This window comes from Salvelinus sp. IW2-2015, linkage group LG36 (genome assembly GCF_002910315.2).
Source record: "Salvelinus sp. IW2-2015 linkage group LG36, ASM291031v2, whole genome shotgun sequence".
NCBI classification, from domain to species: domain Eukaryota; kingdom Metazoa; phylum Chordata; class Actinopteri; order Salmoniformes; family Salmonidae; genus Salvelinus; species Salvelinus sp. IW2-2015.
Genome location: NC_036875.1, coordinates 1,405,322 through 1,693,679, shown reverse-complemented (window position 1 = coordinate 1,693,679; position 288,358 = coordinate 1,405,322). Strand labels below are relative to the sequence as shown.

Here is a 288,358-nt window from a genome sequence, read left to right as displayed (position 1 = left end):
ATATGCAAATGAGACATTTGGATCAGGGAGGGAAAAGCATTTAACTACCCCAATCTATTTCATGTTGATCGCCATGCTAACACGAATCAACAAGCAACAGTGTCCCAACTTTTTGACTGAACGTTCCTTGAACCCCTTTGGGAGTATTTGCTGTATCAAAAGATAACCGCTTTTTTGATTGGGCCATGCAAGACTGTCAAGGCAAGCCCATGTTTGATTATGATTTTTGACTAGGATGACCACCTTTAAACTACCCGGATGTGGGAYAACAGGATGATTTTGTGGGACAGTGAGTGAATAAATTTTTGGGGGAAGCGTTCCCATAACTTTAGAGAACATTCCYTTAAGAGTTTCATTACAGTAGGTCATTTAATAACGCTATCTTTGGAATGTTTCCATGATGTACAAGGAATGTTTCCAAGAGACCATCCCCTTAAGGTCAAATACATCTTATCCAGAACACGGTTACCATGTTCTCAGAATTTAAGATATTAACGTTCTAGACACGTTTCATGGGAACGTTGCAAGAACTTTCATGTGTCCAGTTTTCTGTGGGTTTTCTGTGGGTTGGGAGAATATTCCATCGACGCCCCACCAAACATACACAGAACATAGTTGCCATGTTCTCAGAACATGTAGTCGATATTAATGTTCTAGACACATTTCATGGGAACGTTGCAAGAACATTCACGCGTCCAGCTTTCTGAGGGTTAGGAGATTATTCCACCAAACATACACAGAAGATAAAATACAAATGTTCACACATTTTATGGGAACATTTCTGTGTATCAGTTGTCAGGACGTCGCCTAATGGTCCCAAAGACACGTTCTCCCCCCAAGAAGTGTTTCATTACACCTTGAGGCTGTTGCTAAGCCAATCAAGGCCCTGTTTGGTGAACCAGTGACATCTCATTGTCTGTTGGCAAGGTTAGGGATACTCTCACACACAGTGCTATATATTTGACACACTTTGATGTACATGTTTACATTGTGCATTTATACAGTAATTATTATTCAACATCCTCACCTGGGATTTGAACATCAAAACCACTTGGTTCAAGGTACTCCAATCTTCCCACTAAACCACAATGTCTGTGTCAGGTATTGGTTAATCTGATTATTCTCATAATTKATTTGATTTATTTATTTCAGCAATTTARRGGCTTTCTTTAYGRTTGTCTAATGTTGGTGGGAAATGGTAAMCTGTTTAATTTATACTCCTAATTCACTATGATCAATAAAATAGCTTTTCTTCAGTGTACTTTTAACAGAGCAGAGATGTACTTCAAMGTGCATTCACCCTATTGCTTACACCTATCAAGTAGTTATATGTACATAAGTGCCTAGGAATGAGAGGTTAGGGTTTCTTCTGGACAGGGCCTAACTAGGCCTAACTATACTGCCCCAATAAGCACATCACCTAGAGATATCCCTTATTGGGAATGTGGTTAGGGCATTTGTCATTGGTGCCTGGGTTGCTAGGGGAATCACCCAACTCTCACATTCTTAGCAATATACAGTTGAAGTCGGAAGTTTACATACATTTAGATTGGAGTCATTAAAACTTGTTTTTCAACCACTCCACACATTTTTTGTTAACAAGCTATAGTTTTGGAAGGTCGGTTAGGACATCTACTTTGTGCATGACACAAGTAATTTTTACAACAATTGTTTACAGACAGATTATTTCACTTATAATTCACTGTATCACAATTCCAGTGGGTCAGAAGATTACATACACTAAGTTGACTGTGCCTTTAAACAGCTTGGAAAATTCCAGAAAATTATGTCTTGGCTTTAGAAGCTTCTGACAGGCTAATTGACATAATTTGAGTCAATTGGAGGTGTACCTGTGGGTGTATTTCAATGCCTAMCTTCAAACTCAGTGCAGCTTTGCTTGACATCATGGGAAAATMAAAATAAAATCCTCAGAAAAAGAATTGTAGACCTCCACAAGTCTGGTTCATCCTTGGGAGCAATTTCCAAATGCCTGAAGGTACCACGTTCATCTGTACAAACAATAGTACACAAGAATAAACACAATGGGACCATGCAAATCAATCCCACAACAACAGCAAAGGACCTTGTGAAGATGCTGGAGGAAACAGGTACAAAAGTATCTTTATCCACAGTAAAACAAATCCTATATCGACATAACCTGAAAGACCACTCAGCAAGGAAGAAGCCACTGCTCCAAAACCGCCCCAAAAAAGTCAGACTACGGTTTGGAACTGCACATGGGGACAAAGATCAGACTTTTTGGAGAAATGTCCTCTGATCTGATGAAAGAAAAATAGAACTGTTGGGCCATAATGACCATTGTTATGTTTGGAGGAAAAAGGGGGAGGCTTGCGAGCCGAAGAACACCATCCCAACCGTGAAGCACGGGGGTGGCAGCATCATGTTGTGGGGGTGCTTTGCTGCAGGAGGGACTGGTGGACTTCACAAAATAGATGGCATCATTAGGAGGAAAAGTACGTGGATATATTGAAGCAACATCTCAAGACATCAGTCAGGAAGTTAAAGCTTGGTCGCAAATGGGTCTTCCAAATGGACAATGACCCCTAGCATACTTCCAAAGTTGTGGCAAAATGGCTTAAAGACAACAAAGTCAAGGTTTTGGAGTGGCCATCACAAAGCCCTGACATCAATCCCATAGAAAATGTGTGGGCAGAACTGAAAAACGTGTGCGTGTAAGGAGGCCTACAAACCTGACTCAGTTACACCAGCTCTGTCAGGAGGAATGGGCCAAAATTCACCCAACTTATTGTGGGAAGCTTGTGGAAGGCTACCCAAAACGTTTGACCCAAGTTAAACAACTTAAAGGTAATACTAATTGAGTGTATGTAAACATCTGACTCAATGGGAATGTGATGAAAGAAATTAAAGCTGAAATAAATAATTATTATAATAATCATATTATTCTGACATTTCACATTCTTAAAATAAGGTGGTGATCCTAACTGACCTAAGACAGGGAATTTTTACAAGGATAAAATGTCAGGAATTGTGAAAAACTGAGTTTAAATGTATTTGGCTAAGGTGTATGTAAACTTCCGACTTCAACTGTATGTTAATGTCATTATTTGGCAACAGTTACAACACATCTATCTGATCTAATTGAGTTTCTCACTGACCACATTTACATGCACACCAATATCCCGTTATTATTACTCACGTATTCATTTTTTGAGTTGACGCTTGTAAACATCCTATCCCRTACACAATAACTCCAAAACAGTGGAAATATTGGTCCTGTGCAAAGTACACAAATGTCATCAGTTTGAAGGAATGAAAAGCTGAGAAAATTATGAAACACGTTTCTCATCAGTTAGGCTTGGTTGCATATTTTATGTGGTTGAAATACTGTCTGCTTGCATAACAGTGTCAAAGATAACACATTACRCGCACATTTGCATTTCCTCAAGAGACGCTGAAAGAAAGTAATCATATTTCTCCACAAGACGAACATATTTGTATAATTTACTGCAAGATATGCATAATTCTGCAGGAGTYAATTTCTTACGGGTGAAATCCCATTAACGGGATCGATTTGTCAACAGCCAGTGAAACTGAAGGACGCCAAATTCAAACAACAGAAATCTCATAATTAAAATTCCTCAAACATACAAGTATTATACACCATTTTAAAGATAAACGTGTTGTTAATCCCACCACCGTGTCCGATTTCAAAAAGGCTTTACGACGAAAGCATACCATGCGATTATGTTCGGTCAGTGCCTAGTCACAAAAAAACACAGCCATTTTTGCAGCAAAAGAGAGGAGTCACAAATAACAAARAATAGAGATAAAATKAATCACTAACCTTTGATGATCTTCATCAGATGGCACTCATAGGACTTCATGTTACACAATACATGTTGTTATTACATTAGGCTACATGTGAGAGCCCTTCAGTCAGTGTACATATTTCAGTTACTATTCCACTTCACCCATATGAACTTAAATTAGGAATATTCTGTTTATTCATGGTACAGGGATACTATTGAGCAGGATATCAAAGGTACATTTTAAAAGCTTAACCCGAATAAGACCTTAAGAGGGACATGATCTACTATCCGGAATACTGTGTGCATGTAAATGTAGTCAATGACATGTTTGTTCTAAAAAAACGATAGAGTTCTCTGTAAGATTCTCAGCTATATAAACTCAGCAAAAGATAATTCGTAAAAATCCAATTAACTTCACAGATCTTCATTGTAAGGGTTTAACCTTTCTAGGACACACRTTCCGCTAGCTGAACCCCCCCACAACATTCCGCTGAAAAGGCAGCGCGGGAAATTCAAAAACGTTTTTTTGAAATGTGTAACTTTCACATATTAACAAGTCCAATACAGCAAATGAAAGATAAACATCTTGTTAATCTACCCATCATGTCCGATTTAAAAAATGCTTTACAGCGAAAACACAACATATGATTACGTTAGATCACCGCCAAGTCCAAAAAACACAGCCATTTTCCCAGCCAAAGATAGGAGTCATAAAAAACAGAAATAGAGATAAAATGAATCACTAACCTTTGATGATCTTCATCAGATGACACTCATAGGACATCATGTTACACATAACATGTTGTTTTGTTCGAAACGTGCATATTTATATCAAAAATCTCAGTTTACATTGCGCCATGTTCAGAAATGCCTCCAAAATATCGAGAAATTACAGATAGCCACATCTAATACAGAAATACTTCATCAAACTTTGATGAAAGATACATGTTTTACATAGAATTAAGATACACTTGTTCTTAATGCAACGCTGTGTCAGATTTCAAAAAACTTTACGGAAAAAGCACACCATGCATAAATCTGAGACGGCGCTCAATATATAAAAAACATTTCTCCTCCATGTTGAGTCACAGAAATACGAAATTACATCATAAAATATTCCTTACCTTTGATGATCTTCATCAGAATGCACTCCCAGGAACCTAGTTCCACAATTAATTGTTGTTTTGTTCGATATTCAATTATTTATTGTCCAAGTAGCTACTTTTTGCTAGCGCTTTAGTACACATATCCAAACGCTCGTGCAAGTCCCGCATAACGTCGGCGGAAAACTTCAAAATGTTATATTACAGGTCGAATAAACTGGTCAAACTAAGTAGAGAATCAATCTTCAGGATGTTGTTATCATTGTATCCAATAACGTTCCAACCCGAGCATTCCTTCGTGTCTGTAGAAGTAATGGAAATGTTTAATAATTCCTGTCTAAAGGAACACGCACAATGTATGTCAAATATGTAAGTTAAACGCACTGTGTTTATGTGTGAGTATCCCTAACCTTGCCAATAGACAAAGAATGTCAATGATCTCCGATCATTGACACTTGTGCTGCTGGAACTGTTTCMATGAGTGGTGTATTCTTCAGAATGGTTAGGTTTGATTTGTAAAAGAAACTGTTAAACTGTTTTAAACAGCTGTGTTTTGTGTCTGTAAGTGTGTAAGTCTAATGGCACGGAATCAGACTTGCACAAATACACGAACACTCACAAAAACCGCGATGCACTCTGACACATACACACATACTGGATACAAGCCCCATTCTGTTTTACAGTTGGATATATCATGCAAGCTTCCGTGCTTGCTCGGCATGCTCTGTGTTTGTAAAACGATCACAACATATCCATCCCCGTCACAATTACAACCCATTAACCTGCAATCCACTGTTTGCATTGATTGACACTTTCAGCTGTGATAAATAACCGGCACACATTCCAAGTGTCACCTCTCATCACTCATCTAAGAGGGGCTCACGCAGCTTAACATTAACATGGCTCCCAGTGCGGTTATGTGAACTTGATAAGCGGCGTGTGGATTTTAACATCTTCTCCTCTGCTGCCACAGCCGAGTTAGGTAGCTTCTCCATGATTCTCCAAGAGGTGTGGTTCATCCTGGGAGAGATGAACTCTGGCAGTGCAAACTTCTAAGTTGTCAGCCGTCCATGTACAACAGAAACGAGGGCCAGGCCAGACTGGCACCAACTGTGTCAGAGTTTCCTTTGGGCGCGAAGAGTGACTAAGTGGCGTACTGCAGGGCATTCAGCATGGGCCAAAGAAAACGKCCCTTTCCTTGCCACTATGACACCACCGTCTGCTGAATTAATTAACTCCATTTACCACACAAATTACGGTATTGGTTTCCATTTAACAATGAAAGTGACCGGGGTCACAAAGAACCCTGTCTAAAAACCATACATTTAGTTTTAAAAATTATGTCTAAAACCATGTTATACTACTGTTAACCTTATTTGGAAAGGTAGGTGTGGTGAGTTTGTGTCATCATGCRGTCACAGAGCTCCACATTTTGGTATTTTGGTAAATGCTATGATTAACATTTGTAGGGGAYAAATGACACTAGGCTACTAAGTAGTTACCAACCTATTGGTTAATCAACAGAGGCAGTCGCTAGGCAAGTCCTGTAATGATACAAACCTGGCATGAACAGACTCAAGTCAAGTAAAGAGAGCACAGATCAGTGGAACAACATTTCTGGGTTTGTGAACCACGTGTATTTGCCTCATTACTATGTTGTGTTTGAAGACGTGTGGCTCAGCTGTGATGTCACATGACTGAGACTAGGAAAGGACAGGGCTTTCTCACAAATTGAACCAAAGAAATTACATTGGTCATTCAGTTGAAGCAAGGGAATTATTTTATGTATAAGKATGGTTCCAAGTTTTTCCTGACCATGTGACCTGACCAGGAAAAATGATGGCACCTAAATATAAGTATGCTCAGTGCTCTGTCTGCACGTGTCGTTTTCCCTTTGTTCACCGTGACAGATGAATGTGTTCTTTATTGAAACCATTTGAGTATAAGAGAGATCTCAGCGAGTCTGCTTTACCAAACTGACTCTGTTGGCTCTGCAGTATGCTGGCTATGCCAACACAGTGGTCTGTTCCCCTCTGCTCAGCCTGATGAGTCATWGAGTGTCATGAGACTGTGTAGATATAGACATTGTTAGAGGGTCAATGATATTTCAGTTATAGGCCAAAAACTTACAGTACTGAAGCAGATCTCTAAGGCTGCGTGACTTGTGCAAATTTAAGGTTCGATCAAACAGTGTCTTTCCTCAACTTTTTGATTAAGGCTGGAGCATCCACCTAACACTCCTCCAGGGCGCAGAAGTGGAATGAAGCAATGTCTTCGCACTGAAGGAACTTGCGTCAAAGGTCATTAAGCAATACCGTGCAGCATCAAGGTAAAAGTCCTTGTGCACTTGTGGTATGTCAGTGTCAGTCCGTGCTCCAGATGATGAATTTGTCAAGGTTACTGAGAGTGTGGGAAGAGATATTCTGCCTTGGTAGTAATGTCTGTGGTTGAGTGGGAGTGGGAAAGAGAGAAAGAAAGGAAGAGATCTCCACCACTGTGCTCAGCAGCACCACACATGCCAAAGCTACAACAGTCGGTGGTGATTCATTCCTCTGGCTMGCCGTCTTTCCAAAGGAGCCATAAAAGCATGGACCATTAATGGGTTTCACATTGAGCAACCTAGCTGTAAATACACTTAATTTATCTGCAGGGCTGAGTCACAGTGGAAACTCTCTCTAGACTCCAAACTGTTTTTTTCTCTCATCGATCCCCTTGAGGCCAGGCATCCTGTGGCACAACTGAAAACAGTMGATCAGCCGCCATTCTCCTCCTGGATTTCCCCGATGCTGAGTGTGCAAGTCGGCAAATCTCCCAGGACTGGCCACTGCCATAACTCTGCCAAGTAAAACAGTAAGATGTGGGGAGGGCTTAGAGATCTGAGGCACAAGAGGCAGCGAGGGCCACTGTACTGTTAAAAGTCAAGTGAAAGAAGATTMTGACTAGAAACTTCATACAGAGAAAAGGAATGCTATATTCCTTTGTGAACGTACCACTTTGTAATAGTAAGAATATTTGCATAAACACAATGCAACCACACACCTGGAATGATATGTAACCGTGACACTTTTTGTTATTGTGTCAAAATATGGTAACATTTTTGTAATTTTGCTYACCCCCGATTTTGGGGGGTTTCAAAAACTTAATCTCAGGCTGAATAAAATGAAGAACAGATGTTTTGTCTGTTCTTCATTTKATTCATCCTGAGATTTTCACCATAGCAGGATACGTATTCACTTAAGTTTTTGAAACAGTGTACTGCCCCAAAATCGGGGGTGAGCAAAAGTACAGGTATTCATTCACCTGTTGAGTAGAGCTCAGCGAGAGGGAGAAAGAGAGAGAATTGTATCAACCATACCAAGTATTATCCCTGAAGAACCTTGAGCTTCRACTAAGGTATCGTATCTTGTCATCGAGGGAAGAATCCTGCTGAATCTCTAGAGCCAGGGAAAGYGTTTAAAAACACATTCTGATAGGAGGAAATCATTACATTCTGCAGTGTCTCCTGGGAGATGCTCAAATGTTTCCACTCAGATGTTATTCTTATCATCAGACCTCCTGAAATATGACCTAAAAACGTGGAATTATTTTGGAGCCTTTGTTTATTGTGAAAAGATTCACAAACTGTACAGCCTATGAATATTAGTAGGTRGAAGATTTAATGACAATGGATGTCGGCTGCTGTTGAAGAATCTGTTAATAAAGGGAGTGTAGGGTCATTTCAACGCATATACAATGCTTATTTTCAGCTGAATCCATTCCACGTACATGTTCTGGCCCTAATAAATCAGAAATGCTGATCCAGGCGCATCCCAAAGCTATAAACCCACATCACGGGTCTGTGTTTTTACCCCAAAGCCTAGGTTCTGTAAGGGAACGAGACCTACATAGCATTCTTTCCAGACTGAGTCACCCAAGGGTTTTGCAAGCATCCTCAGACCTGATTTGAATCAAATTGAAGACCTAACCAGACACAGATAATCTGATATATTCGTATCTCCTCTCATCAGAGGGACAATATTGGAAGAATTGTGGTTAGTATGACAATACTAAAAAAACAGCCATGTTAGCTCATAGGGTATTCATAGTACAATGTGTATTATGAGATATACACTATATTTACACAAAAGTATGTGGACACCCCTTCAAATTAGTGGATTCGGCTATTTCAGCCACACCCATTCTTGATAGTATACAAAATCGAGCACACAGACATGTAATCTCTATAGACAAACATTGACAGTAGAATGGCCTTACTGAARAGCTCAGTGATTTTCAATGTGRCACCATTATAGRATACCACCTTTCCAACAAGTCAGTTCGTCAAATTTCTGCCCTGCTAGAGCTGCCCCAGTCAACTGTAAGTGCTGTTATTGTGAAGTGGAAACTTCTAGGAGCAACAATGGCTCGGCCTCAAAGTGGTAAACCACACAATCTYACAGAAYGGGACCGCCGAGTGCTGAAGCGTGTRGTGCTTAAAAAWCGTCTAWCCTTGGTTGCGACACTCACTACCAAGTTCCAAAMTGCCTCTGGAAGCAATGTCAGCACAAGAACAGTTTGTCGGGAGCTTCATGAAATTAGTTTCCATTGCCGAGCAGCCATGTGCAATGCCAAGCATCGGCTGGAGTGGTGTAAAGCTTGCCGCCATTGGACTCTGGAGCAGTGGAAACGCTTTCTCTGGAGTGATGAATCACACTCTACCATCTGGCAGTCCAACAGACTGATYTGGGTTTGGCGGATGCCAGGAGAACGCTACCTGCCCCAATGCATAGTGCCAACTGTAAAGTTTGGTGGAGGAGGAATAATAGTCTGGGGCTGTTTTTCATGGTTTGGGCTAGGCCCCTTAGTTCCAGTGAAGGAAAATATTAACTCTACAGCATGCAATGACATTCTAGACAATACTGTGCTTCCAACTTTGTGGAAATTGTTTGGGCAGGCCCTTTCGTGTTTCAGCATGACAATGCCCCCGTGCACGAAGTGAGGTCCATACAGGAATTATTTGTCGAGATTGGTGTGGAAGAACTTGACTGGCCTGCACACAGCCCCTGACCTCAACCCCATCGAACACCTTTGGGATGGAACACTGACTGTGAAACAGGCATAATCGCCAAACATCAGTGCCCAATGGAAGCAATGTTCCAACATCTAGTGGAAAGACTTCCCAGAACAGTGGAGGCTGTTATAATAGCAAAGGGTGACCAACTCCATATTAATGCCCATGATTTTGAAATGAGATGTTCAATGGACAAGTGTCCACATACAAAGAACATTGTGAGACCACTAGAGAATGGTTCCTGCACAGAATACTGAGCTACCTTGCATTTCATGTTTGTATGAGATGTTTCACAACAGAATATAACTATGGATAGCATTTTTTAAAYAGTGATACCTGGAGAGGGGGGACCTGAAAGAAGTGCTGATGAAAGGTGGAAGGAACAACTGAAAAAAGACAAGGTCTTTAGTTAAACCTCGGCTTGAAGGACAATGAAAATGAGCCACTACAAAGCGGCACTCTTCACTATAGTAACAGCACTTGGTGACATCTTTAAGCACTATAGTAACAGTACTGGGTGACATCTTTAAGCATAGGTGGTTCCACTGGTTTGTCAAAATGTGTACGTGTCTTTTCTGCAGAGTTTTTCCTGATCTCATGACCTGGTCAGGCAGAACTCTGGGTCCTATTCGTAGGCTATGACAAAATATTATTATTATAGTAGATAGCTTCCCTTTTCATCTGTGCTATGAGTATACGGCTGGGGTTTTTCTTGTCAGGTCATGTGAATTGGAAACACTCCTGGCCTAAGGTGGATCAAACCATTCCTGAATCGGATATTGAATGAGCCAGAGAAAACAACTTCAATAGAAAACATACTCTGTAGTATAGTGAACTACTATTGCAGGGCTGAGCATGATGCAAAGAATGGTTACAATGTMTTTAAAGGCTCAGTGCAATCAAAAACATGATTTCCCGTATTTTTTATATATATTTACACACTATGAAGTTGAAACAATAAATTCTGATAATGCCTTTAGTGTAAGAGCTGTTTGAAAAGACCGCCTAAAAACTGTTTTGGTGAGATGTAGTTTTGACCTGCCTGGTGACATCACCAGTTAATAGAACAATAAGAAAGAGAGTTCCAAACATAGGATTAGGATCTCTATGGTTCCAAACCTCTCGCCACTAACAGCTAGTGTTATGTTCTCCGCACAGACCACTCCCAGGCAGTCCTAGCAGTCCTAGTTACCCAGAAATTATTTGATATTGAGATAAAAACGACTGCAACGACACCTTTAAATATTAATTTCACTCTATACATACACAATGTTAAGTATTGGACTTTGAAAAATAAGAAATATGATAGGTTTTGAATGTAGAAAAGTATTTAAATTGTATGTCATAAAACCTATTATTTGTTCATCTGATTACAGTGTACGGCAGAGTAACRTTTAACACTATACACAGTACACTTTGTAACAAGGCAGGGTTACATTTAGCACTATACACAGTAGACTTTATTACAAGGCAGGGTTATATTTAACACTATACACAGTAGACTTAAAACCTCTAACCTTGTGTTGTTAGGGTTAGTACAGCCGGCTGACCCTGAGCGGGACATTTCCTACAGTGCTGTGAGTCACACTAGAGGAACAGCACAACAGGGCCTGAACCCTGAAACCCACGGTGACTTGTACAGCACCCATTTCCTGATGATGCAGCGACATACAGCACCGTGGTCACCAAGAACAAGACACAACTAAATGCAGCAGAACCAGATGATGTGATCTACAGCACAGTGGCCCCACACCAGAGATAGCAGGGGGTAGCAGCAGAGCAATGACTRAATAAAGTCCTTGGTCCCAAAGATCTCAGTGTACTAGGGAATCAGAACAAAAGTGTCAAGAAATGTTATTTTATTCCCCAACCTTTGTTATTATTATTTATTTTTCTCATTTGCTTGTTAATGTTTATCTTGTACTTATAGTATACTGTCCCAATTATGCCCACATTGACACAACTGTACATGTGTGTTTCTTCAATAAAGAATAAAAAATAAAGAAACAGAATAAAATAAAATAAAGAAATTAAACCTTGTGTTGTTCTGGTCTCCATCTGGTATGGTATTCTAACCAAACCTTCATTACCAGTTCATATCAGTAGGTGTCACTATGCACTAGCTAGTCGAAAAAGACGATGATGGCTGCTTATGGCTGCTCATTCATGATGGCTGCTTATCTCTGTATTTGTGAAAGTTATTGTGGGGATAGAATTAATAAATTCTCTCTTTCTGCATTAGCCATCCATCTTACGGTTACACACATGTGTTAATATTGTCTGTGTAGATGGCTCTGTGGCGGAATTTGCATCAAACACAACATTTTCCACCAGCAGTGGAAATAAAAGAATAATGTGTCAACATTACTGGACTAACAAACTGGCTAACTAACCTTTTCAGGAACTTCCATATCCCTTGGCCTTGGGTAGCAGCAGCACGTCATTAAATATTCTGCCAAACACATATATTCAGTGATTGTAAATTATTAACGTTAGCTGCTGGCTGCATGATTGCATCAACCTAACTAGCTAGCTAATGTTMGCTAGCTATCTAGCTAGGCTACTAAAGCTAATGACAGTAGTTTTGTTAGCTAGCTATAGATTGGATCATTCTAGCTAGTTTTAGAGGATGACTAAGCTGCTTTTATTAACTGCTTTTATTTACACATACCTTGTTTTCCATTAACATTTGTGTCGCTCTCTCAACAGGCAGGCAGTAKAGGAGCGTGAGCGAAGAAAGAAACCAAGTGCAGAGAGCAGAGTCAAACAACAAGGTGTTGGTGCAACCAAACATAGTTGTTGATAGGCATTGTTGATGAGGTTTTGTAGGCTGTAGCTAGGAGACAACTGTGACTGACAAGTGAATCCACCTGTTTCAGTGAGTGTGGGGGTTACCACGTGAAATCCCAGGAACAGGGTTGTATTCATTAGACAAAACAGAGGAAAACGGGCTGAAATTGGGGGAGGTACTATAATAACTTGTCCAATAAGAAATGCCTGCTTTCTTTTCCAATGTAATACGTGAACTAATGAAAATGTCTGGTAAACGCGTTCTGTGCTGCTGCAGCGGCGGCACACCAGATTGAAAAGTACTAGGGCAAATGTTGTCTCTTCACACATTTTCCAGCCGCTCTGTCTTTAAATGTTAACTCGGATAAGTGCAAGGTCACGTTGCCTGAAAGCTCTTAGTAGATCATCAAGACACTATTATTTATTCATGTAGGTAGAAATGCCCTTGATCAGAGAGGAACCATAGCCTCTATTTGATGTTTCTGGGGGGAGGATCTCACGTAGTCTTTGTAGTCTTATAAGTTTCCGATTCTTACACGACCAGCAAGCACAGTCCGATTTGTTTTGTGATTATTTCTTTATTCACTCAGAATTCTTCATCAATAGTATTTTTTTCCTGATGCAGGGACATAGATATTGCATCGGTTGTGAGTAGGAACCTATTGTATTTGATGACACATTGAAAGAGTTATGGAAAAGAAAGATATTCAACAAAAGTCTGCAAAAGATGACAAGAATATGTCCAGTTGGCCATAATTGAAAAACCTTTTAAGTTCATATGACTGTGCACATGGCGGTGTCGGCCTACTACCAAAAACCATAAAAAAAAAAGTTATGGTTACTAAAAGAATCATGGAATGAAAATTACATCAATACAAAGCATTCAAAGCTGAAGGTCTGCCATTGCTTCTTTCATGTGTTGGACAGAATCAGATAAGCTCAGCAGGATGCAGTTAAGTAAATATGTTACAGATACAGCACATCATAAATTACACACTCAAAGCACCTTATAAATGACTCACCACCTCTCCTTTGGACTTCCACAGGGTGCCGACTAACACAGACGCTTCAGCTTTGAAATACATGAGATTGGGTTAGGTCAGAGTTTCCCAATTCAGTTCCCGAGGGACCCACAACATGGGCCTTAGCACTACACACCTGATTAAAATAATGAACATTTGATGAGTTGTTCATTTGAATCAGGTGTAACGTTATAATGCTAGGGCAAAAACTAAAATGTGCACCCCTTGGGGGCCCCAGGACCAGGATTGAGAAACGTCGCGTTAGGTGATCAATGGAGACAGAGCATGGGGGGTGATGGGGATTGAAAACCTTCACATGCCCTGAAAATATTTTCCACTCCTCTTCCTCCCTACTACAGAGCTATTCCCCACCAAAATAGGGAGCTGGCTTGCATGTGCTGGATATGTTTTCAATAGTTTGTTTCACAGGGCCTCAAATCCTGTCAAAACCATCCAGCTCGACAGTACTGTTTAATCTGATACATATTAGTGTTCTCTCAGCTAATCTCTAATCTCCACCAGCAACACTGTACACCACTAGAGATGGGAAGTATACTGTATTTGACTATATACTGGTATTGATGCACAGACCGGTTTGGGATTTTACTTGACCTTCTATAACGATATTTCAATATTTGGTTTGTTAAATGTGATAAGCAACTCCGGCACGTGTAATGTCAGTGTTTATAGTTTACTCCGTTTGCTACTTGAGTCATCTTTTCCCGCTCCTGCTGCTGCACGCTGCTTCCCAAACCAAGCCCTGCCCCCGTCACTCAAGGAGAGCAGCTGCTCAACAATGAAGTCACCATGGAGCACTTTCTTGCCGTTTACTCTGCAGTCTGCATTGTCAGATCAAATCAAATCAAATCTTACTGGTCACATACATGTGTTTAGCAGATGTTATTGCGGGTGTAGCGAAATGCTTGTGCTTCTAGTTCCGACAGTGCAGCAATATCTAACAAGTAATATCTAACAATTTCACACCAAATACACACAAATCCAAGTAAAGGAATAGAATTAAGAATATATAAATATATGGACGAGCAATGTCCGAGCTGCAGAGACTAAGATACAGTAGATAGTATAGAATACGGTATATACATATGCGATGAGTAATGCAAGATATGTAAATATTATTAAAGTGACTAGTGTTCCATTTGTTAAAGTGGCCAATTATTTCAAGTCTGTGTATGTAGGCAGCGGCCTCTCTGTGCTAGTGATGGCTATTTAACAGTCTGATGGCCTTTAGATAGAAGCAGTTTTTCAGTCTCTTGGTCCCAGGTTTGATGCACCTGTACTGACTTTGCCTTCTGGAGGTAGATAGATGCAACAAGATGTTGGTGACATGCTGGTTTCCACAAGCATTCTATAATTAACAGCAGAAGTCAACAGAAGTCAGAAATAACATTATAAACATTCACTTACCTTTGATGATCTTCATCAGAATTCACTCCCAGGAATCCCAGTTCCACAATAAATGTTTGTTTTGTTCGATAATGTCCATCATTTATGTCCAAATTCCTCCTTGTTGTTCTAGCGTTCAGTACACTTTCCAAACTCACGACGCGCGGGCAAGTCCAGTACGGACGAAAAGTTTAAAAAAGTTATATTACAGTCTGTAAAAACATGGCAAACGAAGTATTGAATCAATCTTTAGGATGTTTTTAACATAGTTCTTCAATAATGTTCCAACCGGAGTATTCCTTTGTCTTCAGAAGTGCGATGGAACAAAGCTCGCTCTCATGTGAACTCGCATGGTCAGGGCATGTTCAGGTCATGATAGACCTTACTCATTCCCCTCTCCTTCGGCCCCACTTCACAGTAGAAGCATCAGACAAGGTTCTAAAGACTGTTGACATCTAGTGGAAGCCTTCGCAAGTGCAACATTACCAATATCCCACTGTATCTTCAATAGGAGCTGAGTTGAAAATCGACCAACCTCAGATTTCCCACCTCCTGGTTGGATCTTTTCTCAGGTTTTTGCCTGCCATATGAGTTGTGTTATACTCACAGACATCATTCAAACAGTTTTAGAAACTGCAGAGTGTTTTCTATCCAAATCTACTAATACTATGCATATTCTAGCTTTTATGGGTTTGTAGCAGGCCGTTTACTCTGGGCATGCTTTTCATCCGRATGTGAAAATACTGCGCCCTACCCCAAAGACGTTAAGGAGAAGTGGATCTAAAATGCCATGCATAATAGTTGTATCTTTTAGCAATGTTTATTATGAGTATTTCTGTAAATTGATGTGGCTCTCTGCAAAATCACCGGATGTTTTGGAACTACTGAACATAACGCGCCAATGTAAACTCAGATTTTTGGATATAAATATGAACTTTACCGAACAAAACATACATGTATTGTGTAACATGAAGTCCTATGAGTGTCATCTGATGAAGATCATCAAAGGTTAGTGATTAATCTTATCTCTATTTCTGCTTTTTGTGACTCCTCTCTTTGGTTGGAAAAATGTCTGTTTTTCCGTGACTTGGCTCTGACCTAACATGATCGTTTGGTGTGCTTTCGTCGTAAAGCCTTTTTGAAATTGGACACTGTGGCTGGATTTACAACAAGTGTATCTTTAAAATGTTGTAAAATACTTGTATGTTTGAGGAATTTTAATTATGGGATTTCTGTTGTTTTGAATTTGGCGCCCTGCAGTTTCACTGGCTGTTGACGAGGTGAGACGCTACCGTCCCACATACGCTAGAGAGGTTAACTTCTTGTTAATCCAGCCGCTTTGTCAGATTTCAAAAAGGCTTTACGGCGAAAGCATACCATGCGATTATCTGAGGACAGCGCCCCACATACAACATCATGAAAAACATATTTCAACCAGGCAGGAGCGCCACGAAAGACAGAAATATCGATATAATAAATGCCTTACCTTTGATGATCTCTGTTGGCACTCCAAAAGGTCCCAGATACATCACAAAAGGTCCTTTTGTTCGATAATGTCCTTCTTTATATCCATAAAAACTCAGTTTAGCTGGCGTGCTTCAGTCAATAATCCACCCAGTTTCCCTCCATCAAAATGCATACAAAATGAATCCCAAATGTTACTAATAAACTTTTCCAAACAAGTCAAACAACGTTTATAATCAAACCTTAGGTACCCTAATACATAAATAAACAATCACATTTAAGACGGAGAATCGTTATTGTCTTTACCCGGAGAAAAAATACCAAAGAACGCACTTTCTTCCACGTGCTTGGAGACACTACAGCCAATAAATTCTGTAGTTTGAATTTCGCACTCTGCAATTTCACCGGATGTTGGCCAGGTGGGACGCTACCATCCATAAGAAGTTTTAACATCTGCCTGAATTACTGCCCAGATCTTCCTGTCTGGACGACCAGACTACAGTTCCGGAACGGCGATCCCAATCCGGTCATCCGCTGCCCATCCTTGTGGCGGCCTATTCTATTTGCAGATATCCTACCCGGGTCGGCCACCAGAGGGGGACTGCAACGACGATCACAAACCTGACATCCACTGCCCATCCTTGAGTAGGACTGCTCCGCTTTCAGAGAGCTTACCAAGGTAAACCACCAGAGGGGGACCGCAACGGCAATCACCAACCAGAACATCCCCTGGCCATTCCTGTGGTACTTTGCAGCTTCCAGGAAACCTACCAAGGTAAACCACTAGAGGGGGACCGCAATGGCGAACACCAACCAGACATCCACTGCCCATCCTTGTGGTGGACTGCTCCACTTTCAGAGAGCCTACCAAGGTCAACCCCCAGAGGGGGACTGCAATGATGATCCACAACCAGGACATGTAATAACCACGTGGTCATTATTTTTATGGTGGTTTGCAATTTGCAGGATAAATACGAGATTGAACCCACAAGARGGGCCTGTCATAACTCTTCTGTGACAATCTGAAGGATCTCTATGCTCTGTAGTGTTTGAGTTTGGAATGTAAACTGTGGAACACAGAGAGACATTTGGACAATCAAAAGTTTGAATAATTAAACAATATTAAAAAAATGTAGAATGTGGGAATGGTCCGTGGGTATTTAAAGAACAATCCTGTCGAATTGGTTTGATTGTGTGACACCAGGAAAGACAGCGGAACAATATATACTGTGTCTTTGGTTGTGTCCACTTCTCAATTATGGAGTTTACATCTAAATGTTGTATAAAATATATGATTGAATAAGAAACTATTTGTGAGAAGATGTAATGTAATGTGATGTTGGCCTTCTAAACAAGATACTTGTTAAGATGTAAAGTTTTAACTAGTCAGTGGCCACGCCCACGTGAGCGTAGACTTGGTCGGTGTCATGGAACTCTTCCACAGAGTATAAAACCCACTTCCTACAAAATGTACATTAAGTCAGAGAACACCGGGACGTGAGTCCCCACATTGGAATGGCTACAATTTTATAGGCCATTAGACCAGACAGCATGCAGATATCCAAGAGTTTGCGACATTCAATAATGAAACTGATGAGGTAAAATTCATTAATAAGCAACTGTTTCGATAAGATATGAAAATATCTGAAGAGTTATATTCGGGAAATTGACAATCTATTAAACAACCAGTTCCTGTGGTGCCCCGATTTCCTAGTTAACTAAAGTTACATGACTAGTTTAATTACGTAATGAAATTACACAGAGAATTGATTTGATGATATAGTCTTCACATTTAATGATAGTCAACGACACGACAGTGACCGTGATGGTATTCCTTGTTATGTCAAACAAAAATCTATTCAAGGTGCTTCCCACTATAGAATTTGAATAATCATTCTATTTCCATGATTCTAACAGTTCACCAATTATCTAGGCCTATATTATTTGCCCGTATTATGCAGCCCTGGCACAGTGTGGAAATCATAACAAAAGTGCAGGAAATGCATAAATGTATGAAAAACACTGAAACAAATTTTGGGTTGAAGTTGGATTTAACTCATACTATATGTGTTGCCACCCTAAGGGAATAAAATACTCATGAAGCATATTTAGAACTTTTATTATTCAAAAACATAAAATACTGTCAAAAAATACATTATGATATTTTGGCCATATCACACAGCATTAGACTACATTGCTTCAGACAGCAGAGGTAACTGTAGCACGTATACCTGTGGATGAAGGAGTGACTTGATTTTATCATGGTGGTCAGAGTACTCCAACAAAATGAACCAGCATATCGTAGTCGCTACAATATCGATAATCACAATATCAGCATATTGTCTTATAGCATTATGACAGTTTTCCAAACATGAGAAGGCATACTGTAGGCCTAAATGTGTATGTACATTTATTTGTACTGTACGGTATGTATGTACATGTACTGTACAGGGCTTGTTGAGTTTATTGGGTGATGTTGTGCCCTACACTTCTCCGTATTCCAGACATGATTACAGAACATTAACTTGGTTCTAGCACTTAACGCTTACTGTCTAATAATGTGATAGAATGCAGTTAGAAGGTTCACTCTATAAACTTTATGGGCCAGTTTCCCAGACAAAGATTAAGTGTACCCCACAACAGCCACTAAGACTAATTTTCCGATCATTACCACTTCCTATGGTACCACCAGTGTTACTGCACCACTAACACCATTAACAACCACAACTACAAAACGTAGCAATAGTGATGGTAACATATATTCTATAGTAGTAGTATACTACTGTTACAATTATCTTTTTTAGGTTGAGCCTTGCAGTCTCTACCTGGAATGAACCTGTCATTCCCCAACTGAAACCTGTTTTCTTCCTGTATTTTTCCGGTATTTCGCTGTAATTCTCTACTGGCAACATAGCATTACCTCAGCCACCTCCAGCTGTTAGGAACTGACAGACTTGCCCAGTGTCCAGGACTAAGTGACAGAGCAGGCGATGAGCTGTTACCCTCAGACGAATAGCCTCTGTTCTGGTCAGTTCTGTCTCAGTTCCAGCGTATTACTACACTGACTGTAGAGAAACAGAAGTAGAGAAGCACAAAGGGGCAGATCATATTATACTGGATTGTGATTAGTAGGCACGGAATGGACGATAACGCGCCGCAACGGAGTGAAACAGGCAAGCACTATGTGCTTTTCCAACAAGAAACAATTGTTTTCCGTTGCAAAACATTTTGCTAGGGTGTGCCCTAAATTAACACATCCCTGGAGTTATACTGGTGCAGGATCATTTACACTTCTATGTTGATTTTCTTTTCCTTTTTTCCACTATTTGGCGGGACAAGTCAGGGAGCGGTCACTTTTTTCATCGCAGAAATTTCCAGAAGGACCCAGGTCTGGCTAAAGCAACGAACTGGGCTCTTGCTCTGGCCAAGCGAGATGCAGACCGGMAATGTTTCCACTGTATCCATGGTAACCGTGTACAGTATGAGTAGGCGAGTTAATATATTAAGTGAGTGGGAGGACAGGTTTCAGGACCAGTGACAATAATATGTCATGCACTTGCTTGATTGTTTACTTTTTTTGTTGGTTGTCCTCTCCACTCCACATCTTACAGGATGTGGTTTAGTAGGATAAYATTAGATTATCATTTCAAGGAACAACTTAAATCACCGTGCCATTGTCAGGTCATTTCTCTGACTCTATTTCTTATATTGTACAGATTGTAGTTGTATGAATTGGCTTTGACAGACGGTACATACAACACGAGCCATAACATTACAACTAAATGGAATGGTCTTCCTTCTAATCGTAAGAACACATGCCAATAAATGTGCACCGCGGGGAACTTCAAGTGAAGTGTTTTGAAAACGTACAGTACCTCTATCCAGGCATGGAAGGGCTCACTATACTCAGGGCCGGCTCTAACCTTTTGGGGGCCCTAACTGAGACTTGGATGGGGGGCCACCTCGAGGCAAAGCATTTTAGTGGCCCCTCTATTGACTGCAAAAAAAAATTCTATACATTTGAACCTTTTCACTGGTGAGTTCCAAATCTCTAACGRTCACCCCAGTGTGAGTTTTTTTATGTTCATAAATGTCCAAATGTACTCACTGTTCCAAAATGTGATTGTTACAACAGGACAGTTATCCCACGTTGCCCTCAAACCAAGGCACRCTGCCTGCTAATTATCTATAGGCTATGTTTGAACTWGATTTTTTTTCAAACAAGTTTTATTTTCTAATAACTGTTTGAATGGGGGTGTCGTTCCGCTTTGTCATTAATTCACATAGAAGAAACCCATTTCACTGTTGCGGACAATTTACATTTGTGGTATTACTGTGCTGGAAACCTCTCTTCGATGAGAGCCCAAGCACAAACCTTTTCCTCCCTGGCACATTTTCCGCCTGCACCCGCATTGCCTTAACAACTAATAATAACTTTGGACATGTGTGCGTTCTTATCAAAGAAAGTGACTTATTACGATTTCATTATAGTGTATATCGTGTTGTCATTTCAACTGTAGCACACCGTGTGTATGTATGTATGTATGTATGTATGTATGTATGTATGTATGTATGTATGTATGTATGTATGTATGTATGTATGTATGTACAGTTGAAGTCGGAAGTTTACATACACCTTAGCCAAATACATTTAAACTCAGTTTTTGACAATTCCTGACATTTAATCCTAGTAAAATTCCCTGTCTTAGGTCAGTTAGGATCACCACTTTATTTTAAGAATGTGAAATGTCAGAACAATAGCAGAGAATTATTTATTTAAGCTTTTATTTCTTTCATCACATTACCAGTGGGTCAGAAGTTTACATACACTCAATTAGTATTTGGTAGCATTGCCTTTAAATTGTTTAACATGGGTCAAACATTTCRCCTTCCACAAGCTTCCCACAATAAGTTGGGTGAATTTTGGCCCATTCCTCCTGACAGAGCTGGTGTAACTGAGTCAGGTTTGTAGGCCTCCTTCTTCGCCCACGTTTTTCAGTTCTGCCCACACATTTTCTATAGGATTGAGGTCAGTGATTTGTGATGGCCAATCCAAAACCTTGACTTTGTTGTCCTTATTAAGCCATTTTGCCTTTGGAAGTAATTTCCTGACTTTAACTTCCTGTCTGATGTCTTGAGATGTTGCTTCAATATATCCAATTAATTTTCTYATCTCATGATGCCATCTATTTTGTGAAAGAGCACCAGTCCCTCCTGCAGCAAAGCACGCCCACAACATGATGCTGCCACCCCCGTGCTTCACGGTTGGGATGGTCTTCTTTGGCTTGCAAGCCTCCCCCTTTTTCTTCCAAACATAACAATGGTCATTATGGCCAAATAGTTCTATTTTTGTTTCATCAGACCAGAGGACATTTCACCAAAAAGTATGATATTTGTCCCCATGTGCAGTTGCAAACCGTAGTCTGGCTTTTTATGGCGGTTTTGGAGCAGTGGCTTCTTCCTTGCTGGGCGGCCTTTTAGGTTACGTCGATATAGGACTCGTTTTACTGTGGATAAAGATACTTTTGTACCTGTTTCCTCCAGCATCTTCACAAGGTCCTTTGCTGATGTTCTGGGACCAAAGTACGTTCATCTCTAGGAGACGTGTCTCCTTCCTGAGTGGTATGACGGCTGCATGGTCCCATGGTGTTTATACTTGCGCACTATTGTTTGTATAGATGAACACGGTACCTTTAGGTGTTTGGAAATTGCTCCCAAGGATGAACCAGACTTGTGGAGGTCTACAATAATTTTTCTGAGGATTTTCTTTTGATTTTCCCATGATGTCAAGCAAAGATGTACTGAGTTTGAAGGTAGGCCTTGAAATACATCCACAGGTAAACCTCCAATTGACTCAAATGATGTCAATTAGCCTATCAGAAGCTTCTAGAGCCATGACATCATTTTCTGGAATTGTCCAAGCTGTTTAAAGGCACAGTCAACTTAGTGTATGTAAACTTCTGACCCACTGGAATTTTGATACAGTGAATTATAAGTGAAATAATCTGTCTGTAAACAATTGTTGGAAAAATTACTTGTGTCATGCACAAAGTAGATATCCTAACTGACTTGCCAAAACTATAGTTTGTTAACAAGAAATTTGTGGAGTGGTTGAAAAATTTGTTTTAATGACTCCAACCTAAGTGTATGTAAACTTCCGACTTCAACTGTATGTATGTATGGGGCAAAATGTATTTACTGTTTTATTCAGGTTTTCAAGTACTGGTGACAAACCATGCATTCCGATTCTTGCATAGATTTTAATGGACACATTTGATATTTGGAAAACACTTTTTTGAAGGTTGTACTAAATACAATGAGCTAATTGGCAGCTATGTCTGGCACCATGTTTGTTGACATGCAATGCATTCTGGTTGTCACATAACTGTCTGTCAGACCAAAGATGTTTTTACAAAACGAAGTGAAGGGATGGTTCACTCGTCTTTCGAGTAAACTTCCGGAAGTGAATGATGGATGTGAGTGATGGTAGACGACACACCCCCTTCAATATGCATACTGAAAACAGACCCAACTCATCGTGTAACCTCTTATCTTCTGGTGAAGCAAAGAAACAAACACGGCGGAGCACACAAACGACCCGTCRTCGGATTAATTTAGATTCTCGATCACTGGTGAGGTCTCCCGTGATGTGATAAACTGTAAATAATAGCTAAGTATGACAGTTTATGTCAGGTCAATTTTTCCTACGTTAGCGCTACGACTRATGTAGCCTACATTTTCCGGTTTGGGTGAGAATTGTGTTGTGCTGTAAAACACTTCTGTGAATGTCTGAACATTGCATCCAAAAATAAACTGCTCACATTGASGACATAATGTTGTAAAAACTGAATTTGTTCAAAATCTTTCTGTGAAAAAACAGTGTGGCCAGCTCAAACGCTGACTGTAGCGTCAATCGTAACTGAACATTCTAAATAAGTGTTYTAATCACACCGTTTTGAGCGTATGCTGCAAGGACCATTGTAGAATGATCACACCTGTATGTTCCTACATGTCAAAGGGTTAAAGTTAATTTCCTTCAATTCTACACATTTTGCCATGGGGCTGAGATAMAATTTAGCAATTTTATAATGAATGTACTGCTATTCTATTCATTTTGGGGAAGAGAGAAAAAAGTAGCAGTTTCACAGCTAATCACCTGCAATTCTACCCTTTTTTGCCATTGGGTGGAGGAGACATTTTTGGAGTTTTAAACGCACATAAGGGAAAAAATTATAATTCAGCTGAAAGAAGATGCCCATAGCTTGCCCATGATGTTGCACAATCATTGTCACGTGTGCCGAATACAACAGTACAAATATACAACAGTGAAATGCTTAGTTACAGGCTCTAACCAATAGTGCAAAAAAGGTATTAGGTGAACAATAGGTAGGTAAAGAAATAAAACAACAGTAAAAAGACAGGCTATATACAGTCGCGAGGCTATAAAAGTAGCGAGGCTACATACAGACACCGGTTAGTCAGGCTGATTGAGGTAGTATGTACATGTAGATATGGTTAAAGTGACTATGCATATATGATGAACAGAGAGTAGCAGTAACGTAAAAGAGGGGGTAGTGGGTGGGTCCACAATGCAGATATCCTGGTTAGCCAATGTGCAGGAGCACTGGTTGGTCGGCCCAATTGAGGTAGTATGTACATGAATGTACAACAAAGCATCCTTCACTCATGCTCCCAAACATACCCTCGTAAAACTGACCATCCTACCGATCCTCGACTTCGGCGATGTCATTTACAAAATAGCCTCCAACACTCTACTCATAAAATTGGATGCAGTCTATCACAGTGCTAACCGTTTTGTCACCAAAGCCCCATATACTACCCACCACTGCGACCTGTATGCTCTCGTTGGCTGRCCCTCGCTTCATACTCGTCGCCAAACCCACTGGCTCCAGGTCATCTACACGTCTCTGCTAGGTAAAGCCCCGCCTTATCTCAGCTCACTGGTCACCATAGCAGCACCCACCCGTAGCACRCGCTCCAGCAGGTATATCTCACTGGTCACCCCCAAAGCCAATTCTTCCTTTGGCCGCCTCTCCTTCCAGTTCTCTGCTGCCAATGACTGGAACAAACTGCAAAAATCTCTGAAGCTGGAGACTCTTACCTCCCTCACTAGCTTTAAGCAACAGCTGTCAGAGCAGCTCACAGATCATTGCACCTGTACATAGCTCATCTGTAAATAGCCCATCCAACTATCTCATCCCCATACTGTATTTATTTATTTATCTTGCTCCTTTGCACCCCAGTATCTCTACTTGCACATTCATCTTCTGCACACCCTACCATTCCAGTGTTTAATTGCTATATTGTAATTACTTTGCCACCATGCCTATTTATTGCCTTAACTCTCTTATCCTACCTCATTTGCACATGCTGTATAAAGATTAGTCTACTGTATTATTGATTGTATGTTTGTTTATTCYATGTGTAACYCTGTGTTGTTGTATGTGTCGAACTGCTTTGGTTTATCTTGGCCAGGTYGTAGTTGCAAATGAGAACTTGTTCTCAACTAGCCCACCTGGTTAAATAAAGGTRAAATAAWACAAATTTTAAAAATGAATGTATAGTTAAAGTGACTATGCATATATGATAAACAGAAAGTGCCAGTTGATCAGCACATGCCCGGAGCACACGTYCTGGTAATCCGTCTGGCCCCGCAGCCTTGTGTATGTTGACCTGTTTAAAGGTCTTACTCACGTCGGCTACGGAGAGCGTGATCACACAGTCGTCCGGAACAGCTGATGCTCTCATGCATGCCTCAATGTTGCTTGCCTCGAARTGARCATAGAAGTGATTTAGCTCGTCTGGTAGGCTCGTGTCACTGAGCAGCTCACGGCTGTGCTTCCCTTTGTAGTCTTAATAGTTTGCAAGCCCCGCCACATAAGACGAGCATCGGAGCCGGTGTAGTATGATTCAATCTTAGCCCTGTATTGACACTTTGCCTGTTTGATGGTTCRTTGCAGGGCATAGCAGGTTTTCTTGTAAGCTTCCGTGGTTAGAGTCCCGCACCTTGAAAGCGGCAACTCTACCCTTTAGCTCAGTGYGAATGTTGCCTGTAATCCATGGCTTTTGGTTCGGGTATGTACGTACAGTCACTGTGGGGACGACATCATCGATGCACTTATTGATACAGCCAGTGACTGATAGTATACTCCTCAATGCCATCGGAAGAATCCCGGAACATGTTCCAGTCTGTGATAGCAAAACAATCCTGTAGCTAAGCATCTGCTTCATCTGACCACTTTTTTATAGACCGAGTTCACTGGTGCTTYCTGCTTATATTTTTGCTTGTAAGCAGGAATCAGGAGGATAGAGTTGTGGTCGGATTTACCAAATGGAGGGAGAGCTTTGTACGCATCTCTGTGTGTGGAGTACAGGTGATCTAAAAAAAAATCCCCTCTGGTAGCACATTTAACATGTTGATAGAAATTTGGTAGAACTGATTTAAGTTTCCCTGCATTAAAGTCTCCGGCTACTAGGAGCGCCGCCTCTGGRTGAGTGGTTTCCTGTTTGCTTATTTCCTTATACAGCTGCCTGAGTGCGGCCAACATCTGTCTGTGGTTGTAAATAAACAGCCATGAAAAGTATAACTGAAAACCCTCTAGGCAAGTAGTGTGGCCTGCAATTTATCACAATATACTCTACTTCAGGCGAACAAAATCTAGAGACTTYCTTAGATTTCGTGCACCAGCTGTTGTTTACACATATGCACAGACAGCCCCCCAGCGTCTTACCGGAGTGTGCAATTCTATCTTGCCGGTGCAGTGTATATCCCGCTAGCTGAATATCCATGTCGTCATTCAGCCACGATTCCGTGAAACGTAGGRTAATACAGTTTGTGATGTCCCGTTGGTAGGATATTCGTGATCGTACCTCGTCTAGTTTATTGTCCAATGATTTCACTTTGGCGATTAGCATTGACGTAACGGCAACTTTCCCACTTGCCTTTTCCGGGTCCTAAACAGGTATCTGGCTTTTGTCCTCTGTACCTGTCACGCCCTGGCCTTAGTTATCTTTGTTTTCTGTATTATTTTAGTTAGGTCAGGGTGTGACATGGGGGATGTTTGTGTGTGTTTGTCTCGTCTTGGGTGGTTGTATTGTCTAGGGAGTTTTTGTAGAGTTCTTGGGGTTGTGTTCAGTGTAGGTGTTTAGGTAAGTCTATGGTTGCCTGGAATGGTTCCCTATTCAGAGACAGCTGTCTATCGTTGTCTCTGATTGGGAGCCATATTTAAGGCAGCMATAGGCAGGTTGTGGGTAATTGTCTATGTTGCATGTGTGCACCTAGTTTGTATAGCTTCACGATCGTTTGTTGTTTTTGTATTAGTTTGTCAGTGTTCTTCAGTTTTCRTCTTTGTTATATTAAAAGAAGATGTATTCATATCACGCTGCGCCTTGGTCCACTCATTCACCTAAAGACGATCGTGACAGTACCTGTGTCGCTTCCTCTTGCAAATAACATGGACGTTGGCTGTGTCGGGTGTTTGGAGAATGTCCTGTGCGTCATGATTATTGAAGAAAATATATKTGTCTAATCCGAGGTAAGTGATCGCTGTCCTGATATCCAGAAGCTCTTTTTTTGCCGTAAGATACGGTTGCAGAAACATTATGTACAAAATAAGTTACAAATAACGTGAAAAAAAACACAATAGCACAATTGGTTGGGCGCCCGTAAAACTGCTGCCATTTCTTCCGGCGCCATTTTAACATTTAAGTCCTTTAGTCATCGTTTTAGTCAAAGTATGATATATTTGGGGTTAAAGTGGGAAATCTGTGCCAATGCTGTGTGTTTTCCCCTATGACATGATGTGGTAATACTTTTCAGTCTACCTTTCTTTTCAAGGCTGATTTTATTTGAATGTTACCACCCACCAGCATGGCATTGTTTATTCATCAGAAATACCTGCAAAATTGAGGCCCGACGTGGGATGGGTGCCTACCGAGCCATCCGGGGCAAGGAACTTACAAATATAGGGGATGTAATAAACAGGTGATTGAGTCCAGGTGAGTCCAATAATACGCTGATGCACGTGACGGGGAAAGGCAGGTGTCCTACTATCGCAGGCGGAGGATGTCACGTTCCTGACCTGTTTTCCTTTGTTTGTATTCATTTTAGTTGGTCAGGCGTGAGTTGGTGGGTTTGTCTATGTTTGTATTTCTATGTTGGAGTTTGTGTGTTCGGCCTGGGTATGATTCTCAATCAGAGACAAGCTGTCAATCGTTGTCCCTGATGAGAGTCATACTTAGGCAGCCTGGGTTTTTCACCTGTGTTTTGTGGGTGTTTGTTCCTGTGTCAGTGTTTGGACCACACAGACTGTTTAAGGTTAGTCACGTTTGTTATTTTGTAGGTTTAAATGGTTTTTCTGTTGTTTCATTAAATCATGAACACTTACCTCTCCGCATCTTGGTCTGATCCAGCTCCTCCTCCGTCTGAGAGGAGAAACGACATTGACGCCGTACAAGGAGAGCGGGAGCAAGCGTGACAATTTTGTAATCTTAAAAGGCAGAAATTGAGTTATGCCTTATATGGCAATTCATATTATTTTTCCAAAATGAATTATTGTTACTCTAAAAAATGCTGGCTTAAAAATAACCCAATTTGGGTAATTTTGACAACCCAACACTGGGTCAATATTAGACAAATTCAGCATTGGGTTAATTAAACCCAGCAGGTTTGGGTTGTGCTACTAACCCAGTGCCTTGGGCTGAGGGCTTGACCCAACTGCTTAGTAAATTGCTGGGTTAAAACAACCCAGTGTGTTCAGTTGTGACATAAACCCAGCACATTGGGTTGAGGGATTGACCCAGCAGCTGGTTAATTAATGTAATCCTTGAGTTATTTTCAGTGTCATCCTAATTTTAATTCATTTTGTATATTTTTGCCTTCTCCACCACCAAAAATATACAAAATGAATTACACCCACAATCAAGATACAATGTTGTGTTTCAAATAATGATTTACTTTGCCTGAATTTCAGAACATACAATATACCACTTTTTTGAAATAGCACATTGAAACAAAGCCMMATTGTCTAAATATGTATTATTTCACAAGATAAGATTGAACATTAGAATGTATTCATATTATTTAATAATATTTGATTGCAATCTGAGAAACAAAGCCTGCGTGCGTGTGACACTGTCTGTCAAGTGTTATTCACACAGATCTGTCTATCAGACAGTGTCAGAGCTAATCAATAGATATTCACATTCACTGACACACTTTGTCTATCTTCGGTGACAGCACACACAAACAGACCATGCTGTTTTGCCATACAATAATGGTCTAAATGTGGGGCGAGTTCAAACATTGTTACACAGAACARGTGTAAAATGTTCCATTTGAAGGTCACGCTACTAAGGACATGGACTAATGACTCATTACTTAATTCACAAAGCACATTTTACAATCCCCAAAATGTCATATTTGTATTTAAAATAATATGAGGACTTGCGCAATGCATGGAGGCACTATGGTAGACAAATTACAAGAGTATGTTATAATACTGTTTATACCATTGAATGGTTGTTTTATGCTATAGAATAGGGTTCTTAGAACCCTCTCATCTGTCTGTGTGAACTGAGATGAGCCTCTTAAGTTTGGGCTGGCAACTGATTAAGTGATGATTAGGTCATAAAACCTAACAGCCACATTCCATTCTATGATTTGTGATGCATGTGAAGATGTCTCCGGTCTGACTGAGCCTGCATTCCATCAGTGGTGGAAAAAGTACCCAATTGTCCTACTTGAGTAAAAGTATAGATACCTTAACATAAAGTTACTCAAGTAAGTCACCCAATAAAATACTACTTGAGTAAAAGTCTAAAAGTATTTGGTTATAAATATACTTAAGTATCAAAAGTAAATGTAATTGCTAAAATATACTTAGGTATCAAAAGTAAAAGTRTAAAATCATTTCAAATTCCTTCTATTAAGCAAACCAGGCGGCACCATTTTCTTGTTTTTAAAATTGATGGATAGCCAGGTGCACACTCCAACACTCAGACATCATTTACAAAAGATGCATGTGTGTTTAGGRAGTCCGCCAGATCAGACGCAGAAGGGAGGACCATGTGTTGTCTTGATAAGTGCGTGAATTGGACCGTTTCCTGTCCTGCTAAGCATTCAAAATGTAGGTAAAATGTGTGGCTGTATGGAATAAAAAGCATATTATTTTCTATAGAAATGTAGTGAAGTAAAAGTGAAAAATATAAATAGTAAAGTACAGATACCCCAAAAAACTACTTAAGTAGTACTTTAAATTATTTTTTACTTAATTAAGTACTTTACACCACTGCATTCCATAGACAAGATGTGGTGGGTGAAACCAAGATAGAGATAGTTTAAGAGTAGAGCAATCCCTACCTGTTCCTAGTCATTCTTGTATTTGCGAAACTAAGCCGGGGTGTGGTCAAAACAACATCAGGTGCAGATAACGACGAGATGAACCCGAGGTGGCTTGTGATGCCCCCCGATCTGCATGGGAGGGGTGGAACAAGCCATGAATTCTGCGTTGTCTGTAAGGTTAAGCTCTCGGCAACACACACTTCGGAGTTTGTGGTCGACCAGCTTCATTATTGCAATAATTATTCGATATTAAAACTTCTTACGGCTGAGATCCCATTAACAGGATCGATATGACAACAGCCAGTGAAAGTGCAGGGCGCCAAATTCTAAACAACAGAAATCTCATAATTAAAATTCCTCAGACATACAAGTATTACACCATTTTAAAGATAAACTTGTTGTTAATCCCACCACAGTGTCTGATTTCAAAAGGACTTTATGACGAAAGCACACCAAACGATTATGTTAGGTCTGCACCTAGTCACAGAAAAACTCAGCCATTTTTCCAGCCAAAGAGAGGAGTCACAAAAAGCATAAATAGAGATAAAATGAATCACTAACCTTTGATMTTCATCAGATGACACTCATAGGACTTAATGTTACACAATACATGTATGTTTTGTTCAATAAAGTTCATATTTATATCCAAAAATCTTAGTTTACATTGGCGTGTTATGTTCAGTAATGTTTTGCCTCCAAAACATCCGGTGATTTTGCAGAGAGCCACATCAATTTACAGAAATACTCATAATAACCATTGATAAAAGATACAAGTATTAAACATGGAACTTTAGATTAACTTCTCCTTAATGCAACCGCTGTATCAGATTTTTTTTAAACTTTATGGAAAAAGTACAGCGCTTAATCTGAGTACAGCGCTCAGAGCCCAAATAAGCCATAAAGATATCCGCCATGTTTTGGAGTCAACAGAAGTCAGAAATAGCATTATAAATATTCACTTACCTTTGGGGATCTTCATCARAATGCACTCCCAGGAATCCCAGTTCCACAATAAATGTTTGATTTGTTCGATATAGTCCATCATTTATGTCCAACTACCTTAAWTTTGTTCGCGCRTTCAGTCCAGTAATCCACATTCATGACGCGCAGGTCAGACAAAGTCAAACAATTCCATTACAGTTCGTAGAAACATGTCAAACGATGTATAGAATAAATCTTTAGGATGTTTTTAACATAAATCTTCAATAATGTTTCAACCGGAGAATTCCTTTGTCTTCAGAAATGCGATGGAAAGCAGGTCGCTCTCACGTGAGCGTGCATGTTCAGCTCGTGCCAGACACCTGACTCAAAGAACTCTCCTTCCCTCATTCTTCACAGTAGAAGCATCAAACAAGGTTCTAAAGACTGTTGACATCAAGTGGAAGCCCGAGGAAGTGCAAAATGACCAATATCCCACTGTATATTGGATAGGCAAACCTATAAACCTCAGATTTCCCACTTCATGGTTGGATTTTTTTCTCAGGTTTTTGCCTGCCATATGAGTTCTGTTCTACTCACAGACATCCTTCAAACAGTTTTAGAAACTTCAGAGTGTTTTCTATCCAAATCCACTAATAATATGCATATTTTAGCCTCTGAGCCTGAGTAGCAGGCAGTTTACTCTGGGCACCTTTTCATCCAAGCTACTCAATACTGCCACCCAGCCATAAGAAGTTAAATAAAGATGATTGTTTGAAGAAATGACAAAGTCTCTCTCAGTATACATGAATTTCCACGACAGCACACTGACAATACCATCACACACACAATTTATTTTGTATATTTTATACATTTACATCAATCAACACCCAATCTCTGTTTGATGCCTACATCTTCCATTTGGGGCTGGGACTCATCATTTTATTTACACAACACTAACCTTTCCATCCAACCATTTCATACAGAATTACCTGACGCATGAMAAAAGTCACAACCAGGCTGATGGAAACATGAAATGCCGGTACAATTTTATAAAGGCCTACAGACAATTTTTGGTGGTATCTTTTTGTGTCGTTAATTATGCTAGAAATGGTGGTGGAAACTCCTTTGTGCACAAATGTTCATATCATATCAAAGTAAACATCCAATTGTTCCCACCGTATTCACACCCAATGCTGTTTTTAATGCTTGTGAGACTGCCCCATATGATTTCAAATTGTGTTATGTTGTAGCCAGACAAATAATTACTTTTCCATTGCAGTTAATCACTAGTCTGTCTGGCTAACACCTAAGTCTTGAAGTACTCCTGACATTTGTCATAAGAAACTAGTTAACGAGAGGACGTTCGTAGGGAGCTAACCTGCAGGGACACCACTCTCAACCTGGACCAGCTGGTGGACTTGTCTATCCGGCTGGATAACCTGTTGGCCTCCCGCGGACGTCCGGATCGGGGTCCGTCCGTTCCATTTCCCAGCACCTTGGATCCAACACCGATGGAGTTGGGAGGGGCTGCTATGAGGGGRGCCGGAGGGGGGACCATTCCCTGCACCAGCTGTGGCCGCAGAGGGAACACTGCTGGTCGGTGCTGGGGTGGTTCTCCAGGAAGTCGAGGTAGCAGGCGTAGCACTGGTGGGTCATCCCAGGTGAGTAGGCACACAACTCACCCAGAGCCCCCTGTTGCACACATGTGGTTACTTATAGAATTTCCTTAGTTTTCCCAGCATAAGGCGCTAGTAGATTCAGGCGCAGCTGGGAACTTTATTGACCGCTCCTTGGCACATAGATTAGGGATCCCTATTGTTCCTGTTGATGTTCCCTTCCCTGTACATGCCTTAGATAGTCGTCCTTTGGGGTCAGGGCTAATTAGGGAGGTCACAGCTCCCATTACTATGATAACGCAGGGGGGTCACGAGGAGTGAATTAGTCTCTTCCTGAGACTCTCCTGCGTTTCCTGTTGTGTTGGGCCTTCCCTGGTTGGCCTCTCATGATCCTATTATTTCGTGGCAACAGAGGGCTCTCAAAGGATGGTCCTGTCAGTGTTTAGGGAGGTGTGTAGGTGTTTCCTTAGGTGCCACTACGGTGGAAAGTCCAAACCAGGTTTCCACCATGCACATTCCTCCCGAATATGCCGATTTGGCACTCAATTACCACCCTATCGACAGGGGGATTGTGCGATAAATCTCCAGGTAGGCGCTGCACTTCCCAGGAGTCACGTTTATCCTCTGTCACAGGAGGAGACGGCGGCTATGGAAACATATGTCGTCGAATCTCTGGGACAGGGATACATTCGGCCTTCCACTTCACCTGTCTCCTCGAGTTTCTTTTTTGTGAAGAAGAAGGATGGAGGTTTACGCCCGTGTATTGACTATCGAGGTTTAAATCAGATTACGGTAAAATACAGTTACCCGCTACCTCTCATCGCCAGTATGACAGAGTCCTTGCACGGGGCGCGCTTTTTCACAAAATTGGACCTCAGGAGCGCTTACAACCTGGTGCGTGTCCGGGGAGGGGATGAGTGGAAGACGGCATTTAGTACCACTTCTGGGCACTATGAGTACCTCGTCATGCCGTATGGGTTAATGAATGCTCCATCAGTCTTCCAATCCTTTGTGGTTGAGATTTTCAGGGACCTGCACGGGCAGGGTGTAGTGGTGTATATAGATGACATTCTAATATACTCTACGCGCGCCGAGCATGTACCCTTGTGCGCAGGGTGCTTGGTCGACTGTTTGGAGCATGACCTATACGTCAGCGGAGGAAAAGTCTGTTCTTCCAACAGTCCGTTCTCCTTCCTAGGGTACTGCTTTTCCGTGTCAGAGGTGGAGATGGAAAATTGACCGCGTTCAGCCGTGCGTAATTGGCCGATTCGGTGCAGCGGTTCTTAGGGTTGCCAACTACTACGGAGGTTTATCCGGGGCTTTGGTCAGGTAGAGGCTCCCATTACCTCCTTGCTGAAGAGGGACCGCGGTGCGACTGCAGTGGTCAGCTGGGGCGGACGGGCTTTCGGTCACCTGAAGGCTCTGTTTACCTCGGCTCCCGTACTGGCTCATCCTGATCCCTCCTTGGCATTCATAGTAGAGGTGGACGCGTCCGAGGCTGGGATAGGAGCTGTGCTGTCTCAGTGCTCGGGTACGCCACCGAAGCGCCACCCCCTGTGCTTTCTTTTCAAAGAAGCTCAGGCCGGCGGAGCGATACTATGATGTGGGGGACCGGGAGCTGTTGGACGTTGTCAAGGCTCTGAAGGCGTGGAGGCATTGGCTTGAGGGGGCTAAACACCCTTTCCTCATTTGGACTGACCACCGCAATCTGGAGTACATCCGGGCGGCGAGGAGAATGAACCCTCGCCAGGCAAGGTGGGCCATGTTTTTCACCCTATCCTACAAACCAGGTTCCCAGAACGTTAAGGCAGACGCACTGTCCCGGCTGTATGATACAGAGGAGCGGTCCACGGATCCCACTCCCATAATTCCAGCTTCTCGCCTGGTGGCAYCGGTGGTATGGGAGGTGGACACGGACATCGAGCGGGTGTCACGTGCAGAGCCCACTCCCCCTGAGTGTCCAGCTGGGCGTCTGTACGTTCCRTTTGATGTCCGCGATCGTTTGATCTGTTGGGCTCACACTTTACTCTCCTCTGGTCATCCTGGCATCGGTCGGACGGTGCGCTGCCTTGCTGGGAARTACTGGTGGTCCACTTTAGCTAAGGACGTGAGGGTTTATGTTCCCTCCTGTTCGGAGGAACGGGAAGGGGTTGTAATTTCCCTCTGGGCAGATGTCTAGGTACCTAGACAGGGAAATTACAACCCCTTCCCGTTCCACAACGACCGTGGTCACACCTATCGGTGGATTTCGTGACGGATCTTCCCCCATCGCAGGGTAACACCATGATCCTGGTCGTTGTGGATCGGTTTTCTAAATCCTGCCGTCTCCTTCCTTTGCCCGGTCTCCCTACGGCTCTACAGACTGCGGAGGCCCTGTTCAGCCACGTATTCCGGCACTACGGGGTATCTGAGGATATAGTTTCTGATCGGGGTCCCCAATTCACGTCTGGAGGGCGTTTATGGAACGCCTGGGGGTCTCGGTCAGCCTTACCTCAGGTTTCCACCCCGAGAGTAACGGGCAGGTGGAGAGAGTCAACCAGGGTGTGGGTAGGTTTCTGCGGTCCTATTGCCAGGACCGGCCGGGGGAGTGGGCGGTTTACATCCCCTGGGCGGAGATGGCCCAAAACTYCCTCCGCCACTCCTCTACCAACCTATCATCGTTTCAGTGTGTGCTGGGTTATCAGCCGGTCCTGGCACCATGGCATCAGAGCCAGATCGAGGCTCCTGCGGTGGATTGAATGTTTCGGCACTCGGAGGAGACATGGAACGCTGCCCATGTGCGGCTACAACGAGCTTAAGGAGGCAAAGGCGAGTGCCGACCGCCACCGCAGTGAGCGGATCGGGTCTGGCTCTCGACCCGAAACCTGCCCTTCACCTGACCTGCGGAAGCTGGGTCCGCGGTTTGTTGGCCATTTAAAGGCCTGAGGAGACAGAACGAGGTTTGTTATAGGTTACAACTCTCCCCTGATTATCGTATTAAACCCTCGTTCCATGTGTCTCTCCTCAGGCCGTGGTGGCTGGCCCCTCCAGCAGTCTGAGGTGCGGGAGGTTCCTCCGCCCCCTCTGGACATCGAGGGTCCCGGCGTATACTGTACGAGCCATCATGAACTCAAGGTGTCGGGCGAGGGGCCTTCAGTACCTCGTGGAGTGGAGGGGTACGCCCGGAGGAGAGATGCTGGGTACCGGTGAGGACATCCTAGATCCTTCATTGCTACAGGAGTTTCACCGTCTCCACCCGGATCCTGCGTCCCGTCCTCCGGACTTCCGCCGAAGTCGGCCCCTCTCCTTGTTCAGGTGGTGTTCGGCGGTCGACGTCAATGGCTTTTAGTCACCACCGATCCATGTTTCATTTTCGTTTGTTTTTTCTGTATTACACACACCTGGTTTCAATCCCCATATCATGTTCCTTATTTAACCTCTGGCATACCTTTCTGTTCTGTCCGTGATTGTTGGTGTCTTAGTGGTTGTTGTAGTGTTTAGTTTGTATTTTCCTTATTGGATATTGCTTGTTTGTTTTACTGAGTAAACTCAGTTGTTTTGCTCTAAACTGTGTCCTGCGCCTGACTCCGCTACATCTCTGCACCCAATCATTGACAAGTTCCTAGACCATCATTGAAAATAATAATTTGTTCTTAACTTCATGCCTAGTTATATAGAAGTTGGAAGTGTCTGCTGGTGTACAGAATCTTTAAGTCATACCACAGATTCTCAATTGGATTGAGGTCTGGGCTTTGACTAGGCCATTCCAATACATGTAAATATTTTCCCATAAACCACTAAATTGTTGCTTTAGCAGTATGCTTAGGATCATTGTCCTGCTGGAAGGTGAACCTCCGTCCCAGTCTCAAATCTCTGGAAGACTGAAGCAGGTTTCCCTCAAGAATTTCCCTGTATTTAGTGTCAACCATCATTCCTTCAATTCTGACCAGTTTCCCAGTCCCTGCCGAGGAAAAACATCCTCACAGCATGATGCTACCACCATGCTTCACTGTGGGGATGGGTTCTCGGGGTGATGCGAAGTTTTGGGTTTGCAGACAGCATTTATCCTGATAGCTAAAAAGCAAATTTTAGTCTCATCTGACCCAGTTCCTTCTTCCATATGTTTGGAGAGTCTCCCACACTGCCTTTTGGCGAACACCTTAACTTCTCTGCGCTACGGATCCCTATTACGGGATCATTTTCCTAAACAACCGCTAGAATTGCAGGGCGCCAAATGCAAAAATATTACTAAAAATATTTTATATCATGCAATCACAAGTGAAATATACCAAAACACAGCTTAGCTGTTGTTAATCCACCTATCTGTCAGATTTTGAAAATATACTTTACAGCGAAAGAAATCCAAGCTTTTGTGAGTGTAGCAATCAATGCTACAACAGCTAGCCCCAAATTAGCATGGTTACGAAAGTCAGAAAAGCAATAAAATTCATCGCTTACCTTTTATAGAATCTTCGGATGTTGCACTCACGAGACTCCCAGTTACACAACAAATGTTTTTTTGTTGATAAATATTACTTTTATCACAAAAAAAACGCCATTTGGGCATGTTTCAGAAAACCAAAGCCTTGTTCCGTTTGACAAATTCCCAAAAGTATCCGTAATGGTCGTAGAAACATGTCAAATGTTTTTATAATCAATCCTCAGGTTGTTTTTAACAAACATAATCGATAATATTTCAACCGGACCATAACCTATTCATTAAGAGACAAAAGGAAAATGGACAGCTCCTCTCGTGCGGCAGGAACTATACGGAACTATTTAAAATCTTATTACAAAATAAAGCCTGAAACTATGTCTTAAGCCGGTCACAGCCTGAGGAAGCCATTGGAAAAGGAATCTGGTTGATACCCCTTTAAATGGAAGAAAGACGTCCAGGAAACACATTCTTTTTTTTAAATATATCACTTCCGGGTTATCTTTTTTTTTATTTTTCCGTTATTTTACCAGGTAAATTGACTGAGAACACGTTCTCATTTGCAGCAACGACCTGGGGATAGTTACAGGGAGAGGCAGGGGGTGAATGAGCCAATTGTAAACTGGGGATTATTAGGTGACCGTGATGGTTGAGGGCCAGATTGGGATTTAGCCAGGACACCGGGTTAACACCCCTACTCTTACGATAAGTTGCCATGGGATCTTTAATGACCTCAGAGAGTCAGACACCCGTTTACGTCCCATCCGAAAGACGGCACCCTACACAGAGCAGTGTCCCCAATCACTGCCCTGGGCATTGGGATCTTTGTTTAGACCAGAGGAAAGAGTGCTCCTACTGGCCCTCCAACACCACTTCCCAGCAGCACCTGGTCTCCCATCCAGGACTGACCAGGACCAACCCTGCTTAGCTTCAGAGCAAGCCAACAGTGGTATGCAGGGTGGTATGCTGCTGGCTACCCAGCATCCCACTATCTTCGTCTGCAGATTACGTTTTGTTATTACTCAGACAATATTTTGACAGTTTTGGAAACTTTGGAGTGTTTTCTATCCTAATCTGTAAATTATATGCATATTCTACGATCTGGGCCAGAGAAAATGTCCGTTTACCTTGGGAACGATATTTTAAGAAAATAAAAAATTCGGACCCCTAGCGCTAAGAGGTTTTAAGCAATGGCTTTTTTTCTGGCCACTCTTCTGTAAAGTCCAGCTCTGTGGAGTGTATTGTTTAAAGTTGTCTATGGGCAGATACGCCAATCTCCGCTGTGGAGCTTTGCAGCTCCTTCAGGGTTATCTTTGTTGCCTCTCTGATTAATGCCCTCCTTGCCTGGTCCGTGAGTTTTGGTGGGCGGCCCTCTCTTGGCAGGTTTGTTGTGGTGCCATATTCTTTCCATTTTTTAATAATGAATGTAATGGTGCTCCGTGGGATGATCAAAGWTTCTGATMTTTTTGTATAACCCAACCCTGATCTGTATGTACTTCTCCACAACTTTGTCCCTGACCTGTTTGGAGAACTCCCTGATCTTCATGTTGCCGCTTGCTTGGTGTTGCCCCTTCTTTAGTGGTGTTGCAGACTCTGGGGCCTTTCAGAACAGGTGTATATATACTGAGATCATGTGACTGATCATGTGACACTTAGATTGCACACAGGTGGACTTTACTTAACCCTTTCACATGTACCATCACATGGGTGTGAGTGATGGTTCTACAGTGGTCCCTGAAGCRTACGATCACACTCGTGTGATTAGAACGCTTATTTAGAATGCTTACTTAGAACCGACCGTTTCGAATGACGCAACAATCAGCATTTGAGCTGGCCACATATTTTTCAGAAACTATTTACACAAACACAGTCCTTACGAAGTTATGTCCAGAATATGAATAGTATATTTTTGGATGCAATGTTCAGATATTCACAGAAGTATCTATAGCATAACACAATCATCCTAACCGGAAAAATGTAGGCTAGATATGTCCTAGTGCCAACTGAAGAAAGATTGACACAAGCGGTCATATTTTCTAACTCTCGGCTGACAAACTACAATATGAATTAGCTAATAGCAATTACTATGTGTAATTAAACACATCACGGGTGAGCTCACCGTTGATCAAAATAATTGAGTAAAACACTTTCTAGAAATCGAAAGTAATCCAACGATGATTAGTTTCAGCTCGCAGCCATGCTTTTTTTCCTCACAGAAACCAAAGATAATAAGAGAAGACAAGATGAGTTTGGTCTGTTTATAGTATGCATGTTGAAGGGGTGTGTCGTCTACCATCGTTCACATCCTCATTTTGTTGTAGCATCTTTGGTCCGACAGACGATTACGTGAAACCCAGAATGCATTGTATGTCAACAAACATGGCTCCACACATAGCTGGAATTAGCTTAGCTCATCATAATCAGTACAACYTTCAAAAAAGTATTTTACACACATAGTACGTGCCCATTACAATTTCTGCAAGAATCGGAATGCATGATTTATCACCGGTAATTGAAAAACATGTGAATTAAACAGTCAATTTATCAATAATTACCACACAAGACATTTTCTGATAGTGATGTATTGATACAAATGGCGCATGCAGGCAGTCAATCACGTAACCTTTAACTCCCACTCTGAGCCATTCAGTGGTGTTGTTTGTATGTAGCTAGTGAGCTAATCTGTAGCATTAGCAATGTCTTTCAAAAGGAGACAACTCACAAATGAGATTTGAAAAATTCTGACAATGAGTCTGAAAGTCAGGAATAAGATTCTGACAGTGACAGTGAGGAGCTGCCCCCCAACCATTGAGAACCCAGAATCTGAGGACCCCTTGTCCACTGACAAAGTCCCAGTTCCCTTTGAAGATGCTGGTGGTGATGGAGGCAGACCGACAGTAGATAAAGTACAGGAGTTCTGTGGTAGCTGGAAGGCTGCCAGCCATTTCACCCCTCCTGGCCCTGCTGTTTGCTTTGATGAGTCCCAGTCTGGAGTGCAATGCCCCTTGCTATTTCCATCTGAGGCAGAGTGCTTCAAGTTGTTTCTGACAGAGTAGCTGGTGGGAGACAGAGCAGAGACCAATCACTATGCCTTGGAGCTACAGGAGAAGAGAGAGCCAGGAGTGGGGGGGACAATCACAATTAGTGAAATGTATACCTTCCTGGTGACAGTCCTTCTCATGGGGATAGTAAAGAATAACTCCCTAAGAGAATACTGGAGCACAGATCCTATGTTTACAACTCCCTTCTTTGCCACCCTCTTTTCCCAAGTCTGCTTCCTAGTTCTGCTGGGATGACTGCATTTCATCAACAATGCTACTGCCATCCTAAATGACCCGTTAAACAAAATAAGAAATGTCAACGCTGGCAGTAAAGTGGCATGACAAACGAGACATCCATGTCCTCTCCACTGTCCATACAGCAACCACGTCGACGATAGGGAAGGTGGACCACTTGATGGGAGAAAGAAATATCAAACCAGACTGCGTGCTTGACCTCAAAATGGGGGCAATGAATAAGGCGGACATGATAAACAGCTTTGTGGAATGCACTCAGAAAATGACCAAGTGGTATAAGAAGATATTTTTCTATTTTTCCAGGGTAGCTTCAAAATACAACAAGGCAATACTTCTCTGACGCAATTAGCATTGTTTAACAAAGCTAATATACGAATGTAGCTAGCTACATGAGCACGATTGAATATAACACCATAAAGGTTATGAAAAGAGTAACGCTATCTCGCGGTTATAAGGAATATACACAAATGCTCCATACACACATGAGCTACATAGAAACGGTATAAACACGACATACAGAAACTATTTATAACGTTAATAAGCACTTACTTGATAGAAACGTAGGTCTGGAATTTGAACATGGTGTCTGTAGTGACGCCTCTAGCACTAGACGCTGTGCCACTTGGGAGTCATAATGCCAGGGTAGCTTCAAAATACAACAGAGCAATACTTCCTGACGCAATTAGCATTGTTTTCAAGCTAATAAACGAATGTAGCTAGCTACCTAGCAGCATTGATATAAACACATAAAGGTTATGAAAGAGTAACGTACTCGTCGCGTTATAAGGAATATACACAAAATATATTATGCTATCACACACACAGTGAGCTACATTAGAACATAACACGACATCAGAAACTATTATAACGTAATAAGGAACTTACTTGATAAAACGGCACACATTTCACAAGTGTATTATTGTAACGAAAACAACTGATGACTGCGATGAAGGCAACAGACGGAAATGCTGGAACACGTGTGTGAGACAGGAGATGAGCAAATTGTCTGCAGACTTGAACTGCCAAAAACAATTTGGCGAAGTGTTTGGGAACTTTGTCCCGTCAGAAACGCTAAAAAAAAAAAAATTGAGTCCGCAAAAGTAAAAATGGAAACTTTTATGTGAATGAATGAGGCAGAACACACCTCAATTCAAACTGTTCTTAGACAATAAAAAACTTGTTTTAAAATTATTTGAAATTGACAAGTTGAATACGGCCTATAAATAAAAAAAGGCTGCGTGCCTTGGTTTGAGGGCAGCGCGGATTAAATGTACTGTTGCGTAACAATCACATTCTGGAATGGAGAGAACGTTCTAACATCACKTGCATAAAAAAACTCACGCCGGGGCGACCATTAGAGGTATTTGGAACTCACGCATGAAAGGGTTAACTAATTATGTCACCTCTGAAGGTAATTGGTTGCACCAGATCTTATTTAGGGGCTTAATAGCAAAGGGGTGAATACATATGCACAAACCACTTTTCCGTGAATTTTTTTAAACAAGTAATTTTTTGCATTTCACTTCACCAATTTGTACTATTTTGTGTATGTCCATTACATGAAATCCAAATTAAAATCCATTTAAATTACAGGTAGTAATGCAACAAAATAGGAAAAACGCCAAGGGGATTAATACTTTTGTAAGTCACTGTAGGTATCATTTAGCTAATACCATTTTAAAGTTTATTAGGAAGTGTAAATAACCTTAGCCTACAAGGTCCCACGGAAATCCATTTAACATAATTAAACATTCTCCATCAAATAGCTAAATAATACTTAGTATGACCATCTGTCACGTTCCTGACCTTATTTTCCTTTGTTTAGCTTTGTTTAGTTGGTCAGGACGTGAGCTGGGTGGGCAGTCTATGTTATTTGTTTCTATGTTTAGGTTCATTGTTATTTAGCCTTATATGGTTCTCAATCAGGGGCAGGTGTTTGACGTTTCCTCTGATTGAGAACCATATTAAGGTAGGCTGTTCACACCGTTTGTTTGTGGGTGATTGTCTTCCGTGTCAGTGTATGTACCACACGGGACTGTTTCGTTTGTTTAGTCTGTTCCTGTTCGTGYGTTCTTCGTGTTCTGTAAGTTCTCATGTTCAGGTCGGTCTACATCGTTTTGATATTTTGTAATTTATCAAGTGTGTTTCGTGTTTGTCTTGTTTAAATAAATTCTTCATGTATTCCACACAAGCTGCGTTTTGGTCCGATCCATGCTCCTCCTCTAACGAGGAGGAGAACAATCGTTACACCATCTTTAAAACAATTCCATATGTTAGCTTACTTCTATCTTTTGTTGGGATAATGCAATATATAAACATGAATACGCTTCCCAAGTTTGTATACCTGTTTCAAAGTCTTCCCTTCTTTCTACCAAAATTATTTTTCAAATCTCTGGATCAGCTGATTTCTACCTTCATCTGGAATAGCAAACCTCAAAGAATAAAAAAACAAACACTTAAAATAAGATACCCTGAAGGTGTTAAACAGACTAGTGCCTTATAGAAGCTTGGTCCTGTCACCTTTCCTCTGCCTCTGCCTTTGTTAGATCAATTACACACATTACTGCATCCAAATTTACAGTTGTAATTTCTTCTCTTAAAATCTGGACACAGAACCATTTTGGGTTTTAAAGACCCCTCTACTATAACGCATTTGAAACAACCATTCGTTCCACCCTTTTGCTTTGGATTCTGCCTTTTCTATCTGGAAAAACATAGGCTTGATCAGCTTCAAATACCTTTCTGAAAATGATGTCCTCTGCAGTTTCATTGATCTTTGTTTCAAACATGGTTTGCCACTCAACAACCTCTTCCGCTTCTTCCAAGTCAGGGACTACATTCATACTCAACATTATTCCTTCCCAACCTGCCGGTGGCATTACCATGTTACATTCTGCTTAAGGGTTTATCTCATACATGTACTTGTGTCTTATGTGCTTCGAAAACACCTCCCTTAACAGAACTAGGGAGAAGTGAGGAGAAGTTGAGTTGAACATAGAACTTGCAGAGGATTGGTGGGGAAGCGTTATAAAAAGAGTAAACTCATCCTCTTCCTGTGCTCGATTTAGACCCATCAAGTTTAAGGTGCTCCATAAAGTGCTCCATAAGCAAATCCAGATTAGTAGAGATATACCATGATTTAGACGACACACATGTTCTGGTCTTGCTCCAAACTGATAAGCTTCTGGACTTCAATCTTTGAAACCTTGTCACAGGTCTAACCTATTCAACTTCGACCATCACCCAATGTTGCTATTTTTGGAGCTGTAGAAGACTCCCTCTTATACTGTGTGAACACTCTCATATTATTGCATTCACAACTCTTCTGGCTCATCACTGGATTCTGGAAATCCGCCGCCCCTCCCTCCCTAGCTGTGTGTCTCAAAGACATTATAGTGTCTTAAATGAGAAAATATCAAATTCACTTGGGAGGATCAACAGTCAGGTTCTGCTCCTTTTGGCAACCTTTTCTTTCACTCTCATCTGCTACTTTTTCTTCTTTCTTTTTATTATTATAAACTATTACAGTCTGTTTAATAAATAATTTTTTCCTGCAGATGTGTATTTCTACTTATAGACCATATATTCACTCATTTATCACATGAAGATTATTTTTAAACCATGATCCAACCTTATATACATTTTTTAAAGTATAGCATTATTCCCTGGGATGGAAAGGTGGGTGCGATTGAGGTGTGTGGGGTGGGGGGTTGGAGCTGTTCTTTGTGAGAGAAAAAAAACGAACAATTCTGCAATTGTATATTTGAAATCTATAATAAAAATCGATATACTGTACGTAGAAAAATCTGTGATTTGATATTGAGATAAAAACGGCTGCATTGGGACTTTAAATGTTTGAAAATTGTCACACCCTGGCCTTAGTTATCTTTGTTTTCTTTATTATTTTAGTTAGGTCAGGGTGTGACATGGGGGATGTATGTGTTTTTGTATAGTCTAGGGTTTTTTGTATGTTTATGGGGCAGTGTTCAGTCTAGGTGTTTGTATGTCTATGGTTGCCTAGATTGGTTCTCAATTAGAGACAGCTGTCTATCGTTGTCTCTGATTGGGAGCTATATTTAGGCAGCCATAGTCATTAGGTAGTTTGTGGGTGATTGTCTATGTCTTTACGTTAGTTGCTTGTATCTGCACTTTCGTTTTATAGCTTCACGGTCGTTTGTTGTTTTTGTATAGTTTGTCAGTGTTCGTTTCGTGTACGTCTTCGGTAGTAAAAGAAGATGTACTGTTGTCACGCTGCGCCTTGGTCCTCCTCTCTTCATTGTTACGACGATCGTGACAAAAATTCCTTTCAATTAAACCGAGAGGATCTTTGTCAGGCCATGGTTACATGTAATTGCGCTCCTCTGAACTTAAATTAACTCAAGCACACTCCAACTCGAAAGTAGCCCTTGTGGCGAACATTTCTAAGGCCCCCATTAAAAAGCTCCTCACTTTAAGCAAATGAGTCAGGTTTACAAAAAAAAAAAAAACGGTTACTCATATGGCCTCGAAAAACATGGCCAATGTGGCCAAGTGACGATTTATGTATTCTGTAATTGGCTTCAAATTGTGAAGGTGAATGTTGCCTTCCCACTGTGACTAAAGCCTCTCCGAAATGCATAACGATGTAGTTTAATGCAAAGTTAGCACCCTACAATCTCATGTTCCATTCTAACTGCATTACACCTAGATGTAACCAATTCTGAGGATGTTTTTTCCGATCCACCTATTAGTATAAATCCATTTAAGTTTGTCGGGCTACTATAGTGAGATTTCAGTCTCAACAACATTACATTGGGTGGATTATGAGAGCAGAGAATAGGAGAGGAGAGTGAGACAGTATCATGGCATACAGATCAATGGAAGCGTTTAACGACCACCAAGACAATTACAGAGACAGAATATTTGACGATGACAACAACATCAACAACAAGCTGATGAAGTTGCTACCCAACAGGAACAACCATGACAACAACATCAACAACACCATAATGTGTATCCAGGCAAACTGTCTGACCATGCAAACATAGACCTCAAATACCTCAAAGAGATGCTGGAATAAATGGATTGGAAACATCTGAATGTGAGACATATGTTCTAAGTGTGAGAACTCTGTCCGAAAGAATACACTTTTGAAAGCTTTTGAGAGTTGAGCACCTATTTAAATGAGTGTTTTTCGTTATTATGGTCTAAATTAATTCATTACGAGTTGGGGTAATGAGTATGTTTAGGAATCATTGTCCGGGAGTGAGAGTAAAAGTCCGGGTTGGTTGGATGATGTGAGAAAATCACTTACACAGAAATGGGAGCGAAATGAAACACTACACTCTAAAAGGAGACAAACAAACATTCTCTAACTTCAGAAGTAGGGGAGGACTACTTTCTTATACGGATATCATGTTTATGTGAGTGCAGAATAACAGCCAAAGGACTATAAAACATTCTGGTCAGTGTCTTGGTCTTCCATATACTCAAACATCTAGAAAATGTCATAATTCAAAAATCGCAGACAGGGCAAGAACAAGAGTAGGAGTATGTCAGTCCTGGCTTGTTTCAAGCAACAAGGAACTGTTTTGATTAACCCGGCAAGAACAAAGCTAGAAGGTAAAATTTCACGTGGGAAAAAAACTGACTAGTTCAGGTCACGTGACAGCCTTTGCACAGTATTACTTCACTTCTTGTGGTCGGCAATATTTGCGTAGGGGTAATTAAGGAGCGTCCAGCAGAGGGTCTATTACTTTTCTACTTGAAGCAGCCACCCTGAAATAAACAACGGAATACCCCATATACTTCATGCCACGCCTTCTCAAAGAATGTCTCTTGTAATGGCCGGTATATACCCACCCAATATTCCAACAAAGAAAGATGCTTTCAATATCCTTATTTTTTTAAATTGTAGGGGAAACTATTTCACTCATATTCATAGAAATCCGTAAATACTGGGCAGTTACTTTATGAACTAAACAATAATAATACAAATCAAAAAACAAGCACTTGACATGGTTTCAATTCAACAATAAGCAAGGTAAGACACTGATGAATAAAACAAAAAACAAGCAAAGTTGCACACGAGTTGGACATCTTAAGTTCGACAACAGTGTATGCAGTATGATGGACTGACTGTTTTAAATGTGTATGCTGTAACAATGTATGTGTGTCTGATCTATTTAATGGAAGGTGATGCTCATCTTTCACAACAGATTCCCATGTATATGCCATGTGATGCTGGTGCTTTTTGGCTAGTGTCTTGGTGGTCGTTTTTACGCTTTGGCTGTGTTTTTAAAGAAGTTGTGTTTCGCTTAATAACGCATACACCATGTGTGAAGAATCGTCCCAATATTCCTTATACACCGAGGATAATGTATCAAGAAATTATGTTTAGGCAAAATATTCCTATTAGGAAACAAACACTTGAAGAGCCTATGATCCTCAGCTATTAAGTATTTCAGATAGATAGTCATACCCTCGGTTAATACTGGAGAAAACACAATATTCACCATCTGTAGTCGTGACCGTGTCATTTGCCAGTATTTATTATCATTCTGAACCAGATCCCCAAATATCAATGGCATATTGCGGAGAAGACAGCAAGATTGGATAACATTTAGGCCAAAAGCATTGCTTTCATCATCCGATTTGACAGCAGGTGGATGATTCCTTCTCTCTTCTCTACCTTTATTTAGTCAGTTAAGTCAGTTAAGAACAAATTCTTATTTTCAATGACGGCCTAGGAACAGTGATGATGAACACAACTGATATGTTCAGGGGCAGAATGACAGATTTTTACCTTGTCAGCTTGCAACCTTTCAGTTACTAATCTAATGCTCTAACCACTAGGCTACCTGCCGCCCAAATGTTGTGCATAATATCAACAAGTTGTCAGCTGTGTTGAATTATTTTTTTATTTTTTTCCCACAAATATTTAACCAGGCCAGTTGAGAACAAGTTCTCATTTACAACTGCGGCCTGGCCAAGATAAGGCAAAGCAGTGCGACAAAAACAACAAAGAGTTACACATACACAAACGTGCAGTCAATAACACAATAGAAAAATCAATGTACAGTGTGTGCAAATGTAGAAGAGTAGAGAGGTAAGGCAATAAATAGGCCATAGAAGCGAAATAATTACAATTTAGCATTAACAGATGATGTGCAAGTAGAGATCCTGTGTGGAATCACCTGCTTTTCAGACTTTGTTTACATTATTTTGACAGTTACCTCTATGTTGTAATGACAAAAACTATATATAAAAAATGCCCCTTTAGTGAAAATCACTCTCAAGAGTTTGGAAGTATAACCTGGCATTTCAAGGCCCTCATACTCCGTTTTTGTGCTTCTACCGGGCTTCTACCCAAGATTGTGCTCCGTTACCTTGTAAACAATGACTACAGATGTTAGTAAAACAAAATTAACAAGGCATAGCAGTTTTGGCTAAAAACTATTTATTTTAGTTTTGCTTTGTGTAACATCTGCATTGGTTAAAGTGGAACACTTCAAAGATCCTGTTCCACACAGTGCACAAATTTCCCCAGCCAGAACCAACAGCTCCCTCGGATTACGGCCATATAAAACCGACCCAGCTGCAACTTTGAGGCCAATGAAGTCCTGCTACTCCCACTCCCTCTCTCTCCATCTCTCATTCCCCTTCCATCATCCCAATCAGTGATGTTCTCCCCTCCCTCTCGCCACTCATCCATCTCTCCCCCTCTTCCACCCACTGCTTTCTCTCTCTCTCTCTCTCTCTCTCTCTCTCTCTCTCTCCTAACTCTGGCCTTTCTTTTCTCTTACATTCTTTCTTTTTTCTCATCATCTCTCCATTTCCAATCTCCCACATCCTCTTGGACTCTTTGTGGTCCCAGTCTCAGCGTAACCTATGACTCACCATCCCACATGGAAACAGTTTCACTTCGGATGTGCAGGGGCTTTTTTATGATTAACAAAAAATTCAACAAAACCTTCCACTCAGGCAGATCTGGGGAAAACACAAAACTGTGCTTTCAGAGGCTTGCTCCTCTTACAATGGGGTCCGAAATTATTGACAGCATTGATAAAAGGTGAGCAATAATGAATGTATAAAATAAATCATTCAAATACTGAGCTATATTGTATGCAAAAAAAGGGGGAAATTATATTATTTTATACTAATAAAATTGCTCAGAGAAAGAGATTTGGTTTAACAAGTTACAACAATTATTACATTGCTCACTTAACCCAGAAGCCAGCCGCACCAATGTGTAGGAGGAAACACTGTACCGGCTGGAGACCAAAGTTTGAACAAGGAATAGCTAGAGCGCGATGGGACAAGGAAATCCCGGCCGGCCTAACCCTCCCCTAACCCGGACGACTCTGGGCCAATTGTGCATCGCCTCATGGGTCTACCGGTCACGGCCAGCTGTGACACAGCCTGGGATCGAACCCAGGTCTGTAGTGATGCCTTAAGCACTGCAATGCTTAGACAGCTGCGCCACTCGGGAGGCCCGGAGGTATGATCTTTGACCCTCATCCAGGATTATCCGTAATCATGGTAGCATCCGCATTAGTGTAGAAACATATTCTATTCTGTTTTATTTACCCCAAATGAACAGCTGTAGTCATTATTTACAGCACAATCTTGGGTAGAATCCCGGTAAAAGCAGAAAAGTGAGTATGAGGGACTTGCTAAAGGCTTGAAAATACCAGGTTTTACTCCCAAACATGAAAGTGTTTAGGAACAGAACGTTTTCCTTAATAGAAGCCTCTCTAATGCAAATTCTAATAAGTGTGTTGTACCGCAGGGTAGCCAGCCGGCTTGGATCATTATTGTTTTTTGTGTTTACTAATGACCTTCCACTGACCTTGAATAAAGCCTGTATGTCCATGTACGCTGATAACTCAACAGTATACACGTCGGCTGCAACAGTAAAATAAATTACTGACACCCTTAACGTAGAGCAGCATATATTGCACTTAAATGTACACGGAGGGCAAATGTCAGTGACATGCATGTCAATCTCTCTTTGCTCAAAGTTGAGGAGGGATTGACTGCATCGCTATTGGTCTTTGTGCAAGGTACGGATGTGTTGAAGCTACCGAACTGTCTGTTCAAGCAGTTGGTACACAGTCTGGACACTCATCGGTAACATACAAGACATGCAACCAGACGTCTCTTCACAGTTCCCAGGTCCAGAACAGAAGCTAGGTAACACACAGTATTAAATAGAGCCATGACTAAATGGAGCTCTCTGCTACCCCAGGTAACACAAGCTAGCAATAAAACCAGATTAAATATACAGATAAAAGAACACCTTATGGCACAATGGTGACTGTGAAGAGACACAGACATTTTTATGGTTTTGTATTGTACACTGAACAAAAACATAAACGCAACATGTAAAGTGTTGGTCCCATGTTTCATGACCTGAAATAAAATAACCCAGAAATGTTTATTTAAAAAGCTTATTTCTCTCAAATATGGTGCACAAATTTGTTTACATCCCTGTTAGTGAGCATTTCTCAGTTTCCAAGATAATCCATCCACCCGACAAGTGTGGCATATCAAGAAGCTGTATAACAGCATGATCATTACACAGATGCACCTTGTGCTGGGGACAATAAAAGACCATTCTAAAATGTGCAGTTTGTCACACAACACAATGCCACAAATGCCACATGTTTTGAGGGAGCTGTTGCCAGAGAATTTAATGTTAATTTCTCTAACATAAGCCACCTCCAATGTAATTTTGAAGAATCTGGCGGTATGTCCAACCAGCCTCACAAGAGCAGACCACGTGAATGGGGTCATGTGGGCGAGCGGTTTGCTGATGTCAACGTTGTGAACAGAGTGCCCCATGGTGGTGGCGGGGTTATGGTATGGGCAGGCATAAGCTACAGACAACAATTTGAATGCACAGAGATTCAGTGATGAGATCCTGAGGCCCATTATTGTGCCAGTCATCCGCCGCCATCACCGAATGTTTCAGCATAATGCACAGCCCCATGTCATAAGGATCTGTACACAATTCCTGGAAGCTGAAAATGTCCCAGTACTTCCATGGCCTGCATAATCACCAGACATGTCACCCATTGAACATGTTTGGGATGCTCTGGATCAACGTGTACGACAGTATGTTCCAGTTCCTGCCAATATCCAGCAACTTCAAACAGCCATTGAAGAGGAGTGGGACAACATTCCACAGGCCACAATCAACAGCCTGATTAACTCTATACGAAGAAGATATGTCGCGCTGCATGAGGCGGTCATACCATATTCTGACTGGTTTTCTGATCCACGCCCCTACTTTTCTTTAAGGTATCTGTGACCAACAGATGCATATCTGTATTCCCAGTCATGTGAACTCCATAGATTAGGGACTAATGAATTTATTTTAATTGACTTATTTCATTTTATGAATTGTAACTCAGTAAAATCTTTGAAATTGTTGCGTATATCTTTGTTCAGTATGTTTTGTATTGTATTATGTATGCGATATATGGTTGTCTTAAAATGAATGCACTAGCCGTGGGTCGCTCAGGATGGGAGCATCTGCTAAATGGCAAAATTGTAATATAAATGTAGTGCTATGTATATTTATGTATATTATGTATTTTATTTGTTATGTTGTTTCCTGTTTGGACCCCAGGAAGAGTAGCCGCTACCTCAGCAGCAGCTTATTGAGGATCTGAATAAATACTAAATCTTAATTTATTTATCAAATTATTCCAAAAACAAATTCTTAACCATGTGGATCGACTTGAAATGAAATGTTTATCTTAAAGACATTATCAACATAATAAATAATTTATGCATTGACTGTTATCCACATTCTATGGTAGTTGATCTAAGAAAATGTAGCCTATTTCCCGAAAAAGTTGTCATTTTCATTCGCTATAGAAATACATGTAAAAACTTAAATATTGAGGATATGGCTTTTGCAAGCGCCGACATCCCCTCGAAAAAGTTTAGAATTCCAAAATGCGTGCATTCATTAACACACATGTAAAGAACAGAGGCGCAGTTTGGTCAAACTAACAGAAAGCATCTTCCATAATAACGGACAAATCCACTGACACCAATATGTTCTTCATATTTTGTAGTAGAGCTGGGTGAAGACATTCACATTGTTCTGGCTGACGCTGCGTATTTACAGGCAGTGAACTATGCAATAGTGTCAGAAAATCATTCTGAGTACTGTAAAACTTCAATTATACACAGAGCCGCCTGTCCCTTTTAATAGCCGAGCAATGGCACACATTTCAGCAAATAAATGACAGTTTTAAATAACCGTTGGGTCTAAATTAGTTGTTTATGAGGTTACCATGAATTACCATGAATTGTTTGAGGTTTAATGTTTGATTCGTTACATTAAATAATTCAGCAATTCAGACCCAAATCCCTGACATTCGAAGGAGGACGAGGCAGCATTATAGAGACCGGTGTCCAGGATACCTGACTAGACTACTTTGGCTGAGCCTATACCCTCTGTCCTATTGGCGAATGTGCAATCACTGCAGAACAAACTGGATGAGCTCCATTAGAGTCTACCCTATCAACGTGATCTTAAGAACTGTAATATTCAATGATTCTCCGAGGTGTGGCTGAACGTGTATATATAGCTGTTTTTTTTCTTCTATACATCGGCAAGACAGAACGGCAGCCTGAAGGGGGTGTTGTGTGTCTCTTTGTTAACAACAGCTGGTGCGCAATCTCTAATATCAAGAATGTCTCAAGGTTCTGCTCGCCTGAGTTAGAATACCTCACGATAAGCTGTAGACCGTACTATTTACCAATAGAGTTTTCATCTATATTTTTCGTAGCTGTCTACTGACACCACAAACAGATGCTGGCACTAAGACCGCACTCAACCAGCTGTATAGCGTCATAAGCAAACAAGAAAACTCTCCCCCAGGGGCGACGCTCCTAGTGGCCTGTGATTTTAGTGCAGGAAAACTGGAATCATAATTTCTACCAGCATGTCACCTGTGCAACTAGAGGCGAAAAAACTCGAGATCATCTTTACTCCACACACAGAGACACATACAAAGCTCTCCCTTGTCCTCCATTTGGCAAATCTAACAATAACTCTATCATCCTGATTCCTGCTTACAAGCAAAAACTCAAACAGCAAGTACCAGTGACGCGCTCAATACGGAAGTGTTCCGATGAAGTTGATGCTAAGCTACAGGATTGTTTCCCTAGAACAGACTGGAATAGGTTACGGGATTCATCCGATGGCATTGAGGAGTTTACCACATCAGTCACCGGCTTCATTAATAAGTGCATCGATGACGTCCTCCCCACAGTGACCGTACGTACATATCCCAACCAGAAGCCAGGGATTACAAGAAACATCCGCACTGAGCTAATGGCTAGAGCTGCCGCTTTCAAGGAGTGGGACACTAATCCGGACACTTATAATAAATCCTTCTGCGCTCTCCGACGAACCATCAAACAAGCAACAGCTGTGCCGAAAGATTGTGTGATCATGCTCTCCATAGCCGATGTGAGTAACACCTTTAAACATGTTAACATTCACAGGGCTGCAGGGCAATTACCAGGAGGTGTACTCAGAGCATGCACTGATCAGCTGGCAAGTGTCTTCACTGACATTTTAAACCTCTCCCTGACCCAGCTTGTCATACCTATAGTGCCTTCAGAATGTATTCACACCCCTTGACTTTTTCCAAATTGTGTTGTGTTACTGCCTGAATTTTTAAATGGAATAAATTGTGATTGTGTCACTGGCCTACACACAATATCCCACAATGCCAAAGTGGAATTCTGTTTTTACAAATATTTACAAATTAATAAACAATTAAAAGCTGAAATGTCGAGTCAATATGTATTCATCCCCTTTGTTATGGCAAGTCTACAAATGTGCTTAACATGTCACATAATAAGTTGCACGGACTCACTCTGTGTTCAATAATAGTGTGTAACATGATTTTTGAATAACTACCTCATCTCTGTACCTCACACATACCATTATCTGTAAATTTCGATCAGATTCAACGACAAATACCAGGGAGGTTTTCCAATGCCTCGCAAAGAAGGGCACCTATTGGTAGATGGGTAAAAATAACAAAAGCAGACATTGAATATCCCTTTGAGCATGGTTGTTAAGATGGTGTAAGGGAGGTGAAGTCAGGTGCAGGAGAGCAGAGTAGAGTAAACAGGCGCATTTTTATTCCGTTCAACAATAGGCACAAAAAATTACATAAGTGCCCAAAAACACGGAACATAAACTATAAAAGTATCGCGCGTGAATATACACCGTTAACAATGAACAATTACACACAAAGACTTGATGGGGAACAGAGGACTAAATACATGTAGATTGATTGGGGAATGAAAACCAGGTGTGTATGGAACAAGACAAAACAAATGGACATATGACAAATGGAGCGGCGATGGCTAGAAAGCCGGTGACGTCGATCGCCGCCCGAACAAGGTGAGGAGCCGACTTCGGCGGAAGTCGTGACAATGGTGAAAATATGAATTAATCTTTGGATGGTGTATAATACAACCCAGTACCTACAAAGATACAGGTGTCCTTCCTAACTTATTTGCCGGAGAGGGAAGAAACTGCTCAGGGATTTCACCATGAAGACGTTAAAAGTTACATACGTTAATGGCTGTGATATGAGAAAACTGAGGATGGATCAACGACATTGTAGTTATTCCACAATACCAACCTAAATTATATTAACCTAGGTTACTAATAATATCATTTAAAATCCCTCAAATTGTGTCCCATATGTGTTTAGACACGGCGACCATTTTCGGTGACAGTTTTGACTTAAATCGGCTTGAAAATGTCTGTCTAGCAATGATCAACAACCAACTTGCCAGAGCTCAATTTTTTTTTTAAGAATAATGTGTAAATAATGTACAATCCAGGTGTTCCAAACTCTTAGAGATTTACCCAGAAAGACTCACAACTTTAATCACTGCCAAAGGCGATTCTAACATGAACTGACTCAGGAGTGTGAATACTTATGTAAATGGTATATTCCTGTATTTAATTTTCAATACATTTGCAAAAACTTTGTCATTATGGGAGTAGTGTGTGTAGATGGGTGAGAAAAAAAAAATATTTTATACATTTTGCATTTAAGCCGTAACATAAACAAATTTGGAATAAGTCAAGGCTATATGAATACTTTATGAAGGCACTGTGCATGTTTCAAGCAGACCACTATGGTCTCTGTGATCAAGACCTCCAAGGTAACCTGTCTAAATGACTATCACCCTGTAGCACTCATGTAATGTATGTAGCCATGAAATGCTTTGAAAAGCTGGTTAGATCAACACCATCATCTCAGACACCCTGGACCCACTCCAATTTGCATACCGCTCCAATAGATCCACAGATGACTCAACCTCTATTGCACTCCAAACTGCCCTTTCCCACTTGGACAAAAGGAACACCTACGTGACAATGCTGTTCACTGACTATGGCTCAGCATTCAACACCATGGTACCCTCCAAGCTCATCACTAAGCTAAGGACCCTAGGACTGAACACCTCCCTCAACAACTGGATCCTGGACTTCCTGAGGGTAGGCAACAACACATCTGTCACGCTGACCCTCAATATGGTGGCCTCTCAGGGGTGCGTGCTTAGTTCCCTCATGTACACCCACAACTGCGTGGCCACGCACGACTCCAACAACATCATTAAGTTGGCCTGTGGTGGTAGGTGGTAGGCCTGATAACCGTCGACGATGAGACAGCCTATAGGGAGGAGGTCAAAGACCTGGCAGTGTGGTGCCAGGACAACCTCTCCCTTAGTGTCAGCAAGACAAAGGAGCTGATCGTGGACTAAAAGAAACAGAGGGCCAAGCATGCCCCGATTCACATCGACAAGGCTGTAGTGGAGCGGGTTGAGAGCTTCAAGTTTCTCGGTGTCCACATTACAAAGGACCTATCATGGTACGGTAACTGCTTGGCATCCGATCGTAAGGCACTACAAAGGGAAGTACGTACGGCCCAGTACGTCCCTGGGGCCAAGCTCCCTGCCATCTAGGACCTCTATACTAGGCGGTACCAGAGGAAGACTCCAGCCACCCAAGTCATAGACTGTTCTCTCTTTTACTGCATAGAAAGCGGTACCGGAGTGCCAAGTCTGGGACAAAAAAGGCTCCTGAACAGGTTCTACCCCCAAGCCATAAGACTGCTGAACAGTTAATCAAATGGCCTCCCTGACTATTTGCATTTATCATTTCATTTCCACTAACTCTCATACACCAGCTCTCACACACACATAGACACACACTGCTGCTACTCTGTTTATTATCTATCCTGATTGTCTAGTCACTTTTACCCCTACCAATATTACCTCAATTACCTAATTCCCCTGTACGTTGACTCGATACCAGTACTGCTTGTATATAGTCTCATTGTTATTTTAATAGCTGAGAACTGCTAGCTAACTGGCAAGCATAAAAACAAACAACAACTTTGAGAGTACAGACCCATACATGGAGCACTGCTAATCCAACACGACTGGTCTGCCGAAGTAACCGTCCGAGGGGTTACAAAATACTTCTTCTGTCGCGACGTCCCCCCTAAGGCCCCTCTGCTAGCCTGCCCTCCCCGGCCTGCTAGCTGTCTGATTCGCCGTGTCTCCAGCTCGCCTAGCCTCCCACTGGTCCCTATGATCACTCGGCTACGCATGCCTCTCCCCAATGTCAATATGTCTTGTCCATTGCTGTTTTGGTTAGTGATTATTGTCTTATTTCACTGTAGAGCCTCCAGCCCTGCTCACTATGCCTTAGCTAGCCAATTTGTTTCACCTCCCACACATGCGGTGACCTCACCTATTCTAAATGATGTCTCTAGAGACAAAACCTCTCTCATCGTCACTCAATGCCTAGGTTTACCTCCACTGTATTCACATCCTACCATACCCTTGTCTGTACATTATGCCTTGAATCTATTCTTCCGCGCCCAGAAACCTGTTCCTTTTACTGTCTCTTCCGAACGCACTAGACGACCAGTTCCTCTGGTGATGTAGAGGTTAATCCAGGCCCTGCAGTGGCTGCAGCGCCTAGCTCCACTCCCATTCCTCAGGCACTCTCATTTCTTGATTTCTGTAACCGTAAAAGCCTTGGTTTCCTAGCTGTGTCTGAATCCTGACTTAGGAAGGCCACCAAAAATCCTGAAATTTTCATCCCTAACTATAATATTTCCCGACAAGATAGAACTGCCAAAGTGTGCGCAGTTCCAATCTACTGCAGAGACAGCCTGCAGAGTTCTGTCATACTATCCAGGTCTGTGTCCAAACAATTTGAGCTTCTACTTCTAAAAATCCACCTTTCCAGAAACAAGTCTCTCACCGTTGCCGTTTGTTATAGACCACCTTCTGCCCCCAGCTGTGCCCTGGACACCATATGTGAATTGATTGCCCCCCAACTATCCTCAGAGTTCGTACTGTTAGGTGACCTGAACTGGGACATGGTTAACACCCCGGCCATCCTACAATCTAAGCTAGATCACACAAGTGATCAAGGAACCTACCAGGTACAACCCTAAATCCGTAACCATGGGCACCCTCTTAAATATCATTCTGACCAACCTGCCCTTTAAATAAACCTCTGCTGTCTTCAACCAGGAACTCAGCGATCACTGCCTCATTGCCTGCGTGCGTAATGGGTCCACGGTCAAACGACCACCTCTCATCACTGTCAAACTCTCACTAAAACACTTCAGCAAGCAGTCCTTTCTAATCAACCTGTCCGGGTATGCTGGAAGGATATTGACCTCATCCCATCAGTCGAGGATGCCTGGTTATTCTTTAAATGTGCTTTCCTCACCATTTTAAACAAGCATGCCCAATTCAAAAAATGTAGAACCAGTAACAGATATAGCCCTTGGTTCACCCCAGACCTGACTGCCCTTGACCAGCACAACAACATCCTGTGGCGTACTGCATTAGCATCGAATAGCCCCCACGATATGCAACTTTTCAGGGAAGTTAGGAACCAATATACACAGGCAGTTAGGAAAGCAAAGGTTAGCTTTTTCAAACATAAATGTGCATCCTGTAGCACAAACTCCCCAAAATTCTGGGACACTGTAAAGTCTTGGAGAATAAGAGCACCTCCTCCCAGCTGCCCACTGCACTGAGGCTAGGAAACACTGTCACCACCGATAAATCCACGATAGTTGAGAATTTCAATAAGCATTTTTCTATGGCTTGCCATGCTTTCCATCTGGCTACCCCTACCCCGGTCAACAGTCCTGCATCCCCCCACAGCAACTTGTCCAAACCTCCCCCATTTCTCCTTCACCCAAATCCAGATAGCTGATGTTCTGAAAGAGTTGTAAAATCTGGACCCCTACACAGGATGCTCTTTAAAAGTGCTTTCCTCACCATTTTAAATAAGCATGCCCCATTCAAATTATTTTTTAACTAAGAACAGATATAGCCCTTGGTTCACCCCAGACTTGACTGCCCTTGACCAGCACAAAAACATCCTGTGGCCTTCTGCATTAGCATCGAATTGCCCCTGCGATATGCAACTTTTCAGGGAAGTTAGGAACCAATAAACTCAGTCAGCTAAGACTAGCTTTGTCAAACAGAAATTTGCATCCTGTAACACTAATTCCAAAAAGTTTTGGGACACTGTAAAGTGTCCAATAATAATAAGAGTCCATAATAAGAGAACTTCATCCCAGCTGCCTACTGCAGTGAAGATAGGATCCCTACAAAACAGCTGGGCTAGACAATCTGGAACCTCTCTTTCTAAAATTATCCGCCGAAATTGTTGCACCCCCTATTACTAGCCTGTTCAACCTCTATTTCGTATCGTCTGAGATCCCCAAAGATTGGAAAGCTGCCGCGGTCATTTCCATCTTCAAAGGGGAGACACTCTAGACCCAAACTGTTACAGACTTAAATCTATCCTACCCTGCCTTTCTAAGGTCTTCGATAGCCAAGTTAACAAACACATCACCGACCATTTCGAATCCCACCGTACCTTCTCCACTATGCAATCTGGTTTCCGAGCTGGTCATGGGTGCACCTCAGCCACGCTCAAGGTCCTAAACGATATCATAACCGCCATCGATAAAAGACAATACTGTGCAGCCGTATTCATCGACCTGGCCAAGGCYTTCGACTCTGTCAATCACCATATTCTTATCGGCAAACTCAACAGCCTTGGTTTCTCTAATGACTGCCTCGCCTAGTTCACCAACTACTTCTCAGACAGAGTTCAGTGTGTGAAATCGGAGGACCTGTTCTCCAGACCTCTGGCAGTCTCTATGGGGGTGCCACAGGTTTCAATTCTTGGGCCGACTCTTTTCTCTGTATACCTCAATGATGTCGCTCTTTCTGCTGGTGATTCTCTGATCCACCTCTACGCAGACGACACCATTCTGTATACTTCTGGCCCTTCTTTGGACACTGTGTTAACTAACCTCCAGACGATCTTCAATGCCATACAACTCTCCTTCCGTGGCCTCCAACTGCTCTTAAATGCAAGTAAAACGAAATGCATGCTCTTCAACTGATCGCTGCCCGCACTTGCCCACCCGTCTAGCATCACTACTCTGGACAGTTCTGACTTAGAATATGTGGACAATTACAAATACCTAGGTGTCTGGTTAGACTGTAAACTCTCTTTCCAGACTCACATTAAGCATCTCCAATCCAAAATTAAATCTAGAATCGGCTTCCTATTTCGCAACAAAGCATCCTTCACTCATGCCACCAAACATACCCTCGTAAAACTGGCTATCCTACTGATCCTTGACTTTGGCGGTGTCATTTATAAAAAAGCCTCCGAAACTCTACTCAGCAAATTGAGTAGTCTATCAAAGTGCCATCCGTTTTGTCACCAAAGCCCCATATACTACCCACCACTGCGACCTGTATGCTCTCGTTGGCTGGCTCCTGCTTCATATTCATCGCCAAACCCACTGGTTCCAGGTCATCTATAAGTTTTTCCTAGGTAAAGCCCCACCTTATCTCAGCTCAATGGTCACAATAGCAGCAACCACCCGTACCACGCACTCCAGCAGGTATATTTCACTGGTCACCCCCAAAGCCTATTCCTCCATTGGCCGCCTTTCCGTCCAGTTCTCTGCTGCCAATGACTGGAACGAATTACAAATATCACTGAAGCTGGAGACTCATATCTCCCTGACTAACTTTAAGCATCAGCTGTCAGAGCAGCTCACAGATCACTGCACCTGTACATAACCCATCTGTAAATAGCCCATCCAACTACCTCATCCCCATATTAGATTATTTTATTTTTTTGCTCCTTTGCACCCCTGTATCTCTACTTTCACATTCATCTTCTGCACATCTATCACTCCAGTGTTTAATTGTTAAATTGTAATTACTTCGCCACTACGGCCTATTTATTGCATTACCTCCCTAATCTTACCTCATTTGCACACACTGTATATAGATGTTTTCCTATTGTACGTTTGTTTATTCCATGTGTAACTCTGTGTTGTTTGTGTCACACTGCTTTGCTTGATCTTGGCCAGGTCGCAGTTGTAAATGAGAACTTGTTCTCAACTGGCCTACCTGGTTAAATAAAGGTGAAATAAAAAATAAAATAGAAATTGGTTTATCGCCCCCTAGTGGCAAAAGTAAGAACAGCCAAAAATGCACAGTTCAAAGAGGAGAATAATTATTCTGTCAAGGAAAATATTTGTATATATTTTTTAAGACAAAGTAATTGTGACAGTGTGTAACTAGCTAGGTTTCCATCAAATTGGCTACAGACTTTCATGCAAATATTCTAGAATCTGCTTAAAGAAAATATGCTAATTTCCCACCAGTGGTACGTTTCCACTAAACGTCTAACGGAGACGCTGGGAGTCAGAAGGCGGTGGTGGTGAATTTAATACTACAAGAACCATGGCATGAACCAAAACACGAGTAGCATCTGGACATGAAACCAATACTGCCTGGCGAATGGAATTAAGGGACTGACAGATATAGGGGAGGTAATCAGTGAAGTGAGTCCAGGTGTGCCTCATAATGAGGCGCAGGTGTGCGTAACGATGGTGCCAGGTGTGCGTAATGATAATTGCCAGGACCAGTGGTTAGTAATCCGGAGATGTTAAACACTGGAGAGGGGGAGTGAAGTAGACGTGACAAAACAGACTTGTTGGGATAAAAATCAGTGCGTGATGACAGTTTATTTTTTCACCTTTATTTAACCAATGCACACAAAATGTACTTTTTCATGTACCAAATAAAAATCAAATGTTCAATGTGTTTCCATCGCATTTTCAACTCTACCGATAGTTTTGACACAAAAACTGTTGGGTTAAATAGCAACTATGCCTACTATTGTCTTGGCACCTGCGCTCTAGCCAACAGCCCGCAGATACAGTACATGCTGAGATTATGGATAAGAGTGAGAATATTTTTATTTATCAAATGGCAGTCAAGCATCGATCATCATTTCACCAGAATAAGACCCTTGGTATTTATTTGAAAGCAGCAAGCTCATTGTTATCATCATAACTTTTTTAATCTGTAGCCATATAGACTGCATGGTTTCCCGAGTCATAATGGGAGGACCACACACCGTGTGACTCCAAATTTACTTCGTTATGATGGTTATTATATTAACATTTGCACATAAAGATTTTTCTACCACCATTTCCGGCATAATTAATTTTACAGAGACAAAAAGATCCCACCATGTCAAAGGAACGGAACTAATTATCTGTCAATAATTATAAAATTGCATCAAAACTGTTTGCATCACAGCTATTGTGATTTTTTTGCATACAATATTACTTTACTGTGAATGGAAATGTGGTCAATAATAACACTTTAGTACAGGAAATGAAGAAATGTATTAAAACGCTAGATGTGTATGTTGGAATTAAACAATTAACTATGCAAATGAGCAAAAGCTGTGTGCATTAAGGATATAGACACCTGGCTCAAATAGAAGCCTTTCTAATAAGTGCCTGTTGTGTTCAGTGATTTAAGCAAATAAATAAACACCCAGGCTATTAATTTACGTTTTCCCGTACCGACGCTCAGTGGTGTAAAGTACTTAAGTAGTACTTTCAAGTATTTTTACCTAAGTAAAACTGTGCCTACAGTTTTACTTGGAAATCTCCCATTACATGTCATTACCACAGGTAATCTCCCATTTGTGTCTCCCATTTGGAAATCTCCCATTACATGTCATTACCACAGGTTTAACCCCAAGTAATATGAATACAGTAAAATATGTAAAATAGACAACAACAAAAATAAGGGTATCTGTGCTTTACTATTTATATTTTTGACAACTTCTACTTTGAGTTCACTACATTCCTAAAGAAAACTTTTTACTCATACATATATTTTCCCTGACACCCAAAAGTACTTGTTACATTTTGAATACTTAGCAAGACAGAAAAATGGTCGAATTCACACACTCAAGAGAACATCCCTGTCATCCCTACTGCCACTTTTCTGGAGGACTCACTAAACACAAATGCTTCCTTTGTAAATGATGTCTGAGTGTTGGAGTGTGCCCCTAGCTATCCTTAAATATACGTATATATATATTTTTAATTAAAAATAGTGCCGTCTGGTTCGCTAAATAAGGAATTTTACTTTTGATACTTACGTATATTTTAGCAATTATATTGACTTTTGATACTTAAGTATATTTAAAACCAAATACTTTTACACTTTTACTCAAGTAGTATTTTATTGGGTGACTTTCACTTTTACTTGAGTGATTTTCTATTAAGGTATCTTTACTTTTACTCAAGTATGAGAGTTGGGTGCTTTTTCCACCACTGCCAGTGCTTTTACGTGCGATTTGTGGAGGCGGAGAAGCGTACCCAAGTTGTTGGGTTGTTATTTTTATAGTGAATGAAAATATGCTAGCCAGATACGTTCTGAAAATAGTATACATTTCCTCCGCTACATTTTCTGATTAAAAATGCCTATAATATTCCTATCATACCCATATGTTAAGAACTTGATTGATATCCTCGAAAACCTTCTACGGTAGAAGCATTCTGAGACAGTTTAATGTGTTTTTTATTTATTTCAGATGGCTGTCTATCCTGTCCATTTATAATCTAATGCTAAATTGCAGGTTTTGCAAAATATATTGTTGACTGCAAAGAGCGTACCAGCAAGGAATTAGCACACTCATTTTTCAAGTGATATTCAGATTCTGAATTGTTTTTCTTTTTTGGTTGCATTTGTATCTGTATTTATTAGGGATTACCATTAGCTGCTACTCTTCCTGGGTTCCAAACACATTAAGGCACTTAGATCACACACAAAACAAAAGATGAAACAGTACATCATATAACATTACACCACTACATATCTACAATGCAAAATGTATAATACCACCTTACAACAATATTACAATGTGCGTGTGTGTAGCGTGCGTGTGCTAGCATTTGTGTACATATGCGTTTGTACTAGCTGTCACCCAATACTCTTCCTGGGTTCCAAACACATTAAGGTACTTAGATCACACACAAAACAAAATATAAAACAGTACATCATATAACATTACACCACTACATATCTACAATGCAAAATGTATAATACCACCTTACAACAATATTACAATGTGTGTGTGTGTAGCGTTTGTGTGCGTATGCGTTTGTACTAGCTGTGTGCTAGTAGTTTTACACAGACAGCATGGTGCATTCAGCTTGTCAACACTTCTTAAAAAACAAGTATTGATGAAGTCAATCTTTCCTCTACTTTGAGCCAGGAGATGCATATACATGCATATTATTAATGTTAGCTCTCTGTGTACATTTAAGGGCCAGATATGCTGCCCTGTTCCCAAGCCAATTGTATCTTTCCCAAGTCCCTCTTTGTGGCAACTGAACACAGTGGGAGTGATCAGTAGTCCCTGGGTGCGACAAAACTAGGGCCTGTCGTCCCTGCCTTGTTTATAGTGTTGTTAAGAAGGCAGAGCAACGCTTCATTATGGACAGACTTCTCCCCATCTTAGCTACTGCTGTATCAACATGTTTTGACCATAACAGTTTACAATAAAGGGTTACTCCAAGCAGTTTAGTCACCTCAACTTGCTCAATTTCTACATTAGTTATTACAATATTTAGTTGAGGTTTAGGGTTTAGTGAACGATTTGTCCCAAATACAGTTATTTTAGTGTTTGAAATATTTAGGATTCATAGTCTCTCCCCTTTAACTGTCCTAATTGCCCCATTTTTATAGCCTCAGATCAGCTATTGAGTCTATAGGAGAGGATCAGCTTGAGCAAAGGGAGGTGTAGAATCACTGATATACAAATAATATTCCCTGCCAAATAGTAGGCTTTGTGCAATAAAGATTTGTATTCTACGCCTCCCCTGGTTTAATCAATCCCCCCACCAAACACTAATGCACAACCAGACATTGAACATTTGACTGGAGACAGCTTTTGTCAATTAAAGAGCATTTCTTATGATTTCCTGCCTGCAGCAAACCCAGTAGACAATGCTGAAAATACTGGTCCAAAAAATGATAAAACATGTAAAAAAATATATAATTTTTTTAAATGTCCCTAACCCATGGTGAATCAGAATGTGGACAAGATCAGGATAAAGGATGTTAGCGCCAGGTGTAAACGGTGCTATATAATATTTCAAAATCACGACAGCTGTGATGCATACAGGGAGTTTTGGTAAAATGTTATGAACGCTGACAAACAACTTGTTTGTTTGACATGGTGGGTTCTTTTTGTGTCAATAAAATGTGTTAACATGCGAGAAATGGCGGCGGTAACGAGTCACGCAATGACATGGTATGCGGTCCTCCCACTAGGACTCGGCAAACCATGCGTTTCAAATTAGGCTATAGATGCAATAAGTTATGATGAACTTCAAAGGGTGGTGAAAGTGCACGGTATGAGCTTGATGTTCCTTTCCGATAAATGTTGAGGGTCTTATTCTGGCGATATGATGATCAATGCTTGACTGCCGTTTTGACAAATAAAAACGTTTTCTTATCCATAATCTCATGTAGACTAGCCTACATGCAGAGCTACCCGCACTGTACTTACTGGATCTGCGAGCTGTTGGCTAGAGATCACGTGCCAAGACCAGAGTAGGCACATTTGCTATTAAAGGCTACAGTTTTTTGTGAAAAAATATCAGTAGAGTTGAACATGTGATGGAAACACATTGAACATTCCATTTTTATTCGGTACATGAAAATGTAAGCGAAAAATACATTTTGTACACACTGCGTCATCTGCAACATGTCAGTTTGGTGGAAACGCCACTATTGGGCAAATTCGCATATTTTCTTTATGCAGATTTTTTTATATTCAGGAAACCAGTCAAAAATGAACCTTAGCAACATCATCATGTGTCATATTATCTCATTCAGTTATCTTTTTCTGACATCTCATGTCAACCTCATATTATGACATGAGAGAGATGTCCAGCGTCTACAGAGGTGAGTACCTGGTCACTGCTATATTTGTGTACAGAAAAATAAATCAGACTCCTGAGTCTGCACAAAAGAGTCCCCCCCCCCCCCCCCCCCCCCCCCCCCCCCCCCCCCCCCCCCCCCCCCCCCCCCCCCCCCCCGCAGCTTCACAACATCTGCATTCTTTTCAGGTTTCAAGTATGTGTTATGGTGCAGTAAACCTGGGTTGGCCCATTCACAATATATCACAAAGGAGTGTCTGACAGGGTTATGATTTCGGAGACGCCCCCGGAATACACTGGGAATAGTGAGTTGAATGGAGGTTAGTATGTGTGGAGGTTAGTGTTTTGAGCTTTCTGGTATAAAATGGCTGCCGTGGCATCCCCCAGCTGGGTGCTAAGCATTGGTAAGGGATGAGGTGAGTCCCCCCCCATACAATGTAAAGCCTTTTGAGCACCTGGAAAATGTGCTAAGTATAAATCCAACCCAGTCACATTACAAGTCAGTCTAGACTCCTGTTGTTCTATGTCAATCTTTCAGCTGTTACTGTAAACACACCTGAGGTCAATGTAAATAGACTAGGCCATAGATTACATTCACAGGGCATCGGGGAATGGTGTGCGCCTGTGTACACAGATCTCCAAATTCATGACTGTATATTTACAGTGTTGAAAACAACAGCTGTGCCCATTGTAAGCAGCCCAAAAAACAAGTTGGATCTTCAATCAAAAAGAGACTCGGCTTGATTTTGTCCCCACGCAGCTGTTAGTCTGACATTTATTCTAAAGTTATAAAAAGGTACAGGTTGGACCTGTTGATATTGAGTTTCAGAAATAATTAATGTTACAAGCCCCACACTATTTTAACTGTTGTGAGTCAAAGTGATAATGCAGAGCTCTATTGCAAATACTTTTCAGCAAGTGTAATGACCATAGGCATAACATTGTCATAGGACTGGGCTTCCCCATGACCACAACTGCTAAACCTCTATATTAGCCTACTAACAAACTAAACAAAAAGGAAGAACATGGATAACAGCAACTCAGAAAATACAGATCTTTGAATTCAAAGCCCAAAAAATGCATGTCCACAAAGAGGTATTATTTGCATTAATTCCGTGTGAAGAATTAGTAGTTTACAGTTGTTTATTTTCATTTGATGGTGTCCAAAGGCTTTATGTGGGAAGAGCAACACTAATTACTTTGTCCATCTCCCCTATTTATCATTACAAGCATATTAAGGCAAGTAATTACTAGTTCACACATCCATGGTAGTCAAATTTATCTCGAACCGCTCAGAAACGACCCTCACTTTGTCTACCTTCTCTATGTCATCAAGTTCAAATACAGTGATGCGTCCTTGCTCAATATAACTTTATAGCTGGCCCCCATGTGGATGACAAGCGCTGTTGATATGCATATCAGACAAGACAGGGAGTGACGGATTCACTGAATAGTGATAGCTCGGGTCCAGTTACCACCAGCCTGACTGACACCAACACACCATAAACAGGACCATAGAGGTATACTACAACACAGGCTCAATGAGTTAGCCAGCTAACTATGATAAACAACCAGAAATAACTATAGATTTTCTGGTTCATTAAGATAGCTAAACTTAGATACGTATTATTGATTGAGACTGGGACGACCCTAAGCATACTGCTTATTAAGCAACACTCGAGTGGTTCAAGGGGAAACATTTAAATGTCTTGGAATGGCCTAGTCAAAGCCCAGACCTCAATCCAACAGAAAATCTGTTGTAGGGCTTAAAGATTGCTGTATACCAGCGGAACCCATCCAACTTGAAGGAGCTGAAGCAGTTTTGCCTTGAAGAATGGGAAAAAAATCCCAGTGGCTAGATGTGCCAAGCTTCTAGAGACATACCCCAAGAGACTTGCACCTGTAATTGCTGCAAAAGCTGGCTCTACAAAGTATTGACTTTGAGGGGGTGAATAGTTATGCACGCTCAAGTTCAGTTTTTTTGGTCTTATTACTTGTTTGTTTCAGAAGAAAACATTTGCATCTTCAAAGTGGTAGGCATGTTATGTAAATCAAATGATACAACCCCCCCCAAAAAAGAATTTTAATTCCAGGTTGTAAGGCAACAAAATAGGAAAAATGCCAAAGTGGGTGAATACTTTCGCAAGCCACTGTATTATGACCCCAGCCTCTGGAATAGCCTGCCAGAGAATCTGAGGGGGCAAAACTGTGTTAAAACACACCTTTTTAGCTTTGCTTTTCCTTAGGATTCTGTTTTGTCGTTCAGTTGTTATTCTTTTGTTTTTATCCTCTTGTTTGTTGTGTAGTAAATATTTATTTTATTTGTTTCTGTGAAGCACATTGCGTTGCAATGTGGGGAGGGAGGGACGTCTAGGCCACCCTTCTCGTGGCATGTTGCTCTCACAGACAACTGACACTAGAGAGTCACAACTTTTCTTGTTTGCAGGGACTGCCCCCCAAAAACCACCAAGTTCAGAATTAGAAACAAACCATAGCATTTATTCACGAGTCAAAACACAAACCGTAATTGAAAAGCAGTCTATAGATGGAAGGGTGTTGTTGGAGAGAAGGGCCTACATTTTCTAAATAACCTGATGAGTCATCTCTTACCTGAAGAGGTTCACGCCACTCTTTTGAGAAACCACATAAATGCATGTAGCGATAAGGTGCATCCTCAAATACTATACTGAACAAAAATATAAAATGCAACATGCAACAATTTCAAAGATTATACTGAGATACAGTTCATGTAAAGTCAATTGAACTAAATTCATTAGGTCCTAATCTATGGATTTCACGACTGAGCAGGGGCGCAACCATGGGTGGGCCTCGGAGGGAATATAGGTCCACCTACTGGGGAGCCAGGCCCAGCCATTCAAAATGAGTTTTACCCCACAAAAGACATGACCACAATCATGCACAAGGGGGGTCAGTTTGAGGTCCTGCGTGTGTGTGCGTGTGTGTCCATCTAAGCTTGGGAAAAGGGGCGTTCTGGTGTCCTCCTCGTGGTAGACAAACAGGGCTGAAGGAAATGTATCAATTCTCAAGGAAAGCCACGTAGTCAGTGAGTCTGGCCAGCTGCTGCTCGTTTGGAACCAGCGATACAGGGGGAGGATCTGTTGAAAGAGAGAGAGTGAGTAAGAGGGATTCCTCACAGAGCCAAGTCTTCTACCATGTAGCATCCTCCATCCGTGTGTGTGTGTGTCAGAGTTTCCGTTATGAAAATGTGGTGCAGGACATTTGACAAGCAGCATTTCCATTTACCAGACATTTTAGACATTTACCGGAACCATAGGCCTATGCATTGGGTGCGTAACCTGATTAAGGCATCCACCAACGGTGATCGGGAATGACAGAAATCACATTCAGATTATAGTGAATTCATCTCAACGGAACGTGCAAGTCGAGGATGCAATGACGTGTCTCTTACTTACCGCGCACTTTGTAGATGACAGAATAACTGTTGACATTTGCTTTTCCTCAGCCAACAAGACGAGTAACGAAAAGTACAGTCACTAGCCTAGGCGGTGCGTGAGTTTGGGGAAGCTAATTTTCACCATAAAAATGAAACTATTTGCAGACTTATGTAAAATAGCCTACTATTCGGAATCTGATGAGTGTATAGTCATAATTTAGGCTAATAATATAACTCCAATCACTGTTCGCAAAAAAGATTGTCCAATGCATGGCTGAGCGCATATAGTAGAGAGGCCTAGGCTATAATCAGATGTTTTTTCTTTCTTTGCGCGGGAAAAATTAAGCTTTTTATTTAGACGTATCATTCAATTCTACTACACTTTACAATACTGCAGACATTGGCAGAATCTTTTTTAATTACAGGGTAGCCCACTCTGCTGACACTGACAAACAGATCAATAGAAAACGACGTTGTCCATATAATAGGTAAGACAAATAGAGCATGACACTCATCTAAGCTGGAGGAGGATATTATTGCCCAAAAACAAACTTAAGTGGCACTGACCCGACAATGAGAGAGAATATGTGCAGTGAGCACTCACCAGGAATATGGTCAATGCTCTCCGCTGGTGCCAAACAACATGAACATGGCAGAAATGGGCAACAGGTTTCAATGGCATATGGAAGTCTTTATAAAAATAGGCTAATTGCCTCCACTGATATGGTCGGATTTTGCCTAGGCTACTTTGAAGCAAGGTAAAACATGCCTCATATGTAGTAAGACTTTCAGGTTTCAAACAATTAAGAAGCATACGGCCTCTAGCTCATTGCAAAGTGGTATGTGACGCACTGATGAAGCCTGCCTTCATTTGCCTATGCATTTAAAAAGCAAATGGGAAGCGTGCTTCAATTTCCAGTTGAGAAATAAAAATAATATGGCGTGGGACAAAAAAATATATATTTTTAACACAAGATTGCATCTAGCATTGTTGCGCAATGATTGGGCAAATGAAAGCGCTGTCTGGCAGATTTTCTGCTCAAAGGCTCTATATGCTGATTCAATGTAAGAAAAATGGAGGTGCGAGAGGATTAATCGAGGGGCTGACGGATCAAGTCAGATGAACATATGTGCCACAGATTCTCAGCATGATGCTCTGCTGATTAGAGAAAGGGGTCTGTTACAAGGTCCCGCAAAAATGTTTCCATTTATTTATTTATTTTATTTTACCGTTATTTTACCAGGTAAGTTGACTGAGAACACGTTCTCATTTGCAGCAACGACCTGGGGAATAGTTACAGGGGAGAGGAGGGGGATGAATGAGCCAATTGTAAACTGGGGATTATTAGGTGACCTTGATGGTTGAGGGCCAGATTGGGAATTTAGCCAGGACACCGGGGTTAACACCCCTACTCTTACGATAAGTGCCATGGGATCTTTAATGACCTCAGAGTCAGGACACCCGTTTAACGTCCCATCCGAAAGACGGCACCCTACACAGAGCAGTGTACCCAATCACTGCCCTGGGGCATTGGGATCTTTGTTTAGACCAGAGGAAAGAGTGCCTCCTACTGGCCCTCCAACACCACTTCCAGCAGCACCTGGTCTCCCATCCAGGGACTGACCAGGACCAACCCTGCTTAGCTTCAGAAGCAAACCAGCAGTGGTATGCAGGGTGGTATGCTGCTGTCCATAAAGAAATGCGTCTCAAACAAGACTGATCAACAAGCCACCCACTGGGCGTGTCAACAGTTAGGATTGGAGGGAAAAGGGCGGATGTGGTGATGAGAGTTGAGGGGAGGGGGAAGAGGAGGGAAGGGAGTGAACAACGAGCGAGCACAAGAGAACTATGGTTACGAAGTGGATGAAAGAGAGCACAAGTGGGGGGGAAGAAAGCATGATGTGTGAGAAATAAAGGGATATCTGATGTTGCTCATTCCTGAACCTGTATTTTAACAGTTACACAGTGACAGAATGTCTCAGGAGGTAGGCCAGGCAAAGGAAACAGAACAGTCATATGGGGGTGAAAATGTGCAAAGAAAAACCTATGAGAGGCCACAAATACACGAGAGGGAGAGAGGAGGGGAAAGTAAGGGCGGTGAGGAGGAGTGGAGTCAGTGTCTAAGCCAGCTATGAATGACCTCATAATTCACAGCTCTGGACCGGGTTCTCTCTCACACACAACACACACACACGGCATATGGTTAAATGGAGCGTATGGGGGAGTGACAGTCTGGTTGGAAAATGCTATCAGCACCAGAAGAGGGCGTGATTGGGCAAAGTCAGGGGAAAAAGGCTCAGGCATGACAAATAGCCTACTGACGGGAGAAAAGAGAAGGGCAACAGCGCCACCTACCTGGCTTCTGGGGCATTACCATCCTGGTGGCAGGGTCTGCCTGCCAACCCTGGCTCACCACCCCTGTGGGAGGGAGAAAGTGATAAGAGAGGGTAGGGTTGGGCGGAGAAAAGGAGGGCAAAATAAGCGAAGAGGAAAAGGGAAAAGTTACACACACACTTTTTTCTGGTCTAAACTTGAAAAGTCACATGAGGAGATTAAGGATATGGTATACGACGGTGTTATTGATCCAGTAGCCAGATAGTAGTGAGTATAGATTAGGTTCTGCACCGCTTCTGCTTACCCTTCACGGCTTCCTCCACGGAGTAGCCCACAAAGGCGGCAAAGTCTTCTGCCATGATGGAGGTGTACGCCTGGGCCACCAGGCCATACGCCCTCCGACGAGTGGTCTCTGTGGGAATAAAGATGGGTACACACGTGAGATGTACGCATTTAAGAGAGGGACATTTTGTCATTCAAACATACGAAAAAAATCTAATAACACCTCATGTAAACTGCACAACGTGGAGTCCAGCCCCCTGGTCAAAAATTAATATTATTGTACTACTCATGTAGCAGTGCTAATAACAATTTGTCTATACTTGGACTGAGAAATAGCAAGTCAAATAGGCCTACAGTGGAAGGCAGATGTAAGGAAAAGGAGAGCACAAAACAAGGTCAGAGTATGATTTGGTCCCGAGTCAAGAGTGGGTCAACTGCTCCTTATGACGACATTGCAAAACAATTTAGCCTCACAGCTGACGGCAAACCAGACTTTGGCTTACACCTGTGATGGATTTGTATGTTTATTGATGCCCCGACAGCTTCAATGAACAAGCCCAAAGTTATCGCCTTAGCACTTTATAGCCTAGCAACAGTCTGTGTGTACTAACAACCCCCCCCCATCCGCTACAACAGTGTTACCGGTGGTAACATAACAACTGGGACGAGTGGAGACAGCTGCGAGGACGGGCGCAGTGACTGTCCGGGGTTTTTCCCCATTTCTTCTCCCAAAAGAGCCCCCTGTTATCAATGTTACTTAATTTTCTGAACAAATTTGGTATTAACTACAGGCATTTGCCCAGAAAATCAACCGATATCCTTCCAACCACATTATGTAGCCTACTGTATATGGCACAATTAAGAGCAAGAGTATTATCAACTGGTGTGCCCATGTAATATAAATCAAACTTATTATCTGAAAACTTATCTGGTCCTGCCTTTTTAAGTAGACCTACAAAATGCCCAACCCACATGAGGATGTCTTTCTCAGCCATCTACAGTGCATTCGGAAAGTATTCAGACCCCTTAACTTTTTCCACATTTTGTTACGTTACAGATTTCCCACTCATCAATCTACACACACACACACACACACACAAATAACCCATAATGACAAAACAAAAACAAGTTCAGAAATGTTTGGAAATGTATAAAAAAAATCTAAACTGAAATATCACATAAGTATTCAGACCCTTTACTTAGTACTTTGTTGAAGCACCTTTGGCAGCAATTACAGTATCACGTCTTCTTAGGTATGGCGCTACAAGCTTGGCACACCTGTATTTGTGGAGTTTCTCCCATTCTTCTTTGCATATTCTCTCAAGTTCTGTCAGGTTGGATGGGGAGCATAGCTGCACCACTATCGGGTTCAAGTCCAGGCTCTGGCAGGGACACTCCAGGACAAGTCTCAATGTCCTTAAGCCACTACTGCGTTATCTTGGCTGTGTGCTGAGGGTCGTTGTCCATAGGGTCGTTGTCCTATTGGAAGGTGAACCTTCGCCCCAGTCTGAGGTTCTGAGCACTCTGGAGCAGGTTTTCATCAAGGATCTTTCTGTACTGTGCTCTGTTCATCTTTCCCTCTACCCTGACTATTCTCCCAGTTCCTGCCGCTGAAAAACATACCCACCACCATGCTGCACCGTAGGGATGGTGTCAGGTTTCCTCCAGACGTGACGCTTGGCATTCAAGCCAAATAGTTCAATCTTGGTTTCATCAGACCAGAGAATCTTGTTACTTTAGGTGCCTTTTGGCAACTCCAAGCGGGCTGTCATGTGCCTTTTTCTGAGGAGTGGCTTCCGTCTGGCCACTCTACCATAAAGGCCTGATTGGTAGAGTGCTGCAGAGATGGTTGTCCTTCTGGAAGGTTCTCCCATCTCCACAGAGGAACTCTAAAGCTCTGTCAGAGTGACCATCGGGTTCTTGGTCACCTGCATGACCAAGGCCCTTCTCCCCCGATTGTGCACTTTGGCCGGGCAGCCAGCTCGAGTCTTGCCGGTTCCAAACTTCTTCCATTTTAGAATGGATGTAGGCCAATGTGTTTATGGGGACCTTCAATGCTGCAGAAATGTTTTGGTACCCTTCCCCAGATCTGTGCCTCGACACAATCCTGTCTTGGAGCTCTACGGACAATTCCTACGACCTCACGGCTTGGTTTTTGCTCTGGCATGCACTGTCAACTGTAGGACCTTATATAGAGAGATGTGTGCCTTTCCAAATCATGTCCAATCAATTTAATTTTCCACAGGTGGACTCCAATCAAGTTGTAGAAACATCAAGGATGCTGAATGGAAACAGGATGCACCGGAGCTCAATTTTGAGTCTCATAGCAAAGGGTCTGAATACTTATGCAAATAAGGTCTGTTTTTTATTTTAAATAATTTAGCAAAAAAATTCTAAACCTGTTTTCCCTTTGTCATTATGGGATATTGAGTGTAGATTAAATACATTTTAAAAACTATTTCAATCTATTTTTGAATAAGTCGTTAACGTAACAAAATGTAGAAAACAGTCAAGGGGTCTGAATACTTTCCGAATGCACTGTATTTCCTGTGCTTGAGGGGTATAAAATCAATGTCACTTAAATCTCGCTGGAATTGATTGCGTTATTTTTATTCTTGCTTGTGCCGGTCGTTTTTCCCTGTTAATGTTACGACCACGGAAACGTTTGTAATGTTAAACACACCCCGGTAATGGCTGAAATGGACTCAAAGGAATAGATTGTCTTTCTGTTGAATCTATAAGAACGCTTAAGCTTTGTCAGGGATTTAACGCATACACATACCACAAGAAATAGAAGATCACTTTTTATGGGTGTTCATTTTTTTAATAGAGTTGAAATGTTTAGAAATGAGATGCGCTGAAATGAAAGCTACTTTGGAAAATGAGCACTTGGATTATAGTGAAATGTCTGATCTCACAAACAATGTAAATTTTTATTTTTTTATTTTTTAGATAGGTTTAGCCTTTGCAGAGTCATCAACAACCAGATTTTTTCAGTTTTCATGGGAAATGAAAAGAGCCTGTGACAAAAACTTCCGCTTTTGGACGTTAACGAGGCGACACTCCATCTTAAATCCTCCACATTTACGGGATTGGTTGAACAGTGCAGAAGATAACTTTTGCCGACAGTTTTTTCCTTCTCGTCAAGACCAGTAGGTAGGGGATCTAGTTACAGGCATTTATTTTAAGCCTGCTATGTTATCGTTAAGATACAGTGCCTTCAGAAAATATTCACACCCATAGACTTTTTCCAAATTTTTTTGCGTTACAGCCTGGTTTTAAAATGGATTAAATGTAGATTTGTGGGCATCGGCCTACACACAATACACAATACCCCATAATGTCAAAGTGGAATTAAGTTTAGAAATTTGTACTAATTAATAAAACATTTAAAGCTGAATTGTCTTGAGTCAATAAGTATTCAACGCCTTGGTTATGGCAAGCCTAAATACGTTCAGAAGTAAAAACGTGCTTAACAACAAGTCACATAATAAGTTGCATGGACTAATAATAGTGTTTAACATTTTCTTATGACTAACTCATCTCTGTACCTCACACATACAGATAATTGTATGGTCCCTCAGTCAAACACAGATTCAACCACAAAGACCAGGGAGGTTTTCCAATGCCTTGCAAAGGGCACCCATAGACGTGAATATCCCTTTGAGTATGGTGAAGTTATTTGACTTTGGATGGTGTATCAATACACCCAGTCCCAAAAAGGCGTCCTTCCTAAGTTAGTGGCCGGAGAGGAAGGAAACCGCTCAGAGATTTCACAATGAGGCCAATGGTGACTTTAAAACAGTTACAGAGTTTAATGACTGAAGTGAAAATTGAGGATGGATCAACCTTGTAGTTACTCCACAATACTAACCTAATTGAACAGAGTGAAAATAAGTTAGCCTGTACAGAATAAAAATATTCTAAAACATGCATCCTGTTTGCAACAAGGCACTAAAAGTAATACCGCAAAATAATGTGGCAAAGCAATTAACTTTTTGTCTTGAATACAAAAAGTGGAATGTTTTGGGGGTAAATTCAATACAACACATTACTGAGTACCACTCTCCATATTTTCCAGCACAGTGGTGGCTGCATCATGTCATGGGTATGCTTGTAATCATTATTGACTTGAGTTTTTCAAGATAAAAATATAAACCAAATGGATCTAAGCACAGGCAAAATCCTAGCTGAGTTAGATTTTTAAATAGATTTAAGTCAACTATGGCAAGACCTGAAAATGGTTGTCTAGCAATGATAAAACAATTTGACAGAGCTTGAAAAATGTGAAAATAATCAAATGTGCAAATGTTGCACAAGCCAGGTGTCGACAACTCTTAAGAGACATACCCTGAAAGACAGACAGCTGTAATCGCTGCCAAAGGTGCTTCTACAAAGTTGTGACTCAGGGGTGTGAATGAGATTGTGTATTTCTGCATTAAAAAAATGATAAATTAGCAAAACAAATATGTTGCTAATGTTTTCACTTATGGGTATTGTGTGTAGATGGGTGAAAAATATATATATTTATTCAAATTAGGCACATCATTTTCTGCATTTGAACAAAATATGTTTAGATTTTCTGATACCATTAGTATGCATACAAGTGCATTCTAAGAAAAAAGTTAATTTTGACAATAAATGTAAGAATGGAATTCCCACCAAAATCCCTGAACTAATTATTTGTCTGCCCCAGTAAAATGTTTGTGCTCTAATTCAGTTGATATATAAAGTTTGGAGTGTCTTCATCCATTGTCTAACTGTTGCATTTATTAGAATTGTTCTTAAAACCTTTTAACAATGTTGATGACCGTTGCTAACACCACTGATAAAATATTACAACTCATTCTAAAGGAATTTCGAGACTACAAGAACAGATGGCAGAAGCCATTGAACCAGCTGACTGGCAGGGTACTATCCAAAGATGACTAGTCATGTGGGCCGGCCCCTCCAAATGCCTCCTCTACAGCTCTTCAGAAAGGAGTTGGTAGTTGCTGAGCAAGTCGGTCTATGACACGAGGGGGATGGTACTTAATGGAGGAGAAACAGGACCCCCACCTGACCTTCACTGACACTCTATTCCAGGGCCTCTGTCATTTCTCAACATCTTAACTTTTAAAAATAGCCCCCCCCAATCTTCACCAGCAAAGGCTTGCCACTGAGGACTTAGCAAGGGCTTTTATTTTTATATGCTGGCACATGCCAAGTGAGAGCAACAACATATTGGGACAACGCCCAAATTATAGTTATCTTGCAAAACCATTATGTTTTGAACTTCAAACTGATTTGCCTGGTATGCATGTGTGTTTCTCTGTACCTTGAATAAAGGAGGAATGAAAAGCAATCTTGAAATAATCGGAATCTGATAAAAACAAAGAAATAACTGCTTGAGTCATTTGAGGCATTGTTTATTTCAGGTTGCGACGAAAACAGATCTGTCGAAATATTCTGTTGCCAGTTGAGGGCACGCAATCAATTCAAGCATTTATCCGTTTGATACAACCACAGGCATTCTAGATGCAGATGAGAAATCACAAATCAAAACTTTATTCCCATCTCAATCTCTACACCTGATAAAGTCTTCAAGTGTAAACAACCAGAGTGTATTCAACCTAAAGTACATAACAAATAGATCTGAATAAATACAAAAGTATAAAAAAAACGATATAGTTTACAAAATGGCAAAGTTTAAGAGTACAAAAACCTAAATATTGCACTCAAACTGGGGTAAGCCATTGTGTATTCAAGTCAATCCACTACTTACGAAAACATTCTGACTCAACCAACTTCTTCCTTCCTTCCTTCCTTCCTTACTCCTAAATTATCTTAATATCTCTGAAACATTGAAACTAGAGTCCCTGCCATGAACATTCAGGTTGAAGAACCTTCAAAAGTAGTAAATAGTTAATTTGTTCAGTTCGTATATTTTCAAGTTTCATCATTCCTCCTCCTCCTCTTCTTCGTCCCCTTCCGCATCCTCAAACTCGTCATCGTCAACCATTCCAAAGTCCATCTTGGCCAGGACGACCTCCACATGCTCCGTGGACAGTGTGAAGTGGTCCATCTTCTCGAAGCCTGGCTCGGGCCTCTCCTCGCCCAGGGAGCTCTTGGCGGTGTCCTTAGTCTGTGTAATCAGGCCCTTGGAGGCCAGCAGGAACTCGGCAGCACCGCTCTGCTCCAGGGCCTGAACCGCCGTGTCAGTCAGCTCTGAGCCTGCCTGCAGACGCTCGCCATAGCGCTGGGCCAGCGCCCGCAATGCTGTCACCTTCTCGTCCTGCTCCTTGCCGATCTGTTCCAGCAGCATGCCCTTACGCTCCTCCAGTACAGCGTAGAGCAGGTCGAAGCGCTCACCTAAGCTTTGCTTGGCGCGCTGTGCATTGTCCTGCACCGCCCGGCAGGCGTCCTCCATCTGATTGAGTAGGGCCTGAAGGCGCCCATTGCCCGCCACCAGGGCGTCGATGGCGTTGCTAAGCTCGCCCTTCTGCACCTGGTAGACACTGGCCAGCGGCGACACCTCACAGTCCTTGTGCTGGCCAAACACCTTGCACATGGAGCAGGTGGGCATCTGGCAGGTAACGCAGTAGATGTTGATCTTTTCCTCTTCGTGCTCCTGGCACATGGGTTCCTTAGAGTCCTTGGGCTTCAATGGAGTCTCTGTGCTGTCTCCGCTGCCACTACCCCCGCCGCCCTCCTGCTGTTGCTTGTAGATGTCGATGATGTTCTCCACCAGCAGGTTGCGTTGAAGGCCGTGCACGCCGTGGCGGTCCAGGACCACCTCGAAGCGGCAGGTGGGGCAGCGGAAGACACCGCCCGAGAAGCGGTAGGGATTGCGTGAGTCATAGAGGTCGCTGGCACAGCCACGGCACAGGTTGTGCTGGCAGGGCAGGATGACCACGGGCTTAGTAAACATCTCCAGGCAGATGGGGCAGCTCAGCTGCTTCTCCAGGCTCTCCATGGGGCTTGGTGGACGCACCACCGAGCCTGTCCTCTGGACGTCCATGCTGAAATAGGCTTCTCCTTAATGTTGGCCTAGAAAAGATGAGTCTCTTTTTCGACACAGCCTTCACAGTGGGTCTTGGACGACTGCTTCTTCTCCTATAGGCTTTAACAAGCCAGTAACTATGGAGGCTGGGGGCTGAACCTTTCTCTTTGGTAGCTGCTTCAGAGTCCGCTGAAGTGCTGACATCTGTTCTGACTGGGGAATAGCAGCCCTGTCCTTTATACCAGCCTGCGACACCCGATATCTCCCACCAACCAGGGAACACATTCCTCCCTGCTTGTTTGCCAGGCTCTTTTCTGAGAAAATGGCCCCCACCCACTGGCTGCTGCATGTGTCATATGTTACACAAGGAGCGAGATCCCCTCCCGCAGTGACAGAAATCTGACCGGGCCAGGACTACATTCAGCAGTGATAAAGCCCCCCATGTGACTGTCCCAGAGCAGTCGCACCTGAGGGAGGTTTCCTTAAGGGTAAACAGCATTCCTTGTCACGTCAACACACCCCTGACTTTGTTTACGACAAGCTGGTTTTCCAGGAATATTACGACAAAGCCAACATAGGCTTCATAAAGCTGACCACCTTTCTCGCCGGCGTAGCCTACTTATAGACTCTGGTCATATCAGAGCACTTCAGTAGATTAAATAAATCTCTTAGCAAGCATTCACAACACCACCCTCTGTGGCAGACCCCCTAACCCACTGTTTGATGTTTCATGCTCAAGACACACATTGCACCATCATCCTATAAATATGCAAAAAGAATCTATACTATTTCTCACGACATACTTTTTTTTGCCCCTTCTACATATGCCCACTGAATGGTGTTTTGAATCCAACATCTTACGCGATAAACTGCCCCAACAAAACAAGCAGAATAAAATACCTCCCGGTGACATTTCTTTGGATTGATTGCCGTTATATTACACAAGCGGTCAGCTATAGGTTAAACCCCAGATCATTGAGGAAATGAAGATGGTCTTGAGTAACTCTCCTGTGAATGTGTAGCACATTCTGTGATGTTGAAAAATGATCAAAATAAAGAACAGTGAGTACCAGGCACAAGCTATTCTTAACCTTGCCGCATGAGTGACTTCATGTATGGGTCTACCAGGGTCCAAAAGTTAGAGGTGGTTACACGTGGGGAGTGTGAGCAGTGAAGGTCATAAGTGTTTCCATATGACGCTCTTATCTGCAGAGGCAGGAGCTTACTGATGGATATTTTAGTGTAATTTAAGAAGACACTATCTCATCTGTCCATTTCATAACCTTGTGACAATACCTTTGTAATAAACTCATCTAGATTGACTACTGTCATTTCGAGAATCAAGAAAAATGATCTGTTTTGAACAATTGTGGTAGGCTAAATGGTGTGATGCTGCGTATGGTTTAAAGGGCTAGATTAAACAAGGTGAACTGTATCATATCATGCTGTGCATCAATGGGACACAATTTGTTCGTGTTCTTATAGAGCCTATTCATTTTCAATGAGGTATTACAAAAACGTTTAAAGATGGAATCCGCAGTATTGGGAAACAGCTCCACTGTCCGCTTGACAAAGAAGAGCTGGGGAGCATTACCTATCGTAAATATACATATGGTGCTGTTCTATCGCGTGGGCAATAATGGGAGAAAAAAAACTGTTGTTTGCAGTAACTTTTTGGTTGTTCTTATAGAGCAAATGGACATGGCAGTTTCACCATTCAGGATTCCAACTTTAAGCTCCCTTATGTTTGCCCCCTATTACCACTCCACAGCTGGGAGACAATGTAGACCTATGTAGGATGCAAGTGGCACCCTCTTATTTATTTAACTAGGCAAGTGAGTTAAGAACAAATTCTTATTTACAATGACGGCCTGCCTTGTTCAGGTGCAGAATGACAGATTTTTACCTCGTCAGCTCAGGGTTTTGATCCAGCAACATTTCGGTTACTGGTCCAACGCTCTAACCACTAGGCTACCTGCCACCCCTTTTGATCATCAAGAACCGTCAATAGGCAGCAGACTACAATGTAAGATTGTAAAAGGTACGATCTTTACGAGTCGCACACACATACATACATTTGAAGTCGGAAGTTTACATACATTTAGGTTGGAGTCATTAAAACTTGTTTTTCAAACACTCCACTAATTTCTTGTTAACAAACTATAGTTTTGGCAAGTCGGTTAGGAAATCTACTTTGTGCATGACACAAGGAATTTTTCCAACAATTGTTTACAGTTTATTTGCAAAAAGTGCAAATCAATCCCAGAACAACAGCAAAGGACCTTGTGAAGATGCTGGAGGAAACAAGTACCTATATCCACAGTAAAACAAATCCTATATCGACATAACCTGAAAGGCTGCTCAGCAAGGAAGAAACCACTGCTCAGAAACCGCCATCGAAAAGCCAGACTACGGTTTGCAACTGTACATGGGGACAAAGATCATACATTTTGGAGAAATGTCCTCTGGTCTGAGGACAAAATAGAACTGTTTGGCCATAATGACCATCGTTATGTTTGGAGGAAAAAGGGGGAGGCTTGCAAGCCAAAGAACACCATCCCAACTGTGAAGCACGGGGGTGGCAGCATCATGTTGAGGGGATGCTTTGCTGCAGGAGGGACTGGTGCACTTCACAAAATAGATGGCATCATGAGGGAGGAAAATTATGTGGATATATTGAAGCAACATCTGTCAGGAAGTTAATAACCTCTTAGCGCTAGGGGTCAGAATTGTTTTTATTTTTAAATAACGTACCCAATGTAAACTGACATTTTCTCTGGCCCAGATCGTAGAATATGCATATAATTTACAGATTAGGATAGAAAACACTCCAAAGTTTCCAAAACTGTGAAAATATTGTCTGTGAGAAAAAGAATACTAATTCTGCAAGCGAAATCCTGAGAAAAAGTAACCCGGAAGTGATATATATATATTTTTTTTAAATCTTTGTTTCCTAGCCTGTCTAACCTCCATTTAAAGGGGTATCAACCAGATTCTTTTTCCAACGGCTTCCTCAGGCTGTGACCAGGCTTTAAGTCGCTCTGGATAAGAGCGTCTGCTAAATGACTTAAATGTAAATGTAGACAGTTTCAGGCTTTTATTTTGAAAAATGAGCGAGATGTTTCAAAAGAGGTCAGGTGTCCTCTGAATATTTCCTGCGCGCACGGGAGGAGCTCACCATTTTCCTTTTCTCTCTTAATGAATAGGTTATGCTCCGGTTGAAATATTATCGATTATGTTTGTTAAAGACAACCAGAGGTTTGATTATAAAAAACATTTTAAATCTTTCTACGACCATTTCGGATACTTTTTGGGATTTGTCGAATGGAACGGCTTTTGTTTTCTCAAAATAATGCGCAAAAAAGCTACACTCACAAAAGCTTGGATTTCTTTCGCTGTAAAATATATTTTCAAAATCTGACACCATAGGTGGATTAACAACAAGATAAGCTGTGTTTTGGTATATTTCACTTGTGATTGCATGATTATAAATATTTTTAGGAATATTTTTGAATTTGGCGCCCTGCAATTCAGCGGTTGTTTAGGAAAGTGAACCCGTATTCGGTATCCGTAGATCAGAGAAGTTAAAGCTTGGTCGCAAATGGGTCTTACAAATGGACAATGACCCCAGCATACTTGCAAAATGGCTTAAGGACAACAAAGTCAAGGTATTGGAGTGGCATCACAAAGCCCTGACCTCATTCCTATAGAAAATTTGTGGGCAGAACTGAAAAAGCGTGGGCGAGGAAGGAGGCCTACAAACCTGACTCAGTTACACCAGCTCTGTCAGGAGGAATGGCCCAGAAATCACCCAACTTATTGTGGGAAGCTTGTGGAAGGCTACCCAAAATGTTTGACCCAAGTTAAACAATTTAAAGGCAATGCTACCAAATACTAATTGAGTGTATGTAAACTTCTGACCCACTGGGAATGTGATGAAATAAAACACTCTACTATTATTCTGACATTTCACATTCTTAAAATAAAGTGGTGATCCTAACTGACCTAAGACAGGGAATTTTTACTAGGATTAAATGTCAGGAATTGTGAAAAACTGAGTTTAAATGTATTTGGCTAAACTTCTGACTTCAACTGTAAACATTGCAAAATGTGCTATATAACAAGTGTGGGGCCACTAGTTTCATAATTTAAGTAAGAATACAAATTCTTACATCAACTACCCAACACATTTAATCCTGCTACAAATTGTCCAAAGCTAATTCTAACATGAAAAACATGGAGCTGCTGATTGTGTGAACATCTAACAAATCTATCCTTATCCAATGTATTTCTTCTTGTCTAGCCTCGGGTTTAGGCTATGAATATAGTAAATTGGTGAGAGACAAAGCCTAAGCAAGAGTTCAGTCTGTCTCAACAGGTCAATACAGTGAGCCTCAAACAAATCTGCAGTCAATCAATCACTCACTCAATGTGTAACATTACTCTGGACTGTATTCAATAACACCCAGTAAAAGTCTATAGAATATGTTTTTCTCACCAGAAGACATACAAAAACAAAACAGCATGCATATTCTAAGATCCTCTGCAGGACTAATGTTATATTTGAAAACCTGGACCACAGATGTGTGTAGGATGTTTTTTAAGTGCAAGCCATCATTCAGGTCAGGTGTGTGCAATTGGTAACAGAAAAGTGCACGGCGGTGACAGTACCTCGCAGGGCCTCCATGACTGGCAGGATGTTCTCAGACCACTGGTGAGCTGCGATGGCCGAGTAGATCCCGGGGAAGTCTCGCTGCCATATACGCTGACCCACGGCCCACACGGCCGTCAGTTCTAGGTTTGCCTGCACACACCACATGTTTCAACCCACTTCACTGACATTACTATACATTGGGGCCTAGACTATAATGAATGACATGCAGGCTAGGAATCTTGTTGCTAGTGACACATTGGATACACTCATTCTCATGTGTTGAATTAATTCAGCGTGCAGGGCAGGTCCCACTTGTCTACCATCATTTTCAACGTGGGAAATTATATGATGAGTACCTTTTCAATAGTTACCGGGTTCCCAGTAGAGCTTTAACATTTTTGTCTAACAACTAGGGATGTTAACGGATAACCGTTTAAATCGGTTAGCCGCTGAAAATACATTTGATTGGTCATGCTCATCAGTCTATAGGTTAAATGGCATAATTTAGTAATTAAATTAGCACATGTGTATATTCATTAGTTGTCATGTACATTATCCCACCGGCACAGCATAGAGCCTAGTTTTAGGAGTGGAATGGCCTATTACGGGTAGGCAACCCTGTTCCTGTTGTGCCGCAGGATTTTTTAGTTCCAACACTAGGCACCACACCTGACCAACTGAATGAATTGATCAGTTCAGCGATTGCCTAAATTCAACACACCTGGTCTTCCTGCAGCACTCCAGGACCAGGGCTGCCTGGCCTATCACCTGTCAGACAGTGTAGCTCTTTAAAAATCTGTAGTGAAGCATGTACTTTTATAAGCCCAGCCATTGCACAACAAATAACAATTCTAAATGCAATTGCATGTTAACTCTTTTGATGGCCACGATTAAGAGCTACTATTTTAAATTCTCAAACTCAACTCGTAATTTAAAGAGTCCCTCCCATTCGCCATTCGAGTGCATAGGCTAGTCAACAATAGGCAGGCTATCATCGCGTCACCCACCACTTTTCAATGTGAGCTTGAGGCAGTATAATTGTTTGAAATCTGAAAGTTTTACTTTGATTAAAATGAGGCACGTTTACCTTGCTTCAAAACTTGGGAGGTAATTATTTAATAAAGACTTAATGTCATTAACCAGCATTTTTCTCCTGTTCTATTGGTTTTCATATCAACTTTCCTTCGTTGTCCAGAAGCCAAAGGCACAATCCTAGTCATATTAGCAACCCATCCTAGTTGTTGCCACTAGAGTACCCTCTTTCTATGTTTGAGATTCAACTCTGTCACATACGGAACCACTCGCATTTGGTGCACTGTTTAGAACAGTGTTTTCACATTAATTGCATTTTGGAAAATGTTTGAAAATGGGGTTTTATTAACTGTTTCATTACAGAAGTTGCATGTTCAATAATAGGCTTTAGCCTTTTAACTAAGACAATAAGTTTGCTATAGCATCCTTCACTCATGCTGCCAAACATACCGTTGTAAAACTGACCATCCTACCAATCCTCGACTTCGGCGATGTCATTTACAAAATAGCCTCCAATACCCTACTCAATAAATTGGATGCAGTCTATCACAGTGCCATCCGTTTTGTCACCAAAGCCCCATATAGTACCCACCACTGTGACCTGTACGCTCTCGTTGGCTGGCCCTCGCTTCATACTCGTCGCCAAACCCCACTGGCTCCAGGTCATCTACAAGACCCTGCTAGGTAAAGTCCCCCCTTATCTCAGCTCGCTGGTCACCATAGCAGCACCCACCTGTAGCATGCGCTCCAGCAGGTATATCTCTCTGGTCACCCCCAAAACCAATTCTTCYTTTGGCCGCCTCTCCTTCCAGTTCTCTGCTGCCAATGACTGGAATGAACTACAAAAATCTCTGAAACTGGAAACACTTATCTCCCTCACTAGCTTTAAGCACCAGCTGTCAGAGCAGATCACAGATTACTGCACCTGTACATAGCCCATCTATAATTTAGCCCAAACCACTACCTCCCCCTACTGTATTTATTTATTTATTTTGCTCCTTTGCACCTCTTTATTTTGCACATTCTTCCACTGCAAATCTACCATTCCAGTGTTTTACTTGCTATATTGTATTTACTTCGCCACCATGGCCTTTTTTTTGCCTTTACCTCACCTTTACCTCCCTTATCTCACCTCATTTGCTCACATTGTATATACTTATTTTTTTCTACTGTATTATTGACTGTATGTTTGTTTTACTCCATGTGTAACTCTGTTGTTGTATGTGTCGAACTGCTTTGCTTTATCTTGGCCAGGTCGCAGTTGTAAATGAGAACTTGTTCTCAACTTGCCTACCTGGTTAAATAAAGGTGAAATAAAATAAAAAATAAAATTGTTGCATGTTTCCATTAAGCTCTTAAAATGTCTTGTGTGCATGCATTATATTTTGTTGGTCAGACATTTGACTGTTTGGAGAGAGAAATTCTATTTGTTGTCCGGTTAATGAGGGTCGGTCAGTCGGCAGCAAAATTGACCCGAAATGTGCATACCTACTAACAAAAAGACGCTTTTGACACTAAGACATTTACAGCTATCTAAGTATGAGAAATTCTAACCCTTCTCACCGATTTAATGGCTTGAGGAATTCGCTTCCACAAGTACCTTGCATTATTCCTGTAAAAAGAGAAAAAGTCACCTGACAATTAATTACAATCATGTCTCAGTGGGCAGAAAATCTTATCTTTAGAAGGGCTTTTGGAAAGGCATAGCCTGACTTGCATGTCATTGTGCAGTAGATAGAGCACCAACAGCTGGGCATACACTTGAGGGGTAGCAATGCCACCTGGAGCCTGGCAATAAAAAAGAGCATGAATTAGTCAATGCCTATAGTCAGACCATTCAAGCCAATTACTCATGAAGTTCCAAATTTGGTAGCACCCTCATGACTTAGGATAGCCCAAAAATGGAGTAAAGGAGCCTACGTTAATTCATACAGTCCAAGGACCTTACATGTTCTGTTTAAAGGCGAATTGGCTCGAAGTCAAAACAGCCAAATACTCCCATCTAATCCTGAATCGATTCTCAATTGCGGTACGGTTTTAGAATCAAATCCCTCTACTTTTCATATCAAATGTCACAAATGCAAAATACACACTTACTGTATATTGCTAAAACAGTTGCAGCCGACAATATATTTCAGTGACAACATGTTTGGGGCATCAGTCTTTTCCATTTACACACAGGTGTTAGGAGACGCAGATAGCTAATTAGCACAAGTAGAACTGTCTTCAGTCTGTTTTCCGTAAACACGCACTGTAACATGGAGATATGGCCAAGTTGGAAACATGGAGATATGGCATTACCATGCAGTGGTAAAAAAGATCATAAAAGTTCACATGGGAGGAACCATACAGAGGCCAAATTATCACTATTGTGTAGTTAGAGATGAGAAGACACCGGCTGAACGACTGGAAATGTGTCTCAGGTAAGAATGACACTGGGACAATTCATAATTTCCACATTTGGGTATTGCGCCCTAACAGAATGGCTTGCAAAATGAATATGCGCAGAACTGTTCTGTGCATCATTTTGCATGCCATCATGCAGGACCAGCTACTGATTTTAAATCAGTAATCTATATGGGAACAACCAGTTAAGTGTATTGAAGATGCTAAAGATGGGAGACAGAACAGGAACAAACTAGATTAATTGTTATAATGCGCCATTGTGTGAGTCAGGCTGTTGGTAGGTCTGCCCACCTATGAAACCAGTAGGTCGATAGGAGAATAACTTTTCTGTTCTAATTATAAGCTTTGGTCGAACAGGGCGAAAATGATCTTCTCCGTGCAAACTCCCAAGTGACGCTCCCGAGTTGTGAAGCGGTCTAAGGCAGTGCTTGGGGCGTCACTACAGACCCTGGTTCGATCCCGGGCTGTATCACAACCGGCCGTGATCGAGAGGACCATATTGCGGCGCACAATTGGCCCAGCGTCATCCGGGTTAGGCCACCATTGTAAAATAAGAATTTGTTCTAAACTGACTTGCCTAGTTAAAGGTAATATATATATATATATATATTCTGCAGCCTTGCGAAGCACATGTATCAAATAAGGAAAATGCGGGCTAGACATATGGCAAAACGCATTTGTATCCGGTGGACATCTGGCATTAATGTTCCAGTGTCAAGTTAAGAATGTAGCCTTTAAAGCCACTAGTCTGAATTATGTATATACCAAAGAGTAGCATACATTTAGAAGCTTAGTTTAAAACCTTGTCTGTGCATACCATCAAAGAGTAGGCCACCAACACAAAACGTACGGTTAAACGGACCAAATGAAAGCACTAGCCAACTGACGTACGGGTAACAAGGTACTTTACGCACAACTCATTCAATGAACTGCGTTAGTCAATTTTATGTTATGAGTTAGCTAGTTAGATGTGTTGTTTGCCAACTAACGCTAGTGTCAACTTAGCAGCCAGTTACACCAAACGTAAACAACGGAGCAAAAGCACTAACGTTAGCTATACGTTTAGCAACATCATAACTAGCTAAGTTAGCAAACTACGGTCGTGTAGCTAGCTACTTTCACTCACAGCTGCAGCGTTAGCTTTGTTCAACTTAACCGTAACGTTATGATCTAGCTAGCTAGACATGTTGTGTTCGCTGACGTTACCTAGTTAGTGTGTGTGGATGTGCTAACTTAGCTAGCTACAACACAAACCAAAACGATTATCTTCGAACACCGACATTTAAATTATACAAGTTTGAAGAAATACATAACTACCTCAAGCTCCTGTGTTTCGCACTGCTCTAAAAGTTTATCATAATTTTCACCCATTATCACTGCGGCAGGCATTTTGTTGCTGCCCAGATCAGTCATTCGACCAGATACTGGGTTTCCAATTGCACTTGTAGTTACCACAGCCACAAAGTCCAATTGGCTTGGTCTTTAAAACATTTATACAAACAAACATTTTCTTCTTGGTATTCATTTAAGGTTAGGGGCACGGTTTGCAGTGTGATTATGGTTAAAATCACATTTTAAGATGAAAACTTGTAGAAATAGGCGGGGTTTATGACAGTGTGGCTGTGGTAACTAGTGAAGACCCAGAAACCGGGTATTTCTTCTTTCAATTTGTATTGGTTGATCGCAACCAAGTGAAAGCTGCTTACACCGCAACCTACTGTATTGGAGTGCTAGGCCCCTATTAAAATCTATTTCTCTTATCTAGCCGTGTTTCCTCCTACTGTTCTAGAAAATAAAAATATATAAAAAAAAGCATACCTTACGATTATTTGAGAACATAGCCCACTAGACAAATCATTACAAACAGTAGCCAGCCAAGTAGAACAGTTACACATGTCAGAAAGAGGTAAAATTAATCCCTTACCTTTGATGATTTTCATATGGTTGCACTCAGCAGACATTCATTTACTCAATAAATGTTCCTTTTGTTCGATAAAGTCTCTTTATATCCAAAACCCGTTTTGTTCGCGTGTTTTCTTCAGTAATCCACAGGCTCAAACGCAGTCAAAACAGGAAGACAAAAAAATCCAAATTGTATCCTTAAAGTTCATAGAAACATGTCAAACGATGTTTATATTCAATCCTCAGGTGGTTTTTAGCCTAAATAATCGATAATATTTCAACCGGACAATAACATCGTCAATTTAAAAGGTAAACAAGAAAGGCACTCTCTCGGTCTCGGGCATGAAAAAGCTCTGTGACACTTTAGGGTCCACTCATTCCGACTGCTCTTACTTCTTCATTTTTCAGAATACAAGCCTGAAACAATTTCTAAAGACTGTTGACATCTAGTGGAAGGCATAGAAACTGCAATTTGAGTCCTAAGTCAATGGATACTGTAATGGCATTGAATAGAAAACTACGAAACCAAAAAATTAAATACTTCCTGAAGGGATTTTCTCAGGTTTTCGCCTGCCAAATCAGTTCTGTTATACTCACAGACACTATTTTAACAGTTTTGGAAACTTTAGAGTGTTTTCTATCCAAATATACCAGTTATATGCATATCATATCTTCTGGGGCCGAGAAGCAGGCAGTTTAATTTGGGCATGCATTTCATCCAAAATTCCGAATGCTGCCCCCCTACCCTAGTGAAGTTAACGGATGATCTCTGCACGTGTATTTCCCACCGTAAAGCATGGAGAAGGAGGTGTTATGGTGTGGTGGTGCTTTGCTGATGAATTCAAGGCACACTTAACCAGCTTGGTGACCACAGCATTCTGCAGCGAGACGCCATCCCATCTGGTTTGAGCTTAGTAGGACTATCATTTGTTTTTCAACAGGACAATGACCCAACACACCTCCAGGCTGTGAAAGGGCTATTTTACCAAGAAGAGTGATGGAGTGCTGCATCAGATGACCTGGCCTCCACAATCCCCCGACCTCAACCCAATTGAGATGGTTTGGGATGAGTTGGACAGCATAGTGAAGGAAAAGCAGCCAACAAGTGCTCAGCATATGTGGGGCTGGTTGAGAGAATGGCAAGAGTGTGCAAAGCTGTCATCAAGACAAAGAGTGGCTATTTGAAGAATCTCAAATTTTGTAACGAGTGTGCTGAGAGTCGGGAAGCAAGTTCAGGGAGTGAGTATTTTAATAAATAAACGCAACTAAATACAATACTAGAAACACAAACAACACACAGACATGACACTGGAACAGAAACAATGACGCCTGGGGAAGGAGCCAAAGGGAATGACATATATAGGGAAAATAATCAGGGAGGTGATGGAGTCCAGGTGAGTGATGCGCGAAACGATGGAGACAGGTTTGCACCATTACGAGCACCCTGGTGACCTAGAGGCCGGAGAGAGAGCACAAGTGACAAATATAAAATATATTTTGATTTGTTTAACACTTTTTTGGTTAGTAAATGATTCCATATGTGTTATTTCATAGTTTGATGTCTTCACTATTGTTCTACAACGTAGATAATAGTAAAATAAAGAAAAACCCTTGAATGAGTGTGTTCTAAAACTTGACCGGCAGTGTATGTTTACATACACTTGAAGTCGGAAGTTTACATACACCTTAGCCAAATACATTTAAACTCAGTTTTTTTTTTACAATTCCTGACAATCCTAGGAAAAATTCCCTGTCTTAGGTCAGTTAGGATCACCACTTTATTTTAAGAATGTGAAATGTCAGAATAATAGTAGAGAGAATTATTTCTTTCATCACATTCCCAGTGGGTCAGAAGTTTACATACACTCAATTAGTATTTGGTAGCATTGCCTTTAAATTGTTTAACTTGGGTCAAACGTTTCGGATAGCCTTCCACAAGCTTCCCACAATGTTTGGTGAATTTTGGCCCGTTCCTCCTGACAGAGCTGGTGTAACTGAGTCAGGTAACTTCCTGACTGATGTCTTGAGATTTTGCTTCAATACATCCACATAATTTTCCTCCCTCATAATGCCATCTATTTTGTGAAGTGCACCAGTCCCTCCTGCAGCAAAGCACCCCCACAACATGATGCTGCCATCCCCTTGCTTCACGGTTGGGATGGTGTTCATTGGCTTGCAAGCCAAACAGTTCTATTTTTGTTTCATCAGACCAGAGGACATTTCTCCAAATAGTATGATCTTTGTCCCCATGTGCAGTTGCAAACCGTGGTCTGGCTTTTTTATGGCGGTTTTGGAGAAGTGGCTTCTTCCTTGCTGAGCGGCCTTTCAGGTTATGTCGATATAGGACTCGTTTTACTGTGGATATAGATACTTTGCTACCTATTTCCTCCAGCATCTTAACAAGGTCCTTTGCTGTTGTTCTGGGATTGATTTGCACTTTTCGCACCAAAGTACGTTAATCTCTAGGAGACAGAACGCGTCTCCTTCCTGAGCTGCATGGTCCCATGGTGTTTATACTTGCGTACTATTGTTTGTGAAGACGAACGTTGTACCTTCAGTCATTTGGAAATTGCTCCCAAGGATGAATCAGACTTGTGGAGGTCTACAATTCAACCATGAAAGACTGATTTGATGTAGTCCAATGTTACTGTTACCCATCTACCAATCACTGCTCTTCTTGATGAGGATTTAGAACAGCCCCATTGTGTTTGTAGGAGAATGTGCGCTTGAAATGCAATACTTGACTGAGGGACCTTCAGAAAGTATTCATACCCCTTGACTTATTCCACATTTTGAAGTGTTACAGCCTGAATTCAAAATGGATGAAATATGTTTTTTTAAATACTCACCCATCTACACACAATACCCCATAATGACAGTGAAAACATGTTTCCAGAGAAAAAAATCGAATTAATTGAAAATGAACCCAAGTCAATACTTGTAGTAGTATCTCAAGCTCTGTCAAGTTGATTGTTGACCATTGCTAGATAGTCATTTTCAAGTTTTGCCATTGATTTTCAAGCCAAATTAAGTAAAAACTATAAATATGTCACCCATGAACATTCAATGTTGTCTTGGTAAGCAACTCCAGTGTAGATTTGACCTTGTGTTTTAAGTTATTGTCCTGCTGAAAGATGAATTCATCCCCCAGTGTCTATTGGAAAGCAGACTGAACCAGGTTTTCCACTGGGCTTTTGCCTGTGTTTGTGGTACCTTCAAGGCGTTTGGAAAAAATGCTCCCAAGGATGAACCAGACTTGTGGAGGTCTTCAATTTTCTTTGAGGTCTTGGCTGATTTCTTTTGATTTTCCCATGATGTCAAGCAAAGAGGCCCTGAGTTTGAAGGTAGGCCTTGAAATACATCCACATGTACACCTCCAATTGACTCAAATGATGTCAATTAGCCTATCAGAAGCTTCTAAAGCCATGACATCATTTACTGGAATTGTCCAAGCTGTTTTAAAGGCACAATCAACTTAGTGTATGTAAACTTCTGACCCACTGGAATTGTGATACAGTGAATTATAATTGAAATAATCTGTCTGTAAACAATTGTTAGAAAACTTACTTGTGTCATGCACAAGGTAGAGGTCCTAATTGACTTGCCAAAACTATAGTTAACAAGAAATTTGTGGAGTGGTTGAAAAACAAGTTTTAATGACTCCAACCTAAGTGTATGTAAACTTTCGACTTCAACTGTATGTATGTGTGTGCGACTCGTAAAGATCGGGCCTTTAATTATTTATTTTTTTGCCTAAAATGACATACCCAAATCTAACTGCCTGTAGCTCAGGACCTGAAGCAAGGATATGCATATTCTTGATACCATTTGAAAGGTAACACTTTGAAGTTTGTGGAAATGTGAAATTAATGTAGGAGAATATAAAACATTAGATTTGGTAAAAGATAATGATAAAATAATTTATATGTTTAAAGATAATGATTAAATAATTCCAATCTGAAACCATATAATTGTATGAAATTTATTAGAATCATAAAACTATAATCTGATGATGTGTGTAGTTTTAGTCAGAATTAGAACAAGGACCTTTTGTTCCTTTTTAGTACGTATGCAGGGTGCAAGTGTGAAAATTAAATGATAAGAGGAGCTATCGACAGACAAGCTGGACTACTATGTTCCTTATTGGACATTCTGTCTCCACCCGTGGAGGCGAGAAACTGTTAGGCTTGCAGAAAATTATGAAACATGTTGCAGACTAAACAATGTATATGTGTAGTGGGAAAACACCGACTGTCTGAGCAAGGCGTAGCTTACGATTTGAACTTGTTTGTGTGTGTTAAAAAGACTGGGTTTGCATTTTTGATGTTAGAACGTTCTCATGAATAAACACTTAGATTTTTGTAAGTTGGGACTCTTGTCTGTTTAATTCAAACAGAATATTACAAACTCTGGGTTGCAGACTGAGTAGATTAATTGAAGTTTATGAACTGATAACAAAATTCTCATAACATGTCAGATTCTCCCTAGGAGAGGTGGGTGTGGAGTCAGGCGCAGGAGAGTAAGAATTTCAAGAAGGGCGTTTTATTACAAGTCCATCAACAGAACAGGCACAGGACCACAACAGCAGCCACTAAGAAACAGGAACGCAGTCCAGTTGAACACGGAGGAACACACTCCTCTGACTAAACTAACGTGCGGGAAAACAGTCCCGTGAAAACACCTGTTTAACAGAACAAACAAAACGCAACGCAAACCAACGACAGATACACAAACAATCCCGCACATAACCTAGCGGGTAGGGCGAGATTAAATACCCCACTGATTAGCCTGAACTAGACACAGGTGAACACAAGACAGACAAAACCAAACGAAAAAGAAAAGGGATCGGTGGCAGCTACTTTTTGGGGGCAGAAATTCCATCTGGAACATGCAAACTTTTATGTCCCTTAATAACAAACTTTCCATCTGTAAATACAAATACAATTGTTAAGTTATGAGACAAGACAGGAACCTTACCGCTAGCCATGATTGGTTGAGATACTGGATGGGCTGGACATGCTGAGAGATGAGTTCAGATTGGTCTGCCATGCAGGATGCTTCTGTCTATAACATGAGCTGCTCAGTATGTGTAGGTAATCCTTTCTAATGTGGCTTTTTTTTTTAAACATCATGAAGAACTGCAAATGTGTTGCTGTTTTGAAATCAGTGGAATGCCCGGTGGATGCAGAGAATGATAGCTAAGGAGATGGAGAATATTCTGGCGTTGTATTAAACAGCTCTCTGGATTAGCTACATCTTCAAACTAATGGCAACCATGGCATCCGTGACAGATAGGGAGAAGCGTTCATCTATGTATCAAGATTTGAGAGACTCTAGAAAGCTACATTTTCAGATATTATACGTTTCTAATTTTGTCAGTCGTTTTCATTGCAAGTTAAAGCATACTGTTAGCAAGCTAGCTAATGTTAGCTGGCTGGCTCGCTAGCTAACATTACGTGTATGATCTGTGTAGTAATATTATTCGTATCTCAGAGCCATTTGCATTGCTAGTTATAGCCTAATGTTAGCTTGCTAGCTAGAAAATATTGAACCTATAATGAACAAAACTATAAATGAAACATGAAAAGTGTTGGTGCCATGTTTCATGAGATGAAATAAAAGATCTCATAAATGTTCCATACGCACAAAAAGCTTATTTCTTTCAAATTTTTTGCACAAATGTGTTTACATCCCTGTTAGTGAGCCTTTCTCCTTTGACAAAATAATCCGTCCACCTGACAGGTGTGGAATATCAACAAGCTGAAATTGCATGATCATTACACAAGTGCACCTTGTGTTGGAGACAATAAAAGGCCTATCTAAAATGTGCAGTTTTGTCACACAACACAATGCCACAAATGTCTCAAGTTTTGAGGAAGCGTACAATTGGCATGCTGACTGCAGGAATGTCCACGAGAGCTGTTACCAGGGAATTTAATGTTAATTTCTCTGACATATGCCACCTCAAACATCGTTTTAGAGAATTTGGAAGTACATCCAACCGGCCTCACAACCGCAAACCACATGTATGGCATCGTGTGGGCGAGCGGTTTGCTGATGTCAACTTTGTTAAAACTTCTTATGGTTGCAGGGACAGTATTGAGTAGCTTGGATGAAAGGTGCCCAGAGTAAACTGCCTGCTCCTCAGTCCCAGTTGCTAATATATTCATATTATTATTAGTATTGGATAGAAAACACTCTGAAGTTTCTAAAACTGTTTGAATGATGTCTGTGAGTATAACAGAACTCATATGGCATCGCCTATCGAATACACAGTGGGATATGGATCAGTTTGCACTTCCTACGGCTTCCACTAGATATCACCAGTCTGTAGAACCTTGTCTGATGCCTCTACTGTGAAGTGGGCCCGAAGGAGACAGGAATGGGTAAGGTCTACCATGAGCTGACCATGCGCATGAGAGGGAGCTCTGTTCCATCGCACATCTAAAGTCAATGGAATTCTCCGGTTGGAACTTTATTGAAGATTTATGTTAAAAACATCCTAAAGATTGATTCAATACATCATTTGACATGTTTCTACTGACTGTTACGGAACTTTTTGACATTTCGTCTGCTTTTAGTGAACGCGCTTCCTGACTTTGGATTTGTTTACCAAACACACTAACAAAAATAGCTATTTGGACATAAATGATGGACATTACCGAACAAAACAAACATTTCTTGTGGAAGTGGAAGTCCTGGGAGTGCATTCCGACGAAGATCAGCAAAGGTAAGTGAAGATTTATAATGCTATTTATGAGTTTTGTTGACTGCACAATTTGGCGGGTAACTGTATGGCTTGGTTTTGTGTCTGAACGCTGTTCTCAGATTATTGAATATTGTGCTTTGCCGTAAAGCTTTTTGAAATCTGACACTGGTTGCATTGAGAACAAGTGTATCTTTAATTCTATGTTAAACATGTATCTTTCATCAATTTATGATGAGTATTTATGTTATTTGACGTGGCACTCTGAACATGGCGCCAATGTAAACTGAGGTTTTTGGATATAAATATGAACTTTATCGAACAAAACATATATGTATTGTGTAACATGAAGTCCTATGAGTGTCATCTGATGAAGATCATCAAAGGTTAGTGAATAATTGTATCTATTTTTCTGCTTTTTGTGACTCCTGTCTTTGGCTGGAAAAATGGCTGTGTTTTTCTGTGATTTTGCGGTGACCTAACATAATCGTTTGTGGTGCTTTCGCTGTAAAGCCTATTTGAAATCGGACACTTTGGTGGGATTAACAACAAGATTACCTTTAAAATGGTATAAAATACATGTATGCTTGAGGAATTTTAATTATGAGATTTCTGTTGTTTGAATTTGGCGCCCTGCACTTTTACTGGCTGTTGTCATATCGATCCCGTTAACGGGATTGCAGCCATAATAAGTTTTAACAGAGTGCCCCATGGTGGAGGTGGGGTTATGGCATGGGCAGGCATGAGCTAGTCACAACGAACAATGAAAATTGAATGCTGTTTTGTATGTCTCCTTAAAAAAACTACAGTATGTATGCAATAGTGCAATACTGACCGACCCCGCAATTACGTTTGTGACCCTGTGCATGTGACTAATAAACTATACAAGGAGTGGTTCAATTACATTTTGGGTGCTGAGACAGTTTTGCCTTCCTAGCATTCTTTAGCTTGACAATTTTCTCATCAATAGTTTTTTCAGTAAGCTTCGATTTTCTTTTTGTGTCTCTTCTTTCAGACATTTTTTTCATCCACATTTTCAGATTCAATAATAAAAAATGTCTCATTTACATTTTCAGATTCATTTTCAGATTCAATAATAACTTCACGTGAACCTCTCCTCGTGCGACGAGATTTTCCGCTGTTCGCTGTACTATGGAAGGACGAGCTGAGGAAAAAGGTATGAGCTGGCCGAAGACGAGAGGGAGGACGACCCATCACCTTTGCGGACCGGAAGCATGCAGTTGAGAAACCTGTATCTACGGCTCCGGAGTCCGAGGGGGCACCGGAACCCCCCCCCCCCCCTAGTGAACAACTGGAGGAGCCCATAGTCCCCCTCATCAATTTCGTGGGACCAGCCGAGACAACCACTGGGGGCCAACTGAGGGGACAGTTCGGGACTGTCCAGTGGGAGGATCCGAACTTGAAACCCGCCGCAGCCCAAGTGATAGCGGTGGATGGACAGCTACTTCTGTGGGTGAGTGACTGGTAATCAAGAATTACCTTTTGTATCAAGTGTCACGCCAACAGGGGGAACTTCGAGAGGTACTGTTGCTGCCCCGATGGTACGTGGGAACCATTCGTCAACTGGCCCACCTGATGGGGACGCACCTGGGAATGGAGAAGACCCAGGAACGAATCGCCGCTCGGTTCCACTGGCCTGGGATGAGGAGGGCCGTGGAAGACTATTGTTGCAGCTGCCCGGATGTCAAATCACGGCCCCAAAAGCACACTTCCGAAACCCGCTAGTCCCCCTTACGATCATCGGGGTACCCTTTGAATGCATCGCCATGGACATCGTGGGACTCCTGGTAAAAATGGCACGAGGACACCGATACATCCTGGTAATAGTAGATTATGCCACCTGGTATCCCGAGGCCATTCCTCTACGGGCGGCGGTATCCAAGGAAATCGCCCGAGAGCTATTCCACCTCTTTTGCCGGTTGGGCATCCCCGAATGATATCCTGACATAACGAGGTACTGAGTTCATGTCCCGCCTAATGAAATATTTGTGTGCTCTCCTGCAGATCAAGCAGATCCAGACCTCCGTCTTTCACCTGCAGACGGATGGGTTGGTCGAGCTGTTCAATAAAACGCTCAAACAAATGTTACGGTAGGTCATCGAGCAGTACGGGAAGAACTGGGACCAGCTACTACCCCACCTAATGTTCTCGATCCGAGAAGTACCCCAGTCTTTCACTGGGTTTTCCCCTTTCGAACTCCTCTACGGAAGGAGGCCACGCAGCCTACTGGACCTTGTCAGGAGGTGCGGGATGCCCAGCCAACCCCCTTACTTTCTGCGGTGGGGATTCAGACCAACACCTTGTCTCTGACCTGGTCTTCTCTGGGCTGGGTTCCCCGATTGTAGACCTGGGCTTGGGGGCGCTGGGCCTTCTCCATGTGTTTCCTTACCACTGGCTATATGGGTGTCATCCGCTCCCTCATCGTCTCCACGTGTTCTACCACGCTGTGTAAGTTCCTGGCAACATGGCATGGGCCGGACAAGGTGATAGAGAACATCCCAGAACATCAAGCCCCAGGAGAGGAAGGTCCATGTGACTGGCCCGTTCACAGACCAAGACACAGGTCAAGTCCTTCCTGAGACTGGCAGGATGCTACAGCCGGTTTATGCCCAACTTTGCGGCTATAGCCTCCCCCTTACCGGTCTAACCAAGGCTCACCTCCCGAAAACAGTGAAATGGACGGGCGAGACCGAAGCGGCGTTCAGACGCATGAACGAAGCGCTGTGCTCCCATCCGATTCTCGTAACGCTTGATTTCCAGGTATTGATGTTGGTCCAGATGGACGCATGTGACACGGGACTAGGGGCCGGTCTGTCCCAGGTACACGATGGGGAGGAGCACCCCATCATGTACATAAGCCGAAAGCTGATACCCAGAGAAAAAAAGTACTCCGTTGTCGAGAAAGAGTCCCTAGCGGTGAAGAGGGCACTAGACACTCAAGTATTACCTGTTGGGTACCCACTTCACCCTGGTCATAGACCATGCTCCCCTGGTCTGGATGGCCAGGGGAAGGTTCACAAATGATTTGGTCACCAGGTGGTTCTTGTCCCTTCAACACTTTCTCTTTTTCTGTTGTACACAGGTCAGGGGCAAAGCATGGGAACGCGGATGCCCTATCGACACAGCCCCCTCCCCGACAGAGCTAAAGGGGGAGGGGGTGTGCGTGTGTAACAGGTTAGCCACCAGGGGGGGACTCTTCGAGGCCTGGTGACCGAGTCTACATCACGTGGCAAGGGCTCCTTCTGCTGGACAAGCCAGGTCTCGACAGGCTCTCCGGCCAGAAATAATTGGAGCTGATTGCTCACCAGCAGGATGAGTCCCATACAGCTGCCAGAAGGGCAAGACACAGGGTTGGAGACTGGGGGAAGAGAGGTTACTCCCTTATAGACGTGCTCAGTACCAGAGATAATGGAGGGAGCTCGGTTTTGTTCCCGACAGGATGCAGCAAGACTCCGGAGCCCAGAAGACAGTATACCGGAGGAGGTCTTCTGGAGGAGACCTATTATTTTCTCTTTGTTATTTATTAAACACCCTTGAAACCGAGCTAATACAATTGTGTCCCTGTCTGATCTGTGTAAACGTCTTGACCAAACCCCCTGGTCTGCCACATTATGTAAATGTACTAGTTCAGTTTTTTTTTTTATATATATATATATATAGATTTGCAAAATTTCAAATAAACAGTTTTTGCTTTTTCATTACAGGGTATTTATTGTGTGTCGTTTGATAAGGGGATTTATTTTTATTTTTATAAGGCTGGTCTCGAAACAAAGTAACAAAGTGGAAAAAGTCAAGGGGTCTGAATACTTTCCGAATGCACTGTATACCGCAAAAATGTGTTCGACTTCTTTTTTTTCCTGCAACCAGATGAGGTTTGTCCATGAACAAAGAGAATGGTCCATCTCATTTTTGGGGGGGGGAAATATATTAATATGGATGTAGAATTTTGATCTGTTGAAGTCCACAAAACTGTTGATATTAACAAGCTTTTACAACACAGAAGAAGGCCCTCCCACTTTTTGATTAAAGTATACAGCATTGGAGGCTGCTGAGGGGAGGACGGCTCATAATAATAGCTGTAATAGAGTCAATGGAATGGTATTGAACAAATGGTTTCCATGTGGTTGATACCATTCCATTGACTCTATTACAGCAATTACTATGAGCCGTCCTCCCCTCATCTGCCTCTGGTATACAGTGAATAATCTATTCCTTTAAATAAATAAATACTGCAATGTATTACTGAAGCAATTCAAAGCAATAATCCAACACTACACCACCACTGAAATGCTGCCAGTGAAGCATTTAGCCTCCTAATTAGAAATTACACTAATAAATGTCATTCTTTTTCACACTCCATGCACCATCTGTTGTACCCCTGTAGAATCTCACCCCACTGTTCTTACAGAGCACTTGACCCCTTCCAAAACAAGACAAAAACCCCTTGGCCTTTACACTGACGTGCCAGGTTGCAACGTGTTCGATCTTATCCTGTAAACCCTGCCCTGACATCTAGTGCAGCTCCGGGGTGCCACTTTCTAAATTACATTAGTTAGACATTACAGCGAGGCGGGTTACTTTACAGGCTGCACTGAATGTATGATTTCCTATAGGCTCTGAGGGTTGCTGTGTTCCAAGATGGTGTTAGTGAGGTTCAGGTATTGATTTATTCCTACACCCTTCCCAAATATACCACCAAATCTATAGGTAACATTTATACCAGTTAATGGACGGACATTAATCTCTGAAGGCAAAATCATTGCTTTGAATGGGAAGATGGGGGCTGGTTGAGATAGATTTGTAAATTTTAGTGATAATAAACCGTACCAATGAATAATCTCGATTAATATGCATTGCCCATTCTTTCAGATCTGCATACGCTATCCCTGAGGCTGCAATTAAAATCAGATAAAATATACATTAAACCTTTGTTTGGTTGGTGTTCGGAGAATACCCAATGCTCTCTCATCAGAATAATAGCCCAAAATACTCCCTGTGTTTGGAATCCAAAATGTCTATTCATGTGAAGTTGGAGTTAACTTTGCAGCAACACCACCGTAATCAAGTCGGTGAAAAAAAACACATAGAAGGGAGTACAAAACCCTAAAAAATCTAAGGGAAAGATAAAATATTGACTCTGCATTACAGATGCCACTGAAGTTCAGTTGATTGACGAAGTCTAAATTTACGGACGATGTCAATGTTTGAAGCCCTCCCTCCTCTAAATGTGATTAATGGGAAACCTCAGCGCTGCTTTCTGAGGCAGAACACATTTCAGAAGTGGTATATGGGCATCCAGTAACTGGCAGATACAGAGGACTAAGATGAAGAGGAGGAGTGGAAGAGGAGGAAGAGTTGGAGGAGAGAAAGAGGTTAAAGAGAGGAAGAGGAGGAGCAGAGGAAGAGAGGGAAAAGAAGAGAGGAGGAGGACAAGGAAGACGGGGTGGAATATTGCAGATTAATGTTAACAGTTAAAGTTAGGAATAGTACACATACTAATGCAATTTTCATACTATTGTGTCAACCCAAACCATACTGTACTGGCTCTGATATTTTCTTGAAATAAAGATAGATACCCACATAATGTTGAATGCCCCCACTGTTTTATTGAGTGCATTGTTTTTATCCGGAAGCCTCTCAGCCTGACAAAGACGTTTGCAGAACACATTCATCCCGAACCAGGTCTTACATCTACCATTCCAGTGTTTAATTGCTATATTGTAATTTCTTCGCCACCATGGCCTATTTATTGCCTTATCTCCCTTATCTTACCTCATTTGCACTCACTGTATATAGACTTTTTGTTTTCTTTTGTTCTACTGTATTATTGACTGTATGTTTTGTTCATTCCATGTGTAACTCTGTGTTGTTGTATGTGTCAAATTGCTATGCTTTATCTTGGCCAGGTCGCAGTTGCAAATGAGAACTTGTTCTCAACTAGCCTACCTGGTTAAATAAAGGTGAAATAAAAAAATWAATAARAAATACTCCACACATAAGGACCCACTACCCAGAACAATGCCAGTCACTGGACGGTGGGCAATGTCGCTGAGAGTCAACAGTATGCAACAATACACACTTGCTCTCCGGACCTCTTAATGCTATTTGAGAGCCACATTGATCTGATATCATGAGGTCATTCAGCACCCAGTCCTTTGAAAGTAATGAATTGCCTGTATGAATTACCGTTTAATAATGCAGACTCTATGGTACACACATGATCTACCTCAAATCACAATGTCTAAGAATAATGCAACAGGAAGGAAGGAGTCTTTTGGCTCATGTTTGACGTAACGAGGACAGAGGGATGCATTCATGTCTCTCTCACTGTTCCTTAACCACAACGCATTTTCCTAACAGATTTGTATCTCTAGGTTCGGAAATTCTGTTGCATACATAATAAACATCATACCACCAAAAAAAAGATTTTGACAACAGAATCAAATACTGGTGACMACTCAATACATTTGTAACCCAACTTTGCCTGGTTGAGCATGCCAAACAGTTGCTGATACTTACATCTTAATTTGTATCCCTTCAGCAAAGGCTGCCAAATTAGTTGTGAATCAGCAGCCAGCTGATAACTAATGTATCATGCTCATTTCCTTTCATGAATAGAGATGGAGAATAATGTGTTGTTGATGATAGTCATGTGTACAGGAWATGAAGTCGCTACTTATTGAGCTACAGAAGACATTGAAGTTCCCAATTGTATGAACTTTGTATCATGTTATAGRGCATAATTTTCTGTSTGCAAAACCGCACTGAACTAAMTAACTTATTACTTGCAAAATTGTTATCATGATGTTGTACGCTTTCTATAAAGATGTATGTGAARGGCGAAMATTTGAATAAAAAGTGCAACAATGTGTTGCATGCAGCKACAGTGTACGCTAAGAAAGTGTGGCACTAGGGAGACANTTGTATCCCTTCAGCAAAGGCTGCCAAATTAGTTGTGAATCAGCAGCCAGCTGATAACTAATGTATCATGCTCATTTCCTTTCATGAATAGAGATGGAGAATAATGTGTTGTTGATGATAGTCATGTGTACAGGAWATGAAGTCGCTACTTATTGAGCTACAGAAGACATTGAAGTTCCCAATTGTATGAACTTTGTATCATGTTATAGRGCATAATTTTCTGTSTGCAAAACCGCACTGAACTAAMTAACTTATTACTTGCAAAATTGTTATCATGATGTTGTACGCTTTCTATAAAGATGTATGTGAARGGCGAAMATTTGAATAAAAAGTGCAACAATGTGTTGCATGCAGCKACAGTGTACGCTAAGAAAGTGTGGCACTAGGGAGACATTAATTTAAATGCAACCTAKATTTTTGATTATACATATTATCATTACAGGTGTGGGAGAGGAGGAGCGGGATATGTATATGTTCCCTGAGTGTATTGRGACAAGGAGTCTCGYGGTCTTGAGACCACTGCAGCACAGAAATGCGCTCTTTGTCTCATCACAGTCTCAATCCACAGGGTCTGGTCTTGGTCTCGTCATGGCCTTGATACACTGGGTCTTGGTCTCAAGAGGTTGGCTCTAGATCTGGGTTTTAAGGGTTCTGGYCTGGGTTGCAAGTTCTGGTCTTGACCATAATGTCTGTCTTACCACATCTCACTAGCTACCAACCTAAATGTCACACTTTAAGAAAAGGTAGTGGAGCAATAACTCTCAACGTTCTATACATCACATGAATCACTGGAGCATACTTTTCCTTTAGAAGCCTACTAACTGTTCTCATGAACAACTATCAGATCGGCTTATCAATTCTCTTGGATCTACGTCCCTTGGAGTAATAATAGTTAATAGAATTTTAACATTGGTTTGAGCCATTTATCAAAATGTGTAGATTKTTGTTGATTACTTATTATTTGCGAGGGCGGACAAAATGTGAGTAAGGACCATTTGATGAATCATTGCCAGATGAKTCTAGTCAAAAGGGCTGTTACCTCTAAAATCACATTTCTTTCAATATCACTTTACGTTTCCAGGACAAGTATTTTATGTTGAAAGGAACGTATCTATTTTGAAAAGTTTACGTGGCTCAAGTCCCATCAGTGGATTAGACWAARTCGGGCGTAAGCAAAATTAGTGAATCCGTAGTGCAGTTGTTCTGGCAATGGATTGAATTCAGGCTTAAAACCTCTACAGGATCGGTATCCCCCCCGCGGGACGATTGAACTAACTTGMGCAAATGTGATTAGCATGAGGTTGTAAGTAACAAGAACATTTGCCRGGACATAGACATATCTGATATGGGCAGAAAGCGKCAATTMTTGTTAATCTAACTGCACTGTCCAATTTACAGTAGCTATTACAGTGAAAGAATACCATGCTATTGTTTGATGAGAGTGCACAGTTATGAACTTGAAAATGTATTAATAAACCAATTAGGCACATTTGGGGAGACTTGATACAACATTTTAAACAGAAATACAATGGTTGATTGGATCAGTCTAAAACTTTGCACATACACAATCTAAATTTCACCTAACTTGGTATGATACATTGTGCCTTTCTCTTGCATTTCAAAAAAATGCATGTAAAAAAATGCAGTGCTTTGAAAGGTTGGTAATGGCTCACATCAACACCAAAATCCCAGAAACCCTAGACCCACTCGAATTTGCATACCGCCCAAACAGATCCACAGATGATGCAATCTCTATTGCACTCCACACTGYCCTTTCCCACCTGGACAAAAGGAACACTTATGTGAGAATGCTATTTAATGACTACAGCTCAGCGTTCAACACCATAGTACCCTCAAAGCTCATCACTAAGCTAAGGATCCTGGGACTAAACACCTSCCTCTGCAACTGGATCCTAGACTTCCTGACGGGCCAACCCCAGGTGGTGAGGGTAGGTAGCAACACATCTGCCACGCTGATCCTCATCACTGGAGCTCCCCAGGGGTGCGTGCTCAGTCTCCTCCTGTACTCCCTGTTCACCCACGGCTGCATGGCCAGGCACGACTCCAACACCATCATTAAGTTTGCCGACGACACAACAGTGGTAGGCCTGATCACCGACAACGACGAGACAGCCTATAGGGAGGAAGTCAGAGACCTGGCCGGGTGGTGCCAGAATAACAACCTATCCCTCAACGTAACCAGGACTAAGGTAATGATAGTGGACTACAGGAAAAGGAGGACCGAACACGCCCCCATTCTCATCGGCGGGGCTGTATCGGAGCAGGTTGAGAGCTTCAAGTTCCTTGGTGTCCACATCAACAACAAACTAGAATGGTCCATACACACCAAGACAGTCGTGAAGAGGGCACAACAAATCCTATTCCACCTCAGGAAACTAAAAAGATTTGGCATGGGTCCTGAGATCCTCAAAAGGTTCTACAGCTGCAACATCGAGAGCATCCTGACTGGTTGCATCACTGCCTGATACGGCAATTGCTCGGCCTCTGACCRCAAGGCACTACAGAGGGTAGTGCGTACGGCCCARTRCATCACTGGGSYAAGCTGCCTRCCATCCAGGACCTCTACACCAGGCRGTGTYAGAGGAAGGCCCTAARAATTGTCAAAGACCCCAGCCACCCCAGTCATAGACTGTTCTCTCTACTACCGCATGGCAAGCGGTACCGGAGAGCCAAGTCTAGGACAAAAAGGCTTCTCAACAGTTTTTACCCCCAAGCCATAAGACTCCTGAACAGGTAATCAAATGCCTACGCGGACTTTTTGCATTGTGTGCCCCCCCAACCCCTCTTTTTACGCTGCTGCTACTCTCTGTTTATCATATATTCATAGTCACTTTAACTATACATTCATGTACATACTACCTCAATTGGGCCGACCAACCAGTGCTCCCGCACATTGGCACACCGGGCTATCTGCATTGTGTCCCACCACCCACCACCCGCCAACCCCTCTTTTACGCTACTGCTACTCTTTGTTCATCATATATGCATAATCACTTTAACCATATCTACATGTACATACTACCTCAATCAGCCTGACTAACCAGTGTCTGTATGTAGCCTCGCTACTTTTATAGCCTCGCTACTGTATATAGCCTGTCTTTTTACTGTTGTTTTATTTCTTTACCTACCTATTGTTCATCTAATACCTTTTTTGCACTATTGGTTAGAGCTTGTAAGTAATCATTTCACTGTAAGGTTGTATTCGGCGCACCTGACATATAAACTTTGATTTGATTTGATATATTTTTCTTTGTATTATTTTTTACCAGATCTAATGTGTTATATTCTACTACATTAATTTCATATTTCCACAAACTTCAAAGTGTTTACTTTGAAATGGTATCAAGAATATGCATATCCTTGCTTCAGGTCCTGAGCTACAGGCAGTTAGATTTGGGTATGTCATTTTAGGAGAAAATTGAAAAAAAAGGGTCCAAGCCTTAAGAGTATGTTTACACAGGCAGCCCAATTCTGAAATGTATTTTGACCAATCAGATCAGCTCTGAAAAAGATCTGATGTGAACAGATCTGATGTGATTGGTCACAATACCAATTGGCGGAAAAAATATCTGAATTAACACACCACCTGCAGTTTGGAGGAGTTGTTGACAAAGGAATTTCACGATAACATTCATGTTCAGGTGTAATTACAAGGACATATTAGTATATCACAGAAACCAACTGGATAGAAGGGAACCCTAAAATTCACTCTCAAATAAATGGGATTCTGTGGACACTCAATCAGAATAGCAAACACATTCTCTGCAAGGAACAGAACACTCGTTCGATTAGAAATCCATTATTAACGTGACGTCAACTTTCCCTGCGCCATCATGAAATCTCATCACTACAAAGCAATAAGTCAGAGTTCTACTTCTGCAGGTCAAGCTCGGTAAAACAAATTAGATCAATTTTTTGTGTGCCCTTCTGTTCGAGAAGCATTGGTTTTATGCACTTTCAGACAGCAATATCATAGTTCTTTCATACATCAAACACTGTCCTTGCAGCCACAGTGCCAAAATACAAGCAGAATAAACAATACATTAATAAAAACAAACCGATGCAGTATCTCAGGTGGTCCTCTGCTCAGTGTGTTTTGTATCAATGTTCATGAACTAGAAAAAAAGTAGAAATCCTTCAAATATGATAATTTCCATATACAATATTTGGCTTGGTTGTAGACAAAGTAGTAGTAGTGGTAGTGGTAATGGTGGTGGCGGCGGCTCCCGAGTGGCACAGCGGTCTAAGGCACTGCATCTCATCCCTGGTTCGAATCCAGGCTGAATCACTTCCGGCCGTGATTGGGAGTCCCATAGGGCGGCACACAATTGGCCCAGCGTCGTCCGGGTTTGGCTGGGGTAGGCTGTCATTGTAAATAAGAATTTGTTCTTAACTGACTTGCCTAGTTAAATAAAGGTTAAATAAAACATTTGTAGTAGTAGTAGTACAACAATATTATTGGACCTTTATGATTCATATAATGATATACATCTATATTTTTGTATATTTATAGTAGTCAACTCACTCAGGGACACTGGTAAGCTGAAGAAAGTTGTGTATAACAACCTTAATTTTCAAATGCTGCTATGGTGTCCATTTTGAATTCCACAGATTATAAATCTAAGTAACAATTCTACATTGACACATAGAAACAACAGAAATTGCACAATGGTTATTACAAGAAATGACTGAAGACCTTTCAATTCTATAACAATGTGCAAATATAAATGACCTAATGACAATAACACTTTAGACCGGGCCCAGTCCCAGAAAAACAGACACTTGGCCCATTCATTGAACACTATGACAACATTGATAACATTGATAAAACATTTTTAATGTCAAATGTGGTATACATCGGTGGTCTTAAGGTGTAGAAGTCAAAGTCAATATCCCATACAAGCACAGATTGTATAAACCATACAAGATGTTGACTCATATTTGACCACTAAAACACCAAACAAAATGAGGAGAAAGTCACAAAAAAACTTCCTACCCAGCAGGCAAAAATTGACACAACGTCAATTTTCTGGTTGTAAACTGATTTTCTGATTGAGAAGACGTCATATCAGATGTCATATTTTGGTTGTTATCTGGTCAAATAACCAGATAAAGATGAATTTATAATGATTGCTAAAAATACATTCATGAAACCTCCTTATGTAACCAGTATACAACCTGACAATGACACCATAATTACTTCATTGCAACCAACTTTCCCCCCTGAGTAGCAACTAACTAGATTAAAAGACAGCATTAGCGGGAATTGTACATGGCAGAAGGACAGGGAGGGAACATGATCTAGTACAGCCCAATACACAGTGTTAAGGTGTAGAAGTCAAAGGGGATAGGCACTTCGGCATGCACGTCTCATAACCACATAGCTACAGAAAGACCAATACAAAAATTAGTATGGCTTATGTTTATGGTTGTGCTAAAGTGGCAGAAATGTAACAGTCTAGCTATCAATCGACTTTTATTCCACTTGTCTAATGAATTACGTTGAATTTGCATGTAAACAGATGTTGTGTAAACAGACAATGGTGCGCATTTACCACATGTACATGGGGATTCTGTGGTGATTTGCAGAGTATAATGAGTTGTAGCTAGGAACCAATATGTGTGCCACAAGGAAATATAACAAGTTCTGAACAGCATAACTCTCCCACTTAAATGCAGTATCGCAAGAGATGTCAAGTGAAAATGGTGTTCTAAAAGAACTAGCCTTCACCTGAATATAAATGAAATGATAGTCTAGATAATAAAATGCCAGATTTGTCCATGTATGTCCTTTTTCGTAATTTGATCACTCTGTTGTCACAGAAAATGTTCCTGTGCCGCAGGAAATGCAACTTTTAGTGTATTAGAGGTTTAAAAAGGCTTCTAAAGTTTGGAATTTCCACTTTAAAATGTCAGACTTGATTTGCCCCGACGAAAAACGTATCAACCCCTACAAAAATGCTCATTATAATCCACATAATAATTCACATTTCCTGTTGCGGAAGGATTATTTTCCTGCTTTGAGAAACTGGTCAAATTAAGATAGTATATCTGTGTACAAACAAAAAGACAGAGAGCGATTATAAATACTAAAGGTCCAGATGAAGTCCAGATCTATCGTCTCCTAAGGCCACCTAAAATAAATCCCAGTTTAAAAATCAAGAACACCATTCCCCCTATCATCCACTCACTCACTCACTCACTCACTCACTCACTCACTCACTCACTCACTCACTCACTCACTCACTCACTCACTCACTCACTCACTCACTCACTCACCTCACTCACAATCACTCAGTCACTCACTCACTCTCTCACTCACTCACTCACTCACTCACTCACTCACTCTCTCACTCACTCAGTCACTCACTCACTCACTCACTCAAATGTGTGCCACAGCGGGCCTGCTAGAGAACCGTGCTGATCGTGTCAAAGTCTTTGTTGATCTGCGAGCTGCTGGGCAGGGACTTGAGGTACTCCATGTGCCTCCTGGCATCCTCCTGGTTCTGCCGCACGTAGTAGATCACGTAGGCTATCACCATGGTGAACCAGCCGAACACAATGACGAACATGGCCACATCGGTGGTCTTGTGGTGGAAGTTGCAAAAGTTGATGCCCGAGTCCAGGACCTGGATAACGGGTTTGCCGGCGTACTCCTCCGCCACAGCCGTGTGACAGTTCACCTCGTTGACCGTCTCTGGGTCCAGTCTCAGCTCCCTCAGGACCTCCTGCAAGCTGCACTCGCAGTGCCAGGGGTTGTTGGAGAGGCTGATTTTGGCCCGAAGTTTGGCGAATGCCTCTTTGGGCACGCTGCTTATGCGGTTGTTGGACAGGTCCAGGATCCGAAGGACGTCGGAGACCCCCTGGAAGGCCCCAGCGTCCACCGTCTCAATGGCGTTGTTGGACAGATCCAGTTCCTGTAATCTGTTGAGGTCCTTAAAGGCCTGTTTGGGGATCTTGGTAATCCTGTTTGAGGCCAGCAGCAGGACTACAGTGTCACGGGGCAGGTCAGCCGGGATGTTCTCCAGGTTGCGCGACATGCACTGCAGCACGGCAAGGTTGTTCTTCTCCATGCAGTGGCAGCTCTTGGGACAAGCGGTCACCAGTGCACTTCCGAACAATATTCCAAAGTGCAAGGCCCACAAGAGAGCCGAGACAGCTGAGAGCAAGGGATTTCTGGGCCGATCATGACCCATGCGGTTGGACATATTCAGCTGTGTGCTCCTGCTGGTCCTGTCATGAAAGAACAGTCATGGTTAATTTAAACCTTGTGCCATGTTGTTCTACCGTTATGGCTTGCAAACCACAAGACAAGACAGTTTTAACTTCCTTACAAGCTGTCAAGGTTTTATCTGTAGTTAATCCATCAGATCCATCGGTGAAGTATCATTTTCATGTCCTGCTGTTTCCAAAGGGTTTCAGTAGAGCACAGTTTCACATGAGCTGCATTGAGAGTATTCCAGACAGAATCCAAGAGGCTGCTTTCTGATTGGAAAGACAAGAGAGTTACTCAAGAGGGAAAGGTATCTTAGAGGGAGATGAAGGCAACTATGAGGTGGAGGTAGGCTGAATGTGTTACCGGTACCCTCCTGCCATGTCGAGAACTGAAAGAACAAAAACAGAATAGCGACAGTCCTAGTGAAAAAGGGAATTACTAGACATAGCTTCTTCTTAGAAGCAGTGACACAGAAAAACATGAAGGCCATACTGTAAGAGTTTTAGGGTAGGTCTAAGTATTTTAGGGATAATGTTTTATATCAAGATTACTTTCCTAAAATATTCATACAATTGTCCTGAGTGCATCAGCCACATGGTTTTGCTTGCAAATTGGGCATGGTCAATTCAAGCGTCACACTGTTTACACATTTGTAAAACGATAATCAAGGACAATCCATTTCACTTAAAGGAAATCTCATAAAGCAGAGAGACAAATAGATTGATCATCACTTACATTATCGGATCATATTAGGATAGCCTAATTCATTTATATGGACTTAAAACATATAAATGAAATTAATTTCTCCTGCTTCTGCAGGATATTGCCAGTTTAATAATGATTACACTCTCATGAACTGTGCTTCTCTTCTCATAACGTAACATATCAATGCTTCAGCTGCTCAATCATATTTCCACATAAAGGAAAACTGATGTCATACGTTTACACAACTAGAATGGATCCACTGTGCCAATGTATTATATAATTTTCACTATAGGTGCACCATCTTGTGGATTATGCTGACCATACAGCTTATTGTTGTACTTGATGTCAACCTGTGATGGGACTGGGGGCACCAATGTGACATTTAGACATTTTATCAACAATTTTTGGCTACTGTACATCTCAATGTCTTCATCCCATGAGCACGCACACACACAAAATGCAGACAAGATTTCTTAAACAAGCCCCTCACGTTCCCATTTGAGCTGGAGATCACATGGAGGTGTCGACTGGATTTTACACGCAATGCATAAGGGCACACTGGGACAGCCTGTAGTGACATTATGAAAGCACTGCCTTTGTTCTTTTACAAAACAGGCCATATTAATAGACCATGGCAGCCCTGCAGTTGAATTGAGTTTAATTGAATGTATAAGATCATATGAGATTCATTTGGAGACAGAGCCAAAATATAACAAAATGTTAACAATTAGAGGTACTAATTGGTTCTGTATTTTGTTCGGTAACCATTTTTATTCCAAGTCAAATAAGTTAATTACTGTAAATGCAGTAAAATGTTGAACACACATAATGTCATGCAGCAAATTCCTACATCCCTTTTTGGACTTTTAAATGAATGATATATACCCATTGATTCTTGAAGAATATTATTTGTGAGCTTAGTTCAACTGCTGTACCCCATCAGAACCCAAAATATAAGCTTGTTTACTCCACTGTTTGTAAACAATTACTGTATAGCCTCAAAACATAGTTTAAACTATAATTTTGATATCATGGATGGTCAGTCCTTGCATCCACAGCTCTTGGAATTTGAGAGTAGTTACATTTCTTCAATCCCATCTCTAAGCTTTTATACCAAAACAGTGGTCGGTAAATGTTTTATTGTTTGAACTGCAGATGGCCCCTGTAGATAATGTAGCGCTGAATGGTTCACAGATCAAATTAGGAGAGTTACAATCCGCAATATGATCACAATCCTGGTTTGCTATAAAGTTGAGGGGTGGGGCTAGATAAATGTAACCACTGTCAAATTCATAGGTGGAGCTATGGGTGCAAGGACTGAAAGGCAAGGAGATCATAATGAGTTGCAAACATATTTTGAAGCTATAAAAACCATCAAAACCATCAATAATGTAAGAAAACAACCTTATATAATGGGGGAAGACAGTCCTAAGCTTATAATGCATTTTACATTACATTCTTTACATTTAGAAGTTATATAAAACCATCTATAATGAATTATTTGCTCTTACAAAAACCCACCCAGAATCAAAAAGAGTAATCCTATAGGCAATGGACATTAATTGTAGACAACTATGGCCTTTCAAAGTTTTTCGTCCCAAAAAATACAGAATACAGAAACAGGATAAAGATACAACTTACTGAAATCGTGGCCAATAATTTTACATTACATTAAAAATTATTCCGCGTTATATCACAGTTATAAAAAGGAGCACACAGGTGTTTATCCAGCAGTCCATTTGCTCCAGAAGGCGTGCGTAAAACCTGGTGGACTCGTTTCCATTTTGAGAATATATGCTTCTATATTTCAAATTTCCACCAAGATCCATACTTCTTCTTCAAGGATAATTACTGCAGACATTTCTTATGAATATAAAACAAAACATAATTCAGACAGCTGTGGTCTGTACAACATGTCTTGCTTTCAGCACAAGGCATTCTATTCATAGTCTAAAATGTCAGCGGTCAGCATAAAACCGAAGTTCCCGCATGGTCTTTACATGGTATTCCAAGTAACATCATCTCCAAAACAGGTACCCTACACCATAGATTACAGTTGTAATAGCTAATAGCCTACCGTTTTTTAAAAGAGATGACAGCAGCCACACTTGTTGATGTTCCTGTTCAGTCGCAGGCCACATTCATCAGCGCGTCCTGCGCCCATCAGTGGAGAGCATAGAAGAAGGTCGGTCGGGCTGTGTGTCGATTGGACTACTGTTCGTTTGGCAAGCCTCCACGTATTCCCTCGCTTGAAAAAAAAACGAGTCGATCCTGTATAGTCAAACAATGAATTTAGGGCCTGGTGGTTGAATAAATTAGGCAACAAACCTGGAAAGAATTACAGGTTAATAATCTGTAACATAAATGTAAGGTGGATATATTAGGTGTTGTAAAACCTTGACTATAACCTGGTGAGTCGGTGAAGTCAATACAAATGTATTGTTTATTGTCATCAGTAACATGCTGCCTGGACAGGCAACGTTGCGTGCACGAATATTGCTAAATAAATACATACATGTAATTCAATCGATTCATTCAAACTGCGCTTCAACGGGTGTCGGCGTAGCCAGGCGCATAGAACTTGGTAAATAAAAAAAAGCATAGAACTTGGTTCTATTTGAGACACTTGACGCATTGTAAATTCCTCTTATCCCATCTACTGATTTGTATATCACAAGCATACTAGCCCAAGTGGGTGATTAAAAAGATGAACAAGGAGAGATTAATCAAATAAAACGAACTAGGTTCCCACTTGTATCTGTGGATTAATTGTCAGAGTAGAGAACACACAATTTTGTATGACTCAAAATGTGTCAAAATTAAATACTACAAAAAAAGGACAATATGCATTTCAGGGAAAATAACCAACACACTATGACAGTTTATTGTGAAATACACACAAATTACTTATTCGAAATGTGTGACAGACACATGAAAAGTCCCCTTTTTGGTGTGTATGACAGTTTATTGTGAAATACACACAAATTACTTATTCGAAATGTGTGACAGACACATGAAAAGTCCCCTTTTTGGTGTGTATTACACGATTTCCATCACAATGAGTATTACACCATTTTTTTCTTCATAATGCATTAGTATACATTACACGAATTCCAATTTGTGGTGGCTAATGTTAGCTAGGCTAGCTAGGTGGCTAACGTTAGCTAGGCTTTGAGGTTAGGGTTAGGTGTTACGGTTAGGGTTTGGTTTAGGGGTTACGGTTAGGGCTAGTTAACATGCTAGCTAAGTAGTTAAAGGGTTAGGTTTAGGAGTTAGGTTAAAGGGTTAGGGGAAGGGTTAGCTCATTTAATAAGTAGTTACAACGTAGCTCAAAAGTAGTAAGAAGTTGCAAAGTAGCTAATTAGCGAAAATGCTAAAGTTATCCATGATGAGATTCAAACACACATCCTTTGGGTAGGTAGATGTTTGTGTTATAGTGATTCAATAGATTGGAATAATCTATCATGGTATAACAACTCGTACTCTCAGTGATAGATTGTTCCAATATATTGACTCACTGTGCCACCTAAAAAATAATTTACAGCCTGTGTATTACATGTTAATTAACTTGCAGGTGATTATGAAATGATGTAAACATAATTGTGTTATTTTCAACCCAGTATCACAGATTATTGTTTTTGTGTGCAATATACCATTTTGTATACAGTGCATTTTAACTTATACCTTATACATTTATGCTACAAACATTAATTTACAAGGGCACAGTTATCAACACACCTCAATGCATTCACATATCAGGCAGCAGCCCTGTGTTTAAAATTTAAATGGAGGATATAACTGTAATTAACGCTATACTGTAGGTCAGAGCACATTTTTCTATTCTTTCTTCCATGGGTGAATTGTTTTTAACATCAACCCCAAACAATATGACCAAAATATCCCTCAAATGAAACTATGTACTAGCAGATGTTTACACATCCTCTGAGGATTGTGGTGGAGTCTTGTGCCTTTTAATGTAACACAACACTTTTTATGTGAGGAACTCTCATAAAATGTGTCTTCTCATCTGAGAAAGCTTGATAGATGTATAGTTGGTTGTAATAGCATTACATTAAGCGGTGTCTGAGCTGGCTCTCGCATAGAATTCTATGACCTGGTACCAATTTCTTTTGGAAATTGTTTTCTAACTTACCTCCTGCAGCCCAACTGGCTTGGATTCTGATAGTTTTTTGTGTGAAGCAGATGAAACCAGTACCACACATATTGTATAGCTGAGAGAAACTAAGACGTATGATAGTATAATAGGCAGAGTTGAAGAGGTCTGATTGGACAACATTGTTTCCTACACTCGCAAATACAGCTGTACTGGCACCAACTGCTTCCTCACAGCGTAGTATACAGTCATTACCAAACCATACTTCATTGATTCCATCAGAGCTCAGGGAACTATCATATATACACAATAATTGTTGTGCACAATATTTGCTGTAGTGTACAACTAGCTTGCACTGTCTTAAAGACGGTAGAAGATGTGGAAATATGTGTTTGTGTTCCGATTATCTTTGAAATGCTCACACAATACCTTATTTTCTGTGAGAGGTACCTAAAACCTCCTAGCCCTCCCCATTGACCTATAATGTGGCTCATTGAATGGATTGTTGATAGTGTAACTAAGCCCAAGTACAGAGTTATAAAGTTAAGGAAAACTATTTAAGAGAAGATGACATTACGGTGACAGGCTTTCCACATCTTCACCTTATGATCACATCCTTCAATCTTTGTCAATTGAATTCACGTCACCAGACAGAGGAGCTGAGGGATATAGAAAACATCAGATCAGCCTGGATGTGTGGTAGCATGTCCCGTAATTTGTTTTGCTGCTGTGGGTTTCTTTTTCAATGGCATGTTTTTAAAAAGCAGCTGAGGTAATTGAGATATATATATTTTTTATGCTTTTCCACAAAAAACTTTGCTTATTTGACTGAGAGCAAATACCTACAGCATGTGGATGGCAAAGGTGTAGTAAGTACGCAGCCCAGTCTCCCTTAATAAGATGCTGCTACCTTAAGCCCACTATACCAATGATGAGCTTTGGAGTGAAGTGCACTTAATGGTCTTAATTGATTTATATTAAGTAGTTTGGCCCATAATTGCCATGTAGACCACCAACAGCAACGTTAACTGCAAAACACATTAATCTTAAACTGTGCTAAGCACCACATGCGGTGGTCCTCTGATACAATTAGCTAATTTAATGTCAGAAAATGTGTGTTTGGGTGGGTAGTATCAGGCATGGAAGAGATCACAGCGGTCATTAACAATAGAACAGGCAGACTGCAACTGTTTATTTACCAAGGTTGCTCATTCACTTCTCTGTACACCTGTGTCTTAATGAATTCCCAGTGCACCAAAGTCCTAAATAGACAAATTACATGTGTCAAGTGCCAAGGGTGAATTCCGCTTCTATAGCCAACTTACTTATTCAAGCTCAACGGTGTGGTGTTATAGCAGATCCATCTTTTTTGATGGGCGAGATCCTGCCTTTTGTCCCAAATTAATCACAATTACCAGTACTCTTACCGCCGCTCTGACCAAGGAATGGAGTTGGAGGCCGCAAATGATATCAGTAGCTGGGTGATCGGGGTGTATCTCCTATTAGCAGCCACAATGCACTCTTGTTATCTAAGTGCGACTCCAGAACAACTGAGAGCCAACATCGGACAAACAGGGCAGACATGTACAGGAGCTATTAAGTTAAGGAGCCATTACGGCACCATGCATGTGGATATGTATTTATTATGCATAAGATACAAAACTAACGCCACATGGGCTCCTAAAACTTCCACTGACTGTCACAGATCCCCCCCAGTACTGCTGCTCATACCATTCACCAGCTCCAGAAGTCTACGTCACCGGCCTTCTAGGTGTCACTGAACTGGATTCATTACCACCAACCCCGGACTGTCTTGTCTTATTACTCACACCTGGTTCCCATTCCCCCTGATTAGCATGTGTATATATGTGCCCTCTGTTCCCCATTGTCCTTGTCGGTTATTGTTACCATGTTCGTTGGTCTTGTGAGCACCTGTGCTGTTGTATCGGCCATGCTACGTGTGATTGTACACATGTTTGACGGGTCTCGTCCCGTGTATTATTTAGAGGTTTTACACTCTTTACTCTTTTGTTTGGATGGAGAAAATAAAACCCCCTGTTACATATTCCTGCGCTTGTCTCCTATCATTATACAGCGTGACACCGACACATTTGGCCCTCCATTTAATTTCTACTCAGAGGCAATCAAATTCAAGCGTTGAAAGCCAGATGCGAAAACAAAATACTGAAGGTCTCCAGACATCCAAAAGTTTAGTCAATGAGATGAGGGCTCGATTCAATCAGATCCGATGTAGCTAACTTCCGCAGAGCGGTTGTTTTGGCAGTGTCGGAGTTGGAACTGCATTAGAGCTGTCAAATCCAGAAGCTACTCCCAGCATTATACCTGTAGAAGGCATTGCTATTGGCTGCACGGTGTCGCTTTATGAGAAATCCAATGAAGCATTGTTTACCAGTTTGAACACTGGAATGTGAGATGTAATCAACACCGCGATGAGACTGATATAACTCCTCATTATTAAGTTTCATTATTTTCAATTTAAGCTTCACTATCTCTATATAGCCTGCACTTTCTCGTTCTGTACTTTTAACACGAGTGGGACCGGTGTGGCTTCGTGACAATGATCACAAGAGCAGCTGCTTACTGATTTCACAGCTCTAACACAGTTACACCTAAGACACCGGCAAAACATGAATAAAAAATATATAAAAATATTTAACCTTTATTTAACTAGGCAAGTCAGAACAAATTCTTATTTACAGTGACGGCCTACCAAAAGGCAAAAGGCCTCCTGCGGGGACGGGGGCTGGGTAAAAAAATAAATATATATATATAAATATAGGACATAACACACATCACGACAAGAGAGACAACACAACACTACATACAGATAGACCTAAGACAACAACATAGCAATGCAGCAACACATGACAACACAGCATGTTAGCAACACAACATGACAACAACATGGTAGAAACACAACATGGTAGCAGCACAAAACATGGTACAAACATTATTGGGCACAGATAACAGTACAAAGGGCAAGAAGGTAGAGTCAACAACATCACATAAAGCAGCCGCAACTGTCATTAAGAGTGTCCATGATTGAGTCTTTGAATGAAGAGATTGAGATTAAACTGTCCATTTTGAGTGTTTGTTGCAGCTCGTTCCAGTCGCTAGCTGCGGCGAACTGAAAAGACCCAGGGATGTGTGTGCTTTGGAGACCTTTAACAGAATGTGAAGGGTGTTGTATGTGGGGGATGAGGGCTGCAGTAGATATCCCAGATAGGGAGAAGTGAGGCCTAAGAGGGTTTTATAAATAAGCATCAACCAGTGGGTCTTGGGAAGGGTATAAAGAGATGACCAGTTTACAGAGGAGTATAGGGTGCAGTGATGTGTCCTATAAGGAACATTGGTGGCAAATCTGATGGCGGAATGGTAAAGACCATCTAGCGGCTCGAGAGCACCCTTACCTGTCGATCTATAAATTATGTATCCGTAATCTAGCATGTTTCAGCGTTAGTTTGGCAGCTGGGGTGAAAGAGGAGCGATTACGATAGAGGATACCAAGTCTAGATTTAACTTTAGCCTGCAGCGTTGATACGTGCTGAGAGAAGGACAGTGTACCATCTAGCCATACTCCCAAGTACTTGTATGAGGCGACTACCTCAAGCTCTAAACCCTCAGAGATAGTAATCACACCTGTGGGGAGAGGTGCATTCTTCTTACCAAACCACATGACCTTTGTATTGGAGGTGTTCAGAACAAGGTTAAGGGTCCTTAATAAGGGCAGCAACCTTAAAGAAGAAAGGGTCTAAACCATCTGAGCCAGATACTTTTTTGAGGTCAAGTTTTAGGAGCTCCTTTAGCACCTCAGACTCAATGACTACCAAAAGTATGATACCTGCTCGTCGAACATCTCATTCCAAAATCATGGGCATTAATATGGAGTTGGGCCCCCCCCTTTGCTGCTATAACAGCCCCCACTCTTCTAGGAAAGCGTTCAACTAGATGTTGAAACATTGCTGCAGGGACTTGCTTCCGTTTAGCCACAAGAGCATTAGTGAGGTCGGGCACTGATGTTGTGATTTTAGGTCTGGCTCGCAGTCGCTGTTCCAATTCATCCCAAAGGTATTCGATGGGGTTGAGGTAAGGGATATGTGGAGGCCAGTTAAGTTCTCCCACACCGATCTCGAAAAAAAAATTCTGTATGGACCTAGCTTTGTGAACGTGGCCATTGTCATGCTGAAACAGGAAAGGGCCTTCCCCAAACTGTTGCCACAAAGTTGGAAGCACAGAATCGTTAAGAATGAATAAAATAATAAAAATAATTGTTTAGAATGTCATTATATGCTGTAGCGTTAAGATTTCCCTTCACTGGAACGAAGGGGTCTAGCCCGAACCATAAAAAACTGCCCCAGACCATTATTCCTCCTCCTCCTTGGCACTATGCATTGGGGCAGGTAGCGTTCTCCTGGCATCCGCCAAACCCAGATTTGTCAGTCGGATTACCAGATGGTGAAGCTGATTCATCACTCCGAAGAACGTGTTTCCACTGCTCCAGAGTCCAATGGCGGCGAGCTTTACACCACTACAGTCAATGCTTGCCATTGCGCATGGTGATCTTAGGCTTGTGTGCGGCTGCTCAGCCATGGAAACCCATTTCATGAAGCTCCCAACAAATTGTTATTGTGCTGAAGTTGCTTCCAGGGGCAGTTTGGTACTTGTTAGTGAGTGTTGCAACCCGAAAACAGTCACATTTTACGCGCTACGCGCTTCAGCACTCGGTGGTCCTGTTATGTGAGCTTGTGTGGCCTAACACTTCAGTTCTGAGCTGTTGTTGCTCCTAGACGTTTCCATTTCACAATAACAGCACTTACAGTGGACCAGAGCAGCTCACAGGGCAGAAATTTGAAGAACAAACTTGTTGGAAATGGTGTCACCCTATGACGGTACCACGTTGAAAGTCACTGAGCTCTTCAGTATGGGCCATTCTACTGCCAATGTTTGTCTATGGATATTTTATGGCTGTGTGCTCAATTGTATACACCTATTAGCAATGGGTGTGGCTGAAATAGCTGAAACCACTAATTTAAAGGGGTGTCTACGTACTTTGTCCAGTGTAAGTTATTTATTTTTGTATAGTTTAAGATCAATTAATCAATCAATGTGCATGCAGAAACATAGATATTAAAACAAACTATTCTGAAAATCTACCTTCAACCAAGCATTCTGGGAAGAATGATAATGAGGCCTCGCCCATGTCGTTTTCACTCAGAGAGTTAACGGAAATGTACTCAACAGAGTCGAGCAACAACAACACAACACAGTGTTGATTCTACTGTGATTCAAAAAACACTTGATTTATTCACGGCATGTGGTGTCAATTTAAATCCCACTGGTGTTAACCCCACAAGAACCAACACTCCGATATAACATTCGCAACACTTTCTACCTGACCACCGAGATTTTAACACTTTCAAATTTGCTGTGTAGTTAGGAGTGGTGACAGAGTAGAGGAGAAGGGGAGAATGTGACTTCTGTTGCCCCTAGAGTAATGGTGCTAATTTGGAAACATGCCTGTGGACCCCGGGGCCTCCTCATGCTCCCTGCGCTAGTAGTCTCCAAAACCAAATATTCCAATTAACCACACACAAGACATTTTTTTCAGATGGACGCCTCACATTAAGGGCCTTATGGTTCTGGGGGTGTAGAAGACTATGGTTTTAGCTGTGTCTTTGGGAAACAGAGAGATTAACAAAGCTGATTCCGAGCAGTGAATAATGTTATAAAGTCTGTTTTGGTCAGACAGGATTTTAGTTGTTTTGAATTGTCGACTCCATTGTTAGCCTAAATAGTATTTACCGTAAATCTTGGCTTAGTTTTAGTTTTCGGAACTGGATTCTTTTGAGTGTTTATTTCAGTAATCATCTTGCTTTTTTCATCGATTCGTTTCAGTCTTTAGTTGTTGGTTTAGTTAACTATTCTTGGATGACCACTCAATAAAATAACAGCATGTTAAATGGCATTGGCATGACTTATTGTTTCCCTTTTACAGCAATGTGCATCACTGGTCCAAAGTATGTGTCTTATGGCATTAGTTGCCCATGTCCCCAATGCTGGACTGGCACCCCTGATGGTTCATGGGGAAACCTTGACTTGTCCAGCCTCAGATGCAGGCTCTCTATCCGGGATAGAGATTAGGCCCTCAGAGGGGTAACATCTCCTCATTACAGCCAATCACCAGCTAGAATTTAAGTTTACATCATTCAAGGGAAATGTCGCCTTCAGCCTATAACGATCCATTATCTTGTCATAACCTTGTCATACAGTGTTGAGTACTACATTACAATTGTCCCAACCAGCACTGTCTTCATTAGAAATTATAAACACTATCTAGGTTGACAGCCAATTCCATTTAAACTCAAACCAGGAAACAAATTGGAATGCAATGCAGTAAATGACAAGCGCCCACACTGTAGCTCACAAAGACCCCCCCCCCCCTCCCCACACGCACAATTTTAATTAGAATGGAATTTACCCTCAACCTTGAAAACATTGGTCCTTTATCGAAATGTGTGCCCTCTACTGGCAGAGATAGGTTAAAGTAATAGCCAGATTGAATTCCAAATCGACAGATAGTCTCTTCTCCATAGCCACTACTGTAGATCTGACTATGGGAGGATTGGATAGGTGAAAGCAATATGGCAACATTTCCATCCAGCCAGTCAGAAGGCAAGATTAAGCTATTATGATAATGCTACAGCGACCCAATCCTCTCAGAGCTACTGGAGTTCTTAGGCACAAATAAGCCTTTGGATGTAGGCTAGGAGTCCATTTGGAATTGTGCTTATGTCACTGTAACACAGGTTATGGAGAGCTTAGCATAACTTATAACACATATAACATGAAACTTACATTTTTTCTAACAATAAATATTTGAAGAAAGACCCTCAGCAAAAATATGTTTATGATTGGATGTTAAGCATTATGATAATAACATTATACTTTATTATTAAAAAACACTCACATAATAACAACCACCGATCAAAATGAAAAAAAGTAATTGTATTTATGTTCATGTTTAAACTGATCTCAATACATGTATATAATATTGATCTGCAAGAAGCGAAATATCAACCATAAATATAACCCCTCTTACATTTTCCTCTCTTACATTTTCAAACAGCATATTTTACATCAGCTTTAAGAGAAAAAAGGGCCATTGCGTTTTTTTGCTGCTCTAGTACAAAGAAAATAAAAATGATTGAGCATGTATGATCAACATGACAGCCTGTAATGGAATTTGTTTCTTTATATGTACACTACCTGTCAAAAGTTTGGACACACCTACTCATTCAAGGGTTTTTCTGTATTTTGACTATTTTCTACATTGCAGAATAACAGTGAAGACATCAAAACTATGAAATAACACATATGGAATCATGAGGTAACACTTTCGGAATTCTCTCAACCAGCTTCACCTGGAATGCTTTTCCAACAGTCTTGAAGGAGTTTCCACATATGCTGACCAATTCTTGGCTGCTTTTAATTCACTCTGCGGTCCAACTCATCCCAAACCATCTCAATTAGGTTGAGGTCAAGTGATTGTGGAAGCCAGGTCAGCTGCTGCAGCACTCCATTCCCCTCCTTCTTGGTCAAATAGTCCTTAAACAGCATGGAGGTGTGTTGGGTCATTGACCAGTTGAAAAACAAATGATAGTCCCACTAGGCGCACACCAGATGGGATGGTGTATCGACGCAGAATGCGGTGGTAGCCATGATGGTTAAGTGTGCCTTGACTTCTAAATAAATCACTGACAGTGTCACCAGCAAAGCACCCCCACACCATCACACCTCCTCCTCCATGCTTCATGTTGGGAACCACACATGCGGAGATCATTCGTTCACCTACTCTGCGTCTCACAAAGACACAGCGGTTGGAAGCAAAAATCAAAAATTTGGACTCATCAGACCAAAGGACAGATTTCCACCGGTCTAATATCCGTTGCTCATGTTTCTTGGCCCAAGCAAGTCCCTTCTTCTTGTTGGTGTCCTTTAGTAGTGGTTTCTTTGCAGCATTTCACCATGAAGGCCTGATTCACGCAGTCTCTGGTGAACAGTTGATGTTGAGATGTGTCTGCTACTTGAACTCTGTGAAGCATTTATTTGGGCTACTATTTCTGAGGCTGGTAACTCTAATGAACTTGTCCTCTGGGTCTTCCTTTCCTGTGGCGGTCCTCATGAGAACCAGTTTCATCATAGCGCTTGATAGTTTTTGTGACTGTCACGACTTCCGCCGAAGTCGGCCCCTCTCCTTGTTCGGGCGGCGTTCGATGTCACCGGCTTTCTAGCCACCGCCGATTAACCCTCTGTTCCCCACGGATCCTGACGGATCTTCCTCCCTCACAGGGCAACACCTGGTCGTCAACGATCCTGGTCGTTGTGGATCGGTTTTTCTACGTTCTGCCGTCTCCTCTCTTTGCCCGGTCTCCCTACGGCCCTACAGACTGCGGAGGCCCTGTTCACACACGTCTTCTGGCACTACGGTGCCTGAGGACATCGTTTCTGATCGGGGTCCCCAGTTCACGTCCAGGGTCTGGAGAGCGTTCATGGAACATCTGGGGGTCTCGGTCAGCCTCACCTCAGGTTTTCACCCCGAGAGTAACGGGCAGGTGGAGAGAGTAAACCAGGATGTGGGTAGGTTTCTGTGGTCATATTGCCAGGACCGGCCGGGGGAGTAGGCGGCGTTCATCCCCTGGGCAGAGATGGCCAAAAACTCACTCCGCCACTCCTCCACTAACCTCTCTCCTTTCCAGTGCGTACTGGAGTATCAGCCGGTACTGGCACCTTGGCATCAGAGCCAGATCGAAGCTCCTGCGGTGGACGAATGGTTTAAGCGCTCGAAGGAGACCTGGGACGCCGTCCATGTGCACCTAAACAATTGTTGGAAAAATTACTTGTGTCATGCACAAAGTAGATGTCCTAACCGACTTGCCAAAACTATAGTTTGTTAACAAGAAATGTGTGGAGTGGTTGAAAAACAAGTTTTAATGACTCCAAATTAAGTGTATGTAAACTTCCGACTTCAACTGTACATGCTACTCAGACAGACACACAGACAGACTGTGGTGTGTATTCATGGATGCCAAGGGAAGCCAGGCTTCACCAAATATTTGACCAATAAAAAAATTTAATAAATAAAATAATATATATTTTGTCTCTAGCTTTGTTTTCATATTTTTCCGTCAATTAGCAAGTGGCTGAATCTCAGGAGAAATCACTTGAGCGAAACAGCGCCCTTCTGTCTCAGTATGTGTATCCCATTTAAGTGATGCTGTCTGGACCAAAAGAGTAAAACATGTTGCCGCAATAGCGTTTGATTGATTGATGCCAACAAGCATTTGACCTCCCTTGTAAAAACAAAATGTGTTGAAAAGAATCAGCCAATCAGCGTTGAGCTCAACTGTGGGTTGTCCATGTACAGCAAAATTACTTTTGGTGTCTAAGTTTGTTTTCAGTGTACTAAACTAAGCAAACAGTATATAGCCTTATTGATTTGATGATGTTAAATTGTTTAAGTTGAAATGGTGCTGGAATAGCGGAGGCAGTGCTCCTGTGACTTGCGGTAACTCTGTGGTTCTAAATCAGTTGTTGTTGTTTAGTAAACTGTCAAACATTAACTTGCCTGATCATGCTGTTGGTGATAATACTGTTAGTTACATGCAGTGGCGACCCATATATTTTAATATTTTTTTGTGTCTTTTTTTTGTAGACTTTTTTGACATTAATACAGTACGTGTTGCATATCAGTTTGCAAACAATATAATAATAAAAAAATAATCATTGAGTTAATAAAGACGCATACAAACTTGGCATAGCTCAGTGCCTTCTGTGGTGGTGGACCAGCCAGCGGAAAATATGGAGCGTAGGGTTTGGTGATGTTCTCTAGTTGCGTCGTGATTGGGTAATGTTCTCTAGTTGTGCCGTGATCCTGACACACTACGTCACCGCAAAATCTACAGGGAGAGCAAGCCCCTTGGGTGCTGCCATAGACTTACATTAGAATTGCCCAACAAAGAAGGCTCAAGGTGGTCCCGTGTGGCTCAGTTGGTAGAGCATGGCGCTTGCAACGCCAGGGTTGTGGGTTCATTCCCCACGGGGGGACCAGGATGAATATGTATGAACTTTCCAATTTGTAAGTCGCTCTGGATAAGAGCGTCTGCTAAATGACTTAAATGTAAAATGTAAATGTAAGGTCATTGGCCACAGATAAAATGACGTCAAATCACATTATATCTACTGTAGCTTTGATTGGACCGATCATGTCAACATCATGCTTTAATAAAATCTTAGCCCGCAAGCTAGAAAGCGGTCATCTTCATTAATCAAGTCGACAATCTACTGGCAAATGCTTTTCAACTCTTGTCATATGATGAGAAATTATAGATAAAACATACTCATCGGCCATTGGACATAAACATTACACAACAAGTTGGAAATCGTAAATTCAACAATGAGTGGTTTGGAAGGAATCAGTGGCCAACTGCAAGCATTGCAAAGCAATCACTAGCCTGCTATTCAGTGGAGAGGGTGTGTGGTCCAAGTCTGGGTTTAAGGGTCTCTTTTCCAAGCTTAAAAGGATAAATATTCACTCGCAACACACCATTGGCCAGAAAAAGTTGAATACATTGGCCATGCTGTCAATCCAGCATTACTTCTGACGCATTCAAAACAACTGGAAACTTGGAACTGGGACATTTCAGTCTTCAGTGAGTTCAAGACAAATGGAAACTTGGTTAAAAAAACGAGCTCCGACTGGGAAAATCCATTTTGAGCGGTCTTCCAAATCGGAATTCCAAGGCCTCTTTCTAGAGCTTCAACCTGAAGATCACTGATGTTATGATTCAACCTTGTTGTCTTGAAAGCATCATAAATCTAGAGAATGCCAGACTTTGATGACAACGTTTGATGACAAAATTTGTCCACGAGAAGGACCGCCGCCGTCACCTTCCTCATAAGGTGAGTCCAAAAATGTATTGTATGCTAATGCAAAAATTATGTAATATGCCCACGAGATATGTAGCTGTAGCTAAGAAAGTAATACTAAGTGTATGTTGTGTAGTAAGCTGTTAGTAGCCCATGTGCCTTAGCCTAATTCCCACTCATAAATTAGCCTACTGTTCTAACTTGGTGGTGAACCTGTAGCATATAGCCTGTTTTATGAAAATGGCATTAATTATTGTAGGAACTTAATTTGGCTGCTTATATGCCCCCTTTTTTTATCCTACGGTTCTGAATTGGTGTACAGGGAGAACACTGAAATAACAGCCCATGTTCTGAATTCTGTCGCTGTACATTAAAAAAATGCTGAACAAAGAGTTATGTTGACAACGTCCGTCCTAGCTCGGTTAATTAATGTCTTAATCGAAATTACGGATTGCCTCTTATCCGCTCGTCATTCCGTTATGCCATAGTTTGTACATCTCAATTGTCGGTAGAAACCACATTTGTTTATGCAAGTTAGCCATATCAGCTATGTTTTTTTAAGCAGTAAATGAGGCTGAATTAACTGTTTCGCTGCCAGACAAGGCTCCACTGATAACCAGGTGTAGCAGTGGTAAGGATTCACTCCATGGTGCTGAAAAGAAAGCTCTGCTGTTGACCCAGCTTTATGTAGGCCCTGACAGTTTGTGGGCACAGTTTGTCAACCCTATAGTGCAAGTAATGTTTTATTTAGTGTTGTGTTGTGTAGTGGCTTTGCTGACATGCATCTGAATAAAAATGTGTGGTTTGCCCCAGCAAGATTTACTGTGCACATATCACCCAAAACATTGCTATGTCATTATTTATGCAAAATATATTCAGATATTATTCGAATGTATGCATTTTTAGAGGCAAATACTCTGATGTGAATTTCTGGCTCAGTTGACTGTCCTAGCCTATTTCAATAGTACTCTTATTAGCCTACTATTAAAGCATTGTGAATTACCTTGGTCCTAGACCCATGTTAGCAAATCAAAACATTAAAAACAAACACGTGTTTTAATTTGGGACAGTTTATTTTCTTTTTGGGGCGTTTGAAATTGCACTTCGGGACAATTCTGGGATGGTTAGTCTCTCTCGAACCCTGCATATATCATGAGCATAGACACGATAGCTGTGTTTTAAAATGATTAAATAAACTGAATTCACAGTAAAACACATGATAGTGCCAAAAAATAAAGTGTCCTTTGAATAGTCGGTCGAGGGCAGGTGAGGAGAATCATGTTAACAGTGTGGGTATCATGTTTACTTTACATATAATAAATTAGTTAGGATCACTTAAAGGCGCAGGACAGATAAATACAGAGAACAAAAATAAACGTGCAATGCCATTGGCACAAGGGTCGTGTGATGCAGTGAAGAATGATGGGTAGAAATTAGTGTTCACATTCCAGTGACCTCAGACGTCAGCCTAGAATAGTTACGGAAGAGGGGAGAGGGGAAGGGTGAAGGAAAAAGAGAGAAAAAAGAGAGAAAAAAACTATTCTGAGATTGGACACTTTCGCACAACAGTGAAACTCTGCAGAATTCTGGCTTTTAGGTCTCCATGTTACATTTACTATTGTTTTTTTGGTCATGCATATGGATTTTATGATGCACTTTGATAAAAACCAATCCAAATTTTCCAGCTAATTCTGGATTTTCCCTCATTGAAAAACCTGCACCTAAGTCTCTTGAACTACGAATAGTGTGAGTTCAAACGTAGTCCTCTATCACAATGGAAGTTGTTGACTTAATAATTTAAGTCTCCCTGCAAAAAGGAGAACCTCCGAAACCTCCTTACTATTTACATAAAAAGCACTTCCTTTTCATTCCAAATTTGATGCAACAATATCTCTTCACAAACGCATCACATCACTCGAGACTCATGGCCAATAGCATTGCTCAGTAGCAATCTGAATAGCAATATTTTTTTGTTTTCCACTTTTTATCCGTTTTTACTTGCCTGACAATTAACTACAAGATTGAATCTGCAAACTTATCTCTGACCTAGCAAACAGAAAAAGAATGTAACAATTAACCTAAGCATTCGGCATGCTGAAACACTATACGTAACTCTTTACATTACATGAACAGAATTCAAGTCAAATTTTTTCACTTTGCTTTACAAATAGCCTCTTTAGTCTCTTCAAAGCTGCTAAAGCTTAAGTGTCAAGTGCTAAAGGAATCAGGTAGCCATTAAGTTCTGTGGGAGTATACATGGGGTTATTGGGGAGACAGTTGCCGCTGTTAGCTTCTTGATAGTGGAACCAGATTTGGGCCTCAGGATGTTGTCATGGATGACGGGTCATTCCACATGGCAGCCACGTCCCTGAACCTGTCAGTGGAATTGTGGGAAAGCAATAGCCATTAGACTCTTTCCAACCGCTTCTCTGCAAACCAAACCCTAAAAGAAAGAAGTCACAGAAAACAAAGCCCCCATGTTGTAAATTGTGTGTATCAGTCAGGATTGAAGCATATGGATTGGAACTGTACCCCTGACACTGTCTCGTTTCAGGGTTGTGTTCATTAGGTGCCAAGGGAAGAAAACGGACTAAAACAGGGACAGACTACCTGGCCTTTGTTCTCCGGGCTCTAATGACCATTACCCAACTTTGAAGATAAGTTATATGAACATTTCTGAAACTTTATGGGAAAAAGCTTTTTATTTTGTTTTGTGATAATGAGAGAGTGGTCTTAGAGGACAGTGAGAAGAAGGAGAGAGGGGAGAGCATAAGGGAACTTAAAAATACAAATTTGATCTTCAATAGTGTATAATACACTGCTCAGCTCCTGGCTATACTGCCTCTGGAAAATACAGGAGTAGATGCTACCAACCACCACCAGGGTCAGATTCCCTTCTATTTAAAAGGTTAATGGACTTTGTGCTGAGACAAAGTCTCGGTCCCAAATGGCACCCCTTTAAAAAAAATATATATATATATCCCAATGCCCCAGGGCAGTGATTGGGGACACTGCCCTGTGTAGGGTGCCGTCTTTCGGATGGGACGTTAAATGGGTGTCCTGACTCTCTGAGGTCATTAAAGATCCCATGGCACTTATCGTAAGAGTAGGGGTGTTAACCCCGGTGTCCTGGCTAAATTCCCAATCTGGCCCTCAAAACAATCATGGTCACCTAATAATCCCCAGTTTACAATTGGCTCATTCATCCCCCTCCTCTCCCCTGTAACTATTCCCCAGGTCGTTGTTGCAAATGAGAACGTGTTCTCAGTCAATTTACCTGGTAAAATAACGGAAAAATAAAAAATAAAATAAAAATTCCCTAAATATATAGGAAGCAGACTGCCATTTGGGACGCACTACGGCTGAATCCTCTGTATTAGCCCACTTGATTTATCTATAAATAAAGAGCTTGATACAGAGAAGGAAGGGGGATACTTAGTCAGTTGTACAGCTGAATGCCCTCAACTGAAATGTGTCTCCTGCATTTTACCCAATCCCTCTGAATCAGAGAGGTGCGGGGGGCTGCCATAATCAACATCTACAGCACCTGGGGAACAGTGGGTTAACTGCCTTGCTCAGGGGCAGAACTACATATTTTTACTTTGTCAGCTCAGGGATTTGATCCAGCAACCTTTCGGTTACTGGCCCAATGCCCTAACCACTAGGCTACCTAAGTTATGTGTAACTTACCTGTGTTGAGGTGAATGTTTTTTTACTGGGCTCAGTCATTAGCCAGAGCAATGACACTTAACCTAAAGCAGCCTACCATGAAAGATCTATCATAATAATGATATAATCCTCGTCAATAATGACACAACATTTTCAAAATGTAATCAATTGCTGACTAATCTCAATAAAACATGTCATTGGGTTAGGTCTGTTGCCACCTAACTGCCATCACACAATATGACTCATATTGATGCCAGAAAGAGCCGTGGAGGTTTGACAGAAGGTTTCTTTGTACAAAGGGACTCCTCCACAGACAACCATTTCCCACGGAAATGTACTGGAGGTAACTGATTCGGCCTCATGCTAACAATGCATACTGCTTGCATTAGCATTATTAGTGTCAGCGCTCTGATGTTGGCGGTGGGTAAGAGGTTACCTTGCGTTGATGAGGTACTGGGCAAGGCTGATGTTGGCGGGGGTTCCCGTGATAGTGATCTGGCGCTCCGACGAGCCCTCCATGGCATTAGCGATTTTGATCTGCGCCCCAGACATCTGGCGGATCTCGTTGATTTTGGTTCCCTGGCGCCCGATTATGCAGCCTATTAGCTGGGAAGAAATGGCAGTGGCTCATTGCAGGGTCAGTTCCATTGAAACACAGTAACTACAATAAATCAATTTAAAGTAATTTGAGAAATGTTTCATTTTTCATGAGGTATTTTTCATGTCATTGAAAGTTGATATTGTTACAAGGCAGCATTTTTAAGTCTGTGTATGTCTGTGTTAACTAATAATTGTCTTCACAGTAAAAGTTATCTTGTGGGGAAGTTCTTTGAATTACTGTTAATCTACTGAGCGGAGAGTTAAAATGAGTTGACCCTGATACCGGTTCATTAGTAGTTTATCATACTGTTGTCCTTTACTCACATCATTTGGAATTGTGAGTTCATGAGTACTGGCCGGGGGGCTGGTATCCAAACCTGTGTTGGGGAACAGGGAAGGAGAGAACATGGCATGAATAGCATTTTTTATCAATTGGAGGATGTCTTTGCTGTGAGTCAGGACCTTGGTCTCAGGATTGCAGTCCTAAGGCATCAATGAACCAAGGACCTTGGTTTGTTACCATAGTAGTCAACATGAGAGCCGTGCCCTTGGGGTGAGATCCAACATAATAGAGATCCCATTGACTCTAATGTACAGTGGGATCCAAATGTATTGCCACCCTTGATAGAGATGAGCAAAAAAGACTGTATAAAATAAATAATAAAAATACTGAGCTATATTGTATGCTCAAATAAATAGGAATGTGTATTTTATTTTATACTAATACAATTGCTAAGAGAAAAATATTTTGTTTAAAGCCCCTATGCTGCCTTTTTAATTTAAATGTTTAAATCATCACTTTTTATTTTTTTCACTTTTCACGTATTATTATAATTTTTTATAACTTGTTATAATCTATTTCCCTGGGCCTCCTTTAGCCACTAAAATGCTCAGTCAGACTGTGTGGGCATGGGGATACAAATTTAAATATACACTACATGACCAAAAGTATATGGACACCTACTCGTCGAACATCTCATTCCAAAATCATGGGCATTAATTTGGAGTTGGTCGCCCCTTTGCTGCTATAACAACCTCAACACTTCTGGGAAAGCTTTCCACTAGATGTTGGAACATTGCTGCGATCTTGCTTCCATTCAGCCACCAGAGCATTAGTGAGGTCGGGCACTGATGTTGGGCGATAAGGCCTGGCTCGGTGTTCCAATTCATCACAAAGGTATTCGATGGGGTTCAGGTCAGGGCTCTGTGCAGGCCAGTCAAGTTCTTCCACACCGATCTCGACCAACCATTTCTGTATGGACCTCAATGTCATGCCCCGTGAAACAGGAAAGGGCCTTCCCCAAGCTGTTGCCACAAAGTTGGAAGCACAGAATCGTTTAGAATGTCATTGTATGCTGTGGCATTAAAATGTCCCTTCCATGGAACTAAAGGGCCAAACCCGAACCATGAAAAACAGCTCCCGACCATTTTTCCTCCTACACCAAACTTTACAGTTGGTACCATGCATTGCGGCAGGTAGCGTTCTCCTGGCATCCACCAAACCCAAATTCGTCCGTTTGACTACCAGATGGAGAAGCATGATTCGTCATTCCAGAGAATGCGTTTCCACAGCTCCTGAGTCCAATGGCGGCAAGCTTTACACCACACCAGCCGAAGTCTTGGCATTGCACATTGTGATCTTAGGCTTGTGTTGGAAACCATGGAAACCCATTTCATGAAGCTCCCGACGAACAGTTCTTGTGCTGCCATTGCTTCCAGAGCAGTTTGGAACTCGGTAGTGAGTGTTGCAATCGAGTACAGGCGATTTTTATGTGCTATGCGCTTCAAAATTCGCCAGTCCTGTTCTGTGAGCTTGTATTTGTATTTATTAAGGATTCACATTAGCTGCTGCCAAGGCAGCAAATCAAATCAAACTTTATTTGTCACATGCTCCGAATACAACAAGTGTAGACCTTACCGTGAAATGCTTACTTACCAGCACTTGATAAAGAGTGCAGTTCAAGAAGAGTTAAGAAAATATTTACCAAAAAAACAGAAGTAAAAAATAATAAAAAGTAACATAATAAAATAACAATTACGAGGCTATATACCGAGTCAATGTGCGGGGGTTCAGGTTTGTCGAGGCAATTTGTACACATAGTTAGGTGTGAAGTGATAATAAACAGCGAGTAGTAGCAGTGTACAAAACAAATGAAGGGGGGGTGTCAATTGATTAATTGTTCAGCAGTCTTATGGCTTGGGGGTAGATGCTGTTAATGAGCCGTTTGGTCCTACACTTGGCGCTCTGGTACTGCTTGTCACGTGGTAGCAGAGATAACAGTCTATGACTTGGGTGACTGGAGTCTCTGACAATTTTTAGGGCCTTCCTCTGACACGCCTGGTATAGAGGTCCTGGATGGCAGGAAGCTTGGCCCAGTGATGTACTGGGCCATTCACACTACCCTCTGTAGTGCCTTGCGGTCGGAGGCCGAGCAGTTGCCATACCAGGCAGTGATGCAACCGGTCAGGATGCTCTTGATGGTGCAGCTGTAGAACTTTTGAGGATCTGTGGACCCATGCCAAATCTTTTTAGTCTCCTGAGGTGGAAAAGGTGTTGTCGTGCCCTCTTCACGACTGTCTTGGTGTGTTTGGACCATGATAGTTTGTTGGTGATGTGGACACCAAGGAACTTGAAAGTCTCGACCCACTCCACTACAGCTCCAGAGATTCTAATTAATAGGGGCCTATTCGGCCATCCTTTTCCTGGAGTCCACGATCAGCTCCTTTGTCTTGGCACCACACTGCCAGATCTCTGACCACCTCGCTATAGGTTGTCTCATTGTTGTCGGTGATCAGGCCTACCACTGTTGTGTCGTCAGCAAACTAAATGATGGTGTTGGAGTCGTGTTTGGCCACGCAGTCGTGGGTGAACAGGGAGTACAGTAGGGGACTGAGTACACACCCCTGAGCGGCCCCAGTGTTGAGGATCAACAGGGCAGACATTTTGTTGCCTACCCTTACCACATGGGGGCGGCCCGTCAGGAAGTCCAGGATCCAGTTGCAGAGGGAGGTGTTTAGTCCCAAGGTCCTTAGCTTAGTGATGAGCTTCGTGGGCACTATGGTGTTGAAAGCTGAGCTGAAGCCAATGAACATCATCCTCACAGAGGTGTTCCTTTTGTCAAGGTAGGAAAGGGCAGTGTGGAGTGCGATTGAGATTGCTTCATCTGTGGATCGGTTGGGGCAGTATGCGAATTGGAGTGGGTCTACGGTATCTGGGAGGATGCTGTTTATGTGAGCGATGACCAGCCTTTCAAAGCACTTCATGTCTACAGACGTGAGTGCTACGGGACGGTAATCATTTAGGCAGGTTACCTTCGCTTCCTTGGGAACAGGGACTATGGTGGTCTGCTTGAAACATGTCGGTATTACAGACTCAGGGAGAGGTTGAAAATGTCAGTAAAGACCCTTGCCAGTTGGTCTGCGTATGCTTTGAGTACACATCCTGGTAATCCGTCTGGCCCCACGGCTTTGTGAATGTTGACCTGTTTAAAGGTCTTGCTCACATCGGCTACCGAGAGCGTTATCACACAGTCATCCAGAACAGCTGGTGCTCTCATATGCATGCCTCAGTGTTGCTTGCCTCAAAGCGAGCATAAAATGCATTTCGCTTGTCTGGTAGGCTCGCGTCACTGGGCAGCTTGCTTCTGGTTTTCCCTTTGTAGTCCGTAATAATTTTCAAGCCCTGCCACATCCGATGAGCGTTAGAGCCGGTGAAGTAGGATTCAATCTTAATCCTGTATTGACGCTTTGCTTGTTTAATGCATTGTCTGAGGGCATAGCGGGATTTCTTATAAGCGTCCGGATTAGTGTGCCGCTCCTTGAAAGCGGCAGCTCTAGCCTTTAGCTCGATGCGGATGTTGCCTGTAATCCATGGCTTCTGGTTGGGACATATACGTACGGGAACTGTGGGGACGATGTCATCGATGCACTTATTGATGAAGCCAATGACTGAGGGGGTATACTCCTCAATGCCATTGGATGAATCCCAGAACATATTCCAGTCTGTGCTAGCAAAACAGTCCTGTAGCATAGCTTCCGTGAATCTAAAATGATGTTTTACGTTTTACGTGCTCCCAACCGATTGTGTTTTTTTGTTTGTTTGTAACTTATTTTTAAACTATTTTTGTACATAATGTTGCCGCTACCATCTCTTATGACCGAAAATAACTTCTAGACAACAGGACTGCGATTACTCGCCATGGACTAGCAGAATCCTTTTTCTTCTTTCAAGACTCTGACAAGCCCGAGGCGGAGGATATACGGCTCCCTCGGGAACAGGCCCCGACCCCAGTGATCTGCGTGAAGAGGAGACGGAGAAAGAGAGGCTGGAGGCTGCCTTCTGAGGAGTAGGAAGCGATCGAATAAACCCCCACTCCTGTCACGCCCTGGCCTTAGTTATCTTTGTTTTCTTTATTATTTTAGTTAGGTCAGGGTGTGCCTTGGGGGATGTATGTGTTTTAGTTTGTCTAGGGGTTTTGTATGTTTATGGGGCAGTGTCAAGTCTAGGTGTATGTATGTCTATGTTTGCCTAGAATGGTTCTCATTTAGAGACAGCTGTCTATCGTTGTCTCTGATTGGGAACCATATTTAGGCAGCCATATTCATTAGGTAGTTCGTGGGTGATTGTCTATATGTAAGTTGCCTGTGTMTGCACTYATTGTAATTATAGCKTCACGKKCRTTTGTTGTTTTTGTATAGTTTGTTTAAGTGTTCTTCGTCTTCGTTATAATAAATAGAAGATGTATTGTTATCACGCTGCGCCTTGGTCCTCTCTTCATCCAAACGACGAACGTGACAACTCCTCTCAATTCTGCTCGCAAACATGCAACCTTTGGACAACAAAATGGAAGAGTTATTGGAAAGATTAACTACCGACGGGACATTTAAAACTGTAACATCTCATGCTTCACGGAATCATGGCTGAACGACGACAATATCAACATACAGCTGGCTGGTTAGACGATGTACCGGCAGGATAGAACAGTGGCGTCTGGTAAGACAAGGGGCGGTGGTCTATGTATTTTTGTAAACAACAGATGGTACACGATATCTAAGGAAGTCTCGAGCTATTGCTCGCCTGAGGTAGAGTATCTCATGATATGCTGCAGACCACATAACCTACCGAGAGATTTTTCATCTATATTCCTTGTAGCTGTTTACATACCACCAGCACACAAGAAAACGCTCATCCAGAGGCGGCGCTGCTAGTAGCGGGGGACTTTAATGCAGGGAAAATTAAATCAGTTTTATCTATTTTCTATCCACATGTTAAATGCGCAAACAGAGGGAAAAGAACTCTGGACCACCTATACTTCACACACAGAGATACATACAAAGCTCTCCCTCGCCCTCCATTTGGCAAATTTGACCATAATTCTATCCTCCTGATTCCTGCTTACAAGCAAAAATTAAAGCAGGAAGCACAAGACACTTGATCATTAAAAAAGTGGTCAGATGAAGCAGATGCTAAGCTACAGGACTATTTTGCTAGCACAGACTGGAATATGTTCTGGTATTCCTCCAATGGCATTTAGGCATTGAGGAGTAAACCACATCTGTCATTGGCTTCATCAATAACTGCATCGATGACGTTGTCCCCACAGTGACCGTACATACATACCCCAACCAGAAACCATGGATTACAGGCAGCATCCGCACTGAGCTAAAGGCTAGAGCTGCCGCTTTCAAGGAGCGGGACTCTAACCCGGAAGGTTATAAGAAATACCGCTATGCCCTCCGACGAACCATCAAACAGGCAAAGCATCAATACAGGACTAAGATCGAGTCTAACTACACCTGCTCTGACGCTCGTCGGATGTGGCAGAGCCTGCAAACCATTACAGACTACAAAAGGAAGCACAGCCGGGAGCTGCCCAGTGACACGAGCCTACCGGACAAGCTAAACTACTTCCATGCTCGTTTCGAGGCAAATAACACTGAAACATGCATGAGAGCATCAGCTGTACCGGAAGACTGTGTGATCACGCTCTCTGCAGCCGATGTGAGTAAGACCTTTAAACAGGTCAACATTCTGGTCGCAGGGCCAGACGGATTACCAGGATGTGTACTGCGAGCATGCGCTGACCAACTAGCAAGTTTCTTCACTGACATTTTCAACCTCTCCCTTACTGAGTCTGTAATACCAACATGTTTCAAGCAGACCTGTGCCCAAGAACACTAAGGTAACGGGCCTAAATGACTACCAACCCGTAGCACTCACGTCTGCAGCCATGAAGTGCTTTGAAAGACTGGTCATGGCTCACATCAACACCATCATCCCAGAAACCCTAGACCAATTCCAATTTGCATACCGCCCCAACAGAGCCACAGATGATGCAGTCTCTATTGTACTCCACACTGCCTTTTCCAACCGGGACAAAAGGAGCACCTGAGAGAATGTGGGAATGCTGTTCATTGACTACAGCTCATCAATAAGCTATGGACCCTGGGACTAAACACCTCCCTCTGCAACTGGATCCTGGACTTTCTGATGGGCCGCACCCAGGTGGTAAGGGTAGGTAATAGCGGTCGACCGATTAAACGGAATGGCCGATTAATTAGGGCCGATTTCAAGTTTTCATAACAATCGGAAATCGGTATTTTTGGACACTGGTTTGGCCGAATTTTTACACCTTTATTTAACTAGGCAAGTCAGTTAAGAACACGTTCTTATTTTCAATTACGGCCTCGGAACGGTGGGTTAACTGCCTTGTTCAGGGGCAGAACGACAGATTTTTACCTTGTCAGCTCTGGGGATTCAATCTTGCAACCTTACAGTTAACTAGTCCAACGCTCTAACCACCTGCCTCTCATTGCACTCCACGAGGAGCCTGCCTGTTACGCGAATGCAGTAAGAAGCCAAAGTAAGTTGCTAGCTAGCATTAAACTTATCTTATAAAAAAAAAACAATCAATCAATCATAATCACTAGTTAACTACACATRGTTGATGATATTACTAGTTTATCTAGCGTGGCCTGCGTTGCATATAATCGATGCGGTGCGCATTCGCGGAAAAAGGACTGTCGTTGCTCCAACGTGTACCTAACCATAAACATCAATGCCTTTCTTAAAATCAATACACAGAAGGATATATTTTTAAACCTGCATATTTAGCTAAAAGAAATCCAGGTTAGCAGGCAATATTGCATGCAGAGTCAGGGTATATGTGATAATAATACACGTTTTGTTTTCGAAATGATCGTTTCCAGATTCGACCATATTAATGACCAAAGGCTCATATTTCTGTGTGTTATAATTAAGTCTATGATTTGATATTTGATAGAGCAGTCTGACTGAGCGATGGTAGGCAGCAGCAGGCTCGTAAGCATTCATTCAAACAGCACTTTCGTGTGTTTTGCCAGCAGCTCTTCACTGTGCTTCAAGCATTGCGCTGTTTATGACTTCAAGTCTATCAACTCCCGAGATTAGGCTGGTGTAACCGATGTGAAATGGCTAGCTAGTTAGCGGGGTGCGCGCTAATAGCGTTTCAAACGTTACTCGCTCTGAGACTTGGAGTAGATGTTCCCCTTGTTCTGCATGGGTCATGCTGCTTCGAGGGTGGCTGTTGCCGATGTGTTCCTCGTTCGAGCGCAGGTAGGAGCGAGGAGAGGGACGGAAGCTATACTCTTACACTGGCAATACTAAAGGTGCCTATAAGAACATCCAATAGTCAAAGGTATATGGAATACAAATGATATAGAGAGAAATAGTCCTATAAATACTATATTAACTACAACCTAAAACCTCTTACTGTCACGCCCTGACCTTAGATATGTCTGTTTTCAATATATTTTGGTTAGGTCAGGGTGTGACTAGGGTGGGTACTCTAGTTTTTCTATATCTAGGGTTTTGACCATAGTTCTTATGTGTTTTGCTTGTTTTAGTGTTGGGCAGGACGTGAGCTGGGTGGGCATTCTATGTTGTGTGTCTAGTTTGTCTGTTTCTATGTTTGGCCTAATATGGTTCTCAATCAAAGGCAGGTGTTTTGTGTTGTCTCTGATTGGGAATCATATTTAGGTGGCTTGTTTTGTGTTGGGATTTTGTGGATGGTTGTTTCCTGTCTTTGTGTTTTCTCTGCACCAGATAGGGCTGTATCGGTTTGCCACATTTTGTTATTTTGTATCGTTGTAAGTGTTCACAGTTTCGTTTTATTAAACATGTTGAGCACTGGCTACGCTGCGTGTTGGTCCGATCCCTGTTACACCCTCTCTTCTCGTGAAGAGGAGGAAGGCTGCCGTTACAATGTTGGCCTGATACGGTTCCCAATCAGAGACAGCTGTTTATCGTTGTCTCTGATTGGGGATCATATTTAGGTAGCCATTTTTCCTCATTTGTGTTGTGGGATCTTGTCTATGTATAGTTGCCTTAGTGCACGTCAGTAGCTTCACGTTTCGTTTTGTTAGGTGAGTTTCAGTTGATTAAAATTATATGGAACTCTACTCACGCTGCGCCTTGGTCTCATCATTATGACGGACGTGACACTTACCTTGGAATATTGAAGTCTCATGTTAAAAGGAACCACCAGCTTTCATATGTTCTCATGTTCTGAGCAAGGAACTTAAACGTTAGCTTTTTTACATGGCACATATTGCACTTTTACTTTCTTCTCCAACACTTTGTTTTTGCATTATTTAAATCAAATTGAACATGTTTCATTATTTATTTGAGGCTAAATAGATTTTTATTGATGTATTATATTAAGTTAAAATAAGTGCTCATTCAGTATTGTTGTAATTGTCATTATTACAAATACATTTTAAAAATCGTCCGAATAATCGGTATTGGCTTATTTTGGTCCTCCAATAATCGATAGGTGCCCCGCAAGGGTGCGTGCTCAGCCCCCTCCTGTACTCCCTGTTCACTCCTGACTGCACGGCCAGGCACGACTCCAACACCATCATTACATTTGCTGATGACTTAACAGTTGTAGGCCTGATCACCGACAACAACAAGACAGCCTATAGGGAGGAGGTCAGAGACCTGGCCGTGTGGTGCCAGGACAACAACCTCTCCCTCAACGTGATCAAGACAAAGGAGATGATTGTGGACTGCAGGAAAAAGAGGACTGAGCAGGCCCCCTTTCTCATCGAAGGGGCTACAGTTGAGCAGGTTGAAGGCTTCAAGTTCCTTGGTGTCCACATCACCAACAAGCCAACATGGTCCAAGCACACCATGACAGTTGAGAAGCGGGCACGACAAAACATATTCCCTCTCAGGAGACTGAAAAGATTTGGCATGGGTCCTGAGATCCTCAAAGGCAATATCATCCGCTATTATCCTCAGGAATTTTCCATCCAAGTTATCAGACCCAAGGGGCTTGTCATTGTTGATAGACACAGTCTTTTTTTCACCTTTTCCAGACAAACTTGATGGAATTTAAAATTAGAATGCTTGTCTTTCATAATTTGATTAGTTATACTTGGATGTGTAGTGTCAGCGTTTGTTGCTGGCATGTCATGCCTAAGTTTGCTAATCTTGCCAATGAAAAAATCATTGAAGTAATTGGCAAAATCTGCGGGTTTTATGATGAATGAGCCAATATATTTGGGTTTTGTGATGAATGAGCCATCTGATTCAATGAATGATGGAGCTGAGTTGATCTTTTTGCCCAAAATGTCATTTAAGGTGCCCAAAAGCTTTTTACTATCATTCTTTAAATAATTTATAAAGTTTCATAGTATAGTTTCTTTTTCGTTTTATTCAGTTTAATCACATGATTTGTCAATTTGCAGTACATTTGCCAATTGGTTATGCAGCCACACTTATTTGCTGTTTCTTTTGCCTCATCCCTCCTGCTCTAGTTTTGTCTTATCTTGATTATTGTTCAGTTGTGTGGTCGAGGGCTGCAAGGAAAGACCTAGTTAAGCTGCAGCTGGCCCTGAACAGAGTGGCATGTCTTGCTTTTCAAGGTAATCAGAGGGCTGATATAAATACTATGCATGCTCTCTCTTGGCTAAGAGTTGAGGAGAGACTGACTGCATCACTTCTCTTTATAAGAAACATTAATGTGTTGAAAGTCACAAATTATTTGCATCATCAACTTACACACAGCTCTGACACACACACTTTCCCCACCAGACATGCCACCAGGGGTCTTTTCACAGTCCCCAAATCCAGAACAAATTCAAGAAAGTGCACAGTATTATATAGAGCTATTATTGCATGGATCTCCGTTCCATTTCATATTGCTCAAATGAACAGAAATCCTGGTTTCAAAAAACAGAGAAAGCAACACGTCACGGCACAACGCTTCTCCCCTATTTGACCTAGACAGTTTGTGTGTATGTATTGGTATTGATATGTGTGCCTTATTTAAAATTTATTTTTTAATTGATGTAGTTCTGTCCTTGAGCTGTTCTTTTCTATTAAATGTTCTGTATTATGTCATGTTACAAGTTTTGTGTGGACCCCAGGAAGAGTAGCTGCTGCTTTTGCAACAGCTAATGGGGATCCTAATAAAATACCAATACCAACCATACATGTTTTTAATTCCTCATCAATCCACAGGGATTTAACAGTTTTTACAGTCATTTTCTAAATGGGTGCATGCAAATTAGTAACTGGAATAAGCAATTTTATAAATCTGTCAAGTGCAGCGTCTGCTTGCTCCTTATTACTGTTGTTGTCTTAGCTGATTAGCTGTTGTTGTCTCACCCGTTGTTGTCTTAGCTAGCTCTCCAAATCAACACCTGTGATTACTTTATGCCTTGCTGTATGTCTCTCTCATATGTCAATATGCCTTGTATACTGTTGTTTAGGTTAGTTATCATTGTTTTAGTTTACAATGGAGCCCCTAGTTCCACTCATTATACCCTTGATACCTCCTTTGTCCCACCTCCCACTCATGCGGTGACCTCACCCATTATAACCAGCTTATCCAGAGATACAACCTCTCTTATCATCACTCAGTGCCTGGGCTTACGTCCGCTGTACCCGCACCCCACCATACCCCTGTCTGCACATTATGCCCAGAATCTATTCTACCACACCCAGAAATCTGTTCCTTTTAATTCTTTGTCCCCAACGCTCTAGGCGACCAGTTTTGATAGCCTTCAGCCGTACCCTCATCCTACTCCTCCTCTGTTCCTCGGGTGATGTGGAGGTAAACCCAGGCCCTGCGTGTTCCCAGGCACCCTCATTTGTTGACTTCTGTGATAGAAAAAACCTTGGTTTCATGCATGTCAACATCAGAAGCCTCCTCCCTAAGTTTGTTTTACTCACTACTTTAGCACACTCCGCCAACCCTGATGTCCTTGCCGTGTCTGAATCCTGGCTTAGGAAGGCCACCAACAATTCTGAGATTTCCATACCCAGCTACAACATTTTCCGTCAAGATAGAACTGCCAAAGGGGGAGGAGTTGCAATCTACTGCAGAGATAGCCTGCAAAGTTATGTCATACTTTCCAGGTCTATACCCAAACAGTTTGAACTTCTACTTAAAAAAATTAACCTCTGCAGAAATAAGTCTCTCACTCTCAAAATGTCGACCCCCCTCCGCTCCCAGCTGTGCCCTGGACACCATTTGTGAATTGATCGCTCCCCATCTAGCTTCAGAGTTCGTTTTGTTAGGTGACCTAAACTGGGATATGCTTAACACCCCGGCAGTCCTACAATCCAAGCTTGATGCCCTCAATCTCACACAAATCATCAAGGAACCCACCAGGTACAACCCTAAATCCGTAAACATGGGCACCCTCATAGACATTATCCTTACCAACTTGCCCTCCAAACACACCTCCGCTGTTTTCAATCAGGATCTCAGCGATTACTGCCTCATTGCCTGTATCCGCCACGGGTCCGCGGTCAAACGACCACCCCTCATCACTGTCAAACGCTCCCTAAAACACTTCTGCGAGCTAGCTTTTCTAATCAACCTGGCCCGGGTATCCTGGAAGGATATCGACCTCATCCTGTCAGTCGAGGATGCCTGGTCATTCTTTAAAAGTAATTCCTCACCATCTTAGATAAGCATGCCCCGTTCAAAAAATGCAGAACTAAGAACAGATATAGCCCTTGGTTCACTCCAGACCTGACTACCCTTGACCAGCACAAAAACATCCTGTGGCGGACTGCAATAGCATCGAATAGTCCCCACGATATGCAACTGTTCAGGGAAGTCAGGAACCAATACACACAGTCAGTCAGGAAAGCAAAGGCTAGCTTTTTCAAGCAGAAATTCGCATCCTGTAGCTCTAACTCCAAAAAGTTTTGGGACACTGTAAAGTCCAGGGAGAACAAGAGCACCTCCTCCCAGCTGCCCACTGCAATGAGGCTAGGTAACACGGTCACCACTGATAAATCCATGATAATCGAAAATTTCAATAAGCATTTCTCAACGGCTGGCCATGCCTTCCTCCTGGCTACTCCAACCCCGGCAAACAGCTCTGCCTCCCCCGCCGCTACTCGCCCAAGCCTCCCCAGCTTCTCCTTCACCCAAATCCAGACAGCAGATGTTCTGAAAGAGCTGCAAAACCTGGACCCGTACAAATCAGCTGGGCTAGACAATCTGGACCCTCTCTTTCTAAAACTATCCGCGGCCATTGTTGCAACCCCTATTACCAGCCTGTTCAACCTCTCTTTCGTATCGTCCGAGATCCCTAAAGATTGGAAAGCTGCCGCAGTCATCCCCCTCTTCATATGGGGTGACACCCTATATCCATCCTGCCCTGCCTATCTAAAGTCTTCGAAAGCCAAGTTAATAAACAGATCACTGACCATTTCGAATCCCACCGTACCTTCTCCGCTGTGCAATCCGACTTCCGAGCCGGTCACGGGTGCACCTCAGCCACGCTCAAGGTACTAAACGATATCATAACTGCCATCGATTAAAGACAGTACTGTGCAGCCGTCTTCATCGACCTGGCCAAGGCTTTCGACTCTGTCAATCACCGTATTCTTATCGGCAGACTCAATAGCCTTGGTTTTTCTAATGACTGCCTCGCCTGGTTCACCAACTACTTTGCAGACAGAGTTCAGTGTGTCAAAACGGAGGGCATGTTGTCCGGACCTCTGGCATTCTCTATGGGGGTACCACAGGGTTCAATTCTCGGGCCGACACTTTTCTCTGTATATATCAATGATGTCGCTCATGCTGCGGGCGATTCCCTGATCCACCTCTACGCAGACAACACCATTCTGTATACTTCTGGCCCTTCCTTGGACACTGTGCTATCTAACCTCCAAACGAGCTTCAATGCCATACAACACTCCTTCCGTGGCCTCTAACTGCTCTTAAACGCTAGTAAAACCAAATGCATGCTTTTCAACCGTTCACTGCCCGCACCTGCACGCCCAACTAGCATCACCACCCTGGACGGTTCCGACCTAGAATATCGCAGAGTGTTACGACCCTGCCTCACGCAGGGAAGCGCGCAGGTCCTAATCCAGGCACTTGTCATCTCCCGTCTGGATTACTGCAACTCGCTGTTGGCTGGGCTCCCTGCCTGTGCCATTAAACCCTACAACTCATCCAGAACGCCGCAGCCCGTTCTGGTGTTCAACTTTCCCAAGTTCTCTCACGTCACCCCGCTCCTCCGCTCTCTCCACTGGCTTCCAGTTGAAGCTCGCATCGCTACAAGACCATGGTGCTTGCCTACGGAGCTGTGAGGGGAACGGCACCTCCGTACCTTCAGGCTCTGATCAGGCCCTACACCCAAACAAGGGCACTGCGTTCATCCACCTCTGGCCTGCGTCGCCTCCCTACCTCTGAGGAAGTACAGTTCCCGCTCAGCCCAGTTCAAAACTGTTCGCTGCTCTGGCACCCCAATGGTGGAACAAAACTCCCTCACGACGCCAGGTCAGCGGAAGAGTCAATCACCACCTCTCCGGAGACACGCTGAAACCCCACCTCTTTAAGGAATACCTAGGATAGGATAAAGTAATCCTTCTAACCCCCCCCCCCGCCCCCCCCTTAAAAGAGTTTAGATGCACTATTGTAAAGTGGTTGTTCCACTTGGATATCATAAAGCGTGAAGAATGCACCAATTTGTAAGTCGCTTCTGGATAAGAGCGTCTGCTAAATGACTTAAATGTAAATGTAATTTGCTTTGGACAACTATAACATACCTAGGTGTCTGGCTAGACTGTAAACCTCCTTCCAGACTCATATTAAACATCTCCAATCCAAATCAAATCTAGAATCTGCTTTCCAATTCGCAACAGGCCTCCTTCACTCACGCCGCCAAAACTTACCCTCTAAAACTGATATCTACCGATCCTCGACTTCGCGGATGTCATCTACAAATTAGCCTTCCCAACACGTCTACTCAGCAAACTGGATGCAGTCTTATCACAGTGCCATCCGTTTGTTACCAAATTCACCTTTCCACCACGACTGCGACCTGTATGCTCTAGTCGACTGGCCCTCACTACATATTCGTCGCCAGACCCCATGGCTCCAGTCATTTATAAGTCTATGCTAGGTTTAAAGCTCCGCCTTATCTCAGTTCACTGGTCACGATAACAACACCCACCCGTAGCCACACGTCCAAGCAGGTATTATCTCACTGATCATCCCAAACGCCAACACCTCATTTGGCCGCCTTCCTTCCAGTTCTCTGCTGCCAGTGACATGGAACGAATTGCAAAAATCGCTGAAGTTCGAGACTTTATTTCCCTTCAACCAACTTTAAACATCAACTATCTGAGCAGCTAACCGATCGCTGCAGCTGTACATAGTCCATCTGTAAATAGCCCACCCAATCTACCTACCTCATCCCCATACTGTTTTTATTTTATTTACTTTTCTGCTCTTTTGCACACCAGTATCTCTACTTGCACATCATCATCTGCTCATTTATCACTCCAGTGTTAATCTGCTAAATTGTAATTATTTGCTCCTATGGCCTATTTATTGCCTACCTCCTCATACCTTTTGCACACATTGTATATAGACTTTCTTTTTTCTACTGTGTCATTGACTTGTTTATTGTGTTATTGGCTTGTTTATTGTTTACTCCATGTGTAACTCTGTGTTGTTGTCTGTGTCACACTGCTTTGCTTTATCTTTGCCAGGTCGCAGTTGCAAATGAGAACTTGTTCTCAACTAGCCTACCTGGTTAAATAAAGGTTAAATAAAAAATTAAAAAATTACACACCACAGACCAGCAGATATTCTTTACATCAACAACATAGGAATCAGTACAAAACGTATTGTATGACCTCTTATACACTATATTAGGCCCAGCCTTTGGAACTTTGGTTTTCCTAGATATGGCTACTATGTTGTGATCAATACATCCGATGGATTGGGATACTGCTTTAAAGCAAAATTGTGCCGCGTTAGTAAAGATGTAATCAATACATGTTGATGATTTCATTCCTGTTCTGTTTGTAACTATGCTGGTAGGTCGTCTGAACCTGAAGCAGGTTGCAGGCACTGGTTACAGTTTGAAGCTTTTTCTTGATTGGGCGGCTTGATGAAAGCCAGTCAATATTTAAATCACCCAGAAAAAATACCTCTGTTGATATCACATACAATATCAAGCATTTCACACGTTATACAGATACTGACTGTTAGCACTTGGTGGTCTATAGCAGCTTCCCACAAGAATGGGCTTTAGGCGAGGCAGATGAACCTGTAGCCATATTACTTCAACAGTATTTGACATTAGATCGTCTCTAAGCTTTACAGGAATGTGGTTCCGAATATAACCATGTATTGCGACCACTGTATCATCAAAGGTATTATCTAAGTGAGTTTCAGAGATAGTCAGAATATGAATGTCATCTGTTACTAGAAAATTATTGATTTCATGAACCTTGTTTATTAAGCTACATATGTTAACGTGGGCTATTTTTAGCACTTTTCTGGGATGCTTGATTGTTTTCATTGCTTTACTGGGAAGCTTAGCAGAAGTAAACATGCTCATGTTATTTGTGTTAGTGTAGGGTGAGCTGCACAGTGGACTTCCTACTAGGGCACTCCGCCTCAGTGGTAACATTATAACTCTGGTTCAAAAGCACATGATTACTGCATACAATAGCTGTCGGATCAGCAGTGGCATTCAGGGCAGTTAGAGGGACATAAATTAGTTAACTTCCATTGTGTCTACCAACGCCCCTGGGATAATGTACATTTGCTGAAGCATTATGACAACTCAGCAACACAATGGTAGGGATTAACTGAGCTGGGCTTGGGTCATTGATAAGTCATTGTCTCATCGCAGCCTTATAATCCTGTGAAAGGATCCAGGAACTAAAATGATTTTGGTGGATCCCATCCTCCTTATAAAACAAGCTTTGTTTCCAGAAGATATCAAAATTGTCAATAAATGTTACATCCACCGAGCTGCAATTGTCAAGTAGACAGTTATGGAGGGCTAAAAGTCTGCTGAAACATTCAATACCACGATTTAGGGAAGGCACAGGGCCAGATATTATGGGGTGTTTGTTGGTCTCAAGCAGAGACCCAGTCAGTTCTTTAAAATCCATCTTCAGCTGTTCTGAGCTGCCCTTTATAATGTCATTGAATCCCACATGAACTATGATAGACTCAATCTCCTGATGCAGGTTTAAAGTGTTTGGGAGGTGTTTATTGATGAACTCATGCTCCTGGATAGCATAATGTTTTTGCTCCAGGGACTAAGACAGTTCTCACCATTGAACTGCCCAATACATTGAGAAGGGGATGGAAAAATCCACCCATTCCTACCCCTCACACAACTCTTCGAACATTTCACGGGCCCACGAGAAGAAGAATAGTGTACACCCGCAGCTCCCGGCGATAGGTCCAGACCTTCCACAGCATGCAGAGCCCTGTCAGATCCAGAGAGAGGGAAAGGAGCCGAACTCGACGACGAAGCCGCTATTGGAGTCACTGTATTTGGAATCAGCACAGCTGTTGCAGACACAGGCAGTCCCAGAGATGAAGGTGCAGGTAGATCAGGCACCAGGGCGGCAAAGCTGTTCTTCATGTTGATCTGCTCCGGACCTCTCGCAGACACTCTAGTCCATTTAACATGCCGCTGCCTTTGGTTTTCACAACTTGTGACATGGGACCAGCTCTGTTTGGAACAATCTTCTTGCCGTTCAAAGTCTATTCCACTACAATATTGAGGATAAGTAGATGGAGACGACATCCTTGGCAGGCAAGTTCCAGGTAGCATAGGCCATTCGAATAGGGACAGATAACAAGGCGGGGATACATCTATCAAACCCGAGCGGTGTCCAGCCACAGCAGTTGAGAATGAGAAATGTTCAATTTGCATTTTCCCCATAAGTTCGCGCAGAATTGAAATTTGGTTGCTAAGGATATCCACCTCATTCCTGAAATCCTCCGCAAGCAAACACTTGCCACATTGGTACTCCGGATTGTCAATATTTTCCCGGACAAGAGCATAATAACCACAGCTTCTACAGCGGTGGAAACGTTCATAAGCTATTCAGGGTGAAGGGGGCTCCATTGCAACCTAGCTAGCTGTCTAGTTGGTAAACATCTAGTCCAAACCAGCAGGTTTTGACACAAACATTTATGAACAAAATAAAACTTCGGAAACAACAGGCCGAAAGAGCAGGTCGAGGCGCAGAAGGTATCTGAGTTCATGACAGTCATATTGTTTGGCCTACCACTTCGCGGCTGAGCCGTTGTTGCTCCTAGACATTTCCACTTCACAATAATATCTCTTACAGTTGACCGGAGCAACTCTAGTAGGGCCAAAACTTGAAGAACTGACTTGTTGGAAAGGTGGCATCCTATGACGGTGCCACGTTGAAAGTCACTGAGCTATTTAGTTAGGCCATTCTACTGCCAATGTTTGTCTTTGGAGATAACATGGCTTTGTGGTCGATTTTATACACCTGTCAACAATGGTTGTGGCTGAAATAGCCAAATCCACTCATTTGAAGGGGGTGTCCACACACTTTTGTATAGATAGTGTATTTATATACAGCCCTGATTGGCTGATAGAATTGTCTAGAGCCCACCCTTACCCCTTTAAAAAAATAACAAATAACAAAGGCTTATGGTATTCAACCTGTCATTTGGGGCTGGAGTTGGACCCTGAAAGTGACAAACTTCCACAGGTGTGTAGGCTACATTATTATTACAAAAGGCATGTACATCACACATCTTCATTTGCTATATCATTGTGGTACTGTTTTCAATAGGTCAGCAGAAGATGCAGTCGGTCACCAGAAGATGCAGGACCAAAACGGCCTGTTTGCATTGTGTTTTACTCTTCATTGCAGAAAGCCATGATTATCTACAGGGCAGACTCTAGGCCTCTGTGTCTCAGAGGTCAAACACAGTAAGTTATACTTAGAACGGAGACACAGAGGCCCATGGTATAATCTTCAATATCATCACAAAGCCTAATTAATCATTTGAAATAGACATTCTGATGATACTATTTCAATTTGTCTATTGAATAAATACTCTTGAGTTACACATTTTGGAATGTTTCTGTGTTGAAAGAAAACAAAGAAACCAGATTGCAATAAAAGGTTGTCATTCTTCATACATTTTTCTTATTTATTTACATAACATAATAAACAGATCTTCAACAAGGTTATAATGAAAGTCAAAACCATGGTATGTAAGTATAAGTAAGTTATTGTTTTACAACTCAAGTTCTCCAAAGTATAACTCATAGTAAATGTATTTAGATTATGATCCATACAAAATAAGGAACACCTGTTTGTGACTGATTTTACTTTTTAAAAAATGTATGGAATTTTCCATCATCTGTTTCTTACCCGTATAGTAAATAAAACACACATCTGCACCAAAGCAAATTACAGAATGCATTAAGTCTTACATATGATAAGGAACGACATACACAAGTAATTTAATATTAATAAAACAATTACTTTATTGAAAGAATAAGGTTAGGGGAATATATTGTCTCATTCAAACCAAGAAACAAAGTGCAAGTTGCATCACTATTATAACCATAAAATAATACACAACTACCTTCCCTCGCATTGGGATACCACACAAGCAATCCACGTCATATTCTCCTTTCTATCTTTCCTGTAACAAAGACAACAATTTCTAGAGTAGTCCTCAAGTACATTTGAGCTTCACTCTTTCTGTTCTGACAATCAGCCAAAATGTTAGCTTGGTCTTCGATCTGTTTGTGCTATATGTATAGCCAACTACTATGGTAACATGGCATGCCAACTGTCATGCATTAGAAGTTAGCACGACAGCAGAAACAGATCTGGGACCAGGCTAGAGCATTTTTACGACCTGCACTACCAGCTTGGTATGTACAGCAGCCACCTCCACCAGCAACAACCTAGGAGGATTGGGGGGAACCAGTTCAGCTGCTTCTCTGCCAGTCAATGTTTATCTGTCTGTCCTTTGTGTGTGTCATACTCTTCATCATCATCTTCACCAAGTAGCTTCTCATCAAAAGCATCTTCCTCCAAGACGTCCATGACCTCATAGTCCTCCCTCAGTGATGACCCTTTAGCACATAAAAAGGGGATTATCAATGGAAGGCAATTGTGTCACAAATTATCAACCTGTTTGCAAGGTGACAAAGTTAAATTATATAATCCTCAGGATTTCACTTGAACATTTGAGAAAACATGTAACATAATTTATTATCTGATAGTCCATAACTGAAATATGATCATGTATGCCTGTAGCAAACCAGCTAGACCTCCAGCCCAAGTTTTCATAAGTTATATGATCTATCTATTTATACATTCATTCTTGCATTCAACAGCCAGAAGGCTTATTATTTTTTAGGAATCACATCACAAATAAACATCAACCGTATGAGATATCTAGCTAGCTAATAATAATAATAATATAACCTCTCTCTTTCTTCTGTCCTGCAGGCTAGTAGCTACAGTACTAATCCAATCACAAGCCAGTTCGTTTTAGCTCTAATGACAAATACTTTTCAAATTGTCAATTTTAGCAATTTACTTTGTATAGTCAAGGAAAACATTAACATAAAAATACAAGACACAAGCTAAATCAAGTAGGCTACCTTGGTCTGTTGTGGGTGACTGACTGACTGCAGCTTGAACAACAGTCAAAATGCTATCTAGCTAGCTAAAGCTAATCAAAAATAGCTAGCAATGCTAACTTTAGCTAGCTAAGATCCGGTCTGACTCCTGTTCCTCAATCTTAGCTAGATAGCTAGCTAAAGTTATATTCCATCTAAAGTAAAACTGGCAACATCACAGTGATGACAAAATGTTTTCCTACAAATTATTTGCCTCCTTTAGAAATGTCATCTGTTTTCTAAGTCACAATATTGTGAGGAAGCATGCAACCCACGAATGGCATATAATTTACTTACTAAATACTTACTTCAGGAACGGTTGCTACTGCTGTTGGTTTGAAGATCCATGTGACAAAGATGGAGCTGCTGGAAAATCCAGATGTGTACCTAGCCTGATTTGGAATGCAAGCTGATGTGTGTGTGCAGATGTGGAGGTTCAGACTGAACTTCTCTGACACTTGATTATAAAAAAATTAATTAACGCCAAATAAGACAAATTGATTGTTCGGATGGAAGACTTTGCAGTATGGCTATCTTTGCACTGTCTCTCTTGCTTTTGGGCGGGACCAGCACCAGAACTAGGAGGATACAGTATATGCAAATGAACGATGAATGTTCATTAGTCTATTATAATCAGATCGCCTTATGATGTTACGTAGCGGGCCAAAAATTCAGCTTACACAGAAAGGGCATTATCAGTGTTATTTCGACTTCATGCAGATGTAGAATCTTAATTTGATCACCCTGCTGCAGGAAAACTTGTAGTGTATTTGAGGATTAAAAAGGCTTCTGAAGTTTGTAATTTCCACTTTGAAATTTCAGACTTGATTTTCCAATAGACAAAATGTATCAACCCTTACAAAAATGTCCATTAGTTATAATCGACATAATAATTAAAATGTCATGTTGCTGCAGGATTATTTTCCTGCTGTAGCAAACTGGCCCAAATTAAGATCCGTATTGTGGAAATATTTAATATAAAAAACAAGGAAATCACAATTTTGGCTGCACTGGGCCTTTATCAAGTAATGTTATTTTTTTCTCAAAAAGATAAGGATCAACATTATTGGCACTTGTTTACAATGCCTCACCTTGCAAGGATAAGCCTTTTTCTTAAATGCTTTATGAGATTAGATGAGATGCATAAATCTTGACCATTCCTCCATACATAATCTTTCCAGATCCTTGCTATCCTTTGCTTGCTGCTAATGGACTGCTCGCTTCAATTCAAACCACAGCATTGGGCAAAAACGGTGAATATTAGGGGATATCTTTATATATTTCCGGATATCTGGCATTTTATTAGATATAAGGTGTAGACATGCTCCAGATACACATGTCCTTAAAACCCCTAGTCTAAGCCGGGGGTCATACCAAGATGGACATACCAAGGATAATTTAGCTATTTCATTTAGAATTCTAGGACCTCTTTAGATATACATAAAAAATATGAAAACATTATTTGATGAAACATCGAATTTGGCCTTACCGCTATTAGCCCATAGAAACACATTGAATAACAGATTCATACATGGAACCACAGATAGTCAAAGAATAAAATTAAAAGGAAGTTTGTTTTGAAGTGTCTGTCCTATATCTGAGAGATATAAGAAAGATCAGGAAATAATAAAACAAAAATATTTGACAAATATTTAACTAATTGTTTTAGGAACTAAACTACTTCCATAGTGTATACTTCGATACTTAAAAAAAAACTGGTACCTTTCCATAGAGGGGTCATAATACTGTAGTTTGTAGGCCAAACCGTTCAGACACTACTGATGTTATAATGAGAAGACCGATTTTTCAGGATGTCTCATGGTCTGACAAACACAGCTGCAGCTCAGCTGCCTTTCACCACATATGCGGATGTGGTGTATTGAGACACAGCACATGCAAAAAAAACATACCTGTGGCTTAAACAGAATGATTTTTATGGGGATTTTTTTATTATGCTAATTTGATTTCCATGGAGGCGCGAACATTGAATCTAGGGAGCTTAATTTCATATACGGAGCTAGGGTATTCTCCGTAATGGGACAGTTTATACTACATGCATTCAATCCGGACCTCCGAAATCTCCCTGCTGCCATTTGAGTCCAGGGAGATATCTGGGTTGAGATACGTTCAAGACACGCACCTGATGCGCATGCACCCGTTTACATATTTGTTGAATATTCTAACTCCGGAAAGGGTGTCAACATACTGACAAATCTAAGCCTTTATACACAGGCATGAACGAATCCACGTTTTCAGAAATTTATCATATCTGTAGTCATTACCTGATCATTTATGTATCTGTATTTCTCAAAGAATTCATAATTTCAATAGATATCATTAAAATATATATGATTTACAAATCATGCAATGTTTCATCCTTGTATGTCTCTGCTATTTCTGTTTCAGAAATGCAGCATAGCAAAACCACAGCTCAGGAAAATTATTTATTTAACAAAAATTTTAAGTTGGACGATGCGATGGGTGCTGATTGGGTCGTCAGTGGCAGTCTCTTGGTAATCCAGACCCAACGTGGGGGTAGAGTGTTGGTCTGTGTCCACTCCAAACTGTCAATGCATAAATCTAAATTGTGTCGATATTGCAAGAAAATATTGTTACTATACCTACTTCATTCATGATGAGAAAACTGACTGGAACTAGCTAGGTAAAAAAAGGGAAGTCAATTGTATTATTTGTTAGCTAGACTACCAGTTAGCTTTTACATCCCTATTATTTTTGTATATATAGAAAATAAAGTAGCTGCGTAAAGGGCAAGATTGTGAAAACAGAAGGAAAATGACACTTTTAATATTTCTCTATTATACTTAAGAAAGAGCTCAACCAAAACAAAACAAATCTCTATGGAAAACATGCAGGAAATCTAAAATGTGCGGCAGGTCAATTTGCTGGCTAAACACAGAACACAAAAATCGTATTGACTGCCCACCCTCGAAAGACAATCAGCCACCAAGTTGTCCTTACCGCAGACATGTTGAATTTCAAGGGGAAACTTCTGCAAATATCAGATTCCAGTGAAGGAGCCGGCAATTTGTAGAACTAGTCCTTTGCAGGGAAACGAGAGGGGTTATGATCGGTATAGACCACATACCACATGAAGTCACAGACAGTGACTTCAAAAACGATTCATACCCCTTGATTTATTCCACATTTTGTTGTTTTACAGCCTGAATTCAAAAAGGATTACATTTGTTTTCTTAACCATCTACACACAATACCACATAATGAAAAAGTGAAAACATGTTTTTGTAAATGTTTGCAAATGTATTGAAAATAAAAAGTGTACACAGCCCTGAGCCAATACTTGTTATAATCACCTATGTCAGCAATTAAAGCTGTGAATCTTTCTGGGTAAGTCTCTAAGAGCTGTGCACATCTGGATTATACAATATTTACACATTGTTATTTACAAAATTATTCAAGCTCTGTCAAGTTGGTTGTTGATCATTGCTAGACAACCATTTTCAAGTCTTGCCATAGATTTTCAATCCGATTTAAATCAAAACTGTAACTAGGCCAGACAGGAACATTCAATGTTGCCATGGTAAGCAAATCTAGTGTATATTTGGGGTTGTGGTTTAGGTCATTGTTCTGCTGAAGGTGAATTCATCTCCCCGTGTCTGGTGGAAAGCAGACTGAACCAGGTTTTCCTCTAGGATTGTGCATGTGCTTAGCTCCATTCCCTTTCTTTTTTATCCTGAAAAACTCCCCAGACTTTAACGATTACAAGTACACCCATAACATGATGCAACCACTAGTATGCTGGAAAATATGGAGAGTGTTACTCAGCAATGTGTTCCTTGCCAACAGGATGCATGTTTTGGAATGTTTTTATTATGTACAGGCTTCCTGCACTTCACTGTCAATTAGGTTAGTATTGTGGAGTAACTACAATGTCGATGATCCATCCTCATTTTTCTCATATCACAGCCATTAAACTCTGTAACTGTTTTAAAGTCACCATTGGCCTCATGGTGAAATCCCTGAGTGGTTTTCTTCTTCTCCAGCAACTGAATTAGGAAGGATGCCTGTATCTTTGTAGTGACTGGGTTTATTGATACACCATCCAAAGTGTAATCAAACACTATTTTGGCACACAGAGTGAGTCCATGCAACTTATTATGTTATTATTCACATTTTTACGCCTGCACTTATTTAGGTTTGCCATAACAAATTGGTTGAATACTTATTGACTAAAGACATTTCAGATTTTCATTTTTTATTAATTTGTAAGAATTCAGGCTGTAACACAACACAATGTGGAAACATTCAAGGGGTGTGACTACTTTCTAAGGCACTGAAAACATTTGAAGTGCTGAAATCAAAGCAAATGTTATTTGTCACATGCGCCGAATATAACAGGTGTAGACCTTACTGTGAAATGCTTACTTACAAGCCCTTAACCAACAATGCAGTAAAAATCTAATCAATCAAAAAGTAACAAAAATTTACATAACAATAACGAGGCTAAATACAGGGGATACCGGTACCGAGTCAATGTGCGGGCGTACAGGTTAGTCAAGCTAATTTGTAAAGTAACTATGCATAGATAATAAACAGAGAGTAGCAGCAGAGTAAAAACAAAGGGATAGTCCGGGTGGCCATTTGATTAGTTGTTCAGCAATCTTATGGCTTGGGGGTAGAAGCTGTTAAGAAGCCTTTTGGTCCTAAACTTGGTGCTCTGGTACCGCTTGCTGTGCAGTAGCAGAGAGAACAGTCTATGACTTGGGTGATTGGAGTCTTTAACAATTTTTTGGCCCTTCCTCTGACACCGCCTAGTATATAGGTCCTGGATGGTAGGAAGCTTGCCCCCAGTGATGTACTACCCTCTGTAGCGCCTTACGGTCAAATGCCGAGCAGTTGCCATACCAGGTGAAGCAACAACCTGGGCAAAGTTCGGTGCAATTCCTGGCGAGAAGACCGGTCTGACTTTTCCTTGGCCCTTCCCGAGATACACTGTTGTGCGATGTGCATGACACACTCAAACGTGGCTCGGGCATTTCTTAAACCGAACAGAAGACAAAGGTAAGAAAACAACCCATCAGGAGTGACAAAAACAGACAGCTCTTTGGCGCCATAAGATAGAGGGACCTGTCAATATCCCTTCAGCAGATCAAACTTGCTAACGTACTTGGCAGCACCAACACAGTCTACACAATTGTTGACCCTGGGCAAAGGGTATGAGTCTGGCTTAGTAATGGCATTGTGTTTACGAAAAATCTGGGGGAAAAATGCAGAGACCCACCCGGCTGAGGTACTATTATACAGGGCTAATTCCACGGACTGTTGCCATGTTGTGCCATGTGCAAGCATGAACTCCATCTTGCTGCAGAGTTTCTCTCTCTTTTCAGGATTCACTTGATAGACGTGCTGTTTATTTGGGGCAGAGTCCCCAACGTCATTGTCATGCTCTAGTAAATTTGTCTGAGTCAGCACATCTGAGAATATACCCTGGTATTCTAAAAGTAGTGCAGCAATGTCGCCTGTATCCCCTTTAGATAAGTGTACCAAAAAGCCATTATGGTTTTCCAGAGTTACTCAACCATACCACAGGCACAGGGAGAATTTGGCTTTCCTCATGCTCTCGATGAAGATGAGCGTCAACTGTGACGGCAGTGGCCACAGGCAGAGAATCACTACCAGTTCCCATCGACTTCTCCACCCATCCACAACAGGTGAAGTATGGCTTCAACATGTTAACATGACACAGCCTATTTTTCTTCTGCGCTCTGGTGTGGTGATGAGGTAATATCCAGATTGCAAATAACTTTGTTCTCTATGAGGTAAGGGCCATAAAAGCGAGCTTGCAACGGTGACACCGGGACGGTCAACAAAACCAGGACTTGGTCACCCACATCAAAAGTGCGACTTCGGGTCTTTTCGATCGTACCTTTCATTTTCATTTGCGCCTTCTCCAAATTCTCAATGGCAAACTCACAGGTGCAGCGCAATCTGTATCGAAAAGCGATACATTCTCCAACAGATTTGTTTTGGAGTATGAGGTGTTGTCCTACATCAACCTCTCTCTCAGAAAGCTCAATAAACCTCTGACATAATGTCAAAAAATGCTTATTCTGACTGAAACCAAGAGACTCCTGGAACAACCTCTCATGGTGCAAATAGCACTAGGGGCACCCCTTCACACAGTCTTTCACACACATCAGGCTTTAAAGTCTGATGATATCTCTCAAGAGCACCTTGAGACTGTGTGATATGCACTAGAGGGGGAATGGAAAACACCCAACTGCTGAAGCACTTACTTGAAAATTGGACATGATATTTGAACCTTGCTCAGATTGCACTATCTGCAGAACCTGAACATTGAAAATAATTTCACAGGTGCCTTAACAATTTGTTTTGCTAGCACAGACTGTAATATGTTCTTCAAATGGCATTGAGGAGTACACCACATCAATCATTGGCTTCATCAATAAGTGCATCGATGAAGTCGTCCCCACTGTGACCGTACATACCCCAACCAGAAGCTATGGATTACAGGCAACATCTGCACTGAGTTAAAGGCTAGAGCTGCCCGGAAGCTTATAAGAAATTCCACTATGTCCTCTGACGAACCATCAAACAGGCAAAGCATCAATACAAGACTATGATCGAATCGTAATACAGGATGTGGCAGGGCTTGCAAACCATAACAGACTATAAAGGGAAGCACAGCCAATAGCTGCCCAGTGACACGAGCCTACCAGACGAGCTAAACTACTTCTATACTCGTTTTGAGGCAAATAACACTGAAACATATATGAGAGCACCAGCTGTTAAGGAAAAATGTGTGACCACGCTCTCCGCAGCAGATGAGTAAGACCTTTAAACCACCTTTAAACCATTCACAAGGCCGCTGGGCCAGACGGATTACCAGGACGTGTTTTGCGAGCATGCCGCTGACCAACTGGCAAGTGTCTTCACTGACGTTTTCAACCTCTCCCTGTCCGAGTCTGTAATACCAACATGTTTCAAGCAGACCACCATAGTGCCTGTGTCCAAGAACACTAAGGTAACCTGCTTAAATGACTACCAAACCGTAGCACTCAAGTCTGTAGCCATGTAGTGCTTTGAAAGGCAGGTCATGGCTCACATCAACACCATTATCCCAGAAACCCTAGATCCACTCCAATTTTCCTACCGCCCCAACAGATCCACAGACGATGCAATCTCTATTGCACTCCACACTGCCCTTTTTCATCTGGACAAATGCAACACCTACGTGAGAATGCTATTCATTGACTACAGCTCAGCGTTCAACACCATAGTGCACTCAAAGCTCATCAATAAGCTAAGGACCCTAGGACTAAACACCTCCCTCTGTAAATGGATCCTGGACTTCCTGACGGGCCGCCCCCCAGGTGGTAAGGTTAGGTAACAACACATCCGCCACGCTGATCCTCAACACAGGGGCCCCTCAGGGGTGCGTGCTCAGTCCCGTCCTGTACTCCCTGTTCACTCATGACTGCACGGCCAGGCACGACTCCAACACCATCATTACATTTGCAGAAGACACAACAGTGGTAGGCCTAATCACCGACAACGACGAGACAGCCTATAGGGAGGAGGTCAGAGACCTCGCCGTATGGTGCCAAGAAAAAAACCTCTCCCTCAACGTGATCAAGACAAAGGAGATGTTTGTGGACGACAGGAAAAAGAGGACCGAGCACGCCCCCATTCTCATCGACGGGGCTGCAGCGGAGCAGGTTGAGAGCTTCAAGTTCCTTGGTGTCCACATCACCGACAAACTGACATGGTGCAAGCGCACCAAGACAGTCGTGAAGAGGGCAGGACAAAACCTATTCCCCCTCAGGAGCCTGAAAAATATGGCATGGGTCCTCAGATCCTCAAAAGGTCTCCGACAGAGGACCCATGCCAAATCTTTTCAGTCGTAGCCATGATTTTCCTCAGAATGGTCAAGAGAATTTGGCTAAAGGACCAACACAGTCCACCAGGACCCTGTTGGAAAGGTTTGTCAAAAGCATGTATAGGCTGCAAAGATGCAATCGGAACAGTATGATTGGGTTTACCCGTCAGCTGGCAAACGTGACAGGATGTACAGTAAGCTACAACATAATTTTTCAGACCAGGCCATAAGAAGTTATGCGTCTTGTTAACCCCAATAGGGCCTACCATACTACAATTGTGAGCCAACCTCAGTATCTCTTGTCAGAGTGTAACTCCACCAATTGGCTTGCCCAGGAGTGACATGAGAATGCCATTTCCTCATCAGAACATCATCTCTGTCAAAGTACCCCACAAACTTCATCAAATTCCTCTTCTGGACGTATTGCACCAAAAAGATGGGACAGAGAAGCATCTTTTCTCTATTTTGAAATCAGCTGCTTCCTAGACATCGAAGTGTCAACTGTAGGGACCCTCTCTTCTTTCAGATGTCCTACTAACTCGCTCACCTTTGGGACTTTTCAAAAGGAGAGGTCAACTCTGGAGGGATTACCGAAGTCCGGACCACACCTAAACATCACAGACAGGACAAACGTGGTGGGATCGAGGACATCCTCCTCAACAATAGACTTCCTTTCAGCAATCTTCTTAGTCACGGCACATGTAACAGCACATGCTGGGAACACTGTAGGGTATTTATTTGATAACCCGTCAGGTTCCTCTACTCTGGTCACCTTACAAAACGACAAGATTTGGCACAACCTTCCCACCAGCCAAATCGTTGCCCAAAATGAATGAGGCCTCCTTCACATGTAGGCTAGCTTCACTCCAACGACCACAGGACCAGAAACAAGATCAGACTCGAGTTTCACTGCATGGATGGTTCACTACATGGATGGACTGCATGGAACTACCATGCAGCCACCTCCACGCCTTGAACTAACACATTGTAACCAGTTGCAAAAGTTTCAAAGGCAAAACACCCTCCACAATGAAGGACTCGGCTGACCCAGTGTCCCGCAGTATCTTTAAAGACTGCTTGACAGTATCACCACTCTACAGAGACACAAACCCGTCTGAAACAAAGGGTTCATACAAGTCTGACCAAAAAGCTTGTTTAGGAGATAAACCAGTCCCAACCAGAGACTTAATGGGCTGGAGGGCTCCCACAAGAAGAAACTGCTTTTTCTCTATCTCATGTTCTGTTTTAATTTAGGACAGTGTGGCCTTTCTCATGGCAGTAATGACAAATTGGTGGATACAAGGAACCAGTTTTCTGCCCACCCCTGTCTTTGGGCACTGGAGAAAAAGACTGAAGCTTTGTAGTGAGAGTTGACTTCTCTGGATTTTTTTGTGTGTAGGGATAGGTACTTGGTGCCTTGCTTGTGACAGTAGTTTTATATGTCAACACAAATGTATCTGCAAGGACCGCAACTTTCTCGAGTGTGAGATCCTTGTGCTCATTAGTGAAAGACACTCTTGAATTGCCCGAGAAGCACCCCAATGATGAAAAAAACTTGTTCCCTTGAGAATTCAACATGACTTTGCTATTCTGTCTTTTGAAATGTACGGAACTGTTGTCTGTATGCCTCTGGGACCAACTCGTAAGCCTGAAGGATAGCAACTTTAACAGAGCCAGAATCTTATCTCAAGAGATAAAGCGGCGTACACTTTCTGAGCTTTTCCCACAAGACTACTTTGTAGGAGCATGACCAGATATTGCGTGGCTACTTGAAGGACGTGGTAATCCACTCAAACGGTGTAAAATATACGTCCACCTCCTTTTTGTTGAAAGGTGGGACAAGCTGGCTGTTCCGACTAAGATCAAACTGCTGAGGGGGCAGGACGGCTTGTCTGGATTCGGAGTACTTCCAGATTACCTCTTTAAATCGGATGGCATGCACATGTTCTTCATCTTCTTAGTACTATGGTGGGGAAAGTTACAAACTCTGTTATGCACATGCACTGTATAAGCCTTAAACCTGTACATTTCCACTGTCTGTTTCTGTCATGTACGAAGAAGCTAGTGTTTTTCCTCACTTGTTTTTGAGTAACTTAATCATGTGGCCAAAGACAAAGGGCCGTCTGAGAGTGACCAGTTTTTGGTCCATCCTGTTCTTTGCATATCTTTTAAGGGCATAGCTGTGTAGAGATATGAAGAGAACAGAGGCTAGCTTAAGCAGCAGCGATAATTCTATCAGCAGAAAAGAGCAACAAAACTGCCGTTATCACTTGGTTGTACTCCATGTTCCCATCATGATCTCACACATCTGCTAAACTTCCACGTAGACAAAGGTTATAAAAGCTGAGACTCAACTATGGTTCGCTGGGCCCTTAACTCCGCACTGTTGATGGGATTGTTAACTGCTCCAGATATGATGATAAAAGTTGTTGTTTGAAGAATCTACAGTCTCTTCCTTTCTGAATAGAATTTCCACGACATTACGTTCTGGCTGCACATTCTTTTTCCTTTTCTACTCGCACTAACTCGAGTTCCTTTTTCTCAAATTCCAACTTCCGTTGCTCCAATTTCGCCTGTAGTTCAACTCCCGCAGCTGCACGTCTAAAGGGATTTCTCTACTCCCCGTAAGATCCTTTTCATCATCATCACCCTCTCTCTCTGGGAGGATTTCCATCTCCACCAAAGCAGCATCAAGTAACTCTTTGGCTACTACTTTTGAATTGGCAGATGTCAAACTGATGTCATAATGCTTTGCAATGTTGAGTAGATTCACCTTCGCCCACTTATCTAGTATCTCCCAAGTAGGTGTTTCCATAAATGCTCACAAATTAAAGCCCTTGTTTTTTCCCCCTGTGTGCTTATGAAACTTTCACCAACCCTATAACCCTATGTTGGTTGGTAGTGACAGAAACTCTACAACAATAGTATTGTTTGAACACTCAAATATTTGAGCACAGTAGAGCTTCAGACTAGGTGATTAGAGCGAACACCATAATAATGTGACTACTAGGATAGGAAACAGGATCCTTGACGAGCCCCCATTTTGTTACGTTCCCTAAAAAATAACCCAAAGTATTGTTGCTCAACAGAAAAGGGGAAATAACAACCAGTCACTTACAACCAAACGAAACAGGTGTGGTTTTAGAATTGGTTCCGAAAGGAATCCATAGTTTTTTTTTATGGGGTGCTGGCCAAGTAAATCGAGTAGGGTCTTAAAAGACACCAACCATGGACACCCACTGGATTTGCCTGAGAACAGAGTAACCCATACCAACTTAGAAAATCGAGTACCAATGGATATGAAGAAAAACTGAATAGGGGAGGATGAAGGCTTTGTTCGGCTCTCTAAGGTGGAAGAGATAACATGACATGTAGCTTTTCCAACATCTCTCCCCACCTGATGGAAAGGGCTAGCAGGTCTTAAATACCAGCTCGGCAAGTACAGTTAAAACAGATACTGAGTAACGAGGTGACTCCAATCAGTACACTCCACAGCGTGTTCAGTGTCGACCCATCATTTTGGGCTTGCCTGTTTTGTATGTTAATTAATACTTGTCACATATCATTTTACAAACAATGTAAAACATATATATATCATTGACTTAATAAAGCCGCATACAAACATGGTCTCTTTTTTGTTTTCTTGAGTAAGGCAGCTCCAAAATGCTGATGTTTCAGCCTAGCTCAGTGTTTTCTGTGGTGGTGGAGCAAGCCAGCAGAAAATACAGAGCGTTCGCCGTGATTGTCTCAGTGTTCTGTCTCTCATGGGGACACTACGTAACCGCCAAGTCCAAGGGTAGAGTTAGAAAATTCTAGCCCCTTGGGGGCTGCCATAGACTTACATTAGACGTGCCCATCCAAGAAGGATCAAGGTAATTGGCCACAGATAGAATTACTTCAAATCACGTTATATGTATAGTAGCTTTGATTGGACTGATCATGTCAACATCATACTTTCACAATCTTAGCTAGCAGTCATCATCATGAATCAAGTAGACAATCTACTGGCAAATCCTTTTAAATCCTTGTCACATGAAGAGAATTAATGAAGAGAAATTACAGATAAAATGTATCGGTGCTCATCAGTCATTGGACATAAACATTACATAACAAGTTGGAAATCGCAAATTCAACAATGAGTGGTTTGGAAGGAATCAGTGACAGTGGCTAACTGCAACCATTGCAAAGCAATCACTCGCTTGCTATTCAGTGGAGTGGCTGTGTGGTCCCAAATCTGGATTAAGGGTCTCTTTTCCAAGTTTAAAAAAATAAACATTCAACATTGGCCATGCTGTCAATGAAGCATGATTTGTGCAGCACTCAAAAAAACAACTGCTAAGGCCTCCGAGTGGCACTGTGGTCTAAAGCACTGCATCACAGTGTTAGCTGTGCCATTAGAGATCCTGGTTTGAGTCCAGGCTCTGTCGCAGCCGGCCACGATTGGGAGACCCATGGGGCGGGGCACAATTGGCCCAGTGTCATCCGGATTAGGAGAGGGTTTGGTTGGCAAGGATGTTCTTGTCCCATCGCGCTCTAGCAACTCCTGTGGCGGGCCAGGCGCAATGCACGCTGACATGGCTGCCAAGTGTACGGTGTTTCCTCCGTCACGTTGGTGTGGCTGGCTTCCAGGTTAAGCAGGCATTGTGTCAAGAAGCAGTGCCGCTTGGCTGGGTTGTGTTTCGGAGGACGCACGGCTCTCGACCTTCGCCTCTCCTAAGTCCGTACTGGAGACAAGACTGTAACTACCAATTGGAAAAAGGGGTCATCCAACTGGGAATTGTAAATCCGGCCCCTTTCTAGAGTTACAACCTGAAGATCAATGACGTCATCCTGATTCGACCTTGTTTTTTTCCAGAGTTCCCAGTTGTTTTGAAAGCACCATAAATCCAGAGAATGCCATACTTTGATGACAGGCCCTAACAGTTTGTGGGCACCGCTATAGTGCAATTAATGTATTTTTTAGTGTTGTGTTGTGTAGTGGCTTTGCTGGCATGCATCCCACTTATTTGTTGTTGCCCCACCAAGATTTACATGGTAAAATTGGCCCTGAACGTGTTAAGGTACTAGGTACACAAGCTAAAATGGAGAGAAAAACCAAAGCCTGTAACAATGTGTGTGGCCGAAGAGTTGTATTTTCATGTCATCTTACCATAGCACGGATTCTAATCTAAGTGCCATTGCCGTTTATCAAACTTCAGGTGTTTACAATTGTTGGATGACATGAAAATAGAGCTCTTTGGCCACGCACACAAGTGGTGGGTTTGGCGTCGAAATAAGGTTGCATAAGCAGAAAAGAACCCCATACCTACTGTAAAATATGGTGCTGTACCTTTGATGTTATGGGGCTATTTTGCTTTCACTTGTCCTTGGACCCGTGTTAAGGTGAATGACATCATGAACTTTACCCAGAACCAGGACATTTTAGCCAAAAACCTGGTTGCCTCTGCCAGGAGGCTGAAACTTGGCACCAAGTGGATTTACCAGGGAGACAATAACCCCAAGCACAAATAATCCACACATAAATGGTTAATTGACAACAAATTCAACATTTTCCAATGGTCAGTCCCCTGAACTTGAACACCATTAAAAACCTGTGGTTTGAATTGAAGAGGGCAGTCCATAAGAGCAGGTGAAGGATATCAACGATCTGGAAGGATTCTGTATGTAGGAATGGTCCCAATGTGTTCTCCAATCTCATAAAACATTTTAGAAAAAGGCTCAGTGCCATTATCCTCGCAAGGTGAGTTATTGAAAAGTATGGGGTGGCAATAATTTTGACCACTTTTTCGAGAAAAAATATAGCACTTGTTAAACAAAACCTCTTTCTCTGAGTAATTGTAACAGTATAAAATACCATAATTTCCCATACAAATATTCTTTATTTTTACAGTATTTTTTGCTCATCTTTATCAAGGGTGTAATTTAAAAAATTACAATAATAATTACAATAATTTTGGACCCCACTGTACAGTCAGTCAGGTGTTTGTGAAAGAGAGTACGAGGTTATGTAGGCCTATTGTTTGGTGCATTGCCTGCTCTGAAAGAAAAGTACAAAATAGTGATTTCACCGTCAAATAAAGTGCAACCGACTTGCTTTTTTCAAATTCGAAGAACATTGACAGCTGGAGGTTTTTGATGGTGTTCCTCCTCGTGATTCTCAGGATCTGTTTTGAAAGGCATTTAGGAATCAGGAACTCTGAAACGTAGGGTCAATAAGACCCTTTGGAGGGTCTGAAAAGCTGGTTGTTGTTTTAATCAATCAATCCTGTCCTGTATAAAATGGTAATCGTCAAGTCCTTGTAGATGACACTGGTGGAAAGAGGAATCAAACGGCGCCATCTTTATTCATGAGACCTTGTTTGTGTCTTTTACAAATACCTGAGTTTTACATTATACGAGGACAATAATCTTAGTACTGAAGTCCAAGCCATATAATACAGATGCAGGAGACTTGAGTTGTCCTCTGTCCATGTGTCTGTCCTTTTCACATTAACTGGGAACTAACTAAATCTCAAAAGAGACCATAGCTGGGATGTAGCATATAGTTGTTGCCAGATGGTATTTCAAAATAAGAGTCCTCATGCGTGACAAAATATCATCCAAAGACCCTCTCTGGTTGACCAAATGAAGGCAGGGCCAAACAAAAAGCCAAGCTTGGGAGAAAAGCCACCACCAGAGACATGGGGAAAGAGAGGAAAGAGAGAAGAAGAAGAAAGAGACGACAGTGTCTACAGATACAAAAAGAAGGAAGTGTTGAGAGAGGGCTTGTGGGTACGTACCAGGGAAAGCAGGGGTGGTCTGTCCGAGGGGGGTAAAGGGGGTTTGCTGCATAGCCAACTGGTGGAGCTTGGTCAACTGCTGAGGGGGGTAGGAGCGACAGTAGAACTAAGAGGTTATTGTAAGGTCACACAAGGTCACACCGACGAGAAATCAAGAACTTAAAACTAGAACAGTGAGGAGAAACAGTGAGGAGAGGAGGCATGACACATGGTGGTGGGAGTTGAGAGAGCAAAAGAGACAGACAGACAGACAGACAGACAGACAGACAGACAGACAGACAGACAGACAGACAGACAGACAGACAGACAGACAGACAGACAGAAAGACAGAGTGAAAGGAAGGGAGAGAGGTAGAGAGAGAGACAGACAGAAAGACAGAAAGACAGAGAGACGGACAAAAAAAAAGACAGACAGACAGACAGACAGACAGACAGACAGACAGACAGACAGACAGACAGACAGACAGACAGACAGACAGACAGACAGACAGAGCGAGAGAACGAGAGAGAGAGAGAGCGAGAGAGCGAGAGCGAGAGCGAGAGAGAAAGAGAACTTGAGAAGGACTTAGCCCAATGTGGTTGAGATGGGGTGTTATATTTGCTGCTTTATCTAGTTTGTAATAGCAGATGGATTGCATAATCAACAGAGATGCAGCTTTTTCACAGGAAAGATCAACACAGACAACTTGTTGCATTATAATATTTTCCATTGATTGGTAATGAAGACATCAACTAACTTCTTAACATTCTAATTTAATGCATTTATCTGTGATGCAATGTATGTGTGAACACTTCAATCTGGTTGGTTTTCTGTGTAAAGGTCCAGTAATTTGAGTTTTTTTGCAACATTTATCAAAACGTCTGACTCACTTCCCGAAATTGTCTGATTAAATAAATATACCCCAATACATGGTTGTAGCCTCCATTGTTATGGTGCCTAGGGTTGGAGTCTAATGGTTAACATACAGTAAATACTGCAATTGCAATCACAAACCTTATGAGCTAGACTTAAGTTTATGCAATTAGACAAAGCTAAGGAAAGAATGTTTCAATGTTTTATTTAAGATTAGCCATGACCGGTTTGGGGCTGAAACCGTGTGTTTAAATTTAGAACACAGAGAACACAGAACAATGTGATCTGACATGCACTGGCCAGTAACTTAAATCTATGTGAGATCCTTGTTTGTCATTTATTGTTGTTGCATCTAAAACTTCAAAAAATGTAACAACTCCTTGATTCAAAACTGTATTCAGGTAACTTTGGGGAAAATCGATGGTGCGTAACCATGATGGAACGATATGCTCGTCTTACAACGTGGATGACACATCAGTCCGAAATTCACAAATCCTGTATTTATTCTTTACAATTAATAATCTAGTAACATACAGTATAACTCAAGATTGACCACTCAAACCATTTCTTACAGTAAACCAGAGATGGGCAACCTTGCAAAGACCAACAAGACAACCTTCATGGGCCTGGCTGTCAGTCCAACAACACTTGGCCCATATAAAACTTTGCATTTGACAATTTTCCCTCACTGTCTATCATTGCCTTCAATAATGAGCGAGACGGATGCTTGAGAATCCCTCACCCTTTAAAGAGTAGCTTAAAGAGGGTGGGGAGGATGTCAAGGCCCTATTTGAGTGATTGTAATGTCAACCAATGGTTCCCCTGCCATCAATCACTGCCTTCTCCGAATTAAAGGATCTGACACGCGATAGCTCTCGAGATGCTCTCGAGACAGAGACAGATGAAGTTAAATTATTCATGGACCCTATGTAGAATATGATTTATCCTCCAGAAAAGATAGAACAAATATTATAATAAATATTAGGGTTAAACTCAAATATACTGATGAATAAAAAAACATTCTTTATTGATTTTCATTAAAAGTGGTATTATATTTCTTAATAATATTAGATATAGAAAATATTTGCTGGAATTAAGTCACATATGCAGCTTTCAAAAATATATGTGAATGTCTGCTCAATCCCAATTTATAACCGACTGAGTGCAGCATTACCACAAAAATGGAGGAGCCAAGTAGAAGAGGGAGAAGTTAGGGAACTTGTTTGTCTGCCATATATTAAAGATACAAACTGTCTGAAAATAATTGGCATAAATAGAAAAATATACCAGTTTCATTTGAGGACCAAAATGTTGACAGCTGTGCCATACAGGCTGCAAAATAAATGGGAAGAGATTTTCGATGGTTTATGAACAGATACAAAAAACACTTGATTCAACACAAGTTTGTCCATTTAAATTATTATACAAAATTCCTGCCACCAACGTAAATGGTATATACAGTTTCAAGAAAATGGATGTGAACCCTTTGGAAATACCTGGATTTTTGCAGAAATTGGTCATAAAATTTGATCTGAACTTCATCTAGGTCACATCAATAGACAAAACACAGTCTGCTTAAACTAATAACACACAAACAATTATACGTTATCATGTCTTTATTGAACACACCGTGTAAACATTCACAGTGCAGGGTGGGAAAAGTATGTGATAACTGGTTGACCCTCCTTTGGCAGCAATAACCTCAACCAAATGTTTTCTGTAGTTGCGGATTAGACCTGCACAACGGTCAGGAGGAATTCTGGACCATTCCTCTTTACAAAACTGTTTCAGTTTAGCAATATTCTTGGGATGTCTGGTATGAATTGCTTTCTTGAGGTCATGCCACAGCATCTCAATCGGGTTGAGTTCAGGACTGACTGGGCCACTATTTTCTTCTGCTGAAGGCGTTCTGTTGTTGGTTTACTTCTGTGTTTAGGGTCGTTGTCCTGTTGCATCACCCAACTTCTGTTGAGCTTCAATTGGCGGACAGACATTCTCCTGCAAAATGTCTTGATAAACTTGGGAATTAATTTTTCTGTTGATGATAGCAAGCTGTCCAGTGCCTGTGCCTTTTTTTCTCCACACATAGTGTTGTGTGTTCCCTCCAAACAACTGAACTGTAGTTTCATCTGTCCACAGAATATTTTGTCAGTAGCGCTGTGGAACATCCAGGTGCACTTTTGCAAACTTCAGACGTGCAGCAATGTTTTTGTGGACAGTAGTGGATTCTTCTTCCGTGGTGTCCTCCCATGAACACCATTCTTATTTAGTGTTTTACGTATCGTAGACTCGTCAACTAAGATGTTAGTATGTTCCAGAGATGTATGTAAGTCTTTAGCTGACACTCTAGGATTCTTCTTAACCTCACTGAGCATTCTGCGCTGGGCTCTTGCAGTCATCTTTGCAGGACGGCCACTCCTAAGGAGAGTAGCAACAGTGCTGAACTTTCTCCATTTATAGACAGCTTGTCTTACCGTGGTGAACATCAAGGCTTTTAGAGATACTTTTGTAACCCTTTCCAGCTTTATGCAAGTGAACAATTTTTAATCTTAGGTCTTCTGAGATCTCTTTTGTTTGAGGCATGGTTCACATCAGGCAATGCTTCTTGTGAATAGCAAACTCAAATTTTGTGAGTGTTTTTTATAGGGCAAGGCAGCTCTAACCAACATCTCCAATCTCGTCTCATTGATTGGACTCCAGGTTAGCTGACTCCTGACTCCAATTAGCTTTTGGGGTTAACATACTTTTTCTAACTTACACTGTGAATTTTTAAACAATGTATTCAATATAGACAATAATTTGTGTGTTATTGGTTTAAGCACAGTATGTTTTTCTATTGTTGTGACTTAAATGAAGATCAGCTCAAATTTGATAACCAATTTATGTGTAAATCCAGGTAATTCCAAAGGTTCACATACTTTTTCTTGCCACTGTATATGGGGCATACAACAATCTCAGCTCTGTAGATTTTGCTGCGAAGAGACATAATCATTTGATAATTTATTCTGGTATTGCCCCTATGTAGCTTGTTTCTGGTCAGGAATGGTTAAAAAATCACAACATTCACTTAAAATTAACCTAACAAAATAGCAGTGTTGGGCGATTTGGAAAGCCATAGTCAGTCAATAAATAATATTATAATACTTGTAAGAAAGGTTTTCATCTTTAGCTCACAATATGTGTATACTATGCAATTAGAAAGGTTTAAAATGTATGTAAAACTTCACAGCACAATTGAAAAATATATGGCACATGGAAACCAAACGAGGGTGGTCTATGGTGATAGGTGGAATGGGTTGAGAGTGGCTGAGGGGTGGGATTAAAGAGCTTATGTTCGGTAAATGTATTATTGTTATGTGATTGCTGTATATAAAAGTCCATGTATGTAACATGTATATGTAAAATGTATGTATATGTAGCATAAAAGATATGTGTCCTCCGAAGACGGGCGGTGGTGGAAGGGTTACATTTTTTAAAAACACACCAAAAAACATTGGAGACTTTGTATGGCCTTGTGGAATTTAGGAGGTGTCCACACCCAGACAACCAGTTCTATCACGTTCTACTTAGTCATAAATACTGCAACAGAGCACGACATCAGTCAAAAGCAATTTCCTGGGTGTGGAGACTGTTGGGTGTATGCAATTCTAAATTGGGGAAAAAATCACTCTAAACCAAAAACGTGTTCCTTAAGTGCCTCATTTTAAAATTGCAACAGGCCTAGACCTGAGATTGGAGGTTTCGGGAAGGCTTACACTGAGAACAATGTTGTATTAATATCACGGGTTAATATTAATAGGTGTAAGTCTAAGAAATGTGCAGACTTTTAACAGTAATAAGATCTGACAGCAGAGACTTGGAACTCACATCTGGGTGTGGGATGGCATATTGTCCCTGAATTGTGTAGGCCTGTATGGAGGAAGAAGAAACACAAAAACGGAAATATTATCATCTGTCTTCACAGGGAATACTTCTTATACATGTAACCCCAGAGACTACTCTGAAGTTCAATCATTATCTCAGACTTAAGTACTGTCTCATTCAATTGCCTAAATAGTATTTGTTTCCCTCAAAGGCATTTTATACTAGACAATGTTGCATAAATGTCATCCACCAAGTTTATATAAAATATGAACACTGAACAATTTCAAACCACTGTGAATGAACTAACATGACTTTCGAAAAACTTGCCTTATATGATATCCCTTTAATAGGTGATAGTCAACCACATGTTTGTACTGTGATGCCTTGACTATAACTACTATTCATTACATGTAATATCTTTGACTAATTTACAGTAGTGGTAGTGGATGAGTAGTTGTATTAGTAGCAGATGCAGTAATCAAAAATGTTAAAGGTAGAATCAGCGAATAGACGTTGCTACAAGCAGCACCGCAGATATTGAGATTAGCAAAATGTAAGACTTCGCTCTCACACAGTATCTGCACATGGGCACAGTTAAGCTTCATGCTATCCACAGCGTGGTAGCCAGGGCACCAAAACAGAGGAGGAGTTGAGCCTCTCGCTTCCACGCTCTTAGTTGTTGCTGAAAATGACTCACTATGCTGTTAACTTTCTGCATCTAGACTATATGTACAAAAGTATGTGGACACCGCTTCAAATGATTGGATTCGGCTATTTCAGCCACACCCGTTGCTGACAGGTGTATAACATCGATCACACGGCCATGCAATCTCCATAGACAAACATTGCCAGTAGAATGGCCTTACTGAAGAGCTCAGTGACTTTCAATGTGGCACCGTCATAGGATACCACCATTCCAACAAGTCAGTCCGTCAAATATCTGCCCTGCTCGAGCTGCTCCGGTCAACTGTAAGTGCTGTTATTTTGAAGTGAAAACATCTAGGAGCAACAACGTCAGTCCTCAGTTGCAACACTCACCTCCGAGTTCCAAACTGCCTCTGGAAGTAACTTCAGCACTAAAACTGTTAGTCGGGAGCTTCATGAAATGGGTTTCCATGCCCAAGCAGCCGCACACCATGCACAATGCCAATCGTCGGCTGGAGTGGTGTAAAGCTCGCCGCCATTGGATTCTGGAGCAATGGAAACGTGTTCTCTGGAGTGATGAATCACACCCATCTGGCAGTCCAACGGACTAATCTGAATTTGGCGGATGCTAGGAGAACGCTACCTGTCCCAATGCATAGTGCCGACTGCAAAGTTTGGTGTAGGTGTAATAATGGTCTGGGGATATTTTCCATGGTTTGGGCTAGGCCCCTTAGTTCCATTGAAGGGACATCTTAACGCTACAGCATACAGTCGTGGCCAAAAGTTTTGAGAATGACACAAATATCAATTTTCACAAAGTCTGCTGCCTCAGTTTGTATGATGGCAATTTGCATATACTCCAGAATGTTACAAATTAATTGCAAAGTCCCTCTTTGCCATGAAAATGGCAAAGATTCTCTCGTTAACACAGGTGTAAGTGTTGACGAGGACAAGGCTGGAGATCACTCTGTCATGCTGATTGAGTTCGAAAAACAGACTGAAAGCTTCAAAAGGAGGGTGGTGCTTGGAATCATTGTTCTTCCTCTGTCAATCATGGTTACCTGCAAGGAAACACGTGCCGTCATCATTGCTTTGAACAAAAGGGCTTCACAGGCAAGGGTATTGCTGCCAGTAAGATTGCACCTAAATCAACCATTTATCGGATCATCAAGAACTTCAAGGAGAGCGGTTCAATTGTTGTGAAGAAGGCTTCAGTGCGCCCAAGAAAGACCAGCAAACGCCAGGACTGTCTCCTAAAGTTGATTTAGCTGTGGGATCGGGGCTCCACCAGTACAGCGCTTGCTCAGGAATGGCAGCAGGCAGGTGTGAGAGCATCTGCACGCACAGTGGGGCGAAAACCTTTGGAGGATGGCCTGGTGTCAAGAAGGCCAGCAAAGAAGCCACTTCTCTCCAGGAAAAACATCAGGGACAGACTGATATTCTGCAAAAGGTACAGGGATTGTACTGCTGAGGACTGGGGTAAAGTAATTTTTCTGATTAATCCCCTTTCCGATTGTTTGGGGCATCCGGAAAAAAGCTTGTCCAGAGAAGACAAGGTGAGCACTACCATCAGTCCTATGTCATGCTAACAGTAGAGACCATTCATGTGTGGGGTTTCTTCTCAGCCAAGGGAGTGGGCTCACTCACAATTTTGCCTAAGAACACAGCCGTGAATAAAGAATGGTACCAACACATCCTCCGAGAGCAACCTCTCCCAACCATTCAGGAACAGTTTGGTGACAAAAAATGAATTTTCCAACATGATGGAGCACCTTGCATAAGGCAAAAGTGATAACTAAGTGCCTCGGGGAACAAACAATTGATATTTTGGGTCCATGGCCAGGAAACAGACAATTATTGTATGTCCAACATCAGTGCCCGACCTCACTAATGCTCTTGTGGTTGAACAGAAGCAAGTTCCCACAGCAATGTTCCAACATCTACTGGAAAGTCTTCCCAGAAGAGCGGGGGCTGTTATAGCAGCAAAGGGAAGACCAACTCCATATTAATGCCAATGATTTTGGAATGAGATATTCACCGAGCAGGTGTCCACATATTTTGGTCATGCAAGTTGCTACATTGTATTTACTTCAGCTTGGACACTTTTTCTGTACTTTGTTCTTGGTACTTGAATGAGGAAGTCAACATTGGAAGCCCCAAAATGTCCACATACTTTTGGCCATGTAGTTTATCTACCTCAATTACCCCGTACCACTGGACATCGACTTGGTACTGGTACCCCGTGTATATAGCCAAGTTATCGTTGCTCATTGTGTATTTATTCCTTGTTATTATTTTAGAATTGTTTCTATTTTTCTATCATTTAAAAAAAAAAATCACTGCATTGTTGGGAAGGGCTTGTAAGTAATAATTTCACTGTTAGTCTACACCTGTTCTTCATGAAGCATGTGACAAATACAATTTGATTTGATTTATTGTTAAGGATTCCCCCCGGACGAGAAAGTTTTTTACATTGCACCAAGTATATTCTTTGATGTTGCCCATGTACATATGTGCTTAAGGGAGTATCTTACTTTGACATTTTCAAGCAGATTTTGAACTTGATAATCTACAGAAAGCGTAACATGGTCGCTCCTGTTCTTGATGCCACATGACCTGTTACAGTTTGTGCATATATATTGTTGTGTTGGATTACCCTGTTTCTGACTCCCTATATATATTCACAAAAAGTGCACAGAAAATGTAGTTCTGATCTACTACTTAAAATGCTTGAAGGCCTTACTAAACAAATAGTTAGTAGCTGGCAGCGTAGTTGCACAGAATATGTCAATGATTCATTTTATCTCTGTCCAAGCAACTTTGATCAAGGCTGTTATAGCAGCAAAGGGGACACCAACTCCATGTTAATGCCAATCATTTTTGAATGAGATGTTCTACGAGCAGGTGTCCACATACTTTTGGCAATATAGTGTACGTCATATCGCTGAGTCTACCTTTAAAAAGATGATAACAAGTCATCAGGAATGTTAAAAGGATATTATATATTTTTGAAAGAGGAGGGGTGCACTGTACAAGTAGAGCTTGCATGCAAGTCATTAGTTAGGAGTGTTTTGAAACACAATCTGAACTTAAATTCTCTCTTTCGATGGTTAACCCACAAAGGTGTTTTAAAAAGTCCAATAGCCATGCTGTTCATTTCGGCCCTGACATCCTAAAGGACCCCTCGTCGTGTTAATAGTCCAATAGCCATGCTGTCCAATAGCCATGCTGTTCATTTCGGCCCTGACATCCTAAAGGACCCCTCGTCGTGTTAATAGTCCAATAGCCATGCTGTCCAATAGCCATGCTGTTCATTTCGGTCTTGACATCCCAAAGGACCCCTCATTTTGCAGGTAATTCTTCCAACCCCCCATCCCAACCCCCGGTTATCATTTCAATGCTACTGTCAAGAGGTGGACTTGAAATGAATAGAACAGAATTAAGTGAAAGTCGGAACGAAAACCTCTGTGAACAGGGGTCCTAAAGCACCACCGTTGCAAACTATAATGGCCCTCTATTGAGTAGTAATCTGCGACAAGGTCCTTCACTATATCCCTCCCTCCCTCTTGGCCTAGCTTTACCCTGCCTTACATTTAGGTTGCGGCAAAGTTCACAGCCACAGGCCGTGATAGTCTATACGTCATATAGACGTCCACGACTAGATAAGAGCCAATCAAACAAGGTTTGTTAGAATGTAATAAAGGGCCACGCTGACTATCGTGGCTGCTCTGAACGTTGTACATTGGGGCTTTACAAGAAGGGGGGCCGGAATGCGAGTGAGTGTGAAGGTGAGAAAACCTGAGTGCACTAACAGGCAGTGGCTGGTGCTGGAATAAAAGGCTGATGTTGGCTGCGGATGCCACCAGCAGCTCGGCTCTTACCTGGCCACCTGAAAAAATGACGGGGGTGGAGGCGGGCTTTGGGCGGTAGGGAATGGTGGCACCTTTCGGTGGGGACTAGGAGAAGAGGAAGAGGGAAGACACAGAAAGAGCGTTAGACCAGGACTGAGTGTGTGGCCGTGGGTTTGACAAGAGAGACGAGGGAGACAAAGATTACATCAGATTACATGTCACCGAAATTGTGCATTATAGAGGGATTAGGGTGCCGTTTCAGACAGGTGTGTTTTCCCAGCCCGGTGTTTTTGTGAGGAGTTTGTCTGTCCCTGACTAGCATTCTACTCGCCATATCTTGAAAAAAGCTGCATGTGCTAACAGCAAAAACCACATGGAATCTGATCTTTTGAGTTTTGACTTATTCCACATTTTCGTATGTAGTTCTCCATCCTGATACAATTCCGATGTTCCATTAGCAACCTCAGATCAGATGTTGTTTTTTTTGCGTGACCTGCCGTTACCACAACAACCCCCCAAAACATTAAAGGAACACTGACAGGAAATGAGCATTGCATCTGTGTGATATTTCAGAGGCCACATCAGTGTGAATGTGCAAATCTGATATGGGTCACAGAAAACTGAGTGTGGAAAGTCAGAAAAAAATATTGGATATGAAAAAATATTGGGCTCTTAGAAAAGATGTATAAACACAGCCTTAGAGAGCTGCTTGAGTAAGACACACTATATATTAATGTGGCAGTACACATACACTTTGGGTGATGATTAACTCCATCAGATTGTAGCACTAGCCTTTGTAAGACAAAAGCTACATGTCAGTTTAACTGGTTACCAGACAAGAATAATCTGTACATTAGTAAGTAGACTATCAACCAGCAGCGCTTGACTTGGGCAGGAGCTCACCGGAGTTGAATACTGGTACCTCAAATTTTCTACTGCTTGAACTCCTGTTTATAGAATATGCTCCTGCACCTAAATATAAACACATCGGCATCCAAAATGAGTAACGGAACCTATTTCAGTTCAACCAGGAACAAGAAATTGTTGACTTCGATGGGGAAAATTGGGGCAATAATAACTAGTTGACTGATTCGATCAAACGCTGTGTCTCGACCACATTTCTGAGTTAAAGGCAAAATAACACTCTTCCCATGTTGTGAGGTAGGATATTTGAATTAAGGTTTTATTTCTAAATGTGATGTTCATTTAAAATGATTGAATTGATTCATCCAGGTCTCTCTGTCAGAGCACACACACGTTGGTTTTTTCTTACCCCTGAAACTTCTGGAACTACAAAGTTGTTACTGGGGAATTACTATATTATGTTCAGTCCATTATGTCAGATTTTTTTTAACCATCACAGCAGGAGTATTTTGGAAGGTGACTAGGGACAGAGACCATTCAGTGTGCCAGCAGTAGCATGGCTCTCTCTGTCTCTTTGTTCTGGCTATGTGGGTTTTTGTGGCTAGATTCCCATTTTATTGCACTGAAAATGTCCTCTCCCTCCAACATACTTTACCTCCAGCATGACCACACAGATTTGTTTGACACACTGGATTATGGCTTCAGGGGTCCCAGAGATTGTCACGGCACGCTCTGTGGAGTTAGGCAGCATGTCCCCTGCCACCTGAACCTGTGCCCCTGTGGACTGGGGAGAGATGGCACAGTGAGACATAGTTTCAATTCAATTCACTTACTGTAAATTGACCTTATTTATCTCGCATCTTGAGCTCCTGAGTAAAGACAATCAACATGTACAGATCACATTGATATTGGAAATAACAACATAAGGTCACTCACAAAGACACAGAGCCATTGACAACTCAAGTCACACGGTGAGGGGCATTGACTAGTATGACACGTTTGTTGGGTTTATTTAGTATAGGCAACAGTCATAAGACAGAAGTGAAGTATAGTCAATTGAGGACTGAGCAAGTGCACACTTCTGGTAGAAGGGTAAAGAATCCGAATGCAAACAATCTTGGCATCATCTTGATTCCATGATCCATGTCTGATGTTCATGGTATAGCCTGCTACTGTACCTGTACTGTACCGTACCTCTCTCATCTCCTTTATCTTGGATCCACCCTTCCCAATGAGAGATCCACACTGGCTGGCTGGCACCACCAGACGCAGAGTAACAGGGGGCTTGCTGGTGGCTGGACTGTTGCTCATGGAATTGATTATATCCTGGAATGGGATATAATCTGGTCAAGCATAAGAAACAGTTGCCTGTGTAAAACATATTTTACTTTGATGTTTACGACACCTTCTTTCCACGGCCATTTATGTTTCTCCCTTTTGTTGGCAAATCGGTTTTGTTGGACCACGGTTAAAGAAAGTAAAGGAGGTTATTCTTCATAATATATATATTTTTTTGCCTAAATGTTAAATGCTTTTATTAAATTGGCATACCCACAGGGATTAAAAATAGAAAAACCTGGCAAACTTTTTGGCTTCACATACAGGCTTCACAAACAAATTGTTTCTATTAATCCCTGTTACTATGCCAAACTAATTAAGACATTTTATATTATTTCAAGGTTGAAGAGTGCCTTGAATTCTTCTGAATATGAAGACAAAATCAGCAACCCTCCCAAGTAGAGCACCATCTGAAGCTATTCTCTATGTGTCCTCACCCATTCAGTGGTAGCACTCCTGCCTCTGCGTATAGCAGTTACTTAGGACAAGAGAAATGATGATACCTCCTCAAATTTATAGGCAATCATGGCAAAGGCCTTAAAGATGGCGTCTGTTGGGCCGGTGATGGTGACGATCCTCTCGGGGCAGTTGCCCTCAGATATGTTGATTCGTGCTCCGCTCTGTGAATAATAACAGACGTCATTATGAGCAGCCCTTGGATTCATTGTAACTCTCATGATAAAAGTGTATAATGGAAGAAAAGAGGGATTGACAACGCACCTCCTCGCGCATTTTCTTCACTGTTTCCCCTTTCTGGTATAAAAACATTAAATGTTTACAGTAATCTCAAGTAATTATATATTTTTTCTGATACAGTGCGTCAGGTAACTATTATTCTTGTGATTGTGTTATGTACAAGTGAGTGATAAATACGAACTCTTGCATACCTTGCCAATAATACTTCCAACCTCCTAATACAAATAAGGGAACATAAACATAAAATAGTAGTTGTTATTAACATTTTAAGGTCATCTCAATGCTAACAATAAGGTTATTGACACTGCTTTGGTAACACGTCATATTAAGGTTCCTTAATAAATCATTTATAAACACTTTGTAAAGAGTTTACTTAACATTTTTTTTAATTAGTAAATTATTTATTTAATAAGGTATTTGATCATAGTATGTTCACAATTTGTAAAGGATTTATAATGAACTACTAATGTACTTAACCAGCTACAGTTGGAGTCGGAAGTTTACATACACTTAGGTTGGAGTCATTAAACCTCCACAAATGTCTTGTTTACAAACTATAGTTTTGGCAAGTCGGTTAGGACATCTACTTTGTGCATGACACAAGTAAGTTTTCCAACAATTGCTTACAGACAGATTATTTCACTTATTCACTGTATCACAATTTCAGTGGGTAAGAAATGTACATACACAAAGTTGACTGTGCCTTTAAACAGCTCCTCAATTCCAGAAAATGATGTCATGGCTTTAGAAGCTTCTGATAGGCTAATTGACATAATTTGAGTCAACTGGATGTGTACCTGTGGATGTATTTCAAGGCCTACCTTCGTACTCAGTGCCGCTTTGCTTGACATCATGGGGAAATCAAAAGAAATCAGTCAAGACCTCAGAAAAAAATGTGTAGACCTCCACAAGACTGGTTCATCCTTGGGATACATTTCCAAATGCCTGAAGGTACCACGTTCATCTGTACAAACAATAGTACGCAAGTATAAACACCATGGGACCACGCAGCCGTCATACCGCTCAGGAAGGAGACGCGTTATGTCTCCTAGAAATGAACGTACTTTGGTGCGAAAAGTGAAAATCAATCCCACAACAACAGCAAAAGACCTTGTGAGATGCTGGAGGAAACAGGTGCAAGTAAACAAGGAACAAGGAAACAGGTGCAGGTGCAAGTATCTATATCCACAGTAAAACGAGTCCTATATCGACATACCCTGAAAGGCCTCTCAGCAAGGAAGAAGCCACTGCTCCAAAACCGCCATAAAAAAGCCAGACTACGGTTTGCAACTGAACATGGGGACAAAGATCGTACATTTTGGAGAAATATCCTCTGGTCTGATGAAACAAAAATAGAATTGTTTGGCCATAATGACCATCATTATGTTTGGATGAAAAAGCGGGATGCTTGCAAGCCGAAGAACACCATCCCTACTGTGAAGCACGGGGGTGGCAGCATCATGTTGTGGGGGTGCTTTGCTGGAAGAGGGACTGGTGCACTTCACAAAATAGATGCCATCATGAGGGAGGAAAATTAATGATATTGAATATAATATATAATATATATATAGATATATTGAAGCAACATCTCAAGACATCAGTCAGGAAGTTAAAGCTTGGTTGTAAATGGGTCTTCCAAATGGACAATGACCCCAAGCATACTTCCAAAGTTGTGGAAAAATAAGGACAACAAAGTCAAGGTATTGGAGTGGCCATCACAAATCCCTGACATCAATCATGTAGAAAATTTGTGGGCAGAACTGAAAAAGCGTGTGCGAGCAAGGAGGCCTACAAACCTAATCAGCTCTGTCAGGAAAAATGGGCCAAAATTCACCCAACTTATTGTGGGAATCATGTGGAAGGCTAACCGAAATGTTTGACCCAAGTTAAACAATTTAAAGGCAATGCTACCAAATACTAATTGAGTGTATGTAAACTGCTGATCCACTGGGAATGTGATGAAAGAAATAAAAGCTTAAATAAATAATTCTCTACTATTGTTCTAACATTTAACATTCTTAAAATAAAGTGGTGATCCTAACTGACCTAATACTGTGAATTTTTACTGGGATTTCAACTGGGTTGAGATGGTGTGATTGTGGAGGACAGGTCATCAGATGCAGCATCCCATCACTCTCCTTGGTCAAGTAGCCCTTACACAGCCTGGTGGTGTGTTTTGCTTCATTATCCTGTTAAAAAACAAATGATAGTCCCACTAAGCGCAAACCAGATGGGATGGTGTATCGCTGTAGAATACTTTGATAGTTATGCTGGTTATGTGTGCCTTAAATTCTGAATAAATCACTGATAGTGTCACCAGAAAAGCACCCCCACACCATCACACCTCCTCCTCCATGCTTCACGGTGGGAACCACACATGCCAAGATCATCCATTCACCTACTCTGCGTCTCACAAAGACACGGCGGGGTTGGAACTAAAATTCTCACATTTGGAATCATCAGACCAAAGGACAGATTTCCACCTGTCTAATGTCCATTGCACGTGTTTCTTTGCCCAAGCAAGTCTCTTGTTCTTATTGTGGTCCTTTAATAGTGGTTTCTTTGCAGCAATTTGACCGTGAAGGCCTGATAAATGCAGTCTCCTCTGAACAGTTGATGTTGAGATCCGTCTGTTACTTGAACTCTGTGAAGCATTTATTTGGGCTGCAATCTGAGGTGCAGTTAAATCTAATGAACTTATCCTCTGCAGCAGATGTAACTCTGGTTCTTCCTTTCCTCTGGCAGTCCTCATGAGAGCCAGTTTCATCATAGATCTTGATGGTTTTTGTGACTGCACTTGAAGAAACCTTCAAAGTTCTTGAGATCTTCAGTACTGACTGAACTTCATGTCTTAAAGTAATGATGGCATTCCATGTGACTACCTCACGAAGCTGGTTGAGAGAATGCCAAGCGTGTGCAAAGCTGTCATCAAGGGAAAGGGTGGCTATTTTGAAGAATCTCAAAAATTCAATATATTTTAATTTGTTTCACACTTTTTGGGTTACTATGTGATTCCATTTGTGTTATTTCATAGTTTAGATGTCTTCACTATTATTCTACAATGTAGAAAAGAGTAAAAAATAAAGAAAAACCATGGAATGAGTAGGTTTGTCCAAACTTTTGACTGGTACTGCATGTGAATTCATACTTTCTCATCTTTTGGTTGCTAGAGACGTGACCCAGTCATTTGTTCGATAACTTCGATATTTATGTACGCCACCCAGTCTTTTGTTATTTATGTTACATTATGTTACATTCTCGCTGGCAATGATCTTATCCCTTGCTTGCTAGCTAGCCATCTAGCTACAGCTCACACAGTCATGACCTCTGCAGCCAGAATAACAATTAAGCTGTTGTTTTCTATTGACATTAATTTGTATACATCCATACCAATGAGTTGATAATGCAGATTTTGCCTGGCATAGCTATCAAAGTTTGCTTTCTCGTCAGGACACTCGTCAACACTGACTGTTAATTATGAGGAGATCGCATAGCATTTTAAATAAAAGGCTAGAAGAGAGATACATTTTTTCTTCTTGCAAAGCTGCCAATATGATGACCAAATTCAAAAATATCCGTTGCTGAAAACAGCTGGTCAAACTAAAAACATGTTGGAGGATTTGACATCTTTGGGGTTAGCCGTGAAGGTTACTGGAGAAATTCATTCTCGTCACTGACCATGTTAGGTCATTAGATGCACCCCAAAAATATGTCTCTGCAAAAACAAATCAATGCTAGCTAGCTAGCTATGTTTTTTCCTCGTCGGACCTGCGTTTACAACTCATTGAATTTAAGTTTGTGTAGTTATTGGTTTAGCTTTCTATAAGTTTGTAGCAAATATGGTCTGCATGTGTAGGCGCTTACTATGTCATGATTGCAATCTTTTCTATGTCATGATTACTATCTTTTCCTACTGTCCCAACATCTTTTCCTACTGTCCCGTTGTCCAGCTTTAATGTCCATTCTATAATGCCCTTCTAGCCAATCAGAAACGAGTATTCAACAACGCTGTGGTATAAAAAAATGAATTATTGTCAACTCATAAGGTTATTTTTAGGCATTTGGTAATGGCTGATTAATCCTTTCAACACCATGTCTCTAGGTGGCAATTTCCGCCTAATTGTTACTCATGGTTTGACTCACCATTTCTTTACATATTTGTAAATGTATTTATGTATATCATCAATGAGATAATTATTAATTGTTAATGAGTCAAATAAAATACATTTTTATTTGTCACATGCTTCGTAAAAAACAGGTCAAGACTAACAGGGAAATATTTTCTTATGGGCCCTTCCCAACAATGCATAGAGAATAACACAATGAGCAAATACATATTGAGTAAGGATAACTGGGCTATATACTTGGGCTAGCAGGACCAAGTCGATAGTGCAAGGTTAAGACCTAATTGAGGTAGAAATGTAGATATAGGTAGGGGGAAAGTGACGAGGCAACAGGAGAGATAATAATGATTCAAAGGAGTTAGTCCAAAGACAAAGTCAAAAGAGGGTCAATGCAGATAGTCCGGGTAGCTTTTTGGTTAACTATTTAGTAGTCTTATGGCTTGGGGGTAGAAGCTGTTCAAGGTCCTGTTAGTTACAGAATTTTTAGGGCCTTCCTCTGACACCGCCTGAAATAGAGGTCCTGAATGGCAGGGAGCTCTGCCCCAGTTATGTACTGGTACCCTCTGTAGCGCCTTGGGGTCGGATGCCAAGCAGTTGCCATACCAAGCTGTGATGCAGCCAGTCATGATGCTCTTAACGATGCAGCTGTAGGGCCTATGCAAAAATATTTTCAGTCTCCTGGGGGGGGAAGAGGCGTTGTCGTGCCTTCTTCATGACTATGTTGGTGTGTGTGGACCATGTTAATTCCTTAGTGATGTACACACTGAGGAACTTGAAGCTCTCTACTATCTCCTCTACAGCCCTGTCGATGTGGATGGGGGCATGCTCGGCTCCCGTTTCCTGTAGTCCACGATCAGCTCCTTTCTCTTGCTGACGTTTGAGGGAGAGGATGTTGTTCTGGCACCACACTGCCAGGTCACTGACCTCCTCTCTATAGGCAGTCTCATCGTCGTCTGTGATCAGGCCTACCACCGTCATGTCATCAGCAAACTTAATGATGATGTTGGAGTCGTGCGCGGCCACAAAGTCGTGGGTGAACAGGGAGTATAGAAGGGGCATAAGCACGCACCCCTGAGGGGCCCCTGTGTTGAGGGTCAGCGTGGTGGAAGTATTGTTGCCTTCCCTCACTTCCCTCACTTAGTGATAACCTTGAAGGGCACTATGGTGTTAAACGCTGAGCTGTAGTCAATGAACAGCATTGTCACATAGGTGTTCCTCTTCTCAAGGTGTGAGGTGGCATTGTGGAGTACAACAGAGATTGTGTCATCTGTGGACCTGTTTGGGCAGTATGCAAATTGCAGTTGGACCAGAGTGTCTTGGATGATGGTGTTGATGTGAGCCATGACCAGCCTTTCAAAGCACTTCATGGCTGCAAATGTGAGTGCTACGGGCGATAGTCATTTAGAAAGGTTACCATGCCGTTCTTGGGCACAGGGACTATGGTGGTCTGCTTGAAACATGTACTGTAGGTATTACAGACTGGGTCAGGGAGAGGTTGAAAATGTGAAAAAGTGAAGGGCACCCGCCAGCTGGTCAGAGCATGCTTCGAGTACGCGTCCTGGTAATTCCTAGTAATGCGCCCTGGTAATGCGGCCTTCTGAATGTTAACCTGTTTAAAGGTTTTACTCACATCGGCTATGGGGAGCGAGTTTACAGAGTCGTCGGGAACTGCTGGTGCTCTCATGCATGGTTCAATGTTGCTTGCTTCGAAGCGAGCATAGAAGGCATTTATACTGAACAAAAATATAAACGCAACATGTAAAATGTTAGTCCCATTTTTCATGAGCTGAAATAAAATAACCCAGAAATATTCCATATGCACAAATAGCTTATTTATCTCAAATGTTGCGCACAAATTTGCTTACATCCTTGTTAGTGAGCATTTCTCCTTTGCCATGATAATCCATACACTTAACAGGTGTGGCATTTCAAGAAGCTGATTAAACAGCATGATGATTATAAAGGGACAATAAAAGGCCACACTAAAATGTGCAGTTTTGTCACAGATGCCTTGTGTTTTGAGGGAGCATGCAATTGTCATGCTGACTGCAGGAATGTCCACCAGAGCTGTTGCCAGAGAATTGAATGTTCAACGTCCAATGTTCAATGAGCCAACTTCGTCTGAGTCCAGCCACCCGGACAGCTGATGAAACTGCGGGTTTGCACAACCGACACATTTCTGCAAAAACTGTCAGAAACGATCTCAGGGAAGCTCATCTGCATGCTCGATGTCCTCACCAGCGTCTTGACCTGACTGCTGTTCGTCATCGTAACCGACTTCTGTGAGCAAATGCTGACCGTCAATGGCCACTGGCACACTGGAGAAGTGTGCTTTTCACGGATTAATCCCGGTTTCAGCTGTACCGGGCAGATGGCCAACAGCATGTATGGCGTCGTGTGAGCGAGTGGTTTGCTGATGTCAATTTTGTGAACAGAGTGCCCCATGATGGCGGTGGGGTTATGGTATGGGCAGGCATAAGCTATGGACAACAAACAACATTGCATTTTATCAATGGCAATTTGAATGCTCCGTGACAAGATCCTTAGGCCCATTGTTGTGCCATTCATCCGCTAGCATCACCTCATGTCGCAAGGATCTGTACACAATTCCTGGAAGTGCGTTCCAGTTCCCGCTAGTATCCAGCAACTTTGCACAGCCATTGAAGAGGACCGGGACAAAATTCCACAGACCACAATCAACAGCCTGATCAACTCTATGAGAAGAAGATGTGTCGGAATAGATGAGGCAAATGGTGGTCACACCAGATACTAACTAGTTATCTGATCCATGCACCTACCTTATTTTTAAGGTTATTGTGACCAACAGATGCATGTCTGTAATCCCAGTTATGTGAAATCCATAGATTAGAGCCTAATACATTTATTTCAATTGAATTATTTCCTTATTTTAACAGTAACAGTCTTTGAAATTGTTGCATGTTGCATTCATATTTTTGTTTAGTGTAGCTCATCTGACTCACTGGGCAGCTCGCGACTGGGTTCCCCTCTGTAATCCGTGATAGTTTGCCAGCCTTGCCACATCCAATGAGGTCGTAGCGGGATTTCTTATAAGCATCCGGATTAGTGTCCCGCTCCTTGAAAGCGACAGCTCTAGCCTTTAGCTCAGTGCGGATGTTGTCTGTAATCCATAGCTTCTCGCTGGAATATGCTGGAATATGTATGTACAGTCATTGTGGGGACGAAATCGTCGATGCACTTATTAATGAAGCTGGTGGCTGAGGTGGTAAAATACTCAATGTTATTGGATGAATCCTGCAACATATTCCGGTCTGTACATGTGAAACTGTCCTGTAGTTTAGCATCCGCTTCATAAGACCACTTTCGTATTGAGCTCGTCACTGGTACTTCCTGTTTGAGTTTTTGCTCGTAAGTAGGAATGACATGCTGGTAAAAATAAGCAGGTAAAAATTTGGTAAAACTGATTTCAGTTGCCCTGCATTAAAATCAATGGAAGTGCCACCTAATGCATTTGCATTTTCTTGTTTGCATCTGTGCATTTATAAATGTGAATACATGCACTTACTAATACCTCAGTTGATGATTAATGTAGATCCTTATAAACCACTTCTAAACCATTTAATCTAAAGTGTGCACTATATATATACTTTCTGAGCATTTATAAATGACTTGCTCCTCCCCAAAAGCTGGCCACATTAGTAGACATTACCTGATGCTCCACGCTAGCCTAGCATGCTTAAAAAAGGTAGTTTAATAAAAACATATATATTTTATCGATTTTGCAGCTTGGATAATGGGGAAGTTAGGAGTACAGCGACACCTTCCATCCCTGGATTGGGGTACATTTTCAAGCAATATCCCTTGTCTATCACCGCGGTGAAAACATTTTGGCATAGGACTGAACTTCAAGTGAGTATACAAAACATTAAGAACACCTGCTCTTTCCATGACACAGACTGACCAGGTGAATCCAGGTGAAAGCTATTATCCCTCAATGATGTCACTTGTTAAATCCACTTCAATCAGTGTAGATGAAGGGGAGGAGACAGGTTACACAAGGATGTTTAAGCCTTGAGACAATTGAGACATGGATTGTGTATGTGTGCCATTCAGAGTGTGAAAGTGCAATAACAAATATTAAAGTGCCTTCGAACAGGGTATGGTAGTAGGTGCCAGATGCACCAGTTTGTGTCAAGAACTGCAACGCCCCTGGGTTTTTCACGCTCAACAGTTTCCCGTGTATATCAAGAACGGCCCACCAGGCTATTCTGAGGGGGGGGTTCTAATCACGCCTGCTCCCGCTCTCCCTCGTGCGCCAGGCTCCCAGCATTACGTACTCCTGCCACCATCAGTACGCACACCTGCCTTTCCCCGTCACATGCATCAGCGTATTATTGGACTCACCTGGACTCAATCACCTGTTTTTTACCTCCCCTATATTTGTTAGTTTCCCACCTCTGTTCCCCGCTGCTGCATTAATTGTCAATTGTCGATGTATACCCGTTTGCTGACGCTGCTCCTGTCTTGTTCTCTATCTATTCCTAATTAAATGTCAACTCCCCGTACCTGCTTCTCCACTCCAGCGTCGGTCGTTACGGGTTCCTAATGGTTGTTTGGCATAATCAGTGTGTATAGTGCAGATTAGGGGCTGCAAAGTAGTTGATTAATAATTTGTCAATGGTTTATAAGGATTTACGTTAATCATCAACTGAGGTATTAGTAAGTGCATGTACTCACATTTACAAATGCACTCATTACCAATTAATAAATATCCCATTCATGAAATATTATAAATACATTTAAAGATATGTAAATAAATGCTCAGTCAAAATATGAATCAACCATTAACAAATGCCTTATAAATAATCAAAAGAGTTGACAATAACTCCTTTATAGCTGGTTTATAAGTACATTATTAATAATTTACACATTGTGAACATACTATGATCAAACACCTTATTATTTATCTTATGAATCATTAATACATCGTTTAAAATAGTGTTGATAAATGCGTAAATGACTTAAAATATTGCTTATTGACATTTACAAATGTAAGAACAATGATTAATATATGGTAAGTACACTTTATAAACTGCTTATAAATGGTTTAATAAGGAGCCTTAATATAAAGTGTTACCACAGCTTTTCGAGGCATCCCTTCATATTCACTAGCAAAGAGCCCAAGTGGCAATTGCAATGTACTTGCAAAGGTCGAACAGCTACCCAATCTAACTGTTGCCAAATTAAAATATGCATGCAATCACTCTCTATCATCTTGGTATGGTGCAGTACGACTAGGGAAGCTGGGCAGTGATGGCTTTGAGCGCTAACACTCACCTCTCCTCCATGGTCACATGCACTCAGCATCACCCAGAAGGACAGCAGCTGAGTCACCGGCAGCCAGCTTGCCAATTAACAACAACAATCATTCCAACCACATTTCCATCTAGCTTCTGTTTGGTTGTGAGATAACATTATAGTGTAGGAGATTACTATTTTTTATTTTAATTTATGTTTTATAAACGATTTCAAAACATACACATCCAAATGAAAAGGTCGTACAAACATCGACTACATCACACCTGCCCAGATCCACTAGCACCCACCCCCATATCCAACGCCCGCATGAAGACTAGAGATTGCTTACTTTGCCGTGCATGAGGAGGCGGATGGTGAGGGTGACATTGAGCCCGCCCTCTGGCTGGACTTTGTTGGGTTCCATAATGGGAGTGGATGTGAAGAGAGGAGGAGTGTGGTCGTGAAGAGGGTTTCCTCAGGAATGGGAGGAGTGTGATGGTACAGAAGCCAGCCAGTCACCTGGAACACAACAAGGAGATACCAACATACCCAGAAAGGTTAGGTCATTCAATCAGCTAATCAAAGTTTAGGTCGAGTGACTGATTTTAGACATGAGTACCCAATTCTTCCATACAGAACACGACAATAATAACCATTCATGTTGGGTCCATTTAATTTGGATTCCAGACAATTTAGTACATACATGTAATTTCAGTTTACATGAAGGAGATTGTCTATAATAACATTTCAAAAAGTCAATTTAAAATCTAATTGGGTTTCATTCCAGCCATGTTCTGAAATAGCTGGAATTGACTTTGATGCTGGTCTAATCTGCTTGAATAGATATGACGGATCATCTTCATGAGAGTTTATAACACAAGAGGGAGCACCTCTCAAACTGTATTCAGGACAGGCTTCTCAGATGTTGTTACAAGTAGGATCAAATGAATCAATAAGAAAAGTTTTACAACGAACACATGAAATTAGTGACCATCCCAAGTAGATCTCAACTCAATCGTACACTTGCCACTGTACTTTTACCATTTTTAAAACACCTTTAACATCCGGCATTGGCAGACAGACTTCTCAGCAAGAGGGGGTTTTCAGTGCATCAGTGCTGGAAAGTGATTTAAAGCCACAGTCTAAAAATGATTTCAGCAGCCTTTCTAAGATCCTATAATCATATTTCACAGGACTGCGCTGAAGCTCAAATTGCATAGTGACAGCAAATCCATCACCTCCACACTTGGCTATGAATTTCGGGAAGGGTTGGGGACTAACTGATTACATGTAATCACTAACATGTAATCTGATCACGGAAAACAATCGCTGTAACATTAGTTATGTTAACAGTTAAAACATTGTAATCAGATTACAGATACTTTTTAAAAAACTAGATGATTACTTATTGGACTACTTTTACATTCAGAAGGGATGTTTGTGAAGGGTACTGAGTTTGCATAATCCAAAAGTTATGTTACTGTTTAAAATGTTGGTCAGGTAACTAGTTACTGTAACAGAGAAAGTAGCCTACCCAACCCTGATTAGAAAGTAGCCTACCCAACCCTGATTTCGGGGCTTCCAATTTTGACTTCCTCATTTAAGTACCTGGATCAAAGTACAGAAAAAGTGTCCAAGCTCACCTGAAGTCAATACAATGTAGCAGCTTACATACACTACATGACCAGAAGTATCTGTACACCTGCTCATTAAAAATCTCATTCCAAAATGATGGACATTTATATTTAGTTGGTCCCCCTTTGCTGCTATAACAGTCTCCACTCTTCTAGGAAGGCTTCAACTAGATGTTGGAACATTGCTGCGGAACCTGCTTCCATTCAGCCACAAGATTATTAGTGAGGTCGGGCAGTGATGTTGGGCGATTAGGCCTGGATAGCAGTCGGTGTTCCAATTCATTCCAAAGGTGTTTGATGGGGTTGAAGTCAGGGCTCTGTGCAGGCCAGCGAAGTTCTTCCACACTAATCTCGACAAACCGTTTCTGTATGGACCTCGCTTTGTGCATGGGGGGCATTGTCATGCTGAAACAGGAAAGAGCCTTCCCCAAACTGTTGCCACAAAGTTAGAAGCACAGAATCATCTAGAATGTAATTGTATGCTGTAGGGTTTAGATTTTCCTTCACTGGAACTAAGGGGCCTAGCCCGAACCATGAAAAACAGCCCCAGACAACTATTCCACCTCCACCAAACTTTATAGTTCACACTATGCATTCGGGCAGGTAGCGATCTCCTGGCATCCGCCAAACCCAGATTCGTCCGTCAGACTGCCAGATGATGAAGCTGATTCATCAATCCAGAGAACGTGTTTTCACTGCTCCAGAGTCCAATGGCGACTCTGTGGCTTTACACCACTCCAGCCAACGCTTGGCATTGCGCATGGTGATCTTAGGGTTGTGTGCGGCTGCTCTGCCATGGAAACCCATTTCATGAAACTGACGACGAACAGTTCTTGTGCTGACGTTGCTTCAAGAGGCAGTTTGGAACTTGGTAGTGAGTGTTGCAACAGAGGACAGACAATTTTCACGCACTTTGTGCTTCAGCACTCGGCAGTCCCGTTCTGTGAGCTTGTGTGGCCTACCACTTCGCGGCTGAGCCGTTGTTGCTCCTAGACGTTTCCACTTCACAATAACAGCATTTACAGTTGACCGGGGCAACTTTAGCAGAGCAGAAATTTGATGAACTGTCTTGGTGGAAAGGTGGCATCTTACGACGGTGCCACATTGAAAGTCACTGAGCTCTCCAGTTTGGGTCATTATACTGCCAATGTTTGTCTATGTAGATTGTATGGCTGTGTGCTCGATTTTATACACCTCTCAGCAACGGTTGTGGCTTAAATAGCCAAATCCACAAATTTGAAGGTGTGTCCACATACTATTGGTGCAAATACAGTGGTTCTTAATTTTGACCTATAGTCTCGTAAGGAAATGGCCCCTTCGGAAATGTTGTGAATTCATAGGCAGGTCTTTTTTTAGGTTTTGTTCATTTGTAGAATGAAAAAGTGTGCCAAAACATTCTAACTGAACATTTAAGAAAGGATGATTGATATTTAAAATGTGTCTTTGAAAGCATAATGGTGCAGCATTACTTCCTGCTCATTATTCCTGAAGAACATCCATTATCCATTTCTGCCTCCCAGACACAGTGACACACACACCTCTACTCTAGGCCATACAGCTCTCTTTGATACAGCGGCGGAGCATAATTGTGTTCCGTTTTAATGGGTCATGTGGGTCTTTGATCAAGGGATTGAGAGACTGGAATGCGCCCCCCCCCCCTCGATAACTTGCGGCTGTTGAGGTCCACCCAGAGTTAGCAAGGGGCAGGGCATCATGCTTTGACACAGATGTGTGGACATGAGTCATTGATGCAAAGATAAATCAAGTTCACACACACATTTTTGTGTGATTGAGTTTAAGTGTGTCTGTTAGCGCGTGAGTGTATGTGTGCATGCGTGTGTGTGTCGCATGTCTATGCCTGTGTGGGTATTTGTGAGCATAAGAGATAGAGATAAAAAGATGAATAGATAGGAAGAGGGTACATGGATGAGTGCTATGATAACAGCCAACCAGTCGTGCTCCCAATCTTCCAGCCCAGTTTATATTGCATAAGACACTATTCCAGGTTAAAATTAACTGGCAAGTAGAAAGACATAAACCCACTCTGATGTCTTGGTGAGAGGCATGCCACTGTGGGATCAACGAACCTGTGCAAGGTGCACACTGACCAGACAGGACACATTATACACCAAAACATCCCTCTCTCTCTCTACCCAAAGTCCCTACAAGGCCCGTTTTGAGACCCAAGGGACACTATGCAAAAGAATGGGGCATTGCTGTACAAACATGAAATAAACTATTTGTTGGTTTTCTTCATCAGTGGATATACAGGAAACATGCTGGATAAGGTCATTGAAATTGGTCATCGAGGGAACAAAATACACAATGTTTTCCTAAATTAAAATATTTTTCCCCAGCTTCCTGCTCCACAGACAGTGGAGCATGTTACAGTCAGTGGAAGTCACCCCTTACTACTCCCTCCCGGCCGTTACCACTGCTTTCGGCCATCTGTGTTTGCCTAGCTTTCTGGTCCGTAACCACTGCAGTTCCTTGTGTGGAATTCACACATTCATATGTCAGAGTAACACTTAATTTGCAAGTGCTGGTCATTTTTCTATACAACCCCATATCACTCTCTACCACCCATCACCACTGCCCTTTAGAAACCTTTTATGTGGCTGCCACTCTCTCTGGTTGTCTTGACACGCTGACCATCATAGTCTTCGATATCAAACACAATCACGCTACATAGCTGGGGCCAGATTTGAACCTCCAACCTCTGCCTAAAAAGCAAGTCGCAGGGTTGGGGTAGGGGCTAGGGGTCGTTTCTGCTGGACGGGCCATACATTTGAATAAGCTTCTATTTAGAATGATAATCCCATCCCATTGCAGTATACGATACATAAAAATGACATCTATTGTTGTAATGTTATTTGTAGTGTGTGTAATTTCATGTAATTTGCGTATTTTCCTTGTTGTTGTCAGGAGCATTATCTCTCGTGACGTGTGATGTAGAAAGCGGGTCAGGCTTTCCGCTCAAGGGCTTTCGGCCCCTTCTTTGTTGCTAGCTGTTAAATCTAATCATGATTAATGCCTGGTCAAACTGCTACCCAAATTGTATTTTTTCCGTTTTCTCTCATTTGTGTTGAAACTGAAGGTCTGTTGACAGTATACATGTAACCACACCAATCTACACCAAATCCCAATTACATGAAATCACCTGGGACTGGGAGTCAAGTAATGTAACAATTTCATCTGCAAAGATCACTATTGTTGTAAAATAGTCGCTTCTTTTCTAGTGAGGGGTTGTTACAATCACCCTCAATGCATATAAACAGCAAAGTGTCTTTGATTCATAACTAGTTCTCGTTTTTACTGCTGTTTTCATGGACATAGCGAGTCGGGAATGTGTTATCACATTTCCAGCGATGCAGACTTAACCTAGGGCTATCATCTCTTTTCTCCATACCAAAGAACCCAAACATGACCCTTCTCACTAAACTGTCTCGATAAAATGTTATTTTTCAAATTGAGATGATGAATCGAAATCTAACTGAGACCACAGGTTCTTTTATTAATTCGTTTGAAACTGGGAAATGTTTTTTCTATCCTCACCTGATAGGAAAAATATTGTATTTCAATGAGCTTACTATTGCAAGAAAGTAATCTATCCACTATCAAACTATTCAGTGGATCAATGTAGGCAACGTAATGAAAATAATTCAGGCTTTATGAATAAAGTAATGAGACACAAGTCAAACAGGGAGATGACCGTCAGTAGGCTTGATTATCTCTGAATGCTTTATTATCTCTGTAGCATATCTCAAGAGGTGGATTTTGACAGTGTATTCTATTGGTGGTCTGTTCTGCACCATTCGATGTAAGCCAATGAGAAGGCTGTTTCCTGACAATTTTGCTGAGATTTTGTAATTGTTGGAGTCGAGGTAGATCAATTGACCATGCTTTAAAAAACATTGAATGCCACGCAGTATTTCACAAAATAGTAAAAATGATCTCCTTTATTTCCAAAAATCATGGAAATCAAATAGCCACCGTATTGCCTTCGATCTTAAAACCTGGCTGACAATTAGGATAGTCTACGTCCACAGATCAAGTTCTTCTAGGCTGAGCTCAAGGGAACTTGACAGAGAGACCTGGCTAGATCGAGAACCATGATTTATCGTATTAGCCACATCACTACTCCTGTCAGGGGATAAAAGACTGCAGTGTAACAGGAAGTGACAGTGTTTATTAGCGACACTGTTGCTCATGTGAGATTTCAGGGTAAATTACCGACTGGGGGCATGGGGCCTTTTCTCCCCTCCTCTCACAAACCCTCCTCAGCCATAACCCACAATGCACTGCATACAAGAAGAGACAAAATAGGATCAAAAAAGGAGGTGATGATGAAAAAGTAACAGAAAGAGGAAAGGAGGAATGTGGGAAAAAGGGTGCTCGGGGCTACCATCCTGCTTTCTCTCCACTCCAAATGGTGGTTTCTCTGAAAGGATGACACAGATATTAGCAGAAACAAATTGCTTTCCCCCCACACACTCAGTGTAGACAGTCCATTCAGACAGAATATGAAAAGAGCGGAACTACTTTTTTTTGTGCAGACAACTCATACATGTACCAAACAAAGCACTTCTATTAAGGAACGCGTAAACTGAGCTTGTTATACACTGGAGGTGGCACATACCTTCCTCTCCTTGAGCAATGAACTACAGGTAACTGCCAAAATAAAGGAAACTCATAAAGTGTCTTAATAGGGGGTTGGGCCACCACGAGCCAGCACAGCTTCAATGCACCTTGGCATACTCTATTGGAGAGATGCAAAACCATTCTTCCACGAGAAATTCCATAATTTGGTGTTTTGTTGATGGTGGTGGAAAACGCTGTCTCAGGCGCCGCTCCAGAATCTCCCATAAGTTTTCATATGTGTTGAAATCTGGTGGCTGACGGCCATGGCATATGGTTTCATCATTTTCATACTCATCAAACCATTCAGAGACCACTTGTGGATGGGGACATTGTCATGCTATGGAGACATAGCCATAGTAGCCAAAATAATGGCTTGCCCAGCATTTTGTACATGACCCTAAGCATGATGGGATGTTAATAGCTTAATTAACTCAGGAACCACAACTGTATCACTCATTTACTCAAGCTTTTCCATTATTTTGTCAGTTAACTGTACATTATATGGCCCACATAAAAATGCTATACCATCAGGCTATATTTTCTGGGACTCATGCCACTCTTTCATAAATATCAGATGTGATATGGCGATGAAAATTCAGTATATGAATGGTATATCACATGCGCCGAATACAACATGTGTAGACCTTAGAGTGAAATGCTTACTTACAAGCCCTTTTCCTGTAGTCCACAATCATCTCCTTTGTCTTGATCACATTGAGGGAGAGGTTGTTATCATGGCACCACATGGACAGGTCTCTGACCTCCTCCATATAGGGTGTCTCATCATTGTCTGTGATCAGGCCTACCACTGTTGTGTCGTCGGCAAACTTAATGGTGGTGTTGTAGTCGTGCCTGGCCATGCAGTCATGGGTGAACAGGGAGTACAGGAGGGGACTGAGCACGCATCCCTGAGGGGCCCCCGTGTTGAGGATCAGTGTGGCAGATGGGTTGTTACCTACCCTTACCACCTGGGGGAGGCCCATCAGGAAGTCCAGATTCCAGTTGCAGAGGGAAGTGTTTACTCCCAGGGTCCTTAGCTGAGTGATGAGCTTTGAGAGCACTATGGTGTTGAAATCTGAGCTGTAGTCAAAAAATAGCATTCTCACATGGGCGTTCATTTTGTCCAGGTGGGAAAGGGCAGTGTGGAGTGCAATAGAGATTGCATCATCTGTGGATTTGTTGGGGCGGTATGCAAATTGGAGTTGGTCTAGGGTTTCTGGGATTATGGTGTTGATTTGGGCCATGACAGCCTTTCAAAGCAGTTCATGGCTACAGACGTGAGTGCTACGGGCCGGTAGAAAATTACGCAGGTTACCTTAGTGTTCTTGGGCACAAGGACTTTGGTGGTCTGCTTGAAACATTTTGGTATTACAGACTCAGTCAGGGACAGGTTGAAAATGTCAGTGAAGACACTTGCCAGTTGGTCAGCTCATGCACGGAGTACACGTCCTGGTAATCCGTCTGACTCCGCGGCCTTGTGAATGTTGACCTGTTTAACGGTCTTACTCACGTCGGCTACGGGGAGTGTGATGACACAGTCGTCTGGAACCGCTGATGCTCTCATGCATGTTTCAGTGTTGTTTGCCTCGAAGCGAGCATAGAAGTAATTTAGCTTGTCTGGTAGGCTCGTGTCTTATACTCGTAGCTGTGCTTCCCTTTGTAGCCTGTAATAGTTTGCAAGCCCTGCCACATCTGACGAGCGTCGGAGCCGGTGTAGTATGATAAAATTTTAGTCCTGTATTGATGCTTTGCCTGTTTGATGGTTCGTCGGAGGGCATAGCAGGATTTCTTATACGCGTCCGGGTTAGAGTCCCGCTCCTTGAAAGCGGCAGCTCTAGCCTTTAGCTCAGTGTGGATGGTGCCTGTAATCCATGGCTTCTGGTTGGGGTACGTACATACGGTCACTGTGGGGACGACATCATCAATGAACTTATTGAAGAAGCCAGTGACTGATGTGGTGTACTCCTCAATGCCATCGGAAGAATCCCAGAACATATTCCAGTCTGTGCTAGCAAAACAGTCATGTTGGTTAGCATCTGCATCATCTGACCACTTCTTTATTGACCGAGTCACTGGTGCTTCCTGCTTTAGTTTTTTCTTGTAAGCAGGAATCAGGAGGATAGAATTATGGTCAGATTTGCCAAATGGAGGGTGAGAGAGAGCTTTGTACACAGACTTGGTGCCAGCAGCGGTTTGTGGTGGTAAATAGACAGCTACAGAAAATATAGATGAAAACTCTCTGGGTAAATAGTGTGGTCTACAGCTTATCATGAGATACTCTACCTCAGGCGAGCAAAACCTCAAGACTTCCTTAACATTAGATTTTGTGCACCAGCTGTTGTTTACAAATATACACAGACTGACACCCCTTGTCTTACGGAAAGCAGCTGTTCTATCTTGGCAATGCAGCGTAAACCCCTCCAGCTGTATTTTATCCATATTGCGTTCAGCCACGACTCAGTGAAATATAAGATATTACAGTTTTTAATGTCCTGTTGGTAGGATATTCGTGATCGTAGCACGTCTAGTTCGTTATCCAATGATTCTACGTTGGCTAATAGGACTGATGGTAGAAGGCACCCCGACCTACGTCCCCGATATCTCCGTCTCTTTCTCCTGTGAATGATGGGGATGAGGGCCTTGTCCGTTGTCTGAAGTAAAGCCTTCGCTTCCGACTCGTTAAAGAAAAATATTCGTCCAGTACGAGATGAGTAATTACTGTCCTAATATCCAAAAGCTATTTTCGTTCATAAGAGACGGTGGCAGAAGCATTATGTACAAAACAAGTTACAAATAATGCGAAAAAACCCACACAATAGCACAATTGGTTATGATCCCGTAAAATGGCATCCACATCCACTGCTAGTGTATAGCCGGACTGCTCCAGTGCTCAAATACAGTGCATTCGGGAAAGTATTCAGACCCCTTGAATTTTTACACATTTTGTTACGTTATAGCCTTGTTCTAAAATGGATTAAATAAAACATTTTTCTCAGCAATCTACACACAATACCCCATCACGACTAAGTGAAAACAGGTTGTATGACATTTTTACAAATGTATTAAAAAAACTGAAATTACTTATTTACATAAGTATTCAGACGCTTTACTATGATACTCGAAGTTGGCCAAACTGATCAATCGGGGGAGAAGGGCCTTGGTCAGGGAGGTGACCAAGAACTCGATGGTCACTCTGACAGAGGTCCAGAGTTCCTCTGTGGAGATGGGAGAACCTTCCAGAAGGACAACCATTACTGCAGCACTTCACCAATCAGGCCTTTATGGTAGAGTGACGAGACGGAAGCCACTCCTGAGTAAAAGGCACATGATATAGAGTTTGCCAAAAGGCACCTAAAGGACTCTCAGACCATGATAAACAAGTTTCTCTGGTCTGATAAAAACAAGATTGAACTCTTTGGCCTGAATGCCAATGTTCACGTCTGGAGGAAACCTGGCAAAGATTAACGGAGTAACGTACAGAGAGATCTGTGATGAAAACCTACTCGAGAGAGAGCTCAGGACCTCAGACTGGGGCGAAGGTTCACCTTCCAACTGGACAACGACCCTAAGCACACAGCAAAGACAATGCAGGAGTGGCTTTGGGACACGCTTCTGAATGTCCTTGAGTGGCCTAGCCAGAGCCCGGACTTGAATCCGATCTAACATCTCTGGAGAGACTTCAAAATAGCTGTGCAGCGATGCTCCCCATCCAAACTGACAGAGCTTGAGAGGATGTGCAGAGAAGATTGGGAAAGCTCCCCAAATATAGGTGTGCCAAGCTTGTAGCATCATACCCAAGAAGACTCAAGGCTGTAATCGCTGCCAAAGGTGCTTCAACAAAGTACTGAGTAAAGGGTCTGAAAGCTTATGTAAATGTGATATTTCAGTAAAAATGTGTAAAAACCTATTTTGCTTCGTCATTAAGGGATATCGTGTGTAGATTGATAAGCTGGAAAAACAATTTAATTAATTTTAGAATAAGGCTGTAACGTAACAAAATGTGGAAAAAGTAAAGGGGTCTGAATACTTTCAGAATGCACTGTATTTGGTAGCCTAGAGACACATTAGTCTTCTCTTTTTAGCAGGAGCCATTTGCTTTCCAGCCTGTGTTTTCCAACAATTATATTTGAAATATTGCGAAAGGCCTGTTTTGGCTGCATGCTGTTCACGTTCACTGACAGATTTGCCGCATATTCCAGACTGGATGCATGCCTTGTGATTGGGCTACACACAATCCACAACTAGGCAACTTTTTATAAATAAGCTATTGATCCTCTGTGGCTAAATTATAGGCCTACTCCTGATGTAGTATTCTGAATTATTAAATTATATACTGAACAGACAGCAGTAATAACTTTGGCAAATGTATCAGGGATGCTGCAGCATCTCCAGTACCCTTCCCACGGCTATGATTCTAAAAGGAAATGAAGGATGAAGCACAACGCTGGAGAGATGAGAGTTGCAGGGTCATGTCTATCAGAGCAGAAAGAGGTAGATAGATCACAGAAAGTGAATCTCATTCTAGTTCTGTGAGAGATACAGGCACGTTCCTCTTTCTCACCAGAACAATGGCCACACAATGGTCTATAGCAGGGGTGGGCAAACATTTTGGCTCGAGGGCCACATCGGGATTTTGAAATTCAATGGAAGGGGACCAATTGTTTGTTGAAATCAATTTGCGGGGGCCTCCCGAGTGGCACAGCGGTCTAAGGCAGTGCATCGCAGTGCTTGAGGCATCACTACAGACCCGGCTTCGATCCAAGCCTGTGTCACAGCTGGCCATTCTGGGAGACCCATGAGGCGGCGTACAATTGATCCAGCGTCGTCCGGGTTATGCGAGGGTTTGGCAGGCCGAGATTTCCTTGTCCCATCGTGCTCTAGCCGGGCGCATGCATGCTGAAACAGTCGCCAGGTGTACTGTGTTTCCTCCGACACATTGGTGCGGCTGGCTTCCGGGTTAAGTGGGCATTGTGTCAAGAAGCAATGCGGCTTGGCTGGATCGTGTTTCGGAGGATGCATGGCTCTCGACCTTCGCCCCTGCCAAGTCCGTACGCGAGTTGCAGCGGTGGGACAAGACTGTAACTACCAATTGGATACCATGAAATTGGGGAGAAATAAGGGCAAAAAAATTGTAATTTAGGAAAAAATAATATCTACGTGTTGGTTTTTTATGTCTCGCGGGCCGGATTGAAGTGCGCACTTCCCCCCCCCCCCCCCCCCCCTGGTCTAAAATGTTGTGCAAACCATGAACCCGGGCCAACACAAATCGATTCTTAAGAGTATCAGGCACGTTTTCCCCATTTTTTAAAGGGCAGGAGAACTTACATGATTGCTTTTATTATAATTTTTACATTACAAACAGTGAAAATATTTGTTCATGCCAGGAGAGGTACCAGATCCTGGCAAATTAGTTCTGGAACCCAACAGTCCAAAACTGAGAGTTGCTGGATCCTGATCCGGCTCAAAATAAGCACTGGTGATTACCCCAGCTCCATCCCTCAGCTTTATAGCAGATTAAGTGGGGTTGCTGATGTTGACTTAAAAAAACAAATTAAGGAGAGTGCCTTTAATGGAACCACTTTGATGTGGAAAGAACCTCCTTTGTGTTACATTGAGTCTATTGACAGCCCTTCCTAATCACTAGTATGGGACTCAAGAGGCTTCATCTCTCTCATTGCGTGTGCTTGGCTTTCTCAGTGAGCAACGGGCCCCTATCTCACATGAACACACCTCCTTTAATTAAAGGCACTGGATCCCTCTCTGAATGATTGTGTATAACATATTGACAGCATGTGAATAACATTGTTTCTATAAAGGTCTCAAGCCAGGATTTTGTTTTAAATAAAAATAAAAAAGGAGTACCAGTACCGCTTTGTTCCAGAATTATGTAATTTAAACGCGATGACTACATTGTTCCTTGTGGCTAAATAAATTTGATTTTACTTTATTTATTTATTGCATTTCAGATGATAATACATGACATAGATAATACCCAGTCATCATACTAATGGTGGCTTTTTGCAGTTAACTGGATTTGCCTTTTTAGCAGAGCATTCACCACTCTCTTAAATGGCTAACTCCGCCCTCTTGCAACACAGGCCGAGGTCCTGAGACATGAAACACACTACCTCAGCTCGGAGTCGGCTCAAATAGGCAATTATAAACGCTTCTGATGGTGTGTTTGTGTGATGCCGGACAAAGGCCGTTTTCAAACAATCCCACGACTACTGCTGTGTCTACAGACCACAAACAAACAAAAACCGAATCTCAGAGAATGAGTGCACAACTGGTAAATAATCGCTTTTACTGTCGATATGTCAGTCAGTCAGGTGGCCTGCTGCCTGCAGAGACTTTTATTGCATTAATGTTGAAGGGCTCTGGCTAGTAGTACTAAGCCAGCTAGATGGATTAAGGTAGAAGCTAACGTTCAACAGAGCCTTCCTCAGTAGGAGCAAAAAGTAGGCTACTTAAGTTCTCATAATAACTCTTTGCTCGTACACGCTTTTTCAGTTCTGCCCACAAATTTTCTATAGGATTGAGGTCAGGGTTTTGTGATGGCCACTCCAATACCTTGATTTTGTTGTCCTTAAGCCATTTTGCCACAACTTTGGAAGTATGCTTGAGGTCATTGTCCATTTGGAAGACCCATTTGCGACCAAGCTTTAACTTCCTGACTGATGTCTTGAGATGTTGTTTCAATATATCCACATAATTTTCCTTTCTCATGATGCCATCTATTTTGTGAAGTGCACCAGTCCCTCCTGCAGCAAAGCACCCCCACAACATGATGTTGCCACCCGCATCGTTCACGGTTGGGATGGTGTTCTTCGGCTTGCAAGACTCCCCCTTTTGCCTCCAAACATAACAATGGTCATTATGGCCAAACAGTTCTATTTTTGTTTCATCAGACCAGAGGATATTCCTCCAAAAAGTATGATGTTTGTCCACATGTGCAGTTGCAAACCGTAGTCTGGCTTTTTTTATGGCGGTTTTGGAGCAGCGGCTTCTTCCTTGCTGAGCGGACTTTCAGGTTATGTAAATATAGGGCTCGTTTTACTGTGGATATAGATACTTTTGTACCTGTTTCCTCCAGCATCTTCACAAGGTCCTTTGCTATTGTTCTGGGATTGATTTGCACTTTTCGCACCAAAGTACGTTCATCTCTAGGAGACAGAATGCATCTCCTTCCTGAGTGGTATGACGGCTGCGTGGTCCCATGGTGTTTATACTGGCATATTATTGTTTGTACAGATGAACGTGGTACCTTCAGGCGTTTGGAAATTGTTCCCGAAGATGAACCAGACTTGCGGAAGTCTACAATTTTGGCTGATTTATTTTGATTGTCCCATGATGTCAAGCAAAGAGGCACTGACTTTGAAGGTAGGCCTTGAAGGACATCCACAGGTACACCTCCAATTGACTCAAATTATGTCAATTAGCCTATCATAAGCTTCTGAAACCATGACATAATCTTCTGGAATTTTCCAAGCTGTTTAAAGACACCTTCAACTTCGTGTATGTAAACTTCTGACCCACTGGAATTGTGATACAGTGAATTATAAGTGAAATAATCTGTATGTAAACAATTGTTGGAAAAATGACTTGTGTCATGCACAAAGTAGATGTCCTCACCGACTTGCCAAAACTATAGTTTGTTAACAAGAAATTTGTGGAGTGGTTGAAAAACTAGTTTTAATAATGACTCTATCCTAAGTGTTTGTAAACTTCCGACTTCAACTGTATAGCCAGGAAGAACTTTTGAGCGGCGGTAACTCACCAGCATTGCCAGCATTACGACTAGTAATACGACTTTCTCGAATCGGATCCTTTGTTCGTACCCCCAGGGCAATTGAATTGATTCCAGAGGCTGATCCAAAACACCTCTGGCAGAGAAGAGGTGCTAGGAATGGACATCTAGTCCGACTCAGGAGGCGCGCACACCACCCACCACTACCGAGTATATTACTTGCTAATGTTCAGTCTCTGAATAATAAAGTTGACGAGCTCACGGCTAGGATTTCCTTCCATAGAATCATCAGGGATTGTAACATACTCTGTTTCATGGAAACATGGCTCTCTTGGGATATAATGTCTGAGTCTGTACAGCCAGTTGGGTTCTCAGTTCATCGCGTAGACAGGAATACCTATCTCTCAGGGAAGAAGAAGGGTGGGAGTGTATGTTTTATGATTAACTACTCGTAGTGCGATTGTGATAACATACAGTAACTCAAGTCCTTTTTGTTCACCTGAACTAGAATACCTCACAATCAAATGACGACCATATTACCTTATAGTCACAACCTTGTATATTCCCCCTCAAGCAAAACAACGGGTGTGTCTGAAAAGTAAAGTACTGCAGTGCATCTCCTCCGCATGGACTGGACCAGATTTGCCAGTTCTTGCTGTGAGGTGTTACCCCACTCTTCCACCAAGGCACCTGCAAGTTCCCAGACATTTCTGGGGGGAATGGCCCTAGCCCTCACCCTCAGATCCAACAGGTCCCAGACGTGCCCAATGGGATTGAGATCTGGGCTCTTTGCTGGCCATGGCAGAACACTGTCTGTCTTGCAGGAAATGAAAAACACAAGGGTACCACATGAGGGAGGAGGATGTCTTCCCTGTAACGCACAGCGTTGAGATTGACAACAAGCTCAGTCCGATGATGCTGTGACACACCGCCCCAGACCATGACGGACCCTCCACCTCCAAATCGATCACGCAACAGAGTACAGGCCTCGGTGTAACGCTAATTCCTTTGACGATAAACGCGAATCCGACCATCACCCATGGTGAGACAAAACCGTGACATGTCAGTGTAGAGGACTTTTTGCCAGTCCTGTCTGGTCCAGCGACGGTGGGTTCGTGCCCATAGGCGATGTTGTTGCCGGTGATGTCTGGTGAGGACCTGCCTTACAACAGGCCTACAAGCCCTTAGTCCAGCCTCTCTCAGCCTATTGCGGACAGTCTGATCACTGATGGAGGGATTGTGCGTTCCTGGTGTACCTCAGGCAGTTGTTGTTGCCATCCTGTACCTGTCCCGTGGGTATGATGTTCGAATGTACCGGTCCTGTGCAGGTGTTGTTACACGTGGTCTGCCACTGCGAGGATGATCAACTGTTCGTCCTGTCTCCCTTTAGCGCTGTCTTAGGCGTCTCACAGTACGGACATTGCAATTTATTGCCCTGGCCACATCTGCAGTCCTCATGCCTCCTTGCAGCATGCCTAAGGCACGTTCATGTAGATGAGCAGGGACCCTGGGCACATTTCTTTTGGTCTTTTTCAGTCAGTAGAACTTTCATAACTGTGACCTTAATTGCCTACCGTCTGTAAGCTGTTTGTGTCTTAACGACCGTTCCACAGGTGCATGTTCATTAATGGTTTATGGTTCATTGAGCAAGCATGGGAAACAGTGGTTAAACCCTTTACAATGAAGATCTGTGAAGTTATTTGGATTATCTTTAAAAGACAGGGTCCTGAAAAAGGGACATTTCTTTTTTGCTGAGTTTATATTGTATGTACCCAGTATGTCCCTCTGGCACTGGCCTTTTAACTATTCCAAAGCCTAGGACCAAGAGGCATGGAGAGGCAGCCTTTAGTTACTATGCCCCCAGCTTCTAGAATTGCCTGTCAGAGAACATGAGTGGGGCTGAAACGGTGGACATATTTAACAGAGATCTTGAACATATTTTTCGCTTTGCTCTTCCTCATTGTGATATTTAGTTGTTCAGCTTTTGTCATTCTTTAGTTTTTTTATCTTATGTTTGTTGTGTGGTCAATATTTCAGCTTTTATTTTCATAGTTTTTCATAAAAAWTTTTTTCCAGTAAAGCACATTGCATTGTATATCTGAAATGTGCTATGTAAACGAAGCTTCACTTGATTTGATTTGATATAATATTCATATCTAGGAAAACCAAAGTTCCAAAGCCTGGGCCTAATAGTAGTAGTAATAGTGTATATGTGTTCATACAATAAGTTTTGTAGTGATTCCGATGTTGATGATGTAAAGAATATTTTCTGGTCTGTGGCGTGTAATGAGGAGTAACCAGACGCTGCCCTTGACACGTTTAGGAAATTGCTTATTCCAGTTACTAATAAGTATGCACCCATGAAGAAAATTACTGTAAAAACTGATAACTCCCTGTGGATTGATGAGGAATTGAGAAATTGTATGGTTGAGAAGGCTGAGGCAAAATTAATGGCAAATAAGTCTGGCTGCACAACCGATTGACAAAAGCACAGCAAATTGAGAAATCATGTGACTAAACTGAATAAAAATAAGAAACTATGTTATCAAACAAAGATAAATTATGTAAAGAATGATAGTAAAAAGCTTTGCAGCACCTTAAATTAAATTAGGGGCAAAAAGGCAAACCCAGCTCCACCAGTCATTGAATTCAGATGGCTCATTCTTCACAAAACCCAATAATATTGCCAACCATTTAAATAATTTTTTTAATTGGCAAGATTAACAAACTTAGGCATGACATGCCAGCAACAAACACAAACCTACACATCCAAGTAGAACTGACCAAATTATGAAAGACATGCATTGTAATTTTGAATTCCGTAAAGTAAGTGTGTAAGGTGAAAAATATATTTTTGTCTATCAACAATAAAAAGCCAACTGGGTCTGACAACTTGGATAGAATATTACTGAGGATAATAGCGGACAATATTGCCACTTCTATTCTCCATATCTTCAATCTAAACCGACAAGAAAGTTTGTGCCCTCAGGCCTGGAGGAAACCAAATGTCATTCCGCTACCCAAGAACAGTAAAGCCCCCTTTACTGGCTCAAATAGACGACCAATCAGCCTGTTACCAACCCTTAGTAAACTTTTGGGAAAAATTTGTTTGACCAGATACAATGCTATTTTACAGTAAACAAATTGACAACAGGTATGCTTATAGGGAAGGGCATTCAACAAGCATAGCACTTACACAAATGACTGATGAAATTTGTGTAAGACAAATTGATGATAAAAAGATTGTGGGAGCTGTTTTGTTAGAATTCAGTGTGGCTTGACATTATCGATCATAGTCTGTTGCTGGAAAAACGTGTGTGTTATGGCTTTACACCCCCTGCTATACTGTGGATAAAGAGTTACCTGTCTAACAGAACACAGAGCGTGTTCTTTATTAGAAGCCTCTCCAAAAGTAATCCAGGTAGAATCAGGAATTCGCCAGGGCAGCTGTTGATGCCCCTTACTGTTTTCAATCTTTACTAATGACATGCCACTGGTTGACTCAACACTATAAATGTCAGCTACTAAAGAGAGTGAAATCACTGCAGCAGATAACAAAGAACTGCAGTCAGTTTCAGAATGGGTAGCGAGAAATATGTTAGTCATAAATATTTCAAAAACTAAAAGCATTGTATATGGGGCGAATCATTCATTAAACCCAAAACCTCAACTAAACTAATGAATACTGTGGAAATTGAGCAAGTTGAGGTGACTAAACTCCTTGGAGTAACCCTGGATTGGAAACTGTCATGGTCAAAACATGTTGATGCAACAGTAGCTAAGATGGGGAGAAGTCTGTCCATAATAAAGCACTGCTCTGCCTTCTTAACAACACTATGAACAAGGCAGGTCCTACAGGCCCTAGTTTTGTCACACCTGACCTACTGTCCAGTTGTGTGGTCAGGTGCCACAAAGAGGGACTTAAGAAAATTACAATTGGCTCAGAACAGGGCAGCATGGCTGGCCCTTAAATGTACACCGAGAGCTAACATTAATAATATACATGCCAATCTGTCATGGCTCAAAGTAGAAGAGAGATTGACTTCATCACTACTTGTTTTGGTTAGAAGTATTGCTAACACTCACACTCTACCCACACGTACACATCGGTTTTGTGTTGTAGATTGGTGGTAGTAGAGTAGTGGCCTAAGGGCACACACTTAATGTGTTCTGAAAAGTGTTCTGAAATGTAATGCCATGTAATACTTTGAATTGTATATAAATGCCTTAATGTTACTGAACCCCAGGAAGACTGTAGCCAAGGTGATAAYWCCCCCCCCCCCCCCCCCCCCCTTTTGGGTCTCACTTAAACTCATAGTGACCAGTCAATGGCATTTAAACGTATTAAGCCATAATTGAGATAATTTCCCCAAAATGATTTTAAACTGTCAAACCATGTCATCATCTGTGCAATGCATTATGGGTGACAATAGCCAAAACCGCTTCGTCTGCAAAATTATATGTAGGTGAGGACAGATAATGCATGCCTTTTTCATTCATCAACAAATTTGAGCACTCCTTATCATGGTCAGAAACTTCAGAGTCACCAAACACATAAGGGACCTTCCTTTGCATTAAAATGCTATCTGAACGCACCCAATATCTAATCATGATCTGAAAGCATATCCACTCGTGCTTCAGCCCAGTTCGAACAAAAACGTCTCTAATGAAGGCATCAAGGCTCTGATGGTGTCCAACATCGAAACGTAAGCCTATTTGTTTGTCCCCTGAATAAACTCAGATCTACATTATACGGACACAGAGTGCTCCTTTTTCTTTATTTTCCTGGATATTCTAATCAGAATATATCCTCTGATTGTTAGTTCGTCTGTTGTAATATTTCTAGACAGTGGATAGTTTTTATTACATTTTAATATCATCCACAAATACTGTGTTTAGGGAGCAAGTGGGTAAAATTGACTGGTCACCTGTGCTGGATAGTGTAGTGCCTGGGAAGCCTTCAAATATAGATTCCTTGATTCCTAAACGTCACAGAAATTAAGCACAGAACAAAAATGACCCTAAAAACTTTGGAAATCATTTAAGGAACTAGGCTATAGTAGTACTACCAATAACAAACTCAACAGTATTGGACTGAACATCAGGGGGGAGATGGTATATGCTCAACGTTGTGCTGTCCTTGACCAGCACAAAAATATCCTGTGGCACTAGCTTCGAATAGTGATATGCAACTTTTCAGGAAAGTCAGGAACCAATATACACAGTCAGTTAGGAAAGCAAAGGCTAGCTTTTTCAAATAGAAATTTGTACCCTGCAGCACTCTTCCAAAAAGTTCTGGGAAACTGTAAAGTCCATGGAGAATAAGAGCACCTCCTCTCAGCTGCCCACTGCACTGCGGCTAGGAAACACTGACACCACCGATAAATCCACGATAATCGAGAATTTCAATAAGCATTTCTCTACGGCTGGCCACGCTTTCCACCTGGCTACCCCAACCCCGGCCAACATCTCTGCACCCCCCACAGCACTTGGCCCAAGCCCCCCCCCCTGCTTCTCCTTCACCCAACTCCAGACAGCTGATGTCCTGAAAGAGCTGTAGAATCTGGATCCCTACAAATCAGCTGGGCTAGACAATCTGTACCCTCTCTTCCTAAAACTATCCGCCACCATTGTCGCAACCCCTATTACTAGTATGTTCAACCTCTCTTTCGTATCATCTGAGATTCTTAAAGATTGGAAAGCGGCCGCGGTCATCCTCCTCTTCAAAGGGGGAGACACTCTAGGCCCAATCTGTTACAGATATCCATCCTGCCCTGCCTTTCTAAAGTCTTCGAAAGCGAAGTGAACAAACAGATCACCAACCATCTCGAATCACACCGTACCTTCTCCGCTATGCAATCCGGTTTCCGAGCTGGTCACGGGTGCACCTCAGCCACGCTCATCATAACCACCATCAATAAAAAACAGTACTGTGCAGCCAACTTCATCAACCTAGCCAAGGTTTTCGACTCTGTCAATCACCGTTTTCTTATCGGCAGACTCAACAGCCTTGGTTTTTCTAATGACTGCCTCGCCTGGTTCACTAACTACTTCTTAGAGCTGCTTCCAGACTGTATCAGAACCCTACCATGGGCTCCTCAGTGTCTCATTAGAACCCTACCATGGGCTCCTCAGTGTCTCATTAGAACCCTACCATGGGCTCCTCAGTGTCTCATTAGAACCCTCCCATGGTCTCCTCAGTGTCTCATTAGAACCCTCCCATGGGCTACTCAGTGTCTCATTAGAACCATCATTGGCTCCTCGGTGGAATGCCTGACATACACAGCCAGGGCATTCTGCTCATGGACAGAGAGGGACGACTGAGAGTGAGACAGACTATTGTTCACATAATCACTCTTTCCTTATCAGTGAGACTGGATCACTGAGGAGACTGGAGACGTGAGGAACCCTGGGTTTTCATTAACATATCTATAGACCCTGAACCCAGCCACACCTCCCACTGAGGTAATACAATAGTAATTTCCAGTTCCACACCTGGAACCAAATCTTGTCTGTATAGGGACCCCAATGCGCCACAGCAGGAGGAGTGCATGTGAATAGCATACACACCTGGTTTGTAGTCTGGTATATTCAGGATTAGGATTTAGGGGGAAAACAGGTAATCTAGACATAGTTTAGCCACAAATACACCAGGCTGACGTCCAAACCAAAGTTTTTACCACCACAGAAATATACTAAAGCAGGCCCAGGTTTGGGCTCAGACAAGCATGGTTACTGTATTCAATTATTTTCTTCTACTGACTGCTCCCACTTGGTAGCTGTGAGAGATAGGAGCAGGCTGAAGGTGTCCTTGAACAGATCCCTCTACAGCGGAGAGAAACATGAGGAATAAAACAGCTACTCCACAATGCAAATGCCTTCATCATTACACAAAATTGTTGCCATTCAAGGGTTACGTCTCAAAATACATCACAGCATCTGCTGACTACCAGACTGACTCCCTCATCAGTTAACATTTCTGTCTTGAACCTGAAGACAGGAACCTGTGTATTCTGTATTTCCCCTGATATTTCCACCTGTTATAGAAAACCCTGCATGAACTAGTACAACCTCAAAGACCAAGGGTTGGGTTTCATTTGCTGATACCAGAAATGCGAGAGCAGGAATATCAGATGTATATCCAAATACATGTTAATGTTCACCTTCCCACTTGACTGTGAGAGGTAATAATACCACATTTTCCTCCATATTTAAAAAGTACCTGTTCCATATTAATCCAAATATGTCTGCTGTTACACAAGACGTAACAATCTATAGGCATTATTCTAATTGGGTAAGGAGTGTTGAACTAAATCTAATGCTTGTCTTCAAGTAGACTGAAGCTTTAGAAGGCAATTATCTTTTGACAAAATAATGAAGCTCACATGGCCACAGTGGGAACTGTAATCAAAATGATGGTACAGACAAGATTGAAGACAAAGTGATGTGCTGTTCCAACAGATACAGTGCCATTTAATTGACTCCTGTAGAGACTACTTGTTGTTGCTGACGTCATTGATATTGCAATGTGTCCTTCTATTGCCTGTTTTACTGAGACACACTTTTTGAGGATGAAAACAATACATTTCAAACCAAAGCAGATAGCAACATGCCCATAAGGCTCTGATCAAAAGTAGTGCACTATGTAGGGTATAGGGTGCAATTTGGGATGCAGACTTGGTCTATGCTTTGAGGAGATTGCGGCTAGGGGCATCAGAGAAATTACAATAAAAGGTGCAGACTGGGCTCGCGGAAGCTTCAGTGATTATCCCATACAGAGCATAACTAAAATGTTGACAGCCTTATCAGCAGCACCCTCTGGCACATATTTAACAGCATTACAGTGAATATGGAAATGGTCCATCTACAAATGTCTGAGAAATATGTCCTGATAGAAACAAGAGGTCAGTCATTCATTGCACTTTCACAGACGGTAGATACGTACTTTTGGAATTGCTACAAGGCTGTCACAATATACAGAAAATTGACAGAGATAGAAAGCACTACTTTTACCTTTACCCTATTCACAAGTGAGATTTTCACCATCAATATATGTACAGTAGGTGAAATAAAAAAATTCCATACGCACAAAAAGCATTTTTCTCTAAAATGTTGTGCACAAATGTATTTACATTCTTGTTAGAGAGCATTTCTCCTTTGCCAAGATAATCCATCCACCTGAAAGGTGTGGCATATCAAGAAGTGGATGAGCATGATCATTACACAGGTGCACCTTGTGGTGGGGACAATGAAATGCCACTCTAAAATGTGCAGTTTGTCAACCAACACAATGCCACAGATGTCTCAAGTTTTGAGGGAGCTTGCAGTCAGGAATGTCCACCAGAGCTGTTGCCAGATAATTGAATGTTAATTTATCTACCATATGCTGCCTCCAACGTTGTTTTAGAGATTTTGTCAGTACGTCCAACCGGCCTCAAAACCGCAGAACACGTGTATGCCTTCGTGTGGGCGAGCGGTTTGCTGATGTCAACGTTGTGAACAGACTGCCCCATGGTGGCGGTGGGGTTATGGTATGGGCTGGCATAAGCTACGGACAACAAACACAATTGCATTTTATAGATGGCAATTTGAATGCACAGGAAAACAGAGACGAGTACCTGAGGCCCATTTCTTTTAAGGTATCTGTGACCAACAGATGCATATCTGTATTCCCAGTCATGTGAAATCCATAGATTAGGGCCTAATTTCTTTCTTTCAACTGACTGATTTCATCATATGAATTGTAACTCAGTAAAATCTTTGAAATTGTTGCATGTTGCGTTTATATTTTTGTTCAGTATAGACTGATAAAGCACACTTTCTTTAACCTCAATATCAACTTTTTTAAACACCACATTGCTGTTTTTAACTGTATAGATGATCTATTTTGAATGGTTCCAATGTATTTTGAAAGTATTCAGACAATGTGATCAATCGCGATAAAAATGAAATTGGTACAAAAAGTGGCAGCCCAAATTATTATAACGCCTTTTTATTGGATAGAAGCTTCTTTTAACTATCTAACTAGCTCTCCTGAACTATGTCGTGACCGAGTTAGCTGTCCGCATTCATGGCTCCTTATAGTATATGTTGTTCTGTCACTCTTATGATATAATAACGGCATCTTTATGACAGTGGACTCCTCTGGTTTATTGTCAAACTCATCATAATTAATATACTTAATTTTGAGTTGAGGGACAGTGTGGTTGCCAGGCATGTCACTTCAATGCATTGTTCATGTCATCCAAAGCATTTCCTCACAGATAGCTTTCATCACCGCTTGGCTTTGACTCAAAGGGTGTGTCGTCAAAGGATACTGTCACTTTCATTATTGACATACTTTTTCTGTATGAGCATTTGGGGGCAATGCCACAGCATTTCACTCCATTTTCCTTCCAATGGAGAAGCATCCAGCCGAAGATTATGTGTGGTGATGCCGCCTGGTCTGCGAACCTCAAAGCACGTGTGTTTATCGCAGATGCTTATTTTTGTGTCTCAGATGGTATATAATAATAATGAATTGGATTTATATAGTCCCTTTCTAACAACTGAGGGATTCAAAGCGCTTTACATAGTAAGGGGGAAACTCACCTCATCCACCACCAATGTGTGGATCCCACCTGGGTGATGCACGGCAACCATTTTGTGCCAGAACGCTCATCACCCATCAGCTAGCATGGTGGAGAGGTGAGCTGTGATATGCCAGTTAGGAATGAGGGCGATGATTAGGTGGTGGCCATGATGGAAATGGGGCCAGGTTGGGAATTTAGCCAGGTCACCGGTGTTAACACCCCTACTCTTCTCTCCCATCCAGGGACCGACCAGGGTCGACCCTGCTTAGCTTCAGAGGTAAGCAAGCAGTGGGATGCAGGCTGGTATGCTGATATGCAGGCGCAATCTGTAGATGTTTGTTTATCGCGTGAGTCAGTAGCTTTGTTCCAGGGCGTCAGTGTGCTATGCACATACTGTACCAGTCGGCCTATTAGCTCTGGTCCAGGGTGTTATGTTAACCACTGTTGCTTGTGCAGCTAGCTAGTACACACTAGCTAGCTAGTATACAGTGGCTAGCATACAGTATATAGCTAGTTAGTACATACACTCTTGCTAGCTTGCTAGTACTCACTAGCAAGCTAGCAATAGTACACATTAGCTAGTACCTAGCTTCTAATTCTAAATGTCATTTCACCACTTGTGTTGTTGGTGGCAGTAACGCACCATCCTCTCTGGCACTATTCGACCTGTCTGAGCTCGTATGTCTCACAGCGTCGGTATCCTAAGAAGGGATCTGCTGGATCCAGATCCTATTTGGTTCCCAATGGGCACTGACTCTTTAAGCCAATACTCTTTGCTTGCACACGGCATGCATGAGCCAAGCCCAGTATCATTAGAACAGAGGGCTGGCGGAAATCTAGTAGAAGAGGGAAGGATGTGCTTACTCTTACATGTGTGCTGCTCCTGAGGACCGTTTTGGTACAGCACATGTTTTTACATGGTAGTACACCCCACCCCTCCCACATGCCCCAATAGCTGTCTGTAAAACTGTCAACTCAGATCAGTTGTCCTCACTGAGATCTCAGTCTAAATTATAACCAAGAGTCAAGGGCCCTTTGCATTGTGGCTTCTCCACCAAGCTCTGGCAAGGGGATCACTAGGAAGGCTAGCCCTGGTGCCCTGAACTAGCCTGGCTAGCACTAGCCTGTCTTCTCTCCTCCGATCAACCCTGCTAAAGGAGGGAAATTACAGAGAGCAAAACAATGTGAATCATGGGCATCGAGCAACGACACGTGTGGCGATTTTGGATGTGCACATGGCTACGGTGTTCAGGAGGACAATGCAGTTGTGACATGCAGAAAGAACACATTGCTCATCAATTCGGTGTTTCCAGACCACAATACATTGTCTGATCGCGCTCCAATAACTCTGTCATAACATGGCTCAAATGTGAATGTATTGTTATGTTGATCATGTTCAATATATCATGGAAGATTCCATACATTTGATGAAAAAAGCACTTGGTAATTTATTTTACAGAAGTAGATTTCACGAGGACAACATCACAGCTGTGAATACATTGGACGTAGCTCTGCCTGAAACCATCTAGTTAGTAAAAGGGAGGAAAATCTAACTGCATGGCCTCAATCCCCTTATCATGAATAGCAAAACATTCTCATTTCCACTTTAAAGATGATGGAATCAGACATACTGAAGAAAAAAATGCTGTTGCCTGATAAATTATTAATATACATTTATGAAACTAGTCATTTTGTATTAATATATCTATTGGGTAATTTCTGTTTCCAATACAACCACAAACTCTACACAGAGGTAAACTCATCTCATCAGAAAAAGGGCTATCATTTCTTAGAATTAACACTCACCTTGTTTCTCCCCTATACAATTATTTTTAATACTTTGTGACAGATTATGAATTTGTGAGAAATAATTGGAATAATGATGATTAGGACAATTTCATACTACATAGGCCTATCTCTCAAGTTAATATGGACATCATATTGGTAGACATTTTTTATCAAGGTCAGAATCAATTGGATATCCCACAGCGAGTGTGGAGTCTCCAGATCTAATGTCCATATTTAATATGATTCAAAATATCAAGTAGACACCAACGATCATCAAACGCTCGGAATGTTTGGTATACATCATCAAAATACTAGGAATTGACCATAGAAACAAACACCCTAGCATATCTATTCTAGTAATACATTTGTAAACTTATTTCAATAATTGATTTCAAATAGATTTTACCTTTGTCCAGGTCCAAACAGATTCCCACCACTTTCAATGTTGAAACAAAAGATTAGAAAAAATAGAAACATCTTTCTCGACTTCTCACTCACCCCGACACCTGATTGGGCCTGAGATGTGATCATGTGGGCGAGCCATCGTAACACGTGACATCTGTTGACATAAAACGCACAAAAAATCCCCCAAATCCGAGAATTCCCAACTACGGGTCAGACGTGTACACGATATGACCACTGTTTACACCACTGACCACTGGTGCTTGCCTACGGAGCTGTGAGGGGAACGGCACCTCCGTACCTTCAGGCTCTGATCAGGCCCTACACCCAAACAAGGGCACTGCGTTCATCCACCTCTGGCCTGCTCGCCTCCCTACCTCTGAGGAAGTACAGTTCCCGCTCAGCCCAGTCAAAACTGTTCGCTGCTCTGGCACCCCAATGGTGGAACAAACTCCCTCACGACGCCAGGTCAGCGGAGTCAATCACCACCTTCCGGAGACACCTGAAACCCCACCTCTTTAAGGAATACCTAGGATAGGATAAAGTAATCCTTCTAACCCCCCCCCCCCCCCTTAAAAGAGTTAGATGCACTATTGTAAAGTGGTTGTTCCACTGGATATCATAAGGTGAATGCACCAATTTGTAAGTCGCTCTGGATAAGAGCGTCTGCTAAATGACTTAAATGTAATGTAAATGTTTAGGAAGACAGTTGCCAGATTCGAGCTGCCCCAGATCGAGCTTCCCCCTGGGAATAGAAGAGGCACCAGCCGCCCCTTGGGAATGGGCGGCTGGGCTCCACACTGGGTGACATGTCACCTCAGCAGAGCTGTCTCCAGATGCCGCACATGCCCACTGGACCCCAGTCTGGTTCACCACAACTGACACATCACATCCTAATCAAATATCCACCCACATCATCCAAATTGTGTAATTTTTGTCAATGGCACCTTAATATCTTTATATGACATGTAACCCCCCCCCCCACCCCCTCCATCACTTCTGTGATATGATATAATGACGGTCTAATCCTCATTGTGCTGGGTGGCCTCTTTCATCTGGCTGTGCTGGGAATCGTATGAGTGAGGATTATAAGCCCTCAGGCTGATTCCATTTCAGATGGAAAGTGAAATGAGAAGTTATCAAGAGCTATTGCGGTGGACACACTGAGCTGAACGAACACTCGCACTTGGCTTTTTCCCACCCTTACTAGCTCTGACTTTGATGATAGCTACTTTGAGGACAAAATTATTTACTATGACTATGATATGTGGGTCCCACCTATCTACTGTATCTTTAGACTAATGCACTAACTTTAAGTCACTCTGGATAAGACTAAAATGTAAATGTAAATTAGGCTCATAACAAATGTCTGACTATGCTGTGCTCATTGATTTCAGTATAGATTCAATGGTTGTAAAGATGGGGAGAAGTCTGTCCATAATAAAAAGATGCTCTGCTTTTATGACGCTGCACTCCAAAAAGCAAGTCCTGCAGGCTCTAGTTTAGTCTTATCTTGATCATTGTCCAGTCGTGTGGTCAAGTGCTCCAAGGAAAGACCTAGTTAAGCTGCAGCTGGCCCAGAACAGAGCGATATGTCTTGCTCTTCATTGTAATCAGAGGGCTAATATAAATACAATGCACACCAATTCTCTCTTGGATAAGAGTTGAGGAGAGACTGACTGATCACTTTATTTTTAATAGAAACATTGTTTTGAAAATTCCAAATATGTTTGCATAGTCAACTTAACCCCTTGATATTATTGTTGGATCTAATTTTAAAAGCTAACATTTCGATGGCAATAATAAATAGATATGCCGATAGTGGACAACCTTAAATGAATTAGGCCCTAATCTATGGATTTCACGACTGTGAATACAGATACGTTAAAACAATGGGCCTCAGGATCTCGGCACGGTATTTTTCTGCATTCAAATTAGCATAGCTATAATGTAATTGTGTTCCTTGTCCGTAGCTTATGCCAGCCCATACCATAACCCCACCGCCACAATGTGGCACCTGTTCACAACGTTAACTTCAGCAAACCGCTCGCCCACACAACCCCATACAAGTGGTCTGAGGTTGTGAGGCCGGTTTGACCGGTTTGAATTCTCTAAAATGACATTGAAGGTGGCTTATGGTAGAGAAATGAACATTCAATTCTCTGGCAACAGCTCTGGTAGACATTCCTGCAGTCAGCATGCCAATGGCACGCTCTCTCAAAACTTGAGGCATCTGTGGCATTGTGTTTGACAAAACTGCACATTTTTGAGTGGCCTTTTATTGTCCCCAGCACTTGTGTAATGATCATGCTGTTGAATCAGATTCTAACCTCATAAGGATCAATTTTCACCTAAAATGACATACCCTAATCTAACTGCCTGTAGCTCAGGACCTGAAGCAAGGATATGCATATGCTTGATACCATTTGAAAGGAAACCCTTTGAAGTTCGTGGAAATGTGAAATCATTGTAGGGAAATATAACACATTAGCTCTTGTAAAAGGTAATACAAAACAAAAAAAACATGCATTTTCTATAGTTTTTTAAATCATCTTTGAAATGCAAGAGAAAGGCCAGTTTAGGTGCAATTTAGATTTTGGCCACTAGATGGCAGCAGTGTGTGTGCAAAGTTTCAGATTCATCCAGTGAAGCATTGCAATACTGGACAATATTTTGTATCAAGTATGCCCAAATGTGCCAAATTGGTGAATTGATACATTTTTAGGTACATAACTATAGAGAACATACAAAAATTATATGGTATTCCAAATTTAAGTTTATACACTCCCAGGAATGTCATACATGATGGATCATTAGCTTATACACTAACTTTCACACATCTAGATGGCCGGGCAGGGTGGGTGTGGAGCCAGAGACAGCAGGGTGTCAAACTGTAGAACCCAGTTTCTACATTTGAATATAAAAATTGATTTTATCAAACAAAATTATTCAAGGTTTTAATATGCTACACCTGTCAAGTGGATGGATTATCTTGGCAAAAGAGAAATGCTCACTAACAGGGATGGAAACACATTTGAGCACAACCTCTGGGAGAAATAAGCTTTTTGTGTGTATGGAACATTTCTGGGATTTTTATATTTTAGTTCATGAAATATGGGACTAACACTTTACATGTTGTGTTTACATTTTTGTTCAGTGTACTTTGTGAAAATTATCATATGTAAATCTGAAATGTCATAGACTACAAATTGCAAGAGGGCATTTCCATCTAATGCCCCGTTTCCACTGGCATTTAAAATTAGGCCCAAATTCGAGCTGGCTCAAATTGAATTCTCAAATTAAAACTGGGTCGAGGGAAACCCGGGTCATAACTGGTGACAGCTCGAATATAAATCAGGCTGGTGATGCCCTTTCTATGCAACCCCCAAGCTGATCACTGCTGGATGCTGACACAACGTTTAGCTAGCTCATCTGGGCTTGTTGCTGTTAGCTAGCACATGGACAAGCAGTACTGCAGTAGTCAGATGTGACATGGATTACCAACATAGCTGGATCCTTCATTCATTTTTGCAACACAAACGTTGAGAACAGTCAGCCCTCAAATGTTAGCTACCTAACATTAGCTAGCAAATCAGAGTTGAAACTAGCTAGCTAGCGTGAGCTACCAGGAATTTTAGCTGGCCAGGTTGATTTGAAAGCTAACTAGCTAGCTACATCATATCAAACCTGTTAACTGGTTTGCTTGGTTAGCTAGCTAGCTAAAAGCCAATGCCATGGCAAGCAAGGAATTAAGCTAGCTAGCCTGTTATGCTAGTGACAACGCTAACCGTTTAGCTAACTAGCTAACGTCAGCAAGCTAAATACATGGCTCTGAGTCTGACTGACACGAGTATGGGGTAACGTTAGTTACATTATGGTGAGGGTGAATTCAGTTCTTCAACATCTTGCTAGCTAGCAACATTAGCAAAGCCAGCTGCAGTCACATATTGACTACCTAGCAACATGACATCATTTCTAATTTCTGGAGGCAGTGAAAACGCAATTTGAGCTAGCCCACCAAGGCCAGCCTAACATGGGTTGACTTCAAAGTGCCAATGGAAACGGGGCATAACATGACCCATAGCACCAACGTGAAGTTCATTGGAGCATGTCAAATAGGGTTCCAAACTAAAGTTAAAAGTCTATATTTTTGAGATATTAAGGGATATAGTCATTTTTCAACCATTTTCCCTGCTGGAAATACCAGCTTGCCATGGTAGCTAGTAACTGGTAGCTGGTTGATCAGTTAAAACAGCTAGACCATCTACCAGCTTGAACTGGTGACCGTCTAAAACACCTAGAAGTGGTTGACCAGTTAAAATCAGACAGACCATCTACCGGCTTTAGCTCATTTACCTGATCTGTGTCAGCTTTAGCTGGTTTGACTACCCAGTACCAGCTTCAGTGCAAAACTAAGTGGTATTCTGGGCCAATAGCAGTCAGTCAGAGCGCAACAACCAATGGATGCTTTCCATGTCTACCTGCTCAGTGGATGATGCTGCAGTCATTGTCATGGTGGATGGATTGTAATCCAAGATGGCGTAGCAGTCGGACGTGTGTTTGTCTTGTCTTGTCCCGTGTAAATAGTCCTCGTATTTTTCGTATACATTTCGTATATATTTTAATTTCACTTTCCATCTAGGAACTGAATATACATTCCTACATTCCGCCTCACCCAATGTGGTACGGACCTGCTATTTTTTATACTTTAGAACCGTAACCCCAATCAGAAGCTAGCCAGATAACTAGCTACTAGCTAGTAGTCAGTTAGCCACTGCTGCGGTCTTCACCCTTAACTCGGACACAGCCAGCTTTCAGCCGGGGCCCAATTACCTGCAGTCTGCAAGCGCGATATCAACCCAGAGCATATAGGACTGCTTTTTCTCTACCACATCACCGGATTCCTGACGCAAGCTCTGGACAATACACCGTATCATCACAGCTAGCTAGCTGCAACCGAGTGGCTCTACTGGCTAACACCTCTGTCCCGAAGCAAGCACCAGTTAGCCTTAGCTAGCCTTGAGCTAGGCCCATCTGCCGGCTAGCCGAAGAGGTCTACCAGCGAATTCTTGGGATACAATACCTCTTTTGCCAATTGGACTGGACCTTTTTTTGCCGACACAGAGCCCTGCCAATCCATCACAACTGGTCTAAATCAGCTACAAGCTAATTTAGCCATTTTTTTGCCGCTGCTAGTAGCTTTTACCTTCTGCACAGACACCAGCCCTGTTATTAGCCTGGATATTACTCACCAATTTACCAGCATCGGACTGTCTCTCGACAACAACGCCGGATTCCTGCCGTAATCCCTGAGCCACTACTTCTGATCCTCACAGCTAGCTTGCAGCTAGCGCAGCTAGCGCCACTGCCACGAAGCTAGCACCAGTTAGCAAAACACAATTCTACAATTCACAACTCTCTTTCGCCATCGCATCCGGCTTGGATTCTCTGTCGACATGACCACGTCTGAGCAGACCCCCTCGCCTGAGCAGACCCCCCCCCGGCTACTAACTTTAAACGCCGCGTGCTAGCTTAGTGGAGGCCTCCCTGCTCCATCTACGGCTGCCCCCTGGACACTATGATCACTTGGCTACATAGCTGATGCCTGCTTGATGTCCATTAATTCACGGTACTCCATTCTGTTATTTGTGTTTTATCTGTCGGCTCTGTGCTTTAACTCAGGATCTGTGTGTAGTTAATCCGACCCTCTCTGCCTAGTCGTCGCCATTTTTACCTGTTGTTGCTGTGTTAGACTAAGACCCTGTTATTGCTGCTGTTATCTTACCTGTTTTTTTTAGCTAGCTCTCCCAATCAAGACCTGCAATCACTTTATGCCTTATTGTATGTCTCTCTCAAATATCAATATGCCTTGCATACTGTTGTTCGGCTAGTTATCATTATCATTGTTTTGGTTGCAATGGACCCCGTAGTTCCACTCTCCGTACCTCTGATACCTCCTTTGTCCCACCCCCCACACATGCGGTGACCTCACCCATTGAGACCAGCATGTCCAGAGATACAACCTCTCTTATCATCACCCAGTGCCTGGGCTTGCCTCCGCTGTACCCGTGCCCCACCATACCCCTGTCTGCACATTATGCCCAGAATCTATTCTACCACGCCCATAAATCTGCTCCTTTTATTCTTTGTCCCAACGCTCTAGGCGACCAGTTTTGATAGCCTTTAGCCGCACCCTCATCCTACTACTCCTCTGTTCTCGGGTGATGTGGAGGTAAACCCAGGCCCTGCATGTCCCCAGTCACCCTCATTTGTTGACTTCTGTGATCGAAAAAGCCTTGGCCTCATGCATGTCAACATCAGAAGCCTCTCCCTAAGTTTGCCTTACTCACCGCTTTAGCACACTCTGCCAACCCTGATGTCCTTGCCGTGTCCGAATCCTGGCTTAGGAAGGCCACCAAAAATTCTGGGATTTCCATACCCAACTATAACACTTCCGTCAAGATAGAACTGCCAAGGGGGAGGAGTTGCAATCTACTGCAGAGATAGCCTGCAAAGTTCTTGTCATACTTTCAGGTCTATGCCCAAACAGTTCGAACTTCTAATTTTAAAATTAATCTCTCCAGAAATAAGTCTCTCACTGTTGCCGCCTGCACCGACCCCCCTCAGCTCCCAGCTGTGCCCTGGACACCATCTGTGAATTGATCGCTCCCCATCTAGCTTCAAGAGTTTGTTCTGTTAGGTGACCTAAACTGGGATATGCTTAACACCCCGGCAGTCCTACAATCCAAGCTTGATGCCCTCAATCTCACACAATCATCAAGGAACCCACCAGGTACAACCCTAAATCCGTAAACATGGGCACCCTACTGAACATTATCCTGACCAACCTGCCCTCCAAATACACTCTGCTGTCTTCAATCAAGATCTCAGCGATCACTGCCTCATTGCCTGTATCCGCGCACGGGTCCGCGGTCAAACAACCACCCCTCATCACTGTCAAACGCTCCCCTAAAACACTTCTGCGAGCAGGCCTTTCTAATCGACCTGGCCCGGGTACCCTGGAAGGATATTGACCTCATCCCGTCAGTTGAGGATGCCTGGTCATTCTTTAAAAGTTACTTCCTCACAATATAGCAAGCATGCTCCGTTCAAAAATGCAGAACCAAGACAAATATAGCCCTTGGTTCACTCCGACCTGACTGCCCTCGACCAGCCACAAAACATCCTGTGGCGAACTGCAATAGCATCGAAGAGCCCCCGCGATATGCAACTGTTCAGGGAAGTCAGGAACCAATACACGCAGTCAGTCAGGAAAGCAAAGGCCAGCTTTTTCAAGCAGAAATTTGCATCCTGTAGCTCTAACTCAAAAAAGTTCTGGGATACTGTAAAGTCCATGGAAAACAAGAGCACCTCCTCCCAGCTGCCCACTGCACTGAGGCTAGGTAACACGGTCACCACTGTAAGTCCGTGATAATCGAAAACTTCACAAAACATTTCTCAATGGCTGGCCATGCCTTCCTCCTGGCGACTCCAACCTTGGCCAACAGCCCCGCCCCCCCGCTGCTACTCGCCCAAGCCTCCCCAGCTTCTCCTTTACCCATATCCAGATAGCAGATGTTCTGAAAGAGCTGGAAACCTGGACCCATACAAATCAGCTGGGCTTGACAATCTGGACCCCCTATTTCTGAAACTGTCCGCCGCCATTGTCGCACCCCCTATTACCAGCCTGTTCAACCTCTCCTTCGTATCATCTGAGATCCCCAAGGATTGGAAAGCTGCCGCGGTCATCCCCTCTTCAAAGGGGAAGACACCCTGGACCCAAACTGTTACAGACCTATATCCATCCTGCCCTGCCTATCTAAGGTCTTCGAAGCCAAGTCAACAAACAGATCACTGACCATCTCGAATCCCACGTACCTTCTCCGCTGTGCAATCCGGTTTCCGAGCCGGTCACGGGTGCACCTCAGCCACGCTCAAGGTACTAAACGATATCATAACCGCCATCGATAAAAGACATTACTGTGCAGCCGTCTTCATCGACCTGGCCAAGGCTTTCGACTCTGTCAATCACCATTCTTATCGGCAGACTCAGTAGCCTCGGTTTTTCTAATGACTGCCTTGCCTGGTTCACCAACTACTTTGCAGACAGAGTTCAGTGTGTCAAATCGGAGGGCATGTTGTCCGGTCCTCTGGCAGTCTCTATGGGGGTACCACAGGGTTCAATTCTCGGCCGACTCTTTTCTCTGTATACATCAATGATGTTGCTCTTGCTGCGGGCGATTCCCTGATCCACTCTACGCAGACGACACCATTCTATATACTTCCGGCCCTTCCTTGGACACTGTGCTATCTAACCTCCAAACGAGCTTCAATGCCATACAACACTCCTTCCGTGGCCTCCAACTGCTCTTAACGCTAGTAAAACCAAATGCATGCTTTTCAACCGTTCGCTGCCTGCACCCGCACGCCCGACTAGCATCACACCCCTGGACGGTTCCGACCTAGAATATGTGGACATCTATAAGTACCTAGGTGTCTGGCTAGACTGCAAACTCTCCTTCCAGACTCATATCAAACATCTCAATCCAAAATCAAATCAAGAATCGGCTTTCTATTCCGCAACAAAGCCTCCTTCACTCACGCCGCCAAACTTACCCTAGTAAAACTGACTATCCTACCGATCCTCGACTTCGGCGATGTCATCTACAAAATAGCTTCCAACACTCTACTCAGCAAACTGGATGCAGTTTTATCACAGTGCCATTCGTTTTGTTACTAAAGCACCTTATACGACCCACCACTGCGACCTGTATGCCCTAGTCGGCTGGCCCTCGCTACATGTTCGTCGTCAGACCCAGTGGCTCCAGGTCATCTACAAGGCTATGCTAGGTAAAGTGCCGCCTTATCTCAGTTCACTGGTCACGATGGCTACACCCACCGCAGCACGCGCTCCAGCAGGTGTATCTCACTGATCATCCCTAAAGCTAAAACCTCATTTGGACGCCTTTCCTTCCAGTTCTCTGCTGCCTGCGACTGGAACGAATTGCAAAAATCTCTGAAGTTGGAGACTTTTATCTCCCTCAACAACTTTAAAAATCTGCTATCCGAGCAGCTAACCGATCGCTGCAGCTGTACATAGTCCATCTGTAAACTACCCACCCAATTTACCTACCTCACCCCCCATACTGCTTTTATTTATTTACTTTTCTGCTCTTTTGCACCACAGTATCTCTTCTTGCACAATATTGTGATTCACTCTGATGATTTATCAACTCCCGTGGTTTAATCTGTAAATGTAATTATTCGATTTATTGCCTACCTCATGCCTTTTGCACACATTGTATATAGATTCTCTTTTTTTCTACCATGTTATTGACTTGTTTATTGTTTACTCCATGTGTAACTCTGTGTTGTCTGTTCACACTGCTATGCTTTATCTTGGCCAGGTCGCAGTTGCAAATGAGAACTTGTTCTCAACTAGCCTACCTGGTTAAATAAAGGTGAAATAAAAAAATAATTACAAAAAATAAAAATGGTGTGTAACCATTGGTCGCTGCAAACATTTTGCACATTTACTGAAAATGAAGTACAGAAATAAGTTTTCACACCCCTTAGTCAATGCAGGTTAGAATCACCTTTGGCAGTGATTACAGTTGTGTCTTTCTGGGTAAGTCTAAGAGTTTTACACACCTAAATTGTACAATATTTGCACATCATTCTTTTCAAAATTCTTCAAGCTTTGTCAAGTTGGTTGTTGATCATTGCTAGACAGGCATTTGCATGTCTTGCCATAGAATTTCAAGCATATTTAAGTCAAAACTGTAACTAGGCCACTCAGGAACATTCAATGTTGTCTTGGTAAGCAACTCCAGTGTAGATTTGCCTTGTGTTTTAGGCTATTGTCCTGCTGAAAGGTGAATTTGTCCCCCAGTGTCTGTTGGAAGCAGACTGATCTGGAGGAGAAAGAAATGCACACCTGTTTAGGCGAGTCGCTGGCTAGCGGAGTAGAGCACTTGAAAAAGGAAAAGGAGCACTGCACACTCCAGAAACTCAGATGCAATAATTTAATAACCTCATAACCAGCGTTTCGACAGACAAGCTGTCTTAATCAGGGTATAAATGACAAACACTGCGGGTCACTAGTTTATAGTGTCAAAGGACACACAGGTGTCTGTAATCATGGCCGGGTGTGACTTGATATCATTGGTTAATTTACAGACATAAATAGAACATATAAAAAACATGAATGATAGCATAAGATCATAGATACAATTTGGTCACATAGGCCTACAAACATTTGTAATGAATAGCAAAAATCACAATAATCACAAGAATGGCTTCAGATCAACGATCAAAGACTACGTTGAGACCAAATGGAGCAAGGGTCTTGAAATTAAAGATCAATCAGCCTCTCGTTTTAACAATAAATTGTCGAGGTCACCCCCTCTCCTAGGGAGAGTGCCGTGTTCGATGCCGATATAACGTAGGGACGAAAGGGTGGTTCGCATCCAAAAAGTGGGACGCAACTGGGTACGTTGAGTTTTTGCACCTACTGTAATGTTGCTACGATGCTCCGAGATTCGTGCTTTTAATTCGAGTTTCATTTTACCCACAATTTTTACCACGAGGACAAGATATAAGATAAATAACTGCCTTAGTGGAGCATGTGATAACACCTTTGATTGGGATCTGTTTCCCTGTTTGGGGATGTTTGAAGGATATACATTTGTAAGTGCCACTGCATTGAGCACAGCCATTACACTTGTAGTTTCCATCTGGGAGAGGTGCAAATAGATGTGCAGGGGTATTTTGGGTTGGTAAATTAGAGTTTACCAATTGATCTCTGAGATTTCTGCCCCGCGAGAATACGACCAAGGGAGGGTCCAAAAACACATTTACGATACTGTCATCGGATCTTAGGATGTGCCAATGTTTGTGAATGATTCCTTTAATTTGTTCAGAGAACTTCGAGTAACGGGTAGTAAGAGCGCAAGAATGCTTATTTTTGCCAGACTGTCCTGAAAGAGATTTATGTCTCGATTTCTGGCAGTATTAATCTGACCGTTTTTGTACCCCCTCTCCTTGAATTTCTTTGCGTCTCAGCCATATTTCTGTGGAAATCTGATAGTTTTTTTGCAAATTATTTTGATTTGACAGAATTGGCTGTAGGGCAAACAGTTTTTCAAGGGAAATGGGTGACAGCTATCAGTCCTCAACAAAATGTTAATATCAGTAGGTTTCCTGTAAAGATCAGTGTATAGAACGTTATCCTCACACAAAATCAGAAGATCAAGAAACTGATTTGACGTGTGTCAGATTGCATAGTAAATCTCAGGTGCTCAGAATAAGAGTTAAGAAAAGCTTGGAATGTCTGGAGTTGTTTCGCATCACACCTCCATAGAACAAAAATATCATCAATGTACCGTTTCCACATAATAATGTTAGGCAAGAAAACCTTTTTGAGAGGATTGAGAATTGACTGTTTATCTATGTAACCCACATACAAATTAGCATAGTTAGGAGCCATACGGGATCTCATAGCAGTACCCTTTGTCTGAATAAATAGAGCATTTAGAAACATGAAATAGTTGTGTGTGTGTGAGTACAATTTCAAGAAGATTTTCCATGGCTTCAATACCGACCACGTGTGGAATATTTGTGTTTAATGACTCAATGTCAGAAGTAACCAACAGAGTATTCTCAGGGAGAGGATCAAGAGATTCAATAATAGACTTCATACTGCAGGTGTCCTTTACAAAGGAGGGGAGCTGTTCTGCGAGTGGTCTAATAAAAGAGTCAACAAAAGTAGTTAAAGTGGCTGTTACTGCATCAATGCCCGCTACAATAGGGCGCCCTGGAGGTTTTGTAACATTCTTGTGTAATTTCGGCAAAGTATAGAAAGTGGCAATTTTAGGGTGATGACTAGCCAAAAAGTTGTGTTCTTTTTTGGTGATTTGACCAGAACTGAAATACCCATCTAGGACAGTAAAGCTAGTGTTCTGAAATTGGGCTGTGGGGTCACTTCTGAGTTTCTTGTAAAAGGTGTTGTCAAGCAGTTGTCTATGACACTCATTTACATAAACTGTCCTATCCATGAGTACATCCGACCCACCCTTATCAGCAGGGCGGGTAAGCATGTTTTTCATCCTTACGTAAATTATGGAAAGATATGTACTCATGTTCGTTCTTAAGGAGATTACCAACATCTTTTTCAATGAGTCTGCAAAACGTCTCAGAGTGATTTCGATTGTTTGGAGGTACAAAATAACTCTTACTTCTAAAAGGAGTCTGAATATGTGTAGGTGAGCAGCCTGAACCAGGTTTTCCTCTAGCATTTTGCCTGTGCTTAGCTCTATTCCATTACTTTTATTTTTAAAAACTCCCTAGTCCTTGCCGATGACAAGCATACCCATAACATGATGCAACCACCATGCTTGAATATATGAATAGTGGTACTCATGTTGGCTTTTCCCCAAACATAACACTTTGTAATCAGTACATGAAGTTTAATTCTTTGCCCAATTTATTTGCAGTTTTACTTTAGTTCCTTATTGCAAACAGGATGCATGTAAACGGCGGGGTGTGAATGGCGCCGGAAGGGATGGCTGCCATTTTACGGGCTCCTAACCGATTGTGCTATTTTGTGTTTTTTTCGCATTGTTTGTAACTTATTTTGAACATAATGTTGATGCGACCGTCGCTTATGACCGAAAATAACTTCTGGATTCAGAACAGCGATTACTCACCTCGAACTGGTCAAAGATTTTTTTCTTTAATGACTCTGATGCAAAGGATAATGTTGCTCCTGACATGGCCCAAATCCCTGTAATTCGCATGAAGATAAGGAGATACAGGGGGCGCAGATCAGGGTGCCTTGTGAGAATTTGTCGGCGAGTGGGTAAACCGCTTCTACCATATGTTCTATTGGCCAATGTGCAATCACTGGAAAATAAACTGGATTAGCTCCGTTCGAGACTATCCTACCAACTGGACATTAAAAACTGTAACATCTTATGTTTCACTGAGTCGTGGCTGAACGATGACACGAATAATATACAGTTGGCTGGATTTTCCGTGCATCGGTAAGACAGAACAGTGTGTGTCTATTTGTCAATAACAGCTGGTGTGCGATGTCTAATATTAAGGTAGTCTCGAGGTATTGCTCACCTGAGGTATAGTACCTCATGATAAGCTGTAGACCACACTATCTACCAAGAGTTTTCATCTATATTTTTCGTAGGCGTCTGTTTACCTCCACAAACCATAAGCAAACAAGAAAATAATCATCCAGAAGCGGCACTCCTAGTGGCCGGGGACTTTAATGCAGGCAAATTATACATCTTTACTCAACACACAGAGACGCGTACAAATCTCTCCCTCGCCCTCCATTTGGCAAATTTGACCATCATTCTATCCTCCTGATTCCTGCTTACAAACAAAAACTAAAGCAGGAAGTACCAGTGACTCGCTCTATATGGAAGAAGTCAGATGATGCGGATGCTACGCTACAGGACTGTTTTGCTATCACACAATGGAATATGTTCCGGGATTGGGTAATGGCAAACAAGCTGCATCAACCATAAACTAAAGGCTGTGGCTGTGGTGTTCCATAAACATTATCAGCCGCCCTTATAAGACCTCCCCAAATCTATTCATCCCCACCCAGCCTTCTCAATCTGCTTTCCATTTTTTTGTTAAGGTCCATCATTTTCCATTTTTCCCCGATTTTTAGCTCCAGGTTTGGAAACAATAAGCAAGCCGGGGGGTGGAGATGTTTTTAATGTGGGGCAGGCTTTTCCCTCCAGGCTCCTGGTGCTGAGGGTTGCTGAACCCCAGATGGACACGATTAATTATTTCACAAACATGAAATCTCTCTGTTTGTTGAATTGTTTCCCCAATGGTTCAGTCGGATGAAAACCCCCTCTCCAATATGGACCTGTAAAACAATCATAGGTTTAAACTACTTCAGTGAACATCATTTCATCAAGGACTTCATCAGGAGTATATTGAATCGAGAAGAAACTACTGTCACCCCTATTATTCAACAGGCAAACCAACATTAACTGAACATTGTGCACCGGACAAGTATTTGTGTACCCCTGTCCTTAGCTTCAGATAATCCTATCCTGGACACACCTTTAGAATGCCAACACAGAATAGCCCTCCCCTTCCTCTCCTAGACTCACCTGTACTGTATGCCAAGTAACCCTGCCATCCTCTCCAACACTGTTTGCCAAGCGTGTAAAAAAGCAGTCAACATTCACTCAAGTATCAAGTGGTTAATTTTACATCTAAGATTAATAACCATAACAATCAGACTTTAGAAATATTTTTGTAAACAATAGAATACCTATAATAGAATACCTTTTCAGCCAGGTGGTCTCCTCCGGGTGGGGCCAGGTGGTCTCTTCTGGGTGTGGCAAGGGGCTAAGAGCTACTATTGATAGAGAAGTAACAGTGAAGTTATTTTTACTGAACGGAAATATAAATACAACATGTAAAGTGCCATGTTTCATGAGCTGAAATAAAAGATCCCAGCAATTTTCCATATTAACAAAAAACTTATTTAGATCAAATTGTATGTACAAATGTGTTTACATCCCTGTTAGTGAGCATTTCTCCATTGCCAAGATAATCCATCCACCTGACAGGTGGGGCATATCAAGAAGCTGATTAAACAGCATGATCCTTACACAGGTAGGTGCACCTTGTGCTGGGAACAATAAAAGGCCACTCTAAAATGTGCAGTCTGGTCACACAACACAAGCCACAGAGTGTGCAATTGGCATGCTGTCTCCAAGAATGTCCACCAGAGCTATTGCCAAATAAATGTTCATTTCTCTACCATAAGCCACCTCCAACATTGTTTTAGAGAATTTGGCAGTACATCCAACCGTCCTCACAGCTGCAGACTAAGTGTAACCACGCCAACCCAGGAACTCCACATCCAGCCTTTTTACCTGCGGGATTATCTGAGACTGGCCACACGGACAGCTGATGAAACTGTGGGTTTGCACAAACTAAGAATTTCTGCACAAACTGTGAGAAGCTCATCTGCATGCTCGTCGTCCTCACCAGGGCAGATGACAGTGTATGGCATTGTGTGGGCGAGCTGTTTGCTGATGTCAACGTTGTGAATAGAGTGCCCCGTGGTGGCGGTGGGATTATGGTATGGGCAGGCATAAGATACTGTATGGAAAACGAACACAATTGCACGTTATCAATGGCAATTTGAATGCACAGAGAGACCTCGAGTCCCATTGTCGTGCCGTTCATCCACCAGCATGATAATGCACAGCCCCATTGATCTGTACACATCTTCCTGGAAGATGAAAATGTCCCAGTTCTTCCATGGACTGCATACTCACCATTGAGCTTGTTTGGGATGCTCTGGATCAATGTGTATGACAGCGTGTTCCAGTTCCCACCAATATCCAGCAACTTTGCACAGCCACAATCAACAGCCTGATCAACTCTATGCGAAGGAGATGTGTTGCGCTGCATCAGGCAAATGGTGGTCACACCAGATACTGATTGGTTTTCTGATCAACACCCTTATCTTTTTTTAAGGTATGTGACCAACAGATGCATATCTGTATTCCCAGACATGTGAAATCCATAGATTAGGGCATAATACATTTATTTCAATTGATGGATTTCCTTATATGAACTGTAACTCTAACGTTTCTTTTTTTGTTCAGTGTAGTATATTTGACATTCATCTTGATGAAAACATTCATGAACACATTTATGTTAAAGTGCATTGTGCAAAAAAATTACGGATGAGTTTAAGTTTGGCGATCAGGCATTCCTGTAGGTCCACGTTGAGTTCTCTGTAATTTGCCACCTCTGCCTCCATTGTCTTACATCTGTCTGTGGTCTCATTCAACTTCTTGGTCAGCGTCTTTATTCTTTTTAAACTGTCACTGAGTTGTATTTTTGACACCACCTCGTCATCTCTTCCATCAGTGGTGCTCTCTGTCTGCCCTGTACTCATTGGGTGGCTCCTTTTAAATGAAGTGCCTGACACACTTCCAGTATGCTCATCAAGTTTGCCTGCTTGGCTTCTGCAGCACAAGACTTCTGAGTGGCCTATAACCAAGAATGGCATGTAGCACAGCATTCACTGGTTGTACTTTAACCAAAGTATATATTCAGAAAGTGTTAGCGTATCACATAACGGAATTTGTGTGCATTTACCTATAAAATGAACACCTGCAGTAGTGGATGTGTTGGAGCCAAAATTATTTCATTACCCCTCTTTACGGTCTTTGTAAATGCCTGTTGGTATTGGTCCCATAACTCTCACAACTCTTTCTAGGGTGTTCTGACTTGCCCATGTGAGGGAGCCAAACCACTAAATGTTAAGACAGGCTCAATAAAACATCTGTATTCGTAGTTTGCTATAGCCTAAGTTATGAATGATTGAATAACTGGTCTATGATAATGTAAATATGTGACTTGCTCCACCATAATGATGATCATTATCAGTCGCATAGACCCAGACGTATCTACATTTTGAGCTTTATTGTTGACAAGAGGAGATTCTAACTTTTGCACAGATTTGAACTCTTGAACGCAGCAGAGTTAGTTAATAGAAAATCAACCCTGATATTTGTTAGCTAGCTAGTTTTCAGCACAGTGCCATTTGCATTCTGCAGGTTGCAACTGCAAGACATGTCTGTTATTTGGCATAACTTGTAGCTTACTTGCAAGCTACTATTTATACTAGCTAGCTAATTAACGTTAGCTGATAAATAATCCCGACAATTGATTTAGCTATCTAAAATGAAAGACAAGGTCACATACATCACAGGTTAGCTATCTAGCAAATGTTAATCACTTGCTCCATTCACACTCATAAATATTTCTGGCTCCTAGCTGGCTTTTAGTTGCTAGCTTATATTTTCAGTGATGATCGATAGCTAATGCTAGCTAGCTATTTAGCATGAAAGTTACTCACCTTTCATGAATATGATTTGTCCTTTGTAGTAATTGTCATGTCCAAATGGCATCAGGTAGAGCTGGCAAGGATCGAAGTCTTCTACATATTTAGGGTTAAAAGATTTAATATTGCATATTTCTATGGTGGTCTTGAAACTTTCTTCATAAGAATTGGCATAAGCATACGAGGCTAGCTAGCAAAATAATCAAATAGATACTTTATTTGAGGACTTTAGTCTATAGTGAAGTGACAGTTGTGGGCAACAAGCAGTACGCTAAGTGCACTGCTCCAAATGTCAAAGCGCATGAAGGAATATTTGAATTCCAAAAAGTGTGCACATAACCTCTACAACCATCTGGAAGTTTCGCGAGACTACATTTTCTTTGATAGCGCAGAGGCTAGCGCCCCACATTCTGCCAGAAAATGTATTTTAATTTTATAAGAGACTGTGTTCACACCCGGGTGGGACCCCCACGACCCGGGTATGACACCCACGAAAGGAGGAGTCATCACATCAGACCACTTTGGATAAAAAAATACCTAGCTTCTTTATTTTCGGCCTGGCATCAATGGAGGTAAGTTGCCTTCCACTCTGTCTTCTGTGTCTTCTTTTATCTGTTTAGTTCTGTACGCAACCACAACTAAGAGGATATAGGAGGCTAAATGTTTATTAGTATAACTTGGACAATGTTTTTTGTATTTTTTTACTGAACTAAAAGCGATTGTGCACGCCACATAAGATAACATTAGACAAAATGACGCCTTTTAAAGTCAATGTTGAGCATTGCTATTATTAGCCGGTTAGCTAGCTTAGCATTAACATATGTCTTTAAAGAGATATGGTTAACTTTGTTTAAACTTGAACCAGATCTGAGGTTATTGTGGAAGTATATTTTAAATACAAAAGAATCAGAATGTATAGAAAAACATTTTAATACGGATGTATCACAGTATTTAAAGAAGTAGTCACCAAACTTTTCTGGGTCGAGATCACTTTGAGTCAAATTGCAAGCTGAGATCTAACCTACTGCTCTGAATGGCGACACGTGCATGAAGATGGAATTCAGATATGACGTCATTGTTTAAGCACTATCCAAAATAGTTTTTAAACTACAGCGCACAACATGATTCAATGGGACTGTAAATCAGCAACAATCGACTTTCAGTTTTTCAAATTGCCGGCGTCTTTGAGCTAAAATTGTGATAACGTATACTGTGATAATGCCGAAACATAAAAAGAGTAACGATGTACAATACGGCAAACTTAGCAAATATGGAATTTGTGGTAAGTGCATGAGGCCCAACATCTTTATGCACACCCGCTATTGTTTTTGAACATTACTAAAATGTAAGCCTATGCAAAATTCAACTGTTAAACTGTTCTGTAGCAATACATTATCACTGCATATTGGCAATGCTTGAATTGCCCTGTCAATGTTTTTCTTCTCAGACGATTTTAAAATGATATTTCTAAACTTTAGGTAGCCTACAGTGCCTTCAGAAAGTATTCATACCCCTTGACGTATTCCACATTTTGTTGTGTTACAGCCTGAATTCAAAATGGATTAAATACATTTTTCTATCTCACCCATCTACACACAATACCCCATAATGACAAAGTGAAAACATGTTTTAGAAATTTTGGCAAATGAAATACAGAAATATCTCATATACATAAGTATTCACACCCGAGTCAATACTTCGTAGAAGCACCTTTGGCGGTGATTACAGCTTTGAGTCATCTTGGGTATGTCTGTATCAGTTTGGCACATCTGGTTTTGGGTATTTTCTCCCATTCTTCCTTGCAGAACTTTTTTAAAGTTCTTAAATTAGATGGGGAGCAGCGGTGAACAGCAATCTTCAACGGATTCAAGTCTGGGCTTTGGCTGGGCCACTCAAGGACTTTCACATTCTTGTTCTGAAGCCATTCCAGCGTTTCTTTGGCTGTATGCTTGGGGTCACCTCAGTCTAAGGTTCTTTGCACTATGAAGCAGATTCTCACCAACGATTTGCCTGTATTTGACTCCATTCATTGTTCTCTCTATGCTTACCAGTCTCCCAGTCCCTGCCGTTGAAAAGCATCTTCATAGCATGATTCTGCCACCACCATGCCTCACAGTAGGGGTGATGAGCTGTGCCTGGTTTTCTTCAGACATGCAGCCGGATTGTGACCGGGAGACCCATGAGGTGGCGCACAATTGGCCCAGCGTCGTCCGGGGTTAGGGAGGGTTTGGCCGCCTGGGATGTCCTTGTCCCATCGCGGTCTAGTGACTCCTGTGGCGGCCCGGGCACATGCATGCTGACACGTCGCTAGTTGGTCGCCTGTTGTACAGGGTTTTTCATAGGACACATTGGAGCGGCTGGCACAAAATTGGGGAGAGAAAAATAAAATGACAACAAAAACTTATTATTATTATTATTTTTTTTATCTGGCCAAATAGTTATATTTTTTTCTCATCAGACCATAAAATATTTTGCCTTATGCTCTGTCTTTCACGTGGCTTTTTGAAAACTCCAGGTGCACTGCCATGTGCCTTTTTCTCAGGAGTGGCTTCCATCTGGCCACTCTCCCATGAAGCCCAGATTGGTGAAGTGCTGTAGAGACAGTTGTCCTTCTGGCAGGTTCTCCCATCTCAGCCAAGGAACTCTGTAGTTCTGGTCATTGGGTTCTTGGTCACCTCCCCGACCAAGGTCCTGTTGCTCAGTTTGCTCATTCGGCCAGCTCTAAGCAGTCTGGGTAGTTCCATATTTTTTTCTATTTCCAAATGATGGAGAACAATGTGCTCTAGGAATCTTTCAACACTCTAGATATTGTTCTATACCCTTGCCCAGATATACTATATGCCTCATCACAATTCTATCTCAGAGATCTACGGACAGTTCCTTGGACTTCATGGTATATTTTCTGCTCTGGCATGCACTGTCAATTGTGGGACCATATATAGAAAGATATTTCTTTCTAAATCATATCCAAACAATTTTAATAAAGATGTAATTTATTTGCACCAAAGAAAATAAGTGATAAACAACAATACAGATTTTAAAAAATATATTAAACGGTGTGGTTGGAAGCCCAAAGGCTTATATAAAAACCACAACACAAAAAACAATATATAAAAACGTTTTTTACAATATAACAAAATCCACTAATCAAAAATGTACAAATGAACCGTACAGCAATCACCAAACAAAAACAGTATGTTTTCTTTGAATGTGTGTGAGAGTTGGGCTATATGGAGGAGATTACCGAGTAGTTTGGTTCAACAGGCTGACCCCCAGTCTTCGCTTGAAGTTATTGAGGGATGAGGTTTTGGTAATGTGAAGATTAGCATTCCAGAGTATGGAACATCTGTATCTGATATAAAATTGACTACGTGAGATGGGGAGGGTGAAGATTATCGCAGTATCTTTGCAGTGGTATATACACTACCGGTCAAACGTTTTTAGAACCTACTCATTCAAGGGTTTTTCTTTATTTTACTATTTCCTACATTGTAATATATCAGTGAAGACATCAAAACTGTGAAATAAGACATATGAAATCATGTAGTAAGTGTTAAACAAATCAAAAAATATATTTTATATATTTGAGAATCTTCAAATTTCCACTCTTTGCCTTTGACAGCTTTGCACACTCTTGGCATTCCCTCAACCAGCTTCATGAAGTAGTCACCTGGAATACATTTCAGTTAACAGGTGTGCCTTAAGTTCATTTGTGGAATTTCTTAACTATTTAATGTGTTTGAGCCAATCAGTTGTGCTGTGACAAGGTAGGGGGTATCCAGAAAATAGCCCTATTTGGTAAAATATCAAGTCCATATTATGGCAAGAACAGCTCAAATAAGCAAAGGTGAAACGACAGTTCATTATTAATTTAAGACCATGAAGGTCAGTCAATACGGAACATTTCAAGAACTTAGTTTTTGCGACTGCACTTGAGGAAACAATCAAGTGCTATGATGAAACTGGCTCTCATGACTGCTACAGGAATGGAAGACCCGTAGTTACCAGCCTCAGAAATTGCATCCCAAATAAATGCTTCAGAGTTCAAGTAACAGACACATCTCAACATCAACTGTTCAGAGGATACTGTCTGAATCAGGCCTTCATGGTTGAAATTGCTGCAAATAAAAAAAGACACCTGCTTGTGCCAAGAAACATGAGCAATGAACATTAGACCGGTGGAAATTTGTCCTTTGGTCTGGAGTCCAAATTGGAGATTTTTGGTTCCAACCGCCATATCTTTGTGAGACGCAGTGTGGGTGAACGGATGATCTGCGCATGTGTATTTCCCACCGTAAAGCATGGAGGAGGAGGAGGTGTTATGGTGTGCGGGCGCTTTGCTGGTGACACTGTCTGTAATTTATTTAGAATTCAAGGCACTCTTAACCAGCTTGGCTACCACGGCATTCTGCAGCAATACGCCATCCCATCTGGTTTGGGCTTAGTAGGATTATCATGTGTTTTTCAACAGGACAATGACCCAACACACCTTCAGGCTGTGTAAGGGCTATTTTACCAAGGAGAGTGATGGCCTGCTGCATCAGATGACCTGGCCTCCATAATCACCCGACCTCAACCCAATTGAGATGGTTTGGATGAGTTGAACTGCAGAGTGAAGGAAAAGCAGCAAACAAGTGCTCAGCATATGTGGGAACTCCTTCAAGAGGGTTGGAAAAGCATTCCAGGTGAAGCTATTTGAGCGAATGCCAAGAGTGCGCAAAGCTTTCATCAAGGCAAATGTTGGCAATTTTAAGAATCTCAAATATATTTTGAATTGTTCAACACTTGTTTGGTTACTACATGATTCCATATGGGTTATTTCATAGTTTTGATGTCTTCACTATTATTCTACAATGTAGAAAATCCCTTGAATGAGTAGGTGTTCTAGAACTTTGGACCGGTAGTGTAGATGGATCTCAGAATTAACCTGGAAGAATCCATTGAAGGGTTTAAGCACGTTACCACTCGCAAAGCTGCCAGCCCAGATGGCATCCCAATCCGCATCCTCAGAGCATGTGCCCAGCTGGCTGGAGTGTTTATGGAAATATTCAATCTCTCCCTATCCCAGTCTGTTGTCCCCACTTGCTTGAAGATGTCCACCATTGTTCCTGTACCGAAGAAAGTGAAGGTAACTGAACTAAATGACTATCACTTGTATCACTCACTTCTGTCATAATGATATGCTTTGAGAGGCTAGTTAAGGATCATATCAACTCCACCTTAACCGACAACCTAGACCCACTACAATTTGCATACCGCCCCAACAGATCCACAAATGATGCAATCGCACTGCACACTGCCCTATCCCACCTGGCCAAGTGGAATACCTACATAAGAATGCTGTTCATCGACTACAGCTCAGCCTTCAACACCATAGTGCCCTCCAAGCTCATCACTAAGCTCGGGGCCCTGGGTCTTAACCCTGTCAAGTGCAACTGGGTCTTGGACTTCCTGACGGTCCAACTCCAGATGGTGAAGGTAGGCAACATCACCTCCGCAACGCTGATTCTCAACACGGGGGCCCCACAAGGGTGCTTACTCAGCCCCCTCCTGTACTCCCTGTTCACTCAAGACTGCGTGGCCATGCACGTCTCCAACTCAATTATCAAGTTTCCTGAAAATACAACAGTGCTAAGCCTGATTACCAACAACGACAAGACAGCCTACAGGGAGGATGTGAGGGCACTGGCAGAGTGATTCCAGGAAAATATCCTCTCCCTTAACGTCAACAAAATGAAAGGAGCTGATCGTGGACTTCAGGAGACAGCAGAGAGAGCACGCCGCCATCCACATCGGTGCCGCAGTGGAGAGGGTGAAAAGCTTCAAGTTCCTCGGCATACACATCAATGACAACCTGAAATGGTCCATCCACGCAAACAGTGTGGAGAAGAAGGCGCAACATTACCTCAGCAGGCTGAAGAAATTTGTCTTGGCCCCTAAGATCCTCACAAACTTCTACAGATGTACCATTGAGAGCATCCTGTCGGGCTGTATCACCCACTGGTACGGCAATTGCACCATCCGCATGGCTCTCCAGAAGATGGTGTGGTCAACCCAACGCATCACCAGGGGCATACTGCCTGGCCTACAGGACATCTACAGCACCCAGTGTCACAGGAAGGCCAAGAAGATCATCAATGAACTCAGCCATCCGGGCCCTGGCCTGTTCACTCCTTTACCATCTAGAAAGCAGAGACAGTACAGGTGATTCAAAGCTGGGACCTCCAGGCCATCAGACTGTTAAATAGTCACCACTAGACAGCCCCTGAACTTAGTCACTGTTATTAGCTGGCTACCACCTGGTACACTATCCTGCCACCCTATGAACGTAGTCATTGAACACAGGTCACTTTAATGATGTATACATACTGCTTTACCCACTTCATACAGTGCCTTCAGAAAGTATTCATACCCCTTGACTTATTCCACATTGTTTGTTACAGCCTGAATTTAAAATGGATTAAATATTTTTTTCTCACCAATCTACACACAATAGCCCATAATGACAAAGTGAAAATGTTTTTAGAAATTTTAGCAAATTTATTTCAAATGAAATACAGACCCTTGAGTCAATACTTTGTAGAAGCACCGTTTGGTGGCGATTACAGCTTTCAGTCTTTTTTGGTACGTCTCTTAGAGTTTTGCACAACTGGATTGTACAATATTTGCACATTATTCTTTTTTTAGATCTTCAAGCTCTGTCAAGTTGATTGTTGATCATTGCTAGACAGCCATTTTCAAGTCTTGCCATAATTACATTTCTTCCTAGGTTTTGGCCTTTCCTAGGTTTTGGCCTTTCTAGGGAGTTTTTCTTAGCCACCGTGCTTCTACACCTGCATTGCTTGCTGTTTGGGGTTTTAGGATGGGTTTCTGTACAGCACTTTGAGATATCAGCTGATGTAAGAAGGGCTATATAAATACATTTGATTTGATTAAATTGGCTTGAAAATCTAAGTCAAAACTGTAACTAGGCCACTCAGGAACATTCAATGACATCTTGGTAAGAAACTCCACTGTAGATTTGGCCTTGTGTTTTAGGTGATTGTCCTGTTAAAAGGTGAATTTGTCTCCCAGTGTCTGTTGGAAAGTAGACTGAAGCAGTTTATGCTCTAGGATTTTGCCTGTGCTTATAGCTGTATTTGTTGTGGCTCCATCTGTCATCAGAGGGCGGCAGAGACCATCCTAGAGACAATTATGACACTTGGGTGTGTTCTATTACTCATTATGATTTTCCCTTTAAAAGATGAGTGTTTTCTGTTTCTCTTTTGCAGAAGCTTGAATTGTTTACCATGTGCATTTGTGTCCTGAGTGAGTTTTCGAGACTTTGTTTGTTGTTTTTTCAAGTGTACGGTGATCCTGCGGCTACCGTGTCTTAGTATACATAAGTATTATGTTTATCCTTAACCACTGATTTATGGTCTCTTCTCTGCACCTGGGTCCAACCTCACCTCACCACGTCACAGTATTCAGTTTCTTTATTTCCTAAAAGTCTCCCTAGTCCTTACCGATTACAAGCATACCCATAACATGATGCAGCCACCACCATGCTTGAAATATTACGTTATACTCAGTGATGTGCTGTGTTGGATTTGACCCAAACATAATGTTTTGTATTCAGGACAGTATTACTTTAGCGCCTTGTTGCAAACAGGATGCATGTTTTGGAATATTTGTATTCTGTACAGGCTTCCTTCTTTTCACTCTGTCAATTAGGTTAGTATTGTGGAGTAACTACAATGTTGATCCTCAGTTATTTTCTCATATCACAACCATTAAACTCTATCTATCTAAAAATAAGTGAAAAAAATAAGGTGGAATCCCTGAGCAGTTTCCTTTCTCTTCGGCAACTGAGTTAGGAAGGAAGCCTGTGTCTTTGTAGTGACTGGGTGTATTGATACACCATCCGCAGCCTAATTAATAACTTCACCATGCTTAAAGGGATATTCAGCAACTTTTTTTTTTTTTTTACACATCTACCTATCGGTGTCCTTCTTTGCAAGGAATTGAAAAACCTCCCTGGTCTTTGTGGTTAAATCTGTGCTGGAAATTCACTGATCGATTGAGGGATATTACAGATATTCGTATGTGTGGGGTACAGAGATGGGGTAATCATGTTATACACTTATTGAACACAGAATGAGTCCACACAACTTATTATGCAATTTGTTAAGCACATTTCTCCTCCTGAACTTATTTAGTCTTGCCATAACAAATGTGAATACTTATTGACTCAAGACATTGACGAAATACATTTTGTATTAATTTCAACAACAACAAAAAATTATCTTCTTTGACATTATGGAGTAGTGTGTCACTAACACAACATCACAATTTAATAAATGTTATATTTAGGCTTTAGGCTGTAATATAACAAAATGTGGAAAATTAAAGGGGTGTGAATACTTTCTGAAGGCACTGTACATACTGTATACTAGCCAAGGCTAATCCTATATAAATACCACTGTATACACCTTTTCTATTCATATACTGTCCATACATTCTATACACACCCTTATACACTGTACAAAACATTAGCTAGCCAGTTAGTGGTGCTGACAGATTGAAACCGTTACAGCACCAAAATGTGTTTCACTCTATCCCATAAAACATATAAGTTAGGCACTCACCAGACAGCTTCAGTAGATTGGTTTCCATTTTTCAACCGATTTTTCTTCTCCCCCTGACTGGTCGTCAACAGTTACTGGTCTTGGAACTCATTTGTTCAAGAGAAACAACTTCTGTTGTGAATGGGTCTGAATGTCTGTTGTGAATGGGTCTGAATCAATCTCCTGAAGCGTAGATTTTCCAACTGGCCTTATGACTTGCTCCAATGTATTTACTGACTTAGTTTTAGCAGTGAGGAATCATTCTTTATCAACATTTGAAGTTGTGAGTCAGACATATTTCTTAACTGTTAAGAATGAAACAAAACTATATGGAATTGTTTTAAGAAGGTCATACCAAGGATCATTTAGCTATTTGATGTAGAATTTTGAGGCTCCTTGAAGTATCAAAAAAATATATAAAAAAATGTTTTGATGAAAAATTATTTTGGGACTATCTGTAATTAGCCTAAACAAACTCATTGAATAACAGATTCACTACATGAAACAACAGATAGTCCCCCCCAAAAAATCAAAAGGAAGTTTGTTCTGAAGTGTCTGTCCTATATTTGAGAGATGTAAGAAAGATCTATATCTATGTATTTAACCCCTTGTTTTTGGAACATTCTAAGCCCTGTCTAAACTGGAGGGTGTGTGGGGGGGGGGGGTGATCTACTAAGCTATTTGGAATTGTTTTAATACGGGCATACTAAGGATTATTTTTCCATTTGATTTTGAATGTGCGCTACAAAACTAAACAGCCTCTTGCTAGGTGTGCACTTGAATTAAAGGGTAACTACACCCAAAAATCGAAATTTCTCACATTTTTACCAGACCTCAGAACTGGTATCTTGATGTGGTTTTCAGCATTGTTGTGGACAAATGTAGTTGTTTTTCTATTAAGTGATTTTGAGAGCAAAAACCTGAGAAAAAAAAACAGAAACCTGGAAAAACTAAATAGAGAAAACGCAATTTGGCAAAGAACAAAATGGAATCAGGCAAAAAATAACAGATTTCATAGGGCCCTACCTAATGAAATGTTTTTAATTTGGAGGGGGTGTGTGCAGAATGTAGTGCTGTGCACTGTGGTCAACATTACATTACCCCTTTCAATACAAAGTATATATCAAACGTGATTATGTCTGTTGGGAAATGTCACACTTCTCAAGAATCAATGTAAGGTTTCTAGATTTGATCAAATGTATTTATTTTTTTTGCTTAATTTGATCAAACATAGCATCTAATAGTCCAGCTTCCAGTTCGTTATTGATGGCGAGTATGATGCTTTCCAATTGATAGCTATTCATTTTTATGCTGCAATTAGTTTTTGATATTGGTCACCAATATTTACATTTCCCTACAGACATAATCATGGAGATGGATGGATATAAATTCCTAGACAAAATGATATGATAGCACAGACATCCCAAAATAGTGTCAGTTTGTCACAGGAACACAGCATATGCAATAGGGTTCCTGATTAGTTTTTAAAAATCTCCAACAGAGATTAAACATACAGTACATATAGTACATTCTGGCAGGAGGGTAGTAAACCCTATGGATTCTTTTGAATTGCAATAATTGATGTCTAAGGTTGTAGGAGCAAATATGAACATTTTCACATATCAGTGACCAGTGGTTGCAAACATTTCTAATAACATGTTTTACCGTTGTCATTATGGGGTATTGTGTGTAGATGGGTTAGAGAAAAAATGTGCTAAGCAAACAATACACAACTTTACATTAGTGTGTCCCCAGAGGATTTTAGCTGCACAAATACATTATTAGACTGTATTAGTGATTTTAAATACTTGGATGGCTCACAACTTCCTGCAGCTAAATCAAGACAACACAGAGGTACTTATTATTGGAGCCAAAGCACAGAGAGAGAATTTGGCCGCACATTTTAATTAATGGGCAATAAAGATAAAACACCAGGTAAAAAACCTAGGTATCATTTTAGATTCTGAACTCGATTTCGAATCACACATTAGGAATGTGGCTAAAATTGCTTTTTACCACCTGAGGAACATTGCCAAGGAGCGGCCGTTTCTATCTCAGGCTGATACAGAGAGACTAATCTATACTTTTATTACAAGCAGGCTTAATTGCTGTAATGCTCTCCTGTCTGGTCTACCCAAGAAGGTCATTTGGTCAACTGCAAAACATACAGAATGCCTGCAGCACAGGTACTGACCAGACGGAGAGCACACATTACACCGGTTTTAAGGTCTCTACACTGACTGCCTGTGAGTTTTAGAATTAATTCTAAGATTCTTCTATTTGTTTTTAAATCAATCCACGATTGTACACCCCAATACATGTCAGACATGCTTTTGAGTCATGTACCCAGTAGGTCCCTCTGGTACTGGCCTTTTAACTATCCCAAAGCCTAGGACCAAGAGGCATGGAGAGGCAGCCTTTTGTTACTATGCCCCCTGCCTCTGGAATAGCCTGCCAGAGAACCTGAGGGGGGTTGAAACTGTGGACATTCTGTATTTAAAAGAGATCTTAAAAACACACCTTTTTAGCTTTGCTTTTCCTTATGGTGCTTTTTTTTGTCTTTCAGTTTTTGGCAGTCTTTTTTTCTTCATCCTCTTATGTTTGTTGTGTAGTAAATATTTATGTTTTTACTGTGAAGCGCATTGAGTTGCATTCAGAGGGCTCCCGAGTGGCGTAGCGGTCTAAGGCACTGCATCTCAGTGCTAGAAACGTCACTACAGGACCTGGTTTGATTCCAGGCTGTATCACAACCGGCCGTGATTGGGAGTCCCAAAGGTCGGTGCACAATTGGCCTAGCGTCTTCAGGGTTAGGGTTTGGCCATGGTAGGCCGTCATTGGAAATAAGAATTTGTTCGTAACTGACTTGCCTGGTTAAATTAAGGTTAAATTTWAAAAAAATTCTGAAGCGCACTGCGTTGCATTCGTCTGAAATGTACTATATAAATAAAGGTTGATTTGAATAAGTCAAGGGTATGAATACATTCTGAAGGCACTGTAACTAGTTTCATTACACTTAATCCCTTTTTACTGTTGCCAAGCCCATCAAGGTCCTGATTGATGAGTCACTAATCCAGTCACAGCTTTTTGTCTTTTGGCAATGCTAGGGACCCCCCCACACACGCACACAGTGCTTTTAACATTGTGTGTCAAATATGTAATTAGAAAACACTATGTAATCATGTATGTCAAAGTGTATGTTTGTTCATACAGTAATTTTTGTTCACCTGGGATTTGAACATGATGATATTCCTGCTACGCCACTGTCTATCAATGACTGATTTCACCTGTAAGCCTATTCCTACACTTTGCACTTCAAAGTACATCTCAGCTCTGTTAAAAATACAATGAGGAAAAACGATTAAATTTTTAGTGATCATAGTGATTCAGGAGTAACATTAAAACAGAATAATAGTCCCCACCAACATCAGACAACTATACCGAAAACCCAATGAGAGAATTGTCAGATTAACTGAAAACTAAAAGTCAAGTACTAAGTGATCATGTCAAATGTAATCATATTGTTATAGACTTTTTCAAACTATTTTAGCTGAACAGCATTTCATTACTTTACTTACAGTAGTTTGGGACACCTGGGACCATCACGTGACAAAAACCTCCAGGGGACCATGACACAACATCCCAAGAACGTCCTAAAAACGCCCCCGGGTCAAACCGGGAACTATAGAAAGGTACCTCAGAGAACGTTCCCTTGGGACCATCATGCGACGTCCTAAGGACTAGTAAAATTAAAGTCCTGAGAACATCCTAAAAAAGGTCCTTGACATGGTCCTCAGTGATGTCCTGGGAACTTACAGAGAACTACACAAATGTCCCCCAGAGAACGTTCCGTTGGGACCATCACGCAACATTCTTAAAATGTTCTCAGAACGTCAGCCTTAAGGAACCTAATGGGAATATTGCCGAATGTCCTCAGACATTCCCTGTTTGCTGGGTAGGCCACACAACTGTCATTCCAATGAAAATGTCTCAACTACAGTTGTTGCGTGTGAACTGAAAGGAGGAAGACATAGAGCAAAGAGACCTTCGGTCAGACGATGAGAATAAAAGGAAGGATCACGTAGACGACACTCTTAGTAAAGCAAATCAACTCTTAATCATTAAAGCTGTGGTTTTCAGATAAATAGATGCATAATTACCTTCGTAAAACATTCAGTGTAAATTAAGTTTGCTTTTGTTGAATGATGATGCAATGATCAAACAGTACAGAGTATTGTAGGAAACTCACAGGTCTGCTGTTCATTCAGAAACTCGAATGTAATAATATTGGACACCTTGTCTTGTTGTCAGATGCCCTGTCGATTTCCCTGCTGCAGATCCCTTTCCTCATTCAAGATTTGCTAACATGCTGTTTCTGGTTGTTGTGGTCCATCAAAAAATGCAGTATGTGTTGAAACGAGAGAAAATGTATTATGGTACTGCAACTTTCTTTTTTTGCTTTCTGATTTGGAATACCTGCTGTTGTGATGGAAGGAACTCATAAGAAATTAGAAAGTTTCAGGCTATTATTTGGGGAGAGAAATATGATGGTCTGTCTAGTGATGACAGCTTTTACGAGAAAAAAAAAGTTCAAATGTATGCACGCTCTGGATAAGAGCGTTTCCTAAATGATTAAAATGTTTTTAAAAATGTAACACTAGAACTGCTGGGCTTCTCAACCTGCAAGTACCCACTAGAGAACTCGATGTCGGGTGTCCCTTTTTAGCCTTCGTATCATATTGACAGATTCATCTACTGTGTTAACCTGGCTACGCTCTTTCATAATCATATCCGTATATTGAAAGGTGACACTCGTGATGGGAAAAAAACGGAAGAGTTTTATTATGCTTAAGTAGATAAGGAGCAGTGTGTGTGTGTGTGTGACTGTGTCTGTTGGGGAATAGTGAACTACATTTAGTTGATATTTTAGTCATTTAGCAGACGCTCTTATCCAGAGTGAGTTACAGTTAGTGCATTCATCTAAAGATAGCTAGGTGGGACAACCACATATACCACGTAATAATACGTTTAAACAAAATCTTAAATAAGTAGCTAACAGCAAAGTCAGAGCTAGTAACGGGGAAAAAAGTAAAGTGTGAGTGTTCATTCACAAAAGGCTTCCCCCCACCCCCAACTAGTAATGTAACTACATTTTGCAGTAGCTTGGTGGTAGTTCAACTAAATTGTAATCTTTGCCATGTTTTCAGTAGTTATTAACTTTTTTGCCATGTAGCATTGTAGGTAACTACTGGAATTACACAGCTTTTTTTGCAAAAATAAAATATGGGTGAAGTAGGCAATACTTTATTTAGTTATTTTGCACCAGAACTGCCTCATTCTTACTTGAAACATTGTTTTTGTGTTTAATAGGCTACCTTACATATTCTGTTAACATCTGACTCCAGAGTGATCTCTTTTTGCAATTTTGTATTTTATGACATTTCAGATTTGGATATGATAATTTTTCACTAAGTAGTTTGGATGTTTTTATTTTTTATTTAACCTTTATTTAACCAGGTAGGCCAGTTGAGAACAAGTTCTCATCTACAACTGCGATCTGTTGTAGTTAACTAAAGTTACTTTGGTCAGGGTTGTGACCAAAAACCCGATGGTCACTCTAACAGAGCTCCAGGGTGCCTCTGTGAGATGGGAGAACCTTCCAAAAGGACAACCATCTCTGAAGCACTCCACCAATCAGGCCTTTATGGTACAATATCCAGATGGAAGCCACTCCTCAGTAAAAGGCAAATGACAGCCCTCTTGGAGTTTGCCAAAAGGCACCTAAAGGACTCTCAGACCATGAGAAACAAGATTCTCTGGTCTGATGAAACCAAGATTGAACTATTTGGCCTGAATGCCAAGCGTCACGTCTGGAGGAAATCTGGCACCATCCCTTTCAGTGAAGCATGGTGGTGGCAGCATTATGCTGTGGGGATGATTTTCAGCGGCAGGAACTGGGAGACTAGTCAGGATTGAGGCAAAGATGAACAGAGCAAAGTACAGAGAGATCCTTGATGAAAACCTGCTCCAGAACGCTCAGGACCTCAGACTGGGGCGAAAGTTCACCTTCCAACAGGACAACGATCCTAAGCACACAGCCAAAATAACGCAGGAGTGTATTGGGGACAAGTCTCTGAATGTCCTTGAGTGGGCCAGCCACTCTCCCCATCCAACCTGACAGAGCTTGAGAGAATCTGCAAATAAGAATGGGAGAAATTCCCCAAATACAGGTGTGCCAAGCTTGTAGCATCATTCCCAAGAGGACTCAAGGCTGTAATCGCTGACAAAAGTGCTTCAACAAAGTACTGAGTAGAGGGTCTGAATAGTTATTTATGTAAATGTGATATTTCAGGTTTTTATTTAATACATTTGCAAAAATCTCTGAAACCTGTTTTTGCTTCGTCATTATGGGGTATTGTGTGTAGATTGAGGGGGGGGGAAATTATTTAATAMATTTTAGAATAAGGGGCGGCAGCTAGCCTAGTGGTTAGAGCGTTGGACTAGTAACCGAAAGGTTGCAAGATCGAATCCTCGAGCTGACAAGGTAAAAATCTGTCGTTCTGCCCCTGAACAAGGAATTATACCCACTGTTCCTAGGCCATCATTGAAAATAAGAATTTGTTTTTAACTGACTTGCCTTGTTAAAAATATATATTTTTAAAAATAAGGCTGCAACCTAACAAAATGTGGAAAAATTCAAGGGGTCTGAATACTTTCTGAATGCACTGTATGCCATGATGGAGGCACCAGCAAAGAGCAATCTTTACAAAGTTCAATAACATAGCACAAACACAAAACTCTAAATATACCAGAGCTGTGTACTGGCAACTGTCCTTTATTGTTAGGCATGATGGAAAACGACAGATGCAGACCTGATAAAACTATTTGCCTTCCGCAGAAATTGTCTCCGGAGAATCATGCACATCTTCTGCACAAACACAATATCAAACACCGAGCTCCTTAGACAAATGAAGCAGGAAGCCATGGATGCCATACATAAGAGACGCCGCTGGAGCTGGATTGGACACGCCCTGAGAAAGAGTACAGACTCCATCCCAAGAATAGGTGTCCATTGGACTCCAGAGGGCGGGTGTAAAAGCGGGAGGCCCAAGACAAAGGGGCGGAGAACAATCAACAAAATCAGCAGAGCTGGGGCACGGTGGAGAATATGGCCAGAGTCAGACAGAAAAGGTGTGCCTTTGTTATTGCCCTATGCGCCAGTGGACGTGATGTGGATGAGTGAGTGAGTGAGATGATGAAGATTTAGAATGGAATGTTTGCTTTGCAAGTCTCATTAATTAAATCAATCAAAATGGATTTGTATGCTTACAGATACATAGACGCACAATATACTTTTGTAAAACTCAAGTGTAAATCAAGTTTGATTTCAAAAGTTTTAAGCTATTATTTGGGGATGGAAATATGATGGGCTGTCATCAGTTGATGCACCTTTAAAAGTATTTTTGTGGTAGTTGTAGAATAGGTTCGTATGTAGACCTGCTGATAGTTAGCTGTAGTTCTAGCTAATAAATAAACTCTTTAGGCTAACAGTGATCATTGAAAAGTACATTTCCGGAAGAAAATGTGATGTGCTTGTTTGAAAGGATTAGGGTTTTGAAATAAGTTATAGTACGATAGTGTCTGCGATAGTAATGGTGGTGACCGGTTATAGTTAAAAAAGTAGGTCGATGAAAAACATTGGCTGGTTGGTTGATAGGATAAACTGAAAGTTGATTTGGTGTCACTTGCTTGAATGGTTCAAGAGTTACAATTATTGTTGTTGGGTATTATATGCAAATGTATGCATATTTAAGTAGTGATCATTTATCATGCATACCACAGCTACACCAGAGCTAGTGCGAACCAGACCTAGCTTGCTACACCAAGGAGCTGAGTGTGGGTCAGTAGTTTTGTGGTAAGTAGGTGTGTGGTTAGTAGTTTTGTGGTAAGTAGGTGTGTGGTTGTGGTCAGTAGCTGTGGTCAGCAGTTGTGGTCAGCAGTTTTGGTCAGTAGTGGTGTGGCTGTGGTCAGTAGTTTTGGTCAGCAGTTTTGTGGTTGTGGTCAGTCGTTTTGGTCAGTAGTGGTGTGGCTGTGGTCATTAGTTGTGTGGTTCAGTAGTTGTGTGGTCATTAGTTGTGGTCAGTAGTTTTGTGGTTGTGGTCAGTAGTTGTGGTTTAGTAGTTGTGGTTGTGGGCAGCTAGAAATCTTATCTGTATCATTCCAGGGTGTCCAGACCGGGGAAGCATTAGAAATCTTCTCTGTAGTGTTCCAGGTCATGCCATAATGTAATTATTTTGGAAGATAATGTACTTCTCCCTGTTAGCTGAAATCATATTTTTTCAAAGCCATTTTAGCTATCGCACTAGGTGTTTGGTCTGAACAGATTCACAAATCATGGGAATTTGTCGCCCTATGAAGACGTTGTCTCCCTCTAAGGCAACCCCCCATGCAGTTGCCTTGGCAGGCCTGATCCCTCCATAGCTAAAGCCAGTGTGAGAAACATGCTAACAAATGTTTGTGCTATGAAACTAAATAAATACTGCATTCTGACCCATAAAACTTTGTTGCTCGATTCATGATAGTGTTAGACAAACCAATGAAAGTGAACTTAAACGTAATGCACTGTAGTTTATTGGAATTTGCAGCTGTTGTTGGCAAGTAATGAATCTGCCAGCTTCTGACATGACTATGTCCTTACATCTGCGAAAGTTTAACAGACATCCTCTCCATTAAACTGCTCATGACGTTTAATGCCTTCATTTCCTCTCCTGGTGTTTTAATTATTACGTCAATTGAGCGTTACCTATACAAGCTCATTATGAGATTAATTTGATTTGTGCTAGTAAAAGCGCAATGGCAAAATAAAATAATGTTGCTAGTAGAGGCTGTACTACTGTCTGACAAATTCTACGTAGTGTTAGAGCATGACTCGGAGATAAGGTAGCGATGTGTGTGCGCGCGTACATGCTTGTGTGTGCATCTGTGTTTGTGTGAGAGAGAGTATGTCTTTTTGTTTGTACTCTGTACTAAGGAGAGCAAGATAAATGCCAGTGCCTGCACACTATTTCAAAGTTGTTGGAGTACGGCAGAGGAAATTAGACTGCCTCCCTGTGTACTGGTCTGACAGATTAGTTTATGAGTTATGAACACATTAATAAATGCTGCATTTATAAAAGTTGCAACATATCCAGAAGAAAAACAAAAAAACGACCCCCCTCCTTCCCCCCTTTCGCCCAAGCAGTGATGATGACGGTGGCCTTTAAAAACTCAAACAGATATTAAAAAGACTAATCTTTGGCCCATCTTGATCATTCACTCTCACGCAGATGGGCCCCTATGTAATGTGCCCGTCTGACACGAGCGTCACTCAGCTCAAAGTGCAGACTCAGAAGAAACCCTAGACAACCACATCTGCCTGCCTGCCTACACATAGTCCTAGCAGTATAACTATCTGCCACAGTTATATGAACCAATATTTATTTGCATACAGTATACGTTGCAATGTCTGCACTTCTGACAAACTGAGAACGGTAAAATAGCTCCTATTCTCTCACATCCTTGAGAATGAGAAAATACTATGAAAGCCATGATCTCTTGAAGAGTGACCTAACTGTTACCACCCTCCCTTTTGTATAGACCTACCTTGCATTGCAGACTGGTCCCATAGACTGGACGTCACATTGTATACGTTAACCTGGGACACTTAAATGAGTTTGGTATGGTAACATAAGACAGATGGTTACTTAAGGTAAAAACCAAAGTAGGGTGGTTGGTGGGGATTGATGGATGGGCTGTAACACTAACGTCCAGCAATCCCAACTACTTATGAAGTTAGCTAACCCTTCCACTAACCTTAACCATTTTAGCTAACCCTCCCTTTAACCCTAACATTAACCCTTAGCTAACCCTTCCCCTAACCCTTTAACCTAACTCCGAAACTTAGCCTTAACCCCTAGCCTAGCTAACGTTAGCCAGCTAGCTAACATTAGCTAACTAGCTAGAAATTGTAACATATCATGTTTTACAAATTCATAACATATAGTAACTAGTAACTGTAACCCATTGATTCGAGTTGAAAAATAAATGCTATTTATAAGTGCTATTTATTTACATGTGAAAATGAATGCCATATGCTGCATTTGCTATAAGCCTATTTTGTTGCCTGCCTCTGTTTTGGTAAAAAGCTGAGGGATGGGCCTGGAGAAATGTAACCACTCTCAGATTAATAGACAGAGATATGGATGCAAGGACTGACCATCCATGTTATGAGGTTATACAGTGTTTGTTTACATTTCCAATGTTTACAAACATTTCCAATGTTTACAAACATTGGAGAAAAACAAGCTTATATTTTATAAGTCCAAAAACGGATGTAGCAACTACAGATTCCCCCCTTTTAAGTCTATCAAAAGTGTGCTAGTTTAAGAATGTGTAAATTAGGCATATGGATTTTTTTTAATCAGCATGAATTAGATTGAGCAATAAAAGCCTCACTTTTATTCTATAGGCTGGGATCTGCACTATGCAGCTGTTGCAAGAGCGTATTCTTCACTGTCTGTGAACTGGTTTGAAAACAATGGTTGATAGGCAGTTTAAACTTCTTGAATTCAACCATTATTCGGTTCAAATACACATTTAGATTTGTGAACAGCCATCCAGAACAACCACATTCCATAAGGCACAAATAGCTAAATGAGAGAGCAGCAGTGTGATTCACATCAATGTGCTATGTAGATATCAATAATAAGTGATATCCGTATCGCCATAGACTACACTGCTGTCATCCTTACCTCCAAGAGTTTATTCAAGTTGGATAATCTTTGGGTGCCGACAGCAGTCGCATCATTGGAAGACATATCTTGGACTGTAGCCTACAAAAGCCTATTCCTGTTCTTGAATGTCATTTGAGAAACATCCTTTCTGAATTTAAAAGTAATCCTTGAAGTAATCATCTAGTTTTTCAAAAGTATCTGAAATCTGATTACAATATTTTTGCTGGATGACAGTTACAGTTTTTTTGTAAACCCTTACATGTAACGGATTACATGGAATCTGTTACTCCCCAACCCTGCATATAGTACGTTTTGCTAATTCGTAACATACTGTACATTTTGCTAATTTGTAACATATAGTATGTTTGCAAATTCGTAAATATAGTACGTTTCCAATTCATAACATATAGTATGTTTTGAAAATTCGTAACATATAGTATGTTTTGCAAATTCGTAACATATTGTACGTTTGCAAATTCGTAACATATAATACAAATTGTAATCCGTAACATATTATACAAAATGGGTGATGGACATCCACTAATTAATAAATACCATAGGACACGTAAGGTATCATACTAAATGGAGTGTCTCGGATATACATACAGAATAATACAAAATGCTCAGAGACCAGGTTGTGCTTTTGCCAAAGATACAGTCAACGTTTGGTGTTTCGCTCTCACCATTTTATCTCTTTATGATCTAACATGTACATAAGTAACGGCAGAACTCTGGGCGTGAGTCTGCGTGAGTTATTTTTACTCATGACTCGGCAGTTCCTGAACTGGTCACCCTTGAGCAAAAGCTGCCAATGTGGCAAAACTAGTTAGGATGACAAAAGGACAACATCTCCCTGGGGAGTAACATCCCTGGTGGAAAGGAAGCAATGTGATGCAACGACTTTGTGGATGATACAACACGGGGATTATAACGACGACTGACATTTTGTATGTCACTCGTCCACACGTAAGGGCAGGCAACATTGGGGACAATTTTTCTTCGAAATGACTTGCCAGTAATTTATCTGATCAAAAACAATGTTATAGTGAAACAAAACATCAGCAAAATGGTTTATAAACCATTTTCAATCATGTGTACAACTTAGTCTTTTACAAAGAAGGAGATGCAACCAAAATCCTGAATCAAAAAGTATGAATCATCACATCCTAAATCACGCATCTCGACGCCTATCAGCACTACCGTTAGAGAAAACTTAACAGAAAACCTCTGTCTCTGTCAGGAATAAAGCTTTCCTAGACGGACACAACAAAAGAGGAACACTAACATCGTGGTATGGAATGGAGACGGGGTCAATACCCAATTTAAACTCAGCCAACTCAGGGAAACCCTTGCGGGCCAATTTCCAATTCCTCAATTCCAATTAGTAGTATTAGTACAGAGCTTCTTCAGGAGCCCCATGTAGGAAAAGAAAAGAGATAACGTAGCTTTACTCACCAGAGTTGCGCTAGGTCGTGGGTTCTCAGGGCATTAATGGAGCCGTTTGGCAGAGAGCAGAGGGGACGACCGAGCACAGCTGCGTCTCCGTGCAGATCAGTTCATCAGTCTTTAGACTTGTTTCCAGGTTGATAACCGGCCCATTCTACACAGCCAGAGCACCAAACATTGAAAGTCAACATCTAGATAGGGCTAATTGACATGACAAACACAATCATGCGTCTGTCATCTCTTCTGGTTCATACGTTCTACGGCAGTAGACCAGACCTTGTTCAGGCAAGGCCTTCATGTACTGTTAGCTAAAGAAGAAAAGGGCCACCGAGCAAAAAGGCAAACGCATGTGCATGTGGACTAGGTTACTTCATCTTCATGCGTTTTGCTAAGTTCTCTCATTAGGGAAAAGTAGCAAAAAGAGAATTGTTACAGTAAACTACACCATTATGTATTTCCCATCATTTCCTCTTTCAATTATAGTGGGGCATCATTTATAAGGAATTCAGAGATGCAAAGCTATAATGTCAATCTGTCTCTCTGTGTATTCATGCGGGTGTTGTGGGCATGTGCATGCATTTATAAATGCATGTGTGATTATGTTTTTGTTTGTGTATATGTGGGAATGCATGTGTGATTGATTGAATGGATGACTGATTGTGTGTGTAAGCATGTGTGCATGTACATATCTGTGCTGCATTGCCGTATCTACTGAGATAGATATTCTTGTTACAGTTTCTACGGGCTAACCTAGCTTCTATTTGCTACAGATATCAATCATATCTTTGTTCATATTCATGGGTTTTGGCTGAGATGTGGAATATTCTTGATTTTATACTTATTTAATGTTAATTTAAACCAGGAAGTCCCATTGAAGTCAAATACCTTTTTTCAAGGGAGACCTGGGTCACGTTCATTAGGCACTAAAAGGATGAAAACGGACTGAAAATGGGAGGGAAAACCTGAACTTGTCCAATAAGAAAGGCTTATTTTTGGTTCCCGTTGCAAAATGTTTTATAACACTTACAATTGCGTGGCCCTAATGAACATGACCCAGGCCGAGAAAGGCAGATCATTGAGGTGTGATTGTTCTCTCACCAAAAAGGGATCCCAAAAGTCTCCTGGGTTTTCTCTTCCAGGTCATGTGACCTTGTGCTGTCAACCTTCCAGAGGACTGGGGAGACTTCTGTCTGTCCAGTGCCGTTCCACCTGGAACAGGAGAGATGGACAGACGGTCATGAGGTAATGGTGGAATACAGTAAAATGTCATGTACATGGTATACTAGAATATATCATCACAATAATGGGTTACAGTGGTGAATGTCTCTGCTGTGCTGTTATACAGTATATTGTTTACTCTGACATTGTAATTGTAATTTCCAGTTATACATTTCAGGTAATTTGGTTTTAGGGGGCAGTTATTAAATAATTTGAAAAACTCTGTGGCAGTTACATTAATTTGTCAAGACCTAAATCAAATCAAATCAAATCAAATTTTATTAGTCACATACACATGGTTAGCAGATGTTAATGCGAGTGTAGCGAAATGCTTGTGCTTCTAGTTCCGACAATGCAGTAATAACCAACAGTAATCTAACCTAACAATTCCACAACTACTACCTTACACACACACACAAGTGTAAAGGGATAAAGAATATGTACATAAAGATATATGAATGAGTGGTGGGAAGGCCTGGCGATGCAGTAGATGGTATAGAGTACGGTATATAATATGAGATGAGTACTGTAGGGTATGTAACATAAAGTGGCATAGTTTAAAGTGGCTAGTGGTACATGTATTACATAAAGATGGCAAGATGCAGTAGATGATATAGAGACAGTATATACATATGAGATGGGTAATGTAGGGTATGTAAACATTGTATTAAGTGGCATTGTTTAAAGTGGCTAGTGGTACATTTTTACATAATTCCATCATTCCCATTTTAAAAGTGGCTGGAGTTGAGTCACGTATGTTGCAGCGGCGCTGAATGTTTAGTGGTGGCTGTTTAAACAGTCTGATGGCCTTGAGATAGAAGCTGTTTTTCAGTCCCTCTCGGTCCCTGCTTTGATGCACCTGTACTGACCTCGCTTCTGGATGATAGCGGGGTGAACAGGCAGTGGCTTGGGTGGTTGTTGTCCTTGATGATCTTTATGGCCTCCTGTGACCATCGGGTGGTGTATGGTGTCTGGAGGGCAGGTAGTTTGCCCCCGGTGATGCGTTCGTGCAGACCTCACTACCTCTGGAGAGCCTTACGGTTGTGGCGGAGCAGTTGCCGTACCAGGCGGTGATACAGCCCGACAGGATGCTCTCGATTGTGCCATCTGTAGAAGTTTGTGAGTGCTTTTTGGTGACCAAGCCGAATTCTTCAGCCTCCTGAGGTTGAAGAGGCGCTGCTGCCCTTCTTCACAACGCTGTCGCTGTGTGGTGGACAATTCCAGTTTCCGTGAGTCGTCACCGAGGAATTAAAAACTTTCCACTTCTCCACTACTTGACCCGTCGATGTGGATAGGGGGTGCCCGCTTCCTGCTTGTTTCCTGAAGTCCACAAAAAAATCATCTCCTTTGTTTGTTGACGGTTGAGTGTGAGGGTTATTTTTCTGACACCACACTCCGAGGGCCCTCACTCTCTCCCTGTAGGCCCGTCCCGTCGTTGTTGGTAATCACAGCCTACCACGGGTAGTGTCACCGCAAACTTTGATGATGAGTTGGAGGCGGCATGGCCACGCAGTCGTGGGGTAACAGGAGTACAGGAGAGGGCTAGAACGCACCCTTAGTGGGGCCCAGTGATTGAGATCGCGGCGGGTGGAGATGTTGTTACCTACCCTCACCACCTGGCGGGCGGCCCAGTCAGAAGTCCCAGGACCAGTTGCAACAGGTGCGGGCTCAAACCCAGAGGTCTCGAGCTTTGATGACGAGTGGAGGGTACTATGGTGTTAAATGCTGAGCTGTAAAGATGACCAAGCATTCTCACATTGGCGTTATCCTCTTGTCCAGATGTGTAGGGCCAGGTGCAGGCCTTGTGCCGTTGCGTCGTTCTGGTGGACCTCATGGGTCCGGAAGGCAAATTGGAGTGGGTCTAGGTGTCCGGTAGGGTGAGTGATATGGTCCTTGTAACTAGTCCTCGTCACAGCACTTCATATGACGGAAGTGAGTGCTACGGGGCGGTATCGTTTAGGCTCAGTTACCTTAGCTTTCTTGGAACAGGAACAATGGTGGGCCTCTCTTGAAGCATGTGGGAAACACGCAGATGTGGGATACAGGATTGCATTGAAGTGTCCGTAAACAACGCCAGCCAGCTGGTCTGCGCGCATCGCTCCTGAGCGACGGGCTGGGAATGCCGTCTGGGCCTGCAGCCTTGCGAGGGTTAACAGTTTAATGTTCGTTACGTTAAATGTTCTACCTCGGCTGCAGTGAAGGAGAGCCCGAGGTTTGGGTAGGGGGCCGTGTCAGTGGCACTGTATTGTCTCAAAGCGGGCAAAAAAGTTGTTTAGCCTGTCTGGGAGCAAGACAGCTCCTGGTCCGCGACGGGGCTGGGTTTTCTTTTGTGTCCGTGATTGGACTGTAGACCCTGCCACATACCTCTTGTGTCTGAGCTGTTGAATTGCGACTCGATTTTGTCTCTGTATCTGAAACTTACCTGTTTGATTGCCTTGCGGAGAGAAAGCTACACTGTTTGTATTCGTCATGCTTCCGGTCACCTTGCCTGGTTAAAAGCAGTGGTTCGCGCTTTCAGTTTCACGCGAATGCTGCCGTCAATCCACGGTTTCTGGTTTGGGAATGTTTTTATCGTTGCTGTGGGTACGACATGCAATGCACTTCCTAATGAACTCGCTCACCGAATCACATATTCGTCAATATTGTTGTTGGACGCGATGCGAGACATATTCCAATCCGCGTGATCGAAGCAGTCTTGAAGCGTGATTCAGATTGGTCGGACCAGCGTTGAACAGACTGAGCGCGGGAGCTTGTTGTTTGAGTTTCTGTTTGTAGGCTGGAATCAACAAAATGGAGTCGTGGTCAGCTTTCCGAAAGGGGGGCGGGGGAGGGGCTTATAAGCGTCGCGGAAATTAGTGTAACAATGGTCTAGGGTTTTCCAGCTGGTAGCACAATCGATATGCTGATAGAATTTAGGGAGTTTTGTTTTTAGATTAGCCTTGTTAAAATCCCAGCTACGATGAAATGCAGCCTCAGGGTGTGTTGTTCCATTTCCAGTTTACAAAGAGTCAGATAAAGTTCGTTCAGGGCCATCGATGTGTCTGCTTGGGGGGGAATATATACGGCTGTGATTATGATTGAAGAGAATTCCCTTGGTAGATAATGCGGTCGACATTTGATTGTGAGGAGTTCTAGATCAGGTGAACAGAATGACTTGAGTTCCTGTGTGTTGTTATGATGATCACACCACTTCTCGTTAATCATAAGGCATACCCCCCCGCCCCTCTTCCTACCCCCACATTTTATGGACAAGTGCAGGCAAGGGCATCAATGTTGACAAGAGATTAAATGTGAAGTAAAAGCTAAGAAACTTAAGGTACACAGCATTAACCCACCTATATTAGTACTTACCTGAGCAATACTTCCTTGGTGACCACTTCGAATGGTATAACAGTGTCCAATAATATGTTCCTCTTCAGGTTTATATTGGATTCGTTGGAAAAACTGGAAGAAAGAAATCACAGCTAAAGATAATACCTCAGTAATAAAGTAGTGCCCTATGCATTTGACTTTCATACTCTCCATGAATATCAATTCATTAATAGAGAAAGAATAAATGCTGTACTGTGTTTTTACCTACATTCTACCAGTATGTCTCAAATCAATAAAATGAATGCGTTTCATATAACAATGTGGTATTTTACAGCCTGTAAAACACGTAGTCCATGTGTTAAATTAAGCCATTTCAAGACAACATCCCAGGCAGGGCCGGCCCTAGCCTTTTGGGGGCCCTAAGCAAGATTTGGTTGCCCCCCCACTTCGGGGGCAAAACATTTTAGTAGCCCCCCTCTTGACGGCAGAGAGAAGCATTTAAGTTTTAAAGTACATTTCCTGCAAATCTACACATTTTGCCATGGGGAGAAGAGACAATGTTGCAGTTTTGAAGCAACATTTCTGCAATTCTTCACATTTTGCCATAGGGCAGAGAGCAGTTTAGAAATGTTATGACAAATTTCATGCATTTCTAATATTTTTGCCAAGACTTAACTTCTCTTGGGTAGGGGGCAGAATTTTGGATGAAAAGCATGCCCAAATTAAACTGCCAGCTACTCATCCCCAGAAGATAAGATATGCATATTATTAGTAGATTTGGATAGAAAACACTCTGAAGTTTCTAAAACTGTTTGAATCATGTCTGTGAGTATAACATAACTTATTTAGCAGGCGAAACCCCGAGGACAAACCATTCAGATTTTAGTTTCTTTGAGATCACTCTCTTTTCAATGAGCTTTCATTGGGAAACCAGTTTTCTAAGGGACCTTCTTGCAGTTCCTACCGCTTCCACTGGATGTCAACAGTCTTTAGAAATTGGCTGAGGTTATTCCTTTGTGTAATGAAGAAATATGGCCATCTTGAAGGAGGGTCACTCGAAGTGTCCTGTTTGTTAGAAGCGCATGACCAGAAAGCTAGCTACAGTTGGTTTTAATCCTGTATTGAACACAGATCAATCCGTCTTCAATTTGATCGATTTATTTACGAAAAAAAATACCTAAAGTTGTACTACAAAAGTAGTTTGAAATTTTTTGGCAAAGTTTACAGGTAACCTTTGAGATATTTTGTAGTCACGTTTCACAATTTGGAACCGGTGTTTTTCTGGATCAAACGGCGCCAAATAAATTGACATTTTGGATATATATCGACAGAATTAATCGAACAAAAGGACCATTTGTGATGTTTATGGGACATATTGGAGTGCCAACAACAGAAGCTCGTCAAAGGTAAGGCATGAATTATATTTTTATTTCTGCGTTTTGTGTCGTGCCTGCAGGGTTGAAAAATGCTTCTCTCTTTGTTTACAATGGTGCTATCCTCAGATAATAGCATTGTTTGCTTTCGCCGAAAAGCCTATTTGAATTCTGACATGTTGGCTGGATTCGCAACCAGTGTAGCTTTAATTTGGTATCTTTCATGTGTGATTTAATGAAAGTTTGCTTTTATAGTAGTTTTTATAGTAATTAATTTGAATTTGGCGCTCTGCATTTTCTCTGTCTTTTTGCCAAGTGAGACAGTAGCGTCCCGCCTAAACTCAGATTTTTGGATATAAATATGAACTTTACCGAACAAAACATACATGTATTGTGTAACATGAAGTCCTATGAGTGTCATCTGATGAAGATCATCAAAGGTTAATGATTAATCTTATCTCTATTTCTGCTGTTTGTTACTCCTCTCTTTGGCTGGAAAAAAATGGCTGTGTTTTTCTGTGACTTGGCTCTAACCTAACATAATCGTTTGGTGTGCTTTCGTTGTAAAACCTTTTTGAAATCGGACACTTTGGCTGGATTTACAACAAGTGTTATATTTAAAATGGTGTAAAATACCTGTATGTTTGAGGAATTTAAATTATGGGATTTCGTTGTTTTGAATTTGCGGCCCTGCAGTTCACTGGCTGTTGACCAGGTGGGACGCTACGTCCCACATACCCTAGCCATGTTTGAATGACATCTGAGTGAGAGTGACAAAACAAAATCAATGGTGGCCCCCTGGAGGGCAGGGCCCTTGGGCAAATACCCTGCGTGCCCGGTCGGTATTCGACCATGATTATTACAAGTTTAGACAGCTGGCTAGACTACTTGCTTATGTCGCTATGCCTGGAGCCGGCCACACTCCAGGGGAAAAGAGGGGAATCATTATGAATTGTATCCTCACAAAAGTGATGTGGATCAAGGCACATGATGGTAGCTTTTTATTGTGTCCACAGCTCCCTCACTGGCTGTGTACCATGCATTCAGCAGCATGGGATGGGGAGCTATGTGATTGTGAATAGAATAAATGCAAACATACATGCACACAGACAGGCATGCACACAGACAGGCATGCACACACACACACACACACACACACACACACACACACCACACACACACACACACCACACACACACACCCACACACACACACACACAATGATATCCAATACTTTTTGGCCTACAATAACAACAATGTTAAAGTCACATTAATGATGTGTTGAGGGAAGGTGGGGGAGTGAGGATGTTACATGGTGCCTTCAGGGCCCGTATTTTTAAAAAAAAAWTCAGAGTTGAAGTGCTGATCTAGGATCAGGTCCCTCCCTGTCCGTATATTCTTATTCAGCATGATCTAAAAGGCAAACCTGATCCCATATCAGCACTCCTACTCTGAGACTCTTGTGAATACTGGCTCTGACTTGCTCCAGTGTGAAGATTCCCCTAGATACAGATCTAGGATCAGCTTCTCTAGTACTAACCTTAACTATTAGTGGGGGAAATGCAAAACGGACCCAAGATCAGTCCTACACCACTTTGCCACTGAGATTGATTTACTAGGGGAGGACACTGCCCTCTGCTGGATTATCACATTCACTTTCACACAATAATCAATAATACACCACAAAATCTTAGCCTGGCCTAACCCTTAGCCACGCCATGCCAGACGCAGAATGTACACAACATTCCATGGTTGCTAGATGATGATATATTCTGTTAAATATTTGTCTATTTATCTTCAATGGAAATTGCTGTGGAATTTAGAAAGTTTAACAAGCCTCCCTGGATCAGAACATTTGTCTGATGTATTCAACCCCCATCCCCAAGACATCCCTCTACTAGTCTACAGGAAATGATAAAAGACAGGGACACACAGAGAACGGGAGCTTATCTTCCTCCTCGGAACTAGGGTGGCGTATGGTGATTGGATCTCTCCTCTGACAGAGAGCCAATGGCGAGAATCGCAGAGGTGAAACTCTATTACAACGCAGCATTGAAGTCAGCAAAGGGCCTCGGCACATGAATCCGATATTAATGTGTAATGATATCTAAAAAGCCTAATACTTTATCCTCGCTTATTCCTCCTTTAATTTCCTCTTTAAATATCCTCACTTTTAGAGATTAGTGTTTGACCCCTGTTCAGGACTATAGGCTGTTCTGATAGTAATAGCACATGCACATCCGTCTGTCTGAGCAGATTTGTTGAGATGGAGGCGGAGAGGCAGGGAGAATAAAGGAACTTAGGTATATAGATCTACAGAGTAGTTAACCTTTATAAGACTGTGGGGCAAGTACATTTTTCCAGGTCTATACTGTATGGCCCTTATAAGAATGCCTCTCTGACATGCCTCTCTGACATGTACCATAAGGATTCAAGTCAGTTCTGTTCATATGTCTATCTGCAACATTCCACACTGTTTGCCTACTGAATGAGGCCAAGGCATTGGATTGACGTGTGATCACCTGACATTGATAATGCACTGATCGTCCATGTGATTGGAGCAAAACTACTACTCAGAAGCTTGAGGGCTGCATTTTAAATGCAACTTAATTCGTAAGCATCAATAATGTCTCTTTCCACATTGAATTGAATACTGGTGTATCTATAAAGTAGGAGTAAACAAAATACAAGCAAATGCCAAATGATTACATCATAAAGAACATACATCCTATAACCGCAAATCGTTATTCCCTGAGGTTAGCACAATTTTCAATTTAAGACCACCATTTTATGTTCCCAAATAAGTCACTCATATCTTTTTGCCTTACAGAACATATCATACAATATTAATCCAACCTAAACAATTTATATGATGAGTTTTAATAATGAATCGCAGGCCTCTACGAAAGCTTGCTACAAAACACAAGCCGTCAGGGGGAGGCAAACCGATAAATCTCTATATCCATATTATCTCCGGAGGAGTAAAAGGAGCTGTGCTCTTTGCGAGATACAGAATGGGCAATTTATATATTTATCAACAGGGGATCCATATTGTATCTGTAGAGTAACAATGATTCAAAAGGAGAAAGATTTCAAAATGAAATATACATACTTCTTAAGTGAACCAATTTGGACTGCTGAAAACACGACACTTTGGACTGCCGAAATCATAAAGTGCATCATGTCTGTATTCATTAAACCAAAAGCGGTCCCACATTTTTTAAACGGGCAAATGAAGTTATCTCTTGAGAGGTTATTTGGTGCAGACTCATGGACTACTCATTGAGGAAAATATATGAATTCTCATTGGTTAGTTTCATTACAATGATTAGATTGAAGTGGTGATTTATTCATGTAGAGGAAATAAATACTTGATCCTCTGGATCTTTTCACGGATTTGGTTTAAAAAACCCATTAACAATATAACGATGGAAAAAATAACTGAATAATATACATTTTGACTAACCAACTGAATAGAGCAGGCTCATTTTAGAGTACAGGAATGGATCTGCCATCAATTTGATAATACATTTTATGACTACTACATCAATGCACAGACCATAGGGAAACAGCGCACCTCTGTCTCTGTATGTTTAGCCCATGGATCTGATGCTGTCTGGAGCAAAAGAGTATAGCATGTTGCCGCCGTAGCATTTGATTGATTGATGCCAGCAAGCATTTGGCCTCCCTTGATAAAAAAATTATAAAATAATTAGCCAATCAGCATTGAGCTGAGCTCAACTGTGGGTTGTCCTGGTGCAGCAAAACCAACCCAAACGAGGCCAGTTTGGATTTGGCTTCAGACCAATCAAATCACTTCCTAAGCAAAACATCATCTTCAGAAAAACTTGTCTGCTTGTGTTGATGTCCTGCAGTAGCTAGCTTGCTAAATTGGCCCATTCCTAAGCCATGGATGGAGACAGGGATTTAGACTTGTGGTTTTGACTAAAATCTCTGTACAGAGAGATCTAACCATCTGATCTAACCATAAATGAATATGCTGTGCCACTGGCCTGATACGATTGAAGTTCAATATGTAGCCTAGATCCCAGCAAGCACAGTGGATCTGGGCCGATTCCGGCTGAGAGTCGGGGCACTCGGCCGAGTTTGGGCCGCCTTCCGAGTCTGGGCCGCCTTCGGCCCAGTCTTACTTACGGCTAGGATGTGGGGATTGAGCTCGGGCTGATTCCGGTGTGAGTTATCTGGCCCAAATGTATTACTTGGGGCTCGGGCCGATTTGGTCTACTCTCTGACAGATGATTACATGGGCTGCTTTATATAATTAACATTTTATTATTTATTTTTCCATATTATTTTCGTTATTTCTGTAATCAAAAAATTATTTACGTGACATTCTTTAATATTCACGTGAAATTCTTTAAGAGTCCTGTTTATGTAATATTTTAGTATTTTGATACTTTGTGCAAGGCAATTGATAAGCAATAAAAACTTTGTGGATGGAGCCTCCCGAGTGGTCTAAGACACTGCAAACTTCGTTCATACAGATGCTGGTTCAAGACCCGTGCCGGCCGCGACCGGGAGACCCATGAGGCGACGCACAATTGTCCCAGTGTTGTCTGAGTTAGAGGAGGGTTTGGCCGGCCGGGATGTCCTTGTCCCATCCCACGATTCAATGAGGGGAGCTAGTAGGCATCACATCAACTAGCTAGCTAGCTAACTTTCCTGGTACATTGTTGCCCATGCGAGGAAGTCAGACAGCATTTTAGCCTGGTAGCACATGACAACAAAAACTTAGTGTACTGTATGACAGAGCCATAGACCGTTTTGCCAAAATGAAAGAGAGGAGGATCACATTGGCGTTCAACTAATCTACAAGTAGGGTGATTCCCAATTTGTTTTGTTTACTTATGCACACGCATGCGCACACACACAGAGAAACCAGTTCCATGGACAGCCACATGATATTTAGAGACATGATTGGCCTAAATTGTTATTGGTATCTTTAAGTTTGTTTTCAGTGTATTAAACTAAGCATATATAGTATTGTTGATTTGATGATGTTTAAGTTGAAATAGCGGAGGCAGCTGGAATAGCAGAGGCAGTTCTCCTGTTGTCTTTGTGCTGACTTGCGATAACTCTGTGGTTTTAAATCAGTAGTTGTTTAGTAAATTGTCAAAAACATGAACTTGCTTGACCATTCTGCAGGTGATATAACTGTTTGTTACATGCCGTATTTGCTGGACACATGGACACATGTTGCTCTCCGGTTTTGTGATGAAACAAACGTAAGTGTAGAATTTATTCCACCAGTGTGTGACTGCTGTCTTTTTGTTGTCATGGCCTTATTGTATGTCTCCGTGGCGTATGAACGAATGGGTTATAGAGCAAACTAGGCAATTAACGCAACATAGTTGTAAGATGGCTGTTTTACTGACTTGGCTTGGCTTCCTCAGTGATTTTACCCACACACTGCAACAGCAAATTCTTCAAATAGAAGCAGTTGATTTGGCCACATTATTTGAATATCCTTAAATACACAGAAAATAAGTATTTAAAATACAAATAATGAAATACACATATATTTGAACTCAGGTCTTGTTGCACTATAGCCTCACTCCCCAGCTTGAAATGTCTACACCTTCGCTATCGGATTAGTACCTTTTCGGTGGCACAACTGGCTAAGATGGTGTCACTTGTGTTTGCGAAGCAGAGGACCCGAGATCAGTCGCAGACATGTGAGGAAGGAAGCTATACTGTTGAGCAAGCACAGTGACACATTTTACACATAGTTACTATTGGACACTACAAAGGTTTTTAAACTATTCATCAAATATCAATGATATAGTTGAAGTCGGAAGTTTACATACACCTTAGCAAAATACATTACTTTGAAGGTAGGCCTTGTAATACATCCACAGGTACACCTCCAATTGACTCAAATTATATCAATTAGCCTATCAGAAGCTTCTAAAGCCATGACATCATTTTCTGGAATTTTCCAAGCTGTTTAAAGGCACAGTCAACTTAGTGTATGCAAACTTCTGACCCACTGGAATTGTGATACAGTGAATTTTAAGTGAAATAATCTGTAAACAATTGTTGGAAAAATGACATTTGTCATTCACAAAGTAGATGTAGTTGCTAACAAGAAATGTGTGGAGTGGTTGAAAAACAAGTTTTAATGACTCCAATCTAAGTGCATGTAAACTTCCGACTTCAACTGTACATAGATCAGTAATGTAAGTGCAACAGCATCATTGATATACACCGAGTGTACAAAACATGCTCTTTCCATGATATAGAATGACGGGGGGGCGGGGGGGGGGGGGTGATCCAGGTGAAAGCTATGATCCCTTATTGATGTCACTTGCTAAATCCACTTCAATCAGTGTAGATGAAGTTGAGGAGACATAGTTAAAGAAGGATTTGTGAGACAATTGAGACATGGATTGTGTATGCGTGTGCCATTGAGGGTGAATGGGCAAGACACAAGATTTAAGTGCCTTTGGTAGTAGGTGCTAGGCACACCGGTTTGTGTAAAAAAACTGCAACACTGCTGGGTTTTTTTTCATGCTCAACCGTTTCCCGTGTGTATCAAGAATGGTCCACCACATTGGAGTCAACATGGGAACACTTTCAAAACCTTGTAGAGTCCATGCCCAGACAAATTGAGGCTGATCTGAAAGCAAAAGGGGGTCAACTCAATATTAGGAAGGTGTTCTTAATGTTTTGTACTCTTTCACAATCTGTGCTGGCAAGGAAGTTTTAAGGTACAGTACTTTTGACATACAGTCTTTAAAAAATCCTGACTGAAACGTTTGGGAGCTTCAACATCCAAGGTTCCAGACAGAACATTTAGGGAGGGGATCTCGTTCTCTCTCTCTCGCACGCACCCACCCACCCACCCACACACATAAACACACACAAACAGGGAAATTGTAAAACTGCTCATACCTAGAAACCCATCAGGAGCTGTAGGATTTAAAATCACTTTTATACAAAAGATTCAGCAGAGGGGCTTAGCTAGCCATAAGAAGTTTTTTAGCAAACACTACATAATGTATGAATTGCTTAATTGCACTATGGGCCACCAGAACTACTTGCATCACATAAGTTTGACTGTGCGTATCATTCCTTGGAGCGCTTTGATGTAGGTTGGGGAGAGCCCATTCACTGTGCAGTAAGATGACTTGCTTTCATGTCATTTTGTGCCACTGTAAAGGGAGGATTAGTAGAGCTATGGGTGTGTCCAATATTGCATCCTATTCCCTATATAGTGCACTGTTTTACCCTATTGGTCAAAAGTAGTGCACTAAATAGGGAATAGGGTGCCATTTTGGGCGTAGCCTATTTTTATACCCAGGTTTACTAAAGTTAATGTGTCAGCTCTTCAGAAAGCAGAAATGCACAGTTTGTGAGGTGACATACCGCATGATATGACATTCTGTGGAAAAAATTGTTCCCTCAAAAATCAAGACTCTACAAAATCTAGACCAGGAATCACCATTTACGGTCCCGGAGGCTTGAAACAGCCTCAGAAATCACATTTAAAATTAAATTCCCAGTGCACAGGTCATTTGGAATACTTATTTTAAGAGAAAGTAATGCTATTTTAAGAATTTAGAACATTATAAGTCAATGTTCAGCCTCATTAGTTATTGTTATTATGCTGAGAAAAATAAACATGTTATGCCTATTCATTAATATCATAAGATGGCGCTGACGGAGATGGCAGCATCGCGACTAGCTCTTAGAAAACTTTGCCGTATTTCGATTTTTATGTATACGACTTCCCTGGAGCAGATCCTTTGTTCACTCTCCCCAGAGCAATTGAACTTATTCCAGAGGCCGACCCAAAACATTGCCGGCGAGATGCACCTGCTAGTTCGACTTAGGAGTCGGGCACACCACCCACTGCTTCCGAGGTATACTCGCTAATGTTCAGTCTTTGGATAACAAAGTTGATGAGCTTAGAGCAAGGATTTCTTTCCAGAGAGACATCGGGCCTGTAACATACTTTGTTTCACGGAAACATGGCTCTCTCGGGATACTCTGTCGGAGTCAGTAAAGCCAGCAGGATTCTCAGTACATCGCGCAGACATGAATAAATATCTCTCAGAGAAGCAGGAGGGTGGAGGGGTGTGTTTCATGATTAATGACTCATGGTGTAATTCTAGGAACATACAGGAACTCAAGTCTTTTTGTTCACCCGACCTGGAATACCTCACAATTAAATGCCGACCATATTATCTCCCAAGAGAATTTTCCTCTGTTATCAACACGGCCGTTTACATCCCACCTGCATTTATTGTAGCTGGGGATTTTAACAAAGCAAATCTGAGGACTAGGCTGCTGAAGTTCTATCAACATATTGACTGTACTACTCGCGCTGCTAAGACTCTCGACCATTGCTATTCAAACTTCCGGGATGCTTACAACGCCCTCCCCCGCCCTCCTTTCGGCTAATCTGACCACGACTCCATCTTGCGCCTCCCGTCCTATAGGCAGAAACTCAAACAAAGTAACCGTGCATCGTACTATTCAACGCTGGTCGGAGCAATCGGAATCCACGCTTCAGGATTGTTTTGATCACGTGGACAGGGATATTTCAGGTAGCTTGCGAAAATAATCTAGACGCATACACTGATACGGTGACTGAGTTTGAAAGGAAGTGTAGTACCAACTGTGACTATTAAAACCTACCCTAACCTTAAACCATGGATAGATGGTAGCATTCGCGCGAAACTGAAAGCGTGAACCATCGCATTTAACAATGGTAAAGTGGCTGGTAATATGGCAGAATATAAACAGTGTAGTTATTCACTGCGCAAGGAAATCAAACAAGCTAAACGTCAGTATAAAGATAAAGTGGAGTCGCAATTCAACTGACACGAGACGTATGTGGCAGGGACTACAGACAATCACGGACTACAAAAGGAAAACCAGCTATGTCGCCGAGACGGACGTCTTGCTTCCGGACAGGCTAAACACATTCTTTGCATGTTTTGAGGATAACACAGTGCCACCGATGCAGCCTGCTACCAAGGACTTTGGGCTCTTCCTCTCCGTGGCCGACGTGAGTAAAACATTTAAGTGTTAACCCTCGCATGGCTTCTGGCCCAGCCGCATCCTCAGAGCATGAGCAGACCAGCTGTCTGGTGTGTTTACGGGCATATTCAATCAATCACTACCCCAGTCTGCTCTCCCCACATGCTTCAAGATGGCCACCATTGTACCTGTACACAAGAAGGCAAAGGTAACTGAACTTAATGACTATCGCCCAGTAGCACCCACCTCACTCACCACTCCTGTCATCATGAAGTGCTTTGAGAGACTAGTCAAGGATCACACACCTCCACCTTACCTGCCACCCTAGACCCACTTCAAATTGCTTACCACCCCAATAAATCCACAGATGATGCAATCGCCATCACTCTGCACACTGCCGTATCCCATCTGGACAAGAGGAATACCCATGTAAGAATGCTGTTTATTGACTATAGCTCAGCATTCAACACCATAGTAGCCTCCAAGCTCATCATTAAGCTCGAGGCCCTGGATCTGAACCCCGCCCTGTGCAACAGGGTCCTGGACTTCCTGACGGGCCGCCCCCAGGTGGTGAACGTAGGAAACATCACCTCCACTCCACTGATTCTCAACACTGGGGCCCCACAAGGGTGTATGCTCAGCCCCCTCCTGTGCTCCCTGTTCACCCACGACTGCGTGGCCAAGCATGCCTCCAACTCAATTATCAAGTTTGCAGACACAATTAGTAGTAGGCGTGATTACCAATGATGATGAGACAGCCTACAGGGCTCTGGGACTGTTGTGCCTGGAATACAACATTTCACTCAATGTCAACAAAACAAAGGAGATGATCGTGAATTTCAGGAAACAGCAGAGGGTGCACCCCCCTATCTACATAGACAGGACCGCAGTGGAGAAGGTGGAAAGCTTCAAGTTCCTTGGCGTACACATCATTGACAAACTGCAATGGACCACCCACACAGACTGTATGGTGAAGAAGGCGCAACAGAGCCTCTTCAACCTCAGGAGGCTAAATAAATGTGTCTTGTCACTAAAAACCCTCACAAACTTTTACAGATGCACAATTGAAAGCATCCTGTCGGGCTGTATCACCGCCTGGTACAGTAACTGCACAGCCTGCAACCGCAAGGTTCTCCAGAGGGTGGTGTGGTCTGCCCAACCATTGCCAGGGGCAAACTACCCGCCCTCCAGGACACCTACAGCACCCAATGTCACAGGAAGGCAACAAAGATCATCAAGAACATCAACCACACCGAGCCACTGCCTGTTCACCCCGCTATCTTCCAGAAAGCGAGGTCAGTACAGGTACATCAAAGCTGGGACTGAGAGACTGAAAAACGATCTCAAGGCCATCAGAATGTTAAACAGCCATCACTAGCACATTGGAGGCTGCTGTATATAGGCATAGCCAAGAAATCGCTGGCCACTTTAAGAAATGGAACACTAGTCACTTTAATGTTTACATATCTGGCATTACTCATCTCATGTACTGTTTTCTATACTATTCTACGGCGTCTTATGTAAACATTATTAAGTGAATATCTTGCATTACTCATCTCATATGTATATACTGTATTCTATACTATTCTGCTGTATCATAGTCCATTCCGCTCTGACATCGCTCGTCCATATGTATATAGTCTTAATTCATTCCTACTTAGATTTGTGTGTATTGGGTATATGTTGTGTAATTTGTTAGATATTGCTTGTAATAGGAGCACAAGCATTTCACCACACCCGCAATAACATCTGCTAATCACGTGTATGTGACCAATAAAATTTGATTTGATATTGTCAGTAATCTAAAGAGCAGGTCTTATGTTATTTCCCACTCAGGACGAAGAGGAGTAAGCAAACGTTCACAGCATCATATCACTCCCCGCTATTTCTGTTAAATAGAGTAGCCCAGTTACAGCAATGTATGCGATCTGGCTTATCAAATAGCACTTCCAAACAGGCTCTAGCATTCCTTGTTATCAGTAATGAACTACCATAAAACCAGTGCCGCTTCAAATTTGGTTGTTGTCAGCCCTTGGTGAAACTTATCTAGAGGCGATTGATATGGATGTGTTTTGCATAATTCTAAAGAGGTAATTTTCTCTTTTCTTAGATGCCCTTCGTTTGACCCCGTTAGGTTTTCTACTTTTGTGCAGTACCACAGAGAAGGATGAGAAGCCACACACACACACACACACACACACACACACACACACACACACACACAGTATTAGACTGATCCACTCAGATGAATATCTTGAACCTGGACATGTTTATGCCCGGTCATCGCAGTCCTGTTTGTGTGAGTGCGTGTGTCTGTGTGTGAGTTACTGACCCATGATATTATTTACAAGTACCATCACCAACCACGTGAGAAAATCTATTTTTAAAGCCACAATCTGGAGTCTGTTGTTCAAGCCCAACGGCAGCCCCGCCACTATCTGACGATATCCCAGATTGTCTATGATGTTGCACAGATCATATTCCAAAAATTGCAGAATCATTTTATTTTGTCCAAAACAAGACAAAGTCCACCCACCGCCAGTGCTCCAAACTCGAACACCGCAATTCAATCAGTTGTTTATGAAGGATAACTGCCCCACAGGTTTAAGCATAATGTTTATGCTGTATTAGGTGAGGTTTTGTGTCCATATGACAACATCTCAAATACAGTGCTGTGAGAAAGTATTTTCCCCCTTCCTGATTTCAATTTTTTTTGCACATTTGTGACACTTAAATGTTTCAGATCACCAAACATATTTAAATATTACACAAAGATAACCCAAATAAACACAAAATGCAGTTTTTAAGTGATGATTTTATTTATTAAGAGAAAAAAGCTATCTGAACCTTCATGGCCCTATGTGAAAAAGTAATTGCCCCCTAAACCTAATAACTGGTTGTACCACCCTCAGCAGCAACAACTGCAATCAAGCGTTTGCGATAACTGGCAATGAGTCTTTCACATCGCTGTGGAGGAATTTTGGCCCACTCTTCTTTGCAGAATTGTTTTAATTCAGCCACATTGGAGGGTTTTCGAGCATGAACCGCCTTTTTAAGGTCACGCCACAGCATCTCAATCGGATTCAAGTCCGGACTTTCACTAGGCCACTCCAAAACCTTCATTTAGTTTTTTCTAAGCCATTCAGAGGTGGACTTTCTGGTGTGTTTTGGATCATTGTCCTGCCGCAGAACCAAAGTGCGCCTCAGCTTGAGTTCATGAACTGATGGCCGGACATACTCGGCCATGCTCTCTATTTTTTGGTAGAGAGCAGAATTCATGGTTCCATCAATTACAGCAAGTCGTCCAGGTCCTGAAGCAGCAAAGTAGCCCCAGAACATCACACTAGCACCGCCATCACTACCACCACCATCACTACCACCATCACTACCACCACCATATTTGACTGTTGGTATGATGTTCTTTTTCTGAAATGCTGTGTTACTTTTACACCAGATGTAACGGGACGCACACCTTCCAAAAAGTTCAACTTTGTCTTGTCAGTCCACAGAATATTTCCCCAAAAGTCTTGGGGATCATCAAGATGTTTTTTGCCAAAAGTGAGACGAGACTTTATGTTATTTTTGGTCAGCAGTGGTTTTCGCCTTGGAACTCTGCCATGGATGCCATTTTTGCCCAGTCTCTTTCTTATGGTTGAGTCATGAACACTGACCTTAACTGAGGCAAGTGAGGCCTGCTAGGTCTTTAGATGCTGTTGTGGGTTCTTTTTTGACCTCTTGGATGAGTCGTCGCTGCGCTCTTGGGGTAATTTTGGTAGGCCAGCCACTCCTGGGAAGGTTCACCACTGTTCCAAATTTTCTCCATTTGTAGATAATGGCTCTCACCGTGGTTCGCTGGAGTTCCAAAGCTATTGAAATGGCTTTCCAGACTGATAGATGTAAATTACTTTGTTTCTCATCTGTTCCTGAATGTCGTTGGATCGCGGCATGATGCCTTGCTTTTTGAGATATTTTGGCCTACTTCACTTTGTCAGACAGGTTCTATTTAAGTGATTTCTTGATTCAACAGGTCTGGCAGTAATCAGGACTGGTTGTGGCTAGTGAAATTGAACTCAGCTTTCCAAAAAATGTGATTAACCACAGTAAATTCATGATTTAACAAGGGGGGGGGGGGCGCAATTACTTTGTCACATAGGGCCATGAAGGTTCAGATAGCTTTTTTCCCTTAATAAATAAAATGATCACTTAACTGCATGTTGTGTTTACTTGGGTTATCTTTGTGTAATATTACAATTATTTTGATCTGAAACATTTAAGTGTGACAAATGTGCAAAAAAATTAGAAATCAGAAAGGGGGAAAACACTTTTTCACAGCACTGTACATCTTAAACATTCAGGGTGAAATGGCAGTGTGGTTTCCAATTGATTAAAACCCTTAACACATTGGTTCAACATCAGTGAAGAGCTGTTTTATTTTTAATTCTATATAAAGTCCCGTAGAATATGTATTTATTGGTCCATTGTAACGGACACTTTATTGGTCCACTTGTAAGGAACACGGGCTTTTCGCTGTCACAGTACCAACCCCTAACACACCACACACACTAACTGTCTGGGAGCAACACAGGGTCAGCCAGATAGCATTGCCCTTGTAGCAGTTTAGGGACTCAAGGCCGCAATGGCATTAGGTGATGGCCCCCGAGAAATTGATTACATTGTAATGTGTTTGTAAACTTGAAGATCTGCATCAGTTACCCAACTAATGCCAAGGCCAGAGTTATTCAAATATTACCCTATGAGGTCCGGAGCCGGGTGGTTTTTCATTCTACCTAAAAATGTATTGCACCACCTGGTCTAAATCAGTCCCTGAATAGAGTGGAAGAATGAAAAAAAGCAGTGGAACTGGCTTTGAGGTACAGATTTGAATATGAGGGGCCTAGGCTTCAGCTCAGCAGGCTAGGGAAACGGGCCTACTCATAAAGGTGTCCTGACTGGTTATAAAAAATTGCTATGAATGCCTAATGTATATCCCCTTCATGTAAAATGTATTACATGTACAGTTGAAGTCGGAAGTTTGCATACAACTTAGAAAAATACATTTAAACTCAGTTTTTCACAACTGACATTTAATCCTAGACAAAAACTCCCTGTTTTAGGTCAGTTAGGATCACCACTTTATTTTAAGAATGTGAAATGTCAGAATAATAGTAGAGAGCTTTTATTTCTTTCATCACATTCCCAGTGGGTCAGAAGTTTACATACACTCAATTAGTATTTGGTAGCATTGCCTTTAAATTGTTTAACATGGGTCAAACATTTCGCCTTCCACAAGCTTCCCACAATAAGTTGGGTGAATTTTGGCCCATTCCTCCTGACAGAGCTGGTGTAACTGAATCAGGTTTGTAGGCCTCCTTGCTCGCACACGCTTTTTCAGTTCTGCCCACAATAGGATTGAGGTCAGGGCTTTGTGATGGCCACTCCAATACCTTGACTTTGTTGTCCTTGAGCCATTTTGCCACAACTTTGGAAGCATGCTTGGGGTCATTGCCCATTTGGAAGACCCATTTGCGACAAAGCTTTAACTTCCTGACTGATGTCTTGAGATGTTGCTTCAATATATCCACATAATTTTCCGACCTCATGATGCCATCTATTTTGTGAAGTGCATCAGTCCCTCCTGCAGCAAAGCACCCCCACAACATGATGCTGCCACCCCCGTGCTTCATGGTTGGGATGGTGTTCTTTGGCCATTATGGCCAAAAAGTTATATTTTTGTTTCATCAGACCAGAGGACATTTCTCCAAAAAGTACGATCTTTGCAGTTGCACATGGGGTTATGTCGATATAGGACTCATTTTGCTGTGGATATAGATACTTTTGTACTTGTTTCCTCCAGAATCTTCACAAGGTCCTTTGCTGTTGTTCTGGGATTGATATGCACTTTTCGCACCAAAGTACGCTCATCTCTAGGAGACAGAGCGCGTCTCCTTCCTGAGCGGTATGGCGGCTGCGTGGTCCCATGGTATTTATACTTGCATATTATTGTTTGTACAGATGAACGTGGTATCTTCAGGCGTTTGGAAATTGCTCCCAAGGATGAACCAGACTTCAGGTCTACAAATTTTTTTCTGAGGTTTTGGCTGATTGATTGCCCCTCAAAGTGGAGGGAATATCCCTCCCTCTCGGTCTCTATTTCTCTTTCACTCACTCACGCTCTTTTCCTTTCTAAATCTCCCATAATCACACGTGCATACAGAAGCATAAATATTTCCTCACTAATTAGGGTGTCAAGGTGGACCTGACAATATGACAGATATAAAATGGTGTAAATCGGTGAACTGATAAAAAATTCAAACAAAAATTAACAAGGCCTTTCTCTCACTGACCATTTTACATAATTTTTGAACATAACCATGAAAATACTGTTGAAGTCTAAGCACGATCGACTCAACAACAAAAGCGGTATTAGTCATTTGAATATGCAGGTAAAATAAAATAAGATTGGTGGGGGAGAGGAAGGGTAATATTAGGGTAATATCGTTTAGCAGCGTTTGACATGCTCACACCTTCAAGAGGCAACGCAGATCCCCTCCTCATGAAGCAGTGACATTAAAGCACTTTGATGATTTGGAGACTTTAATGTCTTAATCCCACAGAAAAAAAAAAACTATTTCAGAAAATTCAAAGGCATTTCCCCAGACTTGAATATCACCCAAACCACCCCCTCTTCCTCCCCCACACACATTCTTGTCCCCCTCCAGAGAAGAATAGATAGTGCTTCGTTTCTGCTTTACCTAGGCTGCTAAGCTTTTCAAGAAATAAGGGGAGGGGGAGGGCATCATGATGTCACAGGCTGCGGTACTCTCTGAGAGATTGTGAAAGCGAATTAGCCGATGGATCAAACTCCAAACTTGGAGGGAGAAATCGTACCACGCTAAGTAATATGCTACTTAGATTTGCCTGCGGGAAACAGATTGCAGCTCAACTTGGTGATGAGCTCTTTAAAATGTCAAAATAGAGGAGCCGTTCTTAATTGCGCACCACTTGATGCCTCGAGGAGTTCTGCCGTTGTAAGGAGGCCAATGTGTCAGTCTCGAAAAGCCAGAAAAAAATAACAAAAACATCCTGGTATCTGTCAACCAATAATCCTTTCATATCACAATTGACAGAAGCAGGTCCAGGCCTGCACTTCATCTCAATGCACTTCATCTCAATGGTCTAAGGTGGCTTCCTTTCCTTGTTTCCTTTCCTTCTTCCTCTCATTAAACAACTGGTGAGGTGACAGCAGACACCCCTGTTGGCTCTCAGCATATTACCCTATTTTACCCTCACCGGTCCATGTGTCTGATCAGTTCAGATGAAGGAAAGGAGACGAGGAGAGGAGGTAGCATTAGTGGAGATACCCACATGATCTGCTAAGTATTAGCACAGACACAGTTTCAGCATTGCATTATATGAATAATAGATAGTAAGAAGAGGGTAATAGCATTTCATTCATAATGTGAAGTGGGTGGGGGAGAAAGGGATGAAACGAAGGGCTAGTTTTAAGGTGGAGAATGTTTTCCTAGTATTGCAAAGTAGCGTGTTATACCTAGAATACAGTGAAGTTGTTTTGGTTCACATTGAAAGAATTTTGTTGACTACATTTATCTGAAACATAAATTATTGCAGAGCTAGAGGGTATTCTATTTTGTTCTTACCTAAAAACCTGGTTACCAGTTTTGATTAAATCGGGCCAAGGGGTCTTTAACTTTTAGTGATTCATGAATTAGCGCAGAGACTAGGGAAGGTGGGATAATGTAAATAATGGGATTTGAAGCTCATTTAGGTTTCTGCGGGCGACACAATAGACACAGAGTCCCTGTACACTGCAAAGAGCAGAGAGGGAAGTGTTTCTCAGTCTTCCTACAGCCGTCCGCTCTTTTCTACATCTGCTTATGCACACTCGGCAGCGTGCTTGCTGACTTAGCGGGCTCTGCGGATGCCTTGGGAGCTGAAAAACCAACAGCTCAGGGAAAGTATGTCAGGCAAGCCGAAGGGGCACATCCTCCATCCTCTCTCAAAAAGGGGTGAGAAGGATCCAAACCCAGCTCTAAGAGTACTATACCTGGTATTTCAAGTTCAATCTTGGTTAGGCAGTGGGTACCCTAAGGCTGTAGTGCTTTAGCCCCAAAAAATGTAATAATGATGCCTCAGTGGCAGCCTACACCTTTTTCCTTCCCACCCTACGTCCCCCCCAACTGTGGCCAATCTGTCCGGCAGGCATGTCACTGTGCTGTCGTCTGTGGCTGTGCCAACAAGTCGAAGGGGTAATCCAACACATCCCAACTACCATGGAGAAGAGCTTACGTTATGATTCAATAACTCTTACACAAGCTGAAGATCATCCCCAGTCCAAACAGTATCAAACAAATGGTATACCATGTATGTCGAACGTGTGGCAATGTTCTCATGATGTTATGATTTAATGCTAGAGTGTGCAGGCTTTCTAGAGATGCTTTGAAGGGAATTCAACACAGACCAAACAGCAGACCAAAACTGTGATCACATTGTTTTTGCCACACACTTCTTACAGTCATATCATGGCAGGCATATCATGGCAGGCATATCATGGCAGGCATATCATGGCAGGCATATCATGACAGGCATATCATGACAGGCATATCATGGCAGGCATATCATGGGGAATGCTCTTTAAAGTAGTTCAAGAAAACTGGACAAAGTAAGATTCAGAGAATAATCCATAGCCTTCCCCATTTCGGGAACATTATTTAACCCTAGAAATATCTGCTGTGTTGCTGAGCCACTGGCACCCTGCAGACGTGGAGATGACATGACCCCGCAGGGAGAGGCGTGAGTTGTGTGTCAGGCTCTGCTGCGTCACACACACTGTCGGGGGGGGGTTAATGACCTGTATCACCGAGTCATAACCACGTGACCTGGTGACACACTCTCACACCCCTGTGGCAGGAGGAGGAGGCGCAATAGGAGAGTCCGACCGGTGTGCTTGCCTCACACAGTCAACCATTGCTGCTACGCTACTGGGGTGGATTATGTCTATATAAAGCCTCTGCACCACATGAATCACTGTGCTATGCACTGATCCCCCTACAAGCTATGAGACAACAGGTCTGCCTTCTGCGGCCTGTCTCCATCTTTTCCCATTTCCTAAACTCCGCTCCCCTCAATGAAGACAGAATGAAAGAGCGAGATTGAGACGGAGAGAGAGGGGGGGAAAAGAGTCGATGTTAATCATCCGAGTGCCGTGGCTTAGCCTAAGAGGCTTGAATAATCAGCGGTTAAGCTGTCAGCCCTTGCGCTCGCACCTATCGTGCTCTACAAACTCCTGGGTTGCTTTTAATCAAGCAAAAACGCTGAGAGTGTGTGGGCTAAGTGCGGGCTAAGAGACAGGGCTCAAGCATATCCCTTACATTTTTCTTGACATTACCAGATAGCATTTCTGTATAAGCTGCAGACATGTCTCTTTGCAAGAGCACACAGTGTTACAGTACAGTAGGTATTTGGCTTTTGAGGGCAGTATTGAAAGCAGAACCAAAAAGTGTGACCAGCTTAGGTCAATGACCACTTTAAACTCCAGTTTGCTCTGTCTTTTGGGACCTAGGGTCCTACTGAATTAAAACCAGCATCCATGGGTGTCAGGGATATGGTGAAACAATATTGTTCTCACCGTGCAAGGAAATGTGTTCTCCTTTTATTCTCAACATGAATCTGTGGAATCATTGGGTTAAAAAAGCACAAGCAGAGTGTTGAACTCCCGCATACCAGTTGTGATTGAACAGCGCGCCTGGTTGTAATGGAATCACAGCATCCCTCCCATACCACCAACCATACTTTGATCAACAAAGCCAGGCCTGTTCCTAGCTAACAATAATATTTCCACGTTACATCCCACTAGGGCATTGCTCCGAACCACCTATGTATTAACGGGTATAAAAATAGCTTTTTGACATTGTGGGAGCGTGCCTATTCACGACCTAACTGCACCACCCAGAGCGACGTTAACACAGGCAGCGGGAGGCCAAGCTCCACCCCTATCTCGCTCTCTCTCCGGGCTCTTCAGCCTCTCATTGATCTCACGGCCCATTGCCGGCTTAAATTACATTGCCGAGACAAAAGGCCCCTGATTTCACAGGTCATAATTCTCTCCTATAGCCTCAACTTTGAAAAGGTACAGTGTTCAGTTTCAGCCCCCTCCAGCATTGCATTTGCTTATGAGTTATGACACGGGCTGAACGTCTTTAAGTTACAACCCAGCGCAGTGGGGGAGGCCTGTTTACCAATCAGGGCTGAGATGAAGGAGAGAGGGAGAGAAACAAGGGACACAAGCAGTGTCCCGCCATAGCTGTGGCGTAGTGCATCTACAGTGGGGCAAAAAAGTATTTAGTCAGCCACCAATTGTGCAAGTTCTCCCACTTAAAAAGATGAGAGAGGCCTGTAATTTTCATCATAGGTACACTTCAACTATGACAGACAAAATGAGAAAAAAAATCCAGAAAATCACATTGTAGGATTTTTTATGAATTTATTWGCAAATTATGGTGGAAAATAAGTATTTGGTCACCTACAAACAAGCAAGATTTCTTGCTCTCACAGACCTGTAACTTCTTCTTTAAGAGGCTCCTCTGTCCTCCACTCGTTACCTGTATTAATGGCACCTGTTTGAACTTGTTATCAGTATAAAAGACACCTGTCCACAACCTCAAACAGTCACACTCCAAACTCCACTATGGCCAAGACCAAAGAGCTGTCAAAGGACACCAGAAACAAAATTGTAGACCTGCACCAGGCTGGGAAGACTGAATCTGCAATAGGTAAGCAGCTTGGTTTGAAGAAATCAACTGTGGAAGCAATTATTAGGAAATGGAAGACATACAAGACCACTGATAATCTCCCTCGATCTGGGGCTCCACGCAAGATCTCACCCCGTGGGGTCAAAATGATCACAAGAACGGTGAGCAAAAATCCCAGAACCACACGGGGGGACCTAGTGAATGACCTGCAGAGCTGGGACCAAAGTAACAAAGCCTACCATCAGTAACACACTACGCCACCAGGGAATCAAATCCTGCAGTGCCAGACGTGTCCCCCTGCTTAAGCCAGTACATGTCCAGGCCCGTCTGAAGTTTGCTAGAGAGCATTTGGATGATCCAGAAGAAGATTGGGAGAATGTCATATGGTCAGATGAAACCAAAATATAACTTTTTGGTAAAAACTCAACTCGTCGTGTTTGGAGGACAAAGAATGCTGAGTTGCATCCAAAGAACACCATACCTACTGTGAAGCATGGGGGTGGAAACATCATGCTTTGGGGCTGTTTKTCTGCAAAGGGACCAGGACGACTGATCCGTGTAAAGGAAAGAATGAATGGAGCCATGTATCTTGAGATTTTGAGTGAAAACCTCCTTCCATCAGCACGGCCATTGAAGATGAAACGTGGCTGGGTCTTTCAGCATGACAATGATCCCAAACACACCGCCCGGGCAACGAAGGAGTGGCTTCGTAAGAAGCATTTCAAGGTCCTGGAGTGGCCTAGCCAGTCTCCAGATCTCAACCCCATAGAAAATCTTTGGAGGGAGTTAAAAGTCCGTGTTGCACAGCAACAGCCCCAAAACACCACTGCTCTAGAGGAGATCTGCATGGAGGAATGGGCCAAAATACCAGCAACAGTGTGTGAAAACCTTGTGAAGACTTACAGAAAACGTTTGACTTCTGTCATTGCCAACAAAGGGTATATAACAAAGTATTGAGATAAACTTTTGTTTTCGACCAAATACTTATTTTCCACCATAATTTGCAAATAAATTCATAAAAAATCCTACAATGTGATTTTCTCGATTTTTCTTTTCTCATTTTGTCTGTCATAGTTGAAGTGTACCTATGATGAAAATTACAGGCCTCTCTCATCTTTTTAAGTGGGAGAACTTGCACAATTGGTGGCTGACTAAATACTTTTTTGCCCCACTGTATGTCCATAGGACATCAAAAGGGCGTTAAGGCGTTAGAATTATAGGATTCTAATCTACAATATGTTGTTCGGGAATAATGTATTGACCACGGACATGCTCTGAACAATGCACCTATACCGCAGCAATATCATAGCTTACAGCTCATAGGCCTATAAAGGCTCAAACGAGGTGTGATTATTGCAGAAAAAAAGGCGTACGCTAAATCCTCAAATTATATTTAAGAGAAAGATAAAAACAGAAAATGTCAACATAGCTCAAATCATTCGGAACATGGAACCGATGAATGCCTAAAACTATCCTTTTTTGTCAGACGGCACTGTTTTAAAGACAACAACAATGTCAAGCTAAAGAGTGTTCATGACAACAGAACCCAGATCTGACCAGAGTAGATGCTACCGGTACCGTATGTGTCTGCTTTGTGCTCTCCCCATCCCTTCTGGCATACATGGGGACACTGGCCAGTGAATGTCAGTGCCCTTTTCACGCTGTGCAACTGCTGCCGAGGCAACTCCCAAGCCAGGACAGCGTGAGATCCGGAACAGGCGTAAGCAGCCAAAGCACAAAGGGACCAGCTGCTTTGAGAGCATGGCTCAAGACAAGAAGAGGGCTCTACAAAGAGAATAGACTAAATGTTATTATTGTACTGTATTATTGCTTCATTTCTGACAATGCAACTGTTTGGTAGTGGTGGAACTACTTTAGAGATACTACAGTATATGTAACACATTATTTTCAAGTGGTGTTATATTTGAGTCCCCAAAATGTTGATAACACTACATAAGCTATCATTTATTATGGTGTGGCACAACAAGAAGGGAGGGATCATACCTGCTTATAAAGAATAATAGTGCATTACTATGGGTTTAAGTAAAGTGTTAGCAACATTTCCACTTCACTTTTGATACCGTGCAATAGTACCTATGATGTATATAAACCCTGGATTGCTGATGCTATGACGCCACCGGTCGGCCATATTGGCACTCCCCGGTAGGAGCAGTCCTGCCTAGGAATGCATTGAATTATACAGTGTTTGAATTAAATGTTTCAAGGACAAAAGTACATTCATCTCTAAAAATGATACTTCAAAGAACATTTTTAAATCTTTTTTTTTAATTTAAAATGTTTATGTTCATCTCACATATTATAATTTAAAGTTTGCATTAAGGTGTCTGAAATAGAGTAAATATGGCAAAAACGAATGTATATATTATTAAATGCCTTTATATGCATAAAACATATATACTGTATATGATGATGAGGGACTGCCAAGATTGAGGCACGGTGTGTGCATGGCTTCAACATAGCGCCCCCTATTAGTCATCTAGTGTATATATAAATTATTGAATAGTACCCACTAGCATGGTGATGAAAGAACATAAAACTGATGTGGAACACTAGTCACTTTAATAACGTTTACATACTGCTTTACTCATCTCATATGCACAGTTGAAGTCGGAAGTTTACACACGCTTAGGTTGGAGTCATTAAAACTCGTTTTTCAACCACTCCACAAATTTCTTGTTAACAAACTATAGTTTTGGCAAGTCGGTTAGGACATCTACTTTGTGCATGACACAAGTAATTTTTCCAACAATTGTTTACAGAAAGATTATTTCACTTATAATTCACTGCATCACAATTCCAGTGGGTCAGAAGATTACATACACTAAGCTGACTGTGCCTTTAAACAGCTTGGAAAATTCCAGAAAATGATGTCATGGCTTTAGACGCTTCTGATAGGCTAATTGACATCATTTGAGTCAATTGGAGGTGTACCTGTGGATGTATTTCAAGGCCTACTCAGTGCCTCTTCGCTTGACATCATGGGAAAATCAAAATAAATCAGCCAAGACCTCCTCAACTCTATATACTGTATTCTATTCTGCTGTATTTTATTCAATGCCTGTCCGACATTGCGCAATCTAATATTTATATATTTCTTAATTACATTCTTTAACTTTTAGATTTGTTTGTATTGTTGTGAATTATTAGATACTACTGCACTGTTGGAACTAGGAACAAAAGCATTTCACTACACCTGCAATAACATCTGCTAAATATGTGTATGTGACCAATAAAATGTGATATATATTTAACCTTTATTTAACTAGGCAAGTCATTTAAGAACAAATTCTTATTTGCAAAGATGGCCTCCACGGCCAAACCCAGACGACTCTGGGCCAATTGTGGGACTCCCAATCACGTCCGGTTGTGATACAGCCTAGATTTTAACCAGGGTGTCTGTCGTGATGCCTCTAGCACTGAGATGCAGTGCCTTAGATCGCTGCGCCACACAAAAGGCCCCAAAGCCTCTTTTAAGTTTCAAATTTTGACTATTGTTCCCCTTAAATTAATGATAGATGCCCATTGGTTCTTGAATAATATAACGTAGAAGTGCCTTATAATCTGATCTTGGGTGTTTCTGATTGGATAAGACAGTTGAACTAAGATTATGGCGGCTTGGATTGCAATTGGCATGATAGTTTTAAGCATTTTGATTAGAGTTTGCTGACAATACTAACAGCCTTTGATCGTGGGTGTTTCTGATTGGATAAGACAATTGTACTAAAAGGCTGTTAGTATTGTAAACAAACTCTATTCAAAATGCTTAAACATATCATGCCAATTGCAATCCTAACCTCCATAACTCTGTCAAGGAATATGACACTAGTTACAAAAAAAGGCCAGGCACCCGTGATACAAGTCAGTAATCAACGTCCATCCATGTCTGAGGACATCGGGCCACTTATTCCTAACCTTAAACATTTGACATTTCTGCCATATTGCGGACACCTATTCAAGTGGGAAAGAAAAAAAAATCAAAAGCTTAGCAGAAATTTTGAGAGCCACTTTCACTTGATCCTGCCTTCGGCACAGAGCCAGCTCGGCTTCATAGGGATATCGGTGTAAAGGAAGACACCTGTTCTTCTCTCTGAAAAATCCACACAGCTAATCTGCGCCTCATCACTTCTCACTGACACTCAACTTCAAAAACAGCTATATGCAACTGCAATCATTTGACACAGAGGTAACTGCATGTTTCTCTCAGGCGAAATGAACAAATGTTGTTTGAAGTAGAAAGGACAAAAGTCATTGTTGTCTCAAGGGGCCCTCACAGTACTTTCACAGTCCATTGTAATTGTACAGAACACACCAGAACAATCTCAGCAAGGCCTGTTACCTCCCAAGAGGGTTGCTCTCTCTTGAAGGTCCCATACTCCCAGCCGGCTTTAGCACAGATGCATTTTTCAGAGCAAATTAAAAAATCATTATCACAAACATAAAGGTCACCCTTCACACAGGGGAAGCCCCTTTGAAATAGCCGAGCATCAGAAGCTAGAGTTAAATTTGTTGAAACCCTCCGGGGGCCCAGTTGTATTGACATCTAAAAATCACTTTAGTATCGCATGACATCCCCTTCCTGGCAAACCACAGGATGTGTGGAGTCTGTGTGGAGTACAAAGAAGCATTTTTCTTTCGTTCTTCTTCTGCTGTTGCCAGAAATGCTTTACGGAGCATGTTAACGTCAGAACTGCTTGCTGGAGAAAGATAGATTGCTCGATTCAATCAAGGGAGTAGCGAAACGTTGTAAAGTCATTACCGTTTGTGCAATGTCATGTGTTCTGGTTTCTGGTGGACCTGCGTATTCTCCATTTGGGGAAGTAGCTAGCGCATGCTGACACTGACATCTATAAATAGTTATTGCAAACAACAGTAAATAGTGTAAATCAATTAAGGATGCAATCAAAATATGGTGCGCTGTTACAGACCGGAACAGCTTGAGTTATACCCAGAACAGTTTGAGTAGGAGAGCTAATTTCCTTCTCTCTGTGTTAGTTTCCGCTCGAACCCTGAGGGCCCGAGATTCTAAAGGCAGATGGGAAAGATGAAGATATATGACTGTGGAGAAAAGGTAAGATCTCTGTGTGATATCAGTTGGAGGGAGAAAAGACTGTGACCTCCCAGGTTTAATCTCCCTTTACCTTCCACTTTCAAAACATGCCTAATTCTGAGGGGAACTGCTGGAGGGAGAACTTGAAACCTAGAAAGACAGTGAAAGAGAGAGAGAGAGAGGGAAAGAGAGAGGGAGTAAGGAAGAGAGAGAGAGAGAGATCCAAAGGGGGAAGGAAAAAGGGGGAGATAAGGAGAGTCGCAGCAGTATGAGCATCTTACCTGCTCAGTTGACAAAGCGGGTCGGAGAAGTGAGGAGAGTCAAAGGGGTGATGGGAGAAGGGTCCTGGGGAGGTCCGAGGTCTATCCGACTGGAGGCAGGGTGGTCCGGGAGGGAGGAAGAACGGAGTGACAGGGATCAGGGAGACGGGGAGGCTAGAGGGGGAAAAGAAACACTGCTCGCCTCACTCTCTCTTTTTATCTCTTTCCCTCGCCAACACACACACTCCCAGACACACACACACGCGCGCACGTTCAGAGGCAGACACCAATACCTGCAGTCACTCAAACAATGAGAGAAAGGAGTACTCGCATTCACACGCTCTACCACAGAAGAAGGAAAGGGAGATCTACCCTCCCACTCTCTCCTAGGAGCCAATAGCGAGCAGCCAATAGACACCCCTGGCAGCAAATCAGAAACCAGGCAGCCAGTGCCGTGCCCCAGCCAATAAGTGCAATTGCTCATATCCAATTGGAATTATTACTAAGGGAGCAGTGTGAAGGAAGCTTCCCTCTGAAGGACAGACAAACCAGTGCACTTAGCCATTAAGTGTGATTTAAGACGGCAACAGACATTAGAGTAATTAGATTTTGAGGCACTTAACCCAGCACAATAACACTGCATGCTCCACTGCAGACCTGGCAAAGGCTGCCTCCAGAAGAAAGAGCAGGTTTGTCGAAGTGGAGTGGAGTTAGGGAATGGATATCTCTGCACACTGACACACATGCATGGAAGCGCATGCATGCAGACATGTGCAGATGTGCAGGCATGCATGCACATGCACATAAATGAATAAACACACACACTTGACCCATGCACTCTCTGTATGTCGGGGCTTATTTTATTTCTCCAGATCGATACCCGCACCGAGTTCTCAGCTTGATAAATGATCAACGGCACTGTCAAGCTTAATTTTCCATTAAACGCATGCAAAGTGGACTTTGATAGCGTTTTCGTATGTGCGCACCGATGTGTTGAAAGGTAGATTTTCTCTCTGTGGGAGAGAATTCTCGTGAGACTTCCCAGCTAGCCCCAGCTGTGAATGGCTGTGTCCCAAATGGTACCCTATTCCATACATAGTGCATTACTTTTGACTAGAGCCATATGGACAGCCCATCCACTATTAGGGAATAGGTGTCATTTGGAACATTACCTATGTCTCAGGATTTAGGAACGTTTCAGTGCATGGACTACCTCTGGACTCCCCTGTGTTGTCGGAGAGCTTCTCTAAAGAGAACTATCTCCTAAATACTACACAGGGGCCCAGAATCGATGGCTGTGTCAATAGGGAGTGCACTATAACACGGTCTGATATGCATAGCCAAAGTACCACGTCCAGAGGTCAGTGCCAGACTTAAGTCCCCAGAGTTAGTCTTCCTCTGGAAACGATATTCATAGATATATCGGAAAATAACACCTTTGTCTTCATGAAACTAGTTCAACCGTGTCTTGTTTAATTGCCACTGACTCAAAGGGTTTAAGATTATAGCACTATCAGGGGCGGTTTCCCAGACACAGATTAAGCCTAGTCCTAAAAAGCAAGCTCAATGGAGAATCAAATAAATTTTTAGTCTGGGATTGGCTTAAATTGAACATAAAAGGTTGAAAACATTGTTCAGACATTTCTGTTTTCTACCTGGTATTACTCAATCTGCGCAAATATTTGAATTGCATTCCATCGCAGATAACAAAATGTATATGGGCCGGACCTGGCACAGATCAGCCAATTTCTTCTGGCCCACATTTGGTTTGGAAATACGCTCCTGAAGTGGCCCAGAGGCAGCTGCTGTAAATCAGCCAGAAATGACCCACTGTGTAACTGCATGTCAGCCAGCAATTCAGGAAAGGTTCCCTAAATCAAGCCAGAACTAGATGAAATTAGTTTAATAGTCACATGTACAGGGTTACAGATATAATTATAGGGTACAGTGAGCTCAATTCTTGAGTTCCAAGCTCCAACATTGTAGGATAAAGTGAAAGATAACAATACAAATAAAATTTAAATAATTATGTATGCATATTAACAACTGTGGGAATGATAAATATCCATTGAAGTGGGGGCAGAGTAAGCAGAGTGGGGTAGGAAGCCCGGGGGTCAGGAGGTAGCTCCCCTTGCCCCCCTCATTCAGCAGCCTGATGGTCTGGGGTTAAAGCTATTGGCCAGTCTTACAGTTTTTGCCTTGATGCTCCTATACTGCCTGCGTCTGAGTGATGGAAAAGGAGAGAACGGGCCATGGCTTGGGTGTGTTGTTTTCCTGGAAGCGAGCATAAAAGACATTTAGCTTGTTTGGGAGTTATTTGTCACTGGGCATCTCATGGCTGGGTTTCCCTTTATAATCCGTTATCATCTGTAAGCCCTGCCACATCCGACGAGCGTCGGAGATGGTGTAACAGGATTCCACCTTCCTCTAATATTGTCCTTTTGCATACCTGATGTCTCGTCAGAGGTCGTAGCGGGCTTTCTTGTATGCGTCCATGTCCGTGTCCCATTCTTTGTTAGCGGTAGCTTTAGCCTTTAGCCCAGCACGGAGAGAGCCTGTAATCCATGTTTTTTGGTTTGGATAAGTATAGTAACTGACTGATGTGGTAAACTGCTCAATGCTATCGGATGAATCCCTTAACATATCCCAGTCTGTACTAGCAAAACAGTCTTGTAGCCTCGCGTCCATTTCATCGAACCACATCTGTATTGAGCGCGTCACTGGTACTTCCTGGTACTTGAGCGCGTCGCTGGTACTTGAGCGCATCACTGGTACTTGAGCGCATCACTGGTACTGAGGTTTTGGTTGTAAACAGGAAGCAGGAAGATTCATGGTCTGACTTGCCAAAAGGAGGGTGAGGGAGGGCCTTGTATGCATTTTATGCGTCTGTGGGTAGAATAAAAGTGGTTGAGTTTTAGCACCCCCTAGTGGCGCAGAATAATTGTTGGTAGAAGTGAGGTAGAACAATTTCAAGTCTCCCTGCAGTAAAGTCTCTGCCCACCAGAAACGATGCATTTGGTTGTGCAGTTTCTTGTTTGTTTATGGCCTCATACAGTTTGTTGAGTGCCAAAGTGGTGCTGGCTTGTGGGGGGATGTAGACAGCCATGATCATTACAAATGAGAACTCTATTGGTAGATAAGAGGGTCTGCAGCTTACCATGAGGTATTCTATATCAGGTGAGCAAATGCTCGAGATTTCCTTCACACTGGAAGCAGCGCACCAGTTGTTGCTTCTGAAGAGAAACACACATCCCCCTTTGGATTTACCCGAGGCTGACGTTATCCGATCGTACCGCTGCAAGGCTTATAATATTGCAGTTTTTCAAGTCTATCTGAAAGGAGACTCTCGAACGAAGCTCATCCATCTTATTCTCGAGTGACTGGACATTTTCCAATAAAATGGAGGGAGTGCCAGTCGATTTTCTCGACGTCTCAGTCTCACAAGGATGCCAGTCCGTGTACCAAGTCTATGCCTGCGGCGTTTTGGTAGCCCATGAAACTAAGGAATAGTTTCCGGTGTGATCAAGAGAACAGCTGAGTCAGTGGTTGAAGTCGGATTTGATGTCGAAATCAATGTTAGTAATTGGCAATCTTATGTCCAAAAGTGCTTGGCGGTCATATGAGATAATAGTATGTGCTAACTTTTTTTTTGTTACAGTCTTGTCCCATCGCTCCTACGGACTCGGGAGAGGTGAAGATCGAGAGCCACGCGTCCTCCAAAACACGACCCTGCCAAGCCGCACTGCTTCTTGACACACTGTTCACTTAACCCAGAAGCCAGGCGCACCAATGTGTCGGAGGAAATACCGTCTAGCTGGGGACCGAAGTCAGCTTGCAGGCACCCGGGCCCGCCACAAAGAGACGGTAGAGCACGATGAGACAAGGAAATCCCGGCCGGTCAAACCCTTCCCTAACCCGGACGACGCTGGGCCAATTGTGCGCCTCCCCGTGGATTTGCCAGTCACAGCCTGGGATCGAACCTGGGTCTGTAGTGACACCTCAAGCACTGTGATGCAGTGCCTTAGACCGCTGGGTCACTCGGGAGGCCATGTGATAACTTTCTGTACAAAAAAGTAAAGATAAACACAAAAAAAAATATTAAATGGCAAAGTCGGGTTTGAACTTGTCAGATGTTGGCCTTTTCCATCGGCAGCATCTTTATCAAAGTTAGCTAGCTACTTAGCTTGACTACACACATGAATGGGAAAAAAACTCTGTTGTTTTTCACTCGGTCAAAACACTTAAATTATACATCAAAATGACTAGAAAACTCTAGGTCTCTAGATTTTGAAAATGAAACAGTGTGTACAAACCTGAAAACAAGATAAATAAGGAGACACAGAGAGCTAGTTAGCTTCTCTCAGTATTTCTGGCTTTTCTTCCAACGGTTACAGACCAACATGAAGAAGAGAAAGTAACACTCCGAATGTCTCCCCCTAGTTTTAGCCTCAACACCATAATAATGCAGGGGATGGCTTAGAAATCAGAAATATATGAATAGGTACATTTTACATACAAAAACAAGACTTGGTCTAATAAACAGACCGAGTTCCAGGGATAGGCTTCTTTACAGAAGGGCATTACAGAATTGGCAAGTCCACATTTGGAGACATTGCTTCTGCAATATGTTAAACACCACCATTTCATATGTGAGGAGAATACAATTATTTAACCCCCACATGTGAAACTGAAAATTCATTTCAATCTGCAATTCAAATGAAAACATGTTGTTCTCCTCACATGTGAAAAGGTGGTGTGCAAAAAACATAATTCCTCTTTGATATTATGGGTTATTGTGTGTAGGAAAGTGACCAAAAATCTCAATTTTATCAATTTTAAATTCAGGCTGTAACACAACAAAATGTGGAAAAAGTCAAGGGGTGTAAATACTTTTGGAAGGCAGTATACAGTGGCTTGCAAAAGTATTCACCTCCTTGGCATTTTTCCTATTTTGTTGCCTTACAACCTGGAATTAAAATAGATTTTTGGGGGGTTTGTATCATTTGATTTACACAACACTTTGAAGTTGCAAAATATTTTTTGTTGTGAAAAAAACAAGAAATAAGACAAAAAAACAGAAGACTTGAGCATGCATAACTATTCACCCCCCCAAAGTCAATACTTTGTAGAGCCACCTTTTGCAGCAATTACAGCTGTAAGTATTTTTGGGTATGTCTCTATAAGCTTGGCACATCAAGTCACTGGGATTTTTGCCCATTTTTCAAGGAAAAATTGCACCAGCTCCTTCAAGTTGGATGGGTTCCGCTGGTGTACAGCAATATTTAAGTCATACCACAGATTCTCAATTTGGATTGAGGTCTGGGCTTTGACTAGACCATTCCAAGACATTTAAATGTTTCCCCTTAAACCACTCGAGTGTTGCTTAAGCAGAATGTTTGTGTCATTGTCCTGCTGGAAGGTGAACCTCCGTGCCAGTCTTAAATTTCTGGAAGATAGAAACAGGTTTCCCTCAAGAATTTCACTGTATTTAGCTCCATCCATCATTCCTTCAATTCTGACCAGTTTCCGATGAAAAACAGGATGATGCTGGGATGGTGTTCTCGGGGTGATGGCCAGCGGTTGGCCAGCGGTTGGCCAAAAAGCTCAATTTTAGTCTCAACTAATCAGAGTACCTTATTCCATATGTTTGGGGAGTCTCCCACATGCCTTTTGTCGAACCCCAAATGTGTTTGCTTGTTTTTTTCTTTAAGCAATGGCTTTTTTCTGGCCACTCTTCCGTAAAGCCCAGCTCTGTGTGTACGGCTTAAAGTTGTCCTATGGACAGATACTCCAATCTCCGCTGTGGAGCTTTGCAGCTCCTTCAGGGTTAACTTTGGTCTCTTTGTTGCCTCTCTGATTAATGCCCTTCTTGCCTGGTCTGTGAGTTTTGGTGGGCAGCCCTCTCTTGGCAGGTTTAGTTTGGTGCCACATTCTTTCCATTTTGTAATAATGGATTTATTGGTGCTCCTTGGGATGTTCAAAGTTTCTTATATATTTTTTATAACCCAACCTTGATCTGTACTTCTCCACAACTTTGTCCCTAACCTGTTTGAAGAGCTCCTTGGTCTTCGTGGTGCCGCTTGCTTAGTGGTGCCCCTTGCTTAGTGGTCTTGCAGACTCTGGGGCCATTCAGAACAGGTGTATATATACTGAGATCATGTGACATATCATGTGACACTTAGATTGCACACAGGTGGGCTTAATTAGTTAAATAATTTGACTTTTGAAGGTAATTTGTTGCACCAGGTCTTATTTAGGGGCTTCATAGCAAAGGGGGTGAATACATATGAACACATCACTTTTCCGTTTTTTTCCGTCATTTCACTTCACCAATTTTGACTATTTTGTGTATGTCCATTACATGAAATCCAAATAAAAATCCATTTAAATTACAGGTTGTAATGCAACAACATAGGAAAAACGCCATGGGGGATGAAAACTTTTGCAAGGCACTGTACTTGTTCAGCGGTTGACTGACTAGCATAAAATGTAGTACTATGGATCCACCATGAGGTGTTGTCGTAAACAATTATTAATTATTAATGTCGTGCCTAGAACATTACAACAATACGGGTGTACTTCTAGTACTGTCAAACATTTCTGTGTATTTAAACAAAAATTTTTACTTGACTATTACTCATCATGTAATAACCATACATGAACAATTTATTCAAATGCAAATTTAAAGCATTGTTTTGTTTTCAACTGACCCTACAGTTATTTTAAGACACAACTGTGTCTTTTACTTCTGAACAGCCTTTTGTTTTTAACAGTCTCTTGTTTTGGAACAGTCTTAGTTTTTTTTGTCCGTGAGACTACTCATAGTCATGGAGGTATGAGGCTGTCTCAAATCAAATCACATTTTATTGGTCACATACACATGGTTAGCAGATGTTATTGCGAGTGTAGCGAAATGCTTATGCTTCTAGATCCGATATCCAATAGGTAAGATCTAACAATTCCACAACAAAATCTAATATCCAACAAATTCCACAGCAAAACCTAATAAACACAATCTAGTAAAGGAATGGGATAAGAATATATAAATATATGGATGAGCAGCGACCGAGCGGCTAAGATGCAATAGATAGTGTAGTATACAGTATACACATATGAGATAAGTAACGCGCGATATGTAAACATTATTAAAGTGGCATTATTAAAGTGACTAGTGTTCCATTTATTAAAGTGGCCATGATATCAAGTCTGTAGGTAGGCCGCCACCTCTCTGTGGTTGTGATGGCTGTTAAACAATCTGATGGCCTTGAGATAAAAGCTTCTTTTTTTTTATCTCTGTCCCAGCTTTGATGCACCTGTACTGACCTCACCTTCTGGATGGAAGTGGGGTGAACAGGCAGTGGCTCTGTAACGGCTTTCTTCCTGGGATGAAGGAGAGGACCAAAACGCAGCACGGCTAGTGTTCAACATGTTTAATAAAGAATAAGAACGTGAACACTACAAGCTACAAAACAATAAATGTGAAAACCGAAAACAGTCTTATCTGGTGCAGAACACAAAGACAGAAAACAATCACCCACAAACCAACAGTGCAAACAGGCTACCTTAATATGGTTTCCAATCAGAGACAATGACAAACACCTGCCTCTGATTGAGAACCATATTAGACCAAACAACAAACCCAACATAGAAACACAAAACATAGACTACACCTACCCAGCTCACGTCCTGACCAACTAAACAAACACTAAACCAAGGAAATAAGGTCAGGAACGTGACAGTACCCCCCCCCCCCCCCCCCCCCCCCAAGGTGCGGACTCCGGCCGCAAAACCTGAACTATAGGGGAGGGTCTGGGTGGGCGTCTCTCCACGGTGGCGGCTCTGGCGCTGGACGTGGCCCCCCACCACCATAGTTAATCCCCGCTTCCGTGGCCTCCTCCTAATGACGACCCACCAAAAATAACCCCACTGTACTGATGTACTCTGGACAGAGGGGCAGCTCCGGACTGAGGGGCAGCTCCAGACTGAGGGAAGCTCCGGACTGAGGGCAGATCTGGACTGAGGAGCAATTCCGCATCGCCGGCGTGACAGGCAGCTCTGGCAGCTCCTGGCTGACTGACGACTCTGGCAGGTCCTGGCTGACTGACGGCTCTCAGGTCCTGGCTGAATGACGGCTCTGGCAGGTCCTGGCTGGCTGGCGGCTCTGGCATCTCCTGGCTGGCTGACGGCTCTGGCAGCTCCTGGCTGGCTGACGGCTCTGGCAGCTCCTGGCTGACTGACGGCTCTGGCAGCTCCTGGCTGACTGACAGCTCTGGCGGCTCCTATCTGGCTGGCGGCTCTGGCGGCTCCTGACTGACGGACGGCTCTAGCGGCTCCTGACTGACGGACGGCTCTAGCGGCTCCTGACTGACGGCGGCTCTGAAGGCTCAGGACAGGCGGGCGGCTTTGAAGCTCAGGACAGACGCGGGCTCAGCGCCTGGGCAGACGGGTAGCGCAGGCGGCGCTGGGCAGACGGGCACACCTGTAGGAGGAAGACGGAGAGACAGCCTGGTGCGTGGGGCTGCCACAGGACCCACCAGGCTGGGGAGACCTACAGGAGGCTTGGTGTTAGGAGGAGGCACCTGAAGAACCAGGGAGCACTGGAGCTCTGGTGCGCAGCCTTGGCACCACTCCCCCAGGCTGAACTACTACTCTAGCCCGGACCCTCCAGAGTGCAGGGACAGGTTGATCCGGGCTGTGGGTGAGCACTGGAGATCTAGTGTCTACTACACGCACCTCTCCCTTAGGCTCCACTCCCACATTTGCCCGGTATGAGCGGAGCACAGGCATAGGACGCACTGCACCCTCCCAGCGCCCCGGAGACACAGCACGCAGAGCCGGCGCAGGATACCCTGGACCGAAACGGCGTACCGGAGACCAGACACGCTGAGCAGGCACAATACGCCCTGGCTGGATGCCCACACTCACATGACACTTTCGGGGGGCTGCCCTATAGCGCACCGGGCTATGTCAGTATCAAACCGGGCCATATCAGTTTGTCTGTGATATGTACACCGAGGAAYTTAAAACTTTCCACCTTCTACACTGCTGTCGAGTCGATGTGGATAGGGGGGTGTTCCCATTGCTGTTTCCTGAGTCCACAATCATCTCTTTTGTTTTGCTGACATTGAGTGAGAGGTTATTTTCCTGACACCACACTCCAAGGGCCCTCACCTG

At 42.0% G+C, this 288,358-nt stretch overlaps 3 protein-coding genes and 1 pseudogene across 8 annotated transcripts; all 4 read right to left on the bottom strand.

Annotated features, from left to right (window-relative positions):
* Positions 1–67,080: 67,080 nt before the first annotated feature.
* On the bottom strand, positions 67,081–87,150 carry LOC111959616 (COP9 signalosome complex subunit 8). The gene is made up of 7 exons (XM_023981311.3): positions 87,026–87,150; positions 85,020–85,090; positions 84,866–84,914; positions 82,288–82,420; positions 70,657–70,764; positions 70,374–70,436; positions 67,081–67,718 (listed from the first exon to the last, which is right to left on the bottom strand). Exons 1-7 carry the CDS (start codon positions 87,119–87,121, stop codon positions 67,639–67,641), a joined length of 600 nt encoding a protein of 199 aa, XP_023837079.1. The 5' UTR covers positions 87,122–87,150; the 3' UTR covers positions 67,081–67,638.
* LOC111959615 (E3 ubiquitin-protein ligase TRIM63 pseudogene) lies at positions 76,159–77,826 on the bottom strand (annotated as a pseudogene).
* A 20,452-nt stretch (positions 87,151–107,602) lies between the features above and the next one.
* On the bottom strand, positions 107,603–108,620 carry LOC111959341 (leucine-rich repeat-containing protein 3). Its single transcript, XM_023980839.2, has one exon. The coding sequence runs from the start codon at positions 108,485–108,487 to the stop codon at positions 107,687–107,689; it is 801 nt and encodes a 266-aa protein (XP_023836607.1). The 5' UTR covers positions 108,488–108,620; the 3' UTR covers positions 107,603–107,686.
* A 16,979-nt stretch (positions 108,621–125,599) lies between these two features.
* Positions 125,600–279,499, bottom strand: pcbp3 (poly(rC) binding protein 3). Of its 6 annotated transcripts, none has more exons than XM_023981665.2 (16): positions 279,206–279,499; positions 252,745–252,837; positions 249,274–249,384; positions 248,185–248,329; positions 185,011–185,180; positions 175,452–175,475; positions 175,285–175,317; positions 175,068–175,184; positions 174,421–174,552; positions 173,882–174,010; positions 172,393–172,467; positions 167,870–167,911; positions 163,151–163,229; positions 128,855–128,907; positions 128,367–128,536; positions 125,600–125,729 (listed from the first exon to the last, which is right to left on the bottom strand). In XM_023981665.2, exons 5-16 carry the CDS (start codon positions 185,083–185,085, stop codon positions 125,702–125,704), a joined length of 957 nt encoding a protein of 318 aa, XP_023837433.1. In that variant the 5' UTR covers positions 185,086–185,180; positions 248,185–248,329; positions 249,274–249,384; positions 252,745–252,837; positions 279,206–279,499; the 3' UTR covers positions 125,600–125,701. The 6 variants fall into 6 exon arrangements, with proteins under 6 accessions (XP_023837433.1, XP_023837434.1, XP_023837431.1 ...); XM_023981666.3 differs by having other exon boundaries at positions 163,151–163,226; XM_023981663.2 differs by lacking the exon at positions 125,600–125,729 and adding an exon at positions 126,088–126,635.
* Between the last annotated feature and the right edge of the window lie 8,859 nt (positions 279,500–288,358).

Bases quoted from the DNA above. Each gene is read 5' to 3' on its own strand.
- LOC111959341 (XM_023980839.2), bottom strand. From the start codon at position 108,487: ATGTCCAACCGCATGGGTCATGATCGGCCCAGAAATCCCTTGCTCTCA.
- LOC111959616 (XM_023981311.3), bottom strand. From the start codon at position 87,121: ATGACTGATCTGGGCAGCAACAAAATGCCTGCCGCAGTGATAATGGGT. The intron at 70,437-70,656 runs GTAAGCAGAAGC...TCCCTCCCACAG, and splicing joins CGTGGAGGAAGCCGTGAAGG to GGGTGGTGAGCCAGGGTTGG. The intron at 67,719-70,373 runs GTAGGTGGCGCT...CTCTTTCAACAG, and splicing joins GGTAATGCCCCAGAAGCCAG to ATCCTCCCCCTGTATCGCTG.
- pcbp3 (XM_070437567.1), bottom strand. From the start codon at position 185,048: ATGTCACCCTCACCATCCGCCTCCTCATGCACGGCAAA. The intron at 167,912-172,392 runs GTAAGAGCCGAG...TCCTCCATACAG, and splicing joins TCATTTTTTCAGGTGGCCAG to GCCTACACAATTCAGGGACA. The intron at 163,230-167,869 runs GTGAGTTCCAAG...TACCCCCCTCAG, and splicing joins ATGCCATCCCACACCCAGAT to CAGTTGACCAAGCTCCACCA.